At 40.2% G+C, this 288,358-nt stretch overlaps 2 protein-coding genes and 1 pseudogene across 7 annotated transcripts; all 3 read left to right on the top strand.

Moving 5' to 3' along the window:
* Nucleotides 1–110,338: 110,338 nt before the first annotated feature.
* Nucleotides 110,339–132,662, top strand: ZRANB2 (zinc finger RANBP2-type containing 2). 3 transcript variants are annotated; one of them, XR_004973885.1, is made up of 11 exons: nt 110,344–110,562; nt 113,972–114,024; nt 114,116–114,224; nt 115,170–115,252; nt 119,991–120,067; nt 120,341–120,475; nt 121,652–121,821; nt 123,311–123,397; nt 125,589–125,744; nt 126,818–126,887; nt 127,429–132,662. XR_004973885.1 is itself a non-coding variant. In XM_036348028.1 (11 exons), the coding sequence occupies exons 1-10, from the start codon at nt 110,507–110,509 to the stop codon at nt 126,845–126,847; spliced, it is 960 nt and encodes a 319-aa protein (XP_036203921.1). In that variant the 5' UTR covers nt 110,348–110,506; the 3' UTR covers nt 126,848–126,887; nt 127,429–132,662. The 3 variants fall into 3 exon arrangements, 2 of the variants coding, with proteins under 2 accessions (XP_036203920.1, XP_036203921.1); XM_036348028.1 differs by having other exon boundaries at nt 110,348–110,562; nt 126,814–126,887; XM_036348027.1 differs by lacking the exon at nt 126,818–126,887 and having other exon boundaries at nt 110,339–110,562.
* A 7,139-nt stretch (nt 132,663–139,801) lies between these two features.
* PTGER3 (prostaglandin E receptor 3) lies at nt 139,802–248,864 on the top strand. Of its 4 annotated transcripts, none has more exons than XM_036347329.1 (4): nt 139,803–141,368; nt 170,751–170,930; nt 219,534–219,625; nt 247,660–248,864. In XM_036347329.1, exons 1-4 carry the CDS (start codon nt 140,475–140,477, stop codon nt 247,751–247,753), a joined length of 1,260 nt encoding a protein of 419 aa, XP_036203222.1. In that variant the 5' UTR covers nt 139,803–140,474; the 3' UTR covers nt 247,754–248,864. The 4 variants fall into 4 exon arrangements, with proteins under 4 accessions (XP_036203225.1, XP_036203222.1, XP_036203223.1 ...); XM_036347330.1 differs by lacking the exon at nt 247,660–248,864 and adding an exon at nt 220,644–221,143 and having other exon boundaries at nt 139,804–141,368; XM_036347331.1 differs by lacking the exon at nt 247,660–248,864 and adding an exon at nt 222,463–227,061 and having other exon boundaries at nt 139,806–141,368.
* On the top strand, nt 244,446–244,976 carry LOC118677461 (annotated as a pseudogene).
* Nucleotides 248,865–288,358: the final 39,494 nt, after the last annotated feature.

Below are 288,358 nucleotides of genomic sequence, written 5' to 3'. Positions count from 1 at the left end.
TATTATCTAGAAATCGCCTTAATAGTTTAGTAATACTTCAGCTAATGCAATTTTTAGACCTCATTTAATCCTTACAACAACTACAAGATGAGAATTATGGTCCTCATTTTACAAGTGAGGTAACCTGGGCTCAGCGAAGTAAAATAAATTCCCAAGTGACAGAGTCATCATTTGGACTTCGGTAGGTCTCTCCCCAGGTGTGTGCTCTTAATCACTCCAAGGCGTTTTATGTGCCTCGTTCTTACAACCAAAGCCCAGGCCTTACACAGGATCGGACTCTATACAGCTCCAAGCAGTGCCAGGGGTATTCGAGACTAGACCCAGAGCAGTTTCTGTTCCAGATGAACAATAATACTCTCAGAAGAGATAAATACTTAGACCATCACTTTGAAAAGCCAAAAACATTTTAAGTGTTAAATGCATTCTGCCAATCATAGCAATGAAGATGAATCATAGTCTTGATACTGTATTAAAGTTAAATATCCTTTTTTGCATGATTTATTCCAAAATTAATATGCTGATGATTCACAACCTCTTGTAATATCACCTTTGGTTTACCATTTTTCATCACTGTAGCATGATAGAAATTGTCTCTTTTGGTTAAAGAATATTCTTCTGGAAAAATTTCATTTTGGTCTGCATAAGTAACACTCAGTTATTTTTGAAGAATTATTTTCTCTATCTGTTCAAATCTACTCTGTGTTAGCCTGAAACAGGTAACATTAAAGCCGGAATTCCTGGCTTTAAGGAACTTATTTAGCCCCCTCCCTGACCCTGTGATAAATGATCTGGATCTGTTTTACTTATTTAACGAGTTTTGCCTGACTGTTGTTTTAGTCAGGCAAAAAATGATAAGCCAAGATTTTTAAAAAATACTGTACAGATTTCTCCTGGGGAGACTGGCAGTCTTTCATACAGTGTTCATTCTCTGCAGCACCAATCGTCACCACAATAGAGAGACTAAAACAAAAGCCCAATGCTGCATAAGGAGTACTTTTCCTCCTGAAAAAATTTCCAACATTGGGGAGCATACTTTCCTCTGGATGCACACGCATAATTTCCATTATTGTTAATGGGAGCTATACATGCATAACACCCATTACTGCTAATGGGAGCTAAGTGCTCACACTAGGGTAGAATACAGTGAAATCTGTCTTAGAAAATCACCCAAGAGACTAGCAAAAATCAGTTGCCTGGTAGAGAATGGTTTTAAATTAAAAGCAGAACAGAATTGAACTTAAAGCCACAGGGGAACTATCTAAACTTCAGGGAGCAGTGGGAATTGGCTTCTCTCTTTCTTGCTCTATTCCAGTATCTCATTTTCCCCATCCATGTTCTTGATGAGAGTCAATGACCTTGTGATCTCCTAAAGAGATGGCCTGGAAATGAATTTCACACCATCACTGATTCAAATGGTAGGCTTGGGGAAAGAACGCAGCTCTGGCTGATTCCATCACAACACATGCCACACAAAGTCATGTGATGTCGTTAATGACAGTTAATGAACCAGGAGTAAAACAGTAAAGCAATATTATTATGGCAATTTATATCAATCACTCATTAAATATCAAAAACATCTGTCCTATTATAATGTTATTGTAAAAGTCAATGAAAGATAAACCAGAAAGTGATTTCCATCCATCCAAGTGGTCTCACTTTTCCTTTGACATTTTAGGCCTTTGAAAACACAGGCTATTCTTAGAATATCATACAATCATAGGCTCTTCACCCAGCTGGTGTGGCTCAGTGGTTGAACATAGACCCATGAACCAAGAGGTCACAGTTCGGTTCCCGGTGAGGACACATGCCCAGGTTGCAGGCTCGATCCTCAGTGTGGGGCGTGCAGGACACAGCCGATCAATGATTCTCATCCTTGATTTTTCTCTCTCTCTCCTTCTCCTTTACTCTCTCTGAAATAAATAAAAACACATTTTTAAAAATAATAAGGTCTTGCCCTAGTTCAGGCTCTTCATTTTGCAGATAAGAAAATTGCATAGAAATCAAGTGTGTGTGTTTTTCCGTCTCCAAGGTCACAGAGTGCTAAATGCAGATATTGGATCCAGAATCTAGATTGTCCTGATCCAAGATCCAGGACAATACTGTTTTCATCCTAGTTTTAATGTCCAAAAGCCTAAAGACTCCCAAGGACTTTTATCTTTTGTGCCTTTGCATTGGTCTTTGGGGACCAAATGCACAGATGGGTAGATGAGTTGCAAATTCCAAAAGGGGCAATTCTAGAGCAATGGAAAGAGAGGAACTAAATGTTTAGGATGTTACTCAAGTGATTGCATGCTCCAGTTATTTCCAAAAATAGTTTCCAATACAAATCTCAACAAGTGCTTTATTTTAAAGAGGCATTAGCAAAATAGGCAAAGGAAATGGAAAGCTTATTTCATGTTTAGAAAAGAAGAATGGAAATACTGTGCTTAAGATGACTTTTCTGTTCAATGTCCCACTTCCTAGCTATTCTTCCAATCCTCTCATTGCAGAGCACCAGCAAAAAAGAAAGTCATCCTTGTATAATCCACATCACATATGTGTATATATAATTTTTGTTGTGCTTCATACACAGGTGTTCCTAGTTGGCCTACTTTTGCTCTGAATCTCCCAGAAATGGGCAGGAGCAGAAATAACATTGGGACTGTTTGCAAGAGCTGTCAGTGTACAAAACCCATATTACTTCTCTCTCGCTCTTTTCCATGAAAGTTGTCCCTTGCTGCCTTGGCCGCCAACCCTCTGCCCCTCACAGGCTTGAATATTAGGACTCAGGGAGATCAACTTCTCAATGGAAGAATCCAAAATGACTGACGTTCCATTCCAACCCAGGTAGTCTCCATATCCTGGTTTATAATTTATAAATATAATCTTTTCTATATACTTCTTTGAAATGGATAGCCCTCCTGATTTAAACCTCCAGAGCAGGGACAGTTTGATCAAGGTCTTCCCTCAGCTAACCAATGACAGTCTAGTTCTAAATTTCAAGCAGAAGAATATAGAAGAGAGCAGCAGAAGGAAGAGGAGAAATGGAAAGAATAGGAAAAGAGAGGAGAGGTGAAGAGAGGAGAGGAGGGGAGGGGAGGGGAGGGGAGGGGAGGGGATGGAAGGGTAGGGGAGGGGAGGGGAGGGGAGGGGAGGGGAGGGGAGGGGAGGGGAGGCAAAGAATGAGAAATGGAGAATGGAGTGAGGAAGAAGGGGCAGGAAAAGAAGAGCAAAACAGAAGGGGAAGAGAGTAGAAGAAGAAAAGAAGAGCAAAAAATAAGACACCATAATATTTGGGATTGCACAGCATGAAGTTGGTGTGCTAGAGTAAAAAAAAAGTAAATATTTTAGAGCCTGGATAGCAGGGTTTTACTTTCAGCTCAACCTTTGTACTGTATGTGAATAAACTTGCTCTCTTTCAACTTTTCCATCTGACAGAGAAGGATAAAGTACTGCCTGTGTTATTTCGTGGGGTTCTTGTATGATGAAGTGATCCATGAAAATGCTTTATAAACCAAAAGAGCTATGATTTAGGACTCTATGATTCTGACTGCCTAACAAAGCAGATGGTCAGAGAGAAAAGTCATACTGAAAGGGTCACTTTTGTCCAGGTATCAGAACACATCTTGATGGCCTATGAATATCAGCTTCACTTTCTTTGGGCACCTTCACCCCAATCCAACTTTATTCTGTGAGAAAAGCAATCCAGTGTAAACCAAAAAAAAAAAAATCAGTCCACCATTATATACCCATGCCATATAATTTGACAGAGTTCATTCAAAAGTCATATAAAAGGCCAAGTCATTTCTGCTGACTCTACAGGAAACAAACTCCAACTCCATAAAGATAAAACTCCAAGCAGGGAAATATCGAAAGAGCCATAGCTCAGCCCAGTGGTTGAACCTGTTCTGAAGGTTCATAATCTTCACTGACTCCCTTCAGATCTTTGTAGAAAAAGAACGAAGGCCCTAATTCAATCTATGAATCCTGAAATGAGGTGCTTTTGGTTTTTTTGTGACCTATATCGCAAACTAGCTTTCACTGAACTTCTTTTGTGTACATTATATATTTCATTGTTTACATTTTTTCTTCCAACAAACTATAATCACCTTGAGGGCAATAAGTGAGTTTTTGTTGTTGCTGTTTATCTCCAGGGCTTAGCACAGTACAAGACATATAATAGAAGCTTAATAAGTATTTATTTTATATATTTACATATGTATTTATTTGCCTGTCTTCCAATAGATTAAAAGGTCATGTAGACATAAGCCAGTTTATGTAGGCACAAGCCAGTACATAGCTTGCATATTTAAATGGTTATTTACTTTCAGCAATAAATACAAAAATTTTCAAAAGATTGGTTTAGGAATTTGAAGACCACTGGATAACCATTTGGAAAAGGAAAATTGATATCCTTACATAAAGATAAAGTCCAAATAGCTCAAAGATCTGATGTCAAAAAAATAATAAATCCATACAAGTACTAGAAGGGGAAAAAATGGTGAATTATTTTATCTTTCTAATTATGATTCAAAAATCTAAAACTCGTAAAAGAGAAGATTGATAAATTTGACTATATAAATATAAAAAACTTTTGCCTGGCAAAGTCTCCCAAAGATCTGTATGAAAATGTTTAAAGCAGTTTAGTCATAATAGTTCCAAACTAGAAACAACCAAAATATCCAGCCATATAAGAAAATATAACTCTGTTAGCAAGAATTTGGGGAAACTGGAACTCACATCATTGTGGTACAAAAGCTATGGAAGAAATTTAGCATGATCTAATAAATTACAGATGGGAAGAAAAGGATGATTTATTTAATATAGTGTTACCATGATAAGCCATCCATCTGAAAGAAGTGAACTTAAACTCCTATTTCCAGCTACATTCAAAATTAAAATTTAGATGGACCAATATGATAAATGCAAAAAGCAATACTATAAGATTTTAGAAAAAATGTAGTACTTTAAAAATAATAAATACTAGCATTTTCATTTTAGAAAATGGTACAGGAACCAGGGATAGCACCTCACTAAGAATGACTATGCATGCTTTTAACACCATCCTTATTCTCTGGCTGAGATCTTGGAATCAGAATTAGATTAGATGCTGTTATTTTAACTTAATTAATTACAGAAATGGTAGCTACTAGTTTGCTTCCCCTCTTAGGTCTTGACATCCAGAAATATAACTTTAAGCAATCTTCTTTATCAAATAATATTGTTACAAAAAATAAAATTGGAGGTCCTACAGAATTCATGATCACTGTCATTTTCTCTTTATCATACAGCAGAGGCTTGGTGCATGAATTCATGCACTTGGGGGAGAGGGGGTCCCTCAGTCCTGATTGCGAGAGGGTGCAGGCCAGGCCAAGGGATCCAACCAGTGCACGATTGGGGCCGGGGCCGGGGAGAGACGCAGGAGGTTGGCCAGCCGAGGAGGGACCAGTGGAGGGCTCCAGGGCGTGTCCAGCCCATCTCACTCAGTCCCGATCGGTTGGACCCCGGCAGCATGCTAACCTACTGGTTGGAGCATCTGCCCCCTGGTGGTCAGTGCACATCATAGCAAGCAGTTGAGTGGCCTTAGAATATCATTAGCACATTACACTTTGATTGGTTGAATGGCCGACTAGAGGACTGGACACTTAGCATATTAGGCTTTTCTTATATAGGATAAAGTCTTGGCTACTACACCTCAGAAACAATCTCACATTAGGCAGGTTTCCTGAAAGCAAAATTAGCATAAGATTTTACACCAAGGAAGGAGAATAAGTAAGAAAACTATATATTCTGGTGATAAAAATCTTTCTAAAAGAACACTACATGCCAACTATACTTAATTTTTAAAAAATAATAAAATTAAGTAAGAATAATATATTTTGAGAGACCTGATCAATACAAGAAATTTTATATTAAGTGGAAATTTCAAAAACAAAAGTATGTTTTGTAAAATTAAATGTTAGATTTTGAGCAAATAATGAATACAATATATTATGGACTAAGGGTATGTTCAAGATTTGCTGATGAAGTAAAGGTTCATGAATAAACAAATGTGAAATTTTAAAAAATGTTTCCAAAAGAAAATGAGGACAAAATCCTATATAAATACTGAGTAAGGGGTGGGAGGAAGTCACATAAACAGTTAAGAGGAAAAAACATACTAGTATATCACGTCTAAGTGGATGGGATGTCACTGACTGTGGTCCTACAGTGTGAAGACACAAATGTGGCTTCAGAGAACCAAATAGGTGTTTTGGGCCCGCATGGACCTAGCAGGGTGACCTTGGACAGGTCTCATAATCTCTGTTTGCCTGCTCATATGCTCATAGCTTCTGGGATGATTACAATGGAATAAAATGTGCTCCAAGTACTAGATACGTCTTTATTTTCCTTTCCTATAAAATCGTTACTGGAATTTGATAACATAACAGGTCAAGAACACAGATGTAGTTCCATCAATTTGGAAGAAGCACACAGACCCACTCTTGCAACTCCAGTTGAAGAACCTGATGACACCACAATGTTCAAAGTTTGCAGATAGTGAGACCATTCTCAAGTGCAGAAGGTCAGTGGAGACAGGGCCATGCCAGTCAGTTCTAACACATGCTCTGCAGAGGCCTGACCCCAAAACACTAAGTGTCTCTGCCAGATCAGAATACTAAAATATCTCAAAGAAATTCAAGTATTCTACAAACATTAAGATAAAAAAAAAGAAAGAAAGAAAGAAAGAAAAAAGGAAAAGAAAGGAAGAAAAACAAGCAGCTCTGAACACAGATACAAGTGGAGCTTTCTTTTTTTTTTTTTTTTTTTTTTTTTTTTTTTTGCATTAGTATATCTTCTGGAACAATTCCCAGAAAAAAACATAAACAAAAAATTAATCAAACAACCCAGAACCCTCTCTCCAAAACCTTTCTGGATATGGGCAAGAAAGTGACTAAGCAGGTAGCAAGGCCCAAGTATCTGTGCTTTTACTTCACAGAGCACATTTGCCTCTAATCCTGTAAACTGCTTCTTCATAAAATTACTATTTACAACTCAAAGGTGTATGTGCTTTCACTCTGGTACAAAATTTATTTTAAAAATTTCCCTCAAGTTTCTTGGTGGGAGCTGGTTATATATCACCTTGTTACTTACCCATTCTCTATCACTGCTCTCTTCAAATGCAGCTTTAGGAAGAGACTTACCAGTCAGTAAGGGGCCATGTCATAGTTTTATTTCTGTGCCTTCTCTCAGGAATGTTTCCCTCTTCCTTCGGGTTTCTTTTCTTCTTGTTTGTAAAATGAACACCTGCTACCAAATAGTTACATCTATGCCCTTTCCAGGGCTTATCTGCTAGTCAAAAGAACAGCCAGTAAAGCACTTTTGTTGCTGGGAATTAAATATTTCTTAATTATTAAATATATCAAAATTGGATATACTTTTTCAAAACCTTCTTTAGGTTCTGTTATGGACTGAATTGTGTTCCCCCCATGCCCAAATTCTACACTGAAGCTTAACCCACGATGTGACTGTATTTGGATATAGGGCCTTTAAATAGATAATTAAGGTTCAATGAAGTCATAAAGGTGGAGCCCTAATCCAATATGAATGGTATCCTTATAAGATGCACATGCACAGAGGAAAGACCTTGGGAGGACACAGTGAAAGAGTGGCCATCTGCAAGTCAAGGAGAGAGACCTCAGGAGAAAAAATCAAATCTACCACCACCTTGATGTTGGACTTTCAATTTTCAAAACTGTGAGAACATAAATTTCTATTGTTTAAGCCCCCGCCCCCGGCTGTGGTATTTTGTTATGGCAGCCATAGCACACTGATACAGCTCCCAAAAAATAATGGTAAAATAATAACAGATCTTATCAAGTGCCTACCAGTCACTCTGCTTTAGACTTTATTCTTTACAGCAACCCTGACATTATTTATTTTACAGAGGAATAAACTAAGACTCAATGAAGTTTAAAAAAAATAAAATAAAATAAATAAATAAATAAATAAAAATAAATGGTTATTTAATTGATTGTATAATTAATTAACTCAATTGAGTATAAACAATTACCCACAAAGCCAACTAAAAAGAATAATTGATTTTATAAAAAGCATGAATTCCTGCCAAATAGTGCTAGAATATCTAATAACCATGTTCCCCAAAGCCATCTTGTTGTAGCTCTTTTAAAAAGACAAAGAAACAGTGGTTGGGTCTTCAGGAACATATTTGGGGATGATAGCTTCTCTAAAGAAATGTTGAGATAATTGTTTTATTTCTAAGAAACATTGTTTATTGCAATCCTGTTTAATGGTTTATTTCCTTTTATTTCAAGTCTACTATTTTTTATGAATATACACATTGCATAAATGAGGTGTCTACTATTTATTCATCTACTTTGAAGACATTAATAATAAATATTTTCTTTGTGTAGGAAGATGGCACAATTGCTTTATTCTTCATTTAATGTTGTATAGTGAAGAGAATACAAGTTAAAAATGAAAAGACTTGGGTTTGGGTTTCAGCTTTAATGTTTATAATCTTGTGACTTGGCAAGTTTCTAATTTTGCTAATCTTGCTTAATTTTGCTAATCTTGCTGAGCCTCCAGTTCCTATCTGTAAAAATTTTTTTTGAAAGAATAATATGAGAGAATGTCTGATGTGAATGTTGCCTATACACTTCAAAGCACCACAAAAAGGTTCATTAGTAATACTTATAACAGTAGATACCACTTGTTCAATGCCTACTGAAAGTTAGGAATTGAGCATTCAATATTTCTAACAAAAATTATACAATTTAGGTGTTATTATCCCCATTAAATAAATGAGGAAAATAAGGCTTAGAGAATTTAATTAACTAACTTATCCAGGATCAAACAATAATAAAAGGGAGGAGCCAGAATTTTAAACCCAAACTGTCTCATTCCAATATTAAAAGCGAAATACTCCACTTGGATTGGAATGAACTATTCACAGTAATTTACAATTTGATTACATTTGTGCCTCTACCCTTTTTATTTTATTTTCCTTTATCAGTATGGTCTCAAATATCCTTTCACTTTCTAACTTTGGAGACTTTCTGCATTACAGTATGTCTTATCTTTAAGGTTTACCTTAACTCTTCTGCTTGATACCTAGGATTTACGTATTGTTGATGTTCATCTGATCTAATTTAGTTTCACTGGGCACTGAGGAAAAAACAAGCAATATCTTAGGTGACAAGAGGGTAGTAATGCTCATATCCATGAAGGAAATTTCCTAAGTATTTTTGGGTAGATACTGTGTGTCATAAAATAACAAAAGGCCACAAGAAGAAGATACCTAAATAGTACTTCTAAGGACATTTTTTAGTTGAAAACCAATGTCATATTTACAAGTTCACTTACTCCAGATCTTTTTTACATGTATTATAATATTTTTTATTAAATGTATTGGGGTGACATTGGTTAATGAGATTATATAGGATTTAAGTGTACATTTCTATGATACATGATCAGTACATTGCATTGTATGCCCACCACCCAAAATCAAATCATCTTTTGTCACCATATATTTGACTCCCTTTAGCCTTTACTACACCCCATCCCCTTCATTCTGGTAACCACTATACTATTGTCTGTGTCCATGAATTCGCATTTTATATCCCCCATATGAGTGAAATCATATGGTTCTTAGCTTTTTCTGAGTTTTTATCACTTAGTATGATATTCTCAAGTTTTATCCATGTTACCACAAATGGCAGTATTTCATCTTTTCTTATGCCTGAGTAGTATTCCATTGTATATATGTATTACATATTCTTTGTCCAATCATCTATCAAAGGACACTTTGGTTGTTTCCATGCCTTGGCCACTGTGAATAATACTGCAATGAAAATAGGGGTGCATATATCTTTGCAAATAATGTTTTCAAATTTTTGGATAGGTACCTAAAAGAGGAATTGCTGGGTAATATGATAACTCTATTTTTAATTTTTTGAGGAACTAACATACTCTTTCCATAGTGGCTGTACCAATTTACATGCCCACCAGCAGTGAATGAGGGTTCCTTTACTCCACAACCTCTCCAAAACATTTTGTTACTTGTCTTGTTGATAATAGCTATCCCAACAGGTGTGAAGTGGTATCTCATTGTAGTTTTTATTTGTATTTCCCTAATAGCTAGTAAAGTTGAGCCTCTTTTCATATATCTTTTAGCCATTTGTGTGTCTTTTTGGGAGAAGTGTCTGTTCATGTCCTCTGCCCATTTTTTAATTGGATTGTTTGCTTGGTGTTGAATTTTATGAGTTCTTTATATAATTAGATATTAACCCCTTATCAGAACTTCTCCCATTTGCTTGGCATTCTTTTTTCTTTGATTGGCAGTTTCTTTGTTGTGCAGGAGCATTTTAGTTAGATGTAGCCCTGTTCATTTATTTTTGTCTTTAATTTCCTTGCCTATGGAGTCAAATTCATAAAATGTTCTCTATGACCAAGGTCTATAAGTTTAATATCTATGTTTTCTTCTATGTAATTTGTTTCAGTATACCAGGTCATTGATCCATTTTGAATTAATTTTTTTATATGGGGACAAACTGTAGTCTAGTTTCTTTTTCTTTCTTCCTTTCCTCCTTTCTTTCTTTCTTTTTTATTTTTTAATGTGACTTTCCAATTTTCCCAGCACCATTTATTGAAGAGGTTTTCTTTTCTCCATTGTATGTTTTTGGCTCCTTTGTCAAAAAGTATTTGCCCATATACATGTGGTTTTTATTTCTGGACTCTCACTTCTGTTCCATAGGTCTGTGTGTCTGTTTCTGCCAATACCATCATGCTATATTGATTATCATTACTCTACAGTATAATTTGAGGTCAGGTAATGTGATACCTCTGGCTTCATTCTTTTTTCTCAGGATTGCTTTGACTATTCTGTAGATGTTATTTGCTTAAAGAGTCATTTTCCACCCTTTCACTTTGATTCTATCTTTGTCTTTGCAGTTTGGATGTGTCTCCTGAAATCAGCATATGGTTAATTTTGTTTTTTGATCCAAACTGCTACTCTGTGCAGTTTTATTGGTGAATTCAGTCTATTTAAATTTTGGGTAATCATTGGTGTATAAAAATTTTTTACAGCATTGTATCTTTTGTTTTTGGACAGTTCTGTGCCTTCATTGATTCTTTTGTATTTCTGTCTGTTGTTTTTGTTTAGTGGTGTAACTCCTTTCTTCCCTATTTCCTCTTTTTTTTAAGTTGTTTGTCTCAATTTTGGGTTGTTGTTTTTTGTGGTGGTGGTTAGCATTAGGTTCACACGCAAAAACATTTCATATACACAGTAGTCCTTTCTCTTTTGAATACATTTAATCTCCATATTCTTTTACAAATTCAGACTTTTACCTGTCCTTTCGTGGTTTTGTTTTTTGTTGGGTGTGTTTGTTTTTTGTCACAAATTATCCCTGTTTATGCTGTGAGTTTGTTGGTGGTCTCAATAGTACTTTCGTGACTTTTTTTTTTTTCAGGTAGAATAACTCGTTTGAGTATTTCCTGCAATGGAGGTCTTGTGGTGATCAATTTCCTCAGTGTTTTTATGTCTGAAAACATTTTTATTTCTTCTTCATATCTAAAGGATAACTTTGCTGGATATATTATTCTTGACTGGTAATTTTTATTAGTTTAAATATTTGGTTCTACTCTCTTATAGCATGTAGAGTTTATGCTGAGAAGTTCAACAACCTAATGGGTTTTCATTTATAGGTTACTTTCCTCTTTTCCCTAGCTACCTTGAGAATTCTTACTTTGTCATTAATTTTTGACAGTTTTAATAAAATGTGCCTTGGAGAAGGCCTTTTTGAATTGATGTAATTAGGTGTTCTGTTTGCTTCTTAGCTTTGAGGATCTAGTTCTTTCCATAGGTTTGGAAACTTCTTGCCAACTATTTATTTTTAATAGGCCCTTTGTTCCCTTCTCCCTCTCTTCTTCATCTGGTATGCTTATTATTTCTATATTGGTCTTTCTGATGGAGTCAGATAGTTCTCATAAAGATCTTTCATTTTTTTCATTATCAAGTCTCTTTCTTTTTTTCTCTGCATCATTTCTAGATTTCTATCTTTGATGTCACTAATTCTTTCCTCCATCTGGTCAGCTCTATTTTCTATGTTCACTAGTTCATTCTTTATCTTTTTTATTGAATTGTTCATATCCAGAACTTGTATTTGGGTCTTTCTTAAAGTTTCAGTCTTTTTTGTAAAGTACTCATTTTGTTCTCTTATTTTGTTTCAGAGTTCATTGAACTACCTACCTATGTATCATCTTGTTGAGTTTTTTTCAGAACTGCAATCTTGAATTCTCTGTCATTTAAATCACATATTTCCATGTCTTTAAGTTTATTTTATGGAGATTATTTTTTCTTTCTGAGTTGCCTCATTACCTTGGTTATTCATGGTATTTGATGGATTCCTCCTCTGTCTATGCATCTATGTAAGGGTGGCATTTCTTTAGTAAATTTACTAGAGAAATGTCAATCTTAAAAGTCATAAGAAGTCTTTCTATTGTTTTCCAGTAGGCGGTGCTGAATCACAAGTTTTTTTTAGCTCTCTTACACTTCTCTGGCTTTTCAGGTCTCTTGCAGGGTGGTGGAAAATGGCCTGTGTTCCCTATAAAGATGGGTGCCTCCCTTGTGATCTGGTTGTTCTGGCCCCAGGGTAACAACTACACAGGGGAATGTTTTGGGCAATGGGGCTTCCAAATTTGTGAAATCCCAGTGCTGACCCCATAGTCAGATGCCACTGGCAGTGCAGCCTCAATGTGTGGGGGTGGGGTAAGCTAGGAGAACCCAGCCACTTCCTTTGTTGCTATGCCTTTCCCACAATGGCAACTTTGAACCTCAGTGGACCCCACCCAACCCTTCAATTAGTTACAGAGTGTTCCCTTCATTTAGGAATAAAAGTGTTTCTGTAGTGCTATTTCTTGAGTTTGCAGATAATGTGCTCTGCAATGCCACTTGATGAGTGAGGGAGGTAAGCTCTGGGAGGTTCAGGGATGGTAGCCAAGTTCTGTGACTTTGTTTCTCTCTCTGGAATACCAATTACCAGACAACTGTGGCCACACCTCTCTTCATCCCAAGTCACTGGGCTCAGCTTCAGCTAGTCCTACCCACTAATGCAGGAATGCTCATTGTATCTCTTTGCTCTTCCAGGCTGAATTCTCCCCTCTCCAGGATGGTAGCTTAGCTCAGCTTTTCTCCCTTCTCACCTCCCCAGTTTAATCCCACTTACCCACCTTTAGATGTTATAATGTGTGGATCTCTCAGACACGTTTGGGCATTGAGCAAACATTTTACATGTTTGTAAATTGAAGATCATTGTACAGAATAACCAGCCTGAACTCTTCAAAAATGGTAATGCTATAAAAAAAGGAAAAGGAAAAATTAAAGAATACTAACACAAGCAACTAAAATTCAGTATATCATCTTTTATTGGACGTCAAATTAAAAACAACAACACATGTTTTGAGATAAATGGTAGAAGTTGATGATAGATTATATATTAGAAACACTATAACAATATTAAATATTTCAAGTATGGTAATTATTTGTATTTTGATTCAATTAAGTGAAAATTCTTGTGCTTAGGAAATATGTACTAAAGTATTTAATAGTAAACTGTCCTGAGGTTTGCAACTCGCTCTTAATTGACAGTTAGATAGATAGATAGATAGATAGATAGATAGATAGATAGATAGATCTGTATATACTAGAGGCCCGGTGCACGACATTTGTGCACTGTAGGGTGTGGGGGTCCCTCAGCCTGACCTACACCCTCTCCAATCTGGGAGCCCTCAGGGGAGCCCTCACCAATACGGGAATTTCTGTCTGTCTTAGAAGAATCCATAGGCAGCAAAATATCAGACATATATGTCGCAGCAATATCTTTACTGATACAGCTTCTAGGACAATGGAAATTAAGGAGAAAATAAACAAATGGGACTACATCAAAATAAAAAGCTTCTGCACAGCAAAAGAAAGCATCAACAAAACAACAAGAAAGCCCGGTTCATGGGAGAACATATTTGCCAATGTTACCTCCAATAAGGGGTTAATCTCCAAAATGTACAGGGAACTCATACAACTGAACAAAAGGAAGATAAACACCCAATCAAAAAATGGGCAAAGGCCCTAACCAGTTTGGCTCAGTGGATAGAGTGTCGGCCTGCGGACTGAAGGGTCCCAGGTTCGATTCCGGTCAAGGGCATGTACCTTGGTTGTGGGCACATCCCCGGTAGGGGGTGTGCAGGGGGCAACTGATCAATGTTTCTCTCTCATCAATGTTTCTCTCTATCCCTCTCACTTCCTCTCTGTAAAAACATCAATAAAATATATGTTTTTTTTAAAATGGGCAACGGATCTAAATAGACACTTTTTGAAAGAGGACATACAGAAGGCCAAGAGAAAAAACCAAGATGGCGGCATAGGTAAACACCAGAAATTGCTGCCTTGCACAACCGCTTCAAAAATACAACTAAAAGACAAAACGGACATCATCCAGAACCACAGGAAGGCTGGCTGAGTGAAAATTGTACAACTAGAAGGAAAGAGAAAAGCACACTGAGACTCAGAGGAGGTGCAGAAGTAAAGTGCAGAGATACAGAGGCACACATGAAAGGGCTGGCAACTGAGGACACGGTTGTCTTTTTCAATCCGGAGGGAGTCTCAAGCTCCCGACTGCTCTGAATTCCAGTTCTGGGCCAGTCTCTGAGGACCCAGAATCATATGGGGAGAAACTGGACTGTCTAGCATCCGTCGGAACTCAAGGGCGGCTTTCTCTCAGAGGTGCTTGAAGCGATTACTGGGACACTGAGATGTGGGGCTTCTTAGGGTAGGACTGAGGAGCAGCCATAGCTGTTTGCTCTGCCCTATTGATTCCCTGAGACCCTGCCCCACCCAAGCTGTGTGCAGAGGCTTTTGCATATGAAAGGTCTGGCCCTTTGCAATCTGAAAATTACCTAACAAACTGCAGCTGGGTCAGAAAGACCCAGAACTTCCAAAAGAAGGCCCAAGGCCCCACAGCAGCTTGCATTGCTTCACAGCTGGGCCTCATCTAGGCACCTCCAAACCCCAAACAAAGAAGAGGAATCTGCAGATCTCTCCATAGCTCCTGCTGGGTAGCCTCAGGCAGAGGCTAAATTAGCACCTCCTTAGATCCAAGAGCCAGTGTACCCAGTTGTCAGAGGGGGACCATCCAGATTACAACTCCTCACATCCATAAGGGACACACTTTGGGGGCAGACTCAGTGAGCACCAAAACCCCACTGAAGCAAGTCTTGCCCCAGAAGGGTATCTCCAGCACAGAAGTTCTCCCACTGTAGATACAGCTGATTCTCACAGCCAATTGGCCTCGAGGTCAATTCCTCCCAGTGATACCTACAACAATTAAGGCTTAACTACAACAAGACTGGGCACAAAGCCCACAAAGGGGTGCACCAAGAGTGTCCACCTCAGGTAATTGGGGAGGCTGAGCCACTGGACCCTATAGGACACCTAGCACAGAAAGCCACTCTATCAACACAGGGAAGCATAAAAAATGTGGAGACAAAGAAACAGGTCACAAATGGCATAAATGCAGGAAAGCAAACTACTGGAGATAGAGTTCAAAACCACACTTTTAAGGTTTTTCAAGAATTTTCTAGAAATTGCCGATAAATTTAGTGAGACCCTCAAGAAATCTAGTGAGACCCTCAAGGATATGAAAAAGGACCAACTAGAAATTAAGCATACACTGACTGAAATAAAGAATATTATACAGAGTTCCAACAGCAGACTAGAGGATCCCAAGAATCAAGTCAAAGATTTGAAATATGAGGAAGCAAAAAACACCCAACCGGAAAAGCAAAATAAAAAAAGAATCCAAAAATATGAAGATAGTGTAAGGAGCCTCTGGGACAACTTCAAGCGTACCAACATCAGAATTATGGGGGTGCCAGAAGAAGAGAGAAAGCAAGATATTGAAAACCTATTTGAAGAAATAATGACAGAAAACTTTCCCTACCTGGTGAAAGAAATAGACTTACAAGTTCAGGAAGCACAGAGAACCCCAAACAAAAGGAATCCAAAGAGGACCACACCAAGACACATCATAATTAAAAAGCCAAGAGCAAAAGACAAAGAGAGAATCTTAAAAGCAACAAAAAAGAGAAAAAATGTCAGTTACCTACAAGGGAGTACCCATACAACTATCAGCTGATTTCTCAACAGAAACTATGCAGGGCAGAAGGGAGTGGCAAGAAATATTCAAAGTGATGAATAGCAAGAACCTACAACCAAGATTACTTTACCCAGCAAAGCTATCATTCAGAATTGAAGGTCAGATAAAGAGCGTCACAGATAAGGAAAAGCTGAAGGAGTTCATCACCACCAAACCAGTATTATATGAAATGCTGAAAGGTATCCTTTAAGAAGAGGAAGAAGAAGAAGAAGGTAAAGATACAAATTATGAACAACAAATACACATCTATCAACAAGTGAATCTAAAAATCAAGTGAATAAATAATCTGATGAACAGAATAAACTGGTGATTATAATAGAATCAGGGGCATAGAAAGGGAATGGACTTACTATTCTCGGGTGGGAAAGGGGTGTGGGGGGGAGGGAAGAGACTGGACAAAAATCGTATGCCTATGGATGAGGACAGTGGGGAGGGGTAAGGGCAGAGGGTGGGGTGGGAACCGGGTGGAGGGGAGCTATGGGGGAAAAATGAGGAACAACTGTAATAATCTGAACAATAAAGATTTAATTTTTAAAAAAGGCCAAGAGACCTATGAAAATATGCTCAAAGTCACTAATCATCCAAGAGATACAAATCAAAATAACAATGAGGTACCATCTCACACCTGTCAGAATGGCTATCATCAACAAATCAACAAACGACAAGTGCTGGCAAAGATGCAGAGAAAAAGGAACCCTCGTGGGCTGCTGGTGGGGATGAAGACTGGTGCAGCCACTGTGGAGAACAGTATGGAGTTTCCTCAAAAAACTAAAAATGGAATGCCCATTTGACCCCAGTGATCCCACTTCTAGGAATATATCCGAAGAAACTAGAATCACCAATCAGAAAGGATATAGGCACCCCTATGTTCATAGCAGCACAATTCACCATAGCTAAGATTTGGAAACAGCCTAAGTGCCCATTAGCAGATGAGTAGATTAGAAAACTGTGGTACATCTACACAATGGAATACTATCCTATCTAATAATAGACAAACATGGTAATTAACCGTACCTCCAATACGCTTCCCATTAGCTAATCAGGGGGATATGCAAATTAACTGCCAATAAAGGTGGCGGTTAACCGCCAACAAAGATGGCGGCTAATTTGCATACTGCAGGTAGGGCGGGATAGGGTAAGCCACCATCCAGGCCTGCATGTGCTACTGGTGCTAAGGCAAGTGGTGCCGATTGCCTTGCTGGAGCCCTTCCCTGAGCACTGGAGACAGGGGGCCCACTCCTGTGTGCAATCAGGGGGTGGGCGGGGGCGGGGGCTGGGGTGAAGGCACGCATGCTGATTGCCTCAACCAAGTCCTCCCCGCCCACTGGAGACACGTCCCAATGCGACCCAGGGGTGGCGGGGGCTGATCCCCTGACAGAGCCCTCCCCCGCCCACCGGAGACATGTCCTAATGCGATCTGGGGGCAGGCGGGGGCTCGAGTGAAGGCAAGTGGTGCAGATCGCCTTGCCAGAGCCCTCTCCCACCCACCGGACACACATGCCAATGCGCGGGGGCTGGGGGCGAAGGCAAGCAGTGTGGATTGCCTCACCAGAGCCCTCGCCTGCCCACCTGAGACATGTCCCAATGCAACCCAGGGGTGGGCGAGGGCTGGGGTGAAGGCAAGTGGTGTGGATTACCTTGCCCGAGCCCTCGACTGCCCACCGGAGACATGTGCCAATTCGCGGGGACTGGGGGAATGCAAGCATTGCAGATCGCCTCGCCTGAACCCTCGCCTGCCAACCTAAGACACATCCCAATGTGATCTGGGGGCTGGGGCAAGGCAAGCAGTGCCCATTGCCTCAACAGAGCCCTGGCCCGCCCACCGGAGGCACGTGCCAATGCGCGGGGGCGGGGGCGAAGGCAAACTGTGCCCATCGCCTCAACCAAGCCCTCGCCCGCCCACCAGAGACATGGGGCACACTCTGAGAGAGAGAGAGAGAGAGATTTAGAGAGGTGGAATTTTGCATCCCGCATCCCTCCCTGATCAACCACTGTGATTCCAAGCCAGTGAGGGCTGCCTTCAGGCTGCTGCTCCAGGCCCCTCACCCCCACCCCAGGCCTGAAAGCACAGTGCTGGGCAGGGGCACCCAGGGGTTTGGGAATGCACCACAAGGGGCCGGCACAGCGTGGGGGAGGCTGTGTTTACACCACCAAGTTCCCCACTTCTGCCCTGGCCCGTCATGCCTCCTCCTTCCCCTCAGAGGCCCAGCCCCTGCCTACATGCTTGCTGGGCAGGCCCAACTGCACCGGGGAGTGAGCCCGGCGATCAGGATGGCCACTTCCTGGGATGGGACAGTCAGACCATGGCGATTCATGAGGGTGATGAGGCCCGTGGGGCATGTGTAGCCCTTGGGCAGCAGAGGTGGCCGGCCAAGCTGAGACTGGCTTCAGTGGGGCCAGTGGGAGCCCGTTGAGGCCACCCCAACCCCCACAGGTCTCGGGTGGATGGTGGCTCAGTGGAGAGTGGTTTCTCCATGCATGGTGCCCAGGGGTGGCTGTGAGCTGCTGCAATCCCGCCCCACGCTTCAAGGCCGGGGAGAAGGCTGGCAGCCACCAGCACCCTGGGCTGCACCACCTGTGCTTCAGCCTGCCAGGTTGGCAGGGCCCAGAGCAGGTGAGCTGCTCCCTTCCCCCCGTGGTAGAACAGGGAGGAGAGCGCTGGGTGCAGGGAGGGGACCTCAACTGGGATCCTCCTGGTGTGGGGAAGGGGCCCAGCCTGGGTCGGGGGGGGGGGGGGGGGAGGGGGGAGCTTAGGAAGTCTGGCTAAGCAGGCGCCGGTTCATACCAACTTTTACTCTGCCATCTTCCTCCAGCTCTTTAAGCTAGCTCCCTGCCCCACCTGTCCAGGGCAACAGGCTCTGGGTGACCTCCCTGAGCTCAGACTGTGGACCCAGAGACCTCAAGGAAGAGTGCAGGGGCCGGTGCAGAAGTACCAGGGCAGAGTTGCTTCAGTGTCTCTGTGAAGTTTGCAACTGACCCAAGGAGGAAACCCCAGAGGGGAAAGGCCAGGAGGCATGAATTGCCAGCACTTTAGCCACTTGGAAACAGCTCCCCTGGGAATGTGAGGCAGTTGTATGTTCAGCTGAGAAGTGAGGGGGCTGAACTCCACCATCGCTGGGCTCCTGTCAGTCCGAGGCCCGAGTGCCCACCATGACAAGGAAAGAACAGAGTGAGGGGCCCGGAGGAAGGGAGGACAGTTGAAGAAAACCATGTCTAGACTTTCCCCAGCCTTCTCCTTCTTTCTGCTGCCTACAAGAGCCCCAGGCCCAGCCACAGTTCTGTCTCCACCTTTTAATACCCTATTCTCCAACCACAGAGGAAAGAAATAAGGAAGGAGTCTGTGCTGCCTTCAGAAAGTATCTATATACCTGATCGGCCAGTTGCCTTCCACAGAGGGAGGCCAGACTGTGGCTTAGGCCCGCTCCCCACAGGGACATCAGTAGGACATCCTGTGAGGGCTCCCAGACTCTTAGAGGGGGCAGGCTGGGCTGAGGGATGCCCCCCGTGTGCACAAATTTTTGTGCACCAGGCCACTAGTGCTGTTTTAAAAAAGAATGAACTCTTACCATTTGCAACAGCATGGATGGACCTGAAGAGCATTATGCTAAGCAAAATCAGCCAATCAGAGAAAGATAAATATCACATGATCTCACTCATTTGTGAAATATAATGAACAACATAAACTAATGAACAAAAATAGAGCCAGAGAAAAAAAATATTTTAGTATATAATAGAAATAATCCTATTATTTGCAGATTTTTAATATTTCTTACTTTTGTGAAATTTTACTATGTTAGTACAGTTTTGGTAATATTATTATATTTATAATCATTTTTCTTAAAATATTAATGTTTATTGTATGTAAATGGCTAATTATTTTGTATCCATAATCTGGTAATAGATTTATTTTTCATATTGTAATAAAAAATAAATAAAATCAACCCAATCCCTAAAAAGAAAATTGGGAGGGATAGTTGAAACTGTCTATGTATTGTGAGACTCTTTAGGTACTGACGTGGAAGAAAGACCTCAATTTAATAAGCAAACATAAATAAATGAATATATATATAATGATCCAACTTCATAAAAATTATATACACACCCTTTTGTGCACTAAATACAAACAAATAATAGAAATCCTTGGATACAGTGATGGGTCAAATGAATCATGATGTAAAGTTAGTTGTCATTATACATAAAGTCAGCTCCATTATTTTGCTTCTGATCATAATTTATAATGGTTCTAAACTGATTAGTCATATGAAACTGGATCACAACCTGTTTCAGGTTAGGTTCTTCAGGAAGCAGACTCTGAGATAGGCTATATAATTATATAGCAGAATATTTATTAGACCTCGCCATCAGATTAACATCCATAGAACAGAGAAAAAGGATATGCAGAATATTTATTAGGCTGTGCCATCGGATTAATACCCATAGAACAGAGAAAAAGGAAGCAGCCTGATGATAGCTTCAGCCAACCCCATGGGGCACTCTGGAGCTAAACTGGCCCATAAGAGCTGTCACTTGCTGTGTCAAAATAGCAATCTCTTAACACCCCTACCTTGACCAGTCTTTGGATATTGGCAGTGCTGTGAAAGCTGTAACCTTGGCCAAGGAGCTCTCTAAACTGCAGGAACTGACCACTGAAATCTGTCTGCAAACAGCACTCCCAATAGCTTGGCAGTAACTTCTTTCTTGAAGGAGGAACAGATAATACATCTCATTTCCATCACACAATTTGTCTCCTTTTATTTCAGCAGTTATAGATTAAAATTTGGGGATTCTAATTTCAATTGCTCCATACTGGCTGTATTCATTCATAGCCCTGTCACTGAATATGAGCTATACATTTGTTCTTAAATTCTAATAATCTCTCTTAGTCTTTCTTAGGGTCTGCTACGGACTGAATTGTGCCCCCTGCCCCCCATTCCATATGTTGAGACCCTAACCTTCTATGTAACTATATTTGGAGATAGTGTCTTTAGGAGATAATTAAGGTTAAATGATGTTATAAGTGTGGAGCCTTAATCTTATAGGACTGCTGGCCTTATAAGAAGAGAAGAGATAAATCTCCCTCTCTCTGGGCACTCTCAAAGAAAGGCCATGTGAACACAAAAGTGGCAGTCTGCCAGCCAGGAAAAAAGCTCTCACCAGAAACCAAACCTACTGGAACCTTGATCTTGAACTTTCCAGCCTTTAAAACTGTGGGAAAATAAATGTTTGTGTTTAAGCCACAGTCTGTGGGTGTGTTTTTTTTATAGCAGCCCAAGCAGACTAATAAGGACCAAAATTGAAGGTCATATCCAAAACCTGCCAAAAAACTAGACCATGTAATTTATAGTTCATAGGCTGACATGATAGCATTAATGGCATAATTGAATTCTAATAATAAGAATCTGTGCTATAGAGAAGACATAGCATGTTCAGCTTCCTTTCTCTGTGTCCTAAGTATTCTCATGGTTGTTTTGTCTGTACTTTTATATTTAATTATCATTGTTTAATTTTACATTTTTTATGTTTAAATAAATAATTGAAATACATGATGGAAAAAAGTTTCTGCCTTAGAATTAGGCTTAATTTGTTACATTGCTTGTTTTTATGATCCTGGTATTATTATGAAGACAATCAAGTTCCCTAGGGTTTTGTGAGCCAGACTAGTCCATTTTTCTTTACCTTACCCTGGGATTCTAAAAAACCAAAGTATCCAAGAAAGGGAAACAGTAACAGTAATATTTCCCTCTTGACCAGGTTGCTTTGATTTATTTTTTCAGGAGGAAAATGATGTCCTTGAAAAAAAATCTATCCAATCTCACTTTTGAACTTTTTTTTAAATCACAATTGAAAAAGAGCTAAAGTGTGGACATGAGCAAGGCATGTCTTTTTATGTTCTGTTCAGTGAGCACCAACTATCCTTTATGGGATCAAATCCATGGTCTGGGGTTTATTTTCATTTGCCCTTGAGGAGAAGAGCTAGCCTGAACAAGAGAGTAAATTGGGAGATGTCATTAATTGAAGAGAATAAAGCAAAAGCATGTCCAAATGTAAGTTAATATAATACATCCCTAAGCAGAAATCAGAATATGTGCTTTTTCAGATGTAACATTTTAATTGGCCTACCTGATAGAAGGTTACATTTGTACACCAAAACTCATTAGTGCTCAATTTTCAAATACCCTCCCTGAAACATGACTAAAACTAGCAGTAAGTGGGTGCAACCCAGAATTATGAAAGACCTAAAAGTTGTCTTCAACAATAATATTTGCAACAAAGAGTTCCAACTGGTCCATTAGATCAACCACACTTTTACTTTCATCCAAGAGGGTTGCTCGCACTCACGCGCACACACATTTTATATTTTTATTGACTTCAGAGAGGAAGGGAGAGGAAAAGAGAGATAGAAACATCAATGATGAAAAACTCATTGATCAGCTGCCTCCTGCACGCCCCAAATGGGGAATGAGCCTGCAACCCAGTCATGTGCCCTGACCAGGAATCAAACCTTGACCTCCTGGTTCATAGGTCAACGCTCAACCATTGAACCACGCTGGCCAGGCTCATCCAAGAGTTTTAAGTTTGAAGCTGACAATTTGAAAATTCCTTTCCTTATGATAGTCCATTTCAAATGTCCTCCTGGAAATTATCTGTGAACGGTAATTCCTAATAAAATGCCACTATTGAAGGAAGAAGCGTTACCACCTGGCATGAAAACAAACTACTACATCTTAGCATCATGTTTGAAAAAATTTCTGTCATAAAATGGCTACAAAACCAAGAGATTATCTTTCCTACCCACCCACCTCCCTTCTAAAAAAAACTCTGTAGAGAATCATCTCATTTATAACAAAGACAGATGTATGAAAATGAATGTCCTAGAGCCGTGGTCGGCAAACCACAGCTCACGAGCCACATGTGGCTCTTTGGCCCCTTCAGTGTGGCTCTTCCACAAAATACCACGTGCGGGCGCGCACATACAGTGCGATTGAAACTTCGTGGCCCATGCACAGAAGTTGGTATTTTGTGGAAGAGCCGGTATTTTGTGGAAGAGCCACACTCAAGGGGCCAAAGAGCCGCATGTGGCTTGCGAGCCGTGGTTTGCCAACCACTGTTAGAGTATCAGAAGCCCATGCATATCCCAAAAATAAAAATTATTTTTAAATGAACATGAATTTAAAATGTGTTATGATTCTCTCTTGATTCTCTTCCTTACTTTGGTGAATTAGTTGCCCACATTTTCTCTTTATTTCTTCAAGGTGACTACCAATAGTTCCAACCATCTATAGCTTTCTACACTCAGGAAAGAGAAATAGCATAGCACATATCACTATGCTACTGGAATCTGATATGTCAACAAACATTTATTGAGCCTCTATTTTGTGTCAAGTCCACTGGGGATAGCCCAGTGAAAAAGACGACCCCTGCCCCCGCCAGGAACTCATTGGCTAATATGGGAGAGCACAGAAAAAACAAGCAATTGCAATACAGTGTGATAAGAACTAAAATGGTGAAAATACAAGATGCAATGGAATGTCTAACTCTGTCTTAAAGAGAGGGTCAAGTTTGAAAATCATGGAGGAGGTACTAAGTTGAAACCTGAAATAAAAAACAGGTTTAAAAAAAAAATGTAAAAGCTACCACAAGTGCTATGACCATAAGACCAGGTGTTTCACATTTGTGAAAATTCAGTTAATTTACAGCTTAGTTTGGTTTAGGTTAGGTAGGAGGCATTGGTGAGAAATAAAGCAAGAGAGGTAAGTTTACAAGGTAAGACTTGAAACCTGCTTTAAAGACTTTGAACTTTAAAGGCAACATGTAGCAAAGAAATATTTTAAGCTGGAGAGTCACAGGATCGTGCTGGCATTTGGAAAAATCACTCTGGCTGAGATACAGAGAACAGATTGGATTGAGGTACAACTGGAGGCCAATTGGTTGGTCATAAAAAGGCTATTGTGGCAACCCAGTGGCTGCAGGACGAAGAAAAAATATGAATTTGAGAAATATTTAGGGGATAGTTTTGACAAGTCTTATTGATTGCCTAATATGAAAAAGAGGGAAAATGAAGAGTCAAAGGTGAGAAACAAGTTTCTAGTGTAAGAAATTGGATATATTAGATAAGCAGGCAATGATGAGAGGGGAAAGATATGGAGTCATAGAGGACTAGCTTTAAAACAAAAATCACATTTTCCACTTTCACTGAGAGATATAAGAACCAGAAGAACTGGCTGAATAGAATAAGTTTGTGGGTGAGGTGGCAGAACTTTGAAGTAGTTTCAATCCAGTGATTTCTCTTTTCTTTATGAAGTCAGAGGCAACACCATCTGCTGAGAGAAAGAGAGATAGGAAGCATGGATATTTGAAGAGATTGGTGACATTTTAGAAAGCTGATGCTCAGAATGGGAGAAAAAGTAATGAGGGATCTATAGAAAAAAATTGTAGGTGGTATTGATCCATCTGAGGTTGGAGATCATGAAATTAATTGGAATTAATAGCATTTAAGTGGCATTAATTTCCAGAGTTGCGTGATTGACATTTTTTTTTTAAGTAACATTCATCCTGGATAAAGAGAAGAGGGGAAAAATCAGATTGAAGTAAAGTTTAGAATTTTTCCCAATGGCTGATACATAAAATAGTGTAAGGGACTTGAGGATAACAGCAAAAATAAAAACTGTTTGAAGTAATGATGAGAGGGTTTAGGCTGGGTAAGGAAGTAACAGTGAGAGGGAGCTAACAGAGGAAAAGTAAAATCATCAAGGGATTAGAAGCCCTAAGGACATGAGGAACAAATCTAGTCACAAAGCTGAGGAAGAGGCAAAGATAGGATGATGTGGTCAGAAACTACAATGTTTTTAGTTAGTATTTCAAAATTGAAGCAGTTTCAGATGATGACAACAGGTGCTGACTTGCTCTAGGGAGTGAGTAAATAAAGGTCAAGATCACTGAAGGTGGGGAGGTAAAGGCACAGAGGGACTGGAATGGATGTACTATCCTTGAAGTAAGTACTCAGAAGGGTGGAAAGAAATGGCATGAAGTAAAGGACTATAACGCCAGTGTCGATTTCTTCAGGAGTGAGGGGAAAATAACTGATTAGGCAAGTGATGACACCAACAATTTTGTGTGGAGGATGGAGTAAGCCTCAATGAACAGAGATTTTGTATGAAAGTGGAAGAGTAATGATCTGGAATAAAAGTCAAAAGTGCAAACTACTGATACACCACTAACCCCGAGGCATGTTGGACACAAAAGGCAGTGGCCTTTTCTTCCATGAATACATCTCAATCCCCTCCTCAGCAATTCTGAAAAGGACCACCCTCCGTGGGTTTATTCAAATTTAATCACCATCTTGCATGGGCTTTTTGTATTTATATTTGTGGAGAGTGCATCCTTTTCTCTCCGTCTCCAAAACTAGCTGGATTTTCATGGCATGAATATTTGGGACCCTACAGTACAGCTGCTGCACATCAATCTTGCATGAACTCCAACACAAAAAAAATATGCATGTGCCAGCAGAAGGTAGGGACCACACTGGGTTTTCCCACCCAGGAATGGTCACCATGATGTGTAATCAATCAACAGGAAAGGTGTGCCTTTTGCAAAGAAACTCCACGAGGTCACTTTCCTAGGTGTGATCGATCTCCCCCATGCTGATCATGTTACAGCGATTACCACTCTATTCTAACAGCTTCTTCTCGAGGGAAAAACAAAACTGTGTCTGTGAATGTTTAGTATGGTGTGTCTTGTCAGGTTAAATTACCTTGTAACATAACTCACTGTAAATTCACCTCATAAGTAAAAAGCAGTTGGAGATTTTAAAACACCATCAAAAAACATTCGATTTGGGGGTGGAATTATGTTGTGCAATTACAAGTGAACCATGCCAGTGACCCGCATCATCAGCCAGAAAGTCAGCATTTCTTTAGTTCAGCACATGAGGGGAAAAAAAAATCTCTCATGCTTGATGGCCTGAAAAGTTTCACTGGACAAAGAAAGTAATATTTGTCCTTATGACTTTTGTAGGAGATAGAAAAAAATAATTTAGCATTTAATAAGCATCAAATATATGTCAGGCTTATGCTGTACATATACATACTCCCTCTTAGATAAGACTCAGTATAAGCCCCATCTCCTCTGGGAAGACTTCTTGATCACCTCCCAAATCAGAGCATGATGTTAATTTTATGTGTCAATTTGACTGAGCTATGGGATGCCCGGAATTTGGCTAAACATTATTATGTGTGTGTACTTGAAGGGGTTTCTGGCATCAGTAGACTGAGTAAAACAGATCACCTTCCCCAGTGTGTGTGGGCCTCATCCAATTTGTTGAAGGAATGACTAGAAGAAGAAAAGTCGGTACATGTGACTTCACTCTCTCTGCTTGTTTTTGAGCTGGGACATTGGTCTTCTCCTGCCTTAGGAATTGGACTCAGACTGAAACTTATGCCCTTGGCTCTCCTGATTCTCAGGCCTACAAACTCAGACTAGAACTGCCCCATCAGCTCTCCTGGGTCCCCAGCTTACTGCCTACAGGGTCTTAGACTTCTCGGCCTCCATAATCATGTAAGCCAATGCCTTATAATAAGTTTATAATAAGTAGGATAATATATACCCTATTGATTTTATGAAGAAGCCTAACTAATACACAGTGTTAGGACCACATCTAACTGGGTAAAGTAGCTCACAAGGCCAAGTCAAGGGGAAGAGAAATATGATTCTCTCACAATGAGGGCATGGCAATAATGTGAAGAATTAGACGGGGAGGAATTAAAAATCAGGCCAAAATTTCAGCCTACCACCCTACCACTCAGGGCTGTTGTGAGGGTGGAGTAAGTTTCATGTATCATACACAGAACAGCCTTGCGTATGTTAGGAGATAAATAAATGTTCTGAATGACCTGTCTATATATTAAAAATCATGTGGCTCTGTCATTAACCAGCTATAAGAGTTAAATAATTCAAAGGGCTTTCCTGTGTCTTTTTTATTTAACCTGCCACTTGAGTTTATAATAGCTGTCTCACTTTCTTCATTTTGTTGCTAAAAGGGCCAAATAACATCTTTGAAAGAAATAAGATATTCTAAGAATGCAAAGTATAATACAAGACTAACCACTTGGTTAAGGTCAATAAATCCCTACAATTTTAAGTGATAGGAAGCCATAGTTCTTATTTTATAGATGAGGTAAATGCTTCAAGGAACTAAAGTAGTTCTTTTCTGGCCATAAATCCAAATACTGACTGAGACAGGATAGAATTAATGTTTCCTATCTTCTAGATGTTAGCCAGGTCAAAAACTGAACATGGATGCCAAGGTTTAATCATCCTTCAGTACTAGGTGGTTCACATTCAGATTTTAGCATTCAAGGCAGTAAGGAAATCGTCAAGCAATTTCATAGTGGCATCCTCCCATTCAGCTGATAAATCCCTGGGAGCTAAGGATACAAAGGTCTGTCCTCGGGGACGTAGAGCTGTGGAGTCAGAGATTGTGAAAGCCACCATGTATCTCTGAGAATATACGGAATATCCCAGTTTCATGGGATTCCAAGTGCCCACAGACCACGTTCTATCCACTGCCTATCCCCACTGATGAGACAGAAGAGGGAAAAAGGTAATTATCATGGAAATTATGTCCCTTTTTACTCATGGAAACTTTTCATAATACTGGATCTAGCTTCTTTTAGGCTTTCCCTAACCCTGTCATCCTTCCCTGGTAAATATCTCTGAACCCTGTTTCCTATGGACAGGCTTCAAGGGACTTTCTATGGGGTTCCTAGAAGTTGGAAATCATGGACTTGGCTATATGCCAGGAAGGAAATCACCTTCATCCGTCCACCATTCATAATAATTGTTTATTGACCACAATTATTATGGTCAATCTCTATAGCTGTGGCCAGGCATTGCTATAGAGATTGGGGAGACAAAAGTAGGTATAACAGACAAGCATCTCAGCCTCTATTTTCTTTCTTTCATGCCCTGTTCTTCTTCCCCATTGTCCTACAAGTATTTCCTGGCATCCTCCTGAGAAACCAATCACCTTTGAATCCTGTCTCGGGGTTGGCTTCTGGAGGAACCCAAACCACAACACAGAGAATCCTTGCCCTTAGCATCCGATTCAAAAATCATCAAAGTGAACAATGGGAGAAGCTGCGTGTCTCACACATGCAGGTTGAGCTGAGCTCTGTTCCAGTGAGTGCAGCCTAATACACGTGTCTTGTGTGTGGATCGTATTCCTTAACATCCTAACCATCATCAGCTCTTTGAAAATAAGACACTGGTTTTACACAATCTTCATAACATTTCCAAACCCCTATGCCTAGAAAAATACCAAACATATGATACTGGTACAAAATTTGATATGAACCAAATAAAACCAATTTTAATTTGATACCTGATACCATTTACCTGTGAAAAGATAAAATTCTGGACCTTATTGACTATGTTTTCTGTGCTTAGGGAGATACTTAGACTTTTTAGCAAGAGTATTGCTATCTATTCTGACCCTATATTCAAACATTTAAAAATTAAGATGGAAAATGCATTGGTCCTTGAGGATTGATTTTTAATAACTTCTGATAAAATTTACTTGCATAAACTAAATTATTTTAAGTTATATACTTAGAACTTTCCTTGGGATTACAAATGTTTAGATTTGATGCATATACTCACATAAACCAAAATAGATAAATTAGTAAAACTATATTAACTGAGGAAAGGTATCCTATACAATAAAGAGGTGATATGCAAATTGACCATCACTCCAACACACAAGATGGCCACCCCCATGTAGACACAAGATGGCCACCACAAGATGGCCTGCAGGAGAGGGCAGTTGTGGGCGATCAGGCCAGCAGGGCAGGGTAGTGGGGATGACCAGGCCTGCAAGGGAGTGCAGTTGGGGGTGATAAGGCCAGCAGGGCAGGGCAGTTGGGGATGACCAGGCCTGCAAGGGAGGACAGCTGGGAGAGACCAGGGCCATCAGGGGAGGGCAGTTGGGAGCAACCAGACCTGAAGGGGAGGGCAGTTGGGAGTGACCAGGTCAGTAGGGGAGGACAGTGGGAGGGACAAGCCCTGCAGGAGAGGGCAGTTGGAGGTGACCAGGCCCTCAGGGGAGGACAGTTTGGGGCAATCGGGCTGGCAGGGGAGCAGTTAGGCATCGATCAGGCTGGCAGGGGAGTGGTTAGGGGCAATCAGGCAGGCAGGCAGGCAGGCGAGCAGTTGGGAGCCAGCAGTCCTAGATATTGTGAGAGGGATGTCCAACTGCTGGTTTCAGGATTGGGCCTAAACGGGCAGTTGGACATCCCTCAAGGGGTCCCAGATTGGAGAGGGTGCAGGCTGGGCTGAGGGACACACGTGCGCGCGGACACACACACACACACACACACACACACACACACACACACCCTGTGAACGAATTTCATGCACTGGGCCTCTAGTATATGTTATATTATTCCTGGATGTTATTCCATAAAACTTTACTTTCAAAAAGATAGGTATGTTCATAGCTACCTTCCTGGAATAAAGCTTGAGGCTAAAAGGTTAAGACAGAAATACATTACATTTTAGGGCAAACAAAAATATGAATTTCTCATCATGTTAGATGTTGCTGAGAGATTGTGGATTTTTTTGTAAAGGAAAAAGATTCAAGTATATTTCTCAACAATTCTTTTGGCCATATTTCTTCCTAAGTTATATTTTGAGACAAAAATTTCCTGTAGAAATTTAAGATTTTAAGATATTGTGTAGATGTTCACTTCAAAGGGCTCTAATAATTTGAGGTGAAGTAGTATTAGTTGCCTATGGTTCTTAATAAATATCTCATTAACTAGACACCCCAGTTATAGCCTCTAAAATCTATATATTATGTTTCAATAAGAGTCATCTCCTTTTGTTCCTGGTGGGTGGAAGTGCTCTTCTCTTACCCCCCTCATTGATGAAATGTTCTCTATACCAACTTAAGTGCAGAGTTCTTGGCAGCCTCAGAACCCAAAATGAATGACTCTGGAATATACTGCATTTTTCCAGCAGTGACATTTGGGCCTCTAGCTTGTTCCCTGGCTGGGATCTGAGAGCAAGCCGCACACAGGGCTGCCTTAGGCTTGAGACAGAGTCAGCATGTTGAGTTTGTACTTCTAAACATTATTTATCACTGATTTTCTTTGGATGACCAGCAATTGTTAATTTCAATATACAAAATAAAATAAAACTTCTGTTCTATGTATTTAAGGGAAATAATAAAAATGCAGTCTGAACATACTGATTTTATGTAGACTCTAAATCTTTATTTTTTTAGGAATAGTTATTTCGTGCTCAGATTAATATAATACAAAAAAGTAGTCTGTAGTATTCATATTCAGTGGAGATGTGACCTGTCTCATTCAAATTACAGAAAATAATTTCTAAATCACTGAATATCATAAGAGTATATGCATGAAGACACTAAAAAAAGGCCTTTTTCTTTTCTCTAGTGTTTCACCCATGCAGGATTGTATCTCATTTCTTTGAGACCAACCCTTTGGTGCTTATTACTGTGCCATCTTTGCAAGCCAGATCTCCAGACTTCTGTTATAATGAGCCCTAAAGAGAGAGAGAGAGAGAGAGAGAGAGAGAGAGAGAGAGAGAGAGAGAGAGAGAGAGACACAAAGGATTATAATGGGAGGGTATCTTGTTAAAACCAATAAAGCTACAGCAGCCCTGGAATAATAAATTATTTTGTTTAATCATTTTCAGAACAACATTTGAAGAATATGCCAACATCTTCTTAAAATGCTGTTCTTTCTTTCTGCTTAAAATCTCAAGCAGAAGTTTCCAGATATTGTGAAAGCACATTCATTCACATTTCATTACCACAGCTGCCTGGGCAGCTGCATAGAAATCTATCAGTTGTTGGTGTTTTTGAAGCACTGACAGACTGCAGGGAAAATGAAGTAGAAAAGCTAACCCTGAATTAAAAGGTATGCAGATCACTCTTATTATCACGATGAATAAAATTCAAATAAAATACACAAACAGTCACTTTTCTTAGTTAACACCAGCAAAAGTACACTAAAATCCTCTGAGACTAGATTGGCACCCTGGCAAAAATAAATAGACTGTCCCTAGAGATTACACAACAGCAGCAGGTACCGGGATATTTATCTGTCTGAATGGCAACTGAACCCCGAAATCTGCATTTTCGTCATGGGATTGTGGTTAATTATAGCCAATTATTTTAATTAACTTTATAATCAATGCCCATCAGTGAGATAGTATTTTGTACAGTGATCAAAGGTTAGCCATTGAAATCAAAATACATGGCCTCAAGTAAAAAAGATTAAATTTCTAGGATACTCATGGGGGGAAAAACAAATACTCCTTCAATATCACACCCCCATTTCTTAGGTCTTTAACACCAAAGAAAGTGCCTTACTTACATGGCAGAAAGGAGTGTGGGCAAATGGCAACTGATTGATAAAAGCAAATTAAAGAATTAAGAGTAATAAAATAAGATGGATAAATATGCTAAAATAACTTATCTTGGAAAGGGATAAATGAAAATCTTGAGAGAGAAAACCTGGGCTTTGAATGTTTAAACCTTATGAATTAAATCTGAAAATAATTAAATATACTTAAGATAAATTAATTTAAATGCAAACGACTTTTAATTCTAAAATAATTGTACAAACAAAGTGTAACAACTGCTATACCCAATTTCTGAAGAATGCCATCCTCATAGCCATCTCCTCTAACCTTAATCCCCTTTCCTCCTCTGCATACAGACACAGGGAGTGTTGAGTATATACCAAAGGTATTATTTAGAATGTTTGGTGCTTAATCCAAATAAAAAGGTGCTTGAATATAAAAGCACATTTTCTTCCCACTGGTGTGAATAATTCCAGTTCACAGAAACTCAGGGGAATATACAATAATTTTTGTCACTGATCATGATATCAAGTAGTCTATGAATTGAAAAACTAGGGCATTGTGTTCCCTGGAATCTGTCCATATTTCCAGTGCTAGACTTGTTATCTGGAGAGGAATACCTCTCCAATGATTTGGATGAAGTGTATGATAAGGTTGTGTGTTCTGGTACACAGACCTGAAATACGATCTTCAGTCTCACACACAATGATTGCATACGGCAGATTAATGTCAAAGAGGCTTTGAACAAGCTAGGTTCATCATCAGAATATTTCTCCAGTACTGAGTTATGGCCTAATGTGTTTCCCTGCACTGTCCCAAAGAGATGAAAAAAGGTGGCTGGAAATATTATTTAGTGCTCATAAAAGAGGTGTTCTTTCCCATCATTCAGAAAAAAAGCAAGGAAAAGATTGGCTAAACTCTCATTTCCAGAGAGCAGTCTATTGTGTGACCACTGAAATTCACCTAAATTATGTTGAAATAGAGCATTCTTTGAATGTCATTTTTAACGTATTGATATGACCAGATACACATATTTCCAAAGCCTGAAAGCACTCATTTTGGATGTAGTCATCACACATGGTAACCTAGGAGTTTTATGGGTAAGAACAGAATCTTAGAGGGAAGGCAAGGATGGGTGAGTGGGTGAGAAGAGATCAACCAAAGACTTTATATGCTTTGTAGGCAGAATCCATGGACACAGTGGGTGAACACAATAGTGCGGTGAAGGCCTGGGGAGGGGGTTCAGGCTAGATGGGGTCAATGGGGACGGGGGGCGGGGGGGAATGGGGACATATGTAATACTTCCAACAATAAAGATTTAAAAATAAATAAATAAGAAAGAACAGAGCATAAATGAGGTTACACTTATACTTTTCATTTCTATATGAACCTCTTATAGGACCAAAGACTGTTCCTTATAATGAAAATGTCTTGCTGTTGGTCTCAGGATGAACCAATATGGGCAGTTCAGTATAGACTAGATCAGTGGTTCCTTTGCCTCAAAATTACTGTTATTTTTATTTTTGTTTTTCTGTTCCTTAGGCCGCCTAAACTTCTGAATCCTAATCTCTGAGATGATTAATATACAGGCATTTATGAGCACTTGGGAAATATTGGACTAGACAAATCCTCACCTGAGGGGAGAAAAAAACCCTAACACCAAAAATGTAGTAGGTCAATCAAGCGATCTTCAGCCCCCATGTGCTGCCCCATCAAATAATGATGCTGCCTGTTCCTAGTCTGGCAACATAACTCCTGGAAGAGTTTTCAAATAAGAAATAGCTCATTGTCTAGATCATGAGGACCCTCCTTCACTGAGCTAAGTGGCGTTTATCTGTGCCTCATCTTTAAAGTTGCTAAAATGTATTTTGATATTCACTGAAGGTGTCTGATTCCTTATCAATTGTCTTCTCTTCCAACGTTCTTGAGAATAAGAACAATCTTTAATTCCTCTTGGTGACTACTATTAAATATTGCATATCTTCTCAAAATATATACTTTTTTGTTGTTAAATAAGCTAGAATGCTACAAGAAGACACATGCTCACACACTAGCTCTGATATCTTAAGCAAGATCTCTTGGTCTTCCATGTCTTCATGAAATGCTGTGCTAAATGATTTCTCTGCCACACCAAGACACATCATAATTACCATGGCAAATGTTCAGGAAAAAGAGAGAATCTTACAGGCTGCAAGAGAGAGACGGAAAGTTACATACAAGGGATCTCCCATTAGATTATCAAATGATTTCTCAACAGAAACACATCAGGCCAGAAAAGAATGGACGGAAATTTACAAAGTGATGCAAAGCAAAGGACTGAATCCAAGAATACTCTATCCAGCAAGGCTATCATTCAAACTTGAAGGGGAAATAAGAAGCTTCACAGACAAAAAAAGGCTAAGGGAGTTTATCACCACCAAGCCAGCAATGCAAGGAATGCTAAAGGGACTGGTATAAAAAGAAGAAATGAAAAGCTCAGAAAGAAAACAGCCACACAAAAAAAGAAATGGCTACAAACAAGTACCTTTCAATAATAACTTTAAACGTAAATGGACTAAATGCTCCAAACAAAAGACATCAAGTGGCTGAATGGATAAAAAAACATGACCCATACATCTGCTGTCTACAAGAAACCCACCTCATTAGAAGGGACTCACACAGACTGAAAGTGAAAGGATGGAAAAATATCTTTCAGGCAAATGGAAAGGAAAAGAAAGCTGGGGTAGCAATACTTATATCGGACAAAATAGACCTCAAAGTGAAGGCCATAACAAGAGATAAGGAAGGCCACTTCATAATACTAAAGGGATCAATACAACAAGAAGATATAACCCTGGTAAACATATATGCACCCAATGCAGGAGCACCCAAATTCATAAAAAAACTCCTGGAAGATATCAAAGGAGAGATCGACAACAATACAATCATAGTAGGGGATTTTAATACACCACTGACAGCACTGGATAAGCCCTCTAGACAAACAATCAGCAAAGATACAGCAATCCTAAATGGCTCACTAGATCAGATGGACTTAATAGACATCTTCAGAACACTTCACCTGAAAGCCAGGGAATATACATTCTACTCAAGTGCTCATAAGACATATTCAAAAACAGACCATGTATTGGGTCACAAGCAAAGTATCCCCAAATTCAAGAAGATTGAAATCATAAAAAGCATCTTCGCAGACCACGATGGCATAATATTAGAAATAAACTACAATAAAAACAACCCAAAATACTCAAACACCTGGAAGCTGAATAGCATGCTATTAAATATTGATTGGGTTACCAATGAGATCAAAGAAGAAATTCAAAACATCCTGAAAACTAATGACAATGAAAACACAACAATCCAAAACCTATGGGACACAATGAAAGCAGTCCTGAGAGGGAAGTTTATAGCTCTACAGGCCTATCTCAAAAAACAAGAAAAAATGGTAGTAAATCATCTAACTCTACAACTCAAAGAATTAGAAAGAGAGCAACAAGAAAACCCCAGAGTGAGCAGAAGGAAGGAGATAATAAAGATTAGAGCAGAAATAAATGACATAGAGAACAAAAAAACAATACAGAAAATCAATGAAACCAAGAGCTGGTTCTTTGAAAGGATAAACAAGATTGACAAACCTCTAGCCAGGCTCACCAAGAAGCAAAGAGAAAGGACCCAAATAAACAAAATCAGAAACGATAGAGCGAAATAACAACAGACCCCACAGAAATACAAATGATTGTTAAAAAATACTATGGACAGCTCTACTACAACAAACTAGACAACCTGGAAGAAATGGACAAATTCCTAGAAAAATACAACATTCCAAAACTCAATCAGGAAGAATCTAAAAATCTCAACAGGCCAATAACTATGGAAGAAATTGAAGCAGTCATCAAAAAGCTTCCATCAAACAAAAGTCCAGGACCAGACGGCTTCACAGGGGAGTTTTACCAAACATTCAAGGAAGAACTAAAACCTATCCTCCTCAGACTACTACAAAAAATTCAAGAGGAAGGAACACTTCCAAGCTCATTCTATGAAGCCAGCATCACCCTAATACCAAAACCAGGTAAAGACAACACAATGAAAGAGAATTACAGGCCAATATCCCTCATGAACATAGATGCCAAAATCCTCAACAAAATCTTAGCAAATCGGATCCAGCAGTACATCAGAAAGATCATACACCATGACCAAGTAGGATTTATCCCAGGGATGCAAGGATGGTACAATATTCGCAAATCAATAAACGTGATACATCACATAAACAAATTGAAAGAAAAAAACCACATGGTCATATCAATTGATGCAGAAAAAGCATTTGACAAAATTCAACACCCATTTTTGATAAAAACTCTCAGTAAGGCAGGAGTAGAAGGATCATACCTCAACATAATAAAAGCCATATATGACAGGCCCACAGCCAGCATCATACTCAATGGACAAAAACTAACACCATTTCCCCTAAGAACAGGAACAAGACAGGGATGCCCCCTCACACCATTCCTGTTCAACATAGTACTGGAAGTGTTAGCCATTGCAATTCAGGAAGAAGAAGAAACAAAAGGCATCCAAATTGGAAAAGAGGAAGTAAAACTGTCCTTATTTGCAGACGACATGATATTATACATACAAAACCCTAGAGACTCCATCAAAAAGCTACTAGACTTAATACATGAATTTGGCAATGTAGCAGGATACAAAATTAACCCCAAGAAATCTGAGGCATTTCTATACACGAATAGTGAACTTTCAGAAAGAGAGATTATAAAAACAACCCCGTTTACCATTGCACCAAAAAAATTAAGCTACCTAGGAATAAACTTAACTAAAGAGGTAAAAGACCTCTACTCAGAAAACTATAGGACGTTGAAAAAAGATATAGAGGAAGACATAAACAGATGGAAGAACATACCGTGTTCATGGATTGGTAGAATCAACATCATTAAAATGTCCATACTACCCAAAGCAATCTATAAATTCAACGCACTTCCCATTAAAATACCAATGGCATACTTCAGAGATCTAGAACGAACTCTCCAAAAATTCATCTGGAATAAAAAAAGACCCTGAATAGCTGCAGCAATCCTGAAAAAGAACAAAGTAGGTGGGATCTCAATACCAGATATCAAGTTGTATTACAAAGCCACTGTTCTCAAAACTGCCTGGTACTGGCACAAGAATAGGCATATAGATCAATGGAATAGAATAGAGAGCCCAGAAATCGGCCCAAACCAATATGCTCAATTAATATTTGACAAAGGAGGCAAGAACATACAATGGAGCCAAGATAGTCTCTTCAATAAATGGTGTTGGGAAAATTGGACGGATATATGCAAGAAAATGAAACTAGACCACCAACTTATACCATACACAAAAATAAACTCAAAATGGATAAAAGACTTAAATGTATGACAGGAAACCATAAAAATTCTAGAAGAATCCAAAGGCAACAAAATCTCAGACATATGCCGAAGCAATTTCTTCACTGATACAGCTCCTAGGGCACTTGAAACTAAAGAGAAAATGAACAAATGGGACTACATCAAAATAAAAAGCTTCTGCACAGCAAAAGAAACCATCAACAAAACAACGAGAAAACCCACTGTGTGGGAAAACATATTTGCCAATGTCATATCTGATAAGGGCCTAATCTCCAAAATTTATAGGGAACTCATACAACTTAACAAAAGGAAGATAAACAATCCAATCAAAAAATGGGCAAAGGACCTAAATAGACACCTTTCAAAAGAGGACATTCAGAAAGCCAAGAGACAATGAAAACATGCTCAAAGTCACTAATCATCCAAGAGATGCAAATCAGAACAACAATGAGGTACCATCTCACACCTGTCAGACTGGCTATCATCAACAAGTCAACAAACGACAAGTGCTGGAGAGGATGTGGAGAAAAAGGAACACTTGTGCACTGCTGGTGGGAATGCAGACTGGTGCAGCCACTATCGAAGACAGTATGGAGTTTCCTCAAAATAATGAAAATGGAACTCCCGTTTGACTCTGTGATCCCACTTCTAGGAATATATCCCAAGAAACCAGAAGCACCAATCAGAAAGGATATATGCACCTCTATGTTCATAGCAGCACAATTCACCATAGCTAAGATCTGGAAACAGCCTAAGTGCCCATCAGTAGATGAATGGATTAGAAAACTGTGGTACATCTACATGATGGAATACTATGCTGCTCTAAAAAGGAAGGAACTGTTACCATTTGCAACAGCATGGATGGAACTGGAGAGCATTATGCTAAGTGAAATAAGCCAGTCAATGAAGGAAAAATACCACATGATCTCACTCATTCATGGATAATAGAGACCATTATAAACTTTTGAACAATAATAGATACAGAGGCAGAGCTGCCTCAAACAGATTGTCAAACTGCAGCGGGAAGGCCGGGGAGGGTTGGGGGGCAGGAGGTAGGGGGGTAAGAGATCAACCAAAGGACTTGTATGCATGCATATAAGCATAACCAGTGGACATAAGACATTGGGGGATAGGGGAGGCTAGGGGACTGTCTAGGGCGGGAGGGTTGGGAAATGGACACATATGTAATACCCTTTGTAATACTTTAAGCAATAAAATTTTTAAAAAATAAAATAAAATAAATGTTTTCTCTGGGTTTTTTTTTTCATCTTTCATCTCTCTGCTACTGTATATTTACATAAAATGAATTGACAACGACTGGACAAATCAGACTCTACTCTCCAGGAAACAAAGATACCTTCACTTCTTAATCAATTTCTGTTTGATACTGGCCTGATGTACTTAGCTCAGCCACCAAACTGAGGAATTTCCTAGTAAACTTGTGTTCTATATGCCAAGAATCTAAAATATTCATGTCAATTTTAGAATCTGGTAGAGGCATGAATTATACATATCATCCATTTAATGTTGATCACCCACCCATTTGGCTTCACAGGGATACAGATTACCAGGAGAAGTCTTTTTTTTTTTTTTTAATATATTTTATTGATTTTTTACAGAGAGGAAGGGAGAGAGATAGAGAGTTAGAAACATCGATGAGAGAGAAACATCGATCAGCTGCATCCTGCACACCCCCTACTGGGTATGTGCCCGCAACCCAGGTACATGCCCTTGACCAGAATCGAACCTGGGACCTCTCAGTCCGCAGGCCGACGCTCTATCCACTGAGCCAAACCGGTTTCGGCAGGAGGAGTCTTAGGGTGCTCCAAAGAAGCTGAAAACTTAATATTGAGGAGAAAAGAGAGTAACTCAAAAACCCCTTTGCCAAAAACTTGTGGTTGAAATTATATCCTAATGAGATTTTTTTAAAAACCTTTCAGTGTCCCTTTCTGATTTTAAGCAGATGCAACCTAAAATTACTCAAATATTTATATTTATGACAATGACTCTAATCCATTTTGCCAATTGTATAAAGTTGTCTTCTACAAAATAGTATGGTGGTTTTTTGAAATAAATTGATTTTTTTAAATGGACATGGATAAAAAAGCTACAGATGGGGTTTTTATATACAGTTGTTTGCTCAGTAGATGGAATATTGAATCGTTCACCCATTAAATGTATCCTCACCACAGATTTGCTGCACCTGCTATTTTACATCTCAGTATATTTCATACTGAATATTTATGGTTCTTTCAAATTAATATAGAAACATTAAGTGGTCAGAAATAGCCCAATGCTGACATCTACTGGATACATAAATAGATGCATTTGACTATCAAAAGAATCCTTATAGCATACTTTGTAAAGATGTAAGAAACCTAAAGTAAAACTTACTTTGCTTTACTTAATAAGCATATCTACTGGTTCTCTTAATTCATATCTAAGCAAAGAAAGTCACTATATTTTGAAATGGTTAATGTTGGGAGGTTGGACACAAGTGGACTCAGAGACCAAGGAACTATGATACTCTGAATGAAGATGAGCTCAGAAATAATGCACTTCAGCCACTGAGAGTGTCCTTCTGCCACTAACCCAACCGCTTCAGTGAATGCTGCTTTCTCTGTGTGTAAATAGAAAAGGCAGCTCCAGGTCCACCCTCTTTTGGTCTTGAGAAATTGTGTGAGTCCTGCTCTAACTGTTCTTTTCCACACCAAGATGGTTTCTTTGGCAGATTTTTCCTTGGCTTCTATGAGCCCATTATGAATTATGTCTTGCTTTTGCCAAGGCATATTTAATTGCTAGATAAGTTCTTATGATGGAAAGTCAGAAAGCCTTGGGTTCAATTTCTAGCTCAGTCTTTTATATATATATACTAGAGGCCCGGTGCACAAAAATTTGTGCACTCGGGGGGAAGGGGGGGTCTCTCAGCCTGGCCTGTGCCCTCTCGCAGTCTGGTACCCCTCGGGAGATAACGCCCTGCTGGCTTAGTCCTGCTCTTGGGTGGCAGAGGGCAGGCCCAATCCCTAGGTGCAGCCCCTGGTCATGCACAGAGCAGGGCAGATTGGGAGGTTGCGATGCCACCCTCAGTCATGCTCAGGGTAGGGCCAATCCGGGGGTTGGGGCACTGCCCCCTGTCATGCACAGAGCAGGGCCTATCAGGGGGTTGGGGAGCTACCCCCTGTCACTCACAGAGTAGGGCCGATAGGGGAGTGGGCGCACCGCCCCCTGTCACACACAGAGCAGGGTGGATCAGGGGGTTGGGGCACTGCCCTCTATCACCCACAGAGCAGGGCCGATCAGGGGGTTGGGGCGCCGCCACTCTCACACTCAGGGCAGGGCCGATGGGGAGGTTATGGCTCTACCCTGTCACACACAGAGCAGGGCCTGGGGGGGGGGGGTGGTTGGGGCGCCGCACCCTGTGACACACAGAGCTACAGGGCAATCAGGGGGTTGGGGAGCTCCCCTGTATCAGGCACAGAGCAGGGCTGATCAGGAGTTTGGGGCGCCTTCCCCTGTCATGAACAGAGCAGGGCGGATAGGGAGGTTGTGGCCCTGCCCCCTGTCACACACAGAGCCGCAGGGTGATCAGGGGGTTTGGGCGCTGCCCCCTGTCACGCTGATCCCGGTGCTAGGAGGCCTCGTGGCTCCGCTGATCCCGGTGCTGGGAGGCATATTACCCTTTTACTATATAGGATATAGGCCTGGTGCATGGGTGTGGCTGGCTGGTTTGCCCTGAAGGGTGTCCTGGATCAGGGTGGGGGTCCCCACTGGGGTGCCTGGCCAGCCTGGGTGAGGGGATGATGGCTGTTTGCAGCTGGTCACACACTCTTCAGGGTGGGGGTCCCCACTGGGGTGCCTGGCCAGCCTGGGTGAGAGGATGATGGCTGTTTGCAGCTGGTCACACACACTTCAGGGTGGGGGTCCCCACTGGGGTGCCTGGCCAGTCTGGGTGGGGGCTGAGGGCTGAAGCTCCCAACTGCTCCTTTTTTTCTTTTTTTTTAATTCTGGACCAGCTTTAGCTCTGGCTCTAGCTCTGAGGCCTCTGCTGCTGAAAGCAGGTATCTGGTTTGTTTGGGTTCTATAATCGAAACAATGTATAACTCCAGCTCTGAGATCCCAGCCGGCTGAAAGCAGGTTTCTGGGGTTTTGTTTAGCTTCTATATTTGTAACACTGTTTCAAACTGCAGGCTCAGAGGCCGGCAAGGCAGGCGGGGAACGTTGGTTTCCTCCATCACTGAAGCAAGCAAGCCTCATGTTAGTTTCAAGCTGCCTGGCTGCTGGCTGCCATCTTGGCTGGCAGTTAATTTGCATTATCACCCTGATTAGCCAAAGGGAAGGGTAGCAGTCGTACACTAATTACCATGTTTCTCTTTTATTAGATAAGATATCTGAATAAAACAAGAAAGTTATTTAATTAAAATGCAAATAGGTTGCATTTTCTCGCACTATTATCAAAAGAATTTATGGCAATATATGTAAAACACACAGCATTTTCCTTAAAAAAAAAAAAAAAGGTGCTAATGCTAACTAAATAATGATGATTATTACCAATATTATTATCATTATTTTCAGCTAAATCTATAGTATACCCCAAACCCAAATTCTACTGCCATGTGAGGTCTTCAAAGGCAGGGGCCATAGCTTACTTATGTTTGTATCCCTTGCACTTAATATAGTACCAGATGCAGAAGGTGCTCAATAAATGTTTGCTACTCTGAGCACTCTGTCTAAAATGGGTGGTATCAGCAATTCACCTTACATTCTACAGAGATTGCACAGTGCTGAAACATAGGGCTATGCTCTTGGTTAAAAATATCACAAACAAGGAACAGTAATAAATGGAGAAGGAGTATGATCAGCTTACTACTGTCAGTTTTCACTCAATATAACACACTGTCTTTATCAGAGCACAGGAGGGCTTGAACTCATGGTATTCTGATGTGTCATTAGCCTAACCAATCTCGTGGCAGGAGGATTGGTGCAGAGAAAGAAGATTCTACTGTTCTGGAGCAGAGAAACAGACGCAGATACATAATTGCCCTATTCATGACTGTTGGCCTTTTCTCATTTGCTCCTCATTCTCATTGTCAGAACATGTCCATCACTTGGGGGCAACACAGAATTTTAGTTAAGCCCTAGCTGGTTTGGTTCAGTGGTAGAGCGTCGGTCCACAGACTGAAGGGTCCTAGGTTCGATTCGGTCAAGGGCATGTACCTCGGTTGTAGGCTCTATCCCAGGGGTGGGCAAACTTTTTGACTCAAGGGCCACAATGGGTTCTTAAACTGGACCGGAGGGCTGGAACAAAAGCATGGATGGAGTGTTTGTGTGAACTAATATAAATTCAAAGTAAACATCATTACATAAAAGGGTACGTTCTTTTTTTTTTAGTTTTATTCATTTCAAATGGGCAGGATCCGGCCCGCTGGTCAAGGCTTTCCTGCCATGGTTAAGGCATTGTTTCTCTCTCTATGTCTTCTCCCCCTCCCTTCCACTCTCTAAAAATCAATGCAAAAATATCCTGGGGAGAGTATTAACAACAACAACAACAAAAAGACTTAGATAAAACCAGAATGAAAACCATCGCATAAATAACTTTGTATCTATTGTATGTTAAAATAATATTTTGAATACTTGGATTAAATTAAAAATATATTATTAATTCCACCTGTTTCTACTCTTTTTAATGTACTTCCTAGAAATAATAAAATTATACATTTTAATTATTACTTGCATTATTTACTATTGGGCAGCACTGACTAGCATGCATCCCGGTTGATTTTCCCATTGTTTATATTTTGGGCTCCCACAGTCCATTGCTCATAACTCTATAAGAGACTTGTAATAAGTTACTCCACTAGAGTAATAAGAGCCACCTCTAGACTGTGAGAGGCTCCAGCCTTATTCACTTGTCTCCTGTGGACCTAGCCCAGAGCATGGCACCTGACAGATGTTGATGAACAGCTAATTTCTCCCCCTTCCTTGCCCAGGGTCATACAGACTGTTAATTGCAGAATGCAGACTCTAACCTAGGTCATTTGACTTCTCTGATGTGTTATCCATGACATCCACTGCCTTACACCCTTTCTCTAAAGACTAGCACAAGAAGCAAATTGAAGTAAAACTCAAATCAGTCTAATTTACTACTCATTAGCAGTTTTTATGAAGACTGGTTATGGAAGAGATTGATACTCAAAGCTAATGTGACATTTTGAATTATCTCAAGTTGTCACTTTCATATGCTGTGCTTCACTCTCATTAGGAAAAGTAATCAAGAGCTGGGCCTCTTATTGTACCATATCCCTCCCTGTTATTAACACTTAACACTTGGAGATGTGTAATGCTCACGTTGATGCTACACTTTTCTTGTTAGCACAAAAAGTAGTCTATTCATTTTTTTCCTGATTAATGTTTTGGGGAGATTCCCCTTTTCAAGGCTGCCTCCTCAGCCTGCTATTTAGATACTCATATTGATTTTCTCTGAAAGGATTTGCTTCATAACTTGATGGATCCATTCGGGTTCTTTACAATGGAGACATCCTGTGATGCTTTTAGTTTCCTCTGTTAACACCACAGAATCCCTAGGTGATGCAGGACTGACCCTGGGAAAATACTTTTTATATACACTGTAAACAATTTGAGCTCAAAGTATATTTAAAAATGGACAAGCCTACAATAGGTGTAGTGAGTTGTCTGAATAAAGATTTAGAATAGTGGGTAGAAAAGAAATACTTACATATTTTATTGTCCCACCCGTGCCAGTAAAGATTCTCTATAGTGTCTAGCTACTATCTCTTTCTGTTCAGGTACAGTAACTATCGCCTTGTGTTCTTTATTGCAAAATACTCTATTCCTGGCTGATTTCATATATCTTGCTAAGAGGCCAATGTAGCAATGCTGTAAAACTCACAATCCCATGGCTCTTTGAAAACTTTTATATTGAAACATGATAGATCTTCTTGCCTCTGTAGTTCCCTAATGCCATATATCTAATACTGGTTACTTCATTATCCTATATAAAAAAGGTTAATATGCAAATCGACCGAATGGCAGAACAACCAAACAACCAAACAACCAGTCACTACGATGTGTGCTGAGCACCAGGGGGCGCATGCGGAAATGGCCTGTGTCGGCAACAGGCAGCAGAGCACAAAACATGGTGGGCGTCGGCCATGGTGGGATGGTGGAGTAGGTGAGCGGGGGCACCAGACCAAGGCAGGGCGTGGGTCACTGTCATCTGGGCGAACCTCTGATGGTTACTGAAAATTCTTTGCTCCCATGCACCGCAGTCCCACCCAGCACGTGCACCTACTGCTGGTTCAATAGGGCCAATCAGGGCCTTCCGGCTGTGAGCCAGGACCTTCCTTCCAGTTGGCCTTGCTCTCACCCACTGCTGGTGCCGGAGCCGTTCCTTGCACCTGCTGCCAGTGCCCAACACCAACCCCGATCACTCGGCACCACAGCGGGTGCAAGCGGCTGCTGCGGACCCTGATTGCCCCTCAAGGCTCCTCCACCTCCCCCTGCTCCTGCGGGGTGATCAGGGCAGCAGCCGCCACTTGCACCTGCTGATGGTGCTGGCCCCGCTCGCACCCACTTCTGGTGCTGGCCCCAGTAACTCCACACCTTTAGTGGGTGCAAGCGGGGCTAGCACCATCAGTGCATGGGAGTGGTGGCAGCAGGAGTGGGGTTGCCAGCAGACAGGGGCCAGGTGGGGGTATGGAGGATTGGCTGAGACCCACCCCTGTGCCCACTGCAGCCTCACAGCCCACAGTTCCTTTCAAGGTGCACAAATTCGTGCACTGGGACCCTAGTTTTATATAATAACAAGATGCCTGATGCATGAAATTCATGCACGGGTAGGGTCCCTAGGCCTGGAAGGCCATCAGGGCTGATTGGGGCCTTCTGGCTGCCAGCCAGGGCCTTCCTTCTGGCTGTCAGCTGGGGCCTCCCTTCCCCAGCTGCCGGCTGCTGGCCAGGGCCTTCCTTTGTTCCATGCCACTCCCTGGTAGTTCAGCACATGTTACAGTAAGTGATAGAACTCCCAGTCGAACTTCCGAGGGGACCCTTTGCATATTAGGCTTTTATATATGTAGATGTAATCATTCATTGTGTCACCCATGAATATTGGTTTCTAATGACAGTTTCAAAGGTTGTTGCTGTGTTTCATCAATGATGATCCTTAATGTATGTCTTATTCAGAGTATGAGAAACCTGAATGATAGTTAATTTCCTGATTATTAAATTTGCCACTTAGAATTTTATAACATAAACATAGGAAACTACTTCTTCCAATCATATCTTCTCCTGAGCTCTCTCTTAGTAGATTTGGGCTGCTACAACAGAATACACAGATTGGGGGGACGGGGGTTCATAAACAACAAATGTTTATTTCTCATGTTTCTAGAGGCTAGAACGTCCAAGACAGAGTGATAGTAGATTTGGTATCTGGTGAGGGACAACCTCCTGGTTCATAGATGGTCTTCTTCTCACTCTGTCCTCATTTGGTGGAGAGGCTAAGGAACTCTCAGTGGTCTCTTTTATGAGGGAACTAATTCTGTTCATGAAGGCTTCCCCCAAATTTCTTCCCAAAGGCCCCACTTTCAAATATTATCATATTGGGGGTTCAATTTCAACTTATAAATTGTAGGGAGTCATATTCAGTCTATAGCAACTTTAAGCAATTTTAATTGTATTCCTGAAATGTGATTGCTTTTTGTGTTGACCACCCCTGCCTCCACATTACCACCAGCTAAGAGAATCCAAAAGAGCCCATGGGCATGGTGGAAGAGTGATGCCAATCGTTGAAGGAATTGCCATCCTTTGGCAGGCACAACTTAAGATTATCCAGGGCTAGCATAGAATTTTCATATCCATTAGAAGCAGGAAAAGACATGGATTAAAAGGGTCTAACATTGCTGCAGAACAATGGTCCCCAAAAGTCTCAGAGGAAATAGATGAGTTCACCCCAGAAAGACTGCCTACTACCTGCTATGGAGCCTGCAGAGGAGTTGGGATGATGCCCTGGTTGTCAGAGTGAAGTATGGACAGAGTTAAAGACATCTGCTGCCATCACCACAGCCCTTCAGCGCTGTGGACCAGAGGCGGCACCATAACGGGAACACAGTCAAGAGCTGCCACATGCAGCACAAGGCCAAAGGCTGGGGTTGGACTGTCCATAATCAGAACCCTAAACTCACCCTACATTCTGTGTAAATGGGAATAATCCAAAATCTCATGTGATCCTATGAAAGATATACCACACTAGCCAGCATGCCACCCTCCTGACACTTAGTCCCAGTCCAGAACCCTGGGGTGATCTCATAGGTGTAAGTCCCAGAGCTCCTTAAGGCATCTGGTTGACCATATGAGGGGGTCAGAGAAGGTTTGAAAGCACCACAAAGGGGATAAAACAGGACCAGATCCAATGCGGTATTGATCCAGTCTTGGGATTCTCCTTCCTGATGGCACTGCCAGCCCTAGCCAACCCCAAACTAAAACTTTTAAAAGAAACACCCCAAAGTATTAGGGTGCCCCTGTGAACTTTGGGTGGCACTAGCTAAAACATAGTAGTAAAGAGCTTTGAGATGCCCTCGAAAGTAGAATAGAGAGGAAATAATATTCTCAAGGGAAAATATAGCATGCTAGAGGGTAAAGGGAAATCCAGTGGCCATTTCATGTGATGATATATTTGCAACTATGTCCCACGTACCACCTTGTGAGTACATTTTAAGTCAGTGATGGCGAACCTATGACACGCGTGTCAGAGGTGACACGCGAATTCATTTTTTTGGTTGATTTTTCTTTGTTAAATGGCATTTAAATATGTAAAATAAATATCAAAAATATAAATCTTTGTTTTACTATGGTTGCAAATATCAAAAAATTTCTATATGTGACATGGCACCAGAGTTAAGTTAGGGTTTTTCAAAATGCTGACACACTGAGCTCAAAAGGTTCGCCATCACTGTTTTAGGTCATAGTTCTTTTAACATTCAGATGTATATAACTCTGAACTCTCAACACAAGGATGTCCTAAAAGTCTCCCTGGCTCACTTGTCCCGGGTTTGTATTTCGGGTTTGGTTTCTCTTATTTTACCAGTGTGATAAACACACTTGTGCATCTACCTGAGTCCAGTGCTGAAAGTTAGTTTGGGGATTTATAATGTTTTTTTCTCCCAAAAGCACTTGAGGCTCTTATGCTAATTTGCACTCCCCTACTCCAGTGACTTCCAGAGTTCTGATAGTGTGACTTTCTTTGTTAAATCCAAAATATATCTTATTTTACATGATGTTCCACTATTACTCCTTATACCTGGTCTAATAAAAGACTGTAGTGTTGAGCTAGTATTAATGACACAACATTGTGATAGTGGCAAAGTTTGTCTCTATCACCTCTTTCCCTCTTGGCAATGTGATGCAGCAGTAAAAACATTGATTTTCAGTGTTTTAGAACATGGCTCAAATCCTGCCTTTATGATTCTTAACTCTGAAACAGTAGCAAGTTATTTCATCTCTCTGAACTTTGATTTTCTTTTCTGTAAAATAAGATTAGTAACATCTGCCTAGTAGGGTCATTGTGAAGGTTAAATAGGATAATGCATGTAAAGTCCTTGACAAATAAGAGAAATGAGTATACACTAGTTAATTTTCCTCCTACTTTATATTCTGTCCCCAGATCCAAGCAGAGTGCTCCTGACTGCCAAGTACCCACTGATGTGGTCTCTCGGCTCCAGGCAAGTCCATGCTCATACTTCTGACTGCATACTCTTCCCTTCCAAAGGAATTTACTACATTTGAGTCCCTAGAAAATTCTCTGTTCATAACAATGGCAGGAAGAAATCATTAATTCAAAGGCTAGCCAGATTCTAACCTTGCCAGCGGTCATTGAAAGCTGGAACAGGAGCATGGGATTCGAGGAACATTCAGGAATTGTCATTGCAGAATCCACAAGGGAGAGAGTGGTAAAGTGTATGCCAAAGAGATAATCAGGGAACTACTTCCTATGAGCAGTGGTTCTAAACAAGGAGAGGGAGGGCTTGTCCCCAGCCTCCCCCCCAACCCGCCCCGTGCCTCCCCCCGGCCCCCTTACCGCCCCCCCCCCCCGATATTGGGCAGTGTGTGGAGTCGTTTTGGGTTGTTAAAACTTTCAGGGAGTGCTATTGGCACCTAGTGGGTAGAGCCCAGAATGCCACTAAATATCCTACAATGCACAGGACAGCCCCCAAATAACAAATTATTCCACTTAAAATGTCAATAGTGCCGAGACTGAGAAGTCCTGCTATAGGACAATGATTATCAATCCTGCATGCACAATAGAATCATCTGGAGAGTTTTCAGAAATACTATGCCAATGGTCTTACCCAGAGATTCTAGTTGGCTTTAGGCCCTAGGCATCAGTCATTTTTCAAATGTAGAGACACATATAGAACAACTCATGCACTTATCATATTCGCAGTCAATAAAGAGGCTAATTGGTCTTGCTTCTTCTAGACTCCAAACTCCATGACTATCTTGTTCTCTTCTTCTACACTCCAAGTTCCATGACTATCTTGTTCTCTCCTTCTAAGATTTCAAGTTCTATGACTATATTGTTCTCAACATTATCTCAGTCTAGCCTAGTAACTGACACACAGTAAGAACAACAACAACAAAAAATGAAGGAAGGAAGCAGGGGAGGAAGGAAGGAAGGAAGAAAGAAATTCAAATTGAATTGTGAAATTGAAGCATCATAAACAATACTTTAATGATCCTCATCAGCAGCCTTATGAGAAACTTTAAGCAAAATTGGTCAATGGGGGAGTTATTTATAACTTCTTACTTAAAACACAGGGCTTTCACATCCAAATCACTCCAGTTGAACTTCTGATTACCCACTTTCTTCTAGGGCTAAGCAATGTCACAACTCTCTATCACCTCTAATTTTTTATATGTATTAAATGTAGCTGCTTGGTCGTGCTCAGTAATCCCTCTATCTTAAAATGTGTTTTCTTCCTGGTTCCCTTAGCTACTAAAAAGGATATGAAATCTTGGTATTTGTTGAATGTATTAATGCTGGAAACCAAGCATTATTGTTGAGGCAAGATTTCAAGTAAAGCTTCAGCGATTATAAAAGTATCAAAAGTCAAAAGATCCTAAGAACTCTCAAGAAGAAGAAGAAAAGGGAAGACTGCCAAGGGAACAAACCTGCTTATTAGCCAATTCTCTTCCTCTGGCTTCTTCTTGTGAGTTTTTAGCATCTTTTGACCTGCCATAAGCAACCAATGTGATCATCTTAAAATAGCACTATCCTGCATAAAAGCTCCAGTGACTTCCCATAGATTTACAATAAAATCCAAACTCCTTAATATGCCCTACATGATATGACCTCTGCCTACTTCTCTCATAGCTTCTCCTGTCATTCTTCTTCTTGCCTGGAACTCTTCAGCCGTCTTAAATACTCTAATCCAGTGATTTTCAACTGGTGTGCTGCAAGAATTTTCAAAACATTCAATACCTGATTATTTAGTCAGGAGCGCTGACCTCTTCTCCCTTAGGTTGTCAAATTAAAAAATGACAACAGCCAATACAACAATAGGCATCTGGTCTGAATGGATCAAAATTATACCTACATTTTTGTCAGATCAGCAATATATATATATATATATATATATATATATATATATATATATATATATATATTAGAGGCCCAGTGCACAAAAATTTGTGCACTTGGGAGGAGGGGTGTCCCTCAGCCCGGCCTGTGCCCTCTCGCAGCCTGGGACCCCTCGGGGGATAACCACCTGCTGGCTTAGGCCCGCTCCCCGGGGGATTGGGCCTAACTGGCAGTCAGACATCCCTCTGGCAGCCCGGGAGCCCTCAGGGGATGCCCACTTGCCAGCGGGGAGCAGGCCTAAGCTGCAGTTGGACATCCTTAGCACTGCTGAAGAGGTGGGAGAGGCTCCCACCACGGCCACTATACTGGCAGCTGTCAGCCTGGTTTGTGACTGAGCAGAGCTCCTCCTGTGGGAGCACACTGACCACCAGGGGGCAGCTCCTGCATTGAGCATCTGCCCCTGGTGGTCAGTGTGTGTCATAGTGACCAGTCATTCCTAGTCATTCTGCTGTTAGGGTCAATTTGCATAATACCCTTTTATTATCTAGGATAGAGGCCTGGTGCATGGGTGGGGGCTGGCTGATTTGCCCTGAAGGGTGTTCCGGATCAGGGTGAGGGTCCCACTGGAGTGCCTGGCCAGCCTGGATGAGGGGCTGATGGCTATTCGTAGGCTGGCCAAGCCCCCCAGCAGGGACCCTCACCTCATGAGGGTGTGGCCAGCCTGGGTGAGGGGCTGATGGCTATTTGCAGGCTGGCCACAGCCCCTTCAGTGTGGGGGTCCCCAGTGGGGTGCCAAGCCAGTCTGGGTGAGGGGCTGATAGCTGTTTGCAGGCTGGCCAAGCCCCCCAGTGGGGACCCTCACCTCATGAGGGTGTGGCCAGTCCGCATGAGGGGCTGATGGCTGTTTGCAGGCTGGCCACAGCCCCTTCAGTGTGGGGGTCCCCACTGGGGTGCCAAGCCAGCCTGGGTGAGGGGCTGATGGCTGTTTGCAGGCTGGCCAAGCCCCCCAGTGGGGACCCTCACCTCATGAGGGTGTGGCCAGCCTGCATGAGGGGCTGATGGCTGTTTGCAGGTTGGCCACAGCCCCTTCATGGTGGGGGTCCCCGCTGGGGTGCCTGGCCAGCCTGGGTGAGGGGCTGATGGCTATTTGCAGGCTGGCCATGGCCCCCAGCCACCCAAGCTTTCAGTGGAGGCTGGCTGGAAGCAGGTATCTGGGGTTTATGTATCTTCTATAATTGAAACTTTGTTGCCTTCAGCAGAGGCCAGAGCCGGCCAGGGCAGGCAGGAAGCTTGGTTTCCTCCATCGCCAGGGCAACCAAGCCTCCTGCTTGCTCCAGCTGCCTGTTACTATCTTGGTTGGGTTAATTTGCATATAGTCACTCTGATTGGCTGGTGGGCGTGACTTGGGGCATAGGAAAGGTACAATTTGCGGTGTGCCACAGAATTTTAGTAATTAGTTGATGTGTGCCATGAGATGAAAAAGGTTGAAAATCACTGCTAAACTAACAACATATCTTCATTCTCACCATGGGGCCTTTGCCCTGCCAGGAATTTTGTCCCTCTAAATCACAGATAGCTCACTGCTGTTTGTTATTCAGCTAGCCCTTAAACATTACCTCCTCAGGGAAGCCTTCCCTGATCATCTAAAGCAGTGATTCTCAACCTTTAAATACAGTTCCTAATGTTGTGACCCAACCATAAAATTATTTTTGTTGCTACTTCATAACTGTAATGTTGCTACTGAATCGTAGTACATCATAGTACATAATGTTGTTATGAATCATAATGTAAATATCTTATATGCAGGATGGTCTTAGGCGACCCCTGTGAAAGGGTCGTTCGACCACCAAAGGGGTCGCAACCCATAAGTTGAGAACTGCTGAAAAGGAACTCCTGTCACTCTCTCTCTTGCACACCACTCCACTTTAACACTGTGCAAAACACTTAAACTTGTATTTTTCTTCTTTAGTTATCAAGTTTTTGTTTGTCTCCCCACCTCCATTGGAACATTCACTTCATTAGAGTTTGGAATTTGTCTGCCTTGCTCATCATTGCCTCAACAAATCCTATCATATAATTGGCACTCAGTTACATTTTTTAGATGAAAGAATCAAAATTGGTCTCTGAACCTAGGAGGCTGAATCTGGTTCCCAAAGTCATTTCCCAAACAACAAAGAAAATAGCCCATAAAAACTAAAGTAGAGTTTACTATCAAGTTATCAAACAAAAAAATATCTTATTTGTCTTCAGGCCAATTATAGATATCCAGTGTTTCTAAAAAGACAAGGTCAGAGACATGCTAATAAGGCAACACTTTTTCCTTCAAGATGTGTTTAAACTACATTGTGTCAATGTAAAAGTAATGGTTTTTGGAGGATCCACTGTTAGCCTGAAGCCCTCCTGAGTGAGGAGGCTGAACTAGAAGTGGAGGGCCAGGGATGTCTTTCCTCTGCTCATGCTGGACTCCATCAAGAAGAAGTCCTCAACCCTTTTGTGTGTGTGTGTGTGTGTGTGTGTGTGTGTGTGTGTGTGTGTGTCATATTTATAAAAGGGCTGCAGCCAGCCTCCCCCTGCCCCAGGGGCCTCAGCGCCGGGGCAGGGGCACTCCGCCCGGCCTCTTTCCTCTTGGACGCGAGCTTCAGCCCAAGCTCCGGTGGGGGAGTCCCAGCCTCCCCAGGGCTGGTGCAGGAGGGGTCCCTGGGGGTCCCCACACCAGCTTCACCCTCCAGAGAACCTGCTGGCTCCAGGGGCAGAGTGGGGGTCTGCTCCTGGTGGAGGGGTGGGAGAGGGGACAAGAGCATCCAGGGGCCTGAGCCCAAGTGCCTGCGAGGGGCGTAGGGGAGGGGGGGGCTTGGGGGCAGGGAGCTGAGGCCTCAGGGAAGACCGTGGCCCAGCAGCCAGGTGGGGGTGGCTGCCGGCCTGGTCCCAGCTCTGTGTGCCCCACAGGCGGTGTGACTCAGTGTCCGCCTCTGTGCAAGGGGGGAGCAGGGTTTGGGGGGGAAGGAGTTGTCATGGCTTTTGATGATGCAGGAAACGCATACTCCTGGAGGCATAGAAAAAGACACATGCAAGAGAGGCAAGGTAACAGGCCATCCAGAGGACAGTGGACACCAGAGGAAGAGGACACACAGTAGGAAGCTCTAGCTGAGGTCAAGTTTCATTAAGCTTGATATTTGATTTGGAGACAGTCCTGAATGTACCCATTATTACTTAACTTTTTAATATAACTCCTAATATAGGCATCTCTTCGTTCCTAATATATCTCTAGGACTAAAAAAAAAATAGTCTCCAAAATTACTATTTAGGGTTTTAAATGAAAAGATTAAAATACCATAAATGTGTAAGCTGGAAAGCATACCATGCCAATTTTTGCTTGGGATTTATTTGCAGAAACTTAATGTCAACGTCAAAATCTTAAAGTGGAATATAGGAGGATACTACTATATTTAATTCATAACGAAATTAAAAAATGTTACAAGGAGACACATTCCCAAATTGCAAACGGTATCAGGTTCTGTACATGTAGATGGATCTTGACTAAGGTGTTTAAGTGCTAAGAGCCAATAGGTTAAAACAAATATACTCTACGTGACATTCATTCAAGTTAAAAGTTTTAAAACGAAAAATGTTCTTCCACTAAATGGTGATGTTGTTCCCTAACAAACTGCCAAATCATGCCCTTGTCAGGAGAAATAAGCAGAATAACAAAAGATGTGCCCCCAAGGGCCTGAGAGGCAGAGTGTAGCATATTAACTACATCACATCTTTCAAACCGCACCGTTCCTCCCTCCTGCTAGTCAGCATATGTTAGCAGCATAGCTCCACACAGCTCAGCACAGGTCCGACACTACAACAGGAGGGTCCAGAGGCCTGCACAGATGCACAAGAACACGGGGTCATGCCATCTCTGCTCCTCTGAAGATATCCGAGATGCCTTTTAAATCCTACAAGGTACAACCTGAGAAGCCTTAAGAATTGATGGATTTAAAAGAGAGTACAGGGCAGAGATTTCTTGCTCAACATAGCATAACACCTAAGAGCGTGAGTTCCGGAGCCAGTGTGAATTCAGTCTTTGCTGTACCATTTACTAGGTGAGTAACCGAAGGCAAGGTGCTTGACTTCTCTGTATCTCAACTTCCTTGCCCGTGAAATGGAGGTGTTAATAACTACCTATTGGGTTGCTGCTAAGTCTAAATGAATGAATACATATGACTGAAAGGGCGAGGACTACGCCCTCCATCTTACCCTGGGTTCTCCATTTTTGGGCAGAGCCATGTGCTCGGCAAGGCTTCTTCCCGGAAGCCCAAGCCTCTGCTAGCCACACCCAGGATTTCTCTGGACTAACCAATGATAATCAAGGGAAGTGCACACCATCAATATGACCACATCCTGTGTAATGAGACACCGACTTGCGCCTGGCCAATCGGCAGGGCCCACAGTCCCCTCTCCTGCCCTTACTCCACCCCCCTATAAAACTCCTCTTCACATCGGGGCTAGCTCTCTCTCTGCCACTGGCCTTACCGTTGCTTCGGTGAGTGTGGTCAGGGAGCCGAACTAGTTTGAAATAAAGGACTCTTTGCTTTTGCATTGGACACGGCTGGCTCCCTCGCGTGGTCTCTTGGGAATCTTGAAATCTGGGCATAACAATGACATACCTTAGTAGTGTCTGTCATATAATAAACACTGAATAAGTGTAAAGTATAAAAGATAGTAATAATTTCTGGGCATAAAATTATACAATATGATACTTATGCATACCAGTACCTCAGAATGTGACCCTATTCAGAGATAGGGCCTTTAAAAAGTAATTAATGTTAAATGAGGTCACATGGGTGGAACCTAATCCAATCTGACAAGTGTCCTTGTAAGAAGAGGACATTTAGACACACACAGACACCAGGGATAGGAGTGTGTCCAGAAGAAACCATGTGAGGACACAAGTCAAGGAAAGATGCCTCTGAAGAAAACCAAACCTGCCAGACACTTTGATCTCAGAGTCTAGGCTCCAGAAGTCTGCAAAAATTAATGTCTGATGTTTAGGCCACCCAGATTGCAGTATTTTGTTATGGCAGCCCTAGCAAACTAATACGCATGTTAAATATCAGAGGTTAGTTAGTTAAAAATATTCTCAGCTATTATATCATCTAGGAAGTCCTCCTTAGCTTAGCTGAATCCTGTTTCTAAACTTCGCTGTTCTTCTGGCGGCCTGCTTCTATAAATGTATTCCCCATTGAGCTAGATCTAGGCAGGAACTATTTATCATCTTTACGGGCCGTACAAGGCATGGAGGTGCCTGGATCAACATAGGCACGTTGTTTACTCTTTCTTACTTGGTGCCTAGTGTTGCTATCTTCCCTGTGGATTTATTTTCAAGACCAGTTCTTTTCTATCCCTTTCTCCTACAGCTGCCATCCAAACCCTTTTATGCAGATACCATCTCTGTTTCACATAAGTACAGTCCAAGAATTGTATCTATCTTCTCAAAATAAACAGTAGCAACTTTTCAAAACAAAAGTTTTTCAGGCAATGCTGAGCAAAGAGACTAAGGAAGAATTGGCCTTCCCCTTTAAAATGTTAGAAGGTAAGCTTTTGAGGGTCCAGGAATTCTGCCACAAGTCCTAATTAAGCTCGCAGTAAAGAGGCCACCAAGGGCTTGTTTTAGCTGGGAGCAGTTACTCAGGATTCTCAGGAGCTTCTCTTTTCAGGTGAGTAAACTCACTTCTTGCTCCTTGAACGATCTTTCTAGTCATCACAGGCAATGCTTCAGAAACTTCTTTAAAATGAGATTTATTACCTCTTCAAGCCTTCTGAGGTGAGTGGGAATGATCAAGCCCTCAGTAGACCTTAATGTAACAGTCTATTTGATCGGGCTTGGCCTCCAAAGAAACAAATCAAGGAGGCAGCTTTATAGTAAATATGATTCTAATGAATGAAGAAAGGGGGATATAAAACAAAGAAAGTGGACTTTATTGGAAGACAAACCATTTCAATTTTTGACATTTTGGGAGAAGCATTGTGAAGATAGAAATAGAAAGAAGGTTATAATTCAAAGATGTCCTGCCTAAATCAAGGGAGTTTTCATAAGGGGCCCTGTATTTACAGTATAACTTATGATTTGTTAGCTATCCTAGGTGCTACAAAGCAACATTAGTTTACCCATTTTCCTTTTGAAGGATATAGTATATGGTTGGCTACATAGATCTTACCTACAAGCAAAGCTCAATTTTGAAACCTATTTGAGTCTTTTCTATTAGTATGAAGCTATATATTGCAAGACTCAGTATATTTTATGTATTCTCTAACTCCTATATCTAATATAATTTTTATACTATTTTACAGTGTGTTTCCCATACTCTGAAAATGCTGAAACACTGCAAAGTTGGCCAGGCAGAAAAATAATTCAGGTATAAACTACAGAAATAATATTAGCACATGTGGTAGACTTCTGCCAGCGAAGAAGGATACAAGGTCAGGAGCTTATTGACGGCAGAGCTGACTGATGGCAGGATGATGGCAGAGCACATCTGGTGCACAGAGCATGATCGGAGAGTCAAGAGACTTGGGCTGTATCTCAGCCAGGTTTTCGGTTCATGTTGTGACCTTGAGCAAGTCACTTAGCCTCTGCCCCATGTTCCCGACTTGCAGAGCTGAGATAAGAATATTCTTAATTCATAGAAACATGTAATAATTAATGGTTGTTATTATGGGAATCGGTGGAATTAGAGCAGGGGTGGGCAAACTTTTTGACTCGAGGGCCACAATGGGTTCTTAAACTGGACCAGAGGGCCAGAACAAAAGCATGGATGGAGTGTTTGTGTGAACTAATATAAATTCAAAGTAAACATCATTACATAAAAGGGTACGGTCTTTTTTTTTTTTAGTTTTATTCATTTCAAACGGGCTGGATCCGGCCCGCGGGCCGTAGTTTGCCCACGGCTGAATTAGAGTCTGGCCATATAGAGACAAGTAATGAAACCTAAAGAAAAAATGTGTCTATCTTTTCTACCTGGTTTAATTCCTCAGGAGGGGGAGTCCAGTGTTTTAAGGATTACAGCGGAGTCTAATCAATATACTTGCCTCAAAAATTCTAATCCTACAAGGAGTCCAGGACCATCAGAATAACTTGTAGATCAAGCAAATTGCCTGGAGACACAGAGCACTAAGCCAAAAAAGATTATTCTTTTTTTAAAGTATAGTTTTATTGATTTTAGAGAGGAAGAGAGATGGAAACATCAATGATGAAAGAGAATCATTGATCGGCTTTCTCCTGCATGCCCTCTACTGGGGATCGAGCCCACAACCTGGGCATATGCCCTTCACTGCAATTAAACCCAGGATCCTTCAGTCAGCAGGCCGACGCTCTATCCACTGAGCCAAACCAGCTAGATCCAAAAGGGATTATTCTTGAGCCTTAAAATCTCATGGAGTTTGCCTTATAGTTTGGACTACTTGATATCTATTACCCTTTTCTTCTTTTATATTTCTCTCTTTTTGGATGGAAGGTCTGTACTATGCCTGTCCAACCATTATATTTTAGACATACATTGCTTGTTTGATTTCACAGGTTCATAGCTACAGAGGAATTTCCATCACAGTGAATCATACTATCCACAGCTGTCTTAGGTGATATTTAAAAGAGTCTTTGGATTTTAGACATTAGAATTGTACTACAATGAGTCAAGACTTTGGGAGCAGTTAGGGTATAATAAATGTGTTTTCCTGTGAGAGAGGCACAGATTTGGGGGGCCTAGAGGCAGAATGCTATAAACTAATTGTTTGTGTGCCTCCCCCCCAAATTCATACGTTGAAACCTAATCCCCCATGTGATGGTATTTGGAGGTGGGGCCTTTAGTAGGTGATTAGGTCATGAGGGCAGAGCTATTGTGAATGGGATTAATGCCCTTTTCAAAGAGACTCCAGGGAGCTCTGCTGTCCTTTTAGCGTGAGAGGACACAATGAGAAGACAGTCATCTAAGAACCAAGAAACAGGTCCAAGCCAGACACCGAATCTACTGGCACCTTGATCTTGGGCTGTCTAGCCTCCACAAATATGAGTAAGAAATTTCTATTGTTTATAAAGTAGCAGTGTTTGAAATCATTATAGCAGCCTGAACAGACTAAAAGAGTCATGTTAGGATGGACATTCTCAAATCTGGGTCCTGATAGTTAAGCTCTGTGGCCACACAGATTTTAATTGTCACCGTAGAACGTATCTTAGTTACTTCAACAGGACTCTCTGAGAAAACAACAAAAATAAACACAAATGCTGAAAAAGGAGACACCAAGGGAGGAAAGAAAGGAAAAAAAGTAGCATATGGTTTTCCAGTAACAAACTGTATGGGTGCAAAAAACAAATATAACTGCCTTTGTCAGAGAAGTCTTTAATTATTCTCAAGGGTGTTATATAGCAAGGGTGACTATGACTTACATCCAAACTGAGAAACATTTAAGGTTGAAAAGGGATGCTAAAATAAGTTACAGGCTTTAACGTGTTTCCAACTAATATAACCAGGATCCCAGGCAAATCTCTGGTCATCCGCATTATAGCCTAAATAAGCAAGCTACAGCATAAAATTTAGAAGAAACAATAGATGTAATTACTATCTGTGGACTTCAGTTTCAGCTCTGACACATAAAGAGCTTGAACGTTACTCCCATCCTTACAAGAAAAAAGCTGAACAAATTAAAAATCAACAACTTCTCTTGGATTTTCTTTTCATAGAAATGATGTCTCAGAGAAAACAAACCACCAATGTAAAATCTGGAGAGACAATAGAATAAAAGGAATGACAGCTGTGTGGGTTTTTCCCCATACCAGCCAATTCTCCAACACCACCTGGGTACCCTACAATTCAATTGAATTCTGCCACTATGTACCAGCATTTAGCATCAGATCTCTTAAGAGCTCAATTCTACAAGACTTGCCCCCCATTTCAGATGCCAATCACAATCTGGGTCTCCCATACTACTGACCAATGGCTTATAAGTTAAGGGTTCCCATGACACCCTTCTCAGGTTCATTAATTTGCTAGAATAGCTCACAGAACTCAGGAAAACACTTACCTACATTTGCCAGTTTATTATATAACTAGAGGCCCGGTGCATGAAATTCATGCATGGGGGAGAGGGTCCCTCATCCCAACCTGCACCCTCTCACAATCCCAGACCCCTAGGGGATGTCTGACCTCCGGTTTAGGCCCGAAACCTGCAGTCGGACATCCAGTAGTTGGACATCCCTCTCACAATCCAGGACCACTTGCCCCTAACCGCTCGCCTGCCTGCCTGCCTGCTCACCCCTAACCACTTGTTTGCCTGTCTGCTCAGTGCACATCATAGTGACCTGTTGTTCTAGTCATTCTGGTCGTTCCACCATAACAGTCACTTAGGCTTATATATATAGAAGATAGAAGATAAAGGATTGATAAGGGATACAATCAGCCAGATGAAGAGGTACATAGGGCAAGGTCTGGAAGGGTTCAGAATGCAAGAGATTCTCTTCTCATTGAGTTGAAGTGGGGTGGGCCATGCTTCCAGAATATGATGTATTTACCAATTGGGGATCTCTCTGAACCCTTCAGTTGGAGTTTTTTATAGAGGGTTCATCTCATAGGCTTGATTAGTTATTAACTCAATCTCCAACCCCTTCTCCCTCTCAGGAGGATGGGAGTGGGACTGAAATTCCAACATTCTAATCATGTCTTGGGCTTTCTGGCAACCAGCCCTCTTCCTTAGGCTATCTAGGGGCCGCTAGCTACCAGTCATCTTATTAATATACAAAAGGACATCACACTAGAGAGTCCAAGGATCTCAGAAGCTCTGTGTCAAGAACAGGGGCAGAGACCAACTATAGATTTCTAATTATCACAGTCCACCCCTGGTCTCTGGTCATAGACCTCTTATGGCAAAGAGATTGTAAAAGTCCAAAGATAATGGTACATTTCTAGAATTCCACTCAGTCATTGGTAATTAATCCAGTAAATCACCATATTATATGATAATGTATCCCAGGGAAAGGCCACTCAGGTTTTCAAACTTTTCTGTGCAATCTCCTCGGGTTCCAAAAACAGGAGCAAGCCGAGACCGGTTTGGCTCAGTGGATAGAGCGTCGGCCTGCTGACTGAAGGGTCCCGGGTTCGATTCTGGTCGGGGGCATGTATCTGGGTTGCGGGCACATCACCAGTAGGAGATGTGCAGGAGGCGGCTGATCGATGTTTCTAAATCTCTATATCTCTCCCTTCCTCTCTGTAAAAAATCAATAAAATATATTTATAAAAAAAAAAAAAAAAAAACAGGAGCAATCTCAGCAATACATGACTTCACTTTTTCAGACAACTGGTATAATTAAGCTAAAAGACAATATCATCATATCCTAGCCAGTGAAGCTCAGTGAGTTGAGTGTCATTCCATGTACCAAAAGTTTGCCAGTCTGATTCCTGGTCATGGCACATACTAGGGTTGCAGGTTCCCCAGTGGGGAATGTGCAGGAGGCAGCCAATCGGTGCTATGCTCTCACATCAATTTGCTTGCTCTCTCTCCCTCGCTCTCTAAAAATCAATGTTAAAATCTTAAAAAATAATAAAAATAAAAGACAATAGCATTTCTTTCCCTGGACCTCTTTTAAATTGTTAATGTCATTTGGGGTTTGCCTCGTTAAATACCCATTTACTCACTTTTCACGCTCAGCTACTGTTCCTCCTCTTCATTTATACTCAAATTTTTCTACCTTTGGGAAGAACATTGGGTTTGGCTTGTTTGGCTACAAGCAGCAATGCCAGTCTAGCAAGTTCCACAGTTTCTCAGTCTGTTCCATCATACAGGTAAAGTTACATAGGTGAACAGCTAGAGGTCTATTTTTACCACCAGGCAATATAGCCACATTCATTGTTAACACCAATTTTGTCAGATAGAGTGAAAGCACAACCCACCCCATCAGGCCCTTAGGAATTCTGACATAAAGGTTTAAAGATATAGTTACAGTTTTGTTTAGGAATTATCCCTGCTTCCAGCATTTGTAATTGCAGCCCTGGTCCTGTAGCCACTACATTGAGTGGGGTGGGAGTGAGGGAGAAAGTATAGTTGTTATACCAGTGTCCTCCCTGCTCAATAAGAATTGCAGTCACACAGGCTTCCTCCTCCATTCACTTTTCCCCAGATTCATCAGAAAAATAGAGAAATCCAACTAGTAGGGGACATTTCTTTTTGTTGTTGTTGTTTTGCCGGGGTCCAACCCCAGTAGGTCCAGGGGTTCCCAAAGGCGTAGACGGAGTCGGCGAAGAAGGAAGGACACGGAGACAATGTTCAGTTGATCAGCAGCCTAGCCAGGATCTCCAGCCAGGATCTCCAGCCAAGTTCTGGTCTGGATCTCCAGAGAGGTTCTGCTGTTTATTGTCTTGTTACATCCGTATTTATACCAGTTGATTTTAATCCTGTCAATTTCTATTACAAAGGTTAGGTTTCTTATCTCCATTCCAGGGAGTAAAGATTATGTAGCTTAAGCATGATTGTTTGTAGTTAAAGTGATTAACTACCCGCCTGGCTCTTAGTTAAGGAGTTTCATCCCCTCCCTAACTTCAGGGAAAAATCCCTACCTGGGGAAACAACCTTTCTCGGAGAGGTGACCTTGGTTAAAACACACAGCGCTAAGGGGAGCAAACATATTAAGAACAGTATGCTATATATGCCAGGTCCCTTGAAACATATGCTGTGCAGATGTTTCTATCCTGCAGTGACTGTGTCAAGCAGCAAGGATGGACTGGCTTCCGGCATTGTTTATTTGTTTTTTGTTAATCCTTACCTGAGGATATTTTTCCATTGAGTTTTAGAAAAAGTGGAAGGGAGAGGGAGAGAGAGAGAAACATCGATGTGAGAGCGATAAATCGATTGGTTGCCTTCTGCATGCAACCCGACCAGGGCCAAGGACAACCAAGGTCCGTGCCCTTGATAGAATCGAACCCGGGACTCTTCAGTCCACATGCAATGCTTTAACTACTGAGAAAAACCGACTAAGGCCCTTTTTTTAATAGCTTTCCTGAAGCATAACTTACATGGATAAAATGAACTCATTTTCATGGTACAGTTCAAATGTATAAAGCTGTGTAACCACCACCATAGTCAAGATATAAAACATCTCCTCTCCCCAAGAGTTTCTTAATGCTCTTTTGAAATATATTCCCTTGTCCATCCAATCTGCTCTTTGGTTTGCTTTCTGTTGCTATAGTTTTATTTTTTCTAAAAATTGCTTATAAAAGAGACCATACAGTATAAAGTATTTTTGTGACTGGCTTCTTTCACCTGGTGATGTTCTTAAGATGAATCATGTTATTGTATGTATCAGTAGTTTTTCCTTTCCTATTGCTGGGTAGGATTCCTTTGTATGAATACAGAACCATTTGTTTCTATATCCAGAAGCTAAAAGACATTTGAGTTTTCTTTTTCTTTTTTGATATTTTGAATAAAGTGGTTGTGAATATTTGAATACATTTCTCTTTCTCAGAACTAATTAACTAGGAGTGGGATTTCTGGCTTTATGGTAAGTATATATTTAATGTAATCAGAAAGTGTCAAGCTGTTTTTCCAAAATGGCTGTGCATTTTGTATTTCCAGCAGCAATGTATGAGAGCTCAAGATGCTCCGCCTCTTCACCAAGACCTAGCATCATTGGTCATTTTCAGTTTATGTAGTAGTATCTCATTGTGACTTTAATTGGCATTAAACTGATGACTAGTGATCCATTTGTGTGTTTTTTTGTGAAGCACCTGATCAAAACTGTTGCCCACTTTTTATTTGATTTTCTTATTGTTAAGATTTAAGAGCTCTTTATGTATTCTTAATACAAGTCTTTTGTCAGACATACACGAATTATCTTATTTTTTTTAATAATGTCTTCCAATGAGCAAAAGTTTTATTTGTGATGAAGTTCAATTTATCTATTTTTAATGGTCTGTGCTGTTTGTGCAATTTCCCTTTATAGAAAAAAAAGCTATATGAAAAGGATTCGACAATGACTGAAAGGTTAAGGAGATAGATTGATCAGTCTAACCAGGGCAATTCAAATTCAGAGATTTAAACCATCTATTTGCTTGGCCGAAATGGACTGTTTGCAAAAAGGACTAGTGTGAATACAAAAAATGTTGCACAACCTTGCTTACAATACCTGACTGAGAAGGTATTTGATTTAGGGTAAAAGAAAAGAAAAGATCAATTCTATAATAGAAGTTACTATTTTAAAATAGTTTAGTCTTAGTGTAGAGAAGTGAAGTCAAACGTGCTTATCTTTGTTCAAAACCTTCCTCAAAATAAAGCCCAAAGCAGAGGGAATCAGCTCTTAATTAATTAAGAATAGTAAAGGGAGAAAAAAATCTTTTTTTGTGAAGAAAAAGGAAGGGAAATTAATAGAAAGGTGAATTTGGAGTATGGCTCAACTGAAATATTAGACTATATTCTAGATAGGAAAGGCAGAAAACTGTCTGTTTTTTTTTTTTTATTATTGCTTAAAGTATTACAAAGGGTATTACATATGTGTCCATTTTATCCCCCCGCCCTAGACAGTCCCCTAGCCTCCCCTATCCCCCAATGTCTTATGTCCACTGGTTATGCTTCTATGCCTGCATACAAGTCCTTTAGTTGATCTCTTACCCCCCTACCTCCTGCCCCGCAACCCTCCCCGGCCTTCCTGCTGCAGTTTGACAATCTGTTCGAGGCAGCTCTGCCTCTGTATCTATTATTGTTCAAAAGTTTATAATGGTCTCTATTATCCATGAATGAGTGAGATCATGTGGTATTTTTCCTTCATTGACTGGCTTATTTCACTTAGCGTAATGCTCTCCAGTTCCATCCATGACGTTGCAAATGGTAAGAGTTCCTTCCTTTTTAGAGCAGCATAGTATTCCATCGTGTAGATGTACCACAGTTTTCTAATCCATTCATCTACTGATGGGCACTTAGGCTGTTTCCAGATCTTAGCTATGGTGAATTGTGCTGCTATGAACATAGGGGTGCATATATCCTTTCTGATTGGTGTTTCTGGTTTCTTGGGATATATTCCTAGAAGTGGGATCACAGGGTCAAATGGGAGTTCCATAGAAAACTGTCTGTTTTTAACATGAAAACACAAATTTAATTCCAGTACACAATTAAGTCTGGACCATATGTGAAATAAGCAAAAATACCTAACTACTTTTAGAGGGAGACGCCTTTTGAAAATGGGTTTTTCTAATTATAAGTTGTATTTTTTAATACTTCATACCAGTCAATAAGCTAACGTTCCATGTCCTCCCAGGCATGTGCAGACAAAATAACTGTGCCTTCCATCACTTTTCATTCAGGTTCTAAAACCTAAGGAAATATAATTTTAAAAACCTTAGAACATTAATAGGCTTTACAGCTAAATTAAAAATAAAATGAGAGGTTGTTCTATTTTCCTAGTATTTCCTGGTGTTTTCAGAAAAACTATATTTAATCACAAGCACAAAACCATTTGCCAAAGTTTAAAGATAGACAAGATTTATAATGAGCCCTCCTTTGAAATTATAATTTCAATGAAAATTGAGAGCTTTTTCCCCCTCCCAGAAAGGCAACTATATATCGGTAATTTATTCATCTCTAGGAGAAAAAATAAATTAATAGGCTTAATGCATATTGTAATGTCCTTTCTATAGAAAGAGTAGATGGTAAAAGAAAATGCATACAAGCTCAATATTTGATATTTTCAATATGATCATGATTCAGATAGGGAATGCATTTTTAATGTTGCCTTTTCAACATACTGAGTTGTTGTTTTTTAAAGACAGAAAAGCTTTCCTAAATTAGACTGTCTTTAAATTCTCCAGGATACTAAAGAAACGGAGGAACAGCTTGCCTTCGATAAGAATTCTTCTTTCAAATGTGACAGAGAGAGTTCCAATTTTTGTAGCTAACTGGATTAGAGTAATCCTAAATAATTGAGCCTCCATTTATAGTTCGAGCAAGTTCATTATAGGTGAACTCGCAGCATCTCCTCTCTCTAAACCCTTTTTGATCAATTAATGAACTTTTAAGTAGAAAATGTACAAAATCTCCATAGACTATCACTTCAAGTATTTTTCCTTACAATTTTATTAATGTCTTTGCTAACTATTAAGGGAAAGTAAAATTTGTTGAAGGCTCGGATATAAGCTTCTCGAGAGTAAGTTTTGGGGGCAGGCTGGGAGAGGACAACGGGGGGAAGGGGACATGTGTAGTACTTTCAATAATAAAGAATTTAAAAAAAGAGAGCATGGAAGAAACTCAATGCACTCTTATTGAGTAACTATTGGGGGTGGGAAGAGAAAGAGTAAGTTTCTTGGGCGTGGAAATCTGACAAATTTTTTTCTTGTTCACCACTATACCTCAGTTTCTAGCACAGAACCTGGGACACAGTAGGCATGTTCAATAACAATGTCTCTCTCTATGCCTACTACATACCAGAATGACAATAAGCTCTTTAAACATTACTTAATATACTAATATCCACACAAGAGAACATAAAAACATAAGTATTACTCTTTTTCTCAGATGAAAAATTGATTCTCAAAGAAATAGGTAACTTTCCCAGATGTTGGGGTCCAACCCCAGCAGGTCCAGGGGTCCCCAAAGGTGTGGACGGAGTCGGCGAAGGAAGGACATGGAGACAGTGTTCAGTTGATCAGCAGCCTAGCCAGGATCTCCAGCCAGGATCTCCAGCCAAGTTCTGGTCTGGATCTCCAGAGAGGTTCTGCTTTGGATCTCCAGCCAGGTTCTGTGTCCATGTTCTCTTGCTAGGTTCTCCAGGTTCTCCAGCCAGGTTCTGTAGCCATGTTCCCTCGCTAGGTTCTCCAGCCAGGTTCTGTGTCCATGTTCTCTTGCTAGGTTCTCCAGGTTCTCCAGCCAGGTTCTGTAGCCATGTTCCCTCGCTAGGTTCTCCAGCCAGGTTCTGTCCAGGTTCTCCAGCCAGGTTCAGTCACCAGGTTCTAGTCAGGTTCTCTTGCCAATTTCTGTAGTCAGGTTCAGTCCAGGATCTTTTGCCATGTTCTCTCCAGCGAAGTTCTTCTGTCTCTAGGTTCTGTGTATGTTCTGTCTTCTTAGTTCTGCCTTCTAAGTTCTGTGTTCTAAGTTCTGTGTCTTGCTGTCTTGTTACATCTGTATTTATACCAGTTGATTCAATCCTATCAATCTCTATTACAAAGGTTAGGGCGTTTCTTATCTCCATTCCAGGGAGTAAAGATTATGTAGTTTAAGCATGATTGTTCATAGTTAAAGTGATTAATTACCCACCTGGCACTTAGTTAAGAGGTTTTATTCCCTCCCTAACTTCAGGGGAAAATCCCTACCTGGGGAAACAATCTTTCTCAGAGACCTTGGTTAAAACACATAGTGCCAAGAAGGTGAGCAAACATATTAAGAACAGTATGCCATATATGCCACGTCCCTTGAAACAGTAACGATGGACCTGCTCCCGGCACCCAGAATCTCTCGACTGTTAAGTAATGTTAATGTTTACAGACCCAGGTCTATGAGTTCCCAAGCATGCTGCGGACATTTGGCTTATATAAACCTAGTGCAGATTCAACTGGATCTCAAAGACATTTCATTGATCCTTCTCTCCATGCTCACCTTATTTTTGGCTCCATGCTCTTGGATTTGCCTCTCCATATGACAATTTTCTAATATCATTTTATAGAGAGAATAGAATGGTAATTCAGCTTTGCCTCTAGCATAACTGACTTAATATTTTTATTATTGCTAATATAGTGATTTCGAAGTATTGTTATGTTAATGTTCAAGATTTTTGTCAAATTGAAAAATCCTATTGGGGAGAGTACAAAAAGTGACCATAAGTTCTTTGCAGCAACTCATTTTGCCACTCCTTGAATCTGGGCTGGTCACAACCTCGGGAGCTTCCTGGGTAAAATCTGAAATTGACCCAGGAACATGGAGGCACCTACCCTGAACAGGACTGTATCCCTGAGGCCTTCATTGGAGCAGGTAGAGCATCAGAGATGGTAGGGGCAAGTGGGGTAGGTCTGAGTTGTTGTTCAGGTTTTAAGTTTCCCACAGGCTGTCAAACACAGTGTTGGGTTGCCAAGTCTCTCTTTGCAGGTGGAGTCCCAGCAATAATGAGATCAAACCACATTTGCTTACGGGTTACTTTTATTACACACTTTAAAGCAGATTGAGATAGACTTCTGGCTTTCCAAGTTTTTAGTCTGAGGTGTTTCCTACAACTCATAACTGTTCCCAGATTTTGTTGGTTTTTCCCACAATGTCTATCAATGTCTTGTCCCAGGATTGGGGTCAGCATGGGTGTCAGTGCCCCACAGCATGTGAATTCCTGCAGTGAATGTGACCCTATCAGGGCTTTCAAAGACAAGGGCATAGGTTGCCTGCCTCTATTCCCAACCCCTTAAGAATTTGTTGTACCTCCTCTATAGATTTGTAGGGACCCACGCGCCCAGGGAGAAACCCCTCATTGGGCCAAGTCTCTCTGCAGGCTGGAATAATCCAATCTATAAGGGAGTGAGTGCCTTTAATGCCTCCCCACCCCCAACTGCCATGCAGGCACAGCCAGAGAGCAGGGAATGGAGTGATGTTTCTCATTTTCTCTGCCTCCTACCAGGTCAGAGAAATGTCACCACCCCTTGTATCCTCTAGCCAGACTAACCATGCCTGGATACTTTCCCTGGCCTATTGTTGGAACTTGACAGATACATCAATAAGCTCAGCAGGTATACCTTCTCTCATCATAGAATATTCCCTGAATTTGGGGTTGCCCTACTGGCTGAGGTTATTGTTATGCTTTGGATTTCTTTTGCATTAGGGATCAGACATCACTGGGGTGTCCATTTCTTTGTCAATCACAACAGTATCCTCTTCACTTTCCCAGGAATTCCACCTCTTAGTGTACCAATCAAGCTTTGTCATAAGCCCTTGAACCTTCATCCATGGCAGCTGGTGCCTTCTTAGCTTTGTTGAAGGCATGATAAGTTCTCCAACTTAGCCTGCTCACCCACCTTGTCCCCAGCCCTAAAGCTAACAGAGTAGTAGACAACTGTATGTCCTTCTCTAATCTCAGCTCTTCTTCCAACTTTCTAACTTGAGTTTCAGCCTCTAGATGTACATCTGTGCCCAGCTCCTGCCCAGAGTAGAGGTCTGCCCACTGTGCCAACCATCCATGTCCCTTCTTTGCCACAGTGAATGTTACACGGTTCCTCAATCAAACACATTACAGCAGCCGGCATTTTCCAGGCATCCCTAAACTCACACAATGGTCCACAAACATCTAACATATGGCTACCCCTCCCCACATAGAGGTCAAGAGCCCATTTCTTCAGTCTCCTGGCTGAATCGCCAATTGACAGTTCACAACCTCAGGAGCTTCCCAGTTGGAATCTGAAACTGGCCCCCATGCAATGGGCAAGTAGAGATCAAAGAAAGAGGCAGATCACTCCAGATTGGTAATTGGCAGGTTTAATAAGTAAGAGAACTACTCACCAGTCTTATCTTGGGTAACCACAAAACCCATAGATCTCCTCATTTGCCTGCCAGAATCTTAAAAGTTTAGATAGAGGCCTTAACTGAGTCCAGTCACATTTTCAGGTCAGATTGTCTCAACAACACATTGCTCTCTCAAGTCTGCATCCTTGAAATAACTCCTAGTACAGGAACAGTGGGCGGAATGTACATTACAAGGACAAGACAGGGAGTGAGCAGCCTCTTGTTGTCCAGGACAGTCACATCCGCTCCATGACTTACTAGGACTCTAACATGGCCTTGTGACTTGCTTTGTTTAATAAAATGCAGCAGAGGCAACATTGTATGAGTTATGAGCCTAGGCCTCAAGAGACCTTGCTTATGCTATTACTCTGTGAATGTAAACAAACCTTGGCTGCTTCGTAAAGAATTCGATATTTTGTGGGAAGAATCTGAAGCACTAGACAAAGATCAGCCAGAATGGCTCAGTGGTTGAGCATTGACCTATGAACCAGGAGATCACAGTTCAATTTCTGGTCAGGGCATATGCCTAGGTTGCAGGCTCGATCCCCAGCGTGGGATAAATGATTCTCTCATCGTTGATGTTTCCATCTCTCTCTCCCTCTCCTTTCCTCTCTGAAATCAATAAAAATATTTTTTTTAAAAAAGCACCAGTCCCTCCATCTGAGATCCCAGAATTATGCGCATGCTCAGCGAAACGCCACATGGAGTAAGATGAGCCACGTTAGAAGAGCCCAGGCCAAATTGCCAACCACAGGATAATAATTTTGGTTTAAGTCAGTAAATATTGGGGAGGTCAGTTATACAACAATAAAAAATGACGCAACTTTCCTAAAGTTCCTTTTCTATATGGGATTATAGACATAATCACTATTTGTAGAAATACTGGAGATTTTCCCTACAAATGCAGGAATTTTGACAAATTCTCTTTCACACAATTTCCACCCCCCAAAAAAGCAAAAACATGATTAATTCATACACTATATTATTAAGTATATACCTGACAGGTGAGGATATTGATAGGAACCAAATACTTCAATTATAGTTTTAAATATCTAATGATCAGAAAAGTTTTCCATAAACTAACTTCTGGCTCCATATATTTCAAACCTTGTTTTTGTTTCACTACACGCATACTTTAGATACTAGACACCTTAAGACATATTCATATCACTTTGGCCACATATCTGTGAGTTATAGCATCAATCATGTTGGCAGAGTGGGCAATAAGAGTATTCCTGGAAGCTATTCCTCTGTCAGAATGAGGAAGCAGCAACTTAAATACGTGGGAAGTGATGGTGTGAGTCACATAAATATATCCCACTAAATTAAAAATATATTCTCTACTCAAATTTTCTTGGCTAGAACTCAAACATTGTCTGGGGTCACTCCAAAGCCCCCCCAAAGAAGGAGAAATGTAATGGAAGAGAAGACAGAGTGGGAAAAGACAGGATACTTAATTGATGCAGTTAAATACATTTCTTGCATGAATTTTACAATAGTCTTTGGCTGTGTGAACACATTGCGAGAGGGTCTCTATCAAGGCCTTGGAATAATCTCTGTCATGGAAGGACCCTGAAGTTCATTACCCTCAAGGTTTATCCTCCTCAGATTTGCCACCTCGTTGTGGCTTCCTTCCTCTTGCAGTCATGGAAGTAGCAGCAAATTGCCCCCCTATATCCAAACCCCTTTGGAATCTTACTTTTCTAAGGTAAGCACTTCTTCAATATATAGTCATATCCATATTATTTTTTCCTTCTCTTTGCTTCTAAACTCCAGAACTTGAATTTTATGGCAGTGCAAGCCTCCTGAAAAGATAATTGCTTGAGTGTGATAATGGTGACTGACAATTTCATCTCCAAACTATTTATCAGTTCACTCTCCATATAGCGGGAATCAAGAGAACATGACACCTCTTGTCAGTAAAACAAAAGAATCTTGTGACAGCATTTCAATTGAATTTTTCACCTGGCACTCACCACATTAGCACTCAGTTAAAATAACTCCATTCATTATTCAAAAAAAAAAAAAATACCCCACAAAAACACTTGCTCTAGACAAAGTAAATGAAATTGTACACATAAATAAAAACTAATACTGCACCTGAGCCCAGGTTTTTAAGACCTTCAAAATAACCTGTCATGGTTTACTATAACTTTTTTTATATGTTTCTGACAATAAACCAATCACAGGTCATTTTTGTATACAAGTAAATCATTCTTTTCAGCAGAGAATGACTATCATGCAGAACAGTAAGCAAAACATGTCAGTTTTAAAGTTCAACCTAAAGTGTCTCTTGGTTATTTCTAAACTTCAGTAAATGTGTGAGTCCAAAACCCTCAATGGGCCCGATTGCCATTTTCATAAAATGTGAGGTTCAAATTTATGATGATTTGGGTAACTTCCCAAAAGTTGTCTGAAGCATATGCCATTTCTGTTCTCCAAGGTTTCCACCTTTTTTCTTTCCAAGGATACTTCTTAGCCTTCAAGAGAGTCCATTTTGGTGGTCAAGGTCATGGGCTAGATGAGGGTGTGTTCATAGCACAGCTCTGCCGTGACTGATAATGGGATTTAGGCAAATTGCTCAAATCCTCTGAGCCTTAGGCTTCTAGTTTATAAATCACAGATAATAACTCTGTTTTTAATAAAGTCGTTGTGTGGATTAAATGATCTGATATACATAACAGCATGTTGACTTGGAAAGTATAATCACTTTCCATTATTTTTCTTCCATTTATAATTTCTCATTGTAATTGTTGTTTGGCTCTGAGAAAGAGAACAATAGTCACAGGTATAATGTGAATGAAAAAATAATTCAACCTATCGTTCTAGGATTCATCCCAGCTTCCTATTTCAACCCCCTGGGCTGAGTCATTTCAAAGGAAGAGCTTTCTATCGCTCTTTTCTCAGGTACCACTTTAATTCAAAAGACATGGCCTTTGGTCACAGAAGATAACTAGACTTATCATGGTAATCACCTCATCTACATATCCTATCTAATAAAAGAGAAACATGGTAATTAGCGTACGACCGCTACCCTTCCCATTGGCTAATCAGGGCGATATGCAAATTAACTGCCAGCCAAGATGGTGGCCGGCAGCCAGGCAGCTGGAAGCGAACATGAGGCTTGCTTGCATCAGTGACGGAGGACTCCAACGTTCCCCGCCTGCCTTGCCGGCCTCTGAGCTTGCAGTTTGAAACATTGTAACAAATATAGAAGCTAAACAAAACCCCAGAAACCTGCTTTCAGCCGGCTGGGATCTCAGAGCTGGAGTTATACATTGTTTCGATTATAGAACCCAAACAAACCAGATACCTGCTTTCAGCAGCAGAGGCCTCAGAGCTGGAGCCAGAGCTAAAGCTGGCCCAGAATTAAAAAAAGAAAAAGAAAAAAAGGAGCAGTTGGGAGCTTCAGTCACCCACCAGCCTAAAAACAGCCCTCAGCCCCTCACCCAGACTGGCCAGGACCCCAGTGGGGACCCCCACCCTGAAGGGTGTCTGACCAGCTGCAAACAGCCATCATCCCCTCACCCAGGCTGGCCAGGCACCCCAATGGGGACCCCCACCCTGATCCAGGACACCCTTCAGGGCAAACCAGCCAGACCCACCCATGCACCAGTCCTCTATGCTATTTAGTAAAAGGGTAATATGCCTCCCGGCACCGGGATCAGTGTGACAGGGAGCAGCGCCCAAACCCCCTGATCCGCTGCAGCTCTGTGTGTGACAGGGGGCGGGACCACAACCTCCCTATCCGCCCTGCTCTGTTTGTGACACGGGAAGGCGCCCCAACCTCCTGATCAGCCTTGCTCTGTGCCTGATACAGGGGAGCTCCCCAACCCCCTGATCGGCCCTGCTCTGTGTGTGACAGAGTGTGGCGCCCCAACCCGCCCCCCCCTACAGGCCCTGCTGTGTGTGTGACAGGGTGGAGCCATAACCTCCCCATCGGCCCTGCCCTGAGTGTGAGAGTGGCGGCGCCCCAACCTCCTGATCGGCCCTACTTTGTGAGTGACGGGGGGAGCTCCCCAAACCCCTGATGGGCCCTGCTTTGTGCGTGACAGGGAGAAGCTCCCCAAACCCCTGATGGGCCCTGCTCTGTGCGTGACAGGGGGAAGCTCCCCAACCCCCTGATGGGCCCTGTTCTGTGCGTGACAGGGGGTGGCGCTGCAACCGCCCCATCGACCCTGCCTTGAGTGTGACAGGGGGGGGTGCCCCAAACCCCCAATTGGCCCTACCCTGAGCATGACTGAGGGTGGCATCACAACCTTCCAATCCGCCCTGCTCTGTGCATGACGGGGGTGGTGCCCCGGCTCCCCAATCGGCCCTGCTCTGAGCCTGACCAGGGGCTGCACCTAGGGATTGGGCCTGCCCTCTGCCACCCGGGAGCAGGCCTAAGCCAGCAGGTCGTTATCTCCCGAGGGGTCCCAGACTGCGAGAGGGCACAGGCCTGGCTGAGGGATCCCCCCCTTCCCCCCCGAGTGCACAAATTTCTGTGCACCGGGCCTCTAGTATATATAGAAAAGCCTAAGTAACCAGCTGACTGGCCAACTGACTGACCGGCTGACCGTCCGGTAGCGATGACACACTCTGACCACACTCAACACAGGAGCGGAAATCACAGGCGTGGAAACATGAAACAGATTGATGAATCTCAGAAGGAAGGAGGGATGGGGGAAGGTGGGGAGAGATTAACCAAAGATCTTGTATGTATACTAGAGGCCCAGTGCATGGATTCGTGCACCGGTGCGGTCCTTCAGCCTGGTCTGTGGAGATAGGGCTGAAACCAGCTCTCCAACGTCTCCTGAGCGGTCCTGGATTGAGAGGGACCCCGCCAGTGCACAAATCCATGCACCAGGCCTCTAGTAATGTATATGAATACTGAATCACCATGTTGCACACCTGAAATTAACATAATATTGTAAGTCAGTTGTTTGCTTCCAGGACATTTATACATAGGTCAGGGATTCCAGTATATATACACCAGGGGTTTGCCATAGAGTCCTGGAAACAAGTTTCTTCTTGTTCTGCTTTGGAGTTTGGAAGAGAAGTTCTGGTTGTTCTCACAGTGTGATGTCACTGTGTTCTGTCAGTCAGTGCCCTGCACATATACTCAGGGAAGAATAGTCTAGGCAGCAAAGGATTTAGACATTCAGGTGTCCTCTGGCCACATGTCATCCAACTGTCACATTGCCATCAACTCTATTAAACACCCATTCATTTATTCTGAGTTCTACCTAAGAAACAAGAACAAGTAAATGAGACTATTATATCCTGCAATGAATGTGCCCTCCCTTTGACTTTTTCAAAACATGAGCAACTAATTAAGGAGCAGAGCTGAACTCCTAGTATCTCTGGCAGGATTCATGCTAGAACCTGAAAGACAGACACCCTTTTATTGTCTACAATTACACATTGACCAGTCAAACAGGAATTTCTTCATCTTCAATTTTAGCAGCAAAAAATAGCCAGATTCACCTGAAAGATCATACTCACTCTAATATATAAGCTCAAAAAAAAAGAAGTGTCCAGTCATTCATTCTAGTACAGTGTGTTCAGGGAAGGGAAGGAAAGTGGGAGGAAGGAAGCAGATTGGTGACAGTGGGTCCAGCCCTGCTCTCTTAGCTGGCCTTCGGGATGGTTTCTGAACCTAAGCTTGGCTGTCTTCACAGCAGCCTTTAGAATGTGAGAAAGTTAACATCTCTTGTGTTCAGGTTTTGGCCTTAACCAAAAATCTGAGACAATGGAAAAAGTGTCACTTGCAATCTGTTCTGTAAAATGTCAGGAAAAAACACACAGCAATTTATAAGATATAAACTCTAGAAATGCCAAAATAATCAATGAAATACCATAATCATCAAGGTTTTCTTCACAGTTGGAGAATTACCAAACCTCTTTGCCACAAGCAGTTCTGATTTTATTCTCAAAGGCATTGACTACTGTATATATATCACACTTAGAAAATATGCCAGATAGATATACCTCCCCCAAAAAACAAAAATATTCACAAGTCAGTTACTGACTTTCACTTTAAACCCTCTGGGCTGGCTCCCTGTCATTTGGCTCTCAGCATTATTCCCAGCCTCCTGGAATTTCCTCAGTATCACAAGATGGCTGGGAGCCTATAAACTACATCGCACAGACTTCCTTGCCAGCTGCTTTCTAGTGAGGTTCTGCCAATGGGAGGCACTACCAGGGAATTGAAAGGCAGGTGCGGATTTTTTTTTTTCCTGCTTCTGGTGGTAGAGAGAAGCATCAGCCAGAGGCCAGGGCAGTGCAGGCTGCGGGCTCCTGCTCAGGCAGTGCAATTCCACAGCAGTGGCAGAGACGGTGCTCGGCAACACGCAACACGGTGCTGAAGGGCTGTGCCTCCATCCGGCAGCAGCAGTTGAAGCCTCTGTGGCAGGAGACTGTGGGCTCCTGGGCTGCTGCAGCATGAGTGGGGGTATGGGCTCCTAGCTGCCTGCAAAGGGCCGTGATAGTTGCAACAGCAGAAGAGCAGCAGTAGAAACTCAACAGGCTCCTGAGCACAGCAATCCTAGGTTCTGGAAAACCCCATTCCCCTGCTGCTCCTCCAACCAGGCAGGTGGTAGGTAGGCAACTCTCCTTCCCCTCTTCACTCCTTTAGTCTTTCCAACAATTTTTTAAAATATATATATATATATGTAATTGATTTTTTACAGAGAGGAAGGGAGAGGGATAGAGTTAGAAACATCAATGAGAGAGAAACATCAATCAGCTGCCTCCTGCACACCTCCTACTGGGGAATGTGCCCTCAACAAAGGTACATGCCCTTGACCAGAATGGAACCTGGGACCTTTCAGTTTGAAGGCCAATGCTCTATCCACTGAGCCAAACCGGCTAGGGCTTTCCAACAATTTTTAACTAATCCCTTATGTTGTTACCTAGTTTTTCTGAATTAACACTTAATAACACACCGTCTTTATCTCTCATAATACTAATGAATCAAGAGAAAATAATAAAGATATATATTTTGTTAATTTCATATAGGTCTATACATATTTGATAAATGTGCAAAAATTTTATGAAGTAAAAGTAACTTACAGTGGGTAGTACTACTAACTCTGAAGTAAAAAACATTAAAATTTTATAGAGTTCAGGCTAAACATGGTGAATTAAACACATACATTCAATCCTGAAGTAACACTAAAATAAGAGCTAAGGAATGAAAAATATATAAAACCACAAGAACAAAGGAAGTGGAAGAGGGAATGGGGCAGCAGGAACAGCAGACAAGAAATCAAAACACAATTGTGAAAGATGGAAAGGACACGGACTAGTGGAAGCTGCCTAACAGAGCTCATAAAGCTGAACTAAAAGATTCAAGTAGCAAATCATCAAAAAGGCTCAGGAATATATTTTAAAAATCAGAAATTTAAGTAGCTTCAGACTTACAAATTGTAACAAACAAATCAATAGAAATTAGCAAAGCAATGTTTTCTAAGTTCTAAGAGAAAGTGATTTCCAAACCAAATCCCTGTCTTCAGCTGAACTTTAATCAAATGCAAAGGCAGACTTAGAATATTCTCAGCATGTAAGATCTCCAAACATTTTATCTTGTATGTAGGCTTTGTAAAAAAAATTCTAGAAGATGTGCTCCGTGAAGACAAAGAAATAGACCAAGTAAGAGGAAGACATAAAATCCAAGAAATAAGGAATTTAATGGGGGGGGGGGGGGGGGGATAAAAGATAGAGAAAGAGAGGGGAGGAAAGCATATGTTCAAAGGCATTAACTTTATAGAAAGCTGTCTTACAGTTCTGTGAGACAGTTTGGGTCTCAAATAGTCATAGGAACCTATGATATAATTAAAAACTTGTAAAGAGGAGGAGAGGAGAGATGTAATCAATGTACAATACAAATTTAAACTATACATATTGACGTATCAGAAAAGCATCGTATAACTATAGTGGAAGAATAGGAGGAAAAATGGGTGCATGCATGGAAATTAGGGTTGAGGAGGCCAGTGTAAATGAGATCATTCTAATCTTTCATAGAAAAAAGCTAATAGATAATGTCTAAAATTGAAAACAAAAATGCACAGAACTAGCAATAAAGTATAGTATTAGAAACTGGGAGGTAAACAACTAACAGAGATTGAATATAAATGTTTATATGAACAGAATAAGAGGACAGGAGTTTGTTTCCATATGTGTGTTTGCTTGTTTGTTTTAGGCTCGCTGTACTGGATGGCTTTTAAATTCAAACATAAGTATTACTTTGAGAACAATAATTAATTTTTAAGTAAATAAAATAAAAGATAAGGAGTTTGGATAATTTTATATATATACAGTACTCTAATAAATTGGGACATATGAAAGTCAAGCTATATTTTCTTTATTAAAATTAAAAAATGGCTGTTTAATAAATTCCATGACTTTATGCACTACTAATGTACTTTGTGATTTTCATAATATGCAAAGATGCATTTCAGGCCAAATCAGATGAAACTTTTCTAAATTTTGAATTGAATGGGTGTCAAATTATTTTGGTTACTAAGGCATCTGTTAGGTCATGTTCTGATTATTATTACTACAGACTGAATCATCCTAAATCATAGTGGCTTAAAGCAATGGTAATCATTTTATTATCTCTCTTAGTTCTAGGTTTCTTGCTAGGAATCTCTCATGCAATTATATTCAGATGAAGAGGGAAGCTGGCAGGGGTGGGCAAACTTTTTGACTCGAGGGCCACAATGGGTTCTTAAACTGGACCGGAGGGCCGGAACAAAAGCACGGGTGGAGTGTTTGTGTGAACTAATATAAATTCAAAGTAAACATCATTACATAAAAGGGTACGGTCTTTTTTTTTTTTTTTTAGTTTTATTCATTTCAAACGGGCCGTGGTTTGCCCATGCTGGGTTAGAGTAATCTCAGAGACTTTCTCTCATACATGCAGTAGTTGAGGCTGGCTGTTTTCTGGGGCCTCACATAAGGCTGTCAGGTGATGTAGCTACACATCTTCTACCCCTGTGGTCTGGCTTCCTCACAGCACTGCAGTTGCATTTTAAGAGTCATTATCCCAAGTGGAACAGAGGAAGTTTTATCACCTTTTATGATGTAACCTCCCAAATTACATAGCGTTACTTCCTCCCTAGTCACAATCCCCCTGAAATCCAAAGGAATAAAAAATAGACCTCCACTTCGCAATAGGAGTGTCAATGTCACATTGTAAGAAGAGAATGTGGGACAGGGGATCTTTTTGCAGCTATTTTGATATATGTGATCTGCCATTGTTCTCTTTGTTCCGACGTTGAAAAATCTACATTCACATAAGGTTGAATAGCCAGTAACTATCTTCTAAAGGAGAAATGCTTAGACCATCAGATTCCGGATGGGGGTATATGCACTTGGGAGGCATGAATAATTTTAAGGAAATAATTTCTAGATTCTAAGCTTCACGTGTACTTTTTCCAAAATTTGTCTGCCTGAGAATATTCACTCCAGTTGGTCATTTTTAAAAAGAGGGGTATGCCTATCATCCATTTTACCATCTTACTATGGTACATTTACCCTGAGTATAAAAAATCTCCAGATCTCCAAACAATGGGGCAATTCAAAATATTGGTTTTAGTGTTGAGAAAGTAAATGACTAATAACTAAGTCATAACATCTAGAATTATTTTTGATACTTTGCGTTTAATGAAGTTGAAAAAAATAAGGTGACAGCTGGTAGATCATTTAAAATAATTTTTAATGATAGATAACTATGTAATTTGGGCATATAATTTGGAAGGAATTCAAATCTTTGTGTGACATTGCTAAAACAAAACTCTTTCCATTCTCATCTACTTATTTATGGGAATATGTTTTCTCAGATCTTTCATCCATAAAAGCAAAAATAGAATAGATTGATGCTGAGCTTTGTCTCATTCTAGCAATAAATAATATGCAGCCACAGATACATATATTCATTAAACAAAAAATAACACAACCATTGGAATAATGGATACATTTCTAATAAATGTTATCTTTATGTTTATTACCTAAATGTGAGATTATTTATGTTGTTTATATTAATTTTGTATTAATAAGTGTAATAAAAATTCAATTAGAAGAAATTTTAACACCTGGAGTTTAATGGTCACAAACTTTAAATTATTTTTCAATCTGCATGCACTTTTTCATAGTATGAAAAAGTGATCACTAACAGACAGACTTTCAGGCATTTAAAATATATTAAATGCTGGGGTCCAACCCCAGCAGGTCCAGGGGTCCCCAAAGGTGTGGATGGAGTCGGCGAAGAAGGAATGACACAGAGACACCGTTCAGTTGATCAGCAGCCTAGCCAGGATCTCTAGCCAGGATCTCCAGCCAAGTTCTGGTCTGGATCTCCAGCCAGGTTCTGTGTCCATGTTCTCTTGCTAGGTTCTCCAGCCAGGTTCTCCAGCCAGGTTCTGTCCAGGTTCTCCAGCCAGGTTCAGTCACCAGGTTCTAGTCAGGTTCTCTTGCCAATGTCTGTAGTCAGGTTCAGTCCAGGATCTTTTGCCATGTTCTCTCCAGCGACATTCTTCTGTCTCTAGGTTCTGTGTAGGTTCTGTGTCTAGGTTCTGTCTCTAGGTTCTGTGTAGGTTCTTCTTCTAAGTTCTGTCTTCTAAGTTCTGTGTTCTAAGTTCTGTGTTCTAAGTTCTGTCTCTTGCTGTCTTATTACATCTGTATTTATACCAGTTGATTCAATCCTATCAATCTCTATTACAAAGGTTAGGGCGTTTCTTATCTCCATTCCAGGGAGTAAAGATTATGTAGCTTAGGCATGATTGTTCGTAGTTAAAGTGATTAATTACCCGCCTGGCACTTAGTTGAGGGGTTTTATTCCCTCCCTAACTTCAGGGGAAAATCCCTACCTGGGGAAACAACCTTTCTCAGAGAGGAGACCTTGGTTAAAACACATAGTGCCAAGAAGGTGAGCAAACATATTAAGAACAGTATGCCATATATGCCAGGTCCTTTGAAACAGCAAGGATGCACCGGCTCCCGGCAAATAAACTAGAATAAAATTCTATTGGAAAAGTGGTTTGGAAATAGGAGTTCAGAGAGAGAGAAAATAAAGAATTTCCAATTGTTAAAATAAGTTCATTCATGTATTTTAATATGGGTTTTGGAGAGAATCAAATGGACACATTTGATTCGTTTGTAGGCTCTACCTGGCCAATCAATGCCTCTCTCTCTCACATTGGTATTTCCCCCTCTGCTTCTCCCCCTCCCTTCCACTCTGTCTAAAAATCAATGGAAAATATTCTCGGGTGAGGATTGACAAAAAATAAAAATAAAATATAATTTACTTAGGACCATTGATTTAAAATCCTAAAATACCCTCCAAAATAATATGAAATATTAGCCAATTTCACAGCAAGCATTTTACATCAGAGTTATATTTTGTTAGCTGAAAGAGTTTCTAAACATTTTCATATCCTGTTCAACTACATAGTTGTTTTTGCTATATATTTTGTGTGTAACTGTGAGGCAATTTAGTAGCACAATAAAAGAAGAAAATCTTGTTTTATTAAACCTGGCAGAAAATCGGTATGATGGAGTTTTATTACTGTGTCTAACACTAATTAATTAGAGCTGCTATTTCCAGTTTTACCTGGATTTTTTTTTTTTTAGATGCGTGAAGCAACATGCCTCGAATTTAAAATCTGCACTGCTGCAGTTATTAGTATGGGTTATATGGAAATACAAAAATAAACGTTTTTTCCATTTCTTTTGAATATTATTGGTAATATTTACTGAATATAGGACCTGGACATGCAGATAAGTACTCCTTGCTCTCTTTTCAGTGCCTCAATGCCCACCAATAATGAGCTAGGATAACCAGTCTCAACTCATCTTAATGGTATTATGTGTCCCGGGACACACTATGGTTCCTGACACACTATAAATGCTCAATATCTGTATATTGAATTATTGAATGAATGAAAGAACTGGGATTCTTCATTTAATGAGTTGGCCAGCAAGCCTTTTATACTTTCAAACATTTTCTATTGAAGTGCAAATATACATTTGAGTTATATCATCTAAACAGTGGTTCCCAAAAGTCATCTCATTAGTCCGACTGCATCAGTGACACTCAGAGTGGGTGTTACAAAGTTAACTTCCTGTGCCCCCATCCTATATTACTAAATTACATACTTGAGGGGTGCGAGGTCTGGGAATCTTCATTTTTAATAGGATCCCTTGGTTATTGTCATACACAGAATTGACAGGAAACTGGAAAATCAATTTTGGAAATAAGAAAAACCAGGGCAGATTCATTCACAGAATGAGAAAGCAGGAACTACAGAGTCTCAGAGGAAAACAAATATCTGGTCAGGGCACCACTGCTGGTAATGAAACAACACCAAACATTTGTCACTGCTCAGTTTCAAATTTGAGGAAGAGAGTGACTGCTGGTCCACCTTGTTCATGTTGGTATCCATGATTAGTAGTTCTCCTGTACTGTATCCAATAGAGAAGAGGAATTTTCATACACATAAATTCAAATGCTGCTAGAAATCAGTAAAGTTGTCTAGGCAGCCAAAAATAATTACAAATATAAGTATGTACACAATGGAATTGGGGTGCCACATAAAGTAGCATGACCTTGTCAACAGAGAACCAAACACTAGACTGTCACTCAACCTAAACACTACAGCAAGAATTCCCATAACAAGAGCAATTGGATGATCTTGAAAATTTTCTCCTATCTTGAGTCGGTGGCTCTATATAACTAATTGAATTCCAAAATCATCCAATTCAGTTTTTAAAAATCAGTCCTATAGAAAAACTAGAATCCTATAGAAAAACTAAATAATTGACTAAATTTGTCACTTTTTTGGTGTTAAATATTTTAAATTGAGTCTGAGAATACTAAGTAATGTCTATTGTAGGGAAGAATAATCAATAATCATCTGCTTGGCTCTCTGCCCTTTTATCCAGTGTGACTTCTGCCCCTTATCATGTGCCCACCACTATTCCATAAAAAGAACCTCAGTCATCTTATCTCCTAGCATTGTCAAATGAAGAAATTGTTGAGGAACCATCTGTTCTCTCCCAAATGGCTTTTGCTCTTTTTTATTATTTTGCCTTCAGTTTTTGGCTAAAAAAAAAAAATTGGCCTAATATGTGGCTCTGCAAATCTGATGTCCTTTCTTTCTTCTGACCTCTAAAATTTGAAGTTCAATTCCTTTGGCTCACAGAATCCCCAGAGTCTTGAATAAGGATTCGTACTTCTCTTCATCCTGGAACCGAATTATGAACTCATTTTCTCCAACTTGTTTCACATCAGTGGATCATTTTTCAATCTCCATCAAGCAGGGAAGTTCAACTATGCTCGTAAATCTGTGACATGGCTGAATGTGGAGATGCTCACTGTCTAAGCAGGAAGTAAACATTGACAAAACATCCAAATAATTAAATAACTGCACACCCACATCATTTTTAAGAAATTTACACGTATATGTGTTCAGCTTTTCTGACTCATGCCATTATTCTTTCAGTGATAGAATGGATATGGTACACTGCTCTGTGCAGAATACCTCATTACCTTTTCCAATACCTCATACAGTTCTTTGAATTTCATAGTATTTCCTAAAAATATCTTTCCACTAGAAGAGCCTAGAAGAACAGCACTCAAGAGAGAGTTATGTTTTCCATGACACGGATCTTAGTCAGTAGACTCCAATGCATAATTGAGTTGCATGTGCTAATGAATCAAAAAGCATTATATCTCTTCTCACTTGCATTTTAGTCTTTCATTTGTGTACTGAGAGACTTAATGTTAAGCTAATACAAGTGTTGTCCTCTGCCTCTTTGGTTTGTTTTGGATTATTTTCTTTAATATGTTTACCAATGACCAATCTCTTCAAAAATTCATACCTTCTGATGATCTATATAACATATCCAGGAAAATAATTTCATTTTTCTCAAGAAAAACATTGCATATGCAATGACTTAGTTTTTAGACTATGAAAACAACTTGTTGACAACATAATCAGGCTGAAGTTGACAGCTTTTATTGGTGCCAAAAAGAAATCAAACGTAAAATGGGCCTGTAGTAAAAGTTTACTGGCTATTAATTTGAACCCTACTCACATAGGAGGTGATACTGGTTAAAAAAAATTTAAAAAAAAAGATAAAAGGTAAGTCTTATGCCACATGATTAACTCCTGAATATAGGCTGGTTTCATGTACTAAATTAATCTGATAATTTTGAGAATTGTTAATGTTGTCTAATGCGAAAGTATATGAACTTAATATATATAATCCTCATCTGGCAAAAATATAGTTCCTGATTAAGAGTTGAGGGGAAAAAGAAAGATCTATAACTAGATGCCAAAGGTAATCAGGGCAGAAGCCCTGCAAAGGATCACTGTATTAGTCAGGGTTCTCCATAGAAACTGAGCCAATAGGAAATTGAGATATAATCTAAGGAATACACTCACTATGGAAGCTGAGAAGTCCCACTATCTGCAGTCTGCAAACTGGAAACTCAGAGAAGTCGATGGAATGAATTCCAGTCTAAGTTAAGGCCTGAGAACCAGCACTGATGGTGTGAGTCCCAGTCCAAGGGCAGGAAAAGACTGTTGTCTTAGCTCTCACAGTCAGGAAGAGAGAATTCGCCTTTCCTCCACCATTTTGTTCCACTCAGACCCTCAAGGGTTTGGATGATGCCCACCCACATTGGCAAATGGAATCTGCTTTGTGCAGTTCACCCATTCAAATGCTAATCTCTCCTGGTAGCACCCTCACAGACACACCCAGAAATAATGTTTAACCTGGCCATCCAGTGGCCTCGTCAAGTTGGCACATAAAATTAACCATCACAGGCACTGATCTTAGCATTAGAAGATCTAATTTAAAGTCCTGACTGACAACACTACCTAAGTCCTTGAGCTTATGTTTCTTCATCTCAAAAAATGAAAGTAATAGCACCTTTTAGGCTGATGGGGAGAGTAAAGGGATATAGACTAGATGTAGATGTGCCTTAAAATGTTAAAGTGGCCTAGAAATATAAGGTACTATTACTTGATTCCTGTTAGTGCCACATTGTACTCTATCACAATATAGTTACAAGCCCAAATGTACAAATTTACAATAAAACTTTTGTCAAAGTGATTTCATTGGAGGTAACAAGCTTAATAGGTAGTCTTATGATTTAGTACAATAGTAGGTAAAATATTATCAAAGATATGAAACAAAAGCCTCTACTAGAGAGACTGTGCTAAAACAGACCTAGAGCCCGTGAGATCCATTTGAGAGGAGCTCATAGAGTTAGGTAAACCCACCAATGCTTGAACTGTTTATCCAAGCAAAATTGTCTCAAAAATTAAAATAATCAATTGGAGTTACTATCTCAATACCAGTGCAGGTGAAGGCAGTGGAGTTCTGGTCCTGATACATCTACATTTTTCCCATACCCTTGGGAATACCCACTTAAATAAAGAATGTATTGCAAAAATGGAAGAAGCCATTGATATGTCAATGACAGGGGGGAAAAATGTCTAGAGAAAAGGAAAAATCACTAATGGAAGTGAGCACACACAGAATAGTTCATACTTTAAAAGCTATGTGGACATAGGCTTCCCAGAAGTCCCAGATCTGTCATTCTCCCAGCTACTATCACTCCTTACACCAAAGCTGTCAGCTTTGAATAACAGAAAACCTTCTGCTGCTTTCTCTGGACACTGAGATCACCGAGAGAGGCAATTTATTCCACCGTAGTCCCAGTTCTTTCTTGCCTGACAGATCCAACTTCTACTGAGAATGATCTCCCACTGCAATGATTAGAAATGAGAGTTGGAGAAAAAGATAGTCACAAATTCAAACTAAGGGTCTGCTGAAATAGTTAAATAAGGCAAATTATTCAATTTGGGTAAAAACAATTTCCCCGAAACAGAAATTTTCTCCCAAGCCTTCTTAAGTTGGTTAAGATTCTATCACTATGTCAGTCACTCAAGCTCAAACATGTCCTCACTCTCAATCACCCTTACCACCATTATCCCACAATTTATTAACAGACAAATCTTATTAGTTATAGGCACACACTACAGGAACAATCGCTCTTGTCTCTTCCTTTCCAGCTCCTCTGTCAATACTCAGTTTGTTTTCACATTATTTTTGACACCATTAAAACAGCACCGAACTGGCCCCTTCTTCAGATCTTTCTCTCACCCTAATCTATGCAACCCTACCAGGTGTACACACCACTTTCCAATTTAAAATCCTTCAGTGGCTCACCAGTGCATACAAAATTAAGTTTAAATTTCCTAGGCTAAAACTTAAAAAAAATCTGAAAATATCAAACTTTGGAGAGGTTGTGGAGCAACATGAAAGCTCATGTTCTGCTGGTGGAAGTGTATGCATAGGACAATTTTGGGAAGTTGATTCTCAGAATCTACTAAAGCTAAACAAGTGGATATCCTATAACCCCCCAAATTCCCAAAAAACAACAGTGACTTTGATAAACTGTGGTATATTCATACCCTGGAATACTTATGAAACAATGAAAATAAATGAATTATAGATATATTAAACAGTATGTATAAATCTCATCAACAATCTTGAGTTAAAGAAGTTATACACAAAATAATTTATACTATCTAATGACATTTGTATTAAATTCAAAAACAGACAGCACTAATCCATGGTGTTAAAAGTCAGTGTAGTTTCCTTCAGGGAACTGTTTTTCACAGTTATGGAAGATAGGGAGTCCAAGGTTAAAGTGCCAACAGATCCAGTGTCTGGTGAGGATCCACTTCTTTGTTTTCAGATAGCCACCTCCTTGCTGTGTAGAAGCAAGCTCTCTCACGTATTTTCTTAAAAGGGCACTAGTCCCATCATGAGGATTCCCTCCAAATGACCTAATTACCTACCAAATTCTCCACTTCCAAATATAATCCCATTGGGGTTAGGGTTTCAACATATAAATTTTGGGGAGATACAAACAGGTAGTCCATAACAAACTATATTGGTTTATTCACTCATTCCCAGAACAGGTTCTGTTATTCTTTCAACCCTATTCTTTTGTTCATCCTCTTTCTCACTGGGAATTATCTTGTACATCACTTCATCTCAAAATCTTATGTGTTTTTCAAAGATCAAATATACCATTTTATGAAGCCTTTCCTGACTTCAGTAGATGTTGTCTTTCCCTTTCTGAGTTGCAACAATAACCTCTCTTATGAGCCTGTATGATTTGAACCTCTCTTATGAGTTTGATCCTACAAGTTCCTGTATTTCAGATATTTTAAAATGTCTCTTATCTAACAAGTGTATGAATCAAGATAACCAGGAGTTCCTTGGAATTCCTTGCATTACTTCATATATGCCAGCATATGTTGCTAAGTGAATAACTGGATGAGCATGTAACTAAAAGGACAAGCAAATAAACCACTGAATCAGTTCCCTATAAGATATCTATAATCCTCCAAGAGGACCTTATGGGTCAAGTTTTATTCCAGCTTAAGAGTACAGGTAAGTCTCCCAGTGTCCTCTTGTTTCATAGCAACAAGCCAGTAGATGAATGTCTCAGTGTTTTGTATCTTACTGAACCGCAAAGGTGAGAGATGAACAGACTAAAAGCCTGGAATTGGTAAATACACGACCAGCCCAAGACAAAATTGTGAAAAGGGAAGTTGTTTCTTTCCCAACTTTCCTCTAATCCTCATGTCTCTATCCACTCCCCCAACCTCCCACCCTCTCTGCTTCCTCTCTTCCCTTCCCCTTTAGAGGTCAGTACTGACACAGGATGTGTGTACATAACCAGCTGTGTGTGTGTGTGTGTGTGTGTGTGTGTGTGTGTGTGTGTGTGTGTGGAGAGAGAGAGAGAGAGAGAGAGAGAGAGAGAGAGAGAGAGAGAGAGAGAGAGAATTTATTATAAGGGATTGGCTCATGTGATCATGTAGGCTAACAAGTTCTAATATCTGCAGTAGGAATGTCCAAAGTCAGGAAAAGACTTTTTAGGAGGTCTTTTCAGCTCGACCCCTGGCTAGCCCAGAATTTAACTGGGTGTCCTGTACTGGAACTGTTCTTCAGGTGCTGGGCAATCAGGAAGAAACTCTGTTGGAGTGCAGGTGGTGAGCAGACAACCAGCAACTGGTAGGAGGTAGAAACCTAGGAAGCAGGCAAAGCATGCAGGGCTTTCAGAGAGAACAAAAGCTGGCTTGATGGCAGCCCTCTGTGGTACAGGCAGGTTGCACAGGAACCTGCAAAGGGAAATGAGGCACTGGAAGGAAGGAAGCAGAGAGGAAGTCTTGGGAGTGCTAATTTCCATGTCAAGTGTGCAGCAGGAAGGTTACTGCCAGGCTGCAAGGTTGCTGAAGGACCACATTTCAGGTGCATGGCAGGGCAGAGCTTCACCAGATGTCCTCACACCTACTCTTTTGGCTCATTAAGCAGCAGCTCAACCCAGCAGGAGAGCTCCTTCCTCCAGCAAAGTCCCTCCAGAGCCCTCCACTGAGAACACTTAACATAGGTCTCACTTTAAAGGAGAAACACTGAATGAGATTGTTATCATAGGACATATGTTGAAGGGTGAATTTGGAGCTGAGAGGCAATAAATTGACAAGTGGCACACAGGCTGTGAGTATTGGTCATGAGAGTCAATAAATTCCTTTCTGGTTTTAGACACTTTCTGCTGGATTTTCTGAATGTTGCAATTGAAAGATTGATAGGACCCTGCCCTCATACCAGCAAGGTTTTTCATTGAGCATTGCATGGTTTTCTGTCAGACTTTCTGCTACCATTGTCCATACAAAATCTCTCTGCTCAGGGCTCTTTTGTTGTTGCTGTTGTTGTTGTTGTTAGAATCCTATTTATTGTCACTAATATATATTTTAACAGCCTACTAATAACATCTTTTTTATTTTTTTAAATATATCTTTATTGATTTTTTACAGAGAGAGGAAGGGAGAGAGATAGAGAGCTAGAAACATCGATGAGAGAGAAACATCAATCAGCTGACTCCTGCACATCTCCCACTGGGGATGTGCCCGCAACCCAGGTACATGCCCTTGACCGGAATCGAACCTGGGACCTTTCAGTCCGCAGGCCGACGCTCTATCCACTGAGCCAAACCGGATTCGGCAACATCTTTTTTATTTTAATAAGAGCATTCAAGAAAATGAAGGCTTTAAAATAACATTTTTAGGTACCTTGACAAATTGATAGAAAGATATTTAAGGGTCACTGGCACTTTGGGTTTCCCTCAAATAATTACACCATGGCTATAATAATTTTATACAGTCTAGATTTTCAAGGCTCTCAAATTTGCTGGTCATTCTAGAATTCCACAGTGGCAACAAAACATGACTCAACAAAAAACAATTTATTTTCAGTAAGAAAAAAAAAAGATCTCTAAATAAGCAACCATACTAGTCATACACTAGTAAAAAGACAAGTGTGTGTGTGTGTGTGTGTGCGTGTGTGTGTGTTTTGTTGTTGTTGTTGTTGTTGTTGTTGTTTAAGAAACTATAGAACTACCAGGGACTGGAATGAAGTAAAAATTGTATTCAATATTTTTGGTGATTAAAATAATTACTTTATGATATTGATTGCAAAGAATTCATAAAAGTCCTTAATTAGATAACATTGACCCTTTGAAAAGTTTGATTTTAAGATTAAGGCTAATACATCTTTTTTTTTAAGTGTCTGTGATTTCTCTTAAACTCCTCAGTGGTCTTGTCTATATAATGATAAAGCTGGTCATTTTCGTTTGTTTATAAGTGTTTCTTAGTCCCAAGGCTTTATAGCCACAAATTTTATTATTAAAAAGTTTTAGTTCCCTTCAAATACTTTCAGTGCTATTTGGAGAGAGTATCAAGGGGGAAATTCACATAAGAAGAGTAAACCCAATTTAAGAGAAACCATGAAAAATTGTTGATGAAGTGTTTTATGTGTGCATGTGTTTGGCCCAAAGGAAGCATCGCACTGGCTCTGGGAGTGGGAGGCAGAGTGAAAAGATGCAGTACTTCCTCCTCTGCCTGCTTGTGTTGGATAAATGGATCATTTTATTGTCAAGTTGGTCAAGACTGAATGTCAACATTACACAGGAAGGTCCCAAAGGTATGCAGTGCAGGGAATGCTATTCCAGCTTACTTCGCTTAATGCTATTAAATGAGCTCACAGTCTGTAAGATAAAAGTTAGATAAATTGAAGGCCAATAAGTACCTAGTTTTATAGCAGTAGTTTAAGTTCAAACTCATAAGCACATGAGTTTATGTGTGTTTCTGTGAAAAGACTGCATCTAAAACACACTCTAACAGATGAAATTTACTAGAGAAAACAGAATTTACCTGTACTGATTGGTAGAGGTTTTTTCCTCTCAATAACAATAGTGACATCCAGGGATTTGGGGTATCCCTTTCCCTGCTGAGTGCTGAGGATAGTGTCCTTATGATACCTCGAGAAAAAGAATTTTCTGAGACTAGCATGGGAGGATGAGTGAATTTTATTTGCATGGAATTACATCTCTGCATTTCCAAAGTCCCATCTCCTTTAATCCAGTCTTGGAAGTAGTGCAGCTGAGGTTGCAGTAGAGCTAAAAGCAAAGCCAGTGTCCAGAGTTTCCATTCCATGTTGCAGCTGGGGCCAGCTCAGCATCAGGCTAGTTACAGCCCATTAGTCCATTGTGTATGGGAGCCACACAGCCCTGGAACATGTGGGTGAATACAGGGGAGCCAACAGAATGCACACCCTATACCGAGAGTCTCAAAAAAGCCAAGAGAAACAAAGAGAGGCCAAGGGGAACCAAGAGAGGGAACTCCTTTGCTTAGAGGAATAAATATTCCAAAGTTTTGGCCCTTGCAGTGGCCACCCCCATTCTGGCCAATGACTTGTTCCAAGGTGACTGACAGGTAAGTACTTGCCCAATGTCACCCCAACTTCACTGTGCATGTGTTTATTCTCCCCTGGCCCATCCCTTCCCCCAGTGATCTGTGGGTAATGGACTGGTGGTACCCTGGGGAATGTAATGCTTTAGAATCCTGGCAAAGATGCCCAAGTGGCATGCCTATAATGTGTGGTCTTCCCTTTGCTCCTTTCCTGATATTAGTAACTAGGTTAATCACAATAGTATCAATAGCACAATAAACACCTTAAAATGTGTGAAAACTCTAAGCATTAACAATGGCTAGTATATTTAATTGGAAAAATCAGAAATATATTTTTTGATGTTCATTTAGAAAAATTTGGCTAGGTTACATATAAGGAACATTCATCCATTCATGCCACAAAAATGTATTATCTATCACGTACCAGGGAACTATGGTTCCTGCCTTCATAAATCTGTCTAGCATATGAGAAAGTTTTGTTACTCTAAACATCTATGATTATCAGGTGTTAAATGGGCACCACATTTTAATATAGACATAATAAAAATAATCATCACTTTATATTGACATAAAGAACATTCATATGTAATCAATGGTAATAGCCAATATATTTACCAATTGGTACAGCACAGGCTCCAACAAACCAAAATGCAAATAGAATAAGACTGATTTTGGAAGAAACCAATGGAGTACAGAATCTCAGTCATTATGTGTGTGGTTTATGAGTTTCCACTGAGCCAAGGGCAGGACCTTAAAGTGGAACCTGTCCCTCCTCCCACCATAAGTAAGATGAGGGCTAACAAGAGATCATAATATTGGCAATTAGAAATGGGTCGTTAACACATATTTATTACATGTATACTATGTGTCAGACACTGTACTTGGCATTTGATCAAGACAAGTCAAGTTGCAAGCTGCTAAAGAGTAAATATGAAATAAGAAAGAATAAGTTGGGGTACAGTGAAAAAATATTGATTGTGGTAAAAACAAGGCTGAGGAAAATATTTATTGGATAGAGCATATTTTTGCATGTTTTAGACTGAAAATAAAGGTGTGGAAAGAGATAGCAAGTTAAAAACAGGCCTAATTATTTAGCAAGAATTTGCAAGAGGTAGGAGGAGTGGGCTCATAAGCTCAGTTGAAGAAAAGGAGGAAGAATGACTCTTTTTTCTGTGGAAGGAGGGAAGAAGATAAGGATGGATGAGACTAAATCAATTCAGAGGTATAGAAGTAAAATTAGCCCTAGGATGATGACAGGAATTTGGAAGGAAAGAAAGGGAATGATCCAGAACAAGAAAAAATAAATGAGCCCTAACTGGTTTGGCTCAGTGGATAGAGCGTCGGCCTGCGGACTCAAGGGTCCCAGGTTCGATTCCGGTCAATGGCATGTACTTTGGTTGTGGGCACATATCCAATAGGGAGTGTGCAGGTGGCAGCTGATCAATGTTTCTAACTCTCTATTCCTCTCCCTTCCTCTCTGTAAAAAATCAATGAAATATATTAAAAAAATAAAATAAAATAAATGAACTTCAAAGAGGTGATGTGAAGAAAGTTTTTCAAAGCTCTAACAACTATTTCCTCTGAAAAGTAGCCAAGGTAATCTGCTAAGGGAAATTAGTGCAGTATTAAGTACAAAGCTTGAAACTAGTGGTAAAAACTTACCAGTATAAGAAATGGGCAAAGATATGTAAATATTTGCTAGATCATATTGAGAGTTCAATAGCGGTTGGAGATCATAAATGTATAAGGCAGACAAACAACTTGGTACATAATTTTCTCTAATATTATTCAATGCCTACTTCCAGAAACAGTTGGTTAGGTTATTCTAGAATTTATTAGGATAATGGGATGAAAAGGAGGTCATGAGAGTGTTGGGAACTAAGGGTGCTGTTGAGAGAGAGATTTAACTGAATGACTATGGGTTGTCAGTTGGATTGAATAAGGAAATGAAGTCAAAGGCTTATTGATCAAGAACATATGAAGCCGGCCTCGTAGAAGAATCAATGAAAGTGAAGAGCAGCCGCTCCTCTGCATAAAACTCTTAAAGGCCATTCTGTAGCCTGGGAAATAAAGTTTAATTTATTTCTTGTAACCAGGTTTTCCATAAGCTCATTTCTCATTTCTTTCCCCCAAGTGTCCCCAGGGATACCACATGTCCTGGCACACAGAACAACTACACTTTCACGTCACTGCTGTTCTTTCCAAAGAGTTCCTCCTCCTCTTCTCCTACATCCCCATCCACCTGATGAAGTTCTCGGCCCTCAAGATTCGTTTCAAAAACCTCTTCCTCTTTAACATCTTGTTTGGTTCCGAAACCGGTTTGGCTCAGTGGATAGAGTGTCTGCCTGCGGACTGAAAGGTCCCAGGTTCGATTCCGGTCAAGGGCATGTACCTGGGTTGCAGGCATATCCCCAGTGGGAGATGTGCGGGAGGCAGCTGATCGATGTTTCTCTCTCATCGATGTTTCTAACTCTCTATCTCTCTCCCTTCCTCTCTGTAAAAAATCAATAAAATATATTTTTTTTAAAAAATCTTGTTTGGTGATTTATCTGCAGGAAAAAAAGAAAAAAGAAATGTTGCTAAATTTTCTTGTACACTCAAGCTATTATCCCACTAAAGCCGTTGATTCTGGGCAAATTAATAGAATGCTGCTGCATTAGCACTCTGCCAGTTCTAGCCTAACCCAACAACCATACCATGAAAAAAAAAGTTCAGGCTATAAGGAGATATCATGTGGAGAGAAAGGCTATAAGAGGAGAGGTGGCATACAGCACCTATTCCCCAGACATGTGAGTAAGACTTTCTTGGCCCTACCTGTCCATCCCAGGCCCCAGTTAAATGTAGGTGGAACCATGTCAGCCTACAGAATTGTGAGAAAGAATACATCACTGCTACTTTAAGCCACTAAATTTGGGGGATTTAGTTATGCAATTATAGATAAACTAGAGGCCCGGTGCACAAAAATTTGTGCACCGGGGGGAAGGGGGGGGGGGTACCTCAGCCTGGCCTGTGCCCTCTCGCAGTCTGGGACCCCTTGGGAGATAACGACCTGCTGGCTTAGGCCTGCTCCTGGCTGGCAGAGGGCAGGCCCAATCCCTAGATGCAGCCCCTGGTCGGGCTCAGAGCAGGGCCGATTGGGGAGTTGGGGTGCCACCCCCTGTCATGCACAGAGCAGGGCTGATTGGGAGGTTGTGATGCCACCCTCAGTCACGCTCAGGGTATGGCCGATTGGGGGGTTGGGGCACGCCCCCTGTCACGCACAGAGCAGGGCCCATCAGGGGGGTTGGGGCTCCATACCCTGTCACGCACAGAGCAGGGTCAATCAAGGGGTTGGGGAACCTTCTCCTGTCACAAACAGAGCAGGACCGATCAGGGGGTTGGGGAGCTCCCCCTGTCACGCACAGAGCAGGGCCCATCAGGGGGTTTGGGCGCTGCCCCCTGTCACGCTGATCCCGGTGCCGGGAGGCCTCTCAGCTCTGCTGATCCCGGTGCTGGGAGGCATATTACCCTTTTACTATATAGGATAGAGGCCTGGTGCATGGGTGGGGCTGGCTGGTTTGCCCTGAAGGGTGTCTTGGATCAGGGTGGGGGTCCCCACTGGGGTGCCTGGCCAGTCTGGGTGAGGGGCTGAGGGCTGAAGCTCCCAACTGCTCCTTTTTTTCTTTTTTTTTCCTTTTTATTCTGGGCCACCTTTAGCTCTGAGGCTCCAACTCTTAGGCCTCCACTCCTGAAAGCAGGTATCTGGTTTGTTTCGGTTCTATAATCGAAACTCTGTATCAACTCCAGCTCTGAGATCCCAGCCGGCTGAAAGCTGGTTTCTGGGGTTTTGTTTAGCTTCTATATGTTACAATGTTTCTTAAACTGCAAGCTCAGAGGCTGGCAAGGCAGGCGGGGAAAGTTGGAGTCCTCCGTCACTGAAGCAAGCAAGCCTCATGTTCAGTTTAAGCTGCCTAGCTGCCGGCCGCCATCTTGGCTGGCAATTAATTTGCATATCACCCTGATTAGCCAATGGGAAGGGTAGCGGCCGTACGCCAATTACCATGTTTCTCTTTTATTAGATAGGATGTTATATTTCCCATATTGAACTCAAGTGCAACTGCTCAGTACCTCTACTGTCTTACTTTTCACACTAGGCTTGCAAATAAAATTTTTCCCATATCTGCTCCCTTCCCACTCTGTGAAATTCTAAATCCAAGCATGCATCATATAATAGACTAGAGGCCTGGTGCATGAAATTCATGCATGGGAGGGGGAGGGGGGAATCCCTCAGCCCAGCCTGCACACTCTCCTATCCAGGACCCCTCGGGGGATGTCTGACTGCCGGTTTAGTCCCCAACCGGCAGTCAGACATCCCTCTCACAACCCAGGACCACTAGCTCCTAACCGCTTGCCTGCCTGCCTGCCTGATTGCCCCTAACCACTTGCCTGCCTGATGCCCCTAACCACTCTGCCTTTCTGCCTGCCTTATTGCCCCTAATCGCCTCTGCCTGCCTGCCTGGTCACCCCTAACCGCCTCTGCCTTGGCCCCTGCTGCCGCAGCTTCATCCAGAAAGACATCCGGAAGGTCGTTCGGCTGTTCTGTCTAATTAGCATATTACGCTTTTATTATTCTAGATAATAAATGATGTGAACTAAATCGAATCTGAATTGAGTTAGTGGAAAGGAGAAAGACACTATGCTCAGTCACTGAAATTTCATGGTTAAATATTTCACAGTGGAGCAATTCCTGGAACAATGTGAAAACATATTGGAGGTGAAGTCAGGAGTACAGTTGACTAGAGGAGAAAGTGGGTGCATCATCAAGGATGTGGACTTGTGGCCTAGCATGATGACGGGAATTTGTGTGGAGTGGAAGACAGTGGTCCTGAATGGAAAGATTGTGAACTTCAGAAAAGGAGAGGCTGAGTGACAGTTTTTCCAAGTGATAACAATACTCATAAAGCCATAGTGAACACATAAGAAGATAATGATCTAACCTTCTGCCCAATGTATGCCCAAGGGAGAAAAAGTAAGTCTCGCTTCACAGAGTTAGGTGGAAGTTGTATTATGCTGGTTTTCCTTTCAGCCATTTGCATTACTTCTTCTCAACAGTCTCCCTGATTCTTTCTGTTCCATTGCTAATGAAATCTCTCTGCATAATCTTCTTCCCTATGCCTATTCTCTGGGTCATCTGAGTCATAAGTATGGCTTCAACTGTCACTTATTCATTGACATCACCCAAATTTCAACTTTCAGATTCCATATCTTTCATGAGCTTCGATACTGTTACTTCCAATTATCTTCTGAATATCTCAACTTTCTGGCCTTTCAGGTAGATCAAACTCAAAAATGTTAAAAGACATACTGATAACCTTCCATTCAAAACATGATTTTCCTCCTGTATTTCCCAACCCAGTAAATGGCATCACTCCCCATGCAGTCAATCTAGAAAGAAAGTCAGTACAATGGCTAAGAGCTTCGGTTCTGTAATCAGTTAAATAGGATGTGCTCAAATTTGGCCTCCATAAATTACTACCTATATGGTAACCTCAGCAAATTACTTAACTTTTCAAAACTTCAGTTTTTCTCTTCTGTGGCAAAGCTCAAAAGCTTGTGAAGAGGATTAAATAAATGCCTTTCCAAACCCTCAAAACTAATCATGCAAACTTGACCTCTTGAAGCTATCCTTAATTTCTCCCTCCCCCTTAGCACCTGCTTCCGCCAAGCAACTGACCACCAAGTTCTGTCAATTCAGTTTCTAAAATGTATCTTAATGTATGGTTTTGTCCATTGTCCCTTCCACTGCCCTAGTATGACACCAAAACATACTTCAACATGCCTGCTATTAACCTAGTCTAAACCATCTTTCACACCATTGCCAGAGACAGCTTTTCAAAAATAAATCAGATCACATCCCAGTCTTCACCTTCAATTTTTTTTTTCAACTGTCTACTCGGTCCTACAAATAGAAATGTCAACCTCTTTAGAATCTGATATTTGCAGTCTCCCTAAATTGTCTTTCCAATCTGACTCTACATCATTTCCCACCCTTCCCTATATTTTACACTGTCATTGTCCAAACATACTCTCTGCCTCTTTATCTATTTCCTTTCCTACATCCTCAGCTCTCACTTCTCCTCTGAGAATTCCTGTTCCAGCTCAAATGGGATTTCCTCTCTGTTGCCTCTTGAACCCACAAGTGACATAGATTGCTCCCTCGTCTGTTTTCCCACAGGACTGCATACAAACTTGTCACAGCCTTTATCACACTACTAGAGGCCCAATGCATGAAATTCATGCACTGGTAGGGTCCCTAGCACTGCCAGCAGGGGCCTCCCTCCCATCCCCTGGCCGGCCCCGGCCCCTGGTCAAACTCCCAGATGAACTCCTGATTGAGGGGACAACTTGCATACTATGTTTTTATTATATAGGACTAGAGGCCCAGTGCACAAAAATTTGTGCACTCGGGGGGAAGAGGGGGTCCCTCAGCCAGGCCTGTGCCCTCTCGCAGTCTGGGACCCCTCGGGAGATAACGACCTGCTGGCTTAGGCCCGCTCCCGGGTGGCAGAGGGCAGGCCCAATCCCTAGGTGCAGCCCCTGGTCGGGCTCAGAGCAGGGCCGATTGGGGAGTTGGGGAGCCGCCCCTGTCATGCACAGAGCAGGGCGGATCGGGAGGTTGCGATGCCACCCTCAGTCACGCTCAGGGTAGGGCCGATTGGGGGGTTGGGGCACCGCCCCCTGTCACACTCAAGGCAGGGTCCATGGGCAGGTTGCGGCGCCACCCCCTATCATGCACAGAGCAGGGCCCATCAGGGGGTTGGGGAGCTCCCCCCTGTCACTCACAGAGTAGGGCCGATAGGGGAGTTGGGGCACCACCCCCTGTCACACACAGAGCAGGGCGGATCAGGGGGTTGGGGAGCTCCCCCCTATCACACACAGAGCAGGGCCCATCAGGGGTTTGGGGAGCTCCCCCCTGTCACGCACAGAGCAGGGCTGATAGGGGAGTTGGGGCACCACCCCCTGTCACACACAGAGCAGGGCGGATCAGGGGGTTGGGGCGCCGCACCCTGTCACACTCAGGGCAGGGCCAATGGGGAGGTTATGGCTCTACCCCGTCACACACAGAGCAGGGCCGGTGGGGGGCGGTTGGGGTGTCGCCCTCTATCACCCACAAAGCAGGGCCAATCAGGGGGTTGGGGCGCTACCACTGTCACACTCAGGGCAGGGTCGATGGGGAGGTTATGGCTCTACCCCGTCACACACAGAGCAAGGCCCGTGTGGGGGCTTGGGGCGCCGCACCCTGTCACACACAGAGCAGGGCCAATCAGGGGGTTGAGGAGCTCCCCCCTATCAGGCACAGAGCAGGGCTGATCAGGGGGTTGGGGTGCCTTCCCCTGTCATGAACAGAGCAGGGCCCATAGGGAGGTTGTGGCTCCACCCCCTGTCACACACAGAGCTGCAGGGCCATCAGGGGGTTTGGGCACTGCCCCCTGTCATGCTGATCCTGGTGCTGGGAGGCATATTACCCTTTTACTATATAGGATAGAAGCCTGGTGCATGGGTGGGGGCCAGCTGGTTTACCCTGAAGGGTGTTCTGGATCAGGGTGGGGGTCCCCACTGGGGTGCCTGGCCAGCCTGGGTGAGGGGATGATGGCTGTTTGCAGCTGGTCACACACCCTTCAGGGTGGGGGTCTCCACTGGGGTGCCTGGCCAGTCTGGGTGAGGGACTGAGGGCTGTTTTCAGGCTGGTGGGTGACTGAAGCTCCCAACCGCTCCTTTTTTTCTTTTTTTTTTTTATTCTGTGCCAGCTTTAGCTCTGAAGCTTGGCTCCAGCTCTTAGGCCTCTTCTGCTGAAAGCAGGTTTCTGGCCTTTGTTTACCTTCTGTATTTGAAACAATGTTGGGATCCTGCTGGCTGAAGCCTGGCGACTAAAGCAGGTTTCTGGGGTTTTGTTTAGCTTCTATGTTTGTTACATAGTTGCTTAGAGTTGCAGCTCAGAGGCCGGCAAGGCAGGCGGGGAACGTTGGAGTCCTCTGTCACTGAAGCAAGCAAACCTCATGTTAGCTTTAAGCTGCCTGGCTGCCGGCCGCCATCTTGGCTGGCAGTTAATTTGCATATTGCCCTGATTAGCCAATGGGAAGGGTAGCGGTCGTCTGCTAATTACCATGTTTCTCTTTTATTAGATAGGATGGTGTAGTTTTTAATTTATTTGTCTATCTTCCCAGCTATACTCTGAGGTCCTGCACAGAGGCAAGGGTGATGAAATATTTATTCTTGTATCACTGGTCCTTAACATAGTCCCTGGAATATACCAATACATGTGAGCTGCTCAATATATGTCTATTGAGAGAATGAATGAATGAACAAATGAATGAATGAGTAAAGAAAACATGGAACTTGAATGGTGCTTGCTATATATTGTTTAAATATTAATTAAATCCAAATCCTTCAGGCATAAAAAAAGAAAATCCTTAAAAGTATGCATAATTTTATTCTTTTTAAAATATATTTTTATTGATTTCAGAGAGTAAGGGAAAGAGAGAGAGAAATAGAAACATGAGTGATGAGAGAGAATCATTGATCAGCTGTCTCCTGCACTCCCCCTACTGGGGATCGAGCCCACAACCTGGGCATGTGCCCTGACTGAGAATCAAACCATTTCCTCCTGGTTCATAGATTGATGCGGAACCACTGAGTAGGCATAAATTTAAAACATATGCTCTCTAAGTATCTTTCCCAACTCCAAAATTCTGGGCTAAAGCTTTTCTCCAGGCATGCAGGATTACAATCTCATATGGGACAGATAAATTTGTAGACTAGGATCTAGTGAGTTGTTTATGGTGTATATCCAATTAATTCTATCATATTAACTTTAAAAATTCTATTTTATAAAGTTTACACTTTTCAATTAAGCAAAATTGAATTATGTACAATACTTGATCTTTCAAAATGGTAACATGGTGAAGAAAGTGGTGTTGTTGTTTTTTCTAAAACCTTGTCAGCTTGAGTGACATGTGAGTACTCAGCACTAAGCATCTGTTAGGGAAATCTTATTTCTCTGTGTCTGTCACTAGAAAATTGGAACAACTGTTGCAAGACTTACACACTTAAAATGTTATGATGTGTTTTTAAAACTGCTTTTCCACAGAAGGCCTTTTTTTTTTATTAGAAAATTATAAGCAAACAAGTCTTGTTTAATGGCTTTCTAAGTATAAGCACGTTTCATGTCAAAATTGTATCACACTCAACTGCCTACTTGTGTGAGAAATCTGTCAAGCCCTGGTGTCCAAGAAAATAGGGCAGCACAGCGGAAGATTTCGTGCTGAGGGGCACAATGTATGCTCAATTAAACCCATACAGCCTGCGTAATGGTCTGAGTCCATCTGAGCAAGAACTGTCAACATTCTCTTCTGGGATCAAAATTTTCCTAATGCCTGGGCATTTTGGGGGACCCGCCCCGTAACAAGAGATGCAGTCTTGAGTTTATTTCAGAGAAGGTTGGGCTCTTATTCTTTCTCCCCTTAACATTCAAAAATTTGTGGAAATTTTACTTTCTCTTATCCTCTCTGTCTCTGCATCCTTTCCATACCTCTCTCTGCTTGCTAAATATGTTAACTAGCAATTAAAGAAAACATGCATGAAATGCTAAAATTACAGCCTGTTTCTCAGAGGAACCAACTCTTGTTTGTAGTGTTATTTTACTTGAGAGTCATATCCAAGTGCTTTATCTCTTCAAATATCAAAAAACATGGATACGTGCTCAAGACGAATTAGTTAACAAAACATGGTGGAAAATCCTGGAGTACCCAATGCCCCTTTTATAATGTGTTGTATATGACAAATTCATAACAATTCTGTTTCTCTAAAGCAGCAGAGATCACGCACAAAACCTTTCCCCAAAAGAGATGACAATAAACATATAATACTTAAGATACATATTTTCCTATATATCCTTTTTTAAAAGATGACTTCTGAATACAAGAAAATGATATTGTATGTTACTAAACTGCCATCTACTGTGCTTGCTCACCCAGTACACAATAGCATCTCTTACAGGCTTGCCTTTTACAATGAATAAGTGAATTTCCCCCACAGCTGTTTCTTGACATTCTTTCTCTCCCTAGTTCTAGCCATGTGTACTCCTAAAGACCAGGGAAAAAAACGTTTCAACTAATTATAGTTCTATCAAAGCCTTTCACATCATTTAAGGCTTGGATTGATTATTCACAGTGCCGTGAAGACGTGTCAGTTCGAGACAAGAAGAGGTTTAGAGAGGTTTACACTTTGCAGAGTGCCACCTGTCTCCAAAGGGCACATTCATTAAAAAGCCCCAGGTGCAATTTGTGGGAGCAAAACAGCATAATGAAGTTCTTTGCCTCCTTGTACACTTTCTGATTAATAACATCCTCCTTCGGTTCCAGCAGATTGTGCACCAGTGTTTGCTGCAACAACCTAAAATACCAGCCTACTTTTCTATCCTTCTCTGAATTGAGTAAATTGCCATTTATTTGTGACCTGGATTAAAAGAATATACAAAAAAAAGGCATATTTCTGGCACAATCTACTTTTATAAGAAAAGAACAGCTAATACACCAACTGAATGATAGGTATTCAATAACCAACATTTAATATGTGTCACTGATCAAATGCTACCTGATCCTCTCTGTCCTACATCCACACACATAGAAATCCAATTGATATTTATAGTGATAACCTGAAGGCATTGTAAAATTCCAAGTAGTCTCCTGAATCATAAAAATGGGAAATAAAACTGGCATTTATCAAATACCTACTATTTACTAGACATTTTCACTGGCACTATCACATTTTATCCACATAACAGCCTAGTCCGGTGGATGTTATTATCCTCATTTTCACCATTGAATGTGATTGAGACTCAGAGCTATAATAAGAACTAACATTTATTGATTGTTTATTATTTTCCTGACATGGTTTTTATTACTTAAGAGGGACTGCCTCAATTAATCATCAAAACCACATTATGGAGAAGATACTACCATTATTCTCATTTTATTAGGGGTGACCAAGATCTGAACCCAGGCAAACTGGTGCCAATGCCTATACCATTAACCCCAACACTGTACTACTTAGAAGTGTGTTTGTGTACTTTATTTTTAAATTAGTCACATAACTTTGTTTTTGAAAATTGGGAATACACATTTGGTACACATAACTTTCAATTGCTCTAATTCTCCTACTAATAGCTATTAGTACTTGCTTTTTATTGTGCATTCACTGTCAAGCATTTCACATACTAGTACATTATCTCATTTGAAATTCACACACATATATAATATTATCCTCAACTTACTGTGATAAAACTGAGTTTAGAGAACAATAATAATAATAATCACAGTAAATACACGGCATTTTCTACTGCTAGATACTCTTCTTTTTTTTTTAAGGAGTGACTTTTTAAAAATATATTTTTATTGATTTCAGACAGGAAGGGAGAGGGAAAGATAGAAACATCAATGATGAGAGAGAATCATTGACTGGCTGCCTCCTGCACGTTCCCTACTGGGGATCTAGTCCGCAACCTGGGCATGTGCCTGTGACTGAAATCAAACCTGGGACCCTTCAGTCCACAGGCTGACACTCTATTCACTGGGCCAAATGGGCTAGGGATAGACACTCTTCTTATAAAGAGTTTTAAATAGCCCTGGCCGGTTTGACTCAGTGGATTGAGGGTCGGCCTGCAGACTGAAGGGTCCCAGATTTTATTCCAGTCAAGGGCACATGCCCAGGTTGCGGACTAGATCCCCAGTAGGGGGCGTGCAGGAGGCAGCCAGTCAATGATTCTCTCTCATCATTGATGTTTCTATCTTTCCCTCTCCCTTCCTGTCTGAAATCAATAAAAATATATTTTTTTTAAAAAGAGTTTTAAATATAGTACTCATTTCATACTGACAAAAACAATATAATGTATTATCCTATTATACAGGTGAGAAAACCGAGAGGTAGCTCTTCGACCAATATTACACAGCTAGTAGGGGACAGAGCAGGAATTCTAGTTCCAAAAGCCCATGATTTTTAACCACTACTCTAAATTGTGGAACAATTTAAAGTCGTCATTTCCTTGTCTGTTGCAGCAACTGTTAGCCACATGCCTTAACTATAATAGCATTCATCACAAACAAATCAAAAAGCTTCATGATGTGTATTGTCTTTGTTTCTCATCTGATTTTTATCTGAGGACTATTCTAGCAGGCTTGTTTGTTCCTGAGCTCCCAGGCCCTACTTCCAGTCTGGCCCATACCAAATTCCAGCTATATGAGTCAGAATACATGATTGCAAGTGACAGAAATTATGCCCAATAAAGTCTGGGTGAAATAGGGAAGGTACTTGTTTGTCAGTCACTTCTGGGAACAGGTCATTGGCCAGAGTAGGTGTGGCTACCGTAAAGGAGTGAAATCTGATACATAAGCTCCTAAACAAAGGAGTTTCCCCTCTTGCCACTGGCACCTAACTCCTGGCTTGCAGGCTCTCATGCTCTTCACTGGACCACATGGCCCACAGCCATGAGGACCCCACACACAATTGCCTGATGGACTGGCACTAGCCTGATGCTGTGCCAGACCCAGCTCCACTGTGGAACAGAAGTTCTGGACACTAGATTTGCTGTCAGCTCTGCTGACGCCCCAGCTGCACATTTTCCAGGAATGGTTTAAAGGTAAAAGAACTTTTGATACCCAGGGTTGTAATTCCATGCAAATAAAGCTTTCTACCACATCCTATCCTCCCATGGGAGCCTCTGGAAATATTTATTCTAGAGGGACCCAAGAACCCCACTATCACTAGCAAAGCAGAAGGGCAAGCCATGCAATTCTCTGATAACAGAAGGTCTTTGAATAGCTCATCATAATCTCCCTCATTGCGTAGAGCAGTGGTTCTCAACCTTCCTAATGCCGCGACCCTTTAATACAGTTCCTCATGTTGTGGTGACCCCCAACCATAAAATTATTTTCGTTGCTACTTCATAACTGTCATTTTGCTACTGTTATGAATCATAATGTAAATATCTGATATGCAGGATGTATTTTCATTGTTACAAATTGAACATTATTAAAGCATAGTGATTAATCACAAAAACAATATGTAATTATATATGTGTTTTCCGATGGTCTTAGGCGACCCCTGTGAAAGGGTTGTTCGACCCCCAAAGGGGTCGCAACCCACAGGTTGAGAACCACTGGCCTAGAGCCTTGCACAGGCCTGCTTCATTTATGCTACTGCCTGGTGGTCCCTGTAAACAATTCAGCTTTTTGTTTGTTTGCTTTTAAATATATTTTCATTGATTTCAGAGAGGAAGGAAGAGGGAGAGAGATAGAAACATCAATGATGAAAGAATCATTGATCAGCTGCCTCCTGCACAACCCCCACTGGGGAATGAGCCCACAACCTGGGCATGTGCCCTGGCCGGGAATCAAACCATGACCTTCTGGTTCATAGGTTGATGCTCAACAAGAGCCATGTCAGCTGGGCACAATTCAGTTTTTGAATCATGGTTTAAGTACTTGACTTCTGCTAAACTGAAAATTTTCTTTAAAAGAATGTATACTTTAAATTGTTTTTAGTTATTTATATGAGTGTGAATGAGTTTCTCAACTGTTTTTCATTGAAAAGAAAACTAAAACAAAGAAAAAGAAAAGCAAGAAGATTTTGACTAAGGGTAGGACTTGACAACATGAGGAATGTCCAAACCTATAGAGAGTTTTTATAAGAGTTTTTTTGAGTCAAACTGACAACATATGCCAGGGAACAAGATCTCAAATGCTCCAAAGAATAATAGTTTTTCCGTTTCTTTTTTTTTTTAAATATATTTTATTGATTTTTTACAGAGAGGAAGGGAGAGAGATAGAGAGTTAGAAACATTGATGAGAGAGAAACATCAGCTGCCTCCTGCACATCTCCCACTGGGGATGTGCCCGCAACCAAGGTACATGCCCTTGACCGGAATCGAACCTGGGACCTTCCAGTCCGCAGGCCGACGCTCTATCCACTGAGCCAAACCGGTTTCGGCTTCTGTTTCTTTTATGCATTTGAAATGTAAGGAAGATTACATGGACGTGGGAAAAAAACAAGGAGGGGATAAAATTAAAGGATAGTTAACAAGATTATGTGCTGTCTTGAGGGTAGTTTATTTCAAACTTGAGATAACCGAGAAGCTCAGAAACAATAGACAGGGCTTGCTTAAGGCAAAGATAAACCTTTTACTAAAAAGTTATATGCTTGGGGCATGACTACAGCACCATGACCTGCCCAGTTAGGAATTTATGATCAGATCACCCATTTGAGGTTACCTCCTTTTTTTATCCATAGACTGAAGGAATAAATTGGGTCAGGGCTAGGGTGAGCCAGACATCTAATATACAAAATTTAAGGAGCCACTCACTCTCAGGTAACACCTTCAGTCTGAGCACCTGAGAGTGCCTCCTTGAATTTCACACCTCTTGTGACTTGCTTGCCTCACTCTTGTCCCAGTCCTAAAGGATGAAGTTTAACCAGACCTGTTAACCAGTTTTGTTACTGGTGATGAAATAACCCTGATGCATTTCCCTTCCCCACCCATGAACTGGGAGAGTTGTTCCTCCTGGGAACACCCATAATATCCTCTAGTTATGCCTATATTACACTTAACGATACTGCTTTCTAACCATCTCTTTCACATCTGTATTCACCAGCACTTTGTGAGCTTAAAGAAAGAGGCTATGATATTGTCTTCATAGCTATGATATCTATCCCTGTCCTGTTGAACAAGTGAATGAATGAATGTGCTATCAGCATCAAGCATCCATTCTTTCTGTGGCATGGAACATATGTGAAGTCGTGTGTCAGCTAAAATTTTTATCTTTGCCATGAATTGATGGCAAATTTCAATAAAAATTTTTTTCAAATTATAATGACTTTTCCCAAATATTTGCATATAATCTCAGTATTGTTCATTTTTTTAACATATGTGCTCAAGAAAGCACTGCTGACACCTTATACATGCTGACACCTTATCTATGCTTTGCCTTTCAGTCTCCAGCAGGGCCAGCCTTCTTGACCTAAATAGACTTCTCCACTCCCTCATGGCTGCTAAATACTATAATTAATTTATAAAGGACTCTGAAACACCAGGTGGCAAAATCTCCCATTAATGGCTAGCACAGAACAAAAAGAACATTTAAGTTGTAGGAGATTTGTAAAGTGTGTATGTACGTAAACTCACATTTTTTAATCCACTGAATTTCCAAAAATGTCAAATCGTAAAGTGTATTAAGTAAACAATGCTTAATAATTCTTTTTTCTCACTTAGCACATTTAGTTTGAATTGTAGAGAGAATCTGTGTGACAAAATATTCTCAGAGATGAATATTTGGGGGACATGAGACCTGAATGTCTACGAATATCCACACAAATATCCAAAGCACTATAATAGACTCATTTTGTTCTTAAAAGAATGTCAAAGAGAAAAAGGTGAATATGGAGGTGGGGAAAAGCAAGGAGGGGGTTAGATTATAGTTAACAAGATTAAGGATTTCTCAATGCTTTGAGAGAGTGTCTACTATAGTGGCCAACTCTTGAAGTATCTATTCAATAGCCATGGTAGGCAAAATTTAAGATGTCTTTTAAGATTCCTGCCCCCTGTGCTATACCCTCCTTTTGAGTGTGGGCAGGACTTTGTGAACATGATGGGATGTCACCCCTTTGAGTAGGTTACATTACACAACAAAGGTGATAGAATCATTTTTTCATGATTTCATTACATTATATAAGATTACTCTCATGGTGGTGGTGGTGGTGGTGGTGGTGGTGGTGGTGGTAGCAGCAATAGTAATGGTAGCAGCGGCAGCAGCAGGAACAAATTGTAGAGAAATTCTTCTGCAGAATTTGGAGAAGTAAACTTGTTGCTGTGAGAGGGACATGTGATTAGAACCTGAGGGCAGTCTCTAGGAAATGAGAGAAAGCCTTGGCTGACATCTGGCAAGAAAACAGGGACCTCAGTTCTCCAGCAGCAAGGAACTAAATTCTATCAAAAATCTGAATGAGCTTGAAAGATGACCCTGAGCCTCAGATGGAATTGCAACCCCAGCCAATACCTGGATTGCTGTCTGGTGAGACCCTAAGCAGAAAATAAGCCATGCTCAGACTTCTGACCCACAGAAACTGAGAGATAATAAAAAAGTGTTGCTTTAAGCTGCTTAAGCTTGTGGTAATTTGTTACACAGCACTGGAAAACTAATACAGGAACAAACTGCTTTTTCTTTTCTCTGATGCTACCCTTTTCCCACAGGGGTGCCTCCTAGCAGTCAGGGTTGTATATTACACCTGACATGGCTGATTGAATCTGACCCAAGCTAGCACAACCAGAGCCTTTGTATGGAAATATAAAGAGGGAGCTACAAGATTTGTTCAGAATCTCTTGAATGGAAGAGAGATATAACCATGGATGCTATAGTAACGCTGTCTTCTGTCCAGAGTTGCCTCTGGGATATACAAGGTCCTGGGGGGAATATTTTAGGGTGGGTAATGTAGAAGCTATCCATAGCAACAATTTGATTATAAAAGTAATTAACAAAAATCATGGGCTCATGTGAAGTGTAGTGATGTACTGATAAGTTTGGGGGCAAGGAAAAGGTACTAACATAGATGTCTAATCAGTGCACAAGAAAAATTTTCTTGGTTTCCAGAATCCATTTCTTTGTGTTGTTGATGGTTAAAGATACCATTCCTGGCTAATTTCATACATCCCACTGCAAGGAAAAGGTAGCAACACTGTTATTATTCACAATGCTATGGCTCTTTGGAAAAAAATTTTTTTGGAACGTTTTTAATTGAAACAGTATAGATCTTCTTGCCTCTGCAGTTCCCTAATGCCATTAATTTAATGCTGATTACCTCATTACTCATCTCATGGCAATATCCATAGTGCTGCCCATCAATAGTGGCTTCCAATGTCCCTCTAATGTTGTTAATGTGCTTTGTTGATATGACCACAAATGGAAGTCTTACCCAGAGAATGCAGGAAAATATAAACAACTAATTAATCTGTTTTATGGTCATGCTAAATTTATCATTTAGAATTTTATAGCATATACTTTTAGCATGTAAAGCATTAACATAGAACAACACATCTTCCAACCATGTCTTCTCTTGAACTGTGTAAGCCTCACTGCATTGGTACAATGTGACCCTTTCAATGTTGATGCAGCCCTGCAGCCCATGCACATTCCCAGTGGTGAGGATAGACAAGGAGCCCTGGGCAGATGCAACACATCACAACTGTAAGAAACCTCACTCGCCTTTAGAGTCAGAAGGTACCTAGGTATAAACGATACTCAGGTCACAAGAGGGTCTGAGATTACTGCCTTTGACCTGAAGTTGGTATAATATTTAGCAAGTATTTATTGAATGAGAAGATAGGTGGGATATGATGAGATGGGTATATTTAAGTATTTGCTTTTTTAAACTTCTTACTGGAGTTGAAAATAATACCCAAATCCTAAGTGTTGTAAAAAGTATTTTGACGAGTCTGGGCAGCCATTCCAGAGGAACTGCATTGCACACCTTATTTCTGGAACCTTTGGAAAGTTTGAACTGGGCAGAATCACCTTTGGACTGAGCCAGAGCAACATTGTCTTCCCAACAACTGTTTGTAAAAGTAACAGGAAAGCAGACCTCCCGCTTACAAGAACTCATAATTAAAGACATTCTTTAGAACCAGTAAATAGCCATGTACAGCTAAAGAATAACTTAGCTTGTTAGCATAAATAGAAATTTCACCCTTTTGTCCATGTAATTTTTCCTTTCCTTTTCTCATAAAATCTCCTTGCCTTCACCCCATAATCAGAACACTATCTGAGTTTCTGCCTGAAACAGTGCTTCCCAAGTAGCTATTCTTTGATCTCAAATAAACACTTGTTGCCTCTCACTTTGGCCTTTATTTTTAGGTTAACAGCGTACAACTCAATGAATTTTTAGAAGGTGAAGAACCCAGATTATGACAAAGAATATTATTAGGACCCTCAAAGGTCCCTCATGTTCCCTTCTAGTCACTATGTCTTCCCCACTCCCTAGTAAACATTATCCTAGATTAGTTTTAGGTGCTTTTGAACTTCACATACATGGAATCATAAAGTATGTACTAGTTTGACTGGATTTTTCAATAAAATATTGCATTTGTGAGTCACATCCATACTGTTCAATGTGCTTGCAATTTGTTAATTCTCATTGCTGTATATAGTATTCCACTGTGTGACTATATAACCATTTATTCATAAGTATTTGGAAACTTCTAGTTTGGGGCTATTGTGAATAGTGCAGTGATTAACATTATTATACATACTAGAGGCCCGGTGCACAAAAATTTGTGCACTCGGGGGGTGGGGGGGAAGGGGGGTACCTCAGCCCGGCTTCTGCCCTATCGCAGTCTGGGACCCCTCAGGAGATAACGACCTGCTGACTTAGGCCTGCTCCCGAGTGGCAGAGGGCAGGCCCAATCCCTAGGTGCAGCCCCTGGTTGGGCTCAGAGCAGGGCCGATTGGGGAATTAGGGACCCGCCCCCTGTCATGCACAGAGCAGGGCTGATTGGGAGGTTGTGATGCCACCCTCAGTCACGCTCAGGGTAGGGCCAATTGTGGGGTTGGGGCACTGCCCCCTGTCACACTCAATGCAGGGTTGATGGGGAGGTTGCAGCGCCACCCCCTGTCATGCATAGAGCAGGGCCAATCAGGGGGTTGGGGTGCTGCACCTTGTCACGCACAGAGCAGGGCCCATCAGGGGGTTGGGGAGCTCCCCCCTGTCATGCACAGAGCAGGGCGGATCAGGGGGTTGGGGTGCCTCCCTCTATTACTCACAGAGCAGGGCCGATCAGGGGGTTGGGGCACCGCCACTGTCACACTCAGGGCAGGGCCGATGGGGAGGTTATGGCTCTACCCCATCACACACAGAGCAGGGCCCGTGGGGTGGGGGTGGGGGGTGGGGGTGGGGGGCGCCGCACCCTGTCACACACAGAGCTGCAGGGCAATCAAGAGGTTGGGGAGCTCCCCCCTATCAGGCACAGAGCAGGGCTGATCAGTGGGTTGGGGCGCCTTCCCCTGTCAGGAACAGAGCAGGGCCAATATGGAGGTTGTGGCCCCGCCCCCTGTCACACACAGAGCCACAGGGCGATCAGGGGGTTTGGGCGCTGCCCCCTGTCACGCTGATCCCGGTGCCGGGAGACCTCGCGTCTCCGCTGATCCTGGTGCTGGGAGGCATATTACCCTTTTACTATATAGCATAGAGGCCTGGTGCATGGGTGGGGGCCAGCTGGTTTGCCCTGAAGGGTGTCCTGGATCAGGGTGGGGGTCCCCACTGGGGTGCCTGGCCAGCCTGGATGAGGGGATGATGGCTGTTTGCAGCTCGTCACACACCCTTCAGGGTGGGGGTCCCCACTGGGGTGCCTGGCCAGTATGGGTGAGGGGCTGAGGGCTGTTTTCAGGCTGGGACTGATGCTCCCAACTGCTCCTTTTTTTCTTTTTCTTTTTCTTTTTTTTTTTCTGAGACAGCTTTAGCTCTGAGGCTCCAGCTCTTAGGCCTCCGCTCCTGAAAGCAGGTACCTGGTTTGTTTAGGTTCTACAATCGAAACTCTGTATCAACTCCAGGTCTGAGATCCCTGCTCACTGAAAGCTGGTTTCTGGGGTTTTGTTTAGCTTCTATTTTTGTAACTATGTTTCAAACTGCCAGCTCAGAGGCTGGCAAGGCAGGCGGGGAACGTTGGTTTCCTCCGTCACTGAAGCAAGCAAGTCTCATGTTAGTTTCAAGCTGCCTGGCTGCCGGACACCATCTTGGCTGACAGTTAATTTGCATATTGCCCTGATTAGCCAATGGGAAGGGTAGCGGTCGTATGCCAATTACCATATTTCTCTTTTATTAGATAGGATTTTTGGTGAATTTATGTGCATTTCTGTTGGAAGTGTACTTAGGAGTGGTATTTTGGGTTTGTATATATTCAAATATAATAAATTCTGGCAAATATTTTCCAAAACATATGTATCAGTTGACATTTCCACTAGCAGTGTGTAAGAATTCTAGTTTCTCCATACTCTCTCCAACACTTGGTATTGCCTGAATTTTTCATTTAATCATGCTGATGGATATGTATTGGTAAGTAACTCCAGCCAAAATGCAGTAAAACTACTGCAGCCTAGCTTTCCTATTGATTACAACTGAAAGCTCCGGACAAAATACAAAAAGCAAATACCTGGGGACTCTGAAGAGAATACAAAAACAGAAAGATTGGGGAGAATCAAAACTTGGGAGAAACGCCCCATGTTTTTCCTGTTTTCTCTTACAGCTTTGACCTGAGCCTTGGCACCTACTGAAACTGATGGCAGCCCAGGCAGAAAATCTGAGAACTAAAAAAAAACAACATATTTCTAGCCAGTTGAATGGTGGAAGGGGGCTTCTGTGAGCCAAAGTTTGTGGGAAATTCCTGGCTTTTTCTCCATCTTTTTCCCCTGTGGGCTTTTCCCTGGGAGTTAAGGCCTGGGATTGGACAGTTCCAACACCAAAAACCATCTTTCTAGCCTAGTAGTTAAGGCCTGGGCTTAGTCAGCTCCAATACTAAGAGAAACCCTATCTTTCTAGACAAGAGAAATGGGAAAGTAGGCCTCAGTGGTCTGAAGAGTATAGCGGTAATCCAAATTTTTTTTTTCCTCCCTTTTCTCACCTCTTTGTCAAGTGTGGACCTTAGTCAGCTGATCTCGTGCAATCTATCTATCTATCATCTATCTATCTATCTATCTATCTATCTGCCTATGTACACACATAGACACAGACAACAGTGTGATGACAGTCAGAGAGAAGTGGGGGGTCCGGGTTAGCTGGAGGTGGGCGAAGGTGGGGAGAATGAGAAGAGACTACTTGGGGCTATGGGCGCACAATGCAGTGTGCAGATGGCATTATTGAGCAGTACACATGAAAATCGGAATAGTTTTGCGAACCTATGTCACCCCAACAAATTCTATTAAAAAAATAAAAGATTTTTTAATTTTGGTAATATCCTTGTTCACAAATTAATGGTCCGTTTCCATGTGTACGCTGCTTATCTGTATTTATCTATCAAAAAACAATAATTTTCTAAACGACATGATGTGTGCATAATAGAACAACATTTTCAATCCTTTATTAAAGAAGGTGTTCCAAAAACTTGGGTAACACACTGTTCCTAACCCTTTGACAGTAGACTGAACAACCAGCCAGCTATTCCAAGACCCAAGCTGAATACAATCGCTTCTGCCTCGGCCTACGTGGCTCCGCCCATCTGAGCTACGCACGTACTTTCCTTTTGGGTTCTCCCGCCTGTAGGGGGCGCTCCAAGGCTTCGAGGGCCTAGAGGCCTCCCGCCTGGGGTGCCCCTGCGGCGCCTGTTAGTTTAGCTCGGGAGAATACATTTGCGTTATAACTCTTTTGGCCAGGAAAAAAAAATCGCACAGGCATCTTACTCTGGACAATAACGTTTAAACTCAATCCCGGCCGAGTGCCCACATCACCAGCCCCTGACGCAGCGGCGGCAAGGAGTCAGGCGGCACGAGGACAGCCCCGGAGTGCCGAAAGTCCCCAGCCCGCTTTCCTCCGGTGAAGACGTAGCTGCGGGTGGCTGTGCTGGTGGCGGCAGCGTCCAAGATGTCGACCAAGAATTTCCGAGTCAGTGACGGTGACTGGATTTGCCCTGACAAAAAGTGAGTCCAGCCAGGGCCCCGCCTTGGAGCGCGGTTGATCGGTGACGTCTTTCTCAGATCGGTTCGGCGTTTTCCCCTTTTACGATCCCCGTTGCCTTCAGCCGGGAGGAGGCGGCGACTCCGGGCTTCTGGGCGGGAAGGAGGCTCCCAGTCTCCTCACGAGGAGGGCTTTCGTGATCATCCCTCCAGCGTTTCCTCGCTCCTATGTCTCCAAGTCAGCCCCTCATTTTGGGGAGCGAGATTGGCCTCCCCGTTACCCCCACTCCCCGCTCCGCTCCGCCCCGCCCCGGCCCGGCCAGGTTTCAGCCGTCAGGACATCTTCCCCGGTGAGGCCCGCTTGGTATTGGGTCTCCCTCACGTGACTTTTCCCCGCAGAACTTTGTCTTGTTTGAGGAAAGCGTCTCGCTCTTTGGCTTCTCATAGTTCACCTTGTTGGATTTTTTTAAAAAAAATGCAAACGTTTCTTCGTAGTGTATATATAACCCACCCACCCACTCCCCCCAAAAAAACACATAACAACAGCAGCACTACCCTTCTTTGGGGTGGGAAATCCTGACTTTTTTCCCTTAATTTCCCCCACAAGAAGGAAACCTTTCGCCTCGTTCCAGCCAAGAGGCTGGAGGCCCGTGTTTCCGCCGCGGGGAAGGCCCGCCGCGGGGAAGCACGTGCGGTGACGGCTCTGCCTTTGACATTGTTGCCCAAGTCATTGTGCTCCGTCCGGCGGTGGTTTCCATCGCAGGGCCCTCCGATGGGTGGATCTGTTTGTAAATATGTGGAGATGGCCGTGGAAAGGAATGGTCAGGAGCATTGAGCGCACAACTCACGTCCACGTAAAAACCTGGGATCCCTGGCGCCGCCGGCAGAGCTGATGGTGGTAAAGAGGAAAGACTTGGAAGCAAACAGAGACCTGGGTGTAATGTCAGCCCTATTGCTTGTTAGCCACGTAACCTTGTTATTTAACGTTGCTTACAAGTAAAAACTGGGATAGAGTGGCTTCCGGAACCATCAATACATGAAATAAATAGCAGAGAGAGTGCGAGGAGAGCAGTGGCATGGAGCAAATGCTCACTGACAGCGATTGGCCCCCCCATGTCACTCAAGGAGATGCAGGCCTTATTTCCTCAGCGTTTGTTCTCTGCCCATACTTTCCGCAGGTTTAATGAGCCATTATGGTTTTTACATAACAAATTGGTGGCTCTCAATTGCATAATAGCCATAGCTATACTATTTATGGTGGCCAGGACCTATAAACGACCCAAAGGTTCATCTGTAACTGAAATACATATTGGTATATTTGCACAGTGGAGTATGATGCTGGGTAAGTAGAGGATGGATCTAAATTTACATGAAAAAAATCATCAATGAATCTCCAAGCAAAATGTTGAACAAATAGAATAAGGATGAAAAGGTATTTTTAAAAAGCCAATTGCATAAAAATTAAGGTAACCGGGAGGATTCCAGGTCTATTTGACAGTCTCGAAGGAGAACGAGAGTGATGTGTTAGGAATAGCATTGCTCCTAGAGGTGAGACTATTTGAAAACATTCCGATGGTATTCAACAACGTCTCTCTTGTGGTGTTGGTCGCTTGTAGAATAACGTGCTTTTGATAGCCTCATTAATGCAACACACCCAAGTATTTGAAGGAGGTCTCTCGGTTACAGACATGTGGGTAGAATATTATTTCTACATATAAATCCAGGAAACATTTTTCAGAATGTGTTTGGGTCAGAACAGATATTCTTGGGCGTTGGAGGGGACCAGAAAGTTATTTGGAATGCTTTGGTTTAGTGGTGATTCCATACTTCACATCTTTATTTTATTCCAGTATAATAACTAAAAAAAAAAAGTAAAGTTTTTTTAAATTTAAGTTTTACATGTTAGACCATTTAACATTCTGTTACTGATATGCACATGCACTATTCAGACCATGTTAGTGAGTCCAATATTTTTTTTGTTTTTATTTAAGTTTATAGACTATAAGCATAAAGTGATACTGTTAATCCATGTGTTGAGGTTATTGGTTATGATTATATTTTTTTTAAGTTAGCTTTCAGAGGTTTTGATAATCCAAAAAACTACATTTCCTTATAATTATTGAACCTATGTATAGTTTTTAGTCAGTAGAATCCATCTGTCTTCCTTTCCTTACTATCCCACCTCCTACTTGTAAAAAGAGTGTTTTATCAAGATCCATGAAGCCCTCTATGATTGATTTATTTTCTCCCCACTGGTCCACCCTTAGGATTTTGTATTTCTTATAATACTTAATACATTTGTGTGTATATCTTATTTTCTATACTGGGAATTACTTTGAAGTTTCTTGGAACTCCCAGGTGCCTTGTCAGTAATTGTAAGTGGAGTCATATCTTACCTCAGCTTTGCAAGGGGATTTTATTAAAATTACAGTTACAGTGCCCTAACAGTGTGGTTCAGTGGGTTGGTACTTCATCCCGTGCAGTTTGATTCCACGTCAGAACTCTGCCATACCTAGGTTTTAGGCCTGATCCTCAGGGTCGGGCATGTAGGGGAGGCAACTGATAGATGTTTCTCCCTCAAATCAGTGCTTCTTCCTCTGCCTCCTCCTCTCTTTTCCCCCTCCCCCTCTCATCCTCCCTCTCTAAAAATCAATTTTTAAAATTACAGTTATACACAACTTAACCAGAGGGATATGTTCAGAGAAATGTCATTAGGCCATTTTGTCATTGTGCAAATACAGAGTTCATGTACACAAACCTCGGTGGTGTAGCTTACTTACTACACAACTAGGCTGTAAGATACATAGCCCATTGCTCCTGGGCTGCAAGCCTACACATAGCTGTTACTGCACAAAACAACACAGGATTAAATCAACCAGTAACATAGTCATTTATTGTCATTATCAAGTATTATGTACTATACATAATTGTATGTGCTAAACTTTTATACTACTGGCAGCCTAGTAGGTTTGTTTATACCAGCATCACCACTTGCGTTGCAGTAAGAAGTTACTAGGCAATAGGAATTTTTCAACTCCATTATAATCTTATGGAACCACTGTTGTATATGCTGTTCATTGCTGACTAAAATGTTATTTGGCGCAAAACTGTAATGACATGCACTAATAGGACACTGAGTCATAGAGATCCTAAGTGACTTACCAGGATCACATAAGTAGAAAGTGAGATATTGAGTTTCTTATCCTGCACTTGTGACTTTAAATCGTACATTTTCCCACTAAATTGCGAGGTTTTTGATATTTGTTTTTTGTAGTTAATATTAACTACATGGCTTTAGAATGAACTTAGATGCCATTAGAATTTCTGGATCCAGGTATATCGTGAGGGAGGACACATTTGAAAGTTGTGAATATAGGATTTAAAAAATTATATTGGTTTAAAATTATCTAAATATTTTTCGCTTTATTTTCAGATGTGGAAATGTAAACTTTGCCAGAAGAACCAGCTGTAATAGATGTGGTCGGGGTAAGCATTAAGGAAGCTTCTATTAGGACAGTATATACGGATAAATTCATTATTTCCCCAGATTCATGTTGCATAATTTTTCTATTTTCAGAGAAAACAACTGAGGCTAAGATGATGAAAGCAGGGGGCACTGAAATAGGAAAGACACTTGCAGAAAAGAGCCGAGGTCTATTTAGTGCTAATGACTGGCAGTGTAAAACGTATGTGTTTATTATCATCCACTCTTCTTCCATAAAAATGTATCTCATTACTTGTTAATGTTACCAACTCTTATTAGTCACATTAGCAAGCCAAGGTCACCTTTAAATCAAAGATCTGTTTATTGTTATTCAGTCTGTATCTTATATATAAGTGTAAAGAACTATTAAGTTCTATTTTTTAATAGTAATATTAGTTGTTGCAAGGATGGGGTATGTATACCAATAAACATGCTTAAGGTGAGCTGACATCCCCAAAAAAGCCTACTATTACTGAAAAATCTCAAAAATAATTATTAATGTGAAATACACCATAAAAGTTATTTTACCTGTTTACAAAGTAATTTTAGAATCATGTGTGCCATAATAATTATTCCTAGTTAGATAGATTTCTTAATATTTTTGAGTTCTATATTGATTTTTCCAATTTCCATTTTTTTATGTTGTGCACATGAATCAAATATATAAAAGGATTTAATCAGAAGGGGGTCTTATAAATTTCTGATCCTATAGATATTAATTTGTGCTGAAGAATTTTCCAGCAACAGATTAAGACTGGGTTTGGAATTCAGTACTTGAACTGACTCCTCAAAAAGGAAAAAAATGACCCTTCTTTGAGGTGAATTCAGAGGCAGAAATTAGTAGAATCTTCGATCTCAAATGTTTTTCCCCTGAGGCATCAGAATCTCTATGAGTATGATTTGTCATTTCTTTTTCATAAAATGGGAAAGGCACCATACTATATTGCTTTTGCTTCTCTGCTTAGTTAGAACCCACATTCTCTCTTCAGAAAAAAAAGTACAATGGTACATTTTCCTTGTTTGCAATATTCTTAGTATATTATGGTAGTTATTTCATCCTGGTTTTTATTTTAAAATTCTAGAATGTTTAAAAATTTACTATTTTTCTTGTAGTTATCTACTAACTTGGTATTTTTAACTTCTAAAGTTGCAGTAATGTGAATTGGGCAAGAAGATCAGAGTGTAACATGTGTAATACTCCAAAGTATGCTAAGTTAGAAGAAAGAACAGGTAAGATAAAGGCACATTCTAACAATGATTTTTAAAGAACTAAAAGTTTAATTGACAGTTCTATCATCTGAAGAGCACAGTGATTGAGGATTCTTTCTGTTCTACTTTTATGGTTTTTTTCCCGTGATTTTTTTCCCTCATACTTATAAAAATCATCTTTTGTTTTTGAATTTTACAATTTACAAAGTACAGCATTAGGAAGCTGTAGCCTAACAATGACATTAGAATACTTTTAGAAATGCTCTATTCTCTTTTTCCCCACTGATCTAAATGTTTATTATCCTATATAATAAAAGGCTAATATGCAAATCGACCGAACAGTGGAACCACCAGTCACTGTGATGCACACTGACCACCAGGCGGCAGACACTCAACTTAGGAGTTGCCCCCTGGTGGTCAGTGCGCTCCCACAGGGAGAGTGCCACTCAGCCAGAAGCTGGGCTCACGCTGGCAAGCACAGTGGTGGTGATGGCAGGAGCCTCTCCCACCTCCGCAGCAGCGCTAAGGATATCAGTTGGACATCTCCCGAGGGCTCCCAGACTGCGAGGGGGCTCAGGCTGGGCTGAGGAGTACCCCCCCCCCCCCCGCATGAATTTCATGCACAGGGCCTCTAGTTAAGGATAACTGCAATAGAAACAATACACTGATTTTTGTTCTTTTGATTTCATTAGAATAAATTCTCAGAAGTTGGATTAATTAATTTGTTCAAAATATAGAATCACAGAATTTTCAAGTTAGTGCCTTAGTTCTTCCTTTGAAGTACATGTTATGTTCATCCCCTTTTCTCTGTTTATTTCACGGCCCTAACTTAGGCTTGATTTAAATGTGTGTTCAGTATCGTTCACTGCTTTACATTTTATTATGAGACAAATTTGAAAATACTTTTATATTAACACCTACAGAGGTTCTTGGTTGCTTGTGTCACTTAACTATTTTAGCCCTGGCCTATGTCGTTCAGTGGGTGAAGCATTGGCATGAGCACTAAAGGGTTTAGGGTTTGATTCCCAGTCATGGGTGCATACCTGGGTTGCAGGTTCTATCACCAGCTCTGGCCTGGCACGTGACGGGGGCAGGGACGCCACCAGTCAATGTGTCTCTCTTACGTTGTTGTTCTCTTTCTCCCCCTCCTTCCCCTCCACTCTAAAAGTCAATGGAAAAAATATCCTTGGGTGAGGATTAACAAAAAAGCACCTATATTTTAAAGCCTTCTTTAAAAAGCTCAAATTTTTTAAATGGCACTAGAATTATGTTGTTTTCTATATCCACTCATTGATTAAATAACTCATTGGCCATTGTGCAAGATGTTGGGGATACTTGGGTAAGCAAAATAGACATCTAGAGACAAAAATTAATGAAGTCTTTTTAAGAAAGCAGTGTGTTTGATAAAGCATTGTTTAAGCTAAAAAGAAAAAGAATTACCTAAGTAACAAGTTGAAGATGATTGGAAGCAAGGGTAAACAGCTTGTGTAAAGGACCTGAGACTTGAAAGAATGTATCACACTGGATGTAACTAGATTGTTACTCTTGACTTGATACCTTTGAAGTTTAGATTTTTACTGTGAGTCATCTCTTAGTTAGCTCCAGAAAACACTAAAGAGAAAGAAACACTTTTAAAAGTCAAAAGCCATTTAAATCATGGTGTAAGGAGTTTATTTCATTCTAAATATAATGGGAAATATCTGAAAGATTTTTGACAAGAAAGCAACACCTCAATTTTTAAAAAATATTGCTGATTTGTAGAAAAATAATTTGAGGGAGGGTGGCAAGAACAGAAACAAGAAGACCAATTTTTACAATATAATCTGACAAACTTCAAACCAATGGAAAGAAGGAAACACACATATAGGCCATGCTAACTCACCTTTTTTCAATGAAAATGATGTGTTCAAGTTTTTTCATGATAGAGAGCTGTGTTTCCATGTATCCATCCCTTCATAAAGGTGGATTTGTTGTATTGGTTCATACAACATTCTATATAATAAAAGCATAGTGCAAATTGTCCCCTTGACCAGGAGTTTGTCCGGGAGTTCGGCCAGAGGTGGGGCCGGCCAGGGAGAAGGGATGGAGGCCCTGGCTGGCAGCTGGGGTGGCAGCAGGCTACTGGAAGGAAGGGAGGGAGTACCCAGCTGGCAGCCGCTAGGGCAGTGATGGTGAACCTTTTGATCTTGGCATGTCAGCATTTTGAAAAACCCTAACTTAACTCTGATGCCGTGTCACATATAGAAATTTTTTGGTATTTGCAACCATAGTAAAACAAAGACTTACATTTTTGATATTTATTTTATGTATTTAAATGCCATTTAACAAAGAAAAATCAACCAAAAAAATGAGTTCGTGTGTCACCTCTGACACGCGTGTCATAGGTTCACCATCACTGCACTAGGGGCTCTACCAGTGCATGAATTTCATGCACTGGGCCTCTAGTACCTTGTCAGCAGATTATTTAGGTTGTTTTTCTGTGGCCTGTATGAGATAACATGAAAATAGCTTTGTATTTGCTATGATAATCATATTAAAGTAATTTCTACTTACATATATATGCAAAATTACCTATGTGAATTACAGTTCACTTTCTAAATTTTGTCTATAATGTATTCTTTAGCTCTCCATTTTTGCCATATCATTTTTCAACTATAAATTACTAAATGATGGAAATACCATGAATTTTTTTTTACCTACTTCTAAGTATTTTGAAGTTTAGATTTTTACTGTGAGTCATCTCTTAGAATTTGTTATTTATCAAACTACTCTTACTTTAATCTTGGGATATACTGATACAATGTTAACTAAATTTAGAGACAAAGAATATTGTTGAATTATAACTTTTCATTATTTTTGTAATCCAGAAAAAACAGTGAGTATGAGTGGTTCTCTTGAGGTGAACATAACCCACTTGTGCTTAGTTCTGTCTTTTTATGATGTTCTGAAAAACTACAGCCAAAATGTTAAGGAAAAGTTAATGGTATTTGACACACTTGTTATTCATGTTATATGGACAAAAAGAAAAGGAACTTCTTAAATTTTTCCATTGGAGTGCATATTGTCTCTGAAACAAGGTAGGAAGAGGAGGAAAAGGATGATATGCAAGTATTTCAAAGATAAACATTGATACATTGCAGTTTTTACTGGTACAACGTATAATGAAGAAAAGAAAGAATGTTATATTAAAGGAGACAATATTTATTATGCTCCTCTATTAAAACAAAACTGTTCCACTATTCGTGGCTGTTAATGAAATGATAATAGGATAATGATCATTCTTTTAATGCCCATGTTTGATAAATTTAAAGTCACAAATCCCAAATTAAAAGTATTTGTTTGCAAGTTTAATGTTTTTCTGGTTCGTGAAGTCCTTAAATCTGGAAATCACTGCCCTCATGTGCTCATATTGCTCTGGAATGTTAGGGTAGATTGTTAACTATTGACTTGATTCCTCAATTATTTTTCAGTGGGAGATTTACTCAAACTGTCTCTCATCTCACTTTCTGTAAAACTAACTCACTTTCTCAGTTCAATCTCTGTGAAATGTATGTGAAAGACTTAGTCTGTGGGGGTCGGGGTCGGGAGTGACAGTCTACTTGTAGGTGTTAATTGTGACATCAAAGAATAATGGTTTGCTGATCTTGATTACTTTTTAATAGAATATTTTCAGTTTAAAAGTTAATTGGCTGCTTCAGAGACCCCTCCGTCACTTTTACCTCTGTATTAAAAACAATTTCATTAATGCTTTGCGGTCCAATTTTATTTTTGGAATTCAAACAGTCTGGTCCAAATTAATTGACGGGATTGAATGTTGAACCGGTTTGTGGTGTCGACCTCAGCCTCGACTTTGGACCTGCTCCTAGCACCTGGTCTGTTGAACCAGCCTCCACGTTGGACCGAAAAGGGTTAAAAGCAATTTGGATCTCCATTATCATTTTGCCTGGTGTAATTTGTAATTTTAGCCCAGCAAAATTTCAATATATCAAGACTGCAGACTATCTGCAGTTGGTAAACAGTGAAATTTGATTCTTGGTTCTTGTTTAGGCCAATTCACCTGAAAAATTATGATAAACTACAGAGAAAAGTCCTTTTTACTTTTTAAACTTAGTTATACCAGAGGTTTGAGGAGATGTTTTTCACCCATATATTCCCATGAATGCTCTACCTCTTTGATGCAGTGGTTCTCAACCTTCCTAATGCCGCGGCCCTTTAATACAGTTCCTCATGTTGTGGTGACCCCCAACCATAAAATTATTTTCGTTGCTACTTCATAACTGTAATTTTGCTACTGTTATAAATCATAATGTAAATATCTGATATGCAGGATGTATTTTCATTGTTACAAATTGAACATAATTAAAGCATAGTGATTAATCACAAAAACAATATGTAATTATATATGTGTTTTCTGATGGTCTTAGGCAACCCCCAAAGGGGTCGCGACCCACAGGTTGAGAACCGCTGGATTAAGGACACTTTGAAATTGATAAGAGCTGGAAGTATAGTGACAGGACTTTCTAACCTTTTAACCTTTAAGTATCTCACATTGAGACTTTTCTCTCTAGTGTTTTTTTTTTGTTTCTTTGTTTTTTAAATAATGCTTTTTAAAATACTAGTAATTATTATATGCACAGGCAAATCTCAGGGCAAGATTTTTCTTTTTTCTGTTGCTTGGAGATGATTTTGAGGAGTTTTTTTTGTTTTGCTATTTTAATGAATTGTCAGAGGATAACAATTTATGCCCTTCTTATTTTAGGATATGGTGGTGGTTTTAATGAAAGAGAAAATGTTGAATATATAGAAAGAGAAGAATCTGATGGCGAATATGATGAGGTAATAAGCTATGCATTAGTGTGCAGGTTGAATACAAATTAGAAAAACATGTTAGAAAGTATCTTAAGTGCAAAGGAAAGTATAAATGTATCTTATTTTTGTAAGTACACTTTGAATCTTACAAAAACATATTTTAGGAAATCATAATTGACTTTATATAATTGGCATAATGGACTTAAAATACATATTAATTTAAATGTATGCAGATTTTTTTAGAAAAAAAGTATTAGTACATTTTTAGCTGACAGAAATTTTATGAAACTTTTTCTCTAGTTTGGACGTAAAAAGAAAAAATACAGAGGGAAGGCAGTTGGTCCAGCATCTATTTTAAAGGAAGTTGAAGATAAAGAATCTGAGGGAGAAGAAGAGGATGAGGATGAAGATCTTTCTAAATATAAATTGGATGAGGTAAATGATTTTTTTCCCCTTTGTATTATTTCAGTTATGACATAACATATGAATGTTTTTGATGACCTTTGGCCCGTGGTGAAGATACGTTCTGGCTGTGTACTCATTTGTTCTCACCAAGGTTTTGAGCTTTCACTCTGCCAAGCACTATTCTGGCTCTGGAAATACAATAATGACTGAGACAGAAACACTCTTCTTTTAATGGAACTTAAGCAAATAAAGGTTCCCTGAATAGGAAACAAGCCGGCAACGTTTTAAAAAAATCAACATAGGCTAGTGTGACTAGAGCAAAGGGAAGAATGTGGGAGGGCAGCGAGCACATGAGGTCTGGTGTTTGTTCTGTGGGCCTGAGTGTAAAGTTTTATGGTTGGATGTATAGGTCTAGATTAAGATCATAAGAGGCCCTTGAATACAACTAAACAAATCAAAATTTTTAAGAGACAAATAAGGTATCTGACTTGTATTTCAGAGTGATGAGTGTCAATATGCACAGGCGACCATTGAACAACACGGGTTTGAATGGTGCAAGTCTACTTATACACAGATTTATTTTTCAATGCATATTATAATGTATTGTCTTTTTCTTGTGATGTTCTTAACATTTTTTCTCTAGCTTTATTGTAAGAATACAGTATATAATACATATATCATAAAATGTGTTAATTGTTAACCAACAGTTTGTGTTTTCTGCAAGGCTGTTGATCAATAGGCTAATACTTAGGTTTTAGGGGAGTCAAAAATCATGCGCGGGAGGTTGATGCCCCTAACCTCTGCATTGTTCAAGGGTCAACTTGAACATTGAGATAATTGGGGAGGCAGAATGGATTTTCTGAGTTAGATCACATAAAAAGTTACTGTAATATCAGTAGAGAAAAGAATGAAGTAGTAAGGGATATGGATTCAATGACTTTAATGGGAGTAAAATTGAAAATTGTTGACAGCTCTTTGGTACTACTTTATGACAGAAAAAGAGGAAATAAGTACTACTAGGTTTACTTCTTTGAAATATTTGAGATAATTGTTAAGTCTGCTTAGCTTGAGAGTGAATTTGCTGAGATATTAATGATGTTATTTAAATCCATATGGAGATGCCCAGTACCTAGAACTGTTCATTATTCCTATTACATAGCATTAATATCTAAATGTTGAGTATAATTGACTCTGAATTTTTGTTAGGATGAGGATGAAGATGATGCTGATCTCTCAAAATATAATCTTGATGCCAGTGAAGAAGAAGATAGTAATAAAAAGAAATCTAATAGACGAAGTCGCTCAAAGTCTCGATCTTCACATTCACGATCTTCATCACGCTCATCCTCCCCCTCAAGTTCAAGGTCTAGGTCCAGGTAAACGGGTACAGGTCAAGGGTAACACCAGTCAAAATGTCAGTATCTAACTTCTTTATTTATAAATTTTGTTTTTATTGACTGAATAAGCTTTCCTTTTATTTTAGAGATTCCATTCAAGTCATCTTTTAAAAGATAAATTTTTTCTTAGTGCCTTGAAGTTACTGTCCAGTATTTTCAGAAATGCAGATTTTAATATGAAACTTCCTCAGTCCATTTATCTCCCGACCTTTTATTAAAATAGACTTTAAAGATCTAATTAAATCATTACATAAAGTGTATTATCTACCTGTACAGTTTACATTTAGAAATTTTTAAGTAAAGTGAATATTTGTTTTCACTAGTAAAGGCTAATATAGAAATTTTCTAGGCCTTAAGTTTTTGCTTGTTACATAGTGCTTAGATAATTTACTTTGTTATAGGTATTCTGAATAAAGGAGAAAATTCAGTCATATAAGTTTTATTGGCTTAATGCTTATAATTTTGAGATGTTCAGGAATAAATTAAAGGAGTCAATTGGTGGTGTACTTGAATATTATTTTGTTAGTAATGTAAAATTTTAGTAAATATTTCCTGATTGAGTAGTCAACAATAAAAATAAAATTTTATGTGAGAAAAATCAGTGCTTTGTATAAACTGTTTCCTTGAAGAATTCTTATTCACAGTTTAAGTTAATCAACATGCAGTGAATTTTTAATTTAGGAAAAATTATTAGCTAATTGAGTACTTAATTAGTTAAAGCTTAAAAGTGATTGATTCTAAAGATAATTTTAAGATGAAAATGTTACATTCTTTTGCTGCAGGCTATTTTAAGGAACAAATTAAAGGTGTAAGATTACTACTGAATTTTACTTCTGTTGTGACTTCTGAAATTTAAATGGACCATATCTCCCCTGTGTCATTTTTCAATTATATAATTACCTAAAACAATGACAGGGTTGTTAATGTATTTTCCCTTTAATTCTCTAACATTTGAGCAGGAAGAAAAATAGGGTTAAACAAACATACACATGTCAACATTTAAAGCTTCATACTAAATAGTGAATGAGGAAATGGAAGGGATTTTATAAGGAAAATTAATAGATATTTCAGAGAAGTTAATTAAATGTAAACTGCAACATTCAAATCCTTGGATATGTTAAGTCCTGTTAAGTTACTTTTAAATATTGTAAATGTAAAGTATTCAGTGTTAATAAAGTGATAATACTGAATGTTTTAATTTGTACAATCTTGAGTAATATTTAGAGTAATTTTGTCAAACTTGATAAGTGATGGTTGATTATTTTTTAAAAATTACCTATATCTTTAAGTTTTTGCATAAATATCAAAACAAAAAGTTACTTGAAAATATTATGTTATGAAAACATATATCAAAATAGTTGTCCTTTTACATGAAAATGAATTCTAATACATATCTTTCTTTCAGTGTTCATATCACAAAGTTCAATTAAGTGGTCCTGGAAAAAAAAATCCTTCCATGTTGTTCCAGGTCCCGTTCAAGAAGTTCTTCCAGTTCGCAGTCAAGATCTCGTTCCAGTTCCAGAGAACATTCGAGATCTCGTGGGTCGAAATCAAGGTGAATGAGGTAGCATCTCTCTGTAAAGCAGAGAGAAAAAAGTATTTAAAGGCCGCAGAAAGTGTTGCTGCTTCCCCCCCCCCCCCCCTTATTTTGCTTCTATCGTCAATTTTATTTTAGCATTAGAAAACTAATGCACTTGCCTTGGCTTAATTTTCTCACCATGAGATGTTTCCATTGCCTGCAGTGTGCCAAGACATTCCCATGATTGAATTCAGGTTATTTTGCATTGTGCAAGATTTGTTATTTGTGCTAAAATGTGATGAAGTAGGAAGACAGAGCCAGGTCTTATTACCAAATATCTCATACATTAGTTATGTTTGCAGTAGTAGTTCAAATAAAATTAGAGATATGCAAATAAAAAGGAAATGTTTATTCTTTTGTTTTTGTTTTTTGTTAATCCTCACTGGAGGATATTTTCACCTTTGATTTTTAGAGATTGGAAGGGAGGGAGAAGGGGGAAGGAGAGAGAGACACACACACACACACACACACACACACACACGTTGCTTCCCACATTCACCCTGATGGGGGCAGGAACCTGCAGCCCAGGTATGTGCCCTTGACCAGACTCAAACCTGTGACCCTTCTAGTACACAGGCTGACGCTCTAAAGATACACTGGCCAGGGCTTTTTTCTCATTTTTAAAAGGAAAAAAAAGAAGTTCGCCTCAAAACAGATTTTGTTTTAAAAGGCAATTGTTTCAATATTTATAGAAATGATTTTGTTATTTATATCAGATAAAGTTTCCGGGGGGAGGGTCTTATACATATTTTCATTTCTCTGTAATATTACATAGACTATTATAAACAGTGTGTGAGAACAGACACTCCTCTTAAATTCCACAAACTAAGTCAAGAAGTTGGTTGGTTAGTCTAAGTAGAGTGTGGTCTTAAGTAATATTATTGTTAACTCTAAGTTGCATTTAGTTATACAGTTTCTAAAAAAGCACATGAGACACCAGTTTTTCTAAACATTTTCAAAATATACTGTCTCTCTTTTTAAGTTAATTTATTGATCTAGTAAAGGCATCTAACATGAATAAGGAAAACACAAAAAATTCTACTTGTGTGGAACTTTAGACTGAAGTTTAGTGGTAGCTCCTTTGGTAAAAATAATGGCTTAATAGCTTATTAGAGCCAAGTCTATATAGCATTAGAGGGCAACAACAGTTTAACAACGTTAAGAAGAAAAGAATGATATGCACATTTGTTTAAGCCAATAGAAAATAGAGAGCAAATGAGTTTATTGTTGTTACTGTGGTGGTGATGTGTATTTATCATTGTTACAGTCTTTTGAGTGCTTCTTAGATGAAGATAAGTCCTAGTTCCCTTTGGGAAGCACTGTAATAAGGTTTACAGAACAGCCTTTATATTCTTTCCAAACATTTTTTCATTGCTTATAACTTTCCAAAGAATTCTCCTTTTGGGCTTTCTAAGTTTATTTTAAGCCCAAAGGTGAATTTTTTGGGAAGTTTGAGCTAAATTACTTCAACCAAAATGTAAATGAAGAAAAAATTGCATTTAAACATTTGCATGGTTACCACTACCTAAAACATGTGAATGTCAACACTTCATACTTCATGAATAGTGGGCTTTCATAAAAATAAATATTGCTGATATAAATAAAGTTTTAAAGTTACTCATTTTTTTTTCTTTGAATATTTAGCAGTTTAATAGTTGCTGTTTTTCTCATTTCTGTCCCCTATCCCTGCTTTTCTTATAGCAACTTAACTAATAAGTTTTATAATTCCACAAGGAATTGTTATGTTTACTTTTCTCAGGAGGTTGTGTATATATGATACATATTTTTCTCCAAATGGAAGGATGTATTTTCTAGACAAAAATGTGTAAATGCACAGTTTACCTGTTGGTTTTGCTATTTATGTATACTTTAAAATGAAAGCCTTAAGTTTTAAAAAAGTAATTTAAAAATTCTACTTTAATATATTGGGCTGGTTGTTAAGTAAACACTTACCTTACAATTTTAAAAAGAGATGAGATTAAAGTAAATGTATTTAAATAGAATTGTTTTTATGGTTGAACCAGAAGTCTTCTGTTGAGTAAGCAGTAAGTATTCTTCTCATAAAATTTTCAGTTATAAATCCTTTTTGTTTTTGGAGCTGTTAACTAAATATCTGCCTCATTTCTTCTTTTAATGAAATGTTTGATTTGTTTCTCAATCAATGAAGATCCAGCTCCAGATCCCACAGGGGCTCTTCTTCCCCACGAAAAAGATCTTATTCAAGTTCATCATCTTCTCCTGAGAGGAACAGGAAGAGAAGTCGTTCTAGATCTTCATCTGGTGATCGCAAAAAAAGACGAACAAGATCACGGTCACCCGAAAGGTTTGGGTTTCTGTAGAAATAAGAATGGGTGTTCTTAAGTGTGTTTAATAGATTAAACTTCTAGTCAAGGATCAGATTTTTATAATCTCCTTTAGTCCAACTTTAAATTATACTTTTCAACTTTAAACTTCAAAAAACATCAATTACTTTGTTTATCCTTTGTGCTTTGATCGGATTGTTTAGAAAAGTTGTAGATCAAGCCGCTCTTCTATCTGTTCATTTTATTACTTAAATACTTATTTTCATATATAATTATAGCCAACTCTCGGTTATTTCTATCTTTTAAGATTTAATTCAAAAGCTGTGTATTGAAGTTATTTGGAAGTTGATTTCTATATGTATTTAGTTGATATTATAAATTTTATATTAATATTAGAAATTAATATTCTAGGGCATCTAGTAAAAATAATTATTCTAGATCATTGAAAATCTGTCCTCATTTAAATATGTGTAAATGCATTTTCACAGCAAATTAATTGTTTCATACCCTTTATAAGGAAATTGTTCTTGTAGCTAATACATTTTTCATCTTGCAGTACAAACCCCGTTGTTTTTTTCTTCTTTTTGAGAAAGACCTTTACTTGATTATGTTATCTATGTGGACATTTTTTAGTTTGGAGAGCATGTCATCTGTCAGCCTTTCCTACAACAGACTAATTAATTAATTAATTTTCCTCTTGATTCTCAACGTCTAATTATGCAGTCAGTTTAATGGCTTCCTTTGTATCCTTGGCAAAATTTTTCTTATCCTTTCAGCTTGTGAAAGTAATGATTAGGTAAAATCTGATTATTGCTGGGTTTAGTGGTAGGATGCCTCATGATTCCTATTTGCACAGAATGATTAGTTTTGCTTCACATTTTGAAGTTTAGATATTAAGGTTACACACAACTAGTCTTCTTTCTCTGCATTTGGTTTGATTTTGTTTTTTTGTAAGAAAATAACTCCATACTTGAGTGAAATTCATTCTGTTGATTTCTTACTACTTCTGCAAATTTTTATTTTAGCCACATATAATCCCCCTAGTTTGTTGTCATCTAAACTTAATGAACATGTTCTCTATTCCATAAGCCAGGTGATTGGTGAAAACACTAAACAACCCTGAGCCCAGGGCCAACCCCTCGGAACACCACTACTTTACCCAGGTTGATATATTGACTTATTCATATTAGCTGCATGAATATAACCATTTAACTAATTGTACAATCATCTTGTGAGACCTAGATTTCCAAAATGTAATTATTTATGAATATATATTCTTATATACAGTCAGAAGCCTTGCTGTATCTGTTTTACATATAGACTTACCACACTATCTACAATGTTATCACAGAGATTGTTTTAGTAACTCTTCCATTAACAAGTTTATATGGCTTTGTTGTATATTATCTGTAATTTACCTATTTTTGCAAGGCTTTTCTTCCTTAAATAATTGAGAGGTGGCTATATCTTGAAATGAGAGATTTTTTTAATTATAGAGGATTTTAAATTATACTATTACTGGGCTCACATCCAAGGTCTAAACACTAATTTTATGTGTATAAGTTTATATCTTAGATTTTAATTGTTATTTTTTTCTAGTATAATTAGGTTTGATTTTTGTATATTCTCAAAGTCTTATGAATGAATGATGATATCCAACTCCAGCTTATTAAGACTACCTGCTTTCTCTATTATGTCTTACAGGCACCACAGGTCATCTTCTGGATCATCCCATTCTGGTTCCCGTTCAAGTTCAAAAAAGAAATAATGTATTAAAATTTACATCTTAAAAAAAAAATCCAGTACAGTGCATGAAGCATATTTTTTAAGAAGTTGGTGTCTTACTTGGTCAAAAGTGCTAAGTCTCCTAGTAGAGGTGCATGCCTTTCATTGCTTTTCAGAACAATACAGCTGTGTTTATTTGTGAAATTAAAAGTAAATAGTATTTTAAGCCATAATGTCCCAAAATAGATGCTCTATTTATCGTTCTTTATTTACAGTCATTTTTTTTAAAAAACCATCTCATCTATAACGAAGTACTTTGCTTCTTTTGGTTTTTTGTTTTTGTTTACTTTGTTTCCTAATTTGAACTCTTGTTTTCCTCATTTCCAAATAGGAATTGTTTAGTGACTTATGGTTACCTTAGGCTTGCCTGAACTTTGGGCATGGAGGCAAGACTGTGGTGAAGTAGTTGGAAACAGTCTGTTTATGTTAATCTGAGAAAAGGAGTCAGCCTCTGTATGTTAACCTATGTCAAAGTGATTCTTCTCAGAAAAAGTTAAACTAGTTGTAAAACAGCCAACTAGAAACTTTATTCTTAAATTCCCTGTGCTAAGGGTGCCTTAGAATTATTCTGTCTTTTATTCAGTTTTGCTTTTTGCACCACATTTAATGCAGAAAAATCTTGTGAATTGTAGAAGGAGAAAGGTGTTCCATATTTCTCACTCTGACACATCATTTGAGCAAGAATATCTAACAGTTCATTTCTAATCTGCTGATACGGTTGTCTGATGAGGAAAACATCTTATGTTCAAAATGTTTATCTTACTATTTTAAGAAGCTTTGTGTGATGTCTTTTAAAAATCCATTATCACACATGATAGGGTAGACAAAGCTAAATTATAGTTAATGAAGAAAGCTTCTGAAGTATAGTTCTCTTTGGGTGAAAGACCAACAGAGACATTGTTAATTTAAGCAAACCTTTGCTGTGAGATGTTTAACTTTAAACACTTAATAAAATTTTTTTTTAGTAATAAATGAATATTTATTTCTGCACAACACAAGCAGAAATAATTGTTCCTGTTCACTTCAAATTACTTATGGCTTAAAATACTTTCAGAGTTTGTTTTATTTCTCAAAATTAAAATCTGGTCACAAGCTTTATTATGTCTTTTGGTTTAAAAACAAAAGGTTTCTCTTAACAGTATCTTCAGTGACAATGCAAGGTAAGTATGTTAAGGAAGATCAGCAGTTGTGCTTGAGGACTTTTTGTCATGGGGATCAATACCCATTATTCTTGTTCTGTTTCTTGGGGGTTTTTTTGAACTGTAATGTCTTCTGCAATTAAAAACTAAAATGCTTTAAGGCATTTTGTAGACAGACCAAACAAAATTATATTTGTTTCTTTATTTTAAAATGAGTGGTTTTTCTCTTCACTTGATCTAAAGATGAAATCAAAATATCTTATGTAGAAATATTTTGATAATATTTTTACAATGAACTTGCCCCTTGTTTTTTTTGTCTTAATTTTCTTTCCTACATTTACTGTAGTTTGCACAAGAACTTTTCTCTCTTGTAATTGTGCCTCAGACTTCTTGAAAGTCCACCTCCTAAAATGCCCAGGTGATCTTTTAGATTTTACATGTTACTATTGGTTTATTCTTGTGCTTTCTGTATTTAAACTTTGGCTGTACTAAATAAATGCAAGATTATAAATTTAGCTAATAGTTGTTTACAGACAATTCAGATGATTATGATTTCATTTGGTTTAACTAAACTGTAGTAGTCCATAAGGAAATGATGCTGTAGACAAATGTAAATAAAGCTTGTGAGTCAAGCATCAAGTGGTGTTTGTTAGAAATAAATTAGAAATTTTAAATGCTGATTTAATGTTCATTTTTAAAGCTATTTGCAGCCTTGTTTGTTACTTCTCATTTTAAACTCTTTATATTCACTTACTGCTGCAGCCTTTTGCATCAAGGGTTCAAGGATCTGGAGAAGGGGCTACAACATAAACGGATACACTAGACAAGAAATATAAATTTAGAAGGCATGGGGGAAAGCCAGGCAGAGAACTCCTCCTCTAGTGGAGTGGCTCTCTGAATCTCCGGACTCACGGCTTTTTATTTACTAGAATATATATATACATTTGCCCTTTAGCAAAGCAAACAGACATTTCATTGGTAAGGTTTGATAAACAGTTAAAAATTAACAGGTTAGGAGATCGCCTTCAGCCATTTGGCCAGCAGCAGGGTAATATAATGCTGACTGTTTTTTTTCAGCCCTGCTGAATATCAAAGTCCATCAGCCTTCTGAGGACTTCTTGCATTTATGACCTGCTGGTCTTAGCCTCCAGCAACTTACCCTGTATATAACGTCATCTTATTTTCATATAGGAGTGCTTGGTTTAAAACATTATAAAGCATCACTATCACCTTGGGTACTCAAAAATCAGAGAGAATCACTGATCAGCTGTATCCTGCATGCCCTACACTGGTGATCAAGCCCACAACCCAGGCATATGGCCTGATTGGGATCAGAACCCATGACCTCCTGGCTCCTAGATCAATGCTCAACAACTGAGCCATGCTGTTCAGGCTCTGAATTACTCTTAAAACTCACTTTATTGCACTCAATAACTGTTCTTTGTAACTGCTAAGTTATCTTAAGTTTCTATTTGCAGTCCTTTCACCAAGTTCAGAGTAAGCCCTAAATGTAAGATCATCTCTAGGCACATTTATCAAGATAAAACAATTCTTGTCTCAAAAAAGCTTCCTGTCTCATCTCTTCTTGCTATGTGGCATTCATAGCCTGCCTTATAGATGTTGGTAAGAAGATAGGTAATTAAAAGTCATTTAAGGTATGTAATAAGTGGTTTACAGGTATTATTTAATTTTCTCTGTCACCCTTACATAATATGTCCCATTTAACATAAAGGAGGATTACACAGCTTAAGGAAATGAAAAACTTTCCAAGGGAGCCACAGGTGTGGCTGAATGAGGATTAACCCCCAAATCTGATGGCAAAATTCAGTATTACCTATGATAACCAAATAAGCTTTTTGAGAAGATAACATTAAGCCAAAATGGTCAGATGTTTTTTAATCCAGTGATTTTTATAAGAAGGTGATCATCTCAGTCATGTATGGGAAGATAAGTAGACATGTTCAGTTTGTGGAATACCTTAAATTTACAGAAAAGTTGTGAAGATTATAGAGAGAGTTTCCATAAACTCCCCATCCAGTTTCTACCATCATTAAGATATTACCACATATTTTTGTCAAAACTAAGAAAGCAGCATTGGTATATTGCAGTTCAGATTTGATTTGAATTTTAACATTTTTCCATTACTTTGTTCTTAGATCCAATCCAGGTACCACATTTACCTCTCTGGTCTGACATTTTTTCTTTGCTTTTGATGACTGACTATTTTAAGGAATATTGGCCGGGTATCCTGTAAATGTCCTCTTATTTTAAGTTTGTCTATATTTTTCCTTGTTATTAGACTGGGGGTATGGGTTTTTGGAATATGAATACCATAGAGGAAAAATGCCTTACCACATCATACCAGGGTTACATGGTATCCATATGACATCACTGGAGGTGCTAACCTTCATCATTTGGTTAAGGTAGGAATTGCTCTAATACACTATTGTAGTTAGTTTCTTTCCTCTTAGCCTACTCCCATTTTTTGGTAGCAAATCATTAAGTGTAGCCCACCGTCAGCGTAGGCATGGGAGTGGCAGTATTAAATGCCATCTGTGGGGGAAGGCTTTCTCTTCATAATTTGGATTCTTCTGTAAGAAAGTTTTGTCTACTACTTTATATCAGCATGGACTCATGCATATTTATTTATTTTAGACTTTAGGTCATAGTTCAGTGCAGTGTTTAGTTTATGGTTCAAATTGTTCCATCTTTAGCCATTGGGAATTTTTTCAGGTTGGCTCCTGTGTCTTTGACATGCCTCCATACTCCAATAGAACAGAAAGTAAATGATGGAGAGAAGGAAGAAGTGTTAGAGAGGTTCCTCGAATACTTAATGGAAGGGGATCTAGCAATGTGGTGGCAGTGGCATCAACCTTAAATAGGGGTCTGACAGTTAACTAGAGTAACAGGAGGAATGGATCCATGTAGTAGGAGAGCTAAGTTTGTAGTCACTGAGAGTGACCAGTAAACACGTTATGATTTTTTCCCCAGCCACACTGTAGCACATGGGTGCTTACCCAGGATATGGGATGTTGTAGCATTATACACAGAAACAGAAGATTAACATGTAATAAGTAATAGTTCCTAAATGTCTATCAAAATAAAAGGTACTAGCATAAGAAAAATATAATAACCAGGTAAATTCATAAAAACTTTAATGAATTATTAAAATACATCTAAGAAGAAGATTATGAAGATAGTTATATAGCATTACTCAAGTAAAAGACCTGGATTTAAAGCTAAAAATGTATAAGACAACCCCTTTCCTATTATTTCAGTCCAGTGGGAGAACATTCCATAGAATTTTTCATGGTAGGGAAAAAAAAACGTAAAATGGGAAGAATCAGTTTTGCCCAAATGAAACTTTACAGATTAATAAGGTGAGCTAATTTGTGAAGGTTCAAGATTTGATCACATCTTAGGGGACCAAAAATAACTGGCTATGGGAAACCTTGGAAAATGAGAGGAATTTGTAATAATGCTGTCTGAATTAAACTACCACATTGAACACTGATTGAAACTGATGAGGTAGAGACCTTTACAGTATCTCCAAAATGAAACATCTGTAACCTAGTGGAGTCATCACAAAGACTGAGTACCTCCAACCTGAATGTAACGAAGTACTAGTAATGTTTACTTTAATGGGTGTGATCCAGTTTTGAATTGGCAGTGATAATTGATTTCTATATTTTTTCCCCTAGAGTTAAAGTGCCTGCTTTGAATTTTTCATGGTAGCTCTATGACCCTGCCGTGTTCTTTATGTTTGGCACATAAGTATATAACAAATATTGGCTGTTATTTTTACCCTCTACTCATGTCTTCAGATATTTCATACAATACTAATACTCAAATTTTATTTCCTGCTTATTCCTTTCTACAGCACCAAATCTGTATCTCTACCCACTGTGTATCTGTCTCCCTTTAAATAAATGTCAGTTTCACCATATCTAAATTCCCCCAGTATCCACCAAAACCAGTATTATATTTCATATCAATAAACAGCATTATCAGTAACTTGGGAATTTTTGTTTTGTTTTCTTTCCTCTTTGTCTTTCTAATTAAATTGGGGTGATATTGGTCAATAGGAAGGAATCCTTAGATTTCTCTTTTGCTTCCCTATTCTAAACCAAATCTGATTTACTTAGAATTAATAGTTCTACCTCAAAGCCTCAAACCCACACTGCCCCATTACTACTGCCACTACTTTGGTTTGTAAGCTAAGATATTATGTTGCCTCCTAAATGGTCATCTGGCCTCCAGTTCTGTCTGGCAAATAGAAGGTTTTCCATTCTATTTGCTGAATTAATTTGTTTCACCAAACAGTGATACCAAAGTGGTCTTTTTAACTATCAATTTTGTTTATGTCATTTCTTTCAGTGTCTTTCCATGGCTTTCAGGATTAAACTACAATCTTTTTATATGTCATAAAAAGGTCATTTTTTTTTTAAGTACTGACATCTCACCACCTCATCCTCCTAAACTCGAAATCTAGTATACCTGGGTACATATGAACTACTTGCGAGAGACACTCGTTCAAGTTTCCTATGATATGAATGCCCTGCACACACTCCACTATCATCCCTTTCACATTTGGCCTTCATAACTCTTTTTAGAATACTAATGCCATCCTGGTACTTCTGAGTTATCATAGGGATTAGGTGAATTTCTTGATAGACCTTCGAACAGCCTGTCAGGCGATCAATTTTTGACAAGGGAGTCAGTTAATATCTGCTATATTTTTTTAAAAAATATATATTTTATTGATTTTTTACAGAGAGGAAGGGAGAGAGAGAGTTAGAAACATCGATGAGAGAGAAACATCGATCAGCTGCCTCCTGCACATCTACTGGGGATGTGCCCGCAACCCAGGTACATGCCCTTGACCGGAATCGAACCTGGGACCTTTCAGTCCGCAGGCCGACGCTCTATCCACTGAGCCAAACCGGTTTCGGCATCTGCTATATTTTTTAAATAAATATTTTTTATTGATTTCGGAGAGGAAGGGAGAGAGAGAAACATCAGTGATGAGAGAGAGTCATTGATCTGCTGCCTCGTGCACTTCTACTGGGGATCGAGCCCACAACCCCAGCATGTGCCCTTGATTGGAATTAGACCTGGGACCCTTCAGTCTGCAGGCTGATGCTCTATCCACTGAGCCAAACCAGCTAGGGCTATGTTAACATTTCTTAATAGCAGTTCAGTAGAAGTAAATAGTTTAGTATTAATTGTGAATTTTAAAATGTAAGATGCAGGTGTAATACAATTAAATTTGTGGATTAAAATCCTTTCTAGGGTAAAAATTAAGTTAAAATATATAATATGTGAATATATACTTTAAATTTTTAAAAAACATTTGAAAGTGTTATTTCAATTATCCTCCACTGGTTTATTGATTAAGCCAGTGGTTCTCAACCTTCTGGCCCTTTAAATACAGTTCGTCATGTTGTGACCCAACCATAAAATTATTTTCGTTGCTACTTCATAACTGTAATGTTGCTACTGTTATGAATCGTAATGTAAATATCTGATATGCAGGATGGTCTTAGGCGACCCCTGTGAAAGGGTCGTTCGACCGCCAAAGGGGTCGCGACCCACAGGTTGAGAACCGCTAGATTAAGCAGCCAGGAAAACAAAACCAGAGTTAGGTCAGTAAACCCCTAGGAAAGCTATCAGAGGATTCTTAACACATTGCGCACCGCATAGAAATCTCTAAGATGTACGCCAGGGACCGGACGTTTTTGGGGCAAACTGCACGTTATTTAAATCATCGTAACTACAGATCATAATGCACTTTAGGTGTTGTTTTTCAATAATTATAACATTTTTTACAAGAACAATTAAAGTTCCTAGTACTTTTTTAATGTGTGGTACTGCGTAAAACATTTTCCTCTGTGAAGAGGGACCAAACAATTTACATAAGTATCTAGATTCGCTCCTTTTTCCATGGGCGGCACAAACTGCAGGCTTTCGTAGGAAATTTTTTCTTTCCACTCACTGGAATACACATAGGTTCATGCTGCTTCATATCACCTGACAACCTTTTGGGTGGATCTTTACGAGGTGCTCTCCTTGCACCCCCAGGGGAAGGGCTGGACAGATTTGTCTTTGGTTCCGGAGAGCCTTCATTATTGTCATCCGTTATCCAGTCTCTCGCCACCGATAGCAGAAACTTTATACTTCACTTTTGCTTGTGGATTGAGGACGTACACTCTAAATGAATTGAAAAGTCCACAGTTTATAAGGTACAGCACTACTTTTTTTTTGTCCATTTCATTGTTTTCCTTAGAATGGAACAACACTAAAGGAATTGATCCGCATGGTCAACGCCTTTCATGTGGGCATTGTATTCCTTGATGCAGGTAGGTTTTACAATATTCTCTCATGTTTTTCTATTTTTTTTTCCTGTTGTCGAGACAGAAGTGTCATGGATCGTTGATATCATTCAGACAACCCGCTTGTCTTTCCATGCTAGGAGAAGAATATCGCCTTTTCTGGAAAATATGTCACCTTTCTTCATTCTTGATGTTTTCATTTTCAAATTTGGCAGTAAACCTCTACTCTCCCTAATAGTCCCACAGACTCTAGTTTTGTTCTGTAGCAGCAATTCAGCAGTAGATGTAGCATTGTAATAATTATCCTGGTAAATATGGTGCCATATGCCAAGATAGGGTCCAAGGACTGAAAGAACAGTTTCTTGCAATTTCCTTCCTTCAGCAGTATATATCTCCATATTGCAGATATAGCCGGTGTCACTCTCGCACACCATCTGAACAAGTAAACCGTATTTTGTTATTTTCGCTGGGTTGTGCGTGTGAAATTTTAAACGTCCTCTCCATGGAATCATTCCCTCATCCAAAGACAACTGTTGCTTTGGTTTGTATATTGTTCGAAATTTATGCAGGAAATAATCCAGCACAGGTTGGATCTTGAAAAGTCTCCCCAATGCCCTGACCAGTTTGGCTCAGTGGATAGAACATCGGCCTGCAGATTGAAGGGTTCCAGGCTCAATTCTAGTCAAGGGCATGTACCTTGGTTGCGGGCACATCCCCAGTGGGGAGTGTGCAGGAGGCAGCTGATCGATGTTTCTTACTCATCGATGTTTCTAACTATCCCTCTCCCTTCCTCTCTGTAAAAAATCAATAAAATATATTTTAAAAAGAAAAGTCTCCCTGAGCGACTGTTCATTTTGGCGTTATTGAAATGCCAGAATGTCCATATTTGCTCAAATCTATGGCGACTCATTGTCTGTGGAAATATAGGGGTACATATCAAAGGATCTGTTGACCAATAGTCTTTCAAGCTATCTTTTCTTGTTTGACCCATCAGAATAATTAGGCCAAGGAATTTCTTGATGTCCTTCTGTGTAACCGGAGACCACTTTAGTGTTCTAGATGGTGTTTTGTGTTTCTTTGCGGTTTGATCGTGATAGTTGGTCAGCTCTTTGCACAACATCTCAAACAACTCATCACCAAAAAAGAGATTGGTCACAGAGGGTACAGAGTCACACTGAGGCGGAAATGTAGTGACCCCAGCATGACCTTCAAACATTTGTAAGCCTGGTGGTGTGTCAATTTCAGACCAGCAATTATCAGTAGCTTTGTCAGTGTCGGAATCACTTGAAAGCACCTCCACCTTGCGCTTCCTTACAGGTCTAATAATTTCCCTGTCAGTAGAATCGTCCCCGGAATCGTCAAAACAGTCATCCACATCTTCAATCTCACTAGGAATATCTGATAAATTATCGTTAAATACTTCCGGAAGTGTATCAGTTTTGTTGGTTTCCTTCCTTTTTCTGAGAGAGGGCATTTCTAAAAGCGCCAGGAACTTGAAGATGAAGACTATTCAAATGACCAAAATACAGTGTAACTGCAATGCTTTATGGGTTCGTGCAATTACATAGTTTTTCGTAGATTGACCTGCATGGTTTCCACCAATGAGATCGCTTCATTCGATGTGGACTGTGCCGCGCCAGCACGGCCAAGGGTGTCTCTGATTGGGGGGGGGGGGGGGGGGATGTGTGTGTGAAAGGATTAAGGAAAGACAGACGAGAATAATAGCTGGGTCTCGGTGGGACGCTGCTCCCTGAAGAGGAGACAACGCCAGCCCTGTGTCTTTATTTTATAGCAGATGCCGTGGCAAAGTAGGGGTGTGATCACGTTGTTTACAGCATTCTCGTGAGCTCCAACCCTACTCAACTACATGCACCCGAACTCTAGCACAAGGCACGTGGGGCTACGTGTTCGGACCATAGGTTCAAGCTTACAACCACAGCTGTTGGCTATGATTGTGCTGGGAGGGCCCTGCCCTCCAGCTGGGACTTGCACATGGCAGTGAGAGGACCCTGTCCTTTCATTAGTCCGAGGCTTGAACCTGGCCAAAACACTGTAACCGAGTCCCACAGTGGACAAAACAGTGTGTTGACATCTAAGGTCCTTAACAGATGGGGCGCGAAACATGAGAAAGCTCGTGAGCGGTACGCAATGTGTTAAGTAAAACATCTTTCAGAACTTGTTATTAGATCTTTTGGTCACTAGAGGGTGCTGGTGACCAAAATTCAGAAATTCATACTTTCTCTGCTCTAACATCAGAAAGTACCAAACAGGCACCTGGCCTGGTAACTATGTTGTGGGTCCCGGCATAGACTCGGGTTGCAGGTTCAGTCTCTGGTTGGTTCCCAAAGTGAGAAAAAGAAGCGGCCTATGGATGTTTCTCTTACAGATGTTTCTGTCTCTCGCTCTCCCTCTCTCAAATCAATTTTTTTAAAAGATGCCAAACAGCCAAAACCGGTTTGGCTCAGTGGATAGAGCGTCGGCCTGTGGACTGAAAGGTCCCAGGTTCGATTCCGGTCAAGGGCATGTACCTGGGTTGCGGGCACATCCCCAGTAGGAGATGTGCAGGAGGCAGCTGATCGATGTTTCTCTCTCATCGATGTTTCTAACTCTCTATCTCTCTCCCTTCCTCTCTGTAAAAAATCAATAAAATATATTTAAAAAAAAATATGTTTAAAAATAAATAAATAAATAAAAATAAAAGATGCCAAACAATCCAACTGCCAGTGTCCTATTTGTGTGAATCCTCAGATCCCCCAAATCACAGCAATGTGAATAGCTACAAAACAGACAAAAATAGAATGAAGGAAAACACTGAAAGAAGGAAAGTGTTACATAAGAGATCTAATGGTGCATTCGTGTGGAGTTGAGTTAACATTAGGGGGTTAACATTAATTCTTGGATACTATATGGACTGATATTGTTCCTATTATATGAAGGCCAATAGGCTACAGCATGCATTGCAATGGAGAAATTTTTTTTTTTAAGTTAGGATTTCACATTTTTATTTTTATATTTTTAAAGAACTTTAGATTTTATTTTTCAATTACAGTTTTCAATATTATTTTGTAAGTTTCAGGTGTACAGCATAGTGGTTAGACAATCATATACTTTACAAAGTATTTCCTCTAATATTTCTAATACATAGTTATTGCAATATTATTGACTATATTTCCTATGCTGTACCTTACATCCCTGCGATTATTTTTTAACCATCAATTTGTAAAGGGATTGTACTTCTAATTCCTCTATCTCTTTCACCCAGCCCCCCGATTTCCCTTCCCTCTGACACCATCAGTCTATTCTCTGTGGCTGTAAGTCTTTTTCAATTTTGTTCGTTGAGAAAGTAAAATTTTAAAGAAGTCTCATTCATAAATAAAGTAAGAATAATTCAGCTTTGCTTTCATAGCTATATAAATCATGAAAAGGTCTTACATTTTTAAGATATATAATTAAAATAGAAATTTATTGCTGAAAATTAAATTTAATGTGTATTTTCTTTGGATGAAGTCTATATCTAAGAATGCCATCAAATATTTTACTTTTCAAATGACATTCTAGAAAAATACTTTCTCATTTTGGGGGTTAAGAATAATCCAAACTAGTAAGATAAAAGTTTAGTGACCATTTAAAAAGCAAACCACTTCACTATTTTTTCCTTGCTATTGTTCTCATTAGAAATGTGACATTTAAAAAAATAAAATTGAAAAGTGTAAGAAATTTTTCATATGGTAGCAAATCACAAATGAAATTAGTAATGGGATTAATTCATGTTAAAATAGCATTTAAGTTATATTTTGGGTTTTCTCCTTTAAAAAATATAGCATCTTATAAAGATATATTTTTTCAAACTCTCAGAATGAAAATAGTACAGAAAGAATGCAGGAGAACATATTCCATTCTCATCATCTACCACTCATTTACATTCTCCAAGGATACCAACTAGAAAAGACAAACTAATATGACCAACTCTAAAAGTCTTATCTGAAGTCTGAATCGTGGTCTTCATAGTTCTGATTAGGTCTAAGGTATTAAATATGAAGAAAAATGAAGTTTGAACATAATTTTTACAATCTTTTCATGGAGAAACAAAAAAGCCTTTTCTAGATTTGGCAACAACTGGTCTTAACATTGATTTTCATCTGCTGAGAGGGTTGATGGTATCCATGTGAAGAGTTCTGTGCTATGAGAAGAGACGGGAATTGCTGAAAGACCTTGGGCATATATTTTAACTTTATGGAGCTTCAGTTACCTCACCATAAAAGGGAGTAATAATAATAGCAAGGGGACCTTGGAGGATCTCTGATAAAATGAGAAAATACTTGTGAAAACGAAATATTGTCTTAATAAAACACTAGGCAATCATGCCCATTTCACTAAAGGCGAAGGCCTTCCTAACATCTAAATACCGTTTCCAGTCTTAATTTAGAAGACTGGTTGGAGGCTTTGTGAGAGCATGCCTCCCTCCTGCGCCCCCACCCCCACCCTCACCCCCATTTCCCACAGCTAGCAGCAGTTGACTGCAGGATCGCAGGTATGCAAGAGGAGGCCAGCCGCCTCTAGCCACTTTGGCTGACTTTTATCTGACTTGTTTATAAGGGGAGGTGGAATTTAGTTGGGAGGTGGGAGCTGGGATATCTTCATTTTGTAATTCGACCATCAGATTTTATTTTGTTTCCTTGTACCTATCTCCTTGAGTCCCAAGGCACTACTAGTTTTAGAAGTTTCAGTGCACCCCAGGGGGACAGAGCAGCCTGGCCTGCTCGCGATCATTCCAGAGTCCTGAAGTAGGAAGGAAAGAAGTTCACACTCAGCTTTGCAAAGGAGTGTGGTTCGCCTAGAATACTTTGGGACGGGTGAGTTACACCTGCCAGGGATACAAGAGATCTTCAGGGGGAGGATCCAGTCCCTGTGGGTGGAGAAGGAGGGCGGGCGCTTTCGGCGCGCCTTGGCAACTAGCCTGGGGCTGGGAAGCCCAGCAAGACATTTTAGCCCCCTCCACCCTGGACGCTCCTCTGGCAGAGACAGGAGGAATCGCAGAGCCGGCAGGGCGTCCGGTCCGGCCAGAAGCCGGGAGTTTCGACAGGACGCCCCCTTGGAGGTTTTGTTTTCCCGTCTCCCGCGGCCAGGGTCGCGCTCACTCCGCAGCGGAGAGCCGCGCTCAGTGGCTGCTCCCTGCTCCTCCCACCGCACTTAAGCCCACACCCGCGGGCGCCCCGCCCCCCTCATCCTTATAGAAGGGGCGAGGCACCTCGGCGCGCCCGGGAGCTACAGGCTTCCCGGAGCCGACGGCGCGGCTGCCAGCTTGGCCAGAAAGCCCAGGCGCCGCCGCGGCCAATGTAGCCAAGTGAGGCGGCGGCTGCGCCCGCACCATGGAAGGCAGCCCCACCCCAGCACCAGCTCGGGTCGCTCCAGACCTCCGCCGCCTCCCGCGCCCCGCCTGCCAGCACCCGCTGCTTTTCTCTGGGCGCCGTCCTACCCTCACCTCGAAGCAGACATGAAGGGAGCCCGGGGCGACGGGAGCGCCCCTTTCTGCACCCGCCTCAACCACTCCTTCCCGGGCATGTGGGCGCCCGAGCGCTCCCAGGAAGCGCGGGGCAACCTCACGCGCTCCCCGGAGGCCGGCGAGGACTGCCGCTCGGTGTCCGTGGTGTACCCGATTACCATGCTGATCACCGGCTTCGTGGGCAACGCGCTGGCCATGCTGCTGGTGTCGCGGAGCTACCGGCGCCGGGAGAGCAAGCGCAAGAAGTCGTTCCTGCTGTGCATCGGCTGGCTGGCGCTCACGGACATGGTGGGGCAGCTGCTCACCAGCCCCGTGGTCATCGTCGTGTACCTGTCCAAGCAGCGCTGGGAGCACCTGGACCCTTCGGGGAGGCTGTGCACTTTCTTTGGTCTGACCATGACTGTCTTTGGCCTCTCCTCGCTCTTCGTCGCTAGCGCTATGGCCATCGAGCGGGCGCTGGCCATCCGGGCGCCGCACTGGTACTCGAGCCACATGAAGACGCGTGCCACCCGCTGGGTGCTGCTCGGCGTGTGGCTGGCGGTGCTCGCCTTCGCCCTGTTGCCCGTGCTGGGCGTGGGCCATTACACCGTCCAGTGGCCCGGGACGTGGTGCTTCATTAGCACCGGGGGCGGCGGCAACGGAACTAGCTCCCCGCACAACTGGGGCAACCTTTTCTTCGCCTCCACCTTTGCCTTCCTGGGGCTCTCTGCGCTGACCATCACTTTCGCCTGCAACCTGGCCACCATTCAGGCCTTGGTATCCCGCTGCCGGGCCAAGGCCATGGCATCGCAGTCCAGCGCCCAGTGGGGTAGGATCACCACTGAGACGGCCATCCAGCTCATGGGGATCATGTGCGTGCTGTCGATCTGTTGGTCACCTTTGCTGGTAGGTAGTTCCAGGGTGTGCAGAAGTCTGGGTGGGGCACCTGCACACAGTGGAGACGTCTCAAAGTGACAGCACCTGCAGAGGTGTGTTTGCATCTGGAGAACATTGGGGAGACCTTTCTGCCCGTGCTTTCTTGGTTGCAGCTTCATAGTTGAGTTCCTCACTTACTCGCTGAGCGCCTTCAAAGTCCCATACATGGCATTAGGTTCTGGTTGTACACACGTGAAAACCACACGGGCGCTCACACTTTGTTCGGAGAGAGTAAGAAGATACCCCGGTCTGAGTTCAGTGCCTGTGCAGAGGTAAAGTTTTCTCCTGGGTGCATTATAAACAGAATGGCAATGACAGCTGAAGCCTGTGGCTCTGGGCTTTCTCCTTCTTTCAAATACCTCTTGCACGTTGAAGGGATTATCAGTCTGCAAAAGTCCTCTACCTGCGACCCCAGGCAGGCACAGCTCTTGCAGCTTTGGAGCCTCTCAGCGCTCTCTCAGCCCAGCCCGCACTAACCTGCCTAATAGGCTCACTTGAGATTAGAGGCAGGAGAGGGAAGGGCCCGCTGGCTGCAGCCAGCCCCAGCCCTTCGGAATGGTGCTGGCCCTTCTGGAAGCGCTTGAACTGTCAGTGAGTCAGGGGGCCCGGAGGCCTTGTAACTCCTGCCCACCAGCCTTTGCTTGCCCTGTTGGCAACTATTCAGGACTGGGAGTAAGGCCAATCCTGGGGTAGGAGGTAGAGGTTTCTGCGCTTCCCAGCTCCGCACAGGGGCGCACAGTTTGGGAGCAAATGATGTTGCCACAGGCTCCTTGTCTAACAGCCACTCTTACGTCACACTTTCCTCTGTTACTTTTAGCTGGAGATTTCTGTGAGTAAGTGCTGTTTACCAATTCCTGGTGAATGGAGGATTATTGAGGCCTCAAGCAGACTGACTTAATAGGAGCTATGTTGCAGAAAGAGTTTTCTGCAAATTTTATACTGGACCTGGAAATTTATTAGACAGTTGTGAGAAACTTCTGAAACCCATGGATATAGTTTTCAGAACCCACACACATGTAGTTTTTCCTTTTCAATTGTGGTAAAATATATTTTAAATTGTGGTAAAATTTACATTTTAAATGTCCAGTTCAGTGGCATTAAATACATTGGCATTGCCCTGGCCAGTGTGGCTCAGTTGGTTGAGTGTCATCCCATGCACCTAGAGTTCACTAGTTTGATTCCTGTTCAGAGCACATGCCTGGGTTGCACGCAGGAGGCAGCCAATCAATGTTTCCCTCTCCCTCTCCCTCCTATTTCTCTAAAATCAATGAAAAAATTTTTAAAGAAAATTATTGTGTACCACTTTCACTTTTAAATCTCTTGTATTTAAAAATAGACCCCTAGTTCCTTTCCCCTCCCAACATCTCCTTCATTTGACAAAGCAAATATTCCAGAATACCTGTGTTTAACTGGTGTAGTATATTTAGAGCACAAATCTTGGCTACAAATCAGTGACGATGAGTAGTGACAAGGAGAGCTATGTTGGGACCTAACTGCCCATAAGTTGCTGCATGGTCACAGAATTCAGGCTGATGCCATCACCATGGCTTATCAAAACCAACACCAATTTTAGACATATTTACTTCTATGGTTGAGGAATGGAGTGTGGAGGTGGCCAAACAGAGGGGGGAAGGAGTTGTAAATAATGAACACTTTACTATGATAATGAACATAACTTTAAAGGCAACCAAGATTCTGAATTTTTCCCAACTGTCATTTGAGTTCCAGGTTCTTGAGTTTTCTCTATCACACTATTTCCTGGAAAAAAAATGCACTTAAGTCATATGAATAAAATGCTTATTCATACAGTTAACCAAACTTATAGTTGTCTTTTTTTAAGTAAATGAGATAGTAGTGTGTCTTTTATCTTAAAACTTTTATTTAATATCATGAACTCAGTGACTTTAGGAAGAATTTAGATCAATTCTGAGAATCGTAGCCAACGATGGTCAAACTTACTTTCTTAAGACAGACGGTATTTGGAAAGTCTTATTTAATTTCAGTTAATACCTGCATTCAAACAATATCTATTGGTTTGCATTATTTTATCAGGCATTTTATTAATTTGGTTCTCATAAAAACATTGAACTTAAAAAAATTTAACATGATTGATTAAATTGAAGAGGAGAAATTCAAGATTTGCAAAATAGGTGCTTTTAAAACTAAAGCAAAATGGGTCTATCATCTGCTTTATGCCCTGTTGGAATTAACTCTACAAATATCAGTAAAGAGCTGGAATTATTTCAAAGGAAAGAAACTGGCAAAACTGCTTTCTTAATAAGTGAGAAAATTATAAGAATGAAAACACTAGAACTTAGTGAATTGAATTTTCAGTGTATTAATGTTAAAGTGAGAGATCATAGTCTATACTTTGTTTTTCTTAACTGGGTAAAATATAGATGCCCTGTTAGCTTTACTAATCTAATGAAATAAACTCCCTCCTTAGAAGGACCCTGAGTATATCTTCTCTTGGAAGTTTATCATGATTATAATAATATTCCATTGTTACTGCTAGAAAACTTAGGAGAGAAGAGAGTAAGAAAACACCTCAACTGCTACAAGATCCCACCACATATATACTTAAATTTAGGTTATCTGTGGCGCAAATAAGAGCTTTTGTACTTTTTCTTTTTCCCAGAAACTTCACAAAAGCAAGATGTGAAATTGAAAATACAGTGGAAACCAATGTCATCATGTCTATGATCCTTCGCCCCGTTTATGTTTAATTTGCCATCATTCAGAATTAGCCAGTTGACTCGGCATGCAGTCTGTTTGGTGTTTATTATTATTATTATTATTATCTTATTTTTTAATGAACCACAGTCACCTACTAGTTTAGTTATTTGAGATGATAGCCAAGATTCCAGAAGCAGGCGTACCCTGAGGGTTTTGTATGAGTGCTTTTGTAAACCAAAGCATTTCCCCAACAGGTAGAGTGTGGCAAATACTGAAGCTCTCTTAAAAACAGTAAATATAAAGTAACTCTCAACGTTGTGAAAAGTGAGGTATGAGGGACAGGATTTCTCATTTACAACTTTGGAACTGGATAAAAGCAGCCTTAGAAATGTTTGCCTTTAACCCTAAACCAGCACACTCCCTGCTCGGTCTCCACAGATGCAGACAGCAATGCTTTGGTTCCAGAAGATAGTTCACAATGTAGACGTAACTGTATTTTTTAATTAAAGGAATCCCTGAGATATTTTGACAAACGAAATTTGCCTGAAATATACTATATGTGCCAGGTTATTTTACAGAAATAATCCTGTATTATAGTATTAAAATGTTCTGTTCACTTGCTAATTTTCACTTCCTATAAATTTCAGAATATAGTTTCTGAAATGATTGGGGAAATGATTAACTGTGTGAATTGGCATTATAGGGGAAATCTTCTATAACTTGCTTTTATAAGAATTGAGATTATTTAGCATTCTTTACATTTTTTATTATACTACAATACATTTTAGGCACTGTGGAAGGGATGTTAAGTACAAGACTTACAAAAACTTGGTCAGAGTTGTAATCTGTTCAGAGAACCAGAGTTGCCACATTTGTGAGTAAAACAGTTAGAGAACAATACAAGATCGAATGCCATTAATGCCTTTGATTCTGAGAAAAAAAGCTCATTTAAACTTGCTAGAGTAGGCTTCTAGGAGGTGGTGAGATGGCATAACTTGAACTCAGGGCTGATAGTGAGTGGCCCAAGAAGCCAGCCAGAGAAATAAAGTGTGCACACTGGAAACACGGGAAAAATGGTTTGAAAAGGCTTATGGGGCCAAATTGAGGTAGTTAAGATGAACATAGGATGAAATTTGTGTCCTTTTGCCAGTAGGCAGGACAACCTCTTTTTTTTTTTTTTTTTTTTTTTAATAGGGGAGAGGATTTTTATTTTTATTTTCTTTAATCCTTTATTGTTTAAAGTATTACATATGTCTCCTTTTTTTCCCCGTTGAAGAGGATTTTTAAAAGTTTGGCAGTGCAATAGTGTGTGGGTAGATTCAGGCTGGAAAAGGAACTCGAGATCAGTCACAGCTTGCTTTTGCAGGCTGGGTAGGGCCTTAGGTCAGAGACAGTGGGAAGAGATGAGTCAGAGAAGGAAAGGTAAGAGAGAACTAATGCTATTAGAAATGGTCAATTTAAGGAGTGAGTGATTCGACAAGCATTTCTTACACATCTACTATGTCCTATTTACTGCGGTAAATTACCTCATTTAACTGCGTCCTGTAAAAGTGCCACTATTGTCTATATCCTTCAGATGAATAACTGAAGTATAAAGTATATTAGAATTAGAATAATTTTGGATATCTGGCTCTGAGTTTATTTTCCATTTTTGTTGTTTATTATGAGCTTAGATGGAGGCCGTGAATTCTATTGCTAATCATGGCACTGCGTAAGTTATTTATCCTTCCGTCTGTAAGTGCGGCAGTAGGACTAATAAATATCCAATAGTATTTATGTTATTCTCAGGTTTTCTTATTTGGGAGGATCGTGGCTCAATGAATCAGAATGAGAAACTTAGGATTTGATTTTATTTTTGTAAGAATGGGGGATTCTGAGTGACTATGGCTTTCGGACACTATATAAGATAGTGGATTATCTGAGTGATATATCCAGGAAGCCAGTACAACTTGAAGACTGAGATAAATCAGAGCAAAAAAAAAAAAAAAAAAAAAAAAAAAGACAGTTGTTGTTTATTTTGAGTGTCTCAGAGAGCCAAGAATTAAACGTCCTTAAGCCAGTAGATTGGAAGAAAGTCAGACGGCCTAGAGTTGTAGCATAACTGTGACTCACTGGCCTTTCTCTTTTGAAAAAGCTGGGAAGGTCAATGACTCAATTATGAGTTTCCACACGTTCATTTTTCTGGGGTCCTCTCTGGGCTGTGTTGGGTGCTCCAGCCCTTTGGCCACACAGCACCCACCTTGCATTTCCCTGTCATAGTCTGAGTTACACTTCCTGGACCTATTGTGTAATTGACCTCCTGAGGTTAGGTAAAGTATCTGCTTGTGCATTGATTGTTCCCCACCCCTGTAGGAACTATAATTGCCTGCCATACAGGTATGCCCAATACATGCTTATTAACTGAATATCTATGCACCCAAATCAGAAGACAGGTTCTGGTCCCAGTTACATAAGTAATTAATTGTGTGACATTAGGTAATTCATTTGATATTTTTGTGATCTATTCTCTTCTGTAAAATAGTAATAAAAACACCTACTCAGTGCATTTCACAGGACTATAACGAAAACCAAGATAAATGTATATGAGAATAATTGGGAATATTCCCCCCATATTAGGTATACTACTCTGGTGTTTTACTGGATGGTAATGTTGACATGTGTTCAGATAGACCTTTTCCCCAGGAACCTGGAGAAAAGAGACAAGTGATGTTTTACAGCTTAATTAGTTATAGTTCCTTGTGGGGGGCGGGGAGGGGAGGGGATGTGGAGGAGGATATAACTTTTCAGAAAAAAAATAAAATAAGAAAAATGGTAAACCACATGTGCTTAAACTTTTACAAGGTATTGTAATTCATCCCCCCTTCTCTCCCCTGCCGCCATCACTCTCGCTCTCCTGCATTCCCTCAGCTCTGGAATCCCTTTCCCCTCACAGCTGCCAGTGAACTCTCTAAATCTAACAAGTGCTGGATCCCATCTCCCCTCTGTCTTAAGCCTGAGGAGTGACCACCACCTTGTGCTCTGAGGACCTCGCCACAGACCTAAAATATGTCACCTGTCTCTCCAATGTGGCACTTCTCCCTGTATTTTTTGATATGCTCAGATGTGTCCTCATGCAAATGCTTGAGTCAAATTCATTGTGATTCTAGTTGTTGTCCTAGGTCAGATCGTCTGCAAACGTAAGGGGATAGCCTGTGCCTTGGTTGAACAGAATTGTTACCACTGACTCACAGCTCAGAATTGAGTTTGCAAAAGTTAACTCAGGCCACAGCATGAGCATCACACAGTTGTAAACTGCTCCGCAGATTGGCCAGATCCTGGCAGGGCATTAATATTATTTGCAGCCTACAAATAGCACAGCCTATAACTTCACCCTCAAATGGCCCACCCAGACTTTCTCTTGGGTAACATTCAAAAGGAGGAGGTTTCAATGGCTGATCTTGGCACTTATTCAAAATCTACATATTATTTCACCAGTACTGATTTTTATGATAGGTGTTTGAGGATCATAAATCTAAAAATGAAAGACGGTGGCAGAGATGGAGGAGGGGGGTTGATTTTTCACACCTTAATTCTGTTAAAAATTAAAAAGTTATTAATTTAGGTAAGAGTCGCGTAAGGTAACCACAGGACAAACCCTATAACAAACATCATTGCTATGTCTACAAACCTTGGTAATGCAAAAACAAAAGGTCAAGTTGGAGCTGGAGGCCTATTTTTTTTTTAAAGCAATTATTGATTCCAAAAAAATCAAGTATAATTTTTAAAATATACTTTTCACTAATCCTTGGATATTTCCTGAAAGTAGATTTGATCTATCCTTTTGTTCCTCTTTCTGAATACGTAATAAGTGTCATTTTCTGTGGTTGTGAATATGCGGCTGTTGGTATAATTCATAAAAATTTGGAAAAAGAAGCATGTTGTTAATGTTGAAAATAACGAAAGCGAGATTGTGAAAAATTAGATGCATTTTGGGCAATTCACCACACGGCAAAGTTTATCGCGGTCTTGTATGAAATTTTCCCAGGAATGTCCTGCTAACAGCCACCTTGATTGAGTCCGATAGAGCATGCACTTCCCATTTCCCCATTTTGATGGGCATCTTCCATAGTCCCAAGGCAGCAGCGGAGGTTCGTGATTAAGTGATCGTTGACTAGTGAGCACGCCTGTTTTGTGAGAAGAACAAAATCTAATGACTGAAGAAGCAGGTGAGGGCCACAGAGAGATGAAGGCACTGGAAGGCAAGAGACCTGGATTCTGGTCTTGGCTTTTCAACCACATGATAGAAGTCACTTTATCTTTCTGGCTTTTCTTTTCCTTGTCAGTGAGATCAAACATTATCAACTCTAGCCCTCTCTTCAGTTCTGACTTCCTGTGGCTCTAAGCAGATAAAATCATCCCTGTCAGAGATACTATACTAGATGCATGGGGGGAAATACCCAAAGACTTCATAGGAAGAAGCATAGAAATATGTACAAATAGACAGAGTAGATCTTGCGTTCTTTCATGCAATCGTTGTAGAACTATTTATTGAGTATTGCTATATGCCTGCCACTCTGCTCATCGTGGTTATACAATGGTGGCCAGGGCTGAATTATATGGTAATACTCGTTGAGCATTATGTAATTCTAGGAGGCCCTATTTACGCTGTATCCTATGTGAATGCTCCTCCTATTTGAGCAGTATGCAACCTGTGCCCTCCTTGGTAGCCCCAATGGTAAGCCAAGCAAACATGCTATCCTCTTTCACAAAGCTTTCAATATACTAGACCAGTGGTCAGCAAACTCATTAGTCAACAGAGCCAAATGTCAACAGTACAACGATTGAAATTTATTTTGAGAGCCAAAATTTTTTAAACTTAAACTATATAGGTAGGTACATTGTTATTAACTTAATTAGGGTACTCCTAAGGTTTAGGAAGAGCCACACTCAAGGGGCCAAAGAGTCGCATGTGGCTCGCGAGCCGCAGTTTGCCAACCACGGTACTAGGCAACAGTCAATAAACAATCTTGCCAAGACCCTAATGTAACTAGTCTGATGGGTCATTGCTGTGGTTTCTCGTGGCTACATGGTTCCGCTACTTCAGATTGGACTTGTCTGGGCAGAAGGGCAGTGCAGGTCCACTGCTGCTGGAGTGTGTCCCTGCCCAAGCTGTAGTGGGTCTGTGCTTGGATGCCACCATTAGAGAACCTGAATTCACACCCATGACTCCCGCCGTAAAGCTCAGCAGTCATTCCCTGGAGGACAGCCAAGGTGCTAGAGAGTATGGACCCAGAGAGCAGCTGGCCTCAGGCCACGCACTGTCTAGAATCAGCCTTCCCTTTGGGGTTCTTAGGCTGTGGGTTATACTCACATCACCTTCTGACATGTTTGCCTTTGCTTTCCAATGAATTGTTAAGACTTTCCATGTCTTTTCCCTCAAGAATAGAGCCAAAGGCACTCTTCTCTGAGTTTCTTGGCCTCAGATCTTGGGAGAAAAGGGTAGGTCTTGGCCTTTTTTCCCCCCAGAAGACCCTCAGACCCCTGAGCATGATGGTCTACCTCTTTTCAAGTGACCAGCATAATAGGAAGCCACAAGAATCATGATCCCCCAGAAGAAGATCCAGACCAAGCTGAAGCGAGCTAGCTTACAGAAAAAAGAAGAAAGAGGAACAGGGTCACTGGACTCACCTAAATCGAAGGGATCGCCAGGGTGGAGGTGGCCCTGTGGACGGCTGAAGCAGGGCTCCCTTTGTTTCTCTCACTTTGACTTCTTGCCATGTGGCAGATCCCCAGTTCAGGTTCTGTTTCCAGGGACATAACTTTTCAGCTCGTTGGCCCAGTACTGTGTTCTTTATTTCAAAGCCTTTGGATAATAGGTTTATATTTCCAGTCTGCATGCAGAGTTTTAATTTTGCTTTCATGGCAATACAATATTTCAGTGAATACGTCATTTTGAAACAGTTTCAACATAGATCTTTCTTTCCTTCTTTCTTTCTTTCTCTCTCTCTCTCTCTCTCTCTCTCTCTCTCTCTCTCTCTCTCTCTCATTTTCTTTGTTTTGTTTTGTGAATACAAGAAACAGACATGACAAAGTCTCAGGATCCTGCCTCATCTACAAAGATTAATGTGCATTTTGTTGAGCTACAATGAAAGATTTAGGCTCAGAGAATTGTCCAGAAGTGAGTTGAGGGTGTAATGTTAGTTTTACAATGAAACAGAGGTAGCTGTATAAGGCTCTGAAAGCTCACACTATGTTAGAACCATAGTGAGGAGACCAGAGAAGAAAAAGTTCTTTCTTTATTTTTTCATAAAGGGTGAGTTATAGTCTGGGTTTGATGTTAATCTGGCAGCTTTCTCAGTAGATGTGGTAACAGCTAATATACTGGGTGGTAGACATTTAAATTTATTTAATGGTAGCAATTTCCTCCAAGAATAGACTAAGGATTTGCCTGGATTCAGAAATAAATTTCTTAATGTTAGCTTTTGTTCTATAAAAGACATTAGGGAACATTTTGAAATGTGGGTGTGTGTTTTTCCCTAGCATCTATTTCTAATTAAATATGCCGTAGGTCAGTTTTAGGAAGTATGGGAATATCTCCTGACTTCAGAGCTCTAGTCTCCTCCTTAAACTTGGTCCTTGGTCACAAACACCAGAATCCAAAGCACAAAGGGCACATGAGGAAAGGATACTGGGGGCTTGGGGACCACAGAAAGCTGGCGGGCCAGTTTGGAAGGCAGGCAGGACCCAGGCTCTCTGGACACTGAGCGTCAGTTGCTACCTGCTGCTGGGTGAATCTGGTATCTAAGAACTGCCACTCCTTGGTGTTGCTCTCTCTCTCTTAACAGTCAAAGTCCTGGGTGCAAACCTGGCTGCTTTTGCTTGGGATTTTTTACCCCCGGGCTATGCCAAGGGGTCACTAGAAGGATCGAGCACCTGCAGCATCTTGTTTTTTTAACTAAGAGTGTGAAGTAAATGCTGGGATTTCTCTCCTGCCTAGAATACGTAGAAGCGGTACTTCAAAATTGGAGTATTAATATAAAAGGTGGTAGCTCATTATTATCATATAATTAATTTTTAGAAGCATTGTAACAGTAATATAGCATACGTATGTGTGTGTGTGAAAAAGAGAGAGAGAAAGAGAGAGAGAGAGAGAGAGAGACATCTATTTGTTGTTCTACTTATGCATTTCGTTAGATTCATTGGTTGCTTCTTGTACATGCCCTGACCGAAGATCGAACTCACAACTTTGGCCTATCAGGATGATGCTCTAAACAACTGAGCCAGCTGGCCAGGGCAGGCCCTTTATATATATTATCTTATTTAATCTTCACAGTTATTGATCAGCTGGACATTTTTTATCTCCACCTTTCAGTTATACCTACTCAGATTCAAATAATTAGACTGTTTTTCCTAATCATTTAATGCTATCATGCTCTGCCTCTTTTTCATTAGTTTATTAAAACATTTTCAAATTATATCATTGAAAATGTACAAAAAAAACACACACACCAACAACAACCAGCAGATTGATTGAGAATAGTCAATAACCACAGAAACTGGCAGGGTCAGATAATCAAGGTGATTAAAGATTTCCTGTTGATTCAGGAAGCGACGGACTTTCTTAGGAGCTTGGGTTTTCTACAGATAATATTATGAATATCTCTATAGAAGGTGATAAGAATTTTTCATTGTTCTACAAAACCCTGTGATTTCATTCACCGTGATACTATAATTTCCTGTTTTCTGTAAAGGTGTGGTATCAATTTCATCCAGTTCTGTCTGTCCAGGCTTAGAATATTCACACACAGTGGTAAAGTTTTACTGGGCAAACATTTTTCAGCTAGTATGATTCACAAATATTATTCTTTTTAACTAAACTATTTATAAAACAAACTAGAGGCCCAGTGCATGAATTTGTGCATGGGTGAGGTCCCTTGGCCTAGCTGGCTATTGAGGCTGATCGGGGCCATCTTGCCCAGTTCTGATTGGGGCCAATAGGGGCTGGCCAGCCAGGGGGAGGCTGTGGGAGGTTGGCCAGCCATGGGAGGTTGACTGTGGGAGCGCACTAACCACCAGGGGCAGCTCTTGCATTGAACGTCTGCCCCCTGGTGGTCAGTGCACATCATAGCGATGAGAGGACCAGTCAAGCGGTTGACCGGTAGTAAACGGTCACTTGGGTTTTTATATATATAGACTAGAGGCCCGGTGCACAAAAATTTGTGCACTCGGGGGCGGGGGGGAAGGGGGCCCCTCAGCCCCGCCTGTGCCCTCTTGCAGTCTGGGACCCCTCGGGAGATAACGACCTGCTGGCTTAGGCCTGCTCCCGGGTGGCAGAGGGCAGTCCCAGTCCCTAGGTGCAGCCCCTGGTCGGGCTCAGAGCAGGGCCGATTGGGGAGTTGGGGTGCTGCCCCTGTCATGCACAGAGCAGGGCGGATTAGGAGGTTGTGATGCCACCCTCAGTCACGCTCAGGGTAGGGCCGATTGGGGGGTTGGGGCACCGCCCCCTGTCACACTCAAGGCAGGGTCGATGGGGAGGTTGCGGTGCCACCCCCTGTCACACACAGAGCAGGGCCAATCAGGGGGTTGGGGCACTGCCCCCTGTCACGCACAGAGCAGGGCCCATCAGGGGGGTTGGGGCTCTGTACCCTGTCACGCACAGAGCAGGGTCAATCAGGGGGGTGGGGAGCTCTCCCCTGTCACTCACAGAGTAGGGCGGATAGGGGAGTTGGGGCACCGCCCCCTGTCACACACAGAGCAGGGTGGATCAGGGGGTTGGGGCGCCGCCACTGTCACACTCAGGGCAGGGCCGATGGGGAGGTTATGGCTCTACCACGTCACACACAGAGCAGGGCCCGTTGGGGGGGGGGGGGTTGGGGCACCACACCCTGTCACACACAGAGCCGCAGGGCAATCAGGGGGTTGGGAAGCTCCCCCCTATTAAGCACAGAGCAGGGCTGATCAGGGGGTTGGGGTGCCTTCCCCTGTCACGAACAGAGCAGGGCGGATAGGGAGGTTGTGGCCCCGCCCCCTGTCACACACAGAGCTGTAGGGCGATCAGGGGGTTTGGGCGCTGCCCCCTGTCATGCTGATCCCGGTGCCAGGAGGCCTCGCGGCTCTGCTGATCCCGGTGCTGGGAGGCATATTACCCTTTTACTATATAGGAGAGAGGCCTGGTGCACGGGTGGGGGCCAGCTGGTTTGCCCTGAAGGGTGTCCTGGATCAGGGTGGAGGACCCCACTGGGGTGCCTGGCCAGCCTGGATGAGGGGATGATGGCTGTTTGCAGCTGGTCACACCCCCTTCTGGGTGGGGGTCTCCACTGGGGTGCCTGGCCAGACTGGGTGAGGGGCTGAGGGCTGTTTTCAGGCTGGCGGGTGACTGAAGCTCCCAACTGCTCCTTTTTTTCTTTTTTTCTTTTTTATTCTGGGCCAGCTTTAGCTCTGACTCCAGCTCTGAGGCCTCTGCTTCTGAAAGCAGGTATCTGGTTTGTTTGTGTTCTATAATCAAAACACTGTATCAACTCCAGCTCTGAGATCCCGGCGGCTCCCTGAAAGCAGGTTTCTGGGGTTTTGTTTAGCTTCTATATTTGTAACAATGTTTCAAACTGCAAGCTCAGAGGCCGGCAAGGCAGGCGGGGAACGTTGGTTTCCTCTGTCACTGAAGCAAGCAAGCCTCATGTTAGTTTCAAACTGCCTGGCTGCCGGCCGCCATCTTGGCTGGCATTTAATTTGCATATCGCCCTGATTAGCCAATGGGAAGGGTAGCGGATGTACACTAATTACCATGTTTCTCTTTTATTAGATAGGATACAACTGTTTATTGAGTTCCCTTTGCTTAGTGGGGAAGTGTTTGACTACAGTCAAAATTATAAAATGTGTTTTGACAGTTTAAAAACTTCCAGCATGAGGACAGTGCATCCTTGCAAACCTGCTTTCATCTTTTTCTCTTAAAATTATAGAGGAGAGAAAGAGCCTCAGCAAAACCCGGTGTGTTCACAGTGCCTTTCTAACATGGAACTCAAGCATGTTACTTTCTAGCACCCTGTCACCCGGATTAAAAGGCTTCAGATTCCTTAATTTAATCCTTAAAATCTTGGACTTGTCCACATTTACCACTCATATTCCATTTCTCCCCCAGGATCCTTACCTTCAGTCATAAAGATCTATTCGTAGTTCCTAGAATGATTCACAGTTTCACACTTAGAAGTATGAACTCATTGTCTTTCAAAACTCTCCAGAAGTATCTGCTCTTTTAGGGGACAGTGTCCCCCCCCCCCCCCCCCCCGCATCTGGACTCCATTGTTTCTGTGCATACCTTTTTGCACTTAATTATGCACAATTATATTTACAATTGTCGTAATATTTAACCATTTCACAGACATATCACATTTTGTTCTGTCAACAACACTTGGAGGGGACATTGTTTTTTTTGTTGTTGTTGTTTTTAAAATATATTTTATTGATTTTTTACAGAGAGGAAGGGATAGGGATAGAGAGTTAGAAACATCGATGAGAGAGAAACATCGACCAGCTGCCTCCTGCACACCTCACACTGGGGATGTGCCCGCAGCCGAGGTACATACCCTTGACCGGAATTGAACCTGGGACCCTTCAGTCCTCAGGCTGATGCTCTATCCACTGAGCCAAACCAGTCAGGGCAATGGAGGGGACATTGTTATTGCCTTGTTCTGATGAAGAAGTTGGTTTTGAGATGTTAAGTAGTTTTTCCAAGGTCAGAAAGTTAACAAAAAGCAGAGTTGACTTTCAAATATAGATTTGTCTGATTTTATAGCCTACATGATGAACCACTCAACTAAATGGCCTCCCTCTTGTTAATAGCCATTTATTTGTCTAATTCTCTGTAAATTGCCATATTTGTCGGTAAATCTTCCTGGACCATAGCAACCATTCAATAAATTATTGTGATTGAAAAAGGAAGTTGTAAAGTTATAATAAAGTGGAAAGGACTCTAGAATTGGAATCAGAAAATTGAGGTATAAATCCTGGCCTTAAGAGTTTTACATACATTTTAACTGGTTTTTAATCTTGATAAAAATCTTCACAGCACATGGTATTTATCTCTTTTTTAAACTTTTACCTTATTTTTTTTATTTTCTGGGTAAGCAACTTGCTTTAAGGCTCACAGTTGATAAATGGTACTGAGAAAAATGAACCAGGTATTTTTTTTTTTTTATTTCCAAACCACCCATTCGCCTTATAACTAATGACTAATGGGTACTATTCATACAGTAAAACTTGTGACTGTTTCTAAAAACACAATATCTTTTGCTTTTTTCGTTACTTTTATTGTTGTTGATAGTAATAAAAATTCTTAGAAAGAATAAAAACTAATTTCCAGATAGACAAGGATGGGAAACACAACATTGTTTTTGTAGTGAAGAGGGAAGTTAATTAGAAGCAGTGGACAGAAGCAGTAGAAATAGCTGCTCTAATGCCTGGTGTCCAAAGAAGAAAAACCAACAAGAGTGTTTGGGAAGGTGGCCTGGGGGTAACAATCCAACAGTAAGCAATTTTATTGTTTAGTAGGGAAACAATAAAAATAACCAAGAAAAGGAAAAACAATGCTTCAAAAGATGCTCACAGATTTCAGTATATTTATGTTGCTTGTAGTCATTATTACAGATGGCATAATACAGTGGCTATGGAATAAAAAACATAACTGCAAATCCAGAGTTAAAGCAGCCTTCACCACTGGCTGATCCAGAAGCTCAGCATTGGCATCAAGGACCAAGGCTGGTTCCACCTTTTGTAGTCAATGGCATTTGCCTCATCCTATTTATGGCTTGTTCCCTTCAGTTGGTGGGATGGTTGCTGTTACAACTTCTTAGTTCACCTCTAGCGGGAGAGAGAAGAGGTGTTTTTCTATAGATCTCTACTAAAGATAAAGACACTTTTCCCCAGACGACTTAGGAAATTTTCTCTGGGATCACATTGCCTAGTATGGGGTCACTACATCAAATCTAATCGAAGCACATTCTGGTAGCTAGGGATGGGGTGAGCCCTGAAGCCCTTAGGTTCCAATGAAAATAAGTGTGCTAATGGGAAGTGGAGCTGGGAGAATGGGTGCTGGATAGGCAATGAATAGTAAACACTACAGTGACGACACCTATGCAATTTAATCGAGAGAATATAAATGTGGAAGAACTTCAAAAAGTATAAGGCACTAGATATGCATTGCCCAACATGGTAGCTGTGGAGAGCAGCTACAGCGTTTGGACAGGTTCAAGCCTCGGACTAATGAGAGGGCACAATCCTCTCATGGCAAAGTCATGCGCAGGTCCCAGCTTGGAGGGCAAAGCCCTCCCAGCACAATTATAGCCAAAGGCTATGATTGTAAGCTTTATCTTATGGTCCAAACCTGTGGTCCCGGGTGGCTGAGTGATGTAGGCTGTGGGAGGTGCAGCAAGTGCTGCCAAAACAAAGCTTGATAGAGTTCTCAGGTGCATGTAATCAAGTAGATTCGAAACTAGCAAGAACATTGTAAACATCTTGACCACGCCCTGGCTTTGCCTAGTGGAATCTGACTATAAAATAAAGACTCGGCTTGCAGGCTGTGGCACTGTCTCTCCATCCAAGAGCAGTGTCCCACCTGGGCCCAGCTATATTCTTTTGTCTGTTTTCTTTAATCCTTCAACGCCTCCCCCCACTCAGGTTCACCACTGACCGTGTTGGACACAGTTCAGGTAGCCACTAGTCACAGGTGGTTACTGGACACTTGAAATATGATTACTCCAAATTGAACTATAGTATAAGTATAAAATACACATTGGATTTTGAAGATTAAGTACACAAATAATGTAAAATAGCTCATGTTGAGATACGATTTCAGATATATTAGGTAAATTAAAATATATTATTCAAATCAATTTGACATGTTTCTTTTTACTTTTTTTTATAATGTGGTTACTGTAAAGCTTTAAAGTATATATGTGCCTCACATTTGTGGTTTGAATTACATTTCTCTTGGATAGAGCTGCACTAGACCAATGACTTTCCAATTGGAAAAACTTTTTCAAGAAATCTTTTTAGAGAAACAGACAAAAACAGAGCTGTTCTGATTCAACAGGGTTGGGAACTGGATATTTCCAAGTCTCAATAACATCTATTCACCAATTCCTGTAAAACTATTCTTGAAAATACTTAACATCAAATACCAGGTACAGGTTTTAAAATGAAATCACCAAAATCATTTTTTCTAAGATAATAATAGGAATACTTAAGAAAAAATCTTTAGTGTTGAAAGATTACATAATCCCCCTATTAACTTCTTCCAGTCCACTCCTGTCCCTTCCCCACCACGAGGCCCTCACCACCCCATTGTCTGTCCATGGGTTACGCATATGTCCATACAAGTTCATTGGTTGATCTCTTCCCACCCATCCTCCCCTGCCTTCCCTCTGATGTTCAACAGTCTATTCATGCTTCTGTGTCTCTGGGTCTATTTTTAATCATCAGTTTATTTGGTTCATTACATTCCACATATGAGATCACGTGATTCTTATCTTTCTGTGACTGGCTAATTTCGCTCAGCATAATACCTGGTACTCTCCAGGAATACTTTTATATTACTCATTTAAGGTCTTCTCTAGGAAGCTAAATAGTGGGTAAAACTGCTTTCAGTGGATTCACATGTTAAGAGGCTGCTAATGGTCCTGGCTGGTGTGGCTCAGTTGGTTGAGTGTCGTCCATGCACCAAAAGGTTGCCAGTTCGATTCCTGGTCAGGGCACATGCCCAGGTTGTGGGGCTCGATCCCCAGTAGGAGGCATGCAGGAGGCAGCTGATGGATGTTTCTCTCTATCCCTCTTATCTTCCTCTCTCTCTAAAATCAATAAAAATATTCTTTTTTTTAAAAAAAGAGGGTGCTAATAGATTCAAGTGTTGGGATCGGTGCATCATCTCATAGGAGCCTATAATCCTCATAGGAGTAAGGCATTGAGAGAATAGGTTTCTTCTTCATGTTTGCTTCCTTCAGATTCCTATGAAATACTCTGTGGTTGGATCAAATAGTAAGAATCTAAATAAATCAACAGATGAGACAAAATAACACTATGAAGGGGGAAACTTAGAAGATTAGTAGGTTATATGCTTCCATTTCTCTGCATAACATATAATGTGAATTTAATCTTCTTCAAACTTTCCTTAAACCTAGTACAAATTTTAAGTGCTAACCATAATTTAAGTGATTTTGTAAAGTCTAACTTCCTGAAAAAGAAAAGCAAGATCTTTTCAGATGAGCATTTTGAAAGCACAGTTTATCATTTGTGATGTAAATATCACATGGCACTTGATTTTCCCCTGCCTTCTATATAGTGCATGAAAGGAAAGTGTGACTGTGCAGATGCAGTACAAGGCTGCTACAAAAGCCTTAATGGATAACATGTGCTCCTACTAGACATAGCGAGTTACTGTTTGGTGGTATGTCATAGCCACAGTCTTCTTAATTGGAATTCATATACCTAGGAGGTGACAGTTCTTCCTTTTACTATACTTAACATCTGGAGGAGGAGGACGAAGAGGAGGAGGGGAAGAACAATTAATGGTTACACAGTACTTACTAAAAGTTAGGGACTCTTGAGTTTTTTACACATTACTATATGCCATCATGCCTATCAACACAGCAAACCAGTGAGCTGAGTGGGTTGTAGGAATCAGTTTTCAATACTACTTTCTGGTATGCACGAAAGGAGAGAGAGCCACCAGAAATGTTTGGTTACAGCTTTCTACCTTCACACAAGCAGTAAAAAGGCAGCCTCAATCCGTTAACACAGTTCCCTATAGAAAGGATAAGACATTGGAGACTAACTTCCTATCATGTCCCTGAAGTCACAGAATGTTCTCAAAGAAAAACTGATGCCTTTGTGTGACACTCAAGCCCCTCAAGTTATGGATCTGGCAACACACAATTACTCAGCCCCTGTTTGTAGTCAACAGAGCAAGAGTTAACTATAAATAAAGCTGATGAATTTTATGTGGAGGTGTTTTGTGTTGGGAAAAAGATATTTAATTAATATAATGTTAAGAAGTTCCTATGCTAATACTGCCTAGAAGCCTAACATTGGCAGGGGATTTTGCGAGTATATTAAATGGTTATTGATCTATTATCTGTTAGACTGGGAGGTTTTAGAAAAATATTTATGGTAATATAGGTAGAAGATATAGTCTCATATTTGTGGGTAAGAATTCTATAAGCAAGGAGCTCTCAAATCATATGTAACACATAGCAATAGAAGGACTTTTGACTTAATATGTATTATAAATTTGATAGTAATATCCTTATTAAAGACTGTGTTGATATGCATGTTTTCTTTTGTATTTGTCTGAGGCTATACCGGTATTTTTGAAAAATATTAAATAAATATGCAACAGGAATTCTTCCTTTCTTATAGATTCAATATGTTTTTCCAGATTCAATTTGCTTCTGTTGCTTCTACAGCCCAATTTACCAGCTTCAGGATTACTGCCCTACCTATGGACATTCTTTTTAAAATTATGAGTGAAAGAAGATGTGTGAATAGTACCTAAACTGAAACTGTCATTCTGGCTAATTGTAATGACAGAAGGAAATAAAAAGGCCAGAGTCTTGAATAGGGATGAATACTGGTCAATTTGTCTATTAGGTAATTAGGATCTGTTACCCCTAAATGGATGGGATGCATTGCATTCTTGCTATCATTCATTTATTTGTTAATTCAAATATATGTAATAATCTACAATGTATTCATATTCTGGTCTAGGGCTTTCGTGTGTTATATCTACAATGATAGAAATGATCACTACTCATAACAATTTTCATCTGTTGGGAAAGACTAATTAAAAATCCTATATAATAAAAGGCTAATATGCAAATTGTCCCCTCGAGCAGGAGTTCGACCAGGAGTTCAACCGAGAGTTTGACCAGGTGGGCAGGGCCAGCTGGTCAACCACCCGCAGCCCCTCCCCTTGGCCAGCGGGCTGGCTGGACCCCACCTGTGCACGAATTCGTGCACTGGGCCTCTAGTAGGTAATAATTGAAATATTTAAGGGTGATAAAGTCAAGGATTTGGGGAGTTTGTGCTAATACTTATCTACTAGGCTTTTGGGAAGGGAAATACTAGATAAATTAATGTTTTAAATCTACACAAAAAAAGTAAGTTACATTAGTCAAGTAAAGAAGAGGGGAGTGATAATTATAAGACCAAGGGATCCACATTTATAAAAGTCCAGAGGCAAAAAGAACTTCCACTTTTAAAGAACTCACAGAAGTTCAAGGTGATAAAAATGCAAGAATAAGGAACAGTGAGAACTTAGGCTAGAGAGCTCAACTGGGGCCAAGTGGTAATGAGTCTTGACTGTCCATTTAAAGCGTTGACTGTACTCAGGGAAATGAGAAGTTATTGAATAATTTTTCAAGTGAACACAACAAATTTTTATTTTAAGAGCATTCTTTGTAAACAGCATAGAGGCGTCCAGAGTGGAGTCTAAGAAATCATGTAATAGACAATTGTGGTAGTTCAGACACAGGACGCTGGTGGTCTGGGTTTAGAGTCCATGGAAGTGAAGATAAGGGAAGTGATAGATTAATAAAATATTAGGAAGTCAATTGGAAACTTTGTGATTAATTGACTGTGAGGAATATGACTAATGATGTGAAAAGGGGAGAGAGACAGAGGGAGAGAAACACAAAGAAAAATGAATCAAGGATAAATCTTAGATCTTGTTTTAGGGACTTGGTGCAGAAATAGGGAAGATTAGAGAGAAGCATCTTTGAGGAAGGAGATAATGATTTTAGTTTTGGATCTGATAATTGTGATGTGAGATATCTAGAAAGAGTTGTGCTATAGGCAGCTAAATTGATTAGTTTGAGCTCAGAGCAGAGGGATAGCCTATATCATATAGATAGGTTTTGAAGTCATTGGAGTGGAAGAGGTCACCCAATGAGTTTATGCACAGCAAGAAGAGTTAGCTATCTAAAGTAGGACCCAAAAATATTAACATTTTCACGATGAATAGATGCATAGAGAAACAGGAGACCCTAAAAGAGACTGCAGAGGAGTACCCAGGAGAAGCAGCAGGAAAATTAGTAATAAAACCAGAACAAATGGCAACCTGAATATTAAGGAATTGAATATTAGGGAAGAGAATATTTCCTGAAAGGGATAGTCAACTAGATCTGATGTTCCAAAAATCAAGTTAAGTAGGTGTCCAGTGGATTTTAAAACCAGTTGGTAGCTTTGGGAACAGCCCAAAGCTGTTCAGACTTTAAGCTGAATTCTGAGGCTTTATGGGCATAGAGGCCAAGCCATGGGAGGTTTAGGAATAAATTTGAAGGTAAGGAGGGTAGACAACTCTTATGAGAGGTCAACAGTAACTTGTGGAGCAGTATATGTAGGAGCTAAGAAATCTGAAGAACGTTTTATTTTCTCAGGGTAGGATAAATTTAGATATGCTAAAATGAGCATTTGAAAAAGCCAAAAGTTAAAGGTAAAAGAAGGAGCTAAATGAGAAAATAATGCCTCTGAATTTCATGCTGGATGGGATCTAGGGCACAGAAAGAGAGTTAGTCTGAGATAGGAGCCAGAACACCTCTGCTATTGAACAAGAGAAAAGGGGGAATGGACAGCTGCAGGTTCTGAACTTGGTGGTAAGCAAGAAGCCATCTAAACAAGCTGTTTCCTCTGTAAGGTGAATTAGGACAGTGGAGAATGTGTGAAAACTGGTTCATATTTTCGCCGTAAGAATTTTTGCCACACAACTAATTGGCTATAAGGCAATTTTGCCATCAACGATAAAATAACTTGACAGTGTGGTTTTCATTGGGCAGACGTGATATATTTAAGCTACTTATTAATATGGTTTCATTTCTCCATTGACAAAATTCTCGAAGTACTCCCATTTTTATATTATATAAATCTTAGCTCTCATAATGGTCTACACAGTGACAAGTAAATGTGGTAGTCTTAAGATAGTGAATGATAATGACTATGTTTACTGTCAGATTGCAAAGCTATGTGTAAAGCCAGATTGCATACAGTACTAGAAAATGTTAACATACCAGTTTGCAAATTCTTCAGTGAGCCCAGTCATCCCTCCCACCATCGAAACCAATAGTTTACCAAGCTATGGCAAGTATGCAAGAGGTAGCTATTAATTTACAACAGTCTTGAAGAGCATTAGTGATCAATTCCTTAGGTGCAAATTGATGCTTCTCTTAAAGAAGGAAGAAATTGTAGCAAAAGAGAAAAAAGTGTGATGCCAAAGAGGAAGAGGAATCAACAAGCAAAAAAAAGAATGTGTAATACTCTAAAGGAAAGATTTTGAAGACAATGTATTTTCATGTTTCTCCTTAGCCTTTTAAATTTTGTTAATTTTTCATGTTTCATTATGTCCTTTTTAATATCCCTTTTTTATTTATTTTTATTTTTTTCTGGTAAAATTGTCTTACGGCCAATTAGTTGTGCAGTGCTTGCAGTAAAGATATTTATGGTAAAAATGCTTATGGCAAAAATACAACTGTATGAAATAGCTGCTGTGGTAAATGAAAGAGATATATCATACTAGGGAATGAGACCAGTTAGGGACCTTGAATTCAAAGAGATCCCACCCTAGCCGGTTTGGCTCAGTGGATAGAGCATGGTCCTGTGGACTGAAGGCCTAAGAGTTTGATTCCAGTCAAGGGCATGTACCGGTTCCAGTCGATGTGTTTCTCTCACATCAATATTTCACTCTGCATGTCTCTCCCCTTCCCTTTCACTCTCTCTAACAAAATCAATGGAAAAACATCCTCGGGTAAGAAGTAACAACAGTAACAAACAAAAAACAAAAGCGATCCCAATCTGCCACATGCAGCCAGTTGTATGCCAAGTACAAGAGGTGTCTATTTGTTTCCCTTTATAAGGTGAAGTCCTTCCTTGGCATAGATCCAAAAGAGAATGTCATTTTGACATAAGACCAAGTTAAATGAGAATTATCATATCAGCTAGGACTACAGTCATTAGCCTGCATTGTATGTGGCTGTGGCACAGGATGGAGTTCTTCTGCATGTCATGGCTGTACTGTCCGTGAACCATAATTTACTGCTAAACACCACAGTCCCTTTAATAAGCCATAACTAATTTGTTAAGATAACTGTTTTGATCACTTATAGTATCCGATTATTTATCTCTTAGCTGTTAAGTTATGCACACATCAACTACCTAAGAATTCGAGCTAAAATGACCACATGATGGTTTTTAGAATGAAGTGTGAAACTAACATTTTACCAATAAATTACTTTATATCGAAGCTTCCAACTACTCTAAATTTAGGGCATCCTTTCTCAGTGTGGAAATAGCATGTTTATTGGGGAATTTGGGAAACAAAGAAAAATATAGAGAAGAAAATAGAGATCATCCTAATTCCCACCCAGAGATCATTGCTTCTAGTGTTTTCTGTACATACACACAGAGTTGTTCTTTAAAAATATATTTTATTGATTTTTTACAGAGAGGAAGGGAGAGGGGTAGAAAGTTAGAAACATCGGTGAGAGAAACATCGATCAGGTGCCTCCTGCACACTCCCTACTGGGGATGTGCCCGCAACCAAGGTACATGCCCTTGACCGGAATCGAACCTGGGACTCTTCATTCCACAGGCCGACGCTCTATCCACTGAGCCAAACCGGTTAGGGCAGAGTTGTTCTTTAGCTAATTGGATTATAACATGCCATACATACTTATTTTAACATCCTAAACATTTCTTCATGCTATTAAATATTCTTCAGAAACATGATTTTAAATAGCATCATTAGAATACATTTAGAGTATGTACATCACATATATGTAATGCAGCTCGATGGGTATTCCATCATTTAAACAGTCTCTATTGTAGGCTATTTAAGTTTTTCTATTTCTCTTTTATACTGAGGCTTATAGTCCTGAACACCTTACTTAGGTCACACCTCTGATTTCTTCTTTAATCATTTTGCTGTGCTTAATTGTCACTAACACTATGGTTCACTGTTGCATTTTGGGCTTAAATGAAACTATATTTTGGCAGAAAAAAAAACAACCCTTTTTAAACTATAGATATTTTCAAAGATTAATGTTCGCTGAACCTTGCAGAGACACATTCTGTAGACTTTCTCTTGATACTTGAGATATAAAAGTTTGAAATATAGTAAAGATACCTCTTGTGAAATGTGTATCACAAAGCCGATCCTTTATTTATAATCCAAGGAATGAATACTTCAATAGAGTAGATTTTTCCTTTTCCCTTTCAGCCAGACTTTGAATACTTATTAGCTACTAACAGTTTTTTTTGCCCATTCTAATAGAAAGATGAATATTTATCTAAATATAACATATGTACCGAATCACACAGAATTTACAATTCATATAATTGAAAGGAGAGAGTAATTCTTCCTTACGAAATGCTGTGATGGCAGGGGTTTTTTTCTTGAAGGACCCTATTAGATGTAAGGAAATCAGGCATAGATGAGACTTTCATTTCCCTGCACTATTTCCCCTGAGCATCCACTGTTGTTTCTGAATGTCACAGCATTCTGTCAGGGAAGCATAGGCAATAGGGCGATGGCCTGGGGCTTGGGAAGAGGTGTTCTATGTAAATGGCAGGCGTTAATTATTCTTATCTCATTTCACTTCTACAACTGCACTGCTGGATGGAGGAGATATCGGTAAGCATTATTAATCATGTTTTGGAGAAGGGAGAAATTAAGATTCAAAGTTAGGTAACTGGTCCCCAGACTAGAAGCAGAGCCCAGTCAGATGTGTGGCAGGTCTTTAACTCTTGGTCAGTGTGTTTGCCTTTCTGTTACTTCTAAAATAATCTCCCCTGAAGCTTGATGACTCCAGCATCTCGTCCCTTCCGTGGTCCACTTCTTAACTTTGCAATTTTCCTCTCTCCTCTATTTACCAAAGCACACCCTTGGCATTGTCCTGAAGAGGAAGTTTGTCTTTTGTTCCACACCTTTTACCTTCGGTGTCTTTTCTTTTTCAAATTCAGTCCTTATTCCATTTCCATCTTTGCCCCAAAATTCATCAGACAGAACTGAACCACAGAAGGATATGTAAGAGGCCATCCGGTCCAAGGGCTGTTTACTAGTGAGCTTATTAAAGCAGAACAAATGATCTGCCTAAAGCCATAAATGGTGGCAGAGCCATTAGGAGGATTTACTTCTTCTAATTCTTAGTTCATTGTTGTTTTGAAAAATTTTATCAAATTACATACTAATAAAGATGATATTACACAACTTCTAGTAATTTTTAAAATGTCAATGAACTCTTCATTTCCGAAGGTCTGGGACTAGATAGTGCAGGAGCAGCGTCTGAAGCAGTAGTCCTGATGCCGAGACAATTCGGCAACTGGGAAGCAGAGTGGTGACCAGACTGGAAAGACAACAGCTATTCTTTGAATCTACAATGAAACTGAGTCCCAGGACAATCCTTCAAATTATGTAATTAAGTACTTTAAAGGGCCCAGACTGGTTCCAGTGCATTCTAATATAAAGCACACTTGTCAAACTAGAGGGGGAATTTCCAGTAAAGCAGGTTATTTTCCCAGGCCTAACCACAGGACGTTATGGAAAACAAAACACATGGATCAAAATTGGCTGGGGAGCAAAGTTCTCTTATCCACTTACATTAGATATAACCGGGGAATGCATAAATGCCACATAATGGAGCCCAAGGGCAAGTGACCAATTTTATTTTCCTCCCCCGCCATTAATTTTTCTGGGTTCACCCATTTATCATCTTCAATGGGTATTTATGGCCTAGAAGCCAAGGTACTTTTGAACCAAGAAGCGAAGTACTGAAGATTTTTGAATGTGTAGGTACAAACCCTGCTGCAGGAAATAAAATCCAAATGCAGAATACGAAAAGCAGTCTCCCTTGGTGTGTGCTTTGCACATTTGAAAAGATCCTTATCACTGGCAAAGGGGTGAATCATTATTTTTCATTGAGGATGGAGCAAGGTAATTGCCCTTGACACTAGCCAGGGGTAGCGAATTTAGCAGTCACTGATGGAGTTGTGTTCCTGGTTATCACAGGTACAAAAAGAGCTCTCTCTTCCTGCTGATAACCAGGGGAGAGGCTCGAGGTCTGGGAGCGTCACGTGGACCCTGGGGAAGATGCTGGTGGAAGAGTGGGCCCCTCTGATCAGCCGGAATTGGCCCCAAGGCTCCTATGACAGCTAGTTCATCATACGAGGCTGATTGGAAGGAGCAGTCGTACAGCGTGTACATGTGTTCGCTAAAATAAAAACTAGCCTCTGTGCTGTCCCAGCATCCTGTTTTCTGTTTGTTCTTCCTTTATAAGAAGTAGAACTGGACTTAATAGGAATAATTAATTCTGCCAGAAATGTGCATATTCACACCAGTTTTTCTCCCAAAGTCTGGGCCATCTAAAAGATATTTGCAAAAATCATAATGACTGGTTAGCTCCCTGAACATAGGGACCTCAACATCTAGTCTAGTTAGATGGATGCTAACTTGCATTTATGTTCAGAATTAGATGAGGAAATTGGGGTCCTACTTCCATCCTTGCTGCCATTTGGAAATGGCACTTTCATACTCACTGCCTCTAATCCAAATTATCTTCCTATTGCACATCTCATTATTCCTGGGGAAAGCTCGAGTGTCTTTCTTCACGTGCCAGCTCTTGCTCACAGAGCTTGGCTTTATAATGCCATAATCACTGCATTGTCAATAGGAAATCACTGGAAATTACAGTCGACTAACCCATGTAAGGCATATGAAACCTGTAATGAAAATTATTTAGTATTACTAGCCTCATAAAAATTAATTTTATAATAATTAAGGAGAACTGTATAAAGTGACTTCAATCTCATTTTAATAAGTGATTTTGGTAAATTTTCCTGATTATAAAAACTTGGAGAAATTCAATACTTTATTATATAAGGGAAAATGGAAATGTAATTTAAATAAGTTTTTAAATCTTTCTAGACCAGGCTCAGAACACTTTCAGGAAGATGGTTAATGGTGAAATGTATTTAATTATTAGGCAAGATGAAGGGCTGAAAGAGCTAGATGAAACCTTTCCAATTGTTTATAAAAAGAAGAAAAAATACTTGCTAGTTCTCTCCCAAATGATTTGAGAGAGAGAGCTAGAAATTGCTTTTCAAATCAATATATTTATTGTTTTGAGAGAGAGAGGGAAGGGAGAGGGAGAGGGAGAGAAACATCAATGATTGAGAACCATCTACTGGTTGCCTTCTGTATGCCCCCGGTTGGGGATTAAGCCTGCAACCTCGGGCATGTGCCCTGACTGGGAATCAATCCGTGACCTCAGTGCATGGGATGACACCCAACCAACTGAGCCACACTGGCAGGGCACTAGCCACATATTTTTTTATATAAAGACAACTGAATTGAAAATACAGTTTTATACCTTTTAGTCAAATACACTGAAACCTAACTGATGTCACTAGAATAACAAGAATTCACTTTTACATGTTGCAAATTTAGAAATTGAGATAATTTAGACAGGGGTGAGGATGAAGCTTACTTTTACTTTATTTAGGTTAAAGTTTCCTAAGAAAGTGAACAAGCTTGCTAGGATGTGTTATCTATGAGAGGGAATAAGTCATTTTCAAGCTCATTCCTCCCCATCCCTCTCAACAGTTGCTGAGCGCTCACTCTGTGGGTGTATTAGTTTCCTGCGGCAGCTTTTTAGCAAATTACTACAAACTCGGTGGCTTAAAACAACACAACACAAATTTCTCTTACAATTTTGTTGGTTAGAAGCCAGACATCGTCTCATTGGGCTAATATCAAAGTGTCCATAGGGCTGCATTTTTTTCCTGGAAGCTCTGAAAGAGAATCTGAGACTGACTTTTTTGCTTTTTTCCATTTCTAGAGGCCATCCATCTACATTCCTTAACTCAAGGCTTCTTTCCTTCATCTTCAAAACCAGCAACATTATATCTCTCTGACCATTCTTTTGTAGTCATGTCTTCCTCTGACCACAGCTGGAAAAGGTTCTCAGATATTGAGGACCCATGTGATGCTACATTGAACCCACCCGATAATCCAGGACAATCTCCCCACCTCAAGGCCCTTAATGCTAATCACATCTACTATGTCCTTTTTAAAATTTTATTTTTTTTGCCGAAACCGGTTTGGCTCAGTGGATAGAGCGTCGGCCTGCAGACTGAAGGGTCCTAGGTTCGATTCCGGTCAGGGGCATGTACCTGGGTTGCGGGCACATCCCCAGTAGGAGATGTGCAGGAGGCGGCTGATCGATGTTTCTAACTCTCTATCTCTCTCCCTTCCTCTCTGTAAAATATCAATAAAATATATTTTAAAAAAAAAAATTTATTTTTATTTTTAGAGAGAGAGGAAGGGAGGGAGAGAGAGAGAGAAACATTGATCAGTTGTTCCTCTTATCTATGCATTCATTGTACATGTCCTGACCAGAATCAACCCACAACCTTGGCATATTGGGACGATGCTCCAACCAACTGAGCTGCCCGGCCAGGGCTGCTATGTCCTGTTTTGCCATGTGTGATAATATATTCACAGGTTCCCGGGATGAGACCTGGATATCTTTGGGTCATCTGCATACCACAGTGGGAGGTAGTGTTCATTTCACAGGACTATGAACCAGCATTAGAAGATACCATGCAGATATATTAATTTAAAACACATTTGGTGTATAATACATGAGTATGATAAATTCATATTTATTAATGAAGGGAATAATGTTTATGTACATAATACTACCTTATAATCTGTTCTCTTCACTTAAGTCTTATATGCACTATTATGTGAACTAAACATGCTATTCTACTCCTTACGCAAGGGAGAAGGACAAACAAAGAACAGGACACTTGGACAGCCAGAGCCTCCCTTCCGGTGCATGGATATGCTGCACAGTTGCGCCTTCTGATCAGCCTCATAACGAACTGGTCAAGGGATCTTTGAGATCCATACGGAAGGAAGGAAATATTTGTCTTTTATCAAGCTGCACGCCTGATGTTAGAGATTCATGTGTGCACAGTTTCTTATGGTGTAGATAATGCTTCACTGAACAGCCTATTTGTGCAGCTGTTTTATTGCTTTTATTGAATAAATCCCTTGGAAAAAATCATTTGAAAGAAATTATGGACTCAGAAGATATGTTGTCTAATTACTGGTTGCCTACCCTTTCCCCTTTTCTTATTTATAGGACCATAATTTTGTTTAGGTATTAAGTTTGGTCAAAGACCACAGGTTAAGCCCCAGGGAATAAATTCGTCTGATAAGCCAAACCTGGCTTTTTCTATCTCCTTTGCCAATAATTGATTTAAGAATTACCTGTGATTCAACCTAGTCCAATAAGACCAAGTTGAAGTTTGTATAGCTGATTGATCAGAGCTGGGATTTAGGCTGCTGCATCTGTGATGTGCCAACCCACCATCTGGGTGTCTGTTATTACTAAATCCACATGCGTGGAGGAGCTGAACTAGGATGAGATTGGAATAAGAGCGAAAAAAGGCAGTGGAGAGGGTGAAGCAAAGGAGGATTCAAAGAGGTCGCTGACATGTGGGGCCAGGGCGACTGTGTAAGAATGAGGGTTTGTGGTTCGGGTGTTTCAGATGCTCAGTGATATTGACTTCAATTTGGGACGGGTGACCTGAGGACAGAACATCCCAGGAAGTGTGGGCCTCCAGAGGCCAGTGGTTTCAATAGAAATGTGCTGTGAGCAACATATATAGGCCCCGTATATCATTTTAAATTTTCTAGTAGCTATATAATAGAATATAATAAAAAAGTAAAAAACAAAACAAAACAAACAAACAAAACCGTGAACTTAATTTTAATACTATATTTTATTTAACACAATATACAAAAATATTATCATTTTATTATATAATCATTACATATTCCAACATCTCAATTTGTTCTGGTCACATTGCAAGCACTTTAAATAGCCGGGCACCTAGAAAGATGAATTTAGAAACGAGTTGTAATGTCAGCTCCTTCCTTTGCTTGTGAACGTGAACCTGTGTTTGGGCTGCTCTTGCCCAGTATGTTCCCAGGAGCAGGACAGCTGGGAGGCAGCAGATGAAATAGTGCCCCGTTGGTTTCCAAGGTGATGGCTCCAGCTCACACTCTCACTAGTAACGTGTAAAAGGGTCCTTGCTGTTCCACATTCTCAATGACATTTGGAAAAGTCACATTTCTTCATTTTTGTCAAACTGTTGTTAGGATTCAGAAAATATTATTATTATTATTATTATTATTATTATTATTATTATTATTTCCTTCTTTCTTGCTTTTCTTTTTCTTCAGTGATTTTTTTAGTCATAACTACTGGAGTTTAAGATTAAATATGTTTTGATTATGTAGAAGTGTTGGCTATCATCTGGGTATCAGCATGCTGTGTTTTCTGCAACAAGACAGATAACTTTAGCTAATTTTGAGATGTGTTCTTTTGAATCTTCTCAAATCCCAAGGATCAAGAGCCTGAGAACATACACTTTTTAAAAAGCTGCATCCTGTCAAATAGCCAAAAATGTGGGAACATCCACAGGAATATCTTGTATGATTCAGGGCTGTGTTCTGTGAGCACAAATACTGCTTGAATTCATTTCACTGCAACCACCAATGTACTGTAAACTGACTATGTGCAAAGTGCTATTTAAAGGAAACGCAGATGACCTTATTAATCTTTGGAATAATTATTTGTCCCTCTTTCTTAGATAATGATGTTGAAAATGATCTTCAATCAGACATCAGTTGAACACTGCAAGACGCACCCAGAAAAGCAGAAGGAATGCAACTTCTTCTTAATAGCTGTGCGCCTGGCTTCACTGAACCAGATCTTGGATCCCTGGGTCTATCTGCTGCTAAGAAAGATCCTTCTTCGGAAGTTTTGCCAGGTAGCAAATGCTGTCTCCAGCTGCTCTAATGATGGACAGAAAGGGCAACCTATCTCATTATCCAATGAAGTAATACAGACAGGAGCATGAATGAGAACACTTAGTCAACATGCATGTTCACAGCTTTCGGCAACAAATAGCCTTAAAACTTACTGTGAATTTAGGCATCTCTGGCATGCCACTGTTTATGCATTGAAGTAGAATTTTTGATATAAGGACAAATGGTCTCAGCATAGATAATCCCCTGTGTGCCAGAAGTATTGAAACACAAACAAGGGAAATATATGAATAACAATCTAATGTTTTTGGGCCTCTGCCATTTGTAGCTGAATATGTGATTCTTTATAAGTCATCTTAGTCTGTGGTGGGGGTGGGGTGGGGAAAGTTAATATTCACGTATACTGAGCACATGGGGGATTTAATGCGTAGATCATCAAAGATAAGGCAACCATTTGTTTTTGTTCAAAGTCCTTGATCTTCTGTGTTCTCTTTTACTCTCTCTCTTTTTCTGTGTCACTCTTTTGCCCCCTTACTTAAAAAAAAGAAGTTGAATTAAGATTTTAAAATGTATCCATAAGCCCTGGCTGTTTTTGCTCAGTGGTTGGAGCATCCACCCTTGGACCAAGGGGTCGAGGGTTTGATTCTCGTCAAGGGTACTACCTGAGTTGCAGGATCCCCACCCCAGGGCAGGAGACAAACCCAACCATGGGTCTCTCACACATTGATCTCTCTTTCTCTCTCTCTCTCTCTCTCTCTCTCTCTCTCTCTCTCTCTCTCTCTCCCCCTCTCTCTCCTTCCCTCTCTTCCACTCTGTCTAAAAATCAATGGGGAAAAAATATATCCTCGAGTGAGGATTAACAAAAAAAATGTATCACAATATTCATTGGTACTGCTGTTATTTAGGTATTGTTTAATATGTAAATTAGCTGCTAACATTACAAAGTTTAAGTTTTAGTTGGGTTGGAATTAGTTTTACTTATTATCTGAATAAGAGCCAATTTTACTTATTTTAAATATGGGAGGACTTGTGACTATTCATTTTGCTAAATGTTCCTTTTTTTGCATACATTGTTAATTCCTACAAGCCTGGAGAAGATTCACGGAACTGATCTTGAGAGTCAGTGAAGTGACTTTTCAGAATGCTATTTAAGGACTGGTTTGAGTGCTAAATTTAGGTACTCTGGTTCATTATCTTCTCTGATTAGTTTCACTAAAAGTATTCTCCAGTCTTTTGGATATTTAAACACTAACTCAGATTCTAAAACCAATAAAATGTTGAGGGTTCCATAAAGAATTTTCATAGTTTGACCTATTTATTGGACAAGAAAACAATAATATTGACTCCCTCACAGCAATTTCTCTGCCCTCTCCTCAGAGTAGCATATCTAAATATTTATTATGAAATGTTTTTCTTACCGTCTACATCTATACTAACCTTAATAGCTAAGCTTTATATCTTTTCGGCATAAGTAGATTACTACATTAAGTTTTGAGAATTGCACTTTAAAAAAATTTCCCAACAAACACAACAGTGTTTTAAGTTAGGCCTACACAAAATGTGCTTTGTATTCTTTGGAGCATTCATTTTGTAAACAAATTAACATTTTCTTGTGAAGATTTTAATTTTCAGGTTACATTATTGCTTTCATGGTTAAAAAACAAACACCTTACGATTTATTTATATTTCTTCCTAGTAACTACATTTTCCTTTGAGTTTAGTAGGCAATTGGAGAAGAATTAACTTTAACAGGTACTGTGTTTCTATTCGATTACTCTGTTCACCAGCCCAGTTCAATGAGGAATCATCAGTTTAAATGCCCATGCCACACTGAGTGAAAAGACAAGATCTGCTGGGGGTGCTTATGTTAATTCATGATAGTTCCAAGAGTCTAGGTTTTGGGGAAAATGGTGTTAAGTAACCTATCCTAAAACCCATGGCCAAATCTCTCTATGCCATAAATCAGATGATCTCTCAGGTCACCTCATGGGGGACAAGACAAAACTACCTACGTTAGAAAAAGAAAGTGCACTTAGGAGGGCCTTGTAATAAAAAGGCTTTGCCTCTTGAGTGGCCCTCTAGCCCTAGGTTACAATCAGAGAGGTGCACGTGCACTGTGGATCCTAGTGGTGTGAGCGCGATTGGGTTGCTTTTTCCCAACACCTAGCACAGCACTTGGAATATAGAAAGTGTTCAATATTTATTCAGTGGATGAATGAATGCCTGCCAAACCCGAGTGCCATCAGCGAGGCACCGCCATACGGTTGAAGTGCTTTATGCCACTACAGTTGATCAAGCTGATAAAGTGGATGATCCCTGCTTATTTAATTACAGAAATATGAATTTATCTTCAACGTGTAGTGTCATATTGCTGCACAGCAAAGTGCTTTATTTGTATTAATAATTTAAGGGACTGATAAATCCAAATGGTAATGGAGATTACTGTCAAAGAAAAAAAATCCCTTCTTACCCAACCATAGAAATACATAAAGATAACAGAGCATGAAACTGATTCCCACAAAATAAATTCCTGGTAGAAGTGGACAAATGGCAAGTGGAAAAGGAAGAAATCATGTCAATGGCATATAAGTTTTGTTACCTTGGCAGCCATTTGTTAGCCCAGGAAAACCTGACACGACATAAAAGTCACAAATAATTTTAGCCGTTGTGTGTGAGCTGCGGTTAGGTTTCAGAGAATTTGAGGAGAGGCCCTGGATGTGGTTAGGAAGTGGACATCTATAGGCACTGCACAAGAGGATGTCTGTTCCTGAGTTTAAGTTCATTGGCCTTAAAATTCACTCTCATATATGTACTTAGTTTATGCCTATATCTGAGCAGGGGACAAATACATGCATGAATACATGCACAATTTCTAAACTTCACAATATTGGTAAAAATAAATACATAAATAAATATCTAGGAAACTACATGGAAAGAAATGAGTGAGTAGAATGTGGAAGTATAGGTGAAATCAGCCTTCATAGATTTTACAAATGAGTCCTGATTTTCTAAACCATGAAATTATAGAAGAAAATGATGACATACTATACAATAAGAACAGTTTGCTTATCAAAGTACATAGGTTTGGTGGATTTCTTAAAAATATTTTAAGTTGAAAAAAAAGTGTTACCTCAAAACTTATCAGATTTACCTATTGTTACATCCAAGATATTTCAAGTAAACATAAGTGCTTAATCATGCCAGATGTAAATGACTATTTAAAAAGTGCACATATATTTCTACTTAACACTTTCTGGTTATACAAAAGATCTTGGGATCATGTTACAGAAAAAAGAATTGCAGAAGCTCTTGTAAAACTGAACTATAAAAGACCCTGTGATCATGCTGAAGGGAAGGAGGCAGGGGAGGGAGGGAGGGAGGGAGGGAGGGAGGGAGGGAGGGAGGGAGGGAGGGAGGGAGGGAGGGAGAGACCTGGGTTCAAACCTGCAATCTGGTATGTGCCCTGACCTTTCTGGTATATGGGGTTATGCTCTAACCAACTGAGCCAAGCAACCCAGCAAATTAGGCTTTTTATTTATTTAATACTTTTAATATTTTCATTGGTTTTGACCCCAAATTAGTGGTTGGTTTTCAATCTTGTGCACAACAATCATTTAATAATTATTTTGTATTTGGATCAAGTCAGAGACAGAAAATAGGAAAATTTTGTGCTTTGCAATTTTAGGCACATATATTTACTACTTATTTTCACACTTTAACCCCAAAAGCTGCTTTGAAATATACAGAACACTGGAAGATGAGTGACACAGAGAGTCTGCAGAGTATTTATTTCTAAAACTATATGGAATAATCAAAATTTCTAGGAAAAGTTTAGACCATCAATCATGCCAAATCTTCACAGAAGCTTGTTTATTGCTGGTTTTGTGCTTGTATATGTCTCAAAATTTCTAAAACTGATGTCTAAATAAATGTACAGAATTGTTTAATGAATGAGATTACATTGTTTTTAAAATGAAGACTTTAATACTCTGGCTAAGTACATAGGACTGTTTTCTGAGTTGCGATAAAATGCTCATAAGAGGTGACATATATCTGTGAGGTGTCATCACGTAGATTGTGATAGAACCAATGTACAAAATTTAAAACCAATCTAAAGCTCATATACATGTTTGTTAAGAAGCTGAAACTCAGTATTCTAAGACAACTAATAGGTGGTGATTACATATGAAGCATGAAACAGAGACTTAGGGAACATTTTTTCATAGAATTCCATTATATTAGTATAATTTATCAGGTGTGGGGAACCTTTTTTTCTGCCAACGGCCATTTGGATATTTAGAACATCATTTGCTTAATATAAGTTTATGTTGCTATGAAAAAAGCTCCTACATTAATTGAATTTCGAGTCCTGCCTGCCGTTGCCTAGGTAGGGCCAAACCAAATGACTTCTCGGGCCTATGCAGCCAGAGGGCCGGATGTTCCCCACCCCCGGTTTACATAGATACTGATCTCATGCAAAATTCATATTCACCTGAATGACTACAACCGGAAAGGTGTTCATTTTATTATGACTTTGTATCTATGGTTGTCAAGTACAATCTTGTACTGTGTTCCCTGATACATTTGTTGATGGAGTCCACCTTGGATAAAAATGCAGAGTGTAAAAAAGGAGTAGTATAGGTGACTGTCCTCAAAGTGGCAAAGGGAAAACTGAGACTGTACATATCAATGAAGGCTTTAACAACTCTAGAATAAAGTCATTTTTTTTTTTTCCAAAAAGAGATCAACAATTAGTTTTTAAGTCAGATGGAAAGAGATCTTCAAAACATGCTACTTAACAACTCCATTCTCACTCGCTCCTGTTCTCCATTCTTTTAAGGAAGGAAAGAGCAGAAAGTTCTCATGTTATATATTCTCTGTTTTATAATTCCTAAAAGGATTGTATTTCAAGGCTTATAATTTATGCAAGTTGAGTTGTAAACCATTACGTATATTACTATCAGCTGAGTACATTTTGATTCTTAAGAAATACAATTTGATTGGATATATACTACATTAATTTATACATTACATTTTCTTTACTGAGAATTAAAATTATTTTCTTTTCAGAAGCTTCACATCAGTATCATATCATAAGCATTCCAAATATCTCCTGCTTTACATATTTTTTTCACTAGAAACAAGCTTGTTCCCCCTAGGCCCCTTGCTTTCAACCTGCTTATTCATTTTTTTAATAGAAAATAACAGAAATATTTCCTATTGGTGAAAGCAGGGATTGGTTTTAAGAGGAAAGAGAATGGCTTCATAGTTCTAATATGCTAACATCCTAATATATGAGATAGAGCTGAGTATTGTCTTTAATGTCTGCTATGATGACACAATTTTATTATTGGAATAAAGATAGGAAGGAAAGAGATCACCATCAGGAACAAATCAATCTTTTCAGGCTTTTCAGCATTTTAAAGATGATTCCACCTCTGAAGTTATTTTCAAAAGCGCAGCTCTTAAATTCTTTTGTCAATTGTTTTAGAATTAGAATATTGTGGCCTTGTAAGGAAAGTGAATCAGATATCTACCCCAAAGCTAGCCAATCACCAAACTTTAATCGCTATTTGAAATGAGTTAATGAGTTTCTTTATATAGTTTTCAGTAATGTGAAGCAGAGAAAATGCATATGACTTACTGATACACTTACTTCATTGTTATTTCAACCTTTGAAAGGATACTAGTTATGTGGAGCAGGCATGGAGGGTGGGGTAGAGGACACACAGAAAGATATGGAAGAAAACCTGTATATTTCCAACCCTGTTAGAAATCTTCATCCTTTTAGGCCCATTCCACAGAGAGGAAGGGACCACATTTATTTCTACACTGGAACTCAGTAGGACAAAGCAAGGTGTGGCCCATGGTGTTCTTTTTCATAAGAGCAGGTGTTAAGTTCACTCAAGTCACATCACTGACTGCTAAACGCTCTTCTTTCTATACATAAATTTATATATATGTATTAGATATTTTACCTTCTCCCTCTTTATTTAAATGTCTAAATGTGTTTATACAAATAGCAGAAAATTGAACATTTTTTTAAGCAAGCAAACTGAAAATAGGCACTGATTATCTTAATCTGGTAACAACAAAGAAAAATAAGTACTATTTATATAGTGTATCTAAGTAGGAACTGAAATCATTGGCACTTTAATCAATAATGTAAAGGTTTTTAATCAACCTTTAAAGGCTTGTCAGCATTTTGGAGATGAAAGCATAGTTTTCCCACCTCTCCTACTCAGTGAACCATCCCTATACACTTGGTTAAGTGAGAAAGTGTACTTCTGTCACCTCTGTGTAAAGTTTTTTGGGGAGTTACCTTACGTGCATTTAAATATATCTTCCAGCACATTTTAAAGGCTGGTCTTCAATATTGTGGAGACAAAGAATAAAAAGAGACTACGAAAAGTACATCAGAATTTTGATGGCATTCGAGTCATAGCTAGTTTGTGTATTTAATTAATGTATGTTATTTATGTGGTGTTTGTCAATGGAAAAATAAAGTTGAATGTTCTGAAATGTTCCTGTCTTTTCTTCCTGATGTCAACTCATGTCAGGAATATTATAATTGCATTAACTATTTTACCGAAATCCTATTTGACATGCTTTGTCAACATAACAGCCCAAGGTGATGCAACAGTATCATGCTATCTGGAACAATGAAATAATTTTGTTTTATGTTCTATAATCACCAACAATACAAATGATCACTTATGTGCTATTAATCTGACAGGTGCTTTTTTTCCCATTTTCAACATGATGTTTACTCGTGTTATAATACCAGAATTTTTGTTGTTCATATAAAAGCACATTTATAAATTATTCTAAATGTAGTTCTTTCACTTTCTTATGGATTCTAGTGTAATCTACTGGCAGCCAACATCAGATTCATCCTTGGGTGCAGTGAGACCTTTTACCAGTCTTATACCTGGACACTGGTGTGAGCTTATTACTAGTGGAGACAAATGTTGGGCTGCCTCACTACCCTAGTTCATGTGCTCATTGAGGTCACCCTCCTCTTCCTTCTTCAGTGAAGGGAGTTCTGTATCATGTAGATTACAATGCCAAGCTTATTAAAAGTAGCACGTTGCACTGGCTCTCTATCACCCTAAGAAAAGGAGTTTAGAGCAAGCTCTGTCCTAGGCCCTCAAACAGGTATTATAGTCTCTACAGCCTGTGTTCTTTAGCATTTCAGGTAAACATCATATAGCTATCTTTCAGTAGGCCAAAATGTGCCACCACAATGCTCGTGAAAAAACAAGCCATGGCCCTAGCCAGTTTGGCTCAGTGGATAGAGCGTCGGCTTGCAGACTGAAGGGTCCTGGATTCGATTCTGATCAAGGGCACATGCCTGGGTTGCAGGCTCGATCCCCAGTAGGGGTCAGCCAATCAATGATTCTCTCTCATAATTGATGTTTTTATTCCTCCCGTTCCCTTCTTCTCTGAAATTAATAAAAATAAATACATTTTAAAAAGAAAATGGTATCTTTAAAAACACACATACCATGAAATGAAACATTGTCCAATTTCATGTCCTTGGAGGGCATGGGGTCAGATATCCTTAGATATTCTTGGGGGCCACTGTGCTCACTTAAAACAGTCTCGAGCAAACCCAGTTAGGAGGGTGGGTACTCAGAATTCAAGCCCGTCCTCCAAGCCAGGCTGTTCTTTCCTAAACATATGTTGGCTGTGTACCTATATGTGCCACACATTCTGTTGGTGCTAAGACTTAAGGATTTAAAAAAAAAAGTTTTCAAAAGATTTATAATCTAGTAGGGGAAGAAAAAATAATTTGATCAGAGCTGTGATTAAGCATATGGCACTCTGTGAGCCTATGGGGGAGGTGATGGTGAAATAGGAAATGGTGTCCTGTAGGAAGTGACGTTTAATCTGCCTTTTGGAGAAAGGAGTAGGGCTCACCAGGACAGTATTTTAGGGTACTTTTCCACTTTACTCTGCCGAAAGCATTACACTTTCCAAGACATTCAAACGGACTACCTTCTAGTGCCCGTTGTGAAAAGTGTGGGTCCATAACCTCCCAGAGTGGGCAGCAATGGCAGGCCTCACGGTAGGGTTTCTCAGCCTCAGCATTCGTACACATGGGGCCAGATCAGCCGTGGGCAAACTACGGCCCGCGTGAAATGATTAAAACTATTGAGAAAAAAGACCGTACCCTTTTATGTAATGATGTTTACTTTGAATTTATATTAGTTCACACAAACACTCCATCCATGCTTTTGTTCCGGCCCTCCGGTCCAGTTTAAGAACCCATTGTGGCCCTCGAGTCAAAAAGTTTGCCCACCCCTGGGCCAGATCATTCTTTGTTTTGGGGGACAATCCTATGCAATGTAGGCTGTTTAGCAGCATCTCTGGCATCTACCCTCCAGATGCTAGTAACACCTCCCTTGTTATGACCATCAAAAATATTGCCAAACATTGTCAGATGTACCCTGGGGGACCTAATTGCTCCCAGGGATAAACCCCTGCTTTAGGGCAAGGGCTGTGGCCACCAAGGGTGCCATGCACCAGGACAAGGCCACCCATGAGATATGAGTTCTGGCTGGCATCTCCGAAGGCAGCAGGCACTAGAAGGCCATTTTGTGTCTGACTGCACAAAAATGTGGCACTCCCACTACAACAATGCGGGGGTCACCCCAGGCCCTGATCCACTTCTGTAATCACATACACCTATTCACGAACGAAGAGGTACAATTTTCCAGAAAAGATCGTCTTTCTATTGAACCATCCAATCCCTGTTTTGTTCTTGACAGGAGGCCCGAGGCTTATATGTTAGGCTTATATATCTCTCAAAGGGAAAGCTAAAGAGAGGGAGTCTATTTATCCCAGGACCTTTGAAAATCTGTTATAATTCTTCTTAAGTTCACATTTCCAGACAGGTGCCTTAGTAGGAGAGAACTAACTTACCAAACTCTGTCTTTAAGGGGATTTTTGCATATGTTGTCTGTGTAACAGAGCTGTAAGCAGCTTTATTTAATTGGAAGGGTTTTTAGCAAAGAGCAGTCAAATTTTAGGCAAATGTCCTTATTAGCCTGGGCCTTCCTCAGTTCTTACCAGCCTGTGGTACCTCAAGTATAGGGCTACTATCATACATTATGATGACAGAATTCAGGTCATGATCTCTATACTTGTATGGGATGGAAACTTGAAAGACTTAACCCCCAAATCTGACCAAAAAATAAAATGAAATTAGAGTGAGAGTATTCACTGGCCTATTTCTGAGGCAAGTAAGAAAGATCTCTGGATAATCAGTGTTTATGCCTAATTTCTTACACAATTGCTTTTAAAGAAGACTTTGAATATAATACATAATGTTCCTTGAATCTGATTTTGAAAACAACACCGGAAGAAAATAATTCTGAAACCACTACCACCAACTGAGGTCATTTATACCCAGTAGAACACTGGTTCTTAATCACTTTGAGATCAGAGATTCCTCTAAGAATTTTCATACAGTGTCGGGGGTTGCACAGCCCCCCTGAAGTCTGTCGATGGAAGTCTTGCAAGTTTATGGACACAGGTTAAGAATTCTCACTGTGAGAGGGTTGTTATGATTCAAGGAACCTCACAAGTTTCCATGTTTGGTTAGAAAGCCAAAATCTAAAACTGGAGCTAAGTCAACATAATTGCTTCCGTGTGAATGCCAACATTCCTTGACATCTCACTATATGCTGCAATAATAAATCAACATAATCAGGGGTGTAAATTATTAAAAAAGAGCAACAGTCATTTTTTAAAATTACCATCCATGGAAGAAGGAAACAACACAATCTCAACTAGAAGAGGAGCAAAACAGGCTATTCACAAAAACAGGTCCAAAGTGAAAGGCCCATTAAAAAATAAAATACAAGTTATCTAATGACGCATTTGCCTTACAACAAAGAATTTGTTGCCCTAGCTGGTCTGGCTCAATGGGTAGAGCGTTGGCCTGCAGACTGAAGCGTCCCAGGTTCGATTCCGGCCAAGGGCACATGCCTGGGCTGCGGGCTCGATCCCCAGTAAGGGGCATGCAGGAGGCAGCCAATCAATGATTCTCTCGCATCATTGATGTTTCTATCTCTTTCTCCCTCTCCCTTCCTCTCTAAGCTCAAATATATATATATATATATATATATATATATATATATATATATAAAGAATTTGTTTCAGTTTTGCCTTATGCTGACCCAGCAAGAGAGATTTAAAATGAAGCTTTTCAAAAAGTCAATAAAAAAATCACCCCCTCTGAAAAATGCAATGGACTATACACAAACCAACTAAATGGTTAGGATGTAACTGTTATTTTCTATTACTTTTTGTTACATAAATTTAAGTTGTTATCTATGTCTGTGAAGATACATACTAGTATATATTTACACTTATGCAGGCACTACATCTTTGCATTGCTATTTAGGTCAAAAGCAGCAAGAAGGACCCTATTGATTGATCCCTTCAGTGAGAATGCAAGGCATACATTTACAGAGCTTACAAATGTAAAATTAATGATGCTTTAAGCCAACACTTATCAGTAGAGCGCTGTATTGATGTTTACAGCTTTTATTTCTCTAGAGGGAAAAGTGTGGAGCAATTATGACATTTGTCTTTGCATTTTTCTTGCCTTATTGCAGAAGATGGAAATGAACTCTTAGAGCACTGGAGTGTTTGTGTATTGGAAAGAACTCTTTGATACCAATGCATCCTGCATTCTGAATGAGTGTACATAAATTGGACAGTTGAACAAGTGTGAATGAAATTGTAACTTGCTTTTCATGAAGCAGTAGTTTGGAATCTTCTCCTTAAAAGATCCACAAAAAGCCAATTTTTTTAGAGGAAAAGCAATTACACTTTGTTATTTATTTTAAAAATTGCTTGACAATTTATTTATTTATTTATTTTGTGCCTAGCACCTTTATCTTAAGAATTGCAGTGACACAATTAATTTTACTTAAAAATATTTGGAGAAATAATATTGATTGATTGCCAAACTCTGCTTTAAATGTTGTGTAGCCTTAATTAGACCAGCATAGCTCCTATCCTAATCCCAGATTTTCTCCCACGGTGGTCATCTTGAATACTCCTGCTACTGTCCCTTCAGCAGAATTCTCATTGACAGCTGAGTTAATTAATCTCACTAATTACTATTTCCCCACTACTGAGAGATTATATATGTAATTTTAAATATTTTAAAGTATTTTTTAAAACAAAGTCATTTCACCACAATGCTCTCTAAAGTTTTATGGGTCATAATGGAAGAGGAAAACTTCCAACATTGAGCAAGGAATCAGAACACTTATGTCCAATTATCTGACTTTCTATTCACTGGCTATTTGCCCTTGACAATTCAGTAAACCTCACAGAATTTAAATTTTCTCATTAGCACAGGATTGTTGGGGTTACAACAATGAAGATAAGAACACTTGAAAGGACTACACAAGTAGTCAATGGTTAACATTATTTTATTTTCCTCATTCCATTAATGGAACAACACTACAAGTTGATTGTGATATTTTTCATCTCAAACAACTATAAGACAGTCTTACTAACTTAGTAATGGGCATTCACCAGAACATGCAAGGGATATTAAAAGATTAGTTCTGGTTCCACGTAGGGAAAGCTACATAGCTTCCTTCAGGGCTAGTTGCCTCTTCTGTTCAATCAGGGGTGAGTCTATCTGAGTTCTTCCAACTACAAAAACACGATTCTCCTTTCTCTCTGGGGTGTCATACAGCTCCTCTTGTCAGCTAAACACAGACAAGTTTTTTCTTCAGAATCTTGAAAAACAGCTCCTAGGAAACCTCTAGAAGACTTAGATAGCAAGGCACATAAAAACTTTCTGTTCCTTTTTTTCTCTAAAAATAATTTTTAGGTTCCCATTCTCCCTCAGTTATGAGATTGTTCTCTTCTTTCAACCAAATTGCAAGATCCTTGAATCCAAAGACCATGCCTTCCATTAAAATTTTTCTGCTTCCTTTTCCTTGCTTCTCATCGAAACTACCAAAATCCTATCACTTAAGTTAGATGATGGGTCTTATTTACTTATTTTTTTGCTCAAGAAATTACATAAAATAAGATTATATTGTATAGATTTTCATACATGAACTTATCCATTTGTGTGATCTGCTATATCTTAAGTGTGCATTTATTTTCTTAAATAAGCTTAACTTTTAATCACAATATTATGTACTTTTAAAAAGTCCAACAATGCTAAAGGCTAATCATGAAACCCACACTCCTCATTCTTACCCTATACCCACCACTCTGCTCTACAGATTGTATTAGTTTCAGGTGTTAAATCGTAACAGTTTTCCAACTGCCAAAACCTATCTGATAATTTGTACTGTCTTTAGAGTTCACCATTTTCTTAGATTTCTCTGCCTTTTAGTAGATTCCCTGTTTCTAGATCCCATGTCTTGAATGACCACACCTGCTTTAAAATGGGCTTTTTAATAGGGGGAAAAACACACACACACACACAAACCAAACTCCTAGGCAAGGAAAGAGAATGGTTTTAAATAAACATAAACACACATAAACAGTGATAATAATAACAGTGGCAAATACGTTTTATGAACACCATACTTTACATATGTTATCAGATTCTCATGCCAATGCCACAAGGTAGATGTAGGTATTATCACCACTTTGCAGGTGAGAAGACAGGCTCAGGAAGGGTGAATCACTTGCCCAGTCCCACTAAGTTAGTGAGAAGTGTAGCTGAGGTTTCACCCCTGATTTTAGGTTAGATTATAATCATTGTGTAATCTCTGAGCCAAAGATTACTACTGTGATTATTTTCTAAAGCTTCAAGTTTATCTCTGAGGGCTGCTCCACGGCCCAGTGAGAGAAAGGCTTTGGCTGAATGACATTTCCCAACAGCCAGAAACAAGCTTGGGAAGTTTTTGCAAAAGTACTGATTAGATCAGGCCAACAAGTTTCTCAGCAAAGATGTGAAAGTCCGTATTCCAATCGGGGTTGTGTGCACTTCTGCAAATGTTCAGACCCTTCCTTGGTAGATGCCGGCCCGCTCTGCAGTGGAGAGAATATTGGCTATCTCGCCGCAAAGGGTTGCACGGAAGGGCTGCTCTTCCATTTCCTGCCCAGGCCTGTGGGTTTCTCTTAAAGCTAAGAATTTAGTCATAATTTGGGTTTCTTTCTCTCTCTCTCTCTCTCTCTCTCTCTCTCTCTCTCTCTCTCTCTCTCTCTCTCTCCCTCTCTCTCTCCTCTCAGTTCCTTTTTTATTTTCCTTCCATACTTCTTCTCCTGCTTGTAAAGTGACTAGGGAGCAAGTTCACTGAGAAGCTGGAAAGCAAGAGGGTGGCTCTTGCTACCTAATGACAGAGAAACCCATGGGAGATTTTGTAAAATACAGGACAGAAGAGGAGAGAGAGAGAGAGAGAGAGAGAGAGAGAGAGAGAGAGAGAGAGAGAGAGAGAGAGAGAGAGCCTACAAGCAGGCCCTTTGTCAGCAGTGAAACCATTTTATTCATTGTCTCTCTCTGTTTAATTTTGAAATTTGCTCCAGTGTTTTCATGCAAAATACAAAGCAGTTTCGGAGTGAAGCATATTTGGTGTTTAAGAAAGAGAAAAATTCCTGTGTCCTGTTTTGGAGTTTTTCTTCCCTTGTTGCTAGCAAGAAAAATTTATTTGGTTGATCTGATATTTCATTCATTCACCATTTTCTCTTCACCTGGCTACTCTGGTTTCCACAGAACAGGTTAGACAGAACAGTACAGAACATTTCGTTCAGAGGAATAAAATCTCGGCATCTCCAAAACTCAAATTCTATTCTTAACGCTAAACTGAAATAACCACCCCCCATATCTGTATAACTTTAAAAATTGGTGCGTCTTGGAGTCTATCTTTAGTCTCATTTTGCACATTATCTTTTGAATATTTCAATATAAATGCAACAAAAGTCAACAAGTCTCAGATATTTCAGGGGTCAGTTAACATTTATCCCCAATAGGCGGGGGACCAATGATTCTCTCTCATCGTTGATGTTTCTATCTCTCTCTCCCTCTCCCTTCCTCTCTCTCTAAAAATCCATAAAAATATATTTTTTAAAAATAATATGGACATTATTTCATGAGAGTAAGTTTTAATGAGAGTGGGTCAGAAAAAGATTAAAATAACAATGATTAATTGCTGGAAGTTTCTTTATGGGAGACACCATTCTCCATTTCATCAGATGATAGAAGGATGTTCCACTCAAACTTCGGGCTCTTGCTCTGTTGCCCAACACCACCATTTGGAAAAAGAGAAAAGGGAGGAACATTCTTGGAGAAAGGCAAGAGGCAACTAGGATGCCAAGTACATTAGGAGGATTTTTTTGGATGAGAAGTGCCGTGGTCCATTTACCTTCAGGCATATGAGTTAGATCTGTGAGCAACTTTGGGAGAGTAGCTGTGGAACTTGAAAGTAATTCTTTAAACTCTCTGAGGTTTTTGTATTCTTACATGAAGAAATGGATTTTTTTGCACTTACTTTATAAGGTAGTTGTGAGGATTAAATATGTAAATATCTTAGAAGGAGGATGGGTACAATAAATATGCAAGGGGCATTGTTATTGGTATTGTATTAATAGTGGTAATGGGAGCTACAATAGCAATATTAATTGCTTGAGGAATCCATAAGCCATATTGGTAATGTGGAAAAGGCATCGCGTCCTCTGTATTCATTCCTTGATATTATTTTGGGAGACCCAAACATATATCATCATGTTTGAGAGGATGAGAACTAAAATTAGACTAAATGTAGTGGTCCATCCTAGTTCTGTTAATTTATTATTAGGCTGACCTTAATTAATCTAACAACCTTTCTAAACCTTAGTTTCTTTAGCTATAAATGAAGATCATAATTTTATCTAAATTTATTGCCAACATTCAATGAAATAATGCATGCAAATGCTTACCTAGTGCTTGGCACATAATAAAGCACTCAATAAATTATTATTATGTTATTATAAATTAATATAATTAAAATCAAACTCAGAAGACTTAAGTTGGCTCAGTTACTAACTGAGGCTGAATGTCTTCACAAGCATACAAATTTTACACAACATTCTCAAGACTTAAGATAAGAAAATAGGGATATGAATCAACACCATAGGAAGTAGAACCAATAAGTAACAGCAAAATAAAAAAATGTAATTGTTCTTTTTCTGGCTGAAGTGTATATTTTCATGATTCCAGTAGCAGAGAGGAAGCATTTTGTATGTATGTATGTATGTATGTATGTATGTATTTTCCCATCTTCTTGAGATACTAGAGACCTGGTGCACTAGGCAAGATGGGCCGGCTGGGGAGAGACTGTGGAAGGACTCCAGGGCGTGTCCGGCCTGTCTCGCCCAGTCCCGATCGGGCAGACACCAGCAGCAAGTTAACCTACTGGTGGGAGTGTCTGCTCCCTGGTGATCAGTGTGCATCATAGCAATTGGTCGAATGGTCGAACTAATGGTTGGACACTTAGCATATTAGGCTTTTATTATATAGGACTAGAGGCCTGGTGCACAAAAATTTGTGCACTCGGGGGGGAGAGGGGGTCCCTCAGCCCGGCCTGTGCCCTCTCACAGTTGGGGACCCCTCGGGAGATAACGACCTGCTGGCTTAGGCCTGCTCCCGGGTGGCAGAGGGCAGGCCCAAACCCTAGGTGCAGCCCCTGGTCCGGCTCAGAGCAGGGCCGATTGGGGAGTTGGAGCGCCACTCCCTGTCATGCACAGAGCAGGGCAGATTGGGAGGTTGCGATGCCACCCCAGTCACGCTCAGGGTAGGGCTGATTGGGGGGTTGGGGCACCGCCCCCTGTCACACTCAAGGCAGGGTCGATGGGGAGGTTGCGGCGCCACCCCCTGTCACGCACAGAGCAGGGCCAATCAGGGGGTTGGGGCTCCATACCCTGTCATGCATAGAGCAGGGCCGATCAGGGGGTTGAGGAGCTCCCCCCATCACTCACAGAGTAGGGCCGATAGGGGAGTTGGAGCACCATCCCATGTCACACACAAAGCAGGGCCAATCAGGGGGTTGGGGCGCTGCCACTGTCACACTCAGGGCAGGGCCGATGGGGAGGTTATGGCTCTACCCCGTCACACACAGAGCAGGGCCCGTGGAGGGGGTGGGGGGTTGGGGTGCCGCACCCTGTCACACACAGAACAGGGCCGGTCAGGGGGTTGGGGAGCTCCCCCCTATCAGGCACAGAGCAGGACTGATCAGGGGGTTGGGGCGCCTTCCCCTGTCACGAACAGAGCTGCAGGGCGATCAGTGGGTTTGGTCACTGCCCCCTGTCACACTGATCCCAGTGCCAGGAGGCCTCGCTGCTCCACTGATTCCGGTGCTGGGAGGCATATTACCCTTTTACTATATAGGATAGAGGCCTGGTGCATGGGTGGGGGCTGGCTGGTTTGCCCTGAAGGGTGTCCTGGGTCAGGGTGGGGGTCCCCACTGGGGTGCCTGGCCAGCCTGGATGAGGGGATGATGGCTGTTTGCAGCTGGTCACACCCCCTTCAGGGTGGGGGTCCCCACTGGGGTGCCTGGCCAGCCTGGGTGAGGGGATGATGGCTGTTTGCAGCTGGTCACACACCCTTCAGGGTGGGGTCCCCACTGGGGTGCCTGCCCAGTCTGGGTGAGGGGCTGAGGGCTGTTTTCAGGCTGGCGAGTGACTGAAGCTCCCAACCGCTCCTTTTTTTCTTTTTTTTTTTTAATTCTGGGCCAGCTTTAGCTCTGAGGCTTGGCTCCAGCTCTGAGGCCTCTGCTGCTGAAAGCAGGTATCTGGTTTGTTTGGGTTCTATAATTGTAACACTGTTGCGGTCCTGCTCACTCCAGCTCTGAGATCCCGGCTGGCTGAAAGCAGGGATCTGCGTTTGTTCTATAATTGAAACAATGTTGCGGTCCTGCTGGCTGAAGCCCGGCTGGCTGAAAGCAGGTTTCTGGGGTTTTGTTTAGTTTCTATATTTGTAACAATGTTTCTTAAACTGCAAGCTCAGAGGCCGGCAAGGCCGGCAGGGAACATTAGCTTCCTCTGTCACTGAAGCAAGCAAGCCTCCTGTTCACTTCAAGCTGCCTGGCTGCCGGCCACCATCTTGGTTGGCAGTTAATTTGTATATCGCCCTGATTAGCCAATGGGAAGGGTAGCGGAGGTATGGCTAATTACCATGTTTCTCTATTATTAGATAGGAAAATTGACATATTAGTTTAAGTTGTATAATACAATGATTTTATAAAAGTATACACTGAAAAATGATTACCACAGTAAGTCTACTTAACATCCATCACCCCACATAGTTTTTTTTCCTTGTGATGAAAATTTTCAAGATTTATTGTCTTGGCAACTTTCGAATACAGTCACATAACACATAACAACATTTGGGTCAATAATGGACCACATATACAATGGTGGTCCCATAAGATTATAATGGGGCTAATTCTATCACCTCGTGATATTGTAGCCATTGTATTGTAGCAACATGTGTTAACTCACATGTAAACCAACCTACTGCACTGCCATTCATATAGAAGTGGAGCACTAATTATGTATAGTACATAATACTTGGTAATGATAATAGATGACGATGTTACTGGTTTATGTATTTACTGTACTGTATGTTTTAATTATTTTTTAGAGTGTACTCTTCCTACTTAACAAAAAGTGCCATAAAATAGTATGCCATGTCACTCCAGCAGCAACCTCATACTTCTCATATCTCTTAATTGAATCATTTTCACTTGTGCTTCATTTGATCTCATGCTGTTTTATAAATTTAGGATAGCCTAAGTGCTTATAAAGTCTACAGTAGTGTGGCATGTTGTCCTACACTGTCACATGACTCACCACTCACTCATTGACTCAGCCATTGCAACTTCCAGTCCTGCAAGCTCCAGTCATTATAAATGCCCTATACAGGTGTACCGTTTTATCTCCTTTATTCTTTATTTTTACTGTACTTTTCATACATTTAGATATGTTCAAATACCTAAGTACTTACTATTGTTATAATAGCCTACAATATAGTAAGTGACTAGCTGTGCACAGGTTTGTAGCTTAAGAACAATAGGCTACCACTATATCATATAGCCTAGTGTGTAGTACGCTTTGCGTTCTAGCTTTGTGTGTGTTCTCACAATGACAAAAGCACCTAATAATGTATCGCTGTCATTAAGCAGTGCATGACTGTATAAATGCTATAGTCACCATTCTATACATTACCCCCCTCCCCCAGAACTCATTTATTTTATAACTGGAAGTCTGTACCTTTTCACCACCTTCATCACCTACTTGTCTCCTCCCCCCACCTCTTCCAGCAACCAACAATTTGTTTCCTGCTTTATGAGTTTTATTTTTAAAGATTCCACATAAAAGTGAAATTATACAGTATTTGCCTTTCTCTGTCTGACTTATTTCACTTAGCATAATAGTCCCAAGGTTCATTCATGTTGTTGCAAATGGCAGTATTATTTTTTTTTTATGGCTGAATTATATACATCTTATTTTCTTTATCCATTCATCTGTCATTGGACTCTTGAAGTTGCTTCCAGGTCTTGACTATTGTAAATAATGCCACCATGAACATGGGAGTGCAGCTATTGCTTTGTGATAGTGATTTTGTTTCCATTAAATATATACCCAGAAGTGGAATTGCTGGATCATATGGTAGTTCTACTTTTAATTTTTGAGGAACCCAGAAGAGGTATTTTGAAAAGTCCCTGTAATAACTTCCTCAAGTGGAATCCAGAAGAAAAAAATAATAAGACATATGAGCAGAGAAGTGTATCTCAGGATGGCTGAGAAGCAACAAATAGGATCTGTCAAAGTGGTTAATGCTTTCTCACTGCTCTCTAATGTAGACTGGTAAAGCATGCACCCGTCACCTTGATTTTCTAATGGGTAAGGGACTGTGGGAAAAATAATTTCTAGTTTATAGGATATATGCAAGTATTAGAAGAGATAATGTATGCACAACCACTTGGTATATATGCCAAGTTCCATCATTATCATCATCAATTCATGTGCAAAGATTAAGTAGGGTCCAGGCAGAACAATAATTTATTCCTGGGTACCTTAAAGTCATTTATATTTTGCTAGTTGTGAAGTCATTAGAAAATAGAACTACCAGAGAATTTTTGGACTGTGATGCATCTGGGAAAAACACAATAAAAAGAGTCATTACAACATAAACTGATGAACAAAAACAGATCCAGAGACAGAGAAGCATCGATAAGACCATCAAACCTCAGAGGGAAGGTAAGGGAGGGTGGGGGTAAGGGGAGAGATCAACCAAAGGACTTGTGTGCATGCATATAAGCCTAACCAATGGACAGCAGGGAGGTAAAGGCATGAGTGGGGGTTGGGGGGGGGGGGTAATGGGGGGATAAAAACACATATGTAATACCTTAATCAATAAAGAAAAAAATCAATAAAAACAAATAACAAAAGAGGCATTAAATCAGTTTAAATTAAGATCAAAGTGATTTTAATTTACTTGGAATGAGAGCAATAACAACTTGAGCCTTAGTGGAACTGCTACTTCTCTGGTGATGACTATGTCTTTAAGAAAAAAATGAGAATGACTATGTTGGGTTTTTATAACTTTTGACCATCAATTAAGTGAGTGATTGCTTGATTTAGGTAGTCATTCATACATCTTTAATGAGACGCTATCATGTGGGGCTAGGTCCTAGGAGACTGAGGTTTATCACTCACAGATTCTGGATTTAACATTCTCTGATTCTTCAAAGTAAAGTATCCATTTTCATTCATTACCTTAGGACTTAAATCATTTCCCAAAGCATAAATAGCTTCACTTTTTCTTTTTATTCTAACCTATACTAATAAAAGGGTAATATGTTAATTAGACTGGATAGACCAGACGTCTTCTGGACATCATTCTGGATGTCCTTCCTGACAAAGCCGGGGGCGTGGCCAGCCTGCAAATCCCCAGCAGCCCCTCGGCCAGGCCACCACCACCCCCCCCGTGGGGACCCCCATACCCTGATCCGGGGCCCCCTTCAGGGCAGGCCAGCCAGCCCTCTCCTGTGCACCAGGCCTCTATTCTATATAATAACAGGTAATATGCAAATTGACCCTAATGGCAGAACAACCAGAACGACCTCTGGGCCAATCACTATGAGGCATACTAGCCACCTCTTGGTCCCTTTCCCCTGCCAACAGGCTCCGATCTCCTGATGGCCACCCGCGGCGGGGGCAGGGCTGGTGAGTGGGCGGGAACAGCTGACCTCTCGGTTCCTTCCCCCAGCCATCAAGCACCGATCCCCCAAAGGCGAGTGGGGAAACAGGGTGGGTGGTGGCAGGGAGCGGGGACAGCTGTGGGTAGCTGGGGAAGATGGCCCTGATCTCAGGCCAGGCCTAGGGACTGTACCCACACACAAATTTCGTGTGCCAGGCCTCTAGTTAGAATATATATTCATGTATAAAATTCTAGCAATGCAAGAACACAAACACCAAAGAAAAATTCTCTATACTCTGCCACTCAAAGTTAACCATTTAAATGTTTCAATTAATATCTTTTCAAATACTTGTCTTTGCACATTTCTCCTCAAACCTGGCTACATCTAAGAACCCTGGTGAGATTCTCTCAAATGTTTTAAGGAGTGTGACATGAAACAGATTTTTTCCAAATTCCCTGACTTACAGGGAAAAGCTACAGAAAGATTTTTACTTAAAGAGAAGCCAAATCTATATGGTCTAAGGGGAAAAGGACTACCCTATAAAGTAATAACTTAGTCTTGAATTACCACAAATCAAGCAACACTAGGAAACCACTAGGAAGCTTTCTTTAGAAAGAGGAATACAAACATCTCCTTCATCTCAAACATCTTCTTCCAACTCAGGATCCTATGATTTTATGCATCAAACTAGTCAGAAAATGGCTACAATATTTGAAATGGGGTGAAAGAAGTCAGTGTATCTGAATTTAGTTGTTGAACTTAGGGCTCTGCTTCAAACCCCTTCACACGTGGCTTTGTCTTCCTCCTATGACACAAACTGAATTGTTGTAGGACTTAATTTCAAGGCCAACCTTTCAAAGTCTCTATGTTCACCCTTACCAGTTCACAACATTTTTTGAAAACTCTATTCAGAAAAACAGCAACAACAAAAAAAGTCATAACAAAGAGCAATAGCAATTATTTTCCAGTACTTATATCAGAATATTTGGTGGCCATTATTACCAATGACTTCATTAGCTGGAGTATCATATTGTCCTCATTGAATATGAAAAGCTGCCAAGAATATAAACTTGATCAAACTCAGCTTATGATCATTTTTTACTATGTATAAAGCATATATTTTAGAGCAGCAGTTCTCAACCTGTGTGTCGCGACCCTTTTGGTGGTCGAACGACCCTTTCACAGGGGTCGCCTAAGACCATCCTGCATATCAGATATTTACATTACGATTCATAACAGTAGCAACATGACAGTTATGAAGTAGCAACGAAAATAATTTTATGGTTGGGTCACAACATGAGGAACTGTATTTAAAGGGCCAGAAGGTTGAGAACCGCTGTTTTAGAGGAATAAACTCAGTGTAAATAATATTCATTAATCTTTTGGACATTACCAATCCCATTTAGTGTTTTTTAAAGTTTTCTGATCAGAGGAAAAGAGAAATAGACTTTAAAATATAGAAACAAATGATTCGACAGATGTTTAGGGAAGCTTTTAAAATTTGAAATAAGTATAAGGAACCAATACCATTACATAAATAGGAAGTCTTTTTTTTTGGGCTTTGTTTTGTTTTTAATCAACAGAAGAATTAATCTTAAGGAAAGACATTATTTCATTTCAGAGACTGGGACAGAATAGGATATGTTTTCGGGTTTAGACAATCAAGTCTAAAGGAAGCATATTACTTATTTATTGAACAATGTCCTTAACACGGTTAGAAATAGTCACCTCTTTCGGAACACAGTCTGACGCTGACATCTTTGTTGGAAGTGTTGAAATTATTGACATCATTAATTGCTTGCTGAAGACATCGAATCACTGTGCCACTGCAACCTGAAAGGTTTATGACATTATCAGTAGGAAGGCAGTGAGTCACCTTATGGAAAGTTTGGGGATTTAAAAACATAGATTTGAGGCCTGGTTCTTGACGTACTAGTAGTGTGACTGGGCAGTTTGCTAATCTTTTCCTGTCTCTGTTTACTCACCTTTAAATTGGAGATAATGATACCTATCTCACAGGATGGTGAGATAAAATGAATGATATATACACAAGGCTCAGTAGGAACTCAATATTTATAGCCATCGTTAATATTGAATAACACTACTTGCCTTTACAAAATACATTTATGCTACCTTCAGGTGTAATATTAGTTGTAATTGTGATAACTACAAAATAATACTGAGAATTAACACTTGTAGAGTTCTTTTAAGATTTCTAAGGCATTTTAGCATCTATTTCATTTGATCAAACCTTTTAGGTAGGTGAGGAAGTAGTTATTATTCCCACTTTATAGATAAAAATTAAGACAGAGCAGGTGGGTACAAACCTCCAGTTGTAAAATAAATTAGTCATGGAGATGCAATGTACAGCATGGTGACTGTACTTAACAATACTGTAGTGTATATTTGAAACTTGCTAAGAGAGTAGATCTTAAAAGTTCTTGTCACAAGAAAAAAATTGTAACTATGTATGTTGATGGATGTGTTAAAAACAAAAATCAACTGAGTAACTTTTAAAGATCTTCTTGGCTTTACTTATTTGGTAATTCATGAATTGGGCAGCATCCTACCTAGCAGATAGAAAGGAGTTCCAAGGGGCTTGCAATGGAAGGATTCTATAAATGGAAAAGGGGCAACATGAGGAAGTTATGACCAAAGAGTGAACGGTTTCAGGCAAGGTCACCTTCCTTTAGGCCGGGAAGGCAAAAGGTCTATTAGGCAGACTGCCCCGCTGGTGTTAACCAGACAACTGCCGACTGACTGGTTAAAGTTACATTCCCGAGAGAGGCTGAAACTGCACTGAAGTCTTTGTTTGCTGAGGTGGGGTTTACAGCAAGTGACTCCATTTGGGGCGAGCGCGCGCGCGCGTGTGTGTGTGTGTGTGTGTGTGTGTGTGTGTGTGTGTGTGTAACAGCTGGTTACTAGGCTTATTGTGGTGATCACTTCCTGATAAATACAAATGTTAAATTACTATGCTGTACACCTGAAGCAATATTTATATCAATTATATCTCAGGAAAAGACTAGGTGTGGTATTTGGGCTTCAGAGGTAAACTTTGGCTCAGCTATCACATACACTCTTGCCTTGGAGTGAGTTCCTGACCCTTCTACGCTTCAGCTTTCTCATTTGGAGTGGAGATCATAGCAGCATCCTGAAAACCCTTTTGCGTTTCCCCCGTGCCCACGTACAAAGCCTGCAGGCATTCACTCATCCAAAGCTCTCAGTAAGCTGGTCCCGTCACGCCTTTCCAGGTTTATCTGCCAACGGATGCCAGCCTTTTGGGAGTCCTTTCCCCAAACACATGATGTACTTCCATGATTCTGTTCCCATTGTTTTCTTTGCTTGAATCTTCTTCTTAATTGAGAAAATTCTACTCATTCAACAAGGCCCCACTCAAATGGCACCTGCTTAAGAATTCTCTCATGATGCCTGATTTGGAATTAACAGCTCCTCTCTAGTGCATCCATTTACCTCATTTACACCTCTGGTTGCTTTCTCACTGCTGACTGTGTTATAATCAGCTGTACATGCTTCTAGCTCCTCTGCTAGACAGTGAGACCCTTGAATGAGAGACCACATGTTTTTAATCTTAGTGCCACAGACCCTCTCATTTCCTCTCTTCCCCAGACCCTCAGCCTCCAAGCCAGGGCAGACTCTGAAGTGTAGACACACAGTGTACATAGAAATCCCTTTGAAATTTATTTTAATGACCACAATAGGAATAGTATGAATCAAACATGCAAGGATGTCCAAGAAGAGGTTTAAGTTGAAAATAATTAAGTCTTAAAGAATTTACCACAATACTAGATATATAGTGCATGTTTCAGTAGGTAGTGGCTAACTTTAAATAAGGGACGGAAATTAGAGATGATGGTGTCCAAACTTTTGGCATACATGTTGCTCTGAATGCTTCTTATCCCTTCCCAGGTGCCATCCCTTGGTGCCATCATTGGCAGAATATGAAATCGTATGGACAATTAGTCACAGTGAATGCAACACTTCTTACATGCATGTGAAGTTTATCATGTAATATGGAGGGAAAACCTTGTCTGTGCTGATTTCTGTCTGTGGGACGACCTTAGCTAGGGAATGGGCAGGCTGGGAGCTGAGGTCCAGGCTAGCAGAGAAGGGCACTGTGGTTAGCAGGATAGTATGAGGAGTGCAGTCTGAGCTCTGACCCCTTGTGCTTGCTCCTAGCCCTTTCAGCCACATAGCCAGGGACTGAGAGGCTGATAAACACTGAGAAAGACACTTCCTTTCCAAGAACTGAGAGCCTTTCAAGATAAACAAATTCAGACCACCTCCTTTTGACATGCAGGAAGCTGAACGGAGACATGTCCCGTCCGCATGGCTCCAAGGCTCTGGTAGGTTAACACTTGGAAACAGTTTTCTGCTTCCTGTCAGGTGCTCATATCACTAGACTGCAGTTTCCCCATCAATTCTAGTTATCACTTACTCTGCTCACTTGGCCTTTCATTCACCCACTCAGCCAGTTGTGTTCAGCTCCTCCTGTCTGCCTATTACTGTGCTGGGCCTCACAGGGGGACAAGTTGCCCTTGGGGAGGGTACAACACACCTCAGACTCAAACACCCCAAAGCACATCTGAGCAGCCTCCCTCTGTCATTCCTGAAAGACTCCTCTGGGCTTTTCAGACAGACTTCAGACCTTGCGTCCCCCAACCCTCCTAAACCACACCCCAGGTTTATTAACACGCTGCAGCAGAAAGAAATTCTAACACGTGCTGGATGTTTTCACCTAACTGCACAAAATGTGGATTTCTGCCTAAGACCACTTCACTTTTCAATATGTAGTGAATATCTAAAAAAGTGAGTCTAGCACTTGGAAGCTTCTGCCTCTATCATAGGTTCTTTCACAGAGGTGAGTTCACCAGGGTCCCACATGGAGGCAGGCACTTTATACAAAGCAAGCCAACGACAGAGGGATCTTTTGTGGTCTCTCTAGGATCTTACCTTTTAACAGGGAGATCATCTGTTATTCTTCCCACTTAGGGGGAGAATACAAAACAAATACATAACATACTGAGAAATCAATGAATAAAAGATGAGTGTGTTGCTCTGTGCAGAAAAGAAAGGATGAGGTTCTTAGGAGACTATCTGGAGGTGGGAAGAAAGTAAATACATCCAGCTCTAATATCTACATTCAGTGTTAGAAGAGATAGGAATTTAATATTGAAGAGCTCCATATGTGCTTATATTGAAGAGGAGAAATAAGTGAGGTGAATGGAATCTATTCTCAAGTATCTGATAGAATTAATCTCAAAGAATTCTGCCTAGAGTAGAATTTATGTAGCAGTTATATATGTTGTGGTTTTTGGACATTTTCTTATAGAACCTAAAATCCTGGAATCATCCTTTCTTTAAGAAAATGACATGGGAAACCCCTTTGGGAAAGTAAATGCTTTATCTGTATAAAAATAGCACAGTAAAGCACTGTCACTCTCTAATGTCTCAGAAACAATTATTTCCATTAGGTCTAAACACTTAGTAGAACCTTACAAGAATGAGTCATAGAACCCATAAGTTTTAATGATGAAATGGGGATAGGAATTTTTTTTTTTTTGTAGGAAAATGAAGGAAAGGCACGAAGGCTGAGAGAAGGGCAAGTCTGGAGACAAGGTGTCAGTAAGAGAAATCAGATGTCTGAAACAAATGTGGCCCCTTTCACAGTTCTCTTCTGTGCCCACATCAGAGACTGAGGCACAGAATGAATCTCCGCACAGTTTCCAGAAAGACTGGTGCAGGGTCTCCATGTGCTCACTTCTGCATATCTTCTCTCTTTTTTGTCCCCAACCCCCCTCCCATCTGGCAGCCAACAAAAAGTTCTCTGTCTCTATGAGTCTGTTTCTGTTCTGCTTATACATTTTGTTTGTAGATTCAATTATTGATAGTTACGTATTTATTGCCATTTTATTGCTCATAATTTTTATCTTCTTTTCTTCTTCTTCTTAAATAAGACCCTTTAACATTTTGTTATATTATAGCATATAATACTGGTTTGGTGGTGATGAACTCCTTTAGCTTTTTCTTACCTGGGAAGCTCTTTATCTGTCCTTCGATTTTAAATGATAGCTTTGCTGGGTAGAGTAATCCTGATTGTAGGTCCTTGCTTTTCATCACTTTGAATATTTGTTGCCACTCCTTTCTGGCTTTTGTTGAGATATCAGCTGACAGTCTTTTGAGATGTCCCTTGTAGATAATTAACTGCTTTTCTCGTGCTGCTTTTAAGATTCTCTGTTTGTCTTTAAACTTTTGTATTTTAATATGAGTTTTCAATTTCTTGCTCACTCTCTTCTCTTTCCAGCACCCCCATGATGTAATGTTGGTACATTCGAAGTTGTTCCAAAGGCTCCTTTGGATTCTTTTTTCTTTTTGCTCTTCAGATTGGGTGTCTTTTGCTATCTTTATTCCAAGTCACTGATTTGATTCTCAGCTTCGCCTACTCTACAGCTGATTCCCTGTAAATTACCTTTTAGTTCAATTAATGTATCCCTCATTTCTGACTGGTTCTTTTTCATGCTGTTGGGGTCCTCACTACAGTCCTTGAGCATCCTTATAACTAGTGGTTTTAACTCTGCACCTGGTAGATTGCTTAGCTCTATTTTGTTTAGTTATTGTTCTGGAGTTTTGTTCTGTTCTTTCATTTGGGCCATGTCTCTTTGTCTCATTTTGGGTGCCTCCCTGTGTTTGTTTTATGTATTAGGTAGAGTTGCTACCTCTCCCGGGTTTGGTAGCATGGCCTAACGTAGTAGGTGTCCTGTAGGGCCCAGTGGCACAGCCTCCCCAATCACCCCAGCTGGATATTCGAAGTGTGCCCTCTGCGCGGGCTAAACACCCTCCTGGTGTAGTTGAGTCTTGATTGTTGTTGGCACATCAATGGGAGGGGTTTACCCATGCCAATCAGCTGCAAGGACTGGCTGTGACCACTGGCCACCAACCACCTTAGAGGATGAGCTGTGGAGGGCCCACTGTACAGAGTAGGACTTACTTCAGCAGGGCTCTGGTAACTGCTGAGTCTGCCCTTGAGTGTGTCATTTATGGAGGTGGTTGGGTGGTGGTACTTATACATAGTCTGAAGCTTTCCACTGGGTACATTGGCCCTGGGGCCTCCCAAGAAATGCAGGCCAAGGTCAGCCACTGTTTGTGTTCTGCTTCGGTCCACCAGGCATAAACTACAAAGCAATCTGCAGATGGCTGCTTCTTGTGCTGGGTGTAGAGGTGACTAGGCAAGGCCAAGCTTTAAACCAAGGCTAGATGCTGGTGGTTCTGTGGCTGAGGCCACTTAGCTAGAGGTACAGGGCTTGCTGAGGCCAGATTTGAGAGATTTTAGAAAAATCTGAAGCATGAGTCATTCCTATGGTAAAGTCACTGGAAACAGTTTGAGTGGGCCTAAAAGTTGGGTGAGGCGGGGTTTCAAGGAATCACCAGGGTAGGGAAAACAGTGTGAGCCAAGTTGATGGAGACTCATGTATGGCACCACCTGCCAGCTCTGTGGGGGAGGGTTCATTAAAGAAACAATGGTCTCTGCCAGCACTTCTGTCTGGGAGAAAGATGCCACTCCAGATCTTACCCTGATTCAGTTCATCCCTGATGTCCCTGGTGCCTTTTAAGCTGCTGCCCCAGCACTGAGCTCAGAGAGAGTGAGCCTGAGTAAGTCCATGCTTGGGACTTTTAAGAGGAATTGCCTGGGACTCCAGCAGCCTCCATGTCATTCAGCCATAATCCCTGCTGATTTTTACAGCCAGAACTTAAGGAGACTTCCATTCCCAGGGTTCATGGTGTGGGCCTGAAACACCTTGCTTCTCAGAGGGGACCTCCACAGACAAGGTATCCCTCCTTATTTTTATTTTCCACACGTGGGTATGGGACCAGCCAGTTCAGAGTCTCTATCCCTTCTACCTGTCTTGATGTGGCTTCTTTAATTTCATAGTTGTAGGGCTTCCATTCAGCTCAGTTTCAGGTGGTTCTGAATGATGGTTGTTCTATAGTTTAGTTGTAATTTTGATGTGGTTGTGGGAGGAGGCAAGCACTATCTTGGCTGGAAGTTCTCAATAATCTAGTGTTTTTATTGCTATTAACCTCCCTGTTAATAAGATTGTGGCATGGTACACTTCAGTTAATGAAATACTTTGTTTTCATTTACTGGTAATCTTTCCTTGATAGTTCAGAATGTACTTCAAATTTTGTAGGTCCAAAGTCTTTTTAAGATCCTTGATAATTGTTCAATACTGTGAAAATAATTTCTACTATATGTAACTGTAAAATCTTCTGTAACTTAGTTAATAAACTTATTTTTATTTTCAATGTCTCTCTAAGTACTTCTTACTTGCTGGTTTCAAAAGAAACAGTTGTAAGTTAGCCAAATACTCATTCCCAATAATATTATTTAATCTAAATATTTATGTAGATGAAGCTCATAAAAACTCAGACATCATATAAACAAAATTCTTGCCTTGGTCTTTGTGGCTCAGTTGGTTGGGCATCATCCCATGCACCAAAAAATTGCCGGTTTGATTTCTGATGAGGGCACATGCCTGGGTTGTGGGCTTGTTCCCTGGTATCATATCAATGTCTCTCTCTCTCTCTCTCTCTCTCTCTCTCTCTCTCTCTCTCTCTCTCCCTCCTGTCTCTCTAAAAATCAATCAAAAATCTTAAAAATATATAAAAAATTATTCTACAGAATTGTAACAGTGGATTAGAGAAAGGAGGTTAATGTAGGAAAAAGAGTTGATTTTTTTAAGATAATTGTCCCAGAAAGTTAAAATCAGAGTGCCTTTCACAGTGAAATCTGAGTGAATAACAAAATGATTTTAAGTAACAATGATCACATTTGACATACATTTATTTCATTTGATTGTCTCAAATTCACTATGAGGGAAATGGGGCCAATGTTATTAATGTCTTTATATCATAGATGGAGAAATGGAGATTTATAAAATTTGAGCAAGCTTGTCCAGATTTAGAGTGAGTTAGGATTTAAGCCCAGCTTTTATGATGTCAATTTCTGAGTTCATTTCAATGCCACCATCTGGGTTTTAAACCCATTATGGTGAGGGAGCAGAATTGTATTGCACAGTGGTATAATTATATGCTACTTCTTTTCTTTGAAAATGCAGAAATATTGTACAAATTTTGTGAAAACGACATGCTAACAATTTGAAGTCACTATTGAATATCTGGGCATGATCTACAGTAGGGCCCAAAAAACAGTCTCCTATGTCAACTTCTGAAGTGTTGAGGACTGCACATTTTAGATAATCAATTCATTTTGAGCTAGATATGATGGAAAAATTATTAGTTTCCTTTTATTTGTATGGCTTCTCTCTGCATTACTTTAGGTTTTCTCTTGACAACTGCCCAGAATTTTCTTTGACTAATGGGATAGCTTTATTAGTGTGTTAGGTTTTAGTTGACTATAATAAAATCCAAAATAATAATGGCTAAATGAATATGGAAGCATATTTCTGTTCTAGTTATATAAATTCTGTAGGTAGGCCATTGTCAGTTCACACAGACCCAGGGAAAAGCCCTGAGACTATATATCTACCTTTATAAGCAGAGGGCAGGGAATAATAGAAGAAAAAGGTTGGCCACTCAGTCTGGTAATTAATAGAATTTATTAAGGGAAGCTTACATAGAAGAATGACTTAGGCAGTTCCAAGACAAAATGGATCCATGCACCACTTGGCAAGCATCAAATAATTATATAGGGTAACAGGGTGGTATAGTAATGGGTACTAGGTACAGGGTATTCCATGGCTGACTAGATCAGGACAACAACCTATTCCAGACCAGCATCAACAGGAGACAAGGGGTGGGGGTGCTAATTTATGTCAGAATGAACATAAATTATGATTATTCTCTAAGTGGAGTCGGCAGAAAGCAACCTCCATTCTTGCCCAGGTCCAGCTTGTGGGATAGAGAGTGGTCACATCATGGAACAGTCTCTCCTCCATACTCGACCCCTTATGAGCATCTCTTACAATCTAACGTGCCCCCCTCTTCTTTGAGGTGCCTTAAGTGGTCAGTGAGGGGCTTCAGTAGTAAGTCAGTAGCTCACTTAGTTGCCAATTGACAGCATTGGAGACACAGTCTATAGCAACAGTACATGACACACACACACACACACACACACATACACACACACACACACACACACGAAAAGGAACAAATTAAAAGAAGCAGTCTAAGTATTAGTGATAACTTTTTTCATGCTTTCCCTCATCCCCAGAACCAACCAGTGAACCAGAGGATCACTTAGGCTTGGGGCTTGTTTGTTGAAAGCATCTACTTGAGTTCTCATATGTGTTAACAAAGAAGACATATTAGCAGATTAGTCTGGTATAAAAACACATTTAGTTTGGATAATGGCATAGGTGCCCGCCCATACACCCCTCCCCACCATAATTGGATGCCACAGCAACAGCAGAAGAATAAGATTAGAAAGACAAATATTGAGCAGGAACTTGAGCTGAGAGATCGCCATCTATGAGAATTAAACCTGTAGCCTGATCTTTAGATGTTAATGTGGCTACATTAACCTGGACAGACTGGCTAAACCATATATGTTGGCTGGGAGTAAATGGTGTTTTCTGGTGTAAAGAAGTGAGTAGGATGAGGAATATGTCAGACTAGTATGCCTACCATCTCCTCTCTTTCAATAGTACATGTACAGGTCCACATAAAGTATATCTCCATAGATCATGACTTCATTTAATGATAGGATCCTGCTGGATATGAGCAGTTCCTCTCCACACAGGGGCATGAAGTAACTAACCCATCCCCAATGCAACGTCCCATTGCACATTTCAGTAAGTTGTCCCTGTTCTAATAAAGCATGGTGCTGTCATTATCATAGCTTGTTGGCCAACATCAGGATTATTATTGTGTAATTTGTTTTCCACACTTTACCGTATGGGATGCCTCAGACTGAGTTCCCAGCCTGGCATATGGACCAATTGGCCTCATGGATTGGTCATATAAATGACCAACTTTATCTGTTGTTTAAGGACATCATTTTTTCATTTCACAGACAACCCTGTGTGTTATATGGGAGATGGAACTTCCCAATAACTACATTGACCAGTCTGACTCCTTAGCTATGCACCACTCTCTCTGTGTACTTAATCAACAGTGTCTACTGATGAGTCAGTTGCTAAAGTGTGCATTTTTACCAAGGCACCTGCTTCCTGGTTATCTAGAGATGTAGACACCTTATGGGCAGGGACATGGAAGACAACAGATCTGCCTCAGGCTCTTGTAAGTGAGCCCCAATATCTTTCCATATCTCTTGTCCCTATAAAGTTTTGTTCATAACCATCCACCCCTCCTTTTCCATTGTCCAAGTCATAATGTCAATTCCTTTAAAAGGGCCCAACTACTAGTATACAAGATCAGTGACCAAGGATCAAGTGTGATTAACAACCAGCCAGCTCTTCATTCAGCCCACTGACTACTGTGGTTTGTTCTTGTTTCCATCCGCATAGTGTCAGTGGATGGTTGGGTGACTGCCATACAGGTAGATGGATTTCCTGGGCTAGGACGGTTCAAGATCTAGCCAGAACTTCCCCCGTTCTGTCTTTTCAAGTTGCCGGGGCTGACACAGAGATAGGAGCGGGAGCACTTGGAGGGTCTACATATTCAACAGAGCCTAACAATGACTGCATCTCTGAAAACAAAAGCCTACTGGACAGCGTGCTCTTCTGCTTAGACATGCCATTTAGTCCCCGTAGGAGTCTGAGCCTTGGCAGAGGCAGGCTGGTGGAACATGTTGTCTACCCGCCCCTTGATGCGTAGGGAAGTTGTTACTGTGAATGGGTGCTCTTTGGTAAGAGGCTCCACCTGCAGGAGCACTGTATACACTGCCAATCATTGCTATTCTATTGGGGTGTATCTGATCTCTGCCCTTTTCTACAATTGGGACCAAATCCCCAAGGGCGCTCTCTCCTTTTGCTGTTTTTCATTATAACGCCCAGTTCAGGGGTTACTGAAACGTCTAATCCAAATGGCAGCTCCACTTTGGAAAGTTCAAGGCCTTTAATCTGTTTGGTCCATATTTTTGCTTTCTCAAAGGCACCCTGTTGTTCAGCTCCCCAGTCCCATAATATGGCCCTTTTTATGTAACTAGGCATTATAATAGGCAAAGGCATTTGCTAAATGAATATAAATGTTCACCAGTACCCCCAAATTCCCACAAAAGCCTGTACCCTTTTCACATTTTTTTTGTTATGGGGTAGGCTTGTCTTTGTCTATGATGGCCTCAGGGACAACGTGGGTCTTAGCTGACCACGACTCCCAACAGCTTCACTGTGGTGCCTGGTCCTTGAATTCTGTGTGAATTCACTGTCCATCTTCTCTGTTGTAGATGGTTCAGCAAGGCCTGCAAGGTTTTCTGCAGCAGAGGCAAATCACAGGTAAACATTATGTCATCAATACACTGAGTTTCACAGAAGCTGGGAAGGAAAACAGTGACAGGTCCCAAGCCACCATCCCATGGAGCATGGTGGGGCCATGGAAATAGCCTTGAGGGAGCACTTGGAAACTATACCCCAAGTGGGAAACATGTTTTCTAACAGTTTCTTTATCTCTGTGAGAGCGTCAGCCTTGCAGCAGGGGAAGACTTCAACCCACTTAGAAAACATACACGCAAGAACAACTCATACCAAGTGGCAGTGTAATGAAGCCCAGCTTAAATGCACGATGATGCATGAAAGAATGCAAAAATTGGGTTTGCCCAGGCGTCTGGAAGAACCAAACGGCCATCCCATAGCCCTGACTATTTATTTCGTTTACAACCATTGTTTTCCCATCTTAATTTCCCTGATTCAGGAGCAAACTGTTGCCATGTTACAAGGACATCAGGACGGCAACAGTCTGGCAATGAGGGGTCATTTTTGCAGAAGCAGAATGGACTTTATTCTTATGCACCACAGTCTATAGATTTTGTTGTTGCTGACTTTTTATAAAAGTCAGCTAAGGCATTTCAAATAGAAAACTTTAGCTTTTACTATTGAGAAGATTCAGTTTTTTAAGTAAATAAAGGCCTGATAGAGATAAGCTAGCATGCAGAAAATTATTTGATAAAACATAGAATCTTTGCTTTCTAAGAAGAAAACTTGTCACAATATTTTATCAGGAAAAGAACTATAGTCCAAGATAACTTTGTCATTTGAACAGAGAAAAAGAGAATCAAACTCTAATTTTACATCAGCTTACTTTTCATATTTAAATCCACTTAATAAATCCATTCTAATTGTCAATAGGCAGTTTGACCACACATTAAAAATTTTCCCAAACATTCCTTTTTCATAAACCTCTACAATTATTGCTAAAGGTTTTACCTAAAACATTTTATTCTGCTTAAATCTATTTAATTTATTAGTTCTTAATTATGTTTAGATTACCCCCAAAATATATGACACTTTAGATAAAATCAGCCATCATTCTAAGTTATTATTTTTGCTGATAAATTTTTAAGCCTGGGTAAAATGAAGGTATTATATTTAATTCTGATAACTTTAATTCTGATAACTCTAAAGACATGTCTATTTTAACTAAACCAATAAACTTAAACTAGCTTTAATATCAAATATTTCTAAGATCACTTAATTCTGAAAAGCATTTGGGTTAGTTTCCATATGTCTGAGAATTTTAGAGTACCCTATCTTTAATTTATATAAGCACTCAATTCCTTTAAGCCAATTAAACATAGCTCATTTACAACTTAACAATACCATTTGGTGGTAGAAAATACCACATAAATACAACACATATATAGAGACACATGTACATACAGATGCAAACAGAGATCTCATGTCATCCATAAAAGCAGTGGGATCTTTTCGAAGGGCCTTTTTCTCCCCATCCCACCCCCCACCAACCTTTATCATCCTGTCTTGATGCTAACAGAGTTGTAGACATTCTAATACAGTTTTCTAGTTTCAGTTCCTCTAATTTTCTAACCCTCTCTTCTGCCTCTAGCTGGGTGTCAGTGGTCAGCAAAACCTCCCATAAGAGTGGCCAGCCCACAGCTGTGGCCATAACATTTCCTTCCTTGCCACAATGCGTAACATGTAGTTCCTCAAACAAATGCATAAAATCAGTTGGCATATTCAGGAGATTCCCATACTCATGCAATAGTCCACATACATCTGGCATACAGGCTACCCCTCCCCATATGAAGGTTGATGGTCAACCAGGGATTTCCCCCATGGATGTCTCTTTCTTCAGTATATTGGCTGGTTCACCAAGTGTTAGTGGATAAAGCTCCAAGACAGAAAATCTACCTTTTAAGTGCAGGGCAGGAACATCCAAAAGAAGAGGCTGCCCACTCCAGTCTGGTAATTAAATAGAGTTTATTAAAGGGTACTTAATATATGAGGCATATCTTGGGCAGCTGTAAGACAAAAGGGATCCCCATGCTGCCTGGCAGGTGCCAAGGAATTATATTGGGTAGAAAGAGGAACAAGGACTAGTACATGGAGCAACCAGGTCTGGAAAATTACTTTATAGTTTGACCAGGTCAGGACAACAACCTGTTCCAGGAACCAGCACATAACAGAAGCCTTGGGAGAGAACCAAGATGGCGGCATAGGTTAACGCCGGAGTTTGCTGCTCTGAACAACTACTTCAAAAGTGAAACCAAAAAACGGAAGGGACATCACCCAGAACCACAGGAGCGCTGGCTGAGTGGAAGTCCTACAACTAGGAGGAAAGAGAAACGCATACGGACACTCAGAGGAGGCGCAGTGCTGAAGTCAAATTCTGAGGTGCGGAGTGCGCGGAGCGGGCTGGCGGCGGAGGGCGCGGTTGGCGTTTTCAATCGGGAGGGAGTCGCAGACTCTGAGCTCCAGATCTGGGCGAGTCTTTAGGGACCCAGACTCAAACGGGAGAAGCGGGACTGTCTGGCTTCGGTCAGAGCGAGTGCAGCTTTCTCTCTGAGCTTTGCAGCGGGTGCTGGGACTCAGAGAGGCAGAGCCCCTGGGGACAGGACTGAGAGCCGCCATAACTGCTCTCTCCGGCCCACCCTGTTGATCCTGTGCGACCCGCCCCGCCCAAGCCCTGCACACAGGCATTTGCCGGATAGCCTCAGGCAAACGCCAGATTAGCACCTCCCTAGAGGACAGAAGTTCTCTCACTGCTGACACAGCTGATTCTCATAGCCACTTGGCCTGGAGGTCAAACCCTCCCTGGAATTAACTACAACAATCAAGATTTAACTATAAGACTGCGAACAAAGACCACTAGGGGGTGCACCAAGGAAGCATAACAAAATGCGGAGACAAAGAAACAGGACAAAATTGTCAATGGAAGATATAGAGTTCAGAACCACACTTTTAAGGTCTCTCAAGAACTGTTTAGAAGCCGCCGATAAACTTAATGAGATCTACAAGAAAACTAATAAGACCCTCGATCTTATATTGGGGAACCAACTAGAAATTAAGCATACACGGACTGAAATAACGAATATTATACAGACTCCCGACAGCAGACCAGAGGAGCGCAAGAATCAAGTCAATGATTTGAAATGCGAGGAAGCAAAAAACACCCAACCGGAAAAGCAAAATGAAAAAAGAATCCAAAAATGCGAGGATAGTGTAAGGAGCCTCTGGGACAGCTTCAAGCGTACCAACATCAGAATTATAGGGGTGCCAGAAGATGAGCGAGAGCAAGATATTGAAAACCTATTTGAAGAAATAATGACAGAAAACTTCCCCCACCTGGTGAAAGAAATGGACTTACAGGTCCAAGAAGCGCGGAGAACCCCAAACAAAAGGAATCCAAAGAGGACCACACCAAGACACATCATAATTAAAATGCCAAGAGCAAAAGATAAAGAGAGAATCTTAAAAACAGCAAGAGAAAGAAACTCAGTTACCTACAAGGGAATACCCATACGACTGTCAGCTGATTTCTCAACAGAAACTTTGCAGGCCAGAAGGGAGTGGCAAGAAATATTCAAAGTGATGAATACCAAGAACCTACAACCAAGATTACTTTATCCAGCAAAGCTATCATTCAGAATTGAAGGTCAGATAAAGAGCTTCACAGATAAGGAAAAGCTAAAGGAGTTCATCACCACCAAACCAGGATTATATGAAATGCTGAAAGGTATCCTTTAAGAAGAGGAAGAGGAAGAAAAAGGTAAAGATACAAATTATGAACAACAAATATGCATCTATCAACAAGTGAATCTAAGAATCAAGTGAATAAATAATCTGATGAACAGAATGAACTGGTGATTATAATAGAATCAGGGACATAGAAAGGGAATGGACTGACTATTCTTTGGTGGGAAAGGGGTGTGGGAGATGCGGGAAGAGACTGGACAAAAATTGTGCACCTATGGATGAGGACAGTGGGTGGGGAGTGAGGGCGGAGGGTGGGGCGGGAACTGGGAGGAGGGGAGTTATGGGAGGAAAAAAAAGAGGAACAAATGTAATAATCTGAACAATAAAGATTTAATTTAAAAAACAAAAAAAAATAAATAAAAATAAAAATAAAAAAGATAAAAAAAAAAAAAAAAAAAAAAAAAAAAAAAAAAAAGAAGCCTTGGAAGGGGTGCTGATTTATGTCAATATGAACATCAATTATGATCATACTAGAGGCCTGGTGCACAAAATTCGTGCACTGGGCGGAAGGGGGAGGGGTGTCCCTCAGCCCAGCCTGCACCCTCTCCATTCTGGGACCCCTCGGGTAATGTCTGACTGCCAGTTTAGGCCTGATCCCACAGGGCCTAAATTGGCAGTCAGACATCTCTCTCACAATACAGGAGACATCCTTCTCACAATCTGGGACTGCTGGCTCCCAATTGCTCGCCTGCCTGCTAGCCTGATTGCCCCTAACTGCTTCTGCCTGCCAGCCTCATCACCCCCTAACCACTCCCCTGTCAGCCTGATAGACGCCTAACTGTTCCCCTGCCAGCCCGATCACCCCCCAACTGCCCTCCCCTGCCGGCCTGGTCAATTTGCATATTACCTCTTTATTATATAGGATAGTCTCTAAGGGTGTGGGGGAGGGTTGTAGAAAGCAACCTCCATTCTGGCCCAGGTCCAGCTTGTGGGACAAGCAGTGGTCACACTATGGAACAGTGTCTCCTCCACAGCAGTGCAGGTCTGATCTGGCCATGGCTTAATCATCAGACATTGATGCTATGCCATTCTTAGGAGTATTGCCTCATGGTCCAATATGAGTGCTTGAGCTCCAGCCATTAATCTGCCTCTTGTGAGCAGCAAAGAGAAAGGAATTCTTGCGTATGTTGGCCAGAATTTAGTCACGTGACCATACCTAATTTGGGAATCTTGGAAATGTAGTGTTTTAATTGGTGCCTCACTGATAATCAGGGTTCTGTCATAAAGAAGGGGAGAATAGATACTAGGAAGCAACTGGCAATCTCTGCTATAGTTAAAGATGGTTAATTATTTTATGTATCTGCATTGTATGGCTTTTAAATTGTCTTTGCTGTGGAAAAACTTTTTATGTCATAAAATCTATTAAGTTTCTGCCTAAGGATCATAGTTACTATATTACTAAGAACAAGAAAAGCTGAATAATAAATAATTTGCTATAATATTTTGCATTTACTGGTACATGAAGCAACTGGCTTTTCAACTACTTTTGTATAAGATTCAGATTTCAAATGGCCAAATTGTGACTAATGGGACTTCAGTCATTTTTCTTTGCTCTCATCACTTAGAGAAATGGGAATGCATTCAGGATTTAGAGTTATCATAACCATTAAATATGTACAATTTATACTACATAATGACTACTATTTAATGATACACAGTTTATAACATTTGCATTGGTGATGAATCAAGATTTTCTTTTAGCCCTAACCAGTTTGGTTCAGTGGATAGAGCGTCAGCCTACGGAGTGAAGGGTCCCAGGTTCGAGTCCGGTCAAGGGCATGTACCTTGGTTGCGGGCACATCTCCAGTAGAGAGTGTGCTGAAGGCAGCTGACCCATGTTTCTCTCTCATCGATGTTTCTAACTCTCTATCCCTCTCCCTTCCTCTCTGTAAAAAAATCAATAAAATATATTAAAAAAAGATTTTCTTTTAATGCCTAGCACAGTGTCTTCCACATAATAGATATGTAATCTATGATCTGCTTTTTAAAGTTTGCATTAGTGCTAAATTGAACTGACCTTCAGTACTCTCTTGAATTTATTTGCCTGATAGATAAAAGACCCTTGATAGATTCTGCTAATATCCAATCATTAGTCTCCTGACAGTGTTACACTGACTCTGATTTAATTTGATTATATTGGATGGCTGTGGGTTATTGCTATGCATAGAAGAGGCCGCAGGGGATCAGGTTACTTCCCAGGTATGTAAATGTTGCCTCTGACAGTGACCACACCTGCAGCCTCTGGGACTAGGAAAGCCTTCAGAATAATGAAGTGCACTGAGGTCAATCAAATCAGCTCTCACCTGGAGAATAAGGACTATCACAAAATTCATTACTGATTACAATTACATATTTATGACAGTCTTTAATCTTACTTAATCCTTCTCAAATATCGACTTGGTATACTATAAGAGCACACTTGATCATTTTCTTTGTATCTGAGCTACATGTCTTGTAATGACACAATTGTAATGCATAAGACCCTTTAGGGACTGTCTCTGATTACAAGTTAGACAACAGAACAAAACTTTCACCTATCATCAGATTTAATTTATCTTTAGAAATATACTCCTAACTTTGGCTTTTAGTATGGCCTTATTTTATTAGTCATCCTGGGCACTCTTTCAGTTTTCTTTCTGGTCACCTTCATAATGCATTAAACTGAGTGGGGGGGGGGGGGGAGGCGCCGGGGGGTGGGGGGGGTGGAAAGCAGTTCATGTTCACAGATGTATAAAGGTAGGGAGAATCGCCATATTTATTTAGCATCATTGGCATCTCTTTGGCTCCTAGAGCCTGTAATTTTGCTAATGGGTAGGGTGAAAATTGTACAGTCAACACCTTGGAATTTAAAAAATGTCTTTTAAAGTTTTTCTATACAGAACAACACTTCCTCACCAATCCAAGCTCTCTGTTGACTGGGTCAGGGGCTTGGATGTGGGACAGTAGAGGAGAGGTCTTCAGACTTAGGGTTGAAGGTATTTTGTCCATCTGTTCTTTGGTTTTGGTTTTTTCTTTGCAGTTGCATTAGCAATCTTTTTGAGGGAAATGTTCTTCATGGGTTTTCTCAGCTGCACCTTCTCTTAGCCAAGATGATAATGGGGGAGATAAGGAGATGCAGCTCATCCACATGCAGGTCCTGGTCCTGCCTATTGGACACCCCCTCCCCCCCCCCCGACACACACACACACACACACACACACACACACACTCACATTACCCTCCCTCGAGTTCACTTAGGTCTTCCTGTTTGTTGGGCAGCTTCTGGCATCCACCCTATACTCAGGGCTGGGGAAACCTGTGAGCTGTTTCTTCAGCACGTTTTGAGCCCTGTGGTTTCACTTTGCTGACTGGACCCACTGTTTTCTCCCTGGCACAGTAGACCCTCAAGGCTCTGCCACCTCCTTCCGTCAGTGCCCCGCCTTTAGCTCTCCACTCCATGGGAACCGCTGTCTCCACCAGCGTGTCACCGGCCCTGAACACCGCAGCTCCGTGTCACTGTCTCGTGTTCAGCTTGTCTCCCTCTTCCATGGACCTCAGGAAGACGCTGGTGTTGGGAGGGTGCTTCTCCACATGGGGGGTGGGGGGCTGGGAAGTACTTAGGGGATGATCGTGGCCCTCTCTCTGCCACTCCCCTTCTCCAGAAGTGTCCACGCATGTGTGCCAGAACCCCTGTGAGGCTGTCTCCTCAGCGGCGTGGAGCCGTTCTTTCTATTCAGGGTCTATATTTGTTCTCCACCCTCTCATTTGTGAGATTGATGCGGAGGCAGTTGTGGAGAAGTAAGGACATCGTCTCCTGCTTCTCTTCCTATGCTGGCCCCTCCTAGCACCAGAAGAACTTTGTTTGCAAGGCTCTTCCCTCCTGTTGGCTTTTGCTCTCCCAGTTCCCTGCGGCTATAATGATGGAAAGGTTGCCATGGGTGAGGGGAGGGGACTGGACGCAATACTGTTACCAATCCAAGAAAATACTTAAGAGGTATTGAAAGATTTAAAGAACATTGTTACAGTGTCGTTAAAATACATACCCTATTTTTTCTGAAAAACACAACTTCATTCTTTCTCATAAGTAGGATATGAGTTTCCAGGCTGCCCTGATTCTTTTTTTAGTAGGGTAATTTTGAACAGTTAAAATGATTTTGTTGTTTTAATCAGTTTAAATAATGTTATTTTAATTCAATTACCAATGCAACAGAAAGCTGCAATCGCTAAGCCATACAGTCCTGTATGTCTAGTAACAACGAGCTTTCAGAGCTCAACCTAAAATTTATGGGCATAAATAGGCCCCTGACCAGCTCTAGTTCTCCATGACAATAAGTTGTGCAGCCCAGGATCTTTTAGGAGCCAGGCTCTGGTTAAAGTCTACTTCCAGGGCTAGGGTTGCATCTTCCTGGTTATCAGAGCCAGGAAACTGCAGACATGGAATAAGTCAACCAAACATAATGAGTCAGAGGCCTACGGGCAAGGATGGCGCAGGACAATGTTAGTCTCTAGTGCACTGTCTTGCTGATACCAATGAATTGTCCTTTCTCTTGTATGATTTAGTTTGAGGGAGCACATGAAAGATAAGGCAGGATGTGAATTTGACCAGGTGGGCATCGTTATCACCAAGCCTAAAAAACAGCAACTCCCTTTTACATATACAGTGCATCATAAACCAGCCAGCAAATACTAATGAGTGCCACTCTGTGCCAGACATGTTGGGCTCTTAGAGGACATTGACAACACAGTCCCTTATTTTAAAGAGCTAGTGTCTTGTTGAAAAGATGATTCATCTGTTTATTCATTCATTCATTCATCAAATATTTATTGAGTTCATCCATTGTGCCAGGCAATGTGACATGTGGGCACAGAACAGAAACAAGATAGATATGAGCCCTGCTTCTATGGAGCTTATAATCAGAGGGATTGATATCCAGTAAATGATTCTGTATCTAAGTATTCTCAATTGTAGTCATATGGACTTATTTTCCTTTATTATAAATAAAAGAATCCAAGAAGAAGTGGTATGGTACCCAGGTGTTCATGGGGAAAGTAAGATCTGAACTAGCCCTTGAAAGAAAATTAGGCTGTGCATATGCCAAAAGGGAACCTATTCTGGATGAGGAAAGCTGTGGGGACAGGGTATGGGGTGCATTCGAGTTGATTGACTGATAGACAGCGGAGTCTCTACAGTTGAGATCATATTCCCCAGCTCATCATCTAAGGCAGTGGTTCTCAACCTTCCTAATGCCGCGACCCTTTAATACAGTTCCTCATGTTGTGGTGACCCCCAACCATAAAATTATTTTTGTTGCTACTTCATAACTGTAATTTTACTACTGTTATGAATCATAATGAATCTGATATGCAGGATGTATTTTCATTGTTACAAATTGAACATAATTAAAGCATAGTGATTAATCACAAAACAATATGTGATTATATATGTGTTTTCCTATGGTCTTAGGCGACCCCTGTGAGAGGTCGTTCGACCCCCAAAGGGGTCGTGACCCACAGGTTGAGAACCGCCGATCTAAGATGTCTGCAGGGCCATTGTTTAGTTATTTAGGTTCTTTGGCATGGAAGGTACATAGCATCCCTCAGGTTAGTGCAAGAGAGGGGAGGTTTATTGTAATGGATTAGTATGGCCTGGAGTGTGTTCAGCTGGAGTTAGAATGTAGATCAGGATGCAGAGAATCAACACTTGGAATAAATGAAAAATCATGCTAGCTCTCCACCATCACTGGCCCTAGCTATTTTCCACCTGTGTAATTGTGTTTCCATTACCAACTGCCAATTCTTTATCTCTACTGTTAATACATTCCTTAGTTTCGTAATTTTTATTTGCTTACAGTATCTGCTTCTTCATGGCCGTGGTCCTGCTTAAGTTCCTCATTTTCTCAACATTTTTAAATTTAGATTTTCAAGAGAGGAATTCTCTGACTTGTCAGTTCACCGTTCCTTTGCTGGCAGGTCATATGTCAGTGGCTAGCCTATGGCTTAAGTTTACACACTTTGTCCAATTGGGTACATCTGCGATGTACAGTATCCTGTACAAAATATGGTGGCCTGTGGATGCCCCTTTAGCAGGGGTTGAGTTAGGGGAATAGGTGAGCCTGGCATAATGAATGACTGCCGGGAGCCGGTCCATGCTTGCTGTTTCAAGGGACCTGGCATATATGGCATACTGTTCTTAATATGTTTGCTCACCTTCTTGGCACTATGTGTTTTAACCAAGGTCTCTGAGAAAGGTTGTTTCCCCAGGTAGGGATTTTCCCCTGAAGTTAGGGAGGGAATAAAACCTCTTAACTAGTGCCAGGTGGGTAATTAATCACTTTAACTACGAACAATCATGCTTAAGCTACATAATCTTTACTCCCTGGAATGGAGATAAGAAACGCCCTAACCTTTGGAATAGAGATTGATAGGATTGAATCAACTGGTATAAATACAGATGTAAGAAGACAGAACGAGGAGAGACAGAACTTAGAATACAGAACCAAGAGAGATGGAACCTAGGCACAGAACCTACACAGAACGTTCTCTAGAGACAGAAGAACTTCGTTGGAGAGAACATGGCAAAAGTTCCTGGACAGAAACTGGCCTCAGAACCTAGCGAGGGAACATGGCTACAGAACCTGGCTGGAGAACCTGGAGAACCTAGCCAGAGAACATGGACACAGAACCTGGCTGGAGATCCTAACCAGAACCTCTCTGGAGATCCAGACCAGAACTTGGCTGGAGATCCTGGCTGGAGATCCTGGCTAGGCTGCTGATCAACTGAACTCTGTCTCCGTGTCCTTCCTTCTTCGCCGACTCCGTCTACACCTTTGGGGACCCCTGGACCCGCTGGGGTTGTACCCCAGCAAATGACAATGTCCAATGTAGCTGAAATAGCAATAACTAATACTTCCCAAGAGCTTACTCTATGTCACTGTGTCAGTCTCTAGTCTAAGAATTTTCTATATTATAATCCTTTTAATCCCATCAACAGCTTTATTGGATAGTTACTACCATTGTCCTCATTTTCTCCTTAACTGAGGAGGAAACTGAGGCCTAGAAAGTTCAAGTAATTTGCTCAAGGCCACAGAGCTAATAACTAGTGGAACCAGCATTCTTCCAGGGGTATGTTGTAGATCCCACTGTTTACTAGGCCATGTGGCTCAAAGGGGATTTTTATGGGGAATGGGTTATAGCAGAAACTAGAGGCAGAGAGTCACTGAGGGGCCTAATGGCAGTTGCAGTGATTCTGGGAGTGGATGCTAAAGGAGGAACTAAGAAAGGTGCAGATGATTAGGGATGAAGCGATTCATCGGATACATACGAAAACAAGAAACACTTGTATTTGGTGATAAGTTGAAACAGGGATTTTGAAATAAACTAGAAGCCCAGTGCACGAAATTCGTGCACTGGGGGGAGGGGGGGGTGTCCCTCAGCCCGGCCTGCGCCCTCTCCCAGTCCAGGACCCCACTGGCCTAAGCCAGCAGTCAGACATCTCTCTCACAGTCCTGGGCTCTTGCAGTCCGGAATCCCTCACTCCTTACCACCCGCCTGCAGCGGAGGCAGGAGAGGCTCCTGTCACTGCCGCTGCACTCACCAGCTGTGAGCCAGGCTTCTGGCTGAGTGGCACTCCCCTTGTGGGAGCGCACTGACCACCAGGGGGCAGATCCTGCATTGAGCTTCTGCCTCCTGGTGGTCAGTTAGCATCATAGCAACCGATCATTCCACTGTTGGGTCAATTTGCATATTAGGGTTTTATTATAGAGGATACTCAAATGAAAAATATTGTAAGTGCCCTGCCAATAAAAGGTAACTATTTGGAGAAGAAATTAAACATTTATTAGCAGTGCAAAAATGACTAGTTGGCTATTGGAAAGTATAATATCTAAACATGTTACCAAATGCCATGGCAGAAACTGTTATAGACTTTCTTACAGAGAAGCATTTTACAGTCAAAATACCCCTGCCTCTGTATATTCCCCACAAAAGACTAGCGAGACTTTTAGGGTATTGAGAAACTGTTATTTCATTTATAAAATGTTCAGAATTTTGAAGGGAAAACATCCCCCCACCCCATTACTTTGTAGGATGAAATAAAGACAATTCGTGGGATGACTTACATATTAATGTTGATATTCAAGCTTCTCAGAATCTCCTGGGGGCCACTCATGAGAGCAGAGGTGCCAGGAATGGTGAGAGTTGCAGTGGAGGTGCAGACAGTGTTCCATGGGAGCCAGAGCCTGGAGCAGCTACTGCTGTCGGTGGGGTCTGGGATGCCCTTCCCAGAAGGCATTTTTAATATTGGACCCTTCCTCCTGCATCAGGGTCTTGGCTACTAATCCTTAGTTTGTAATCCCCCCAAGTTGTGTCAACATCTTAGACTCCTCTGAGTGTGGTCATAGTTCTGCCGCCCCAGTTGATGCCCAGCTCTACCCAGTCTCCGTTCAGGCCTCCATCTTTGCTCTCTGTTTCTCTCTCTGACTCTTGCTTGTTCAGGCCTCGGTCTTTGCTCAAGCTTCACCCTCCTCCCTACCAGTTCTCTTCACACCCTGTACCTCTTTCTGAAACCTCATCCCCCCCACCTTCCCTAATCACTTTATTTCCCCTTTCTCTAAATTCTTAGGGTTTCTACAATCTGTCCTATTGTGAGGAAACCAGTGTTAACCATATTTAAGGTTTGTTCTCTTTGGAATATATTTTAATGTTTTAGAAGGGGGGAAAGGTAGGATGCCTTACAAAGACAAGGATTTAAATAGAAGTATGGCAGGCCACACAGTCTGGTTACAGTGCAATCATTTTGGACAATAATGCTGTAAAAGATGATGGTCTACTGAGTAAAGGTTGTAAGACATTAGAGCCTTTATTGTTGTAACGGCTCAGAGTCTCATGGAGAGCCACCAAGACCCTCATTAGAAGAGGCACTCGCTACCACTCTTCGTTCTCTAAGAAGAAAGCAAAGAAGGGAAGACATGTTCTGAAGCATAAGAAGTGCTTGTAGTTAGTGTGAGATAGCAGGACCCGGGGCAGAAATGACACCAGCCAAATGCATTTCTTTAGAGTTTGCTGAAGGTTACATGTCTATCTTTATCCCTTATACAGAATAATAAGCTAATTGATTGTTTAGTAAGAAAGCAATATTTTTACAGTTAGGTAATGAATTAGGAGGCAAAGGCCTAATTCCTAGTCTTGATTCTAGGTCTAGATGAGCAAATCATTAACTCCTCCGAGTTTTAATGTTTTTTACCTATGAAATGGGAATAATATCCACCCACTTACAGACACTCTAGGTAAAAACACAAGGAAACTGTTCCTTAAAATATGAAGTAGTAATTATGCTGCATTGTGGCTGGCCTGGTCTGGTCAATAAGGGTGCAATGCATTGTGAATAAGAACAGCTCAAAATCTCTGTCCCCATGGAGTTCATGCACTGACTGGTTTAACTGCCAGGTCACATTCACATAGTTTCCTTTTTTCACTCTGCTCACTTATCCCCCTCTCTGTCTCTCTCTGTCTCTCTCTCTCAATAAATGTTTGCTGAATAACTGTATTAATCTAGGGGTGATTACAAGTGGATCAAGTCTACAGCTTAACTATTGGGGCTCGTGATGGAACACAAATAAGGAAAAATATAAGGAAGCAAAATTCCAGACAAGAATTTGCTGCAAACTAGCTTTGGGACTATAAAAAATAGCCTTGCCCTCATAGCCTCCTCCATAAATGAGCGGATTGCATGATCTCTAAGGCACCTTTCAGCTTGAAAAGGTGCAGTTTTTTTTACTCTTGCAGGGCTCACCCCCCTCTTGGTGACAGCTGGCACGGTGCCTGAGAACTCTCCAGCTCTCGGGACATGCTTTGCAAATTCCAACAAATTAGACGATGGCAAAAAGTCACCATTTATGCTCCAGAGCATGATTACATGCCATTTTCTGCCATTTTCTTATTATCTCAATAGTTTCCCCTCTAGATTGCACATTGCTTCAAGGCAGGAATCAAGAAGTGCAGAATATATGTTATTGTCTGGAGCAGGCAAAACTCTTTTGGCATCAGAAACCTAAATTTGCATTTAAACATTCTAAAAGTATTCCTATCCCCCCTGGGGTAAGTCAAATTGTGCCTCTGCTGATTCATATGGTTTACTTATTACCTTGACCAAGTAACCCCTTTTTCATAGAACATAGATCATAAAAGTATAAATTTTAGTTCAGCCCTCATCAGAATGATTTGTTCATTCCAGATTAATGAAGTTTTGTTATCTTGTACAACAAGAGAGGGACAATCTTGCAAATATTAGATCTTCACATGCATTGCAGGTAAATCTAGCCTCAGTATTGCAGTATCAGAGCCAACAGTAAATACCTAACATTTCCAAGAGCCTAGTTTTACTGTCATGGGGACAAAATCCAGTTGCAAGGAGGTGGGGACAGTGCGGAAGTGTCAAGTGTTGTTGGCACACATTCTCAACCAGACTGCCTGCATTTGAATCCAAGCTCTGCTACGTACCAGTGGATCGCCCTGGCCAAGTCACTCAACCTCTCCGTGCCTCAGTTTTCCCATCTGTCCAGAGGAGATGAACATAGTACCAACCTGAAAGAATAAAAGAAATTACTATTTGTTAAATATTTAGAACAGTGCCTGGAAAAAAGAAAGTACTTTATAATTTGGATTATTATTTAGGAGGGAGTTGAGGGGAGAGGAAACAGGAAGAGCAGATGTGTCACGTAGAGAAGCTGGTAGTAAAGGAAGGCGAGGAATTGGGCCACACTTTCGGGAAGGGGAAGAATAAAGCAGTCAAGCACAGGTGTTTCTGTGTATTTCACTTCCCAAGATAAGGAGGCGTGTGACTATTTGAAGGTGGATGGAATGGAGCCAACTAACAGAAAGGCAGGTGAGGGAAGGGATAGCTGTGGGGGCAGGATGATCTGTAATAAGGGCACCGGTAATTCGAGGTGTTAGGAGGTAAGTACTTATTGAATAGTTTTCTCTGTATTCCTCAGGAATCCAGCAAGCCTATCTAATATGTTACAAATTTGGCTTTGAAATTCGGAATAGACCGCTACACCCCTCAGCTGTTCAGTAGATGGGGAGAAATTAGCTGATGTGGGGCGAGCCGAAGGAACTCTGCTAATGAGTAGCTACAATCTGTGTTGCACCTGGGTCATCCTGGAAGAAACCTCACAGCTAAACCAGCACAGTGGTCACCAGACGGGGCAGAGTGGCTTTAGGAACACAGGCATCAGACATTCTCAGCCAAACCACAGACAGCCTAGCAGCCACCAAGCCATGGCCATAGGCCAAACAACTGGGCTGTGTTCAGATGCAGTAGTGTGACCACTCATATTTCAATCCTTTTCCCACTATTGCCACAGGAAAATAATTCGGTCCAAAAGTCAAGTTCAAAACAACAAAAGCTTCAATTTTCATAGAAACGTAGGTTTATTTCGATAGAGACATGCTGAATACAAAGGACTGAAATAAATGAGTAATCGTTAACATAAAATAATAGAACCTTTTAATAAAAATTAATATTTGTCCTTGAACATTAACTTACCAGACACTGAATAACTGAACAAATAAGCATAATACAAATAAACCTATTTTTCTTGTTCTCCGAAAGTGAAATATTTCCTGTTGCGCACACCAAACAACCCAAGACTAATGACGTGGCAGTCGGCTGCTGAAATATTCGCTGCTAGTATTAGTGGAGAGAAATGGTGCGCCTGCGCGTAGGGCGCCTAAAGGAAATGAATGTAACACGGTCATAGTAATCAGTCATTAGCAAACATTGTAGTTCATTATTAATAATTATGTATAACAGGACATTGTAAAAATTAAGTTATGAAATTTTATTAAAACGTTTCTTACATGCCGTTGTATTGGCTGGGCTGCAAAAATATTCGTTGTGGGCCTCATGCAGCCTGAGTGCCGAAAGTTTGCTTGCTCTACAGCAGTGGTTCTCAACCTTGGCTGCACATTAGAATCACCTGGGAATCTTTTTAAAATCCTGATTTCTGGCCTCATCCTCCGGAAATTCTGTTTCTTTGTTACTAATGTTGTGGCCTCACTGCTCTAACCGGTTTGGCTCAGTGGATAGAGCATTGGCCTGCGGACTCAAGGGTCCCAGGTTTGATCCCAGTCAAGGGCATGTACCTTGGTTGTGGGCACATCCCCAGTAGGGAGCGTGCAGGTGGCAGCTGATCGATGTTTCTAACTCTCTATCCCTCTCCCTTCCTCTCTGTAAAAAAATCAATAAAAATATATTTAAAAAAAAAAAAGAATTCTGTCCACTGACATCTCTGTCTGTTTACAGATCAGGAACCACAAAAACAAGTATGCGTCCAGCTCCAGCTCCTTACCTCACCAGGGCTCCTCAACATCGATGTGGAGTGACCATTTGGAAAGGTGAGATCAGAAACCGCCTGGATTTACAGCACAGACGCCCCCACCTCCTTGCTCTGACCCGAGTTTGTGTTAGAAAGGAGAGTAGCTCTAAGAATAAAACGGAAGTTAAGCACACTTCTCTGATGAAGGAGGACCAGATTCCTTAGAGGAGCTGTTGTTATTCACTTAGATTTCCTTCAACTGAGAACTTTCTGAAACTGGATCCAGTCTGATCATGTGACTGACCAATTTTCATGCCCCAAAAGAGCCTGCATGTCACTGATGTTTCATAGTAAAAATAGTTTTGGAGAGTATTTTAAGTCTAAGCTACCCCAGTTTTAATTAGAGCAGGACTCAGTGAATTCCCCATATGGTTAGTACACTCTTGCTTGCCCTTCTGATTAGATCTGTCTTGTATAAAGCATGTAATTCAATAAACCCTCCAGAAAACAGAACATAATACCTAATAGGATGCACAGTTGCTCATTTTAAATTCTGAGCACTTGACTTTCCTCCCTCAAACACCTCTTTTCAATATTTCTGTTGTTACCTGTAGGATTAATTGCATGAATAGCCTTCTGGCATTGTGGGATTGTTTTTGTTTTAATGAGATAATGTGAAAAGTTCCATACGTGACTTTTTGCATAAGTTGAAGTCTTCATTTTAATGAAAAGTTAGCATGTTCATTTTATTCATTTCCTGTCTAAGGCTGGGTACCATAACTCCTCTACTCAGTATAAGTTGTTATGGATGTGGACATTCAAGTCGCTCAGTTTCTATGGCCATTAGTTCTCTCACAGTTGGGGTAATTGAAAGACAATCACTTTTGTTCTTCAGAAGATTTAAGTGTCTTTTTCAATAGAGATATAGTATGTAACAATGCCTGAAAGATAAGAATAAGCTAATTGATCCTGAAACATAGCTTATAAGTCAGAAGGCCAATAACATTTTTCTCAACTCACCTTTATTGTCCTATATCCTTTCCCTAAATATGTACATATGATACACATAACCTAGCCCCGTTTTACTCTACACACAGATTCCCCTGGAAAAAAAATGAAGGGAATAGAAGGGAGACATCCAGCCTGGTTGGTGTGACTCAGTGACTGAGCATTGACCTATGAGGTTATGGTTCGATTCCCCATCAGGGCATATGACTGGGTTGAACCTCGATTCCCAGCATGGGGCATGCAAGAGGCAATCAACCAATGATGCGCTCTCATCATTGATGTTTCTATCTCTCTCTCTCCTTCTCCTTTCCTCTCTGAAATGAATAAAAATATATATTTTCAAAAAAGAATGGAAATATCCAACTCCCATCTCTTTATCGATAAATGTACTCTAATTTCATTTTTTATTTTTTAGAGTAAATCTTAATATACTTTCCCCTCATCATAAAAAAATAAGCGAGGCTATCTACAGAAACTTTGGAAAATAAAGGACATTAGGAAAAAAAGGCAGCTTATTAAACTTTACTTCCACTATTCAAGAAAACTCCACCATCATTTTAGTATATTTTTCTCTTATTTTTCCTCTGCACTTTTCTTGATTTTGTTTTACATATTTATGAAAATATTACATATGCATTATTGCATCCTATTATATTTCATTTAACATAAAATAAACATTCCCTAGATTATTTACAAATTACATTAAAGTAATTTTAATATTCATTAATAGTCTATTAAAAGGATATACTATAGCTTACTTAACCATAACCTGTGTTCAAATTGGCACCATGTTGAATAGACCATCATAACCCAAAATTAAAATGCAGAGGTTTTTAAAAATATATTTGGTTGCTGTTGTTTTTTACCATAAGTTTACTTTAAAGAATAAATAATATGCAAAATTATAATATTCTTTATTTTTTAATTTCTTTATTGATTAAGTTATTACATATGTGTCCTCATCCCCACATTACCCCCCATCCCCCCCACTCAGGCCCTCACCGCCCTGTTGTCTGTGTTCATTGGGCCTATATGTTTGCATATAAGTCCTTTGGTTAATATTCTTTAAAGATGCATATAGTCTGACTTCTTTCTAAAAGAATTCTAGAGATTTAAAATTTCTTCAGCAATGAATGAGAGTTTCTGCTTTGCTTTACCTTAACCAGCTCTGTATATCTTAAAACACACACACACACACACACACACACACACACACACACACACACACACTACTTTGTTGGTTTGAAAGGACAAAAATTGCAGATCATGTCTATTTCAATTTGCATTCCTCCTTATACATTTTTAGGGTATAGTTATATCCTGGTTAGGGTTATTTGTATGGTAAGATTATTTGACGGTTCGATGTGTCTATAATTGATATAGCTTCATGACTTAACTATTCTTCTGGATTACTTGGAAACCAGAAAAATTACTCAGAAAAAGCATATACTTAGCATAATTAAATAATCCAGAGGCTTAAGTGGTTCAAAATCCAGAGTTATTTAAATAGCTTTTATTTCAAAAGCACACATGTAATTACTTCAAACCAGAATGTTTTAATGTCTAAGACATTTATATTGCTTACTTCTATCTTACTCCTCCTAGGGGTGGGGGACATCTGGCCTGTGGGCCATATAAAAACCTATGAAAACATTTGGTCTGGCCCTGCATTAGGGGTGAGTTAATTAAATGTTTGATCAAACATAGCAGGCTAACTTTTAAGTTGATAATTTTGTATGGCCCATGAATGATGTTATAAATATCTCAATGGCCCTCAAAGAAAAAAGGCTCCCCACCCCTGCCTCACACCATAAAAATAAATAAATAAGTAAATAAATACGTAAATAAATAAATAAATAAATAAACCCTGTTTATGCTTATTACATCTTTCTCTCTCTATTCTAACAGATCATGAAAGAACAAAGATGGACTTTTTCTTACAATTCCTGCTTCCCCGAATTTGTGTTTTTCTTCCCACCTGAGAATTTTATATTTTGATTTGGATTGTTTCTTAATTTTCATCTTTTTTTACTTTAATTTTTTTTCTTGTCAGTAATACCCACTGAGAATAGGCTTATTCCTGCCTCACAACGTTAAATTGACTTCTTGAGCTGGATTTTGAATATGTATTTAAGAAATTGGGCAGGATTACATAGATGATGATTGGTGAAAAAGTGAAAAAAAAAGAAAAAAACATCTTCCAGGAGTTTGTCCCCAATTTCAAACCTTTACCTGAATTTCGACCCATGTAAACACCTTTACATTTTGTGGTTGTTTTGATTTTACAATATGAGTTTGAAAAATCAGTATACACTTTTGACAATGTAAAATCAACATATTGAGGGCAAAATTCAATTAGTAGGACATAAATTAAATGAGACAGAAAAGTTGTTAATTGAAGGCAGGACTATACTATGACAAAAGTTATTTATGCAAAATGTGTGATTAATGTTTTGGAGTTATGTCCTTCTGGGTTAAGCTTGGAACTCAAAGTCCCTACGTCAACATTCTGGTTATCTGCCACTTAGTGACTCTGGAATCAATTTAATTCTCATTTCTCTGTCTTTGAAGACTAAAAGGCATGATGAAGGGCTCTCTTGAAGTGTCATAGAAAACAATAATGAGGCTAGATGATTAACCATTGAGTAAAAGCAATAGACATCCAAGCACAGCCTTCAGTTCACTACTATTAATTCAGGATTTCTTAAAATTTATTCTCTGGTAGCATAAAAGGGGCAATATTAATAAGTAACACAGTTATCACATATCAAAATTTGTGACTTTTTATGAAAGGGAGAAACCCATTTTGTCTGAATTATAGAATTTTAAAATATACTTTGCATCATATAATATGATCTTGCCTTCCTATATGTTCAACCAGTCTTTTTATCTCTTGTCTTCCCTCTCCTCTCTTCCTCCTTTCCTTTCCTCTTCTCTTTAATTTAATTTATTGTGTCTCTTCTTTAGGAACTGTGCTAAGTAAGGGCCATGCTGTCACCTACAAGAACATTTGGGGAAGAGATGATAATATAGTATCAGGAGTCATGGGAGCCTATACTATGACTCCATCGTCATTTCTGCCAACTAAATTAAGCCAAAAATAGTTGAGTCATTTCTCTTAAATAGTTGAACCAGCTGTAAATTAGTTATAAACTGCAATTATTTTCATTCAAACCTGTATTTGAAATGGCTTTATATAACTATCACAAATCAGATGCTGTACACAATCCCTTGATTCAGATTTAACTCAACACATTTTATTGATCAAGTGGAATTATCCAATAATAAGAATGCTCATGCTTCTGTTACATCTATCTGTCCATCATTTATCTTTGTGGCTGTCTAGCTGTCATCTATTTATTATTTTATTTTTACAAAAGAGGGTAAAGTTTACAGAGGGCTTGTCCAATGTTGCATGACTAATATACGAAATCAAATCCAAGTTCAAGTATTTTGATTCCAGGTTGTCCCAATAGCTCAGCAAGATGTGAGATTTGCTACAATGATATTCCATTTATAAGACAATGTGATGTAGTAATATAAGCATGGGTTTTTGGAATCAAACTTGGATTTAAGTCTAGCTGTTCCATTCACTAGCTCTGTGACCTTGAGAAAGTTAATTAACCTCATGCAGTCTCAGTGACTCAATCTATAAACCAAAGCTAATAATACCTGTGAGATTACTGTGATAATGTATGTAAAGTGAGTGCAACACAAAAGGTACTCTGTAAGTGCTAACTGTGATTAATTCTTTATCCAGACTTATCTCCAACTATATGATATGAGTTCTCAATTTCAACTATAAACTGGCTTCTTTACTGTGTGGGTTTAAATGTCATGAACAGAATAAACTTCAGATCCCTGGCTCTTATTCTTGTTTATAATACCTCATGATTATTTTTGCCCATGCAAAACCTACTCATCTCTCACTTGTTCAAATCTCACCTTGTCCTTCAGCCTTGAATAATTTGAGTATCTTTGTTCTCCTCTTACCGCTATCCACGACTCTGAAGTCATATAGTGCTCATTTTGAAGAGTATTGTGTATTCCGTAAATATTTTCACTATGTATGTCTTTTTCCTGTGGCAAAATTGTATTTAGTGATGGTCAGGACCCTTTTCTCAGAATTTCTTTATAGCTCTCTTAGCACTAGTGCAGTACTTGACACCAAGAAAGATGCTATTTATTTGGTAAATTCTCAAAAAAAGGAACAACGTATGTACAAGATCAGCCATTGAAAATTTCATCAAATGTGATATAAAGCCCTTTGTTTCCATGTTTCCAACTTGGGCATTTCCATATTAAACTTTCTTGATTTAAGAATGCTACATCCAGGCAGAATAACCACAGGCAGATTGATATAATAATGTTTATTGAAGCTCTATATGTGAAAGTAATCAAGTAACAAAATGATTGGAAACATTTGAAAGAGAGTGACTATTTGGTAAAGATATTTCTGAATTAGGAATGATCTTTGTCCAATAAGTTTGAAACCTGACATAGAGACAGCATATGTCAGTATAAAATAGTTTCAATACTTCTTAATCCACAGAAAAATATCCATTTCATACTAATTCACCCAAAATAATAAGCTCTATAACATCAAATATTCTGAATCATGATTCAGTAACACAATTACTTATTTTTAACAAATGCTCTCATCTTTTTTTTCTTTATTGTCTTCAGTAAACACAGATCCTCATAACTATATAATACATTATAGTGAGGATAGAATTAAACCTCAAAATGAAATTAATTTCTTCAGAACTCTTTAAAAAATTACCTGTGAGAAATGGTGCTTGATCTAAATTTTATTGTAGTTCTAGTAATTACTGTAAAGCTCTATGGGATCCATATGTAAAACAAATATGCAGTATTAAGATGCTTTATAAGTGGACTGTACAGACCTGGCTCTTGACTACATATAATATATAGGTGTAATTTTGACCTATGACTTCTACCTTGGAAGAAATGAACTCCTGCCTACTCCTACCTCCAACTTATTTCAGAATCAGTGCTTTAATTCAGCACCACTGCAACCCAGTGTGAAACAAAACAAACAAATCCCAGCTGTGCTGCTCCCAAGAGAGGTTTTTCCAGAGTAATATGAAGAGGCATGCCAAGCCATGCCAAGATCTTAGACCCAGAGAGAGATCAAACAAACAACTAACTAACAAAAACGGTAAAAGTTAGGGTTAGAAGATTGAGCTTCCATCAGAAGCTATATTTGTCCAAATTCTCTCAAAGAAGGAAGAGAAAATTAGTTATTATCTTTTATATGTAAACTAGCGGCCCAGTGCCCCCCCCTGCCAGCCTGGTCACCCCCAACTACCCCCCCGCCAGCCTGGTTGCTCCCAACTGCTCCCCCCAACCAGCCTGGTCGCTCCTTCTGACCCTCCAGCCGACCTGGCAACCCCCACTACCCCCCTGCTGACCTGGTCGCCCCCAACTGCCCCCCACCGCCAGCCTGGTCTCCCCACGCAGCCTGCTGTTCAGTCATCTGTCTGGTTGTTTTGGTCCTGATGGCCCCTTGCTTTTCATATATTAGGACTATAGGCCCAATGCACGAAATTCCTGCAAGGGGCTTGGCCCTCACAGTCCCGGCTGCCACCACTCTCTGCGGGGCAATCAATTGCGGAGCACCCCCTCCCCCATTAATTGCCCTGCAGAGGGTGGGACAACCCTGGCCTCATGGCCCCGGCTGCCTCATGGCCCCGGCTGCCTCAAGGCCCCGTAGTCTCGCTCCTCGCCCACTGGTTGTTCTGGAAGGTCATTCCAGAAGGTTGTTCTGCCATCTGGTCTAATTAGCATATTAGCTCTTTATTATATAGGATATGTATTATGTGTCTAGTTAATAAGTGGACTTTGGTCTGTGAAATATATAAAAATTTAGACGAAGTTGAATGTATCCACAGTTTTACTGGTTAAAAGAATAACTTTTAAAAATTAAATAAATGATGAAATCCAGGTTATAAGGAACCATATATACTACTTAAGGGAACAAAATTTATCAACACCCTCAGTAGTTGGAAGCACATTCCAAAGGGATCTGCTATTAAGATGATTTTAATTATCGAGGTACCTTAAAGATCTGTAAAAAATATACCTTGGTTGATATACTTTGAGGTACTATGAATACTAAAATGTTTAATTGCTCTGTTTAAAACATTGTGCTCATATTTTCCATTAATTCAGGCTTTTTACTGAATTTTTTTGTTAATTCAAATTATCTCTAGGCTCATCCCATGAATAAAAGTGTTTTTCATTTCATTTTTGTCCTAAGGCTTTCTTTTGTTTTTATTTTCTGAAATGCTTTTTTATATAAAAATGATTTGTACAATGTGTATTTGAAGAGCTTTGTCACCATTGTTTTTTAATACTTAACCATATTGTAAGCTCCTTGTGGGCAGGACCCATGCTTTGTGTATATCTTGTACCTGTAGAGTCCAGCACAGTGCTAAGCACATAGAAAATGCTCAATAAAAACTTGATGGAAAGTGCAAGTGACCTGACTGCAGTCTCCGTGAGTGATGTGTAAGACGACTTGGCAGATACACTATACGTAAGGGTCAAGAGTTGGTTTTCTATCTATTTCTCCTCTTTGATGTTGTGCCATTTTGGTCAGCCTTTAAATTTGAGCATATAAGAGAGTCTTCTTAGACTCCTTGAAGAAAACAACTGTAAATATTTGTTGATTATGGGATGATTGCTCTTAGAAAAAAAAATAAAAGAGATAAATATATTCCTGTGTATAAAAGAATGTGTCTTTTAGTCAATGATGTCATTTCTTATCTTGGCATGGGAGCTGAATTTCAACCTTCCACCCACAGGTGTATGTAGCAGACAAAACTGAGAAAGAATGTCACAGCTACTGAGAGTGACCTTGAAAATTTCTATATTTAATCTCACTTAGCTTCCGTGTCCTTATTTATAAAAGAGAGTGAAGCCTACCTTATAGATTTGCTGCAAAGGATAAAGATGATATGTATGATGCTATTATTTTAAAACCACTATAAATTCCCTGAGGTAAAATATGATCCCCAAAAAAGTCATTTACAGAACGCCTCAATTATAAGTGGTTGGAATTTGGATCTGAGAGACAGGAATTATGCGTATGCCAAAGCAGCACATGGTATAAGAGCCCCAAGCAGTTTTACGACCAGTTCTTTGCAAATCTCCAACTATCCTTTAAAGGGTTAACTTGCATTATTATCAGCCAGCTGCTGAACCAATGGGATTTCCTCTGCAGGTGCCAGTAAGACTATGTCTGCCAAAATATGAGAAGGTGATTTTGAAATAAAACTTCCTAGAGCATAACCTACATGCAAGAGCTTGCAAAGTTAAAGAGGAAAAAGCCTGAGGCTAGAGCCCCCATTAATATTCAGAGCAGGAAGTGGGCTATGAGATAAGAAGGAGCTGAAAAGAAGGAGGAGAGTTGCCAGTGAAGGTTAGGTCATCTGAGCCTGTTTCAGGATGGTCTCTGGACTGAGTTGGACTACTGGGACCAGTTGGTATTAAGACTGTCTCCCAGAGAACCTGTTCATGAAATGAAGAGTGGGGGTTTTTGGTCGGTATAGGGCCAGCATATTAGGGTTACAGAACCCAGGGGTTGTGCTACTCTTAACTTATCACACAACTATACCATATTGCAAAACCTACCCATTGGTAAGTGGGAAAATGACAGATGCTAAAATGAAACTCGTGGAGATTTGATGCAGCATTTCCCAAACTTGCCTAATCATATTAATCGCACAACGTTTGTAAAAATAGAAAATCCTGGTATTTTTCCCTGGAGGTCATGAGCCAGAAAAAAATCTGGCAAGGGACCTGGGATTTTGTATTTCTTTTTTTTAATATTTTAATGATTTTTTACAGAGAGGAAGGGAGAGAGATAGAAAGTTAGAAACATCTATGAGAGAGAAACATCGATCAGCTGCCTCCTGCACACTCCCTACCAGGGATGTGCCCGTAACCAAGGTACATGCCCTTGACCAGAATCGAACCTGGGACCCTTTAGTCCGCAGGCTGACGCTCTATCCACCGAGCTAAACCAGCTAGGGCGGGATTTTGTATTCCTTAAAAACAAGTTCCTTCCAGGTGATTTGTTTCATCAGGGAGGCTTGACAACATTTATGTAGTGTAGTGGTTCTCAAAGTATCATGCCTGGACTGGCAACATTAGCATCACTTAGGAATAATTTTCAATAGGCAGAAATGCAAAATCTTTGGTCCCACTCTGGACCTTACTGAATCAGAAGCCCTGGAGCTGGAGCTGGAGCCCAGGAATCTATGTTTTAGATACTCTCCTGGTAATGCACACTAGAGCTTGAGAACTACATTTGTCAAATGTGGCCCAGAGAGCTGGAAGTTGGGAGTGTAGCTGCAGTGGAGGAAGTTCATCTAGTTCAGCAGTTCTCAACCTGCGGGTTGCAACCCCTTTGGGGGTCGAACGACCCTTTCACAGGGGTCACCTAAGACCATTGGAAAACACATATATAATTACATATTGTTTTGTGATTAATCACTATGCTTTAATCATGTTCAATTTGTAACAATGAAATTGGGGGTCACCACAACATGAGGAACTGTATTCAAGGGTTGAGGCATTAGGAAGGTTGAGAACCACTGATCTAGTTCCTATTCTCCTAGGACTAGAAAAGACATCACTCAATCCAGTAGCTGACTGCTGTTCTTCCCCTGACATCATTACCTCCATTTCTATTTTCTAAGGAGTAGCCTGAGTTTGTGGATCCCATTTTGTTTCCCAACTTAGCAGAATCCTAGCTTCTAGAGGTTCACAATCTTTGGCATTCATTGGCTTGTTAGGCAAGTCACATCATCTTACATAGTATTCTCTCCTGTCCAAATGTCCCCTTTTTATAAGAACACCAATCATGCTGGTTTAGGGGCCCACTCAACTCTAGTATGACCTCATCTTAATTCATTGCATCTGCAAAGACCCTGTTTTCAAATAAAGTTACAATGTGTGGTCCTGGGAGTTAGGAATTCAACATATTAATTTGGTTTGGGCTGAGGAACACAATTCAATTCATTACAGAAAGGTTGATTGATCTAGGGAGGAAGCCAAATCTAAACTCCAAAATCATAAGATCTAACATGATATAGCTTCTGGAATTTAACAGGTTTATGGACTGAATAAAAAATCTCAATGATGCACACAACCCTTGGCTCCAATTAAGAAAGATAACTCGAAAGTGGTCAGATTCCTAATGTTGAAATAGCTGCGAGTTTTTCCGACAAACAAATAAACAAACAGTACACATTTCATAAAGCAAGTGGTGGGGACGATAATCAAATTTGACTAAAACCAAATTGCTCTATTTATGTTGGGCAAGAGGTTTTAGGAATTCTTACACTTCCATTATGCACACAGGTTGATTTCACTGCTTTGAACACTCAGATTTCTTTTCTGGTAGTTTTTAAATCCCAGCAATAAACTCATCTAATGGCTGAAATCTGAAGGGACCCAGATGCTACCCATCTGAAAAAGGATGACTAAGGATTTTTAAAGTTATTTGAACAAGAGGGCATTCACGCAGGTATGTGATGGTACTCCTGAACACAGATGGTAGTGGTGGTCCAGTTATTGCCTTCTTGAGTCAGGCTTGCTTATTTGGGACTTTTATTTACAGTGTTGTGCCTATATGAAGACAAACTTACAAAAGAGCATAAGAATACCGTAAGTTGGGAAACCAAATATACAAAAGGGCATAAGCATCTGCTTTATCTGCTAATAAAAGTATCATCTTGGGTTTCAGGTCAACTGTCTCTCATAGTCCCTCTGATGTCCAGTCCAGTGAATGAAATCCTCTTGATTGTGTGTTACTTGGGTGCAGGAATCAGAGAAAAATGTGAATACGTACGGTGCAATTCCAGTTTGTGCTTTGGCGGCTTCCAAGGGCTCACAAAGAACAACGTTCAGTGTTTGTTTCTTGTGCATACATTGTTGATCTGATCCTGACTTCTAGGTTGTGCTAGTAAAATTCCATTGACTACTTTTTCATTTCATCACTGTATTTAAAGACTCCTCCCATACTTTATATAAAACACACACACACACAATGGTTGAAAAGCCATGTACTTATGTTTCTAGGAAGTGATGCAATTGTTTTTGGAAAAATAGTGAATGTTTCAACATATTTCTAAAGTTATTTTTGTATCAACACTCTTGCTGCATTTTCACAGTCACGGTGGGAGATTTTGCCAGCACCCAGTTATTTATTACTCATCTGGTACACAGTTGAACAAATCAATTTCTAGAAATTGTTTCACAATGAAACCTAAATGTAAATGCCTATAATTAGGGTATATCTCTATATGCTAATAATTATAGGAATTAGAGGGACTGCATTGATATGATCTATTTGATAACACTATGCACTTAATAATTTTACATTTTACATTCCAGACTCTGCAACTATATAAAAAATGAACCCTTTCCCATGAAGGAGATAGCTGCCCAAACTAGTAGAGGTCATACTAGTTCTCAGGTGAGGATGAAAATGGCTACCTGACATGGCATAAGCAGGAAAAGTTCAGCTAAGACCAATCCTAGACTAAGTATGAGGAAATTCTTTTGTCCCTTTGGTTTACATTAGATATATGGTTAGTTGTTCAAAGAACAAAAGTACAATTCCATTAGTGATGAGATCAGTGGTCCTAAAATATGTTTCTGTAATAATTCTACCCATAAATAAATGACAAAATCAAATAGAGCTAAACTCTTTCAAGCAGGAGGTTCTGCTTTGGGAATAAATGACCAATTTCTAGTGATGTTATAAGAAGTGTTATAAAAATTTTTCCCATCCCTTCTATACAAGGTGGGCAAAAGTAGGTTTGCAGTTGTTGATATGGAAAATAATAAATAAATAGCAATACAAGACTATACTCTTGTTCTGCAAATTCACAACTTGTAAACCTACTGTTGCCCCACCTTGTACTTACTGAGAAAAAGGACAAGGACAGAATAACTCCAAGACCTCCCAATCTCTGCTGCTAGAACACTATCAGGTCATTCAGAGAAAGATAGGTATCTCTACCTGATTTTAGAATTGTTTTTCTTAATAGGAATTTTTCTTTCCCTTCCTTTCTTCCTTCTTTCCCTCCTTGCCTCCCTCCCTCCTTTCTTCTCTGTTTCTCTTTCCTCCTATACTTATTCAGTGAATGAAATCCTCTTGGTTGTGTGTTACTTGGGTGCAGGAATCAGAGAAAAATGTGAATACATATGGTGCAAACGGGAAAGAGAAGTGACATTTTTAAAAATTTACAAAGAATGTCTACAATATTTAAACATATGCATTATGTTGGTGCCTTAGTCCTTTCACTTAAATCCTGTTAGAATGCAGCTATTTTAATGAGTGCTTTCATGAGTGAGACATGCTTTCCTGGGAGCGGCTGTGACAGAGGAGTGGGGAGAGGAGAGACAGCGTCAGGGTACACTGAGGGATGGACAGTGTCGAGGAAGAAGTGTGCAGGGAGAAAAGGGAAGTGAGAAGGGATCAATGACAATTTTTTTCTCATTTCTGTAGTCTCTTCAGATTCCATTCGGCCTCATAGCATATCCTACCAGTGGTTCTCAACCTTCTGGCCCTTTAAATACAGTTCCTCATGTTGTGACCCAATCATAAAATTATTTTCGTTGCTACTTCATAACTGTAATGTTGCTACTGTTATGAATCGTAATGTAAATATCTGATATGCAGGATGGTCTTAGGCGACCCCTGTGAAAAGGTCGTTCCACTGCCAAAGGGGTCGCGACCCACAGGTTGAGAACCGGTGTCTAGACTTTTAGTATATTTCTCGTTATCCATCACAAAACCACCTATTTTCATTGAACATCATCTATCATTTGGCATCTGTTCAGCACTTGGCATACTACATTGTCATACCAAACTCTGCTATTGTCTCCTTCACAGCTGAACAAAAGAAGGCTGAGAGAGGGAGTAAGGTGTGAAGAATGACTCACACCAGGTCCACTTGTATCTCACCCCCTCCCTTTCTGATGATCATGCTTCTCTAAGACCAGGTTGTACAGCAGTCAGAGGCAGGAGGCAGGGGGGCGGGGGAGTTGTCCAGCAGCTCCTAGATACTTCTAGAACAAGTGGTGTGCCTTCCCAATCACAGAGCGTGAGGAAGTACAATCCTGCCATGAGCCAAGAAAAAGGAGAAATGGAAGCCCTGGTGAGCATCACTAGCACACGCCCCAGAGTCTCAACAGTAAACAGAATGAAAGGGAAGAAATTAACTACAGAAGTTCTGAGTTTAAAAAGGGCAGGGTAATTTCCAGCTCAGCTTTTGACTCCAACCCTTTTCCATGTGTTGGTTTACTTGGCGAGGTGGAAGATTACTAGCCCTGGGGCCACTTTAAACATGGGCAGGTCCAGGTATAATTTTAGCAAAGCTGACAAAGCAGGTTGGTCACTCAAGCAACCCAGTTGAGATATATGGTAAGAGCAGCGTATGGTTCAGGTTCAAAGTTGCTACAGACTCCTGCATTAGCCAATGCAAACTTTTTCATTGCTGGTGATAACACAGCACTTTTCTGGAAGAAATGCAAAAGCGTGTTGACATTTTGGACAGAAGAAATGTATCTGGAGATCTTTTCGGATTGGGTGCCTCTTTCAGATGGAATGAAGCTAGGAATTTACGAAATGAAAATCGATAAGCTGTCCTGGTTAATAAAGCAAATTATAATTCAAAATCATTAGACTGCCAAAAGCTTTCACTTTTAGAACTCTATAAAACCAACATTGATTTTGAATTAATAAAGCCAGGGAGTGTGATGCAGTGAACAGGGATTGAGGAAGGCAGCATTCATAACCCATCAGGAAGTTACTTACTATAGGAGTTTTGTTTATTTCCCAATTTTTAGGCTGTTTCTCAACTGTTATGCAGGCGATATTAATAAGTATATGGGCAAGTACCACCAGGAAATATATCTCTGCCTCCAATATATATTCAGTAATAGTGTTCATTTCTCTTTATCTCTAATACTCCTATTCTAAATCTGGCAAATCTCATCTCTCAGCTACACCAACAGCCTCCTCATGATCTTTCCACTTTTACTCTAGCCCCCACCCCATTCATTACGCACTAGACATAGTATCTCTCTCATCCCAGGGTCTTTGCACATGCCATCCTGCTCTTTTTCTGTGTCCTGCATGGACAGCTCTGTTTATTTCTTGGGTTGTCTTCCTTTGGTTACTTTCTCAAAAATAGTCTTTCTGGATCTTCCTATAGGAAGTAGTTTCCTCGTATTATTTGCTACCTCAACTCACTTGTTTCCTCCATGGTGCCTATCCCAATTTGAAATTTGTTTGTCTATTTACTTCTTTGTCTGTTGTCTATACTAGATATGAGTTTCACGAGGGTAGAAACTGGTTTGGTCTTGTCCAGCCTTGTCTCTACCAAGCACAGTGCCTGGCACATTAAAGGTGCATAAAGAATATTTCTGTGATGAGTGAAGGGGCTGCTGTGAGGAATAAGTGAGGTAATTAGGTGCATCTTTAAGTATCCAGGTGGTGTTCAGTAATCCTTGTTATTCTTCCCTGCTCCTTCACCTGTGCTGCCCAATCAATATCCACCTCTTTTAACCTAAACATCCCCTACTGAAGGTCCCCTGGTTTGTCTCCCTGAAACCAAAATGTCGGGAGTTGAGTCCAAGTTCGGTGTCTCTCAAAATCAAAGAATGAAGTCGCAGACAAAAACGGTTAGCAGAACCAAAGTTTATTGAGAGCATCCATGCGAATTAAAGTTTATTAGTCCATGGGTAGAGTCCCACATGGCCATAAGCCACGTGGGCACAGGGATGTGCTCCCCTGCCACAGAAACCTCAGGAACCCCTTGCATGCCAGGAGAAGAGAGAGCTGAAGAGGAAGTGTGCATTTCTTAATTTAGGGGGTGGATACAGTCGTGCTAGCTCTTGATTGGTCTTTTTAAAGAATTCTGCCTTAGCAACATCCTTGGGATTGGTTTATAAGCCTTACTGCCTTTTGATTGGTTATCTGCATGCTGCCTGTCTTAGCAATATCTATACACTAGAGGCCCACCTGGATCGGGCCTAAACGGGCATTCAGACATCCCTCTCACAATCCATGACTGCTGGCTCCCAACCACTCACCTGCCTGCCTGCCTGATCACCCCCTAACCACTCCCCTGCCAGCCTGATTGATGCCTAACTGCTCCCCTGTCGGCCCGATTGCCCCTAACTGCCCTCCCCAGCCGGCCTGATCACCCCCAACTGCCCTCCCCTGCTGGCCATCTTTGACCACACAGGGGCGGCCATCTTGCGTGTTGGAGTGATGGTCAATTTGCATATCACCTCTTTATTAGATAGGATTTTAAAGTTCATGCCCTTCATGTGCGCCCTTCCTTTCCCACCCAGTTGAGGTGCCTTAGTCACTCCACCTAGTTGTGTTTCCTGGTTTTATTTCTTCCCTCCCCCATGGTCCCATTCCTGATTGCCTAGCTACCCTCTGTCTCTTAATTCCTGCCACATACAAATGTCTTGGAAATCTAAACTAAAAGTCAAAATATATTGAAGTACAGAGAACAGAAGAGGTTGCTCGTGACTCTGATATATTGCTTTTTAACACATCTGTGGTTTTGTAAACTATGTACTGACACCCTAACATGACCTTTCCTAGACCAGATTTAGGGATTTGTATTCAACTGGAAAACACTTGTTCTCTACTATCTCTTCTTATAGGTCATGCAATATTGCTAAATTTATCCTGAGCAATGGTGTTGTAAAATTATTTGAATATTTTTTTACCACTTTCTCTTATTATTTAAAAATGAGTGAAAAATAAAAATATAAAATACATAAACCAATGATTAAAAGTCAGGATAAGAAACATTATAATTAGGGCAAAGGTGAAAGTAAGCATGCAATAGATGGTTAACATTTAGTTTTATGGTTATATTGAAAAGAATACATTTAAAAACAACGGGAAATGCTGGAATCTATCATCAGGTATTATGTCTAAAAGTGATATGATTAAGAAATTTATATCAGTTTTAGCTCACTGTGAAACAGAATCCCACTCTAAAATATATCTCTAGCAGATTTGACTTTCTAATGTGTTTTTATCTGATTTTGTCTAAAACTACTCAATTGCTGCCGAAACCGGTTTGGCTCAGTGGATAGAGCGTCGGCCTGCGGACTGAGGGGTCCCAGGTTCGATTGCGGTCAAGGGCATGTACCTGGGTTGCGGGCACATCCCCAGTGGGAGATGTGCGGGAGGCAGCTGATCAATGTTTCTCTCTCATCGATGTTTCTAACTCTCTGTCTCTCTCCCTTCCTCTCTGTAAAAAATCAATAAAATATACTTAAAAAAAAATAAATTAAAAGTACTCAATTGCTGATAGAACGTGCTCTTTCTTCCTCCTGAAAGTTTAACAAACCCAGTCCCATAGTTTGCTTATGAGGAACTTATGACTCAATGAAGAGAAGGAATTAGTTCTACAGGCCTGCCTCAATTCTTCCTGATCAGTTGCCTGAAATATTTCAGAGTCTAGGTATACAGGCAAAAACACCAGTAATTATTTAAAAGGAACCCCTCATAGAAATGCAACATAAACCACAATAAGATGTCACCTCACACCCATCAGAATGGCTTTTATCAATAAATCCCACAAACAACAAATGTTGGCAAGGATATGGAGAAAAGGGAACCCTTGTGCACTGTTGTTGGGAATGCAGATTGGTGCAGCCATTATGGAAAACAGTATGGAGGATCCTCAAAAAATTAAAAAAGGAACTGTCTTATGACCCAGCAATTCCACCTCTGGGTATATATCTGAAGAAACCCAGAACACTAATTTGAAAGAATATATGCACTCCTATGTTTATGCAGTGCTATTTATAATAGCAAAGCTATGGAAGCGACCCAAGTGCCCATCAATAGACAAGGTGATTTAAAAAGCCGTGGTACATGTACATAATGAAATATTACTAGGCCTTAAAAAATAAAATTTTATCATTTGCCACTGCACAGATGGACCTAGAGGTATCATGCTAAGTGAAATAAGCCAGTCAGAGAAAGACAACTACCACATAATTTCACTTATATGTGGAATCTAAAAAACAATATAAACAAATAAAGCAGAAACAGACTCATAATACAGACAACAGACTGATGGATGCCAGAGGAGAAGGCAGTTGGGGGACTGGGTGAAAAGGTGCAGGGGTTGAGAAGTAGTTACAAAATAGTCATAGGGATGTAAAGTGCAACATTGGAAATACCGTCAATAATAGTGTAATACCTATGTATTGTCAGGTGGGTATTGGAAATGAGAGGGGAACACTTTGTAGAGTACATAATTGTCTAACTACTATGCTGAAAATAATATTGAATGGAAACTGGAATACACACACACACACACACACACACACACACACACATATACTCCCCTTATAGTTCTGGACTCATATTCATTTATAAATGGTGCTCATTTTGGGGTGGGAAATATTTACCAGTGGACAGCCAGCAGTTGTAGATGCACAAGAAGTAAGACACTCAAAGTATCTTCTAGTTTGTTTTCCTCTTGGTTAGTTCATTCCCCTATAGGTAAAAGGGTATTTACTTCAGTCTGTTTCTCATTTAAGACCAGTAAAGATAAAACTATGGGAGTACAACTTGTGATTCTAAAACAACTCTGCTTTAATGAATCAGTCCCAAAAGACTTTTTCTGACTCTTCTACAAGCCTGCTCTGCTTCTTAACTCTTGCCAGCTTGTGCTGGAATATGCCTCTGAACTTTGACACATTTACTTTGTAGATTTGGTGTGTCTGTGGCACTGGACTTCGTAATATTGCTCTGGATTTGCACAATGTATTTGGGAATTCTGCCATATTTCTTAGCATTTAATCCCCAACACAGCTGTCTCTGTTTTTCCTTCACTATCCACTGCTCTTAAGGCAATTACCATTCTTTGCAGGAGCCTTATTTCAAGTCCTCAGTAGGCATGTGACGGATGGTTACTGACAGTATAGAAGTGTGCAAACAGCACTGCTCTGGAGTGTCCAGATCTTCATTATCTGTGTCACCAGCCCCTCTCTCAACAAATGACCACCTGATCAAAACAGCCCAGGTTGGAATGCATCAATGACTACACAACTCTTTAGTAAAATAAGTCTCAGTACAAATGTGCTTGACATTTTTTTCAGTTAATGATGCATTTCATTGCTTTCCAGACTCTTTTGCTAGGCTTACAAAAATCCATCATGACCTTTGGTGTACCATTTGTCTAACTAACGTCAGCGTTCCTCTTTGCCTTGAACTGTACGTTTTTGAACTGCTTTGCTTTCTTGACTCCATCTGAAAACTTGCTATTCCTTTTGTCTGCAATATTCTTCCCTTCCCAGTCAGCGTCTTGAGAATGCTCTGTGTTGTGGGGCACTTTGAGAGGAGGTGCTCAATCCCTGTGGACAACTTAGAGATGTGGGTTAACTGAATGTTGCTTGACTTTTCATATCATTCAATATTGGAAAGCAATGTAGGGCACAGGGAGAATGTGAAACTGTATTTTGTACATAGAAAATGATGAAATACCAAGCTTAAGGGAAGAGACATTAACCCGGGGGACTTAAACTGTCCAAGTGTTTTGTAAGAAGCAAACCATTTGTATCTTTATCAGTAGGCATGCATACATACACGTGTGTGTGTGTGTGTGTGTGTGTGTGTGTGTGTGTGTGTGTGTGACTTCCTCCCTGTCACTAAGAACTTGTCTCAATGGCTTTACCCCACACATGAAGGGACAATGGAAGAGCTCAGTGGACAAGACACAAACTATATTTGATTCTATTCCAATACTTAACTCTAATAATGTCTTTTAATACTAGCAGAGCCTTTGAGAGACATCCTCTAATTCATTGTTTCTTTTTCTTTATGATCATCTAGAACAGTGATGGCAAACCTTTTGAGCTCAGCGTGTCAGCATTTTGAAAAACCCTAACTTAACTCTGGTGCCGTGTCACATATAGAAATTTTTTGATATTTGCAACCATAGTAAAACAAAGACTTATATTTTTTATATTTATTTTATATATTTAAATGGCATTTAACAAAGAAAAATCAACCAAAAAAATGAGTTCGCATGTCACCTCTGACACGTGTGTCATAGGTTGACCATCACTGATCTAGAAGAAACATTTGGGAAGGAGAACCACCCACAACAAGATCAGGACTGTCAGAAGCAGCCCAGCTTCCATCTGGGCTCTGGTCCTTCCTTTAATTCACACCTGGCCCCAATTTGCTTAGGAGTCTTTAAAGACAAAGCTGAATTGTAGCAAAGAATGCCAGAGAGTTGAGGAACCCTCATAGAAGAGAATTCCTAGTACTAAAATATGTTCATACTAATATGTTTGAATGGATATCACATAATGAGCTTCATTATCTTCCCCTGGTCTTCCTGTCTCCCTGTTTGGGTCCAGAGACTGAAAAAGTCTCTGCAGGAAATGTCTTTATGATAAAAATACAAGGACCCCCTCCTGATACTTTTACTCAAGACTTGAAATTTGAACCTGATGCACATGTTTCAAATTGATAAGGAAATGGACAGAAAACTTAACTTTTATAAAATACCTATAGTTGCAATATCATCCTGAAAATGCAGTAACTATAACAAAGATTTCATGAATTCCATTCAATAGAACCTAATTTGACCAAGATCAGACTATTCACCTCAATTTTTTGGCACCTGAACCAAGAACTCACAATCTTAGTTATAAAAGAATGTAGACCAACTTGAGGAATTACTGTATTTGCAATTCAGATTAGATGCCACTGATCATTTTTCCTTCTCAGTTCATGTAAGGCCAGCTTCCATAAAGCATGTTTATCTGTTTCTGCATAATTAAGAACTATCTTGTACAAAGAACGAAGTACATAAAGAATAGTCAGACACACTCACTAAACCAATTGCACATGGAGCTGTGCCAGTCTCCAGTCTCAGTGATTAGATTTTCTCTCCACTTTCTTTAAATATCACAAAAAAATGACTGTAAATTAGTAAGGAGCTATTTTCAGATTAATGGCAACAAGTAAAGCTCAGAGGTTCCTGCTCAGTTTTGCAGGACTGCAGTTACTGAACGCCCCATCCCCTGCCCCCTGCCAGCAGTGAATTGTGAGCCAGGCTCTTTCTCAGGCATCACTGGAAAACCCTACGATTCCATTACTCTCACCGTGTTCTAAGCCCTGATGAAATCCATGATTGTGTTCTGTGGCATTTATGCTATGTTTTGTTTACTTGAACTTCTTTTGAACAATTTGTTTCTTAGGATTCCCAAGCACAAACAACTGGGCATCTTATCAAAACAAAGCAAACAATAGCATTATAAGTATAAACATTGAGAACACATATACATAGATAAATGAACAAACATATGGAGTGTAATGGTTTCTAAATATTTTAGTTGCAAGTACTCAAAAGTGATGTAAGCCATGCATGACCCATCAGCTTTGGTGAGTCCCCCAGCATTGCTCAGCAATCCCAGTCTATAGCAGTATGAGAACCTGAGTGTATTGTCTGATGCAAAGGTTAACTTAAGTTATTTTTCCAGATTTGAGTTCCTCTTTACTTTTAGAAGGTGAGAGAATGGAAATTTGTTGATCACAGTGCTAGATATATCCACCATCCACATACGATATCATGTTTAATTCCTAACCATGACCTGGAGAATAGAAATTCTTATTCCTGTCATTACCAATGAGAAAACCAAGTCCCAAAGCAGGTAACTGGCTTTCCCAAGAACACACTGCTGAGGCTGAGATTCAAACCTGGGTCTGGGACTCTTGACTTTATTTCTTTTCTAATTTACCAGGCTACTTCAGGTCACGGAAAACCTTCCTATGTAGTTACACCTGGAATAATATAAACCTGCTCAAGGACATGCAGGGGTAAATCAACAAGTGAAGTGTAGCTAAACCTGGAACATCAGACCTGTGACCACGCACACCTGATTCCAGGGACAAAAACAGTCGGAAGCCCAGCCAAATGCACCGGAGGTCAGGCCTGGGTCACCGTCCCATTGGAAACAGAAATGTCAAACGGGAAAACTAAAGCAGAAGTCCACGTGTGCGGACAGGGCCAGTTGGATGAACTGTTTGAAAAAGCTCGGTGGCACCCAGGGCCTAGCAGACACGTAGCTTTACCTCAACAGAGTAATTACAGACCTCAACAGAGTAATTCCAGACCCCACACACTGTCAGTGGCTGCGTGCTTATTATTGTAGGACGTTTTGTGTGCATCCGCGCAGTTGAGCCTCACGCGGCCCTGGGGAAGAATGGCTGTGTGCCGCAGTTCAGCATGGTGGTAAAGGGCTTGGACTCCAGGCCAAACTGCCTGGGCTGACTGTGGGCTCCCATTAGCCCTGTCACCCTCTATCTCGGGAATTTACTTTCTCTATGACCAAGTTGGTTTGTAAACTGGGAATGATAACAATGTTTGGGGGCTGTTAGAAGAGTATGAAGAGTTTCAAACAGGGCCTGGATCAGGGTAACTGCTAGGCAAGTGTTTGGTAAATAAAGGAGACTGAGCCACTTGCACGAATTCATTAAAGGAATACACGAAGCTGAGACGCAAGAACAGATGACATGAGCCCAGAGCCCACGCTCACAGCTCAGCTTAGAGGGTGTATGGATCGGTACCATCAGGCAGAGGTGTCTGTTTCTGCACATGAGACACCACAGAAACTTCATCTGTGTGGGGACCTGGGAAAGCAGATATCAACATGATCCCAGGATTCCTTTTTATTTTTCTCTCATCCCATCTTGGCTACTGTCTCAATGGAAATCATGACATATTTGAAACTCATTTCAGAATCTCCTTTGCCCAAGACCCTTTCCAGAGTCCGCTGGGCACTTGTAATCTTTGACTTTGTATCCACTTCTGAATTCATCTCCATCAAAGTTTAATAATACTTAGTACCCTCTGCCTTCTGAGGAATCAATAATGGTGGACTCTAGCCAGAGTTTTTAAGTCAGAATATACAGAATCCTGTTGAGTTTGTCTGCACCAGTAATCCCTTCTCCATGATAAGAAACATGCCTTACACTCACATCATGAAATGAGATTTTCAAAGAGCCATTACAGGTTTTCTCCCTGAACTTCCAAAAATCAGGTATTTTAAGAAATAAATATAGCTTTTTCTGTGAAGAAGGAATTGTTGCTTTGTGAGTTTTTTCTTCTTAACTGGGCAGGAAGCGAATAATAGCAATACATAGCTAGATCTGCTCAGTCTCACCACTATATGAGAACATAAACTCATATATTGAATGAAAAAAAACATTTTAGCTATGCCAAATCAAATCAAATTGAGCTAAGATGTGTAGGCCAATGACTTTGAGTCCTTGGAAAGCATCCCAGTTTAGTCCATTGGAGTAACCTTCTCTGGATTTCATATGCATAGACACATGCCTGGTGGGCAGAGACACGGTCTGAATTTGAGAGCAGGCATTTTGGAGTAAAGGCCACATCCCACAGTTCTGAGAGCAAACTTTCCCATGTGTTACTTTTCACAAGACTGCAAACCTGTGAAAACAACAGTATGTAGAATATCTGCAGCAGGGTGTTGGGGCATTTTCTTTAATCAGCTTTTGTGACTCACTGTTATCAATTTCTCCAAGTTAAAAGGGTCATATTTAGTATGTCTTCTAGCTCATAAAATACAAGAATTATGTAGGTGAAGGATGCAATAGGTAATGGCAAGGGAATTAAGCAAAGACTTTGAAGTCAGGCACCCGGGTTTGAATATAATCTCAGCCATCAGCTAACTATGTGACTTTTAGTTCAGTTATTTAAGCTCTCTAAACTTTGGGTTCTTTACTTTTAAAAGTACCTCAAATTATTGCCCAGACAGCATGGCTCAGTGGTTGAGGGTCGACCTATGAACCAGGAGGTCACAATTTGATTCCCCCCCCTACCCGCCCCTCCTTGTCAGGGCACATGTCCAGGTTGTGGGCTCGATCCCCAGTATGGGACGAACAGGAGGCAGCCTATCAATGATTCTCTCACATCATTGATGTTTCTATCTCTTTCTACTTCTCCCTTCTTCTCTGAAATCAGTATATATATATATACTGATTTCAGAGAAGAAATATATATATATATATAATATATATATATTATATATATATAATGTATATATATATATATCTTTAAATTTTTAAAGTAAAAGATTAAATTACATAAAGCACCAAGTATAAAGCTAGTACTAAAATAAATGTAAGTACCTGTTAATATTACTGTGCTTATTTCACAGATGTGGAGATTTTAATTTTAATCAATAATTTGGGTAACGCTCACAGCCAGAAACCATGACTAGATAGATGTTGCTTATTACATCGTGTTAAATGGGTTGGAGAAGAGTCTGGAGACATGGAGATCCATCAGGAGGCTATTACACTGATTCAGTTGGGGCGTTCTCATTACTCTGGTGCCAGGGAGATGGAGAAAGAAACACTACTTAGAATTTGGCATTTGGAGGATAAATGCTGTAACTGATTGGCTATGGTAGCAAGAAATATCAAGAACTTAAATAGTAACCATTTTCATCTAGTCCTTCCGACTGAAATCCACTGATGATGGGACACTGATGGGGAAGACTATTCTAAGGAAGAGGTATAAGACTGTAAAAAGACATGTCCAAGAATGACATGCGGGGCAGCATTTGTCTTCATTCAGCATCAGCTGATATTCCTTGAGCATCTACTAGATTGCATAGAGTGCTAGGCATTTGGTGCTAGGTATATATAATAAAACTTCACCAATTCAAAGGTATACAGAGAAATAATATCCATGCTTATCTGAACATCCTGGTTATAAATAACAAAAAACTCACTTCAAACTAGCTTTTAAAAAAAGGAACTTTTATTGATGAATTAATTAATTAAAGAGCTTTAGAAACATGGATCTTGGTGAACAAGTGATGTATGAAGAATGTGTGTTTGCTTTTTCTGCCTTTTGTTCTGCCTTCTGTACTGGTTTAATCCTCAGGAGGGTTTTCTGTTTCTGTTTGCAAAATGATCAGTAGCTGCGCCAGGCTGTCATCCTTACTAGTTAAGTGATCTCAGTGTGTGTGTGTAGGGGGGTAGCGGGGGGGCGGGGGCCAAGATGCTTCAACTTCTCACACCTCTCAATAGTTCTAGCAAATATTGCTGATGGAGTTTGGATCATATTTCCCTTCTTGACCTAATTACTATGGCTTGGGATGGGCCCCGATGAACCTTATGGGCTAGAATAAAAGCAAGAGGCTCCAAAAAAAAAAAAATGATTGAAGTGTTATTGCTAGAATCATGGGAGGATGAATTGAGTGATCAAAAATTAAAGATGACAACAATACTATCAAAATGATTCAAGCAAGGTCCCCTTTTGTTACAAATAACAGGAATCCATTTCTACACCCACATGTGATTTGTTATAAGAATCTCATACAACCCAAGAGGAGGGAATGCAATAGGACCTCACCAGGAATTAAATGGGGAAATGAAAATGAATGGGCCTTAGGCATTGGAAGCATATGCTGGTGGTAACATTGCCCCACGTACCACCCTTCCCTGGAGACTCCAGGAACACACTCAGGTCTGCTGGTCTCTGGCTTGCCTCTGGCATCTCCAGCTTTAAGTTCATTCAATCTTCAGAACTTTCTCCATTGATCCCACACACCAGCCATTTGTACTTTACAAAATTTCAAGGAACTGGGCAGCAAGCAAAGAAACAGACAATTTGAGAACGGCATATGAAACCCCTCCTTATCATCTCAAAGAATCTATTCCTTTTGACCTATGTCATACTTCTAGGAGGCTCTGGGGCCATACACTTTCTTGGTGACTGTATGAAGAACCAGAGGTTGAGCCCAGAGTAGGAACCATGGAGTCCTCCAGCTCAAAGAGTCTGGCACTGCACGCAGAGAAGCTACTGAGTAAGATGGCAGGTCGGTCTGTGGCTCATCTCTTCATGCACGAGACAAGCAGCAAGGTGCTAGAGGTGCTAGATGAGCTCTACCTTGTGTCCAGAGAGTACACGAAAAGCCAGCCCCAGGCCCAGCGGGTCATCAAGGACCTCATCAAGGTGGCCGAGCTGCCCAGGAGTGGATGCCTTGGCCCCAGTGAGCTGGCCCTGGCTACCCGCCTTGACTGCGCTCAGCTTTGGCGAGGTGGACTTCACTTTCGGAGCCACGGTGCTGGCTGGCCTGCTGAGCAATGCCAGGACATACTGCTGGTGCTGGTACAGCACCACCTCACACCCAAGCCACACAGCCACAGCTGCTGCGGGTTCCACCACCTCCCTGGCCTAGGCCCTCTCACAGCCCTCTATGGGCCTGACTTCACTCAGCACCTTGGCAAGATCAGTGATGGACTCAGGAAGTTGCTGGGTGAGGGACAGCTCCGAGAGCCCTGAACCCAGCACATTCCACCTTGATCTTGACTAAACGGCTGGCCGAGAACGCAGCAGACAAGAAATGGGCTTTCTAACCCTGCTCATCTGCACTAAGGCTTTTCAGTCCTCAGGCTTCAGTCTTCCCCAAGACTGCTTTTGACTCCGACACCCCCTGCCCCCAAATGACTGATGAAGAAAAAGCAATGAGGCCTCACTTCCACTCCAGCCCCAGGGCAAGAAACAAAGCTCCCTGAAAAGATGTAGTGAAACTTGGATCACTTATTTCCTCCATAAGGGATGTTGGAAACAGGGGAGCCCTCTCTCCTAGGAACCCCTCTGGGGACACTAAAGACAGAGGGGGGAAGGGGTCTCTTTGAGACATCCTAGACCTGCAGTTCTGGGCAGAGCCAGGACAGACACCAGAGACTGTTCCAGAGTGCAGGAAGAGGGGCTAGGGCAGGGGAGTCTCACAGGGGAAATAAAAGAAAAAAGAAAGAAAATTAATTGGGCTCACAGCTACCTCTCTGTTTCTTTCTCCCTCTCCTCCTCCACCTCCTCCTCCTCCCCTTCTCCTCCTTTTTCTCTTCCTTCTTCTCTTCTCTCTCTCTCTCTCTCTCTCTCTCTCTCTCTCTCTCTCTCTCTCTCTCTCTCTCTCTCTCTCTCTCCCTGTTAGTCTTTGTTTTTCTCGGCACATCTTCTGTATATTGGCGATACCTTTTTCTTCAGTTGAGTGACTCCATTTCTCAACACACATGACTATCCCACAATTCTGGAGTTTATATTTCCTCAGTTTCAACCAATCAAAAGAGACCAAGATTAGCTTCTCTTACTCTCAATTCAAAACTTATGAAACAGAATCTTATTAGTAAAACTTGGATCTAGTGACCACCCCAGTCCAACCAAGTGTGACATACAGACTGGGCTAGACCCGCGGCTGTATAAGAACCTTGGCCCCTCCACCTTTAGAGCAGGCTCACGTCTCTGGAAATAGCTCCTGTAGAACAGAGTGGTGGAAGGAGTGTTGAGGTGAATGAGGGGGACAGGGTAGGGGAAAGGCTCAGTTTGAAACAGACCTTCCTGTCATTATATCCACATACCAATTCTGCCTCTTTGATGTCCTTGAATCAGTCTATTTGTCTCTTTCCTCATTGCAGCTAAATTAGTCCAAGCTACCCTATCCAACAGCTTATTCTAATGCTTTCTTGTTGCCCCCAGATTCCCCCACCAGAATCTATTCACTGTGCAGCCAAAGTAACCTCTCCTCCACACCAGTTCTCCACGATGCAGCCAGAGAGATATTTCCAAAGCACACACATAACCTCGGCACATTGTTGACTGGAAGTTTTAAGAGTTTCTCACTTGTCCTAGAATAAATTCCAAACTTGTAAGCACCACATATATTTCCCTTAATAATTGCAGCCCTTTATCCCTCTATTTTCTTTGTTCAGTTCCATAAATGTACCCTCCATAGCAGAGCGCATAGGCATGAGATTAGACTTCAGTGAAAAAAGACACAAGCCACAATGCATTCGTTTTTATTGCTGTGTAAGAAATTATCACAAATTCAGGAGCTTCAAGCAACACCCGTTTGGTTTCTCACATTTCTGCAGGTTGAAAGTCTAGGATAACGTGGCTAGAATTTTTGCTCAAGAATTGGTTGACAACGTTCTCATCTTGTGTTCAAGGTCCTTTCCCATGTTTGTTTCTGTTATTGGCAGAATTCAGTTTCTTGTTATTGTGGGACTGAGGTCCTGTTTCTTTGCTGGCTCTCAGCTGGGGCCTCTTTCAGCACCTTAAGACCACCTGCATTCCTTCTCACATGACCCCCTCCATCTTCAAGCCTACTATAGCCTGTTGAATCCTTTTCATACTTCACATCTCTCTGATTTCTTCTGCCACCAGTTAGAAAAAGTTCTTGCCCTAGCCGGTTTGGCTCAGTGGATAGAACGTCAGCCTGTGGACTGAAGGTCCCTGGTTCGATTCTGGTCAAAGGCTCATGCCTGGATTGAGGGATCGATCCCCCAGTAGGGGGCATGCAGGAGGCAGCCAATCAATGATTCTCTCTCATCATTGATGTTTCTCTCTCTCCCTCCGACTTCCTCTCTGAGATCAATAAGAATATATTTTTAAGCATTTTTTAAAGTTCTTTGCTTTAAATGGTGTTATTAGATAAGGCCTACCTAGATAATCTCCCTGTCTTATAATTTGCTGTGTCATATGGCAACATAATCATGGGAATCTCTATATTCTCAGGGGATTAAGGCAGGGCATCATTGGAGGGGAAACACTTTAGAAATTTTGCCTGGTATATTCAGTGTCTTGGAGTGGGTGGCCAAGAGATGACTTTTGTAAATGAAATTTAACAGGAACACGAAAGAGCATTAGAGATTGTAAATTTCTGGCCATCTACTTTTGGGTAAAGACATGATAGTCTTTTATTAGGTTGAGATGCAAGTCATTTTTCTTATGTTTCATAGCAGAATGTCAGTTCCCAACTGACTGGCCCCTAACTGGTTTAATAAATCTCTTCCTAATCAACATCCTTGAAGGTATACATTTCAGGAAGTCTCCAGAGAGCTCACTGTTGATATGACTGTCACTTCCTAATTAGAAAAAAAAGGATGTGCATGATGAGTAATAAGCAAAAGAGACACATGAAATATATGCTCTCACTAATAACGTTTCCCAAACTCATTTTTCCTAGGCCACATTCCCAGGTGAAGCATCTCTCCATCTGTCAAGGAGGATGGCCAAGAAGACTTGATCAGGAACACGAGTTGATCAGTGAAAGGTCTTAGTGGCATCCATGAACCTGTGGGAAAGAAATAGTGTTCTGAAAACTGTTGATAATTTGCAACCCAGTCAAGTGTTTACTAGTGTGACAGAAAGGGCCAGGGTAGAAGAGAAGAGAGGCTAATAAACTTCTTGAGAGGAGTGTCAGCAATGTCCAGGAGGCCTGGGAAATATTCTTCATAGAAGTTTGTGCCAGAAAATTCTTCTGTTCTGAAAAATAGGTTTGTTTTTTATTATCAAATATGGAGAGCTATGTAATCATTCATGTTTCTGTTTTTCCTTGGCTGCCAAAACCTAAGAACTAATAGCTGTGTATCTCCTCCTTGTTCCTGGGAGATTTTCCTCCTTTTTTCTGTACCTGGTTGTTTATATCTTTTATTCTTTATTTTGGCTATTCGTACATATGGCATACAAGTTTTCATATATATTACTTAAAAGTTTTTACAGAAGTAAGGAAGTGTGTTTTGTAAATATAGAAAATATAACATGGAGTATGTAGCAAAAATGTGCAAAATGAGGAATTTAATATCTTAATGGCAAATGACAAATAGGTAGATGTAAAAATATGTAGAGTTAGAAAAAGGTAGTGAAAACATTTGGAAAAGCCCATGAATGGAATAGCGTTGGGAGAAAAGAACCCTAGTTTAAGAGAAGAAGGAAACACTACTTAATATAGTAACAAAAATAACACCTTTTAACTTGGGAGGCAATGTTCACTTTTTTCTTAAAAAATTTTTTACAATATGTTTTTTCAATTACAGTTTATATTTACCACTATTTTGTATTAGTTTCAAGTGTACAACATAGTGGTGAGACAATCATATACTTTACAAAGTATTTCCCCTGATATTTCCAGTACCCAAATGACCCATGCACATAGTACAATAGTGTTGACTACATTTCATACACTGTATTTTACATCCTGTGACTATTTTGTAACCACCAGAGACTATGTTCACTTTAATATTACTGTAAACTCATAGCCCTTCACTGTTTTTTGGTGGGCAGCACAGATACTCATTGACCTCTTTGAGAATATTGATGGCAATTATGGGCTCTATTCTTACAAATGTCCTATATAATAAAAGGGTAATATGCAAATCGACCAAACAGCGGAACAACTGGGGAGTGCCGCTCAGCCAGAAGCCAGCTCACAGCGGGCAAGGGCAGCAGCAGTGGCAGGAGCCTCTCTGACCTCTGCAGCAGCACTAAGGATGTTCGACTGATGGCTTAGGCGGGGAGCAAGCCTAAGCAGTCAGTCTGACATCTCCTGAGGGATCCCTGATTGCGAGAGGGCACAGGCCAGGCTGAGGGCCCCTCCCCCCTCCAGTGCATGCATTTCATGTGCTGGGCCTCTAGTTTAAATATAAACATACACACAAAATAACTTCAAAGGATTCTCAAATCTCCCACTGTTAATATGATAAGGAACCCTAATTTATTCAGAACCAACCCCTTGTATAGTAATACATTCCAGTTAATAAAAATAAAGTTTAACAACCGGTAAAATAAAAATAAAATGTATTGCTTTACAATATAATACTCAAAGGACATTTTCTTTGGAAATGTCATCACTATGCCGTTTCTATCTTAGTTATCATAACTGCCATGTTAGTAGATAACGCAAATACAAATGCAAGGATTGGTAAATATTACCAACTTTCTTAAGCACAAATAAAGTTAATGTGAACTATGGAGTCAGAGGATATAGAAGATTAAAAACAAGCTCAGCTTTTCCCAAATAACTTTCCTTGGTATAAGTGGCTGAATTCTTGAAGTGAAGCCAGTCACTTTGAGATATGAGTTTTATTTATGGTGCAACATCTTCACAGTGAAGTATATTACTCATTTGTATGCTTAGAGACACATGACTATGAAAGAAAAAAAGAAATAGAACTCAAAAGGCCTATTTTGTTGGTCTATACATTTGGTAAATGTATTGGGTGAAGTTGTTGGTTGAGGTCATTTTGCCTTGTGGATAGTTCAATGTGAGGTCAATGTGTCCCCCTTTCCTGGTAATTAAGAATTAAGTTTTCTAAGACTTATCTGTCCTTCTGATGAACTAGGGTAATAAAATTCTGTTCTTAAGTCATAGAGAAATGTATGGGTCACTTACTAAACACAATATGGCCCTGAGAGAAAGTCAAAAAAGACTTTTCCACCCAGATCAGAAATGAAATACATCCTGTGATAAAGGCAGTATCTATCTATCTATCTATCTATCTATCTATCTATCTATCTATATAAAAGGCTAATAACCTAAGTGTCTGGCCATCCAACTGGTTGCTATGACACTGACTGACCACCAGGGGGCAGACATTCAATGCAGGAGCTGCAGTGACATGCACTGGCCATTTACAGAGAAACGGCACCTTGGACCTGGTGCCCACAAAGCAACACTTGGCTTCCTCCAAGTGGGACACAGGCCCTGCCACCACTCAGGAGAGACAGCCCACCAAATCACAGCTGACACTGCCAAGACTTCATGGTGCAAAATGCGGCTCACAGCCCAGCCCAGCCCAGAAATGGTGGCTGTGGGCACCAGGTAATGATGTCACGTAGCAATGCCAAGCTTCCTCTCCCTAGCAACAGGCCATTTAACAATAAACAGCACCGAGAACCTGGCACCCACAAGGCAATACTCAGCTTCCCCTATTTTTTTTTCATTAGCCAGAAAACGGAGATTTAAAAAGCTTAGAAACTTAACCTGACTGAAAAGAAGTAAGAAATGGTGGACCTTGAAAATGACTTCAGGTTTTATCACTGCTCAGAATATAGTCAAACACTATTGCAGTTAAATATTTTACCCTTTGTTCTCCCTGCGTGATCTATGATAATAATCTGCTTTGTATTGATATTTACTGCTGTGTTGCTGACAATTACCTGGAAGAGAAGTTGGGGTGCTTCACTGGGCTGGAAAAAGTTTAGCTAAATCAGAAAGCAGGTCTATTTTAGCAAGTTTGTTCTCTGTACATAAAAGGCTAAGTTGACTCGACCATGCATGACACATATAAAGCTCTCACTGGCGCCAATCGCATGCATATGTTTCCATCTGTCATTGTGGATTATGAATTTGGTTGACACTTCTATTATAGAGAAAGGGCAAATAGCGATATTAAAATATTTCCTCTAATTAATTTTCTTTCAATGTGCACTAATTTGTGCACTGGACCACTGGTAGCTACATAATGTTGGGTAAATTGATGCACTTTTCTGAGCCTCAGTTTTCTCCCCTGTGTAAAGAAGGTAATGATGCTTGGTCTGTCTACAGAATTGTCAAGTTAATTAAATCAGAATATATGAAGAGATTAGCATAAGGATGGCATATAAAAGTTTTCAATAATGGAGGCTACATTAGCATTGTGAGAACAATGAGGTCTTTGAAGTTTTTTTATTCACAGTAACTAGAGCCATCCCATTCTTCTATATGGCTATTGATGTCAGAGCTTAAAGCATACTTCAACTTCTCAGTCAGCTGCCATAAAAGAGACTGTCTCACCTATTTCCAACTGCTTGCAGTGTTGTGACTATTTAAAGGGATATGGCAGCAAATAAAAAAGTTAGTGTTTCCCCGCCTTCTTAATTATGAGCAAGAGATAAATAAAATGTTATGAAAACTCAAAAAAAAACCCAACCCCAATTTATTCCTTAGATAAATCTGCAAGGCTTAAATTAAGCAAGGGAAACTGATATGGATCTTGAAAGATGAGAATAAGTTCATTCACTTATTTGTTGAATCATTACTATGTGGTAAGTTTCTGAGACACATAGAAGATACAGCTCTGCCCTTTAGGAGCTCATGCTCTACTCATGGAAGAGACAGACATGTAAGCAAATAATTACAATATTATAGATTTACTAGAGGCCCAGTGCATGAAATTCGTGCACAGGGGGAAGAGGGTCCCTTCAGCCCAACCTGCACCCTCTCCAATCCAGGACCCCTTGGGGGATGTCCAACTGCCAGTTTAGGCCTGGGTATCGGGCCTAAACTGGTAGTCGGACATCCCTCTCACAATCCTGGACTGCTGGCTCCTTAGCGCTCACCTGCTTGCCTCCCTGGTCACCCTAACTATTGCCCCCCCCCCCTCAGCCTGATTGCCCCTCACTGCTTCTGCATGCCAGCCTGATCACCCCTAACTGCCCCCCATGCTGGCCAGGTTGCCCCCAACTGTCCCCTCTTTGCTGGCCTGGTCACCACTAACTGCCCCTCCCTGCCAGCTTGGTTGCCCCCACTTCCCTCCCCACCAGCCTGGTCGCCCCTCATGACCCCCCACACAGCCTGCTGTTCAGTCGTTTGGTTGTCCCTCACTAACCCCACTGCCGGCCTGGTTGTAGGCAGCCATCTTGTGAGGGTGTGAGGGTTAATTTGCATATTACCTCTTTATTATATAGGATAATATTAAAATATAATTAATTTGTTATCTGATATATGTTTATAATATAATATAACTGAGGGAGTCCCTGACTCTACCTTAGGTCTACAATCATATGTACATACATGTTTGTGTCTATGTAAATGTGTATAGAAGGAGGATCTGGAAAATCTTCCTAGAGAAGACATTTGAACTAAGTCTCACTGAAGAAAAGGAGGATTTCTGCAGGCTGCCTTACAGATCAGAGACACAGGAGCATTCCAGGAGAAAAAAGGAAACTAAATTTCCTTAGGAAATTGCAAAGAGAATGTCTGAAGTATAGTGTAAGGAGATGGGAAGTGAGAGCTTGGAGTGGGAACAAACATGTGAATTATGATTTAGACATACAGGAGAAGAAGCTAAAACTCAGAAAAGGATAAGATCATAAAAGGTTTTTACTAAGCAACAGGAAGTCATTGAGGTGGCTGAGGTTAGCCAAGTAGCTGAGCCTACCATGAGTGAATCTGGGTCATCATAGTGTAGTCTGGTTCACCTATGCCCCAGCTTCAGCTACCCCTCATTCCCACTCCCAGCTAGCTATCATGAAAATATGATCTTCAATTTCAGGAGCCATGAGGCCAATATCTATTGATAGCGCTTGAAATATATTGGTAACATAACCTTTTACTTAGTTCAGAACTATTAGCTTCATCTTTGGATATATATGCTATAATTTAGGTCTGAAAATCAAGAGACATAAAATAGGGCTTTATAGGTGAAAGCATTTTTTAACCTAATAAGAGAATTTACATTTTTTGAGTAATAGTTCAGGAATGGTTTCCTCCATCTTGAGTTGTTTAGAATAGTTCATTTTCTTTTGTTGTTGTTGTTGTTGTTATTTTGTTTTGTTTGTTTTTTTGTCAATCCTTACCCGAGGATATTTTCCCATTGATTTTTAGAGAAAGTGGAAGGGAGAAGGAGAGACAGAGAGAGCAAAACATTGATGTGAAAGAGACACATTGATTGGTTGCCTTCACATGCACCCCAACCAGGGCAGGAGATCAAGCCTGCAACTATGGTACATGCCCTTGACAGGAATCAAACCTGGAACTCTTCAGTCCAAGGGCCAATGCTCTATCCACTGAGTCAAACTGGCTAAGGCTAAAATAGTTAATTTTCTTTGTTCTTGGAACATTAGAATATTTGCCCATATTTTATTTATTTATTTATTTATTTAATTCACTAACATTCCCCACTGGTAAAAGTATTATTGCAAATATTTTTTATCCTTCCCTTTCTACTGGATATTTTTGAAATCAAATAAAGCATTGGACATAAAAGAACAAGTTGAAGGTATGATGTATTTCTCCATAGAGTTGCCAGTAATTGAAGGAGTAGCTGAAGAGCCCTTCCTTGTGAACTTCTGGGAATTTGGGAAAATACATATTATTGTTCTACTCATTTCCCAGGCCACCACTCTGATATAAACATTGCTCAGAGAAACCTGGTTTAGGGTGAAAGCAATGTCATTTTGTACAGAGTGATGTGTGTCACAAAGTGTTTGATTAACCAGGGTAGCCAAAAACAAAGTTAATTATTTGGTCAATATTTTACTAGGTTTTTCTGTTATTACCCATTTTGTTGCTGATTACTTTATTTTCCTAGTCTTCCCATCTACACATCTGATGTTTTACAATAATGTGCTTCAACTATAAAATCAACTTGCAAAAGGTAGCCCAAAGATTAAATCATATTTTATCAGAAACTTGTACCTAGCCACATTCAGTTAAGCAATGTTGATTGCACTAAAAAAAAGAAAAAAAATGCTTTCAGAACCACTACTTTGACTTTTTTAAAAACCTTGCCAGTTTCTTTCAAACTTTTAAATAAACCTATATTGAGATGTGACAGCAGGATGATAGATGAGAACTACACAGCTTTTACAGTTTGAAGGTATAAGGGGAAAATGACCCTGAGAGTGGATTTCATGTGAAAAGTGCAAAATCAAAGCACAGCTGCATCTATTAGTCTTTATTGCTACTTTATTTCATAACTTTGGTTTAGTCATTAAAAATGCCAAAGGGTCATATGTTTTCTACATCTGAACAGAAAATTATATAAAAGGCCAATTTACAGAGCTCTCCTTGGCAGGACTCCCGAGGAATGAGAGACTGCAAAATTTGTGATCTGGGCTTTCTCAAAGCAACTAGCAGAAATTTTGCTTAAATCTAATTTTAGACCTAGGCTCCCTAACTCTTTGATTTTCACTATGTGTGTTAAAAAATACTGTATCTGTAAATTCTTGGCATAAAATACCAGGGCAGTGAAACAATGTGAATTTCTAAATTTTTTTACTGAGTAGTTGTTTTTGACTTATAAGTGATATTAGTGCATCCAGTTGGTGTAAGCCAAACAATCTAGAAGCATGTAAAGAAAAATATTATCTTTTTTTTTTTTTTTTTGTTCCAAGTCGTTCCTTTCTAAGAACAGCAAGTATCCTTCCACAACTTTTAAAATATATCCTCCTACGTTAGTAATCAAAGTTAGATGCTTTTCTAATAGCCAACATGATCTCTAATCTGGAATTTCTATATCCTGTAGTGGTTTTTAACCATTTTATAGCAGAATGCTTCTTCTTCTCCTTCTTTTTTTTTACAAATTAAATTTCTTATGAAAATGATAGCACTTAAAGTCTGGTCTCAACTTGAATGTCACTTCCCTTGGGAAGTCATTTTTATTCCATAAACTAGACTAATAATTAATTCCTGAGGGATTTGGGGGGTTAAGTGTTGTCAGTTCCTTATGGCAAAGAGAGTCACTATCATTCTATTATCAATAGTCTCTAGCCCAGTGCTAATCCTATTAATTTATATATAAATAATGATAATGAAGTGGTCCCTTCATTGACAGATAGTATTTCATAGCTAATTTTTGCAACTATAAACTAGTCCTTAAGCCCTAAAGGAGCATAACCTTAGATAGTACCTGGTAGCAAAAAGTTATTTCATATTTGTGGAATGAAGAGTAATATACCTCTAATCATTCCAAGTAGCTCTAGCATTCCTGGCACACAATTTGAAAACCAGAAGATTGTGGACAGGGCACCCACAAAGGTGCTAAGCCATCTGACTTACAGGTTTGAGTTTCGCAAAGCCTCTCTGTTTCGGTTATAATCCCTATTTCACTTGATTTATCGGGGCCACTTGACTTCACTTGGCTTTCCCATTCTTTCCTGGCTCTCTTCTACATCCCTGAGGGTGTCTCTTCTACCTCCTTCATGGGGACTACTTCTGGGAACCCTGAATAGCTTCCTGTTTTGTTTTGTTTTGTTTTGTTTTGTTAATTTGAAATGCTCTTTTTAAAAATGATCTTATCTACTTTTGTGGTTTTGGTTACTAGTGTGTTGGTGACGTCTGCATCCTTTATTTCCAGAGTCCACCATGCGCCTGAGTTCCAGAAAGTATTTCTAACTGTTGCCCGACAACTTCATTTTCATGTTATTTAGATGCTTCAGACTCTCAGATACAGAACACTGTCCTCTCTTATACTCCCTAATGGTACTTCTTTTACTGTATTCTCTAACTTGGTTAATAGCATTGGTTGTTTCATCTAAAAACTAATTTTTTTAAAAAATATTTGCCATCTTCTTTACATACCACCAATTCCTGTTAGTTCTACCTCTTAAATAGTTCTCAAACTCACTCCATATAATTTGTTCCCAAAGTCACTGTGTTGGGTCTCTCACATGGATTTTCTATCTTCTACAATGTTCATTAAAATATATTCTTTTTAAAACAGTAATAAGAGCATTCCCCTACTAGAGAAATATCAGCCACTCCATTGCCTCGTTGAGTAGCACTCAGGGATTATGTTAAGATTTAGGAGGAAAATGTTGGCACTTCTAAATATATTTACTCTGGTTTTATTAAGCATATTTGATCTTTACTAAAGAATGTTATATACATACAAGTGATAAAGTATAATAATAAAATAAGTGCTGTGAACTCAATACTGACTTGCATCCTAGAATATGTCCAGAACTCTCATGTGCCTTCACTTTCACCTCTCCCCTCCCCCTGCTTCCACTAACTCAGCCCACCCAAGTTAAATTTTATTTTTTATAATTCCTTACATTTTCATTGGTTTCTGGCATATATATTTATTTGGAAATAGTATATTAGTTTGTTTATTCTTGAGCTTTTAAAAAGTGGTATCAGACTGTGATTGGTCTTTATAACTTGCTTTTTACTCAGAATTACATTTTAAAGATTCATTTATAGTGTTGCATGAAACTGTAGCTCATTAATTTTTACTGATGAAGAATATTCCACTGTGCAAATACATCAAAAGTTCTTTATGCACTTTCTCATTGATGGATATTTGTCTTCTTTCCAACTTTAGCTAATAAGGACAATTCACTATAGATAATCCTATATAATTGGAGCCAGATTATGAAGGACTTTGAAGTTTGGGTTATTTTACTGGGCTAATGGTTACCATAGAAACATTTTAACTAGAAATAACTATGATGTTGACAATAAGAATTGTAATAATGATGAATGTTTTATAACAATAATAATGGATAATCTATAATAATAAAAGGGTAATATGCTAATTAGACCGGATGTCCTTCCTGACGTTCTTCTTTCTGGACAAAGCCGCAGCAGGCAGGGGCTGTGGCAGAGGCCCCTGGACACGGTGGTGGCAGTGGGTGGGAGCCAGGGTCTAGGCCCTTGCACGAATTTCGTGCATCAGGCCTCTAGTATTTACATAATACTTAATATGTACCAATGACTACATTTATACATAACTGTTCTACTTAATTTTTGAAGTGACCACATGATGTAGGCACTGTGTTTCCTCCGTACACTGTGTTCTTTGCCACAGTCCCACACCGTCACAACAGTGGTGACTTTAGAATGTCAACACAGTAGTAGACAATCCTATTGGTAGGTAGGGGTGAGGGGCTAGCTGAATTTGTTTTGTTTTGTTTTCTGAATTTGTATTTATATAGAAAATATTTTTTCTTCTTAATTTATTTGGGTGGTTTGATCCTTCCCTTCAAAATCCTTGTCAGGAAGTCACCACTGCTAAGCAATATGGAAGAAGAGGGCAGATTCCCAGGGCAGATTCCCAGCACTGAGGCATTTGCCAGATAGCCTCAGGCAAACGCCAGATTAGCACCTCCCTAGAGGACAGAAGTTCTCTCACTGCTGACACAGCTGATTCTCATAGCCACTTGGCCTGGAGGTCAAACCCTCCCTGGTATTAGCTACAACAATCAAAGTTTAACTATAAGACTTCGAACAAAGACCACTAGGGGGTGCACCAAGGAAGCATAACAAAATGCGGAGACAAAGAAACAGGACAAAATTGTCAATGGAAGATATAGAGTTCAGAACCACACTTTTAAGGTCTCTCAAGAACTGTTTAGAAGCTGCCGATAAACTTAATGAGATCTACAAGAAAACTAATGAGACCCTCGATGTTATATTGGGGAACCAACTAGAAATTAAGCATACACGGACTGAAATAACGAATATTATACAGACTCCCGAAAACAGACCAGAGGAGCGCAAGAATCAAGTCAATGATTTGAAATGCGAGGAAGCAAAAAACACCCAAACGGAAAAGCAAAATGAAAAAAGAATCCAAAAATGCGAGGATAGTGTAAGGAGCCTCTGGGACAGCTTCAAGCGTACCAACATCAGAATTATAGGGGTGCCAGAAGATGAGAGAGAGCAAGATATTGAAAACCTATTTGAAGAAGTAATGACAGAAAACTTCCCCCACCTGGTGAAAGAAATGGACTTACAGGTCCAAGAAGCGCAGAGAACCCCAAACAAAAGGAATCCAAAGAGGACCACACCAAGACACATCATAATTAAAATGCCAAGAGCAAAAGATAAAGAGAGAATCTTAAAAACAGCAAGAGAAAGAAACTCAGTTACCTACAAGGGAATACCCATACGACTGTCAGCTGATTTCTCAACAGAAACTTTGCAGGCCAGAAGGGAGTGGCAAGAAATATTCAAAGTGATGAATGCCAAGAACCTACAACCAAGATTACTTTATCCAGCAAAGCTATCATTCAGAACTGAAGGTCAGATAAAGAGCTTCACAGATAAGGAAAAGCTAAAGGAGTTCATCACCACCAAACCAGGATTATATGAAATGCTGAAAGGTATCATTTAAGAAGAGGAAGAGGAAGAAAAAGGTAAAGATACAAATTATGAACAACAAATATGCATCTATCAACAAGTGAATCTAAGAATCAAGTGAATAAATAATCTGATGAACAGAATGAATTGGTGATTATAATAGAATCAGGGACATAGAAAGGGAATGGACTGACTGTTCTTGGGGGGGAAAGGGGTGTGGGAGATGCGGGAAGAGACTGGACAAAAATCGTGCATCTATGGATGAGGACAGTGGGTGGGGAGTGAGGGTGGAGGGTGGGGCGGGAACTGGGAGGAGGGGAGTTATGGGGGGGAAAAAAGAGGAACAAATGTAATAATCTGAACAATAAAGATTTAATTAAAAAAAAATAAAATAAAATAAATAAAATTAAAAAAAAATGCCACCAGAACTCAGAAAAAGACATAAGAATTTAAATTACAGAGTAGTATCTTTCATTAACACTGATACAAAAATTCTTTTAAAAGTGTCAGTCAACTCTAAAAAGCATAATACATCATGACAAAGTGGAATTGTCCTAGAAAAACAATGTGGATAAACATTTTCAGAAATTAATTGATGTAATTCATCATATTAACAGTCTAAGAAAAAAAAAAACACATACAATTATGTCAATACATGCAGGAAAAAAAAAAAACCAGCGGAAAACAACCAACATTCATCCCTGATAAATCTTTCTGTGACCTAGAAGTTAAAAAGAACTTCCTTAATCTGATAAATAGCATCAATGAAATTTGGTAGTTTAAGATCGTACTTAGTGGTTAAAAATTGAAAAATTTTCACCTAATATCAAGAATGAGTCAAAGATGTCTGTTCTGTTTTTCACACGTACTGAGATCACGGCTGGGGAATTAAGGCAATAAGAAATACAATTTACTTTATTCACAGATGATGCACCATGTATGTATAAAATCTTAAGGCATTTTTTTAAAAAGCTATTGGAACTAACTAGTCATTTCAGCAAAGCTGTAGGATACAAGATTAAATTTTAAAAATCAATTACATTTTTGCATAGGAATGAACAGATGGAAATTAAAAAGCAATGCCACTTATAATATCATAAAAAATTCGAAGTAGTAATAAATTTAATCCAAGTTGCACAAAATGAGTACACTGAAAATTTCAAAAACACTGCTGAGAGAAATTAAACAAAAACTAAATAAATGAAGATATACCCCGTTCACAGAATGGATGACTGAGTAGAGTTAAGACATCAATCCTCTCCAAATTTATCTATAAGTTCAAGGCAATTGCAATAAAAATCCCAGCAGAGCCCTAACCGGTTTGGCTCAGTGGATAGAGCATCGGCCTGCGGACTGAAAGGCCCCGGGTTCGATTCTGATCAAGGGCATGTACCTTGGTTGCAGGCACATCCCCAGTAGGAGGTGTGCAGGAGGCCGCTGATGGATGTTTCTAACTCTCTATTTCTCTCCCTTCCTCTCTGTAAAAGATCAATAAAATATATATTTTTTTAAAAAATCCCAGCAGATATTTTTTATAAAATAATAAGCTGTTAATAAATTTTTAAAAAATTATTTTTAATGATTTCAGAGAGGAAGGAAGAGTGAGATAGAAATATCCATGATGAGAGAGAATCATGGATTGGCTGCCTCCTGCAAGTTCCCCACTGGGGATCAAGCCCACAACCCGGGCATGTGCCCTTGACCGGAATCGAACCTGGGACCTTTCAGTTCACAGACCGACGCTCTATCCACTGAGCCAAACCGACTAGGGCTGTTAATAAAATTTATAAGAAAATGCCAAGAACCTAGAATTGTCAAAATGACTTTGAAAAATGAGCGAAACTGGAAGATTTATATGATTTGATTTCAAAATGTATTATAAAGCTAAAGATATCAAGACAGTATATTGAAATGATGATAAACATTTAGATCAATAGAACAGAATAGAAATTCAGAAATAGTCCCATAATAGTCAACTGACTTTCAACAAAGGTGCTAAAGCAATTCAGTGGTGAAAGAATAACTTTCTAACGATGATGTTGTAACAATGAAATAGACATATGCAAAAATATAAAATAAAACCAAAATAAACAAAAACTCTCTACTCATAGCTCATACCACATGCAAAAAGTAACTGAAAATGGGTCACAGACAAATATTTAAGAGTTAAAACCATAAAATTCTAGGGGAAATACAGCATAAGGAAGGTCCAAATGGAACAAATGGACACCTTGTGTTTGGCCAAAGTGTTTTAAAAAGGACATAAGACATACATGCTATTAAAATTTTTTAATCCATTAGTTGAACCTCATCAAAATTAAAATGTTTCTTTTCCAAAGACACTGTTAAATGAAAAGGTGGATACAGCATGGGAGCAAAGGTGTGTAAACATATACCTGACAAAGAATTTGTGTCTATAACATACAAAATATTTTATAACTCAATAATAAAAAGACTGACATTCTAATAAACAACGGACAAAAGATTTAATAACCACTAAGAAGTTATATGAATGAGAAATAAGCACCTGAAAAGATACACAACTCCATTAGTCATTAGGGAAATGAAAGTAACTACACACACCTAGAATGACTAAAAACAAAGACTAGTTGTACCACATGTTGCTGAGGATGTAAAACAGCTGGAACTTCCTTCATTGCTGATGGAAATGTAAAATAGAAACCCTGCTTTGGAAAACAGCTTGCCAGTAAAAGGTAAAGGTAAAATACACTTACCAGATCACCAGCCATTCTAATTCTCGTTATTTACCCAAGAGAAATTAAAACTTGTCTTGACCCAACAACTGGTACACAAATATTCTTAGCAGCTTTATTTGTAACAGCCAAAGACTGGAAATAACTCCAAAGCCCCTAGTAAAGAAGCAAATTGTGGCATATTCATACAATGGAATACTACTGAGTAATAAAAGGCAACAAACTATTGATATACACAAAAGTATGGATAAGTCTCAAAGTCACTGTACATGAAATACCCAGACAAAAAAAAAGTGCATACTCCTTTGTATAAAATTCTATAAAATGCAATCTATAATGACAGAAAGCAAAGCTCTCTGGTTGACTGGGGAAGGTGGTGATTATGGAGGGAAATGTTACAAAGGGACACAGGAACTTTTGTACGGAAGTATATGTTCTACTTCCTGATCATATGGCTTCATGTATGTGTATATACATATATCTATATATATGTATACATGTACATATAGATTATGTCAAAAGTTATCAAATTGTATGCATCAATTTGTGCAGTTTGTTTTGTGCTGCTGATATCTCAATGAAACTATAAATTTTGAAAATAAAAACAAAAAGAAGATAAAATGGATGGGTTCTTTTCTCTCAAATTTCAGATCGAACATAAATATTGCAGGGCTGATATGGTAGCTCTGTGGTGTCCAAGACTCAGACTTTTACTATCTTCTTGCTCAGAAATTCTCTACATGCAGCTTTTATCTTGCAATATGACATAGCTGTTCCAGCCACTTCCATTATGTCCGTGATAGCTGGTGGGAAAGAGAAGTCAAAGTCAGTCTTTCTTTTAAGGCCATAAACTGGACTTTGACCACATCACTTCTGCTGACATCCTATTGAACTGAGCTACATGACCACAATTTACCAAAGGAGGCCAGGAGATCGAATCTTCTAACTATGCTACCAGGTACCCAGGTAAAACTTAGAGTTGCCATCACTAAGGAATGAAGAGTCTAAAGTCTCTACCTTTCAAAATATAAACATCTTCTACCAAATTTCTATTAAACCAATCCAATAAATAAGCTCTTGATTATGTTACAGTTTTTAAGGATCATAGAGCAGAGACATTTTCTATTGTGTGTTCTTTCATAGGATGGAAAGAGCTAGGTGTTACACTGAAGAGGGAAGCGTCTCCTGGATCCTTAGTCAGAGTTCAAAGCTGTGTAGATGTTGAGAAAATATGAAAATGGCTCATGGTTTTGTAGCATCTTATAATTATGTTTTCTCCAGAAGAACACCCCAAATCACCAAAAACTTTGAGTTCTTTGATCCATGGTCAATATTTCTTTGAGTCTGTACAATGTGTTCAGATCTCAAAGAAACATTAGAGCAATTTTTGATGTTATTATAATCTATCTCTTAAGGAATGCATTTTTCTCTGATAATGATTATGAATATTTAGGATCATGAAAGTATTAATAAATTTTATAGCTCTGCTACAAAGCATAGGGAGTCTCTCTTTTCCCTGAAGGTTCCTTAATAAAAGATGAAGGTAATCTGTTGAAACATGAGCTTTATGGAGAGGGAAATTTCTTGGGTGTATATGACTGAGTATGAGAGAAAAGTCAGAAGATAGGTATTAAAAAAGAAGTACAGTGAGTCATAAAGTCTAAAATATTAGATACAGCCCTAGCTGGTTTGGCTCAGCGGATAGAACGTCGGCCTGCAGACCAAAAGGTCCCGGGTTCGATTCCAGTTTGTCCTTTGGTTGCAGACGTCTCCCCGGCCCAGGCCCTGGTCAGGGCTCATGCAAGAGGCGAACAATCGATGCGTTTCTCTCACATTGATGTCTCTCTGTCTTTGCCTCTATCTTCCACTCTCCCTAAAAATCAATGAAAAAATATCCTCGGGTGAGGATTAACAACAACAACAACAAAACACAATAAAATATTAGCTACAAGTTCCTCTAACCTAGCTTGTTTTATTATCTCTCTATAGTTCTACCAATCTAAAGTTTGTTCAGTTTAAGCCCATTTGGGCTGCAATTTAGAAGCATTAATATTATGTCTTTGGCATCCTTTTTGGTGGCTTTTATGATAGCCAATTAGTATCCTACCGCCAGGATGTTGTTTATGACTTTTTTAAAACCAGTGCTTGTTTTATTAGTTTCTTCCGTTTTGTAAATGTCACCTCTTTATGAGTGTTCTCAGCAGAAAGCATGGGTGAAATACTCCTTTAAAGACGTAATGGAGTCCAGTGTCTTTTAGATCCTTGTATTTCCCTGGACAAACTTATGTTCTGAATCTTTTTAAAAATATATATATATTTTATTGATTTTTTACAGAGAGGAAGGGAGAGAGATAAATAGTTAGAAACATCAATGAGAGAGAAACATCGATCAGCTGCCTCCTGCACACCCACCACTGGGGATGTGCCCGCAACCAAGGTACATGCCCTTCCCCAGAATCGAACCTGGGGCCCTTCAGTCCTCAGGCTGACGTTCCATCCACTGAGCCAAACCAGTTAGGGCTATGTTCTGAATCTTTAAGGTATTTATTCAAAACCACAGTCAAACACTTCCAGCCATCAGTCAGTATCGTGGAAGCAACTGGTGGGACAGAGCATGTATTGAAGATGAGCTGATAGATTCCACAGCTGTGACACTTTCAGTCAGACATGTGGCTTTAGGGAGCAGAAAGACTAATGAGACAAATTTGAGTGTGGGACATTCTTTTGGATGAAAACTGCAGAACTTCATTTCCCTAGAGAAGTGCTTCCATTTTAATGTTTTTAGTTCCTTACAGAATCATTAAGATTGTGTTCAAGTTGAAATTGTTATTTATTAGCACTTACTGACGATGATAATAGGTAATAATTATTGAGTGCCCACTAAAATGTCAGGCAATATACTAATAGCTTTACATGAATTATCCCAAATGATCCCCACATTAATTCTATGAAGCTGAACTGTTTTTAATGTGTGTACAGATGAAGACATTGAGCTCACAGTTGGTAAGTGGTGAAGTGGGGACTTCAATTTAGTCATCTGAATCGTTTTTATTTTTTTATTTTTCAATTATAATTCACATGTAATACCATTCTATACAAGTTTCAGATGCATGGCAAAGTGGCCAGAAAATCACACACTTTATCGAGTGATCCCCTCACTGGTTCAAGTAACCACCTGGCCCTACACATATTCATCATGACATTAACCATATCCACATCTCCCTGACTATTCTGTAACTACCAATTTGTACTGCTTAATCCCTTCACGTTTTTCACCCAGTTTTCCAACCCCTCCCCTCTGACAGCTGTCAGTCTATTCTCTGTATCTATGGGTCTGTTTCTATTTTGTTTGTTTATTTTGTTCATTAGATTCCACATACAAATGAAATCAGATGGTATTTGTCTTTCTCTATCTGACTTATTTCACTTAGTATAATAACCTCTAGGTCCATTCATGCTGTAAAAAAAGATAAGATTTCATTATATTTTATGGATGAATCCTCTGATTCTTAATGGATCGATTTCCTTGCCAAACCTCTGCATTAAGAAGAACAAAGAAGATTAATACTTTTTGTGGAAGTCTTCCTTAACTTGAGATCTTTTTCTTTTCCTTCCTTGTAGTAAACTATGTGTCACACATGACATTAAAAGCTATTTTTAAAAGCCTACAACAAACCACCTTTGTCAAGTGGCTATTGACGAGCCAGAATATTTTATTTCACTTGTGAATTAATGTATCTACAGACCATCTGATATCGACCTTTTCCCAGCTTCATTTCCTGCCAATTATACACATTTAACTGTGTACAGTTCCCGACATTCTGTGAGCTCTCACACCTCTGGACCTTCAAATATGCTCTGTCAGCAACCTTCTTCCGTATCTACTCATGCATGAGCACCTGTTATGGGCCTTTTGAGACTCTTTCAGGCAGAATGAATTGCTCTTCCTCTCCTATCCCATGTCAGTTCATATATATCTTGATTGCACAGCATTTTTAGTATTTTGTAATCAATACTAAAGAATTAAAACAGTAAAAACCTGGTTTACAATGTACAGTAAACCTCTCATGCTTGATGCACAGGCCTTTCCTAAGTCAATGACTATTCCCATGATAGTTAACACAGAGAGAAACACATACACAGAGCTCTTCACATTTTGCAAGTTTGGAAGCCTAACAACACAGTGTTCTGCACCTTGCCTTTTTTTCTTAACCTAAAATATTTGGACTTCTTTCTATATTAGTATATAAACCTTATTATTCTAAATAGCTCTAAATATTTTAATATGACATACCATAATTTACTTAACTGTTCTCCTATGATGGACATTTGAATGGTTTCTAAGTGTTCCAAGCAATGTGCAATAAGTATTCTTGTTTGTATGTTTATATAGAGTGGATAAAAGAAGAGTGCAGTCAGATTTCCTGGGTTTGAACCCTGGTTCTGTACTACTAGCTCTTAATATTTTTAATCAAGTTACTTAACCTCTGTATGCCCCAGTTTCTCTGTATGTAAAATGGGAATTTGATAATTTTATAAGGTTTTTCTGAGGATTGAATTACTGCATGCAAAGAGCTTTAATGCCTAGTATATAGTAAGCACTCAATGGTGTTTACTATTATTATTATAAAGATCATATGTCTTCAGGCACATATTTGAGTAGATCAATTCCTGGGTGTAATTCTTGGGGCAAAGGGTATGTGCATTGACAATTTTTATAGGTACCCATGTTAATTGAGTATCTGTAAAAATAGATGAGACAAGGACCCAAATACAAATAGTTTATTTAGGTGGTGAAGGAAAACCAAATAGGGGACTGGGAGTGCGAGACAGGGAAGGAAAGGCAGCCAATAATGAGTGGAATATCAAGTCCATCACCACTTCAGGTGCTTGAAGCTCCATCCTGCGGAAGCTCTAGAAAACTCTAGGAGCCAGTATTGATAGGAGCCTGCTTAATCCCTCCTACTCAGGGGGTGAGGGAGCTGCTATTGGTATACTGACTCCAGCCTTGACAGGCCAATCATTGTCTGAGGGCCACTGTGCAATCCTGAGAGTAGTGGCATTGAAGAGTAGAGCAGTGGGTGGGTGGGAAGAGATAAACCAAAGAACTTGTATGCACATATGCATAACCCATGGACACAGACAATAGGGTGGTGAAGGCCTGGGGTGGAAGTGGGCATTGGCTAGAAGAGATCAATGGGAGGGAAAGAAGAGACATATGGAATATTTTCAACAATAAAAATTTAAAAAAATAAATAAATGCTGGGCCAGTGTTGCTCAATGGTCGAGCATCGACCTATGAACCCAGGAGGTCACAGTTTGAGTCCCGGTCAGGCACATGCCCAGGTTGCAGGTTTGATCCCTGGTAGAAGGAAGCTGATTAATGATTCTTTCTCATTGATGTAGCTCGCTCTCTTTCTTTCTCTCTCTTTCTCTCTATCTCCCCCTTCACCTCTGAAATCAATAAAAACAAATTTTAAAATAATAAATATATAAATAAATAGTAACAAAATTGACTAAAAGTCATTCTAATTTCATCATCATGATGTGCTGGGAATTCTCTATACCAGGGGTGGGCAACCCCTGGCACTCATGCCAAACATGGCACACCAGTAACTTTTGCTGGCACGCGAAACCCTCTCTTATAATCTTCCATTTACAATTTTTTTTCTCAATATCGACTTTTTTATTTTTCAGATAAATTCAGTGTAGGTGCATCTTAGATAAATAAATAATTTTACATAACAAGTTATCTTAAAGACCATAGACATGGATTGATGAGAGAGGTGAAGAGCAATTTCTATGCCTCTGCCTTAACTCTCCCTGCCTTCCTAGATCCGACCAGTGTTTTGGTTTCATCCACATACGCTTGTGAATCTTTGTTCTCAGTGATGAATTTTGTTAAGTCTTGTAATAGGAGTAGCCTGACGGATGAAAGTAGTAGCTCGTGCATATCTCTGAAGGTCACGAAATATAAACCTGATGTAAAATCTCTGTCATCAGTGATGCAGCAGCAAAAGTCCCACTGATAATATCAAACAGAGTCATAAAGGTTTCTGTCAGACTATCAGTGTACATGTATACATTAAAAAATTAATGTATTTTTCATCATCATATACTGTGTTTTTGTCACTCGAATGAATTTTATTATTTCTTCAAGGTTCTTCACATATGTACACCTTAAGAGATATCAAGTAGGCTTAACATGTTCTCAAAAAATTAGGGTTGGCACGCAGAAGAATTTTGAGTCAGAGATTTTGCTGATTTTGGCACGCATTCACAAGAAGGTTGCCCACCCCTGTTCCATACCCTTAGTTATAAAGTATTTCTCTCCTCAAGGAGTATTTCACTCCTTGATTTGCTTCCCTATTTCCTGGGAGGTATTAATTCCCCGACATTTCTGGCCTATTCACAGGCAGGCACAGCAGGTTTTATTGTCCAGAGAAGGAAAGAAATGCAGGTGCTGGCAGTCATGGGAAGCCTGGCCAGCAAGTACTAATGGGCAGGGAAGAGAGGATATGGTCCGTGTACCAATAGCATCTGCTACAGTTGAACCCACTCCATGTAGAGCCCATAGTAGTGAGAATTTCTCCTCACTACTGTCTTTCATGACCACCTGGAGTGGAGCTGTGTTTCAAGCCGTCTATTTTCAGCTCACATGATACATTGAGCCAACCCATCTATGAACCAGACCTTGGTTTTATTGTTTTCTGAAAACTGGTCAAGGGAACTCTGTGAAGTCATCGGTACAGCCTGAGGGAGATACATTGGCTTAACAAGTTAGGTAACACGGAGGGCTGGTTTGTCAGTTCATGTAATTTAGTTAGTTTTTCTCTCCGGACATGTTCATGCCTATGTGTCCCATTCGTTGTATTGTGGGTTAATGTTGTGCCTATCCCACCTAATGACTTGGAGGATCTGCCAATAACCAGCTTATGCTAAGCAGCTCTGGTAACATTGTCACTTGATGTCCCATGATCTGGTTCAGTTTCTAGTAGGTTCAGTAGCAAACCAAGAGCTGCTTTTTGAATGATAAACAGTTCTTTGACACTTGAGCCTGTCATTTTTTTCCCTCAGTATACTTATGACACTAACAGCAGCTAGCCAACTCCACTCTCCTTATAATTCCCATTACCCCCTATCTCTTATATTCTAAAGATACTGCATAAGCCAATGCCTGGTCTTTATCCCACACCCCAACCCATTTTAGTAGGTGTTGGTGACATTTGGAAATCAGGCCAGCATGCACTGAAATGTACCGGCAGGAGGATATAGCCAAGATACCAACAGCTTCTGCTGCAATATCACTAACTTTTCACTCTACATTCCCACAAACAATAGGAAAGATGGCTGTTTTTATTAATCCTTCCCACCTCAACATATTGTCTAATGTTTGGTCTTTACTAATCTTGACTTTTAAAAATGGTACCTGGTTGTTTTATATTCACTTCTTTATTGTGAAGTTACATATATTTTCACACATATGAAGCCATTGATATGTCGTCCACTATGAAAAATCCATTGGCAATCCATTTTTTACATGCTTTAGTCATTTTTCTACCTCATTGTTGGTTTCTTTTCCAGTGATTTGTCAAAATTCTCTCTGTAACAAGAAAATTAGCCTTTTGTCTAATTCACTGGTAAATTCTGTCCCGTTTTCATATTTATGCTTTTTTGTTTCCCTAAAAAAATCTTTTTACATAGGTATGTGTTTTAATTTTTTGTTTAATGCTTCTGTGTTTAATTACTTGCTTATAAATATCTCATTACTAAAAATATAAAAATCATTGTTTTTCTTTATTTATTTTAATTGTTGTATTTTAATTATATCTGATGTTATTATCTCTCTTTCTAGATGCTAACATCCTGAAAGCAAATTTTCAGGATATAGAAAACATTAAATTAGTGACAGCTTCCTCCCTTCCTCATCCTCTTCTTTACTTTCTATATTATATATCTTTCTAACCACAACACCTACCAAGGTACCTGGTATATATAGTAGGTGCTCAATTAATTCTTGCTTACTGCAAGAATGAAAAAATTACATGTACTTATCTATATTATTAAATAAATTTTATTTTTAAGAACAGTTTTAGAGTTGCAGAAATTTTGTGAAGATAGTACAGAGAGTTTCCATACCTCGCACCAAGTTTCTCCTGTAACTAATAGCTTTAAATGAGTATGGAACATTTGTTGCAACTAATGAACCCATATTTATATGTTATAATTAACTAAAGTGCATACTTTATTCAGATTTCCTTAGTTTTTGCCTAATCCCGTTTCTGTTCAGGAATCCCATCTAGGATATCACATTATATTTAGCCATCATATCTCCTTAAGTTCCTTTAAACTGTGACTGTTTTTCAAAATGTTTGTTGTTTCTGATAATGCTGACATTTTTTAGGGGTACTGGTCCTCCATTTTTCAGAATTTTCCTCATTAGGAGTTGCCTGATGTTTTTATCATGATTGAATTGGGATGATGGGTTTCTAGGAGAAAGACCATAGAAATAAAGGGCCATTTTCATAACATCATGTTGAGAACACATTCTATCAACATGGTTTATCACTCTTGATCAGCTGACTAAGTTAGCATTTATAACTATAAAGTTACTCTTTGTGTTGGTTAATTTAATGATCAATTTGACTAGGCTAACGAACGTCCAGATAGTTAAGTAGAACATTATTTCTGGGTGTGTCTGTGAGGTTATTTTCAGAAGAGATCAGCATTTCAATCATTAGACTGAGTAAAAAAGATCTGCTCTGACATATGTGGGTGGCCATCATCCAATCCATTGAGAAGAAAAAAGAAAAAGTAGGGCAAATTCTTTTTCTCTTTTGAACTGGGACATCTGTCTTCTTCTGTATTTGGACATCAGACCTCCTGATTCTTGGACCTTTGGACTCTGGGATTACACCAGCAGGGCTCCAGTTCTCAGGCCTTTGACCTCAGACTAGGAGTTACATCACTGGCTCCCCTGGTTCTCAGGCCTTCAACCTTGGACTGAATTACACCACTGGCTTTCCTGGTTCTCCAGCTTGCAGATGGCAGATTGCGGTACTTCTTTGCCCCCATAACCATGTGAGCCAATTCCTATAGTCAATATCCTCTTATATACCGATATCAATATCTATATTTATCTATCTATCCTACTGGTTCTTTTTCTCTGGATAACTCTAATATACACTCTTTTTTCTCCTTTCCTTATTAGACTATTTGAGATAAAGTCACTATACACAACCCACACTCAAGGAGTGGGAGTTATGCTCTATCTCCTTGAGGTTGGAAGGTCTATGTATTTGGAATTCGTCTACATGCAAGACTTGTCTGTTCGTCTCCATTTATTCAATCATTTGTTTATATAAGTCTAGACTTACAGATATTTGACTTATACTTTGGGTTATAATATAATATTACTTTATTTATTTTGTTGCTCAAAATATTCCTTCTTTGGCCATTAGGAGCTCTTTCAGTTGACTGCTGTGTCCCATAGACGTCTCCCATGATTGTGTGTTTTGTATGGTTTTTTATTTTTTCTGACTTTCAGTCATTCCAAGATATTCTAAACTCATTTTGCATATTTCCTGCCCCAGACCTAAAATCAGCCTTTTCTCTGAGGACTCCTGGTTCCTTTTATTAGGAAGGAAGATCTGGGCTCTAGATATGCCTCTTACTACCAGGGTTGGACTTATTATTTAAGCAGATAGCCAAAACCAATACAATATTGTTTACTTAATAAATAAGTTTCTAATGTAATTCAGTGTGCTGACTTGTGCTTGAATTATGAGTTTAGTCTGACAGAAATAACCTCTGGCAATCAATGTTTCTTGAATGGGTTTTTACTGAAACTCAAGTATTCTCTTCTTAGATACAATTACAAATTAAAAGTATGCATCCCAAAGGATTTTACACTATGTCCAATTATAGTGTAGACCTTTTTCCAGCTTTATTAGTGTGTGCTGAAACTGATTATACATTTCTAAGAGAAAGAAGCACCTTTCTGAGATTCAGTGTCTCTGATTCTTTTAGACTTAGAGAATAAAGATTAAAAATGCTAGTTTAGACCTTGAAATGCCTTGCAATGTAAAGAAGATTTTCTATAACTAAATAAAAATAATCATAAAAGCTGTGACAATCACCTCATCTTGTTACCAATTTTTTAACATCTCCACTACTGGTGAGCAGAGTGGCATTTGCTCAGCACAGGTGACTAAACATTCAATGACCATAAATGTCCTTGACAATGAAAATGCTGTCTTGTGACTCTAATCTATTCTGACTTGCTAAGCACAGGAAACATTTGGCACTTTCCTAGGGCATTGATTAATGAGGAAACACTTGGTTTCACAGTTAATGTGAATTATTATAACCTCTGGGAACCTATTAGTTTTATAAGATACTAGTTCTGAATAATGATTGCATTTACACCACTGAATCTCCATATGACTTAAATTTGAGAAATGCGACTTGGAGGTAATTTTTGGAAATGTACATCATGTACTAAATGCAACTCTTCTCTCCTTCTGTCCTTTTGGCTTTCCACTGACTTTATTGAAGTAAAAGGGACGGGGGAAGTCAAACTAACATGAACTGACAATCCAATTTGTACATACATTTAACGCAATTCTTATACTAGCTAAGCATTAAGAGCTAAGCATTACAATACCTATTTTAAAGCTAAGGAAACAACTTTGAAGACTTGAAGTAACTTGCTCAAGATCACACAAGTTACAAAGTAGCAACTTATAAAGTTATGCAAAATTTATGCCCAGATAATTTGACCCCAGAGCTCACCTTTTCTCCCTCAGAACTGGCAGCATGCATAAGAATAATTTAAGATGATTTTTTATAATATTGATGCCCAAGGCTCACTCTGAGAGGTTCTGGTTTAATAATTCTGGGGAAGAATCCAGACCTCTGCACGTTTTAAAAGTTTCCCAGCTGATACTAATGTGTGATTAGGTCTGCACCAGAGCATTTCACCAGTCTGCTTTCACTCTCATAATTACACCTGACATTTAAGCAGTGTCCTTACAGCTTTCAAAGCTGCTGTGTTTCAAATACATAATTCATTTAATCTTTAAACCAGCCCAATTAGGGATTATGGTGCCCTTTTTATAGAATAATGAACAGAGACTCAAGGAACTTAAAAATCTTAGTTGATATTACAGAGTCAGTAGCTGAAACTCAAGAAAATTTGAAGAGGGCCACCCTACCGTGTTTTATCCTCATTTAGAATTTCCTAATCTTGGTTCCTTTTGGATTCCTCCCTCTTTTCCTCCTCTCTTCTGTCCTTTAGTTACTTACATGCCCTCAAGCTATCACCTATGTGTGGATCAACAGGAGTGGTGTCTGTGAGGACCATGATTCATTACTAAAGCAACACGGGTTAATCGTAAAAACGGAGTTGAAGATAGAAGTTGGACACCTTAAGAGAGTGATTTGGTTTCTTTGAATGTCATGTTCAACAATAAAATGGGGAAAATAATAGTACTATCTTACTGTTTACCATGAAAACAAGATAAGATTATGTGTATAAAAGAGATTTGTAAATTAAAAGACATCATACTTGATGCTAGTCATTGCTATTTTATTTGTAATGATTAATTTTGAAGTGTTGTATTGTTTCTCAGAGCTTCTATAACAAATGATCACAGCCTTGGTGATTTCAAACTACAGAAAATTATTCTCTCTCAGTTCTGGAGGTTTGAAGTCTGAAATGAAGGTGCCAGCCCGCCTCCGAAGGTTCTAAGAGAGAATCCTGTTCCAGCTTCTGATGGCTGTTTTCATTCTCTGGGGTTCCTAAGCTTGTAGCCACATCACTCTAATCTCTGTCTCATCACCTTACCTTCTGTGTCTATCTCAAATATCCCTCTACCTTTCTGTAGGAAGGATATTTTCTTTGGATTTAAACCTACCTGGATAATCCAGCATAATTTTCTCATCTGAAAAATCCTTAACTTGATGACACCTGCAAAGAAACTTTTTCCAAATAAGGTAACACTCATAGGTTTCAGGAATTAGGACATGGACATATCTATTGTGGAGGCCACCATTCAACCCACTACAGATATTACAAGTATTTCTCTTCCCTTAAATTCAATATGCCACCCTATGATTAACGGTCTCTTGTCAATAAATTTAAGTGCCAAATCCTTTTATATGGTAAATAAGGTCTCCAGTCCACAAGTCAACTCTGCTTCATCACCCCCAAAAAACTACACAGAACTTTCTACCATTTCCTGCATATTCTCCACATTTTCAACCCCTGTTTCTTTATGTGTGCCATTTCTATTGCTTACCTCCCCTCTCTTTCTGGACTTCATCACTGTTTTTCATCTTCTTCTGTGAAGTATTTACTGAACATCAAAAAAATAATCCTATATAATAAAAGCCTAATATGCTAAGTGTCTGTTCATCCAGTTGTCTGCTCAACCAATCAAAACATAATATGCTAATGATATGCTAAGGCCGCTTAACTGCTCGCTATGACCTGCACTGTCCACAAGGGGGCAGACAGTTGACTGGTCGACCAGTTGCTATGATGTGCACTGACCACCAGGGGGCAGACACTCCGACCAGTAGGTTAGTTTGCTGCTGGGGTCCGGCCAATCGGGACTGAGAGAGACAAGCTGGACATACCCTGGAGCCCTCCCGCGGACCCTCCTTAGCTGGACAACCTCCTGCATCCATCCCCAACCCCAATCGTGCACCAGTGGGGTCCCTCAGCCTGGCCTGCACCCTCTCGCAATCCGGGACCCCTTGGGGGATGTCGAAGAGCCGTTTTGGCCTGATCCCACTCAACATAGGAGCTGCCCCTGGTGGTCAGTGTGCTCTCACAGGGAGAGCACAGCTCAGCCAGAAGCTGGGCTCACAATTGGCAAGTGCAGCAGCAGTGGTGGGATATCTGACTGCAGTAGCACTAAGGATATCTGACTGCCAGTTTAGTGCTACTGGATATCTAAGCTGTCAGTCAGACATCCCATGAAGGTTCCTGGACTGCGAGAGGACACAGGCCAGGCTGAGGGACCCCCCTGCCCGCCAAGTGCTCAAATTTTGTGCACCGGGCCTCTATTAATAATAATAAGACTGCTTCTTCTTTTATTTCCAAGTCTTCTAGATTTCTTGGCCCTCTACCTTTGATTCTAACAATTACCACAGGCTTAACTTTACCATTGTAGCTGTGTACTTATTTGCTTTCCCACTAGATTGAGCTTTGTTTTGGTTATGTCTTCAGGATACAGATGGTGGCATTCAGTTTTGTACTGCCCATTGTATGAGGCTCAGCACCAGGCACGTTCTCAAACAAACTTGGTGAATCACAGGGAATGATTGAGCACTGCCCTCAGCTTCCTCCAGTATACTGCTGTATTGGGCAGCTAAGTAAGGACTCTGGAGTCTTATTCTCCTTTCAATGATACAAATTTTCTGATACATTTGTCTTATTATCTTTATTTGGGCATGTTGTTATTATATTATTATTATTATTACTAGTGGCTCTGCGCACAAATCCATGTGCAAGTAGCTTGCTGCCGCTTCCCTCAGCTGACCGCCCCTCCCACCACAACTCGTAGCTCTCTGCCATTTGTATCTCACTGCCCCGCCCTCCTGTAGCTCTCCACTGTTTATAGCTTGCTGCCCCCCCCCCTCCTGCTGATTGGTCATTATGTGACAGCGTCCCAACTAATTTGCATATTACCCTATTATAAGTATAGATCATTATTATTGTTATTTAGAAAGCTTGATTTATGGGCCTCTTTTTTTCCTTTTCTCACTTGGTCTTTTTTTTTTTAATATACTTTATTGATTTCTTACAGAGAGGAAAGGAGAGGGTTATAAACATCAATGAGAGAGAAACATCGATCACCTGCCTCCTGCACACCCTCCACGGGGGCTGCACCAGCAACCAAGGTACATGCCCTTGACTGGAATCGAACCCGGGACCCTTCAGTCTGCAGGCTGACGCTCTATCCACTGAGCCAAACCAGTCAGGGCTCACTTGGTCTTTTTTGTGGTGGTTCACTTATATATGTTATAGAATTTTATTCTATGAAACTTTTTCTTAGATGGAGAGCATTTTACTTGATGATGAGTCTTTAGATTTACTATTGATGGTAGCTGATATTCCTTACATCATCTTACTTTACTTAACATTTTGTGTGAGGGAAGTGAAGGCATACAGAGTCTGTGTGGGTCTCCATTCTCTCCTCATATCTCAGCTCTGTGCCTTGAATTAGGTTTCACTCTTTTAAAGTTCCATATATTTGTTTTCCTCTTTACTTCCCCCATCTCTTTTGTGGCTAAATCCCTTTCAGTCCAGTCGTAGATTCAAAATTAGGCTTTGGAAAGAGTCAACAGTAGATTGAATAGTGTCCCATTTCCTGAATGCTACCAATTCTGTATATGGTAGATACACACTTGCCTTCACAATTTTTAAAAAGATTTTCCTTTTGAAGTGAACACTTTCTTAGATTCTCCTATATTGAATAGGCATACGCACATACTTCCTAGACAATAAGTTATTTTTAGGTAGAAACTGCCTGTTGCCCATCTCTGTGATGACAGTGCAAGGCACATAATAGGAGTCAAAAAAAGTCAATAAATGAATGCAAATATCCATTTTAAGACCTGGCAAAACATGAATACACAACGGATAGCTCTGATTTCTCTTTGCAACTATTGTACTGGCTCAATTTTGTGATGGCATTTGAAAGAATCTGTCTTTTTTTTTTTTTTCAACAAAATATCTAGATAAGCTCAAAGAAACTCTTGGTTGAAACCAACACATTTCCCAATTCCTGCTCTCCATGACATAACTCCAAACGATAACAATACTGACAGTGACTATTACCCTTGCCTACTTTAGGGATTTAAAGTCCACTCGGGTCTATGAGTATTTGAATAACATGACAGAGGCCACCACACTCCAAAGCAGTCTTCTCTAGAAATCAGCATCCGCCAGGGCTCTGAGTTTCAGCGGTAGCACGTAAGCCTTTAAGCTCAGGGTAATATCTCTGAGGATATCCCAGAAAAGATTTGTAAATCTTTTCCCAGGGGTTTGGGTACTAGTGTCATCCCATATGTCACTGTTTTCTCCCAAGAAGAGTTCATGCAAGTTTCATAAAATTATAATTCCTGGTGTACACCTTTACAGTGTGTCTACACATTCCTGTTTCCTCCCACTGGCCCAACATGTATACTTGTAATAAATAGTCAAATGCCAAAACAATCAAGTCCAGATCACCACATTTTGTCACTTGAGATTGGAGAAGTTTATCCAAGATAAATTTGGTTATGTAATTATGATTGCTTCCTAGTACAAGCCTGACATTCTTCATGGAGTGCATGGAGTTCCACATGGCGGTGGTCTTCTGAAGGATGTGCTTGCATTTCTCACTCCTCAATTGCCTTAAAATAGATACACAGAGCTGATTGGCAATTCCCATATTAATGTATGCACTGAACCACTTACATTTCATGTCTCACCTTGGACAGGAAAGAAACAGGATTTTAAATGCTTAACACATTGTGTTCACAGTCTCTTTCCTCCCTCAATTCATCTCTTACACACAATTGCAATGTAAAATTGTCCATAAAAGGGATATAAAAGTACTTTTATTTTTTTTAAATATATTTTATTGATTTTTTTTTACAGAGAGGAAGGGAGAGAGATAGAGTTAGAAACATCGATCAGCTGCCTCCTGCACACCCACCACTGGGGATGTGCCCGCAACCAAGGTACATGCCCTTGACCGGAATCGAACCTGGGACCTTTCAGTCCACAGACCGATGCTCTATCCACCGAGCCAAACCGGCTAGGGCTAAAAGTACTTTTAAGTAGCTTCTGGTGGTTCAATCTACATTTCCCATCACTCAGTTAAAGTTGTGAACACTCAGTCATTGGCTCCTGCGCAATAAAAGAGGCTGACAGTCAGGATAATACAAAGCAGCCATCCTTCAAGGTCCAGCCATGTTATGCATATAGTAGGGACATCCTCTCAGTGCCAGCAGCCTGCCCACCCACAGACAGGAAATACTTATTAGCCATGATAGGAGCTTGGAGTTTGGCAGTGATCCAGCAGAGAAATAGGGATAGAGTTCTGTAATAAGAAATAAAATTAAAGGTAATTCAAAATGGGCTTTGTCTCTAAAGAAGCATGCTAAAGAAAATTAGGGAGAAAATTGATAGCTTTATATTATTTTTGCAACCCAAGGTTACAGCTCCATGGGAGATGTGGCTGCTACAAAGTCCTTACTAATCAAAGACCACTTCAGATGTGCTCAAAATTCCTACCATTAGTCACCGCATCTAGAAAGTTTGTTGAAATGTTGAAGAATCTAATATTGAATCACTGAAAGATGTAATAAAATTTCACCCCCTAAACAATTGGCGTGAATTGTATGTATTTTCTCTTCTAGGTTATTTTTTCAAAGTTGCTTTTTCCCCTACAGTCTTTCATCTGCATTCCTTTTTAGGTCCTCAGAAATTTTTCATGGGGGTTACAGCAATAACCCTACAAACTGATTTTTGTTCCTACCATAGTCCTCTGTTCCTTATCCTTTATACTACCGCTAGTATAAACCCGATTTGGCCCTGTTAGTTCCCTGCCTAAAACTCTTACACTCCCCATTGTCTGTAGGGTAAAATCCGGGCAAAATCAGAAAATTCTTTACGATCTGGCCTGTGCTTATTTCTTCCCACCCCTCCACCCCTCAGAACTTCTCGCACTGGCTCAAAAGCACAGTAGTGCTCCGGGCTTCTGCCTTCTCTCATGTGATTATCCTTCAGCCTGGGGGACCCTTATCCTCTTCCAAGGCTGATCATTTTCCATTCAACCTTTGAGACTCAGCATGGGTGCCATTTCCTTCAGGAAACCTTCTCCTACTATAACTATATTATATGCATGGTGGGTTACCATAGCATCTAGTTTCCTCCCTTCATCGCACTGAACCACACTGCATCCCAATTGTGGGTATAATTGTCTGTGTCATCTACTAACCAGTAAACAACGTGAAGTCAAAGATTGTATTCCCGGTATTCAGTGCCACATGCTAGGTACAGAGCAGGTGTATACTAAACATTCCTTGATTGAATCTACATGCCCTTACTAGGCCATATTCTTCCTTGGGCATTTTCACATGTATTGAGGTTTTAATATTTTCAGCAACAAATCCAACCCTGTCTTTTTATTCAGTTATGGTCCAAGTCTTGGAACAATCTTCAAGTATCTGATCATTACATCTGATAATTCAAGGAAAGAGAGAATGATGAGATGGAGAGATAATTAAGAAACAGAAGAAAAGGGAGATTTTAAGACATTTATAGCAATGTTATAATAAAATAGTTCTCTACTTATTTGAAATTCTATATGGGAAATGGAACTATATTATTGTATAGTGTTAAGTATATAATGTGTTCACTATTCTATGTGTTTTCATTCATTAACTCTTTTAATCCTCAAAAAAAACTCAAGGAGATAAGAACTATTATTATCCTAATTTGACAGATGAGAAAACTGAGGCACAGAGAAATAACTGTCCAAGGCACATAGCTAGTAAGTGACCAAGTCAAAAAACAAGACACTATGCTCAAAACCACACCCCAGTACTAGTTCTTTTGGCCTGATGCAGTTAAAATGCAGAGGGGAAGTGTTTGAACAAGTTACAACACTTTCACAGACTCTGATAGCAGATAGGTGGTCATGAAAGGCTTCACTTGGGATGTGAGGAAAGACCAAATCTTAGAGGAGTAGGAATTGACCAAGGGGGCAGGAAGTGTGAAAGTGTTTTTAGAAAGAGGGAATGGTTTCTATAAAGATGAGGAAGATGTGGAGAAGACTCTACCATCTTGCTCTGGTGTTGTACTTATAGCTGTATGTCAAGTGAAAAGGAAAAAGAGAGAAATAGGAGGACCAAGATGGGCGGCAGTGTGGGTTGTCTGAGTCTATACTCAGCAGTGTTGGCCTAGGTTTCCCAGCAGGGATGTGGGTTGGGATGGGGAAGAGTCTGCTTTGATATAACCAGAATATCCCGCACATGAGTAAGCCTGACTACTGACCTCTACTGGGCACTTCCAAGAGCCCAGGACTGGATGCTTGGGAGACATTAAGAATAACCATCAGGGTAAGAAATGTCCATGGACAGCATCTTACTACCACCCTCTTTTCATGTCAGTGAGGACATGGAGGTTCAACTAGACTAAGTGATGTAACCAAGGTTATACAGCTCCTTAGCAGCAGGGTAGCACTAGACTAGGAGATGCAGTATTTTCCTTTGAGGAGCTGATGATCTTTCAGGGAGGTAACAATCAAATACAGAAACACACTGCTATCAAAAACAGCACAGCATTTCAATAAATGCAAAACAAGTCAACAGAAGCTGCATAATTTAAAACCTAAGTGCTGAAGGGTTGGCTGAGTAAAGATGGAAACCAGGAAGTCTGAAAGTCTTCCTGGAGCAAGTTAGTTTTTAACCAGGTTTTTGTGAAGTGAGGGACTTGGGCTGGAGGCAAGGAGGGGCTGGGAGAAAAGAGCTCCTGAATGAGGGGCATGTCTTGTGATACCTACCACAGTGTGTATATACCAGTCTGGTGGGTTTTATGCGCAGTTGATACAGTGAAGAGAGCAGAGTCGTGGGAGATATTTAGGACTGAGGTCAAGCTGCTGCATTCATCAGCTATTGGGACCATGGGCAAGTTCAATTATTTGAGCCCAAAGGTTCTCATCTATAAATATGGAAGCATTTCTTGTTATTATAATGATAGTCAATTTGTGAAAACCTAATACAAAGCACGGACTGATATCCGCAGGTCTCCTCTTTCTTTACTATTTATTGAGTAAATGTATAAATGAACAAATGAGTGGGTGAATGCCCAGTTATATTTCTTTCAAACCCATCTCAGCAATTGATATGTGGCACTTACTAGTGCATCCAAGTACGATCTGATAAAACATCCCTCGTCGTCCTTAATCTCCTCTTGTGTAACTCGCCAAAGAGGAAAAGGAAAAGCAGGAAGAGTTACCAGGACCAACTAGGGTGGGGGTTGTTTGATGAACCAATTAGAAAAAGGAAGAGGTGTTCCACAGACTTTGGGCACCTATTTCTAACCTTAGAGAAACACGCACCCTCATCAGGCCCACGGGCGAAGACATGTTTGGTCCTGATATTCTATATCAAGAATGCCTGAATTTTTACTTCTATTCAACTTCAGGGGAGAAAATTCAGCATCTATGTTTAGGGTTTCCAGCCATGCAGGGAGCTAGATTCTCAGGTTTGGCTCTAAAACACCTAAATGTCACTGCTGTTTATATTCTGTCATCTTAGAGAATTGGGAAGCTCCAATTCTACAGGCACCCTGATGACTGATCAGAAAACTTGAAAAAGAGGTGCCACAGTGTAAAATAAAATTGCAGGGTTGGATGGAATCTTAAAATCATTCAGTTTAATGGTTCCCAGGCTTTGGATTTTAAGAACTGGTGAAATTTCAGAAAGCAAAACAAAATAAAAACAAAAATAAGGGATTGACCTCGGTGGGCTGTGATAGTTTCCTAGGGCTGACATTACAAATAACCACAAATAGAAGGCTTAGCCAATGGAGATTGATTATCTCACAATTCTGGAGGCGAGAAGTCTGAGGTAAAGGTGTAGACACATTTATTTTTTTCTGAGGCCTATGGGAGAGAATATGTCTCATACTTCTCTCTTAGCTTCTGGTGGTTTGCTCTCATTCTTTGGCATCCTTAGTTTGTAGATGGCATTCTTCCAATGTCTACCCCATCCGCCCTTTGTCCAAATTTCCCTGTGTCCAAATTTTCTCCTTTTATAAAGTCATGTTGGACCAGGACCCACCCAAATGCACTTACCTTAACTTGATTGTCTGGAAAAACATGATTTCCAAATAAGGTCACATTCACAGGTACTGGGGATTAGGACTTCAACATTTTTTTGGCAGGACTAAATTCAACCCCTAACAATGGCCAACTCATAATATTGTTAAGGAAGAACATTTTTTAAAAAAAAACCCTGCAGCCTACTATCTTCATCATTTCAAAAAAAAGAGGTATTTTAGCATCAAAAATGTTAGGGATATTATAGGTTATCATCTCACTGCAAAGGGCAGCCTTTCCCCAAAAGAGCAGCTGCAGCCTTACACCAACAATATAAGAGCATGCCTACATGTTTCACTTCTGAATCTTACTTTGGATGGAGCAGGATTTTGTCACAGACCAGTGGAATCTATGGAAAATGTTCCTTTGGAGCATTTGGTCTAGTACAATTGTTTGACCACTGCTGAAACCCTCTCTGTATGCAAAAACACAAACAAAACAAAACAAAACAAAAAACCACCAGACTATCAAGAGATTACACTGTTCACTTAACATCATACTTCTGTATCCGAAACTATGTGAGACCTGGTTTCTTTCTTACTCTCTGTATTTTCTTGCTCGACTGCGCTATGGGCTATTTCTATGAAACTTGTTTTTGTGAAATCTCATTCCAGGGATTGAGCAGAGCATTCTAAAACATCTTTGCAGCCTCTAAAATCCAAACTTCAGGGCTTTGTGTCTCCCAACCTGGTTAATAAAATGATGCTGATTTAATCGACCCTTACATTGGATTTTGTGCACATGACTTTGAGGTATAGAATAAGGAGCAGTCACTATTCAAAGGCTATGATTATCAGCAACCAGTTGAATTCAAGGACCACTCTCTTATTTGGAGACAGAGACAAGTTTGCTTGAACCTTCAGAATGCTAACCACATTGACCTTGGAGTCTTAAGAGTTGGTATTCCTGTCCAGCAACGGACTTGCCCAGAAAGCCTTATACACACAGAGGGTGGATTATCAACTGTAAGTAATTTTGGGAAAATGAAAGAAGGGTGGGTAAAGGTCATGGCTTACATGTTATTTGGTCTTTTTTTTCCCTTCAGAATTCTATCCTCTCAGTGTTGGTGCTGTGAAAGTAGTCAGAGTTGAAATATTAAGAGAAAACCTTTAAGGGGACAAAAACAAGGGACTATGTTGTAGGTGAAAAGATTGGTGAGGTGCTTTGACCTCTGCCTCTGCCACTTTATAGTTGCATGATTTGGGCATAATGTTTACACTTCTTGAGTTTCGGTTTCATCATTTATAAAATGGAATGAATAATATCTACTCCATAGACAGTCATGAGGATTAGCAATCTCTGGTGGGGATAGGAATGGTGTTCAGGGAAGACTTTCAAAAAGCAAAGAGTAACCTTAATGTGTTTTTGCCTAAAGGTGAGACTTAGTCCAAATGCCACCGGAATCGTGGTTCATGCTAGCTCCTAATTTTTAAAAAATTGAACTTTCTTTTCTGAGTTGAGCAATTATGAAGCATATTATTTGAAAGAAATGATGAGTTTGCCTTCAACAAGAGTAGACTATAATGCTTCACTATCAGACAACCAGAAGGATACTGAAATGAGTCAAGCTGTGCAAGGTCTCCTAAGAAAACTGGTAATTGAATGTACTTTTCTGGCAGACTCTCAGGCTTAAATTGCCATTTGGTATTGAACAGAGTTAAACTGATGATTATCACAAACGTACATAAGAAATCAAATTTACCAGGCCCTTCAAAAAGTTACTTTCCATTCTGACTAGGAGCAAAATATGCTTCTTGGCCCCTGTAATTTTATTTTGAATAAGGCAAGAGATGTGCATGTATTATACTGTAAGATGTGGCTTAAATTTTTTTTATTTGAAGAATGAAATTGTTGGATTTAAAAAAAATGTTTAACGGGATTTGGTGAATAGAGAAGATATAAAATTTCAGGGAAGCTGCGAACAAATGAACTTTTTCTGTTGCTTTTAATTTTAACAGCAAATGTACTTTTTTCTTTAATATTTGTATTGATTTTTATAGAGAGAGAAACATGGATGTAAGAGAGAAACATTGATCAGTTGCCTCCTGCACACGTCCCACCCACGCATCTAAACTACAACCTAAGCATGTGCCCTGACCGGGAATCTAACCCACAACCTTTTGGTGCACAGGCCAACACACCAACCAAATGAGCCACACCAGCCAGGGTACAAATGTGCTTTTAAAAAATAAGTATTTATTTAAATTTTTTTCATATTTAATTTATAGAAATGACATTGGTTAATAAACTTATATATGCTTCAGGTGTACAATTTTATGATATATCATCTATATATCATACTGTATATTCACCAATTCAAGTCTCCTTCCATCACCATTTATCCCCCCTCTACCCTCTGTACCTCCCCCAAAACCCCTCTTCCCTCTAGTAATCAACATACTATTGTCTGTGTCTATGAGTTTTGACTTTTGTTTTTCTTTGCTTAATGCCTTCATCTTTTTCACCCAGAGCAAATGTGTTTTTGACTGAAACATTTGGAGAACTTCATTCTGGCAGCAGTTTTCAAAGGAATTTTTCCTGACTTACTTAAATATCTTGTGTAATAAAACCTTATCCATTCACGGAAAAGTCCTGGCTACAGAGTTTTAGTCATGTAGAAGGCATTTCACTTTCCGGCATGAGCACTGACATATGAACTCAGGGAGCAGGATTCTAATTAAAATAATGGTTGCTGTCTATGATCTTGTCCTCTAACAGGATAAGGCAGATGTTGGAGAGAGTTAGGGTGAGATAGCCTCATCAGGAAATTAGAATGTCACAAGGAAAGATGCGTGCTTAGCAGAGCAACCAAGACCCTCCGCTCGCTACAATCCCAGCACTTTGGCCTTTTGCCAATATCTTTCTTCACGCCTCTGACCCACAGCTGGAACAAGGGACTACATGCTGTGGGAGAAGGCGCCAGGCTGTTCTAGATTTAAATCTCAGTGCTGCCACTTACTTAGCTGCATAATTAGACAAGAGTCTTAGTTTCTCTGAGCCTCAGCTCCCTCTGTAACCGGAGAAAACCAGTATCTATCAGATGTGGATTATTATGAAAATCAAGTTTGGTAATACAGGTGTCTGGTACATAATGGGTACCTACCCTCAAACTACATGAGAAGTATAATGATCTGGGAAACTTTGAATTTGGAACTAATAAACTAGATCCAAGTTGAGCTGTTTTGTTTTTGTTCTTAGTTTAGCTCTAATTTGTACTCAGGAGTAATTGAGCATAAATAAAATAGCGAACCTCCTGTCTGCTTGCCAAGAGCCAATCACCTAACCACAGAAAGAACATAGATAAACTATTATTTAATATATATTTCAAGATTGTCTGTGGGTATGGTATTATATTATTTGCTAGAAATATGCAAAGGAAAACTAAAAAAATGTTCCTACTCTTATGGATGTGACCATTAGCAGGGGAGAAAGGCCGAGAGTAGAACTATGTTTATCCTGAAAGGGCCTGGTATAATTTATGTGAGTGAGTGAATGCTGCAGACACACTTTCACTCCTAACAGTTTTTCTCTATGCACTTCTCCTCTGAGGTTGATTGCACTTGGGGTCCGCCCTGTTAAATAAGTGGCAGCAGGTGGCAGCAGGTGGCAGGCCCTGTGCTGAGCACTCTGATTGCACTATCTTGTTTACACCCCAGAACAAACCTGTGAGGTGTATTATCAGCATTTTACAGATGAAGAAACACAGACTTAGAGAAGTTCAGGGATATGCGTGAAAGCGACAGCGGATAAATGGCAGCATTGGTACTGAAGGGCAGATCTGTCTGCCTCCTGTCATTTTCCCCCTGTGATTCCATGCTTTACTCCCTCACCGCTCTGCTTTCACACTGAAGGTCATACAGTAGGTGCTCCAAAATCCTTATTCATAGATTTATTATAATGGAATAAATTGCCTAGGTAGAGGAAACCCTTTTAAAATGGACTCAGACCTATTTTGAATTTGCCCATCTGAGGTGAGTGAGATTTTATAGCAAAGATTGTGTTGATATTTTTGCATTCCCACTTTTCAGTGCAATCTCAAATGTCTTTTACTAAGACTCATAGCACACATATCTCTTTTACTCAGTTCTTCACAGTTGCTAAGCATTGTTAGGACCTTGTGGGGTCTCAGTTGATGACCTCCCATTGGCATCATTTTGTAATCTTCCTTTCCTTGGGCTATGAGGAAGGTTGCAAAAAATGTCATGCTATTTTCGTGATTGTTGTTTTTAGAGAAAAAGAATGCTCTGCAAGTCTACAAGTTCTAAAATAAGAAGAATGGACTAAGAACACAGTTCCAGCCCTGAGGGGCATCTTATCTAAAATCACAGCGAATATGTGGATGGATGGACTACGGCACTGACCTTGTTTCCATACCCTCAAGCAGTTGCAGACATCGTTAGATGTCTTCATATTTTAAAACTGGAGGAGCTTTTGCTTGTTTGTTTTTTTCTTAAGATCCACTTTTTATCAGTTAGAGAGAGAAAGAGAACCTCTACCAAGGGTAGCAAGGAGTGGGGGAGTGAGCAGTGTTAGAAATATTGAAGCCTTTAAAAGTCTTTGACGGGTTTCTGGCTGCTTTATAAATATCTAACAGTAAGTCTGAGGATGATGTCTCCAGTTATGGATGAGTGTGTTTATATCAAGTGAGAATTACAGGAAATGCATTCCAAAATCAGATATAAATAAGTCTTGGATTATAGTTCCTTCATTCTTTCGTTAAGCAATCATTAATTGAGTGCCCTTGTGATGAATGGTAGTCGTGCCTGCAAGAAGCTCATTGTCTAGGGCCGTGGTCGGCAAACTACGGCTCACGAGCCACATACGGCTCGTTGGCCCCTTGAGTGTGGTTCTTCTTAAGCCTTAGGAGTACCCTAATTAAGTTAATAACAATGTACCTACCTATATAGTTTAAGTTTAAAAAATTTGGCTCTCAAAAGAAATTTCAATCGTTGTACTGTTGATATTTGGCTCTGTTGACTAATGAGTTTGCCGACCACTGGTCTAGGGTCATAAACAGACAAAGATGGAGGGGGGTTAGTTTTATGATAGTGGGTTGCTGGTTGTACGTGAAATACAAAGGAGTACCACTTGGTCCAACCAGGTAGGGATTGTGTCAGGGAAGCCCAGCCTGGAGAAGGTAGAGGTGAGTAGAAGTCACTGGCAAAGAAGTAGGTTCCAGAGAGTGTAGCATGAAAGTAGGTATGAAGGAAGTAAGAGGGCTTGTGATTAGATAAGGGAGAATCAGAACAAGACAAAAACTCCTTTGGATGACTAATTGGGTGCCCCTGCAGATAGCTCCAGAGGTAAAACTAGAGAGAAAAACATGAGGCAGATTGTGAAGGGCTGTTTAGGCCGGACTAAGGAGTTTGGGCTTTGTCCTAAGAAGAGTGACTGAAAGATTATTAATATGAACATAATAAAAACCAATTTTCTCTCACAGCTACAAGAGGAGAATAGGCTGTTACATCAGAAAACATGGTGTCTGTGCAGGTAGGTATTTAAGTGCTATAACTGGTAAGATAATTGACTAGGAAAAGACAGGTGGATCCTGGCTACTAGGTGGACGATAGTACCATTTACCAAGATAATATATGCAAGAGGGATGTTGGAAGGAGTGGCACTCAAAATGGATGATAGCATTGGTTAATGGGGCAATATTTTACGTTCCAGTTGTTTTCATGTTTAAGTCTCTTATCCTCTACTACTTTGTAGAGGTTAGAAGATTGATTTGTGGGGTCATTTTAAATATCAAATCTACTACTTACTGGCTTTCTGACCTTAAAAAGACCACTTACTCCTATAAGCCTCAGTGTTCTCATTGGTAACATGACAAGAACACTTATATCACAGGGTTGTCATAAGTGAGGGTTAAAAGGGAAAATTCACAGAGTGCCTGACACAAGGTGAATGTTGAGTAAATGCCAGTTATTGTTACTGTTGTTGCTGTTGTCTATTGAATATTCACTAAGTATAGGATCTACATTTCATTCATCTTTGTGTCCTCCATGCACTTTGTCTGGCGGTCTGTGCATAGTCTGTCAAGAGATGATTGTTGAATTGAGCTGAATTGATATGGTAGAACAAATCAAATGAAGTTTCTGAAAAAGATTCATACATGTGCAATGTACAATTTCAGGTAAGTAAGTCACACAGTAAAAGTCAAGAGTCACAATTGGGGATGAAGGACAAGTAAAGAGCAATGGTATTAAGTAAAACGAGTATAACTCTTAACAGTAAAGAAAGCAAACCAATACAAGCAAAGGAACCTACACAGTGGTGCTCACAGACACATGGGACTTTCAAGTTAGTGGTCTCACATTTTTCCTTCTTAGCTCAAGATTTTACCAAGACATCACCATAGAAACCACATAACATATGATCACTCCAAGAAGAAAACTGTAGGTCATAAACCTTAAGGAATTATATGGTAGCCTAGAATAGGAACCTAATCTGAACACTGATAAATTGTTCTGTTGACATCATGATTCTTGTTTTATTTTTCTTAGTCATTTAATTTGTTTGAATGCAAGCCATGTTAATCTTTACATATAAATACAAAATTAAAATAATTGCTTTTGCATATTCAAACTAAACTTGTCCAACAGAGAAATACAATAATTTATTACAGAACATAAAGTATAAACCAACAAGATGGAGCACAGCCTCAAGTGGAAATTATTTTGTTGTATTGGAGTTAGATGTTTTGAAGTTAAGTTGTGCGTTGCTAAGGAGCAGTTTAGCATATATCTGGCTTTAGTAGGTCAGCAGCACCTAAATCTAAGCCAAGATGGCATGAAAGAGGGAGAAAACACTCCTTTAACACCAGATCCACTCAGTGGCTCTCAAGCATTTTATTTTCTAGCAAACCTCCCAAACTTACAGTGCACTGTAACCCACTCCATCCCAGGGTGACAGCAGGTCCTAAGCACTCTGCCCAGAGCAGTACCAGGATGCCAGGCAGAGGAGAGGGAAGGGGTCCCTGAGGAAGAACGATCTTTGGTCATTTGCATGAATGTATGGGTAAGCAACAGCACTGCTATATTCTAGGCCCCACATTGTCTTACTACCAGGGAAAAAATCCCCAAATACACAAATCAAGCCCTAGTTTCTTCCCGTAAAATAACATATGTCGCTTTCCCAGTATGTCCCATAAATTTCAAAGTCTGGGCGGTTGACTAGAAAATGAGAATCAACATAGATACATGTTGGTGTTTCTGAACTTCCTGACCCCTCTCTGTGGTTCTTCTCTAGGCATCTGTTGTATGTCCTTTAAATGGTATTTTTTCAAAGGCTTTGAATGTGCCTGAGATCCTAAGAGCCTATCTCCTTGGTGCCCTTCTTGACTGAAAGACATCTTCTGCAACACAACCAGGTCTGCTTCATTTTTTCTGCTCAGTCAAGGGCTTGTTGGGGCTGTTCTCTGCCTTCCAGAAACGCAGCTTGGAGAAAAGCCAGGGCACTGCTTGCCAGCGTACACGGTACAGTTCTCCTGATTTT

The sequence above is a fragment of the Myotis myotis genome, unplaced genomic scaffold, assembly GCF_014108235.1.
Source record: "Myotis myotis isolate mMyoMyo1 unplaced genomic scaffold, mMyoMyo1.p scaffold_m19_p_2, whole genome shotgun sequence".
Lineage (NCBI taxonomy): Eukaryota > Metazoa > Chordata > Mammalia > Chiroptera > Vespertilionidae > Myotis > Myotis myotis.
Note: the sequence above shows the minus strand (reverse complement) of the source record. Positions and strands in the feature narration are given on the sequence as shown.

What these genes read in the sequence shown, in the direction of transcription:
- ZRANB2 (XM_036348027.1), top strand. Translation starts at nt 110,507, where the DNA reads ATGTCGACCAAGAATTTCCGAGTCAGTGACGGTGACTGGATTTGCCCT. An exon ending in CTGATGGCGAATATGATGAG is followed by an intron (nt 120,068 to 120,340) that starts GTAATAAGCTAT and finishes CTTTTTCTCTAG; the next exon opens with TTTGGACGTAAAAAGAAAAA. An exon ending in AGTTCAAGGTCTAGGTCCAG is followed by an intron (nt 121,822 to 123,310) that starts GTAAACGGGTAC and finishes ATGTTGTTCCAG; the next exon opens with GTCCCGTTCAAGAAGTTCTT.
- PTGER3 (XM_036347329.1), top strand. Translation starts at nt 140,475, where the DNA reads ATGAAGGGAGCCCGGGGCGACGGGAGCGCCCCTTTCTGCACCCGCCTC. An exon ending in TCTGTTGGTCACCTTTGCTG is followed by an intron (nt 141,369 to 170,750) that starts GTAGGTAGTTCC and finishes CCTCTTTCTTAG; the next exon opens with ATAATGATGTTGAAAATGAT. An exon ending in TTCTTCGGAAGTTTTGCCAG is followed by an intron (nt 170,931 to 219,533) that starts GTAGCAAATGCT and finishes GTCTGTTTACAG; the next exon opens with ATCAGGAACCACAAAAACAA.